The sequence below is a fragment of the Melospiza melodia genome, chromosome 1 (assembly GCF_035770615.1).
Source record: "Melospiza melodia melodia isolate bMelMel2 chromosome 1, bMelMel2.pri, whole genome shotgun sequence".
In the NCBI taxonomy this organism is placed as follows: Eukaryota; Metazoa; Chordata; class Aves; order Passeriformes; family Passerellidae; genus Melospiza; species Melospiza melodia.
In genome coordinates this window covers 65,615,736-65,901,996 of record NC_086194.1, presented here as the reverse complement: position 1 = coordinate 65,901,996, position 286,261 = coordinate 65,615,736, and positions in this window count along the sequence as shown.

The window sequence follows — 286,261 nt, the reverse complement described above, 5'->3', positions numbered from 1 at the left end:
GGCGCTTTTCCCTGGAAAACAAAACTCGCCTGCCAACATTTTGATTGCAGATTGCAGGAACCACTTGGTACTATCAAACCAGCCCAACTTGGCACTGGTGCCAACTTGGGTCTGGGAACCATCCGGCGTATCGTGTGTTTAAAGGAGCCAGCCGGCCACTCCAGCCACAGGCCCGCAGACACAAACAACGGCGCTTTTCCCTGGAAAACAAAACTCGCCTGCCAACTTTTGATGGCAGATTGCAGGAGCCACTTGGTACTATCAAACCAGCCCAACTTGGCACTGGTGCCACCATGGGTCTGGTCACCATCCTGCCTATCGTAGCTTTTCACGAGCCAGCCGGTCACTCCCAGCCATAGGCCCCCAGACACAAACCTCGGCCCGTTTCCGTGGCAAACAAAACTAAGCGGCGCCGCTTGTGGATGGCAGATTGCAGGACGCACTTGGCACTATCAAACCAGCTCGACTTGGCACTGGTGCTACCTCAGGTCTGGGAACCATCCTGCGTATCGTGGATTCTAAGGAGCCAGCCGGCCACTCCCAGCCACAGGCCCCCAAACACAAACATCGGCGCTTTTCCCTGGAAAACAAAACTCGCCTGCCAACTTTTTGATGGCAGATTGCCGGAGCCACTTGGTACTATCAAACCAGCCCAACTTGGCACTGGTGCCACCATGGGTCTGGTCACCATCCTGCCTATCGTAGCTTTTCAGGAGCCAGCCGGTCACTCCCAGCCATAGACCCCAGACACAAACCTCGGCCCGTTTCCCTGGCAAAAAAAAGTAAGCTGCCCCGCTTCTGGATGGCAGATTGCAGGAGCCACTTTGCACCATCAAACTAGCCCGACTTGGCACTGGTGCCACCTCAGGTCTGGGAACCATCCTGCGTATCGTGGATTCTAAGGAGCCAGCCGGACACTCCCAGCCACAGGCCCTCAAACACAAACAGCGGCGCTTTTCCCTGGAAAACAAAACTCGCCTGCCAAATTTTGATGGCAGATTGCCGGAGCAACTTGGTACTATCAAACCAGCCCAACTTGGCACTGGTGCCACCATGGGTCTGGTCACCATCCTGCCTATCGTAGATTTTCAGGACCTAGCCGGTCACTCCCAGCCATAGGCCCCCAGACACAAACCTCGGCCCGTTTCCGTGGCAAACAAAACTAAGCGGCGCCGCTTGTGGATGGCAGATTGCAGGACGCACTTGGTACTATCAAACCAGCCCGACTTGGCACTGGTGCCACCTCTGGTCTGGGAACCATCCTGCGTATCGTGGATTCCAATTAGCAAGCTGGCCACTCCCAGCCACAGGCCCCCAAACACAAACAACGGCGCTTTTCCCTGGAAAACAAAACTCGCCTGCCAACATTTTGATGGCAGATTGCAGGAGCCACTTGGTACTATCAAATCAGCCCAACATGGCACTGGTGCCACCATGGGTCTTGGAACCATCCTGCCTATCGTAGCTGTTCAGGCGCCAGCCGGTCACTCCCAGCCATAGGCCCCCAGAGAAAAACCTCGGCCCTTTTCCCTGGAAAACAAAAGTAAGCTGCCCCGCTTCTGGATGGCAGATTGCAGGAGCCACTTTGCACCATCAAACTGGCCCGACTTGTCACTGGTGCCACCTCAGGTCTGGGAACCATCCGGCGTATCGTGGATTCCAATTAGAAGCTGGCCACTCTCAGCCACAGGCACCCAAACACAAACAACGGCGCTTTTCCCTGGAAAACAAAACTCGCCTGCCAACATTTTGATGGCAGATTGCAGGAGCCACTTGGTACTATCAAACCAGCCCAACTTGGCACTGGTGCCACCATGGGTCTGGTCACCATCCTGCCTATCGTAGCTTTTCAGGACCTAGACGGTCACTCCCAGCCATAGGCCCCCAGACACAAAGCTCTGCCCGTTTCCCTGGCAAACAAAAGTAAGCTGTCCCGCTTCTGGATGGCAGATTGCAGGATCCACTTGGTAGTATCAAAGCAGCCCGACTTGGCACTGGTGCCACCTCTGGTCTGGGAACCATCCTGCGTATCGTGGATTCTAAGCAGCCAGCCGGCCACTCCCAGCCACAGGCCCCCAAACACAAACAACGGCGCTTTTCCCTGGAAAACAAAACTCGCCTGTCAACTTTTTGATGGCAGATTGCAGGAGCCACTTGGTACTATCAAACCAGCCCAACTTGGCACTGGTGCCACCATGGGTCTGGTCACCATCCTGCCTATCGTAGCTTTTCAGGAGCCAGCCGGTCACTCCCAGCCATAGGCCCCCAGACACAAAGCTCGGCCCGTTTCCCTGGCAAACAAAAGTAAGCTGCCCCGCTTCTGGATGGCAGATTGCAGGAGCCACTTTGCACCATCAAACTAGCCCGACTTGGCACTGGTGCCACCTCATGTCTGGGAACCATGCTGCGTATCGTGGATTCTAATTAGCCAGCCGGTCACTCCTAGCCCTAGGCCCCCAGTCATAAACCTCGGCCCGTTTCCCTGGCACACAAAGGTAAGCTAACCCGCTTCAGGATGGCAGATTGCAGGAACCACTTGGCACCATCAAACCAGCCCGACGTGGCACTGGTGCCACCTTGGGTCTGGGAACCATCCTGCGTATCGTGTGTTCTAAGGAGCCAGCCAGCCACTCCCACCCACAGTCCCCCAAACACAAACAACGGCGCTTTTCCCTGGAAAACAAAACTCGCCTGCCAACTTTTTGATGGCAGATTGCAGGAGCCACTTGGTACTATCAAACCAGCCCAACTTGGCACTGGTGCCACCATGGGTCTGGTCACCATCCTGCCTATCGTAGCTTTTCAGGAGCCAGGCGGTCACTCCCAGCCATAGGCCCCCAGACACAAACCTCGGCCCGTTTCCCTGGCAAACAAAAGTAAGCTGCCCCGCTTCTGCATGGCAGATTGCAGGTGCTATTTAGTACTATCAAACCAGCCCGACCTGGCACTGGTGCCACCTCAGGTCTGGGAACCATCCTGCCCATCGTGGATTTTCAGGGGCCAGACGGCCACTATCAGCCATATGCCCCCAAAAACAAACCACGGCCCTTTTCTCTGGTAAACAAAACTCAACTGCCCCTCTTCTGGATGGCAAATTTTAGGACGCACTTTGTACTACGAAAACCGCCCGACTTGGCACTGGTGCCACCTTGGGTCAGGGAACCATCCTGCCTATCGTAGCTTTTTAAGGAGCCAGCAGGCCACGCCCAGCCATATACCCCCAAAAACAAACCACGGACCATTTCTCTTGGAAACAAAAATCCGCTGCCCCGCGTCAGGATGGCAGATTGCAGGAGCCACTTTGCACCATCAAACCACCCCGACTTGGCACTGGTGCCATCTTGGATCTGGGAACCATCCTGCGTAACGTGGATTCTAAGCAGCCACCCGGCCTCTCTGAGCCACAGGCCCCCAAACACAAACAACGGCGCTTTTCCCTGGAAAACAAAACTCGCCTGCCAACTTTTTGATGGCAGATTGCAGGAGCCACTTGGTACTATCAAACCAGCCCAACTTGGCACTGGTGCCACCTCTGGTCTGGGAACCATCCTGCCTATCGTAGCTTTTCAGGAGCCAGCCGGTCACTCCCAGCCATAGACCCCCAGACACAAACCTCGGCCCGTTTCCCTGGAAAACAAAAGTAAGTTACCCCGATTCTGGATGGCAGATTGCAGGAGCCACTTGGTACTATCAAATCAGCCCAACTTGGCACTGGTGCCACCATGGGACTGGTAAACATCCTGCCTATCGTAGCTTTTCAGGAGCCAGCCGGTCACTCCCTGCCATAGGCCCCCGGACACAAACCTCTGCCCGTTTCCCTGGCAAACAAAAGTAAGCTGCCCCGCTTCTGGATGGCAGATTGCAGTACGCACTTGGTACTTACAAACCAGCCCGACTTGGCCCTGGTGCCACCTTGGCTCTGGGAACCATGCTGGGTAACGTAGATTCTACGAGGACAGGCGGCCACTCCCAGCCACAGGCCTCTAAATAAAAACAACGGCGCTTTTCCCTGGAAAACAAAACTCGCCTGCCAACTTCTTGATGGCAGATTGCAGGAGCCACTTGGTACTATCAAACCAGCCCAACTTGGCACTGGTGCCACCATGGGTCTGGTCACCATCCTGCCTATCGTAGCTTTTCAGGAGCCAGCCGCTCACTCCCAGCCATCGGCCCCCAGACAAATACCTCGGCACGTTTCCCTGGCAAACAAAAGTAGGCTGCCCCGCTTCTGGATGGCAAATTGCAGGACGCACTTGGTACTACGAAAACAGCCCGACTTGGCACTGATGCCACCTTGGGTCAGGGAACAATCCTGCGTATAGAGCTTTTTAAGGAGCCAGCCGGCCACGTCCAGTCATATACCCCCAAAAAAAAACCACGGAACTTTTCTCCAGCAAACAAAAATCCGCTGCCCCGCGTCTGGATGGCAGATTGCAGGAGCTATTTAGTATTATCAAACCAGCCCGACTTGGCACTGGTGGCACCATGAGTCTGGTAACCTTCCTGCCTATCGTAGCTTTTCAGTAGTCAGCCGGTCACTCCCAGCCATAGGCCCCCAGACAAATACCTCGGCCCGTTTCCCTGGGAAACAAAAGTAAGCTGTCCCGCTTCTGGATGGCAGATTGCAGGAGCCACTTGGTACTATCAAACCAGCCCAACTTGTTCCCAGACCCAAGGTGGCACCAGTGCCAAGTGGGGCTGGTTTGATGGTGCAACGTGGCTCCTGCAATCTGCCATCCAAAAGCGGGGCAGCTTACTTTTGTTTGCCAGGGAAACGGGCCGAGGTTTGTGTCTGGGGGTCTATGGCTGGGAGTGACCGGCTGGCTCCTGAAAAGCTACGATAGGCAGGATGGTTCCCAGACAAGAGGTGCCACCAGTGCCAAGTTGGGCTGGTTTGATAGTACCAAGTGGCTCCTGCAATCTGCCATCAAAAAGTTGGCAGGCGAGTTTTGTTTTCCAGGGAAAAGCGCCGTAGTTTTTGTTTGGGGGCCTGTGGCTCAGAGTGGCCGGGTGGCTTCTTAGAATCCACGATACGCAGGATGGTTCCTAGACCCAAGGTGGCACCAGTGCCAAGTCGGGCTGGTTTGACACAACCAAGTGGCTCCTGCAATCTGCCATCCAGAATCGGGGCAGCTTAATTTTGTTTGCCAGGGAAACGGTCCGAGGTTTGTGTCTGGGAGCCTATGGCTGGGAGTGACCGGCTGGCTCCTGAAATGCTACAATAGGCAGGATGGTTCCCAGACCCATAGTGGCACCAGTGCCAAGTTGGGATGATTTGATAGTACCAAGTGGCTCCTGCAATCTGCCATCAAAAAGTTGGCAGGCGAATTTTGTTTTCCAGGGAAAAGCGCCGTTGTTTGTGTTTGGGGGCCTGTGGCTGGGAGTGGCCGGCTGGCTCCTTAGAATCCACGATATGCAGGATTGTTCCCAGACCCAAGGTGGCACCAGTGCCAAGTCGGGCTGGTTTGATGGTGCAAAGTGGCTCCGGCAATCTGCCATCCAGACGCGGGGCAGCGGATTTTTGTTTCCAAGAGAAATGGTCCGTGGTTTGTTTTTGGGGGTTTATGGCTGGGCGTGGCCGGCTGGCTCCTTAAAAAGCTCGATATGCAGGATGGTTCCCTGACACAAGGTGGCACCAGTGCCACGTCGGGCGGTTTTCGTAGTACAAAGTGCGTCCTAAAATTTGCCATCCAGAAGAGGGGCAGTTGAGTTTTGTTTGCCAGAGAAAAGGGCCGTGGTTTGTTTTTGGGGGCATATGGCTGAGAGTGGCCGGCTGGCTCCTGAAAAGCTACGATAGGCAGGATGTTTACCAGACCCATGGTGGCACCAGTGCCAAGTTGGGCTGATTTGATAGTACCAAGTGGCTCCTGCAATCTGCCATCCAGAATCGGAGTAGCTTACTTTTGTTTTCCAGGGAAACGGGCCGAGGTTTGTGTCTGGGGGTCTATGGTTGGGAGTGGCCGGCTGGCTCCTTAGAAACCACGATACGCAGCATGGTTCCCAGACAAGAGGTGCCACCAGTGCCAAGTTGGGCTGGTTTGATACTACCAAGTGGCTGCTGCAATCTGCCATCCAGAAGCGGGGCAGCTTACTTTTGTTTGCCAGGGAAACGGACCGTTGTTTGTGTTTGGGGGCCTATGGCTGGGAATGACCGGCTGGCTCCATAAAATCCACGATACGCAGGATGGTTCCCAGACCAGAGGTGGCACCAGTGCCAAGTCGGGCTGGTTTGATAGTACCAAGTGGCTCCTGCAATCTGCCATCAAAATGTTGGCAGGCGAGTTTTGTTTGCCAGAGAAAAGGGCCGTGGTTTGTTTTTGGGGGCATGTGGCTGGGAGTGGCCGGCTGGCTCCTGAAAAGCTACGATAGGCAGGATGTTTACCAGACCCATGGTGGCACCAGTGCCAAGTTGGGCTGGTTTGATAGTAACAAGTGGTTCCTGCAATCTGCCATCAAAATGTTGGCAGGCGAGTTTTGTTTTCCAGGGAAAAGCGCCGTTGTTTTTGTTTGGGGGCCTGTGGCTGGGAGTGGCCGGCTGGCTGCTTGGAATCCACGATACGCAGGATGGTTCCCAGACCAGAGGTCGCACCACTGCCAAGTCGGGCTGGTTTGATACTACGTAGTGGATCCTGCAATCTGCCATCCAGAAGCGGGACAGCTTACTTTTTTTTGTCAGGGAAACCGGCTGAGCTTTGTGTCACGGGGCCTATTGCTGGGAGTGACCGTCTAGATCCTGAAAAGCTACGATAGGCAGGATGGTGACCAGACCCATGGTGGCACCAGTGCCAAGTTGGGCTGGTTTGATAGTACCAAGTGGCTCCTGCAATCTGCCATCAAAAAGTTGGCAGGCGAGTTTGTTATCCAGGGAAAAGCGCCGTTGTTTGTGTTTGGGGGCCTGTGGCTGGGAGTGGCCGGCTGGCTCCTTAGAATCCACGATACGCAGGATGGTTCCCAGACCTGAGGTGGCACCAGTGCCAAGTCGGGCTAGTTTGATGGTGCAAAGTGGCTCCTGCAATCTGCCATCCAGAAGCGGGGCAGCTTACTTTTGTTTGCCAGGGAAACGGGCCGAGGTTTGTGTCTGGGGGCCTATGCCTGGGAGTGACCGGCTGGCTCCTGAAAAGCTACGATAGGCAGGATGGTGACCAGACCCATGGTGGCACCAGTGCCAAGTTGGGCTGGTTTGATAGTACCAAGTGGCTCCTGCAATCTGCCATCAAAAAGTTGGCAGGCGAGTTTTGTTTTCCAGGGAAAACGCCGTTGTTTTTGTTTGGGGGCCTGTGGCTGGGAGTGGCCGGCTGGCTCCTTAGAATCCACGATACGCAGGATGGTTCCCAGACCAGAGGTGGCACCAGTGCCAAGTCGGGCTGGTTTGATAGTACCAAGTGCGTACTGCAATCTGCCATCCAGAAGCGGGGCAGCTTACTTTTGTTTGCCAGGGAAACGGGCCGAGCTTTGTGTCTGGGGGCCTATGGCTGGGAGTGACCGGCTGGCTCCTGAAAAGCTACGATAGGCAGGATGGTGACCAGACCCATGGTGGCACCAGTGCCAAGTTGGGCTGGTTTGATAGTACCAAGTGGCTCCTGCAATCTGCCATCAAAAATTTGGCAGGCGAGTTTTGTTTTCCAGTGAATAGCGACCTTGTTTTTGTTTGGGGGCCTATGGCAGGGAGTGACCGGCTGGCTAATTAGAATCCATGATACGCAGCATGGTTCCCAAACCTGAGGTGGCACCAGTGCCAAGTCGGGCTAGTTTGATGGTGCAAAGTGGCTCCTGCAATCTGCCATCCAGAAGCGGGGCAGCTTACTTTTGTTTGCCAGGGAAACGGGCCGAGGTTTGGGTCTGGGGGCCTATGGCTGGGAGTGACCGGCTGGCTCCTGAAAAGCTACGATAGGCAGGATGGTGACCAGACCCATGGCGGCACCAGTGCCAAGTTGGGCTGGTTTGATAGTACCAAGTGGCTCCTGCAATCTGCCATCAAAAAGTTGGCAGGCGAGTTTTGTTTTCCAGGGAAAAGCGCCGTTGTTTTTGTTTGGGGGCCTGTGGCTGGGAGTGGCCGGCTGGCTCCTTAGAATCCACGATACGCAGGATGGTTCCCAGACCAGAGGTGGCACCAGTGCCAAGTCGGGCTGGTTTGATAGTACCAAGTGCGTACTGCAATCTGCCATCCAGAAGCGGGGCAGCTTACTTTTGTTTGCCAGGGAAACGGGCCGAGGTTTGTGTCTGGGGGCCTATGGCTGGGAGTGACCGGCTGGCTCCTGAAAAGCTACGATAGGCAGGATGGTGACCAGACCCATGGTGGCACCAGTGCCAAGTTGGGCTGGTTTGATAGTACCAAGTGGCTCCGGCAATCTGCCATCAAAATGTTGGCAGGCGAGTTTTGTTTTCCAGCGAATAGCGCCCTTGTTTGTGTTTGGGGGGCCTATGGCAGGGAGTGACCGGCTGGCTAATTAGAATCCACGATACGCAGCATGGTTCCCAGACCTGAGGTGGCACCAGTGCCAAGTCGGGCTAGTTTGATGGTGCAAAGTGGCTCCTGCAATCTGCCATCCAGAAGCGGGGCAGCTTACTTTTGTTTGCCAGGGAAACGGGCCGAGGTTTGTGTCTGGGGGCCTATGGCTGGGAGTGACCGGCTGGCTCCTGAAAAGCTACGATAGGCAGGATGGTGACCAGACCCATGGTGGCACCAGTGCCAAGTTGGGCTGGTTTGATAGTACCAAGTGGCTCCTGCAATCTGCCATCAAAAAGTTGGCAGGCGAGTTTTGTTTTCCAGGGAAAAGCGCCGTTGTTTGTGTTTGGGGGCCTGTGGCTGGGAGTGGCCGGCTGGCTGCTTAGAATCCACGATACGCAGGATGGTTCCCAGACCAGAGGTGGCACCAGTGCCAAGTCGGGCTGGTTTGATACTACCAAGTGGATCCTGCAATCTGCCATCCAGAAGCGGGACAGCTTACTTTTGTTTGCCAGGGAAACGGGCAGAGCTTTGTGTCTGGGGGCCTATGACTGGGAGTGACCGTCTAGGTCCTGAAAAGCTACGATAGGCAGGATGGTGACCAGACCCATGGTGGCACCAGTGCCAAGTTGGGCTGGTTTGATAGTACCAAGTGGCTCCTGCAATCTGCCATCAAAAAGTTGGCAGGCGAGTTTTGTTTTCCAGGGAAAAGCGCCGTTGTTTTTGTTTGGGGGCCTGTGGCTGGGAGTGGCCGGCTGGCTCCTTAGAATCCACGATACGCAGGATGGTTCCCAGACCAGACGTTGCACCAGTGCCAAGTCGGGCTGGTTTGATAGTACCAAGTGCGTACTGCAATCTGCCATCCAGAAGCGGGGCAGCTTACTTTTGTTTGCCAGGGAAACGGGCCGAGGTTTGTGTCTGGGGGCCTATGGCTGGGAGTGACCGGCTGGCTCCTGAAAAGCTACGATAGGCAGGATGGTGACCAGACCCATGGTGGCACCAGTGCCAAGTTGGGCTGGTTTGATAGTACCAAGTGGCTCCGGCAATCTGCCATCAAAATGTTGGCAGGCGAGTTTTGTTTTCTAGCGAATAGCGCCCTTGTTTGTGTTTGGGGGCCTATGGCAGGGAGTGACCGGCTGGCTAATTAGAATCCACGATACGCAGCATGGTTCCCAGACATGAGGTGGCACCAGTGCCAAGTCGGGCTAGTTTGATGGTGCAAAGTGGCTCCTGCAATCTGCCATCCAGAAGCGGGGCAGCTTACTTTTGTTTGCCAGGGAAACGGGCCGAGGTTTGTGTCTGGGGGCCTATGGCTGGGAGTGACCGGCTGGCTCCTGAAAAGCTACGATAGGCAGGATGGTGACCAGACCCATGGTGGCACCAGTGCCAAGTTGGGCTGGTTTGATAGTACCAAGTGGCTCCTGCAATCTGCCATCAAAAAGTTGACAGGCGAGTTTTGTTTTCCAGGGAAAAGCGCCGTTGTTTGTGTTTGGGGGCCTGTGGCTGGGAGTGGCCGGCTGGCTCCTTAGAATCCACGATACGCAGGATGGTTCCCAGACCAGAGGTGGCACCAGTGCCAAGTCGGGCTGGTTTGATAGTACCAAGTGCGTACTGCAATCTGCCATCCAGAAGCGGGGCAGCTTACTTTTGTTTGCCAGGGAAACGGGCAGAGCTTTGTGTCTGGGGGCCTATGGCTGGGAGTGACCGTCTAGGTCCTGAAAAGCTACGATAGGCAGGATGGTGACCAGACCCATGGTGGCACCAGTGCCAAGTTGGGCTGGTTTGATAGTACCAAGTGGCTCCTGCAATCTGCCATAAAAATGTTGGCAGGCAAGTTTTGTTTTCCAGGGAAAAGCGCCGTTGTTTGTGTTTGGGGGCCTGTGGCTGGGAGTGGCCAGCTTGCTAATTGGAGTCCACGATACGCAGGATGGTTCCCAGACCAGAGGTGGCACCAGTGCCAAGTCGGGCTGGTTTGATAGTACCAAGTGCGTCCTGCAATCTGCCATCCACAAGCGGCGCCGCTTAGTTTTGTTTGCCACGGAAACGGGCCGAGGTTTGTGTCTGGGGGCCTATGGCTGGGAGTGACCGGCTAGGTCCTGAAAATCTACGATAGGCAGGATGGTGACCAGACCCATGGTGGCACCAGTGCCAAGTTGGGCTGGTTTGATAGTACCAAGTTGCTCCGGCAATCTGCCATCAAAATTTGGCAGGCGAGTTTTGTTTTCCAGGGAAAAGCGCCGCTGTTTGTGTTTGAGGGCCTGTGGCTGGGAGTGTCCGGCTGGCTCCTTAGAATCCACGATACGCAGGATGGTTCCCAGACCTGAGGTGGCACCAGTGCCAAGTCGGGCTAGTTTGATGGTGCAAAGTGGCTCCTGCAATCTGCCATCCAGAAGCGGGGCAGCTTACTTTTGTTTGCCAGGGAAACGGGCCGAGGTTTGGGTCTGGGGGCCTATGGCTGGGAGTGACCGGCTGGCTCCTGAAAAGCTACGATAGGCAGGATGGTGACCAGACCCATGGCGGCACCAGTGCCAAGTTGGGCTGGTTTGATAGTACCAAGTGGCTCCTGCAATCTGCCATCAAAAAGTTGGCAGGCGAGTTTTGTTTTCCAGGGAAAAGCGCCGTTGTTTTTGTTTGGGGGCCTGTGGCTGGGAGTGGCCGGCTGGCTCCTTAGAATCCACGATACGCAGGATGGTTCCCAGACCAGAGGTGGCACCAGTGCCAAGTCGGGCTGGTTTGATAGTACCAAGTGCGTACTGCAATCTGCCATCCAGAAGCGGGGCAGCTTACTTTTGTTTGCCAGGGAAACGGGCCGAGGTTTGTGTCTGGGGGCCTATGGCTGGGAGTGACCGGCTGGCTCCTGAAAAGCTACGATAGGCAGGATGGTGACCAGACCCATGGTGGCACCAGTGCCAAGTTGGGCTGGTTTGATAGTACCAAGTGGCTCCGGCAATCTGCCATCAAAATGTTGGCAGGCGAGTTTTGTTTTCCAGCGAATAGCGCCCTTGTTTGTGTTTGGGGGGCCTATGGCAGGGAGTGACCGGCTGGCTAATTAGAATCCACGATACGCAGCATGGTTCCCAGACCTGAGGTGGCACCAGTGCCAAGTCGGGCTAGTTTGATGGTGCAAAGTGGCTCCTGCAATCTGCCATCCAGAAGCGGGGCAGCTTACTTTTGTTTGCCAGGGAAACGGGCCGAGGTTTGTGTCTGGGGGCCTATGGCTGGGAGTGACCGGCTGGCTCCTGAAAAGCTACGATAGGCAGGATGGTGACCAGACCCATGGTGGCACCAGTGCCAAGTTGGGCTGGTTTGATAGTACCAAGTGGCTCCTGCAATCTGCCATCAAAAAGTTGGCAGGCGAGTTTTGTTTTCCAGGGAAAAGCGCCGTTGTTTGTGTTTGGGGGCCTGTGGCTGGGAGTGGCCGGCTGGCTGCTTAGAATCCACGATACGCAGGATGGTTCCCAGACCAGAGGTGGCACCAGTGCCAAGTCGGGCTGGTTTGATACTACCAAGTGGATCCTGCAATCTGCCATCCAGAAGCGGGACAGCTTACTTTTGTTTGCCAGGGAAACGGGCAGAGCTTTGTGTCTGGGGGCCTATGACTGGGAGTGACCGTCTAGGTCCTGAAAAGCTACGATAGGCAGGATGGTGACCAGACCCATGGTGGCACCAGTGCCAAGTTGGGCTGGTTTGATAGTACCAAGTGGCTCCTGCAATCTGCCATCAAAAAGTTGGCAGGCGAGTTTTGTTTTCCAGGGAAAAGCGCCGTTGTTTTTGTTTGGGGGCCTGTGGCTGGGAGTGGCCGGCTGGCTCCTTAGAATCCACGATACGCAGGATGGTTCCCAGACCAGACGTTGCACCAGTGCCAAGTCGGGCTGGTTTGATAGTACCAAGTGCGTACTGCAATCTGCCATCCAGAAGCGGGGCAGCTTACTTTTGTTTGCCAGGGAAACGGGCCGAGGTTTGTGTCTGGGGGCCTATGGCTGGGAGTGACCGGCTGGCTCCTGAAAAGCTACGATAGGCAGGATGGTGACCAGACCCATGGTGGCACCAGTGCCAAGTTGGGCTGGTTTGATAGTACCAAGTGGCTCCGGCAATCTGCCATCAAAATGTTGGCAGGCGAGTTTTGTTTTCTAGCGAATAGCGCCCTTGTTTGTGTTTGGGGGCCTATGGCAGGGAGTGACCGGCTGGCTAATTAGAATCCACGATACGCAGCATGGTTCCCAGACATGAGGTGGCACCAGTGCCAAGTCGGGCTAGTTTGATGGTGCAAAGTGGCTCCTGCAATCTGCCATCCAGAAGCGGGGCAGCTTACTTTTGTTTGCCAGGGAAACGGGCCGAGGTTTGTGTCTGGGGGCCTATGGCTGGGAGTGACCGGCTGGCTCCTGAAAAGCTACGATAGGCAGGATGGTGACCAGACCCATGGTGGCACCAGTGCCAAGTTGGGCTGGTTTGATAGTACCAAGTGGCTCCTGCAATCTGCCATCAAAATGTTGACAGGCGAGTTTTGTTTTCCAGGGAAAAGCGCCGTTGTTTGTGTTTGGGGGCCTGTGGCTGGGAGTGGCCGGCTGGCTCCTTAGAATCCACGATACGCAGGATGGTTCCCAGACCAGAGGTGGCACCAGTGCCAAGTCGGGCTGGTTTGATAGTACCAAGTGCGTACTGCAATCTGCCATCCAGAAGCGGGGCAGCTTACTTTTGTTTGCCAGGGAAACGGGCAGAGCTTTGTGTCTGGGGGCCTATGGCTGGGAGTGACCGTCTAGGTCCTGAAAAGCTACGATAGGCAGGATGGTGACCAGACCCATGGTGGCACCAGTGCCAAGTTGGGCTGGTTTGATAGTACCAAGTGGCTCCTGCAATCTGCCATAAAAATGTTGGCAGGCAAGTTTTGTTTTCCAGGGAAAAGCGCCGTTGTTTGTGTTTGGGGGCCTGTGGCTGGGAGTGGCCAGCTTGCTAATTGGAGTCCACGATACGCAGGATGGTTCCCAGACCAGAGGTGGCACCAGTGCCAAGTCGGGCTGGTTTGATAGTACCAAGTGCGTCCTGCAATCTGCCATCCACAAGCGGCGCCGCTTAGTTTTGTTTGCCACGGAAACGGGCCGAGGTTTGTGTCTGGGGGCCTATGGCTGGGAGTGACCGGCTAGGTCCTGAAAATCTACGATAGGCAGGATGGTGACCAGACCCATGGTGGCACCAGTGCCAAGTTGGGCTGGTTTGATAGTACCAAGTTGCTCCGGCAATCTGCCATCAAAATTTGGCAGGCGAGTTTTGTTTTCCAGGGAAAAGCGCCGCTGTTTGTGTTTGAGGGCCTGTGGCTGGGAGTGTCCGGCTGGCTCCTTAGAATCCACGATACGCAGGATGGTTCCCAGACCTGAGGTGGCACCAGTGCCAAGTCGGGCTAGTTTGATGGTGCAAAGTGGCTCCTGCAATCTGCCATCCAGAAGCGGGGCAGCTTACTTTTTTTTGCCAGGGAAACGGGCCGAGGTTTGTGTCTGGGGTCTATGGCTGGGAGTGACCGGCTGGCTCCTGAAAAGCTACGATAGGCAGGATGGTGACCAGACCCATGGTGGCACCAGTGCCAAGTTGGGCTGGTTTGATAGTACCAAGTGGCTCCGGCAATCTGCCATCAAAAAGTTGGCAGGCGAGTTTTGTTTTCCAGGGAAAAGCGCCGATGTTTGTGTTTGGGGGCCTGTGGCTGGGAGTGGCCGGCTGGCTCCTTAGAATCCACGATACGCAGGATGGTTCCCAGACCTGAGGTAGCACCAGTGCCAAGTCGGGCTGGTTTGATAGTACCAAGTGCGTCCTGCAATCTGCCATCCAGAAGCGGGGCAGCTTACTTTTGTTTGCCAGGGAAACGGGCCGAGGTTTGTGTCTGGGGGCCTATGGCTGGGAGTGACCGGCTGGCTCCTGAAAAGCTACGATAGGCAGGATGGTGACCAGACCCATGGTGGCACCAGTGCCAAGTTGGGCTGGTTTGATAGTACCAAGTGGCTCCTGCAATCTGCCATCAAAAGTTGGCAGGCGAGTTTTGTTTTCCAGGGAAAAGCGCCGTTGTTTGTGTCTGCGGGCCTGTGGCTGGAGTGGCCGGCTGGCTCCTTTAAACACACGATACGCCGGATGGTTCCCAGACCCAAGTTGGCACCAGTGCCAAGTTGGGCTGGTTTGATAGTACCAAGTGGTTCCTGCAATCTGCAATCAAAATGTTGGCAGGGGAGTTTTGTTTTCCAGGGAAAAGCGCCGATGTTTTTTTTTGGGGGCCTGTGGCTGGGAGTGGCCGGCTGGCTCCTTAGAATCCAAGATACGCAGGATGGTTCCCAGACCAGAGGTGGCACCAGTACCAAGTCGGGCTGGTTTGATAATAACAAGTGGATCCTGAAATCTGCCATCCAGAAGCGGGGCAGCTTACTTTTGTTTGCCAGGGAAACGGGCCGAGCTTTGTGTCTGGGGGCCTATGGCTGGGAGTGACCGGCTGGCTCCTGAAAAGCTACGATAGGCAGGATGGTGACCAGACCCATGGTGTCAGCAGTGCCAAGTTGGGCTGGTTTGATAGTACCAAGTGGCTCCTGCAATCTGCCATCAAAAAGTTGGCAGGCGAGTTTTGTTTTCCAGGGAAAAGCGCCGTTGTTTGTGTTTGGGGGCCTGTGGCTGGGAGTGGCCGTCTTGCTAATTGGAATCCACGATACGCAGGAGGGTTCCCAGACCTGAGGTGGCACCAGTGACAAGTCGGGCCAGTTTGATGGTGCAAAGTGGCTCCTGCAATCTGCCATCCAGAAGCGGGGCAGCTTACTTTTGTTTGCCAGGGAAACGGGCCGAGGTTTGTGTCTGGGTTCCTATGGCTGGGAGTGACCGGCTGGCTCCTGAAAAGCTACGATAGGCAGGATGGTGACCAGATCCATGGTGGCACCAGTGCCAAGTTGGGCTGATTTGATAGTACCAAGTGGCTCCTGCAATCTGCCATCAAAAATTTGGCAGGCGAGTTTTGTTTTCCAGGGAAAAGCGCTGTTGTTTGTATTTGGGGGCCTGTGGCTGGGAGTGGCCCGCTGGCTCCTTAGAATCCACGATACGCAGGATGGTTCCCAGACCCAAGGTGGCACCATTTCCAAGTCGGGCTGGTTTGATAGTACCAAGTGCGTACTGCAATCTGCCATCCAGAAGCGGGGCAGCTTACTTTTGTTTGCCAGGGAAACGGGCCGAGGTTTGTGTCTGGGGGCCTATGGCTGGGAGTGACCGGCTGGCTCCTGAAAAGCTACGATAGGCAGGATGGTGACCAGACCCATGGTGGCACCAGTGCCAAGTTGGGCTGATTTGATAGTACCAAGTGGCTCCTGCAATCTGCCATCAAAAAGTTGGCAGGCGAGTTTTGTTTTCCAGGGAAAAGCGCCGTTGTTTGTGTTTGGGGGCCTGTGGCTGGGAGTGGCCGGCTGGCTCCTTAGAATCCACGATACGCAGGATGGTTCCCAGACCAGAGGTGGCACCAGTGCCAAGTCGGGCTGGTTTGATAGTACCAAGTGCGTACTGCAATCTGCCATCCAGAAGCGGGGCAGCTTACTTTTGTTTGCCAGGGAAACGGGCAGAGCTTTGTGTCTGGGGGCCTATGGCTGGGAGTGACCGTCTAGGTCCTGAAAAGCTACGATAGGCAGGATGGTGACCAGACCCATGGTGGCACCAGTGCCAAGTTGGGCTGGTTTGATAGTACCAAGTGGCTCCTGCAATCTGCCATCAAAAAGTTGGCAGGCAAGTTTTGTTTTCCAGGGAAAAGCGCCGTTGTTTGTGTTTGGGGGCCTGTGGCTGGGAGTGGCCAGCTTGCTAATTGGAGTCCACGATACGCAGGATGGTTCCCAGACCAGAGGTGGCACCAGTGCCAAGTCGGGCTGGTTTGATACTACCAAGTGGATCCTGCAATCTGCCATCCACAAGCGGCGCCGCTTAGTTTTGTTTGCCACGGAAACGGGCCGAGGTTTGTGTCTGGGGGCCTATGGCTGGGAGTGACCGGCTAGGTCCTGAAAATCTACGATAGGCAGGATGGTGACCAGATCCATGGTGGCACCAGTGCCAAGTTGGGCTGGTTTGATAGTACCAAGTGGCTCCTGCAATCTGCCATCAAAAAGTTGGCAGGCGAGTTTTGTTTTCCAGGGAAAAGCGCCGTTGTTTTTGTTTGGGGGCCTGTGGCTGGGAGTGGCCGGCTGGCTCCTTAGAATCCACGATACGCAGGATGGTTCCCAGACCAGACGTTGCACCAGTGCCAAGTCGGGCTGGTTTGATAGTACCAAGTGCGTACTGCAATCTGCCATCCAGAAGCGGGGCAGCTTACTTTTGTTTGCCAGGGAAACGGGCCGAGGTTTGTGTCTGGGGGCCTATGGCTGGGAGTGACCGGCTGGCTCCTGAAAAGCTACGATAGGCAGGATGGTGACCAGACCCATGGTGGCACCAGTGCCAAGTTGGGCTGGTTTGATAGTACCAAGTGGCTCCGGCAATCTGCCATCAAAATGTTGGCAGGCGAGTTTTGTTTTCTAGCGAATAGCGCCCTTGTTTGTGTTTGGGGGCCTATGGCAGGGAGTGACCGGCTGGCTAATTAGAATCCACGATACGCAGCATGGTTCCCAGACATGAGGTGGCACCAGTGCCAAGTCGGGCTAGTTTGATGGTGCAAAGTGGCTCCTGCAATCTGCCATCCAGAAGCGGGGCAGCTTACTTTTGTTTGCCAGGGAAACGGGCCGAGGTTTGTGTCTGGGGGCCTATGGCTGGGAGTGACCGGCTGGCTCCTGAAAAGCTACGATAGGCAGGATGGTGACCAGACCCATGGTGGCACCAGTGCCAAGTTGGGCTGGTTTGATAGTACCAAGTGGCTCCTGCAATCTGCCATCAAAAAGTTGACAGGCGAGTTTTGTTTTCCAGGGAAAAGCGCCGTTGTTTGTGTTTGGGGGCCTGTGGCTGGGAGTGGCCGGCTGGCTCCTTAGAATCCACGATACGCAGGATGGTTCCCAGACCAGAGGTGGCACCAGTGCCAAGTCGGGCTGGTTTGATAGTACCAAGTGCGTACTGCAATCTGCCATCCAGAAGCGGGGCAGCTTACTTTTGTTTGCCAGGGAAACGGGCAGAGCTTTGTGTCTGGGGGCCTATGGCTGGGAGTGACCGTCTAGGTCCTGAAAAGCTACGATAGGCAGGATGGTGACCAGACCCATGGTGGCACCAGTGCCAAGTTGGGCTGGTTTGATAGTACCAAGTGGCTCCTGCAATCTGCCATAAAAATGTTGGCAGGCAAGTTTTGTTTTCCAGGGAAAAGCGCCGTTGTTTGTGTTTGGGGGCCTGTGGCTGGGAGTGGCCAGCTTGCTAATTGGAGTCCACGATACGCAGGATGGTTCCCAGACCAGAGGTGGCACCAGTGCCAAGTCGGGCTGGTTTGATAGTACCAAGTGCGTCCTGCAATCTGCCATCCACAAGCGGCGCCGCTTAGTTTTGTTTGCCACGGAAACGGGCCGAGGTTTGTGTCTGGGGGCCTATGGCTGGGAGTGACCGGCTAGGTCCTGAAAATCTACGATAGGCAGGATGGTGACCAGACCCATGGTGGCACCAGTGCCAAGTTGGGCTGGTTTGATAGTACCAAGTTGCTCCGGCAATCTGCCATCAAAATTTGGCAGGCGAGTTTTGTTTTCCAGGGAAAAGCGCCGCTGTTTGTGTTTGAGGGCCTGTGGCTGGGAGTGTCCGGCTGGCTCCTTAGAATCCACGATACGCAGGATGGTTCCCAGACCTGAGGTGGCACCAGTGCCAAGTCGGGCTAGTTTGATGGTGCAAAGTGGCTCCTGCAATCTGCCATCCAGAAGCGGGGCAGCTTACTTTTTTTTGCCAGGGAAACGGGCCGAGGTTTGTGTCTGGGGTCTATGGCTGGGAGTGACCGGCTGGCTCCTGAAAAGCTACGATAGGCAGGATGGTGACCAGACCCATGGTGGCACCAGTGCCAAGTTGGGCTGGTTTGATAGTACCAAGTGGCTCCGGCAATCTGCCATCAAAAAGTTGGCAGGCGAGTTTTGTTTTCCAGGGAAAAGCGCCGATGTTTGTGTTTGGGGGCCTGTGGCTGGAGTGGCCGGCTGGCTCCTTAGAATCCACGATACGCAGGATGGTTCCCAGACCTGAGGTAGCACCAGTGCCAAGTCGGGCTGGTTTGATAGTACCAAGTGCGTCCTGCAATCTGCCATCCAGAAGCGGGGCAGCTTACTTTTGTTTGCCAGGGAAACGGGCCGAGGTTTGTGTCTGGGGGCCTATGGCTGGGAGTGACCGGCTGGCTCCTGAAAAGCTACGATAGGCAGGATGGTGACCAGACCCATGGTGCACCAGTGCCAAGTTGGGCTGGTTTGATAGTACCAAGTGGCTCCTGCAATCTGCCATCAAAAGTTGGCAGGCGAGTTTTGTTTTCCAGGGAAAAGCGCCGTTGTTTGTGTCTGCGGGCTGTCGGCTGGAGTGGCCGGCTGGCTCCTTTAAACACAACGATACGCCGGATGGTTCCCAGACCCAAGTTGGCACCAGTGCCAAGTTGGGCTGGTTTGATAGTACCAAGTGGTTCCTGCAATCTGCAATCAAAATGTTGGCAGGGGAGTTTTGTTTTCCAGGGAAAAGCGCCGATGTTTTTTTTGGGGGCCTGTGGCTGGGAGTGGCCGGCTGGCTCCTTAGAATCCAAGATACGCAGGATGGTTCCCAGACCAGAGGTGGCACCAGTACCAAGTCGGGCTGGTTTGATAATAACAAGTGGATCCTGAAATCTGCCATCCAGAGCGGGGCAGCTTACTTTTGTTTGCCAGGGAAACGGGCCGAGCTTTGTGTCTGGGGGCCTATGGCTGGGAGTGACCGGCTGGCTCCTGAAAAGCTACGATAGGCAGGATGGTGACCAGACCCATGGTGTCAGCAGTGCCAAGTTGGGCTGGTTTGATAGTACCAAGTGGCTCCTGCAATCTGCCATCAAAAAGTTGGCAGGCGAGTTTTGTTTTCCAGGGAAAAGCGCCGTTGTTTGTGTTTGGGGGCCTGTGGCTGGGAGTGGCCGTCTTGCTAATTGGAATCCACGATACGCAGGAGGGTTCCCCAGACCTGAGGTGGCACCAGTGACAAGTCGGGCCAGTTTGATGGTGCAAAGTGGCTCCTGCAATCTGCCATCCAGAAGCGGGGCAGCTTACTTTTGTTTGCCAGGGAAACGGGCCGAGGTTTGTGTCTGGGTTCCTATGGCTGGGAGTGACCGGCTGGCTCCTGAAAAGCTACGATAGGCAGGATGGTGACCAGATCCATGGTGGCACCAGTGCCAAGTTGGGCTGATTTGATAGTACCAAGTGGCTCCTGCAATCTGCCATCAAAAATTTGGCAGGCGAGTTTTGTTTTCCAGGGAAAAGCGCTGTTGTTTGTATTTGGGGGCCTGTGGCTGGGAGTGGCCCGCTGGCTCCTTAGAATCCACGATACGCAGGATGGTTCCCAGACCCAAGGTGGCACCATTTCCAAGTTGGGCTGGTTTGATAGTACCAAGTGCGTACTGCAATCTGCCATCCAGAAGCGGGCAGCTTACTTTTGTTTGCCAGGGAAACGGCCGAGGTTTGTGTCTGGGGGCCTATGGCTGGGAGTGACCGGCTGGCTCCTGAAAAGCTACGATAGCAGGATGGTGACCAGACCCATGGTGGCACCAGTGCCAAGTTGGGCTGATTTGATAGTACCAAGTGGCTCTGCAATCTGCCATCAAAAAGTTGGCAGGGCGAGTTTTGTTTTCCAGGGAAAAGCGCCGTTGTTTGTGTTTGGGGGCCTGTGGCTGGGAGTGGCCAGCTGGCTCCTTAGAATCCACGATACGCAGGATGGTTCCCAGACCCAAGGTGGCACCAGTGCCAAGTTGGGCTGGTTTGATAGTACCAAGTGTCTCCTGCAATCTGCCATCCAGAAGCAGGGCAGCTTACTTTTGTTTGCCAGAGAAATAGGCCTAGGTTTTTGTTTGGGGGCCTGTGGCTAGAGTGGCCGGCTGGCTCCTAAGAATCCACGATACGCAGGATGTTTCCCAGACCCAAGGTGGCACCAGTGCCAAGTCGGGCTGGTTTGATAGTACCAAGTGGCTCCTGCAAACTCCATCAAAAAGTTGGCAGGCGTGTTTTGTTTTCCAGGGAACAGCGCCGTTGATTTTGTTTGGGGGCCTGTGGCTCAGAGTGGCCGGGTGGCTCCTTAGAATCCACGATACGCAGGATGGTTCCCAGACCCAAGGTGGCACCAGTGCCAAGTCGGGCTGGTTTGATTACACCAAGTGGCTCCTGCAATCTGCCATCCAGAAGTGAGGCAGCTAAGTTTTGATTGCGAGAAAAAAGGGCCGTGGTTTTTGTTGGGGGCCTGTGGCTGGGAGTAGCCGGCTGGCTCCTTAAAATCCACGATAGGCAGGATGGTTCCCAGACCCAAGGTGGCACCAGTGCCAAGTCGGGCTGGTTTGATAGTACCAAGTGGCTCCTGCAATCTGCCATCCAGAAGCGGGGCAGCTGAGTTTTGTTTGCCAGAGAAAAAGGCTGTGGTTTGTGTTTGGGGGCCTGTGGCTGGCAGTGGCCGGCTGGCTCCTGAAAATCCACGATACGCAGCATGGTTCCCAGACCCAAGGTGGCACCAGTGCCAAGTGGGGCTCGTTTGACAGTGTCAAGTGCCTCCTGCAATCTCCCATCCAGAAGCGGGGCAGCTGAGTTTTTTTTGCCAGGGAAACGGACCTTTGTTTTTGATTGGGCTCTGTGGCCGAGAGTTGTCGGCTGTCTCCTGACAATCCACAATACGCAGGATGGTTCCCAGACCCAAGGTGGCACCAGTGCCAAGTCGGGCTGGTTTGATAGTACCAAGTGTCTCCTGCAATCTGCCATCCAGAAGCGGGGCAGCTGAGTTTTGTTTGCCAGAGAAAAGGGCCGTGGGTTGTGTTTGGGGGCATATGGCTGGGAGTGGCCACCTGGCTCCTTAAAATGCACGATACGCCGCATGGTAACCAGGCGCAAGGTGGCACCAGTGCCAAGTCAGGCTGTTTTTGTAGTACCCAGTGGCTCCTGCAATTTGCCATCCAGAAGCGGGGCAGTTGAATTTTGTTTGCTAGAGAAAAGGGCTGTGGTTTGTGTTTGGGGGCCTATGGCTGAGAGTGGCCGGCTGGCCCCTGAAAATCAACGATAGGCAGGATGGTTCCCAGATCCAAGGTGGCACCAGTGCCAAGTAAGGCTGGTTGTATGGTTCAAAGTAACTCCTGCAATCTGCCATCCAGAAGCGGGACAGCTGAGTTTTTTTTGCCAGAGAAAAGGTCCATGGTTTCTTTTTGGGGCATACGGCTGGGAATTGCCGGCTGGCTCCTTAAAATGCACGATACGCAGGATGGTTCCCAGAGCCAAGGTGGCACCACTGCCAAGTCGGGCTCTTTTTGTAGTACCAAGTGCGTCCTGCAATTTGCCATCCAGAAGAGGGGCAGTTGAGTTTTGTTTGCCAGAGAAAAGGGCCGTTGTTTGTGTTTGGGGGCCTGTGGCTGGGAGTGTTCGGCTGGTTCCTGAATATGTACGATACGCAGGATTGTTCCCAGATCCAAGGTGGCAGCAGTGCCATGTTGTGCTGGTGTGATAGTCCCAAGTGGCTCCTGCAATCTGCCATCCAGAAGTGGGGCAGCTGATTTTTGTTTGCCAGAGGAAAGGTCCGTGGTTTGTTTTTGGGGGCATATGGCTGAGAGTGGCCGGCTGGCCCCTGAAAATCCACGATACACAGGATGGTTCCCAGATCCAAGGTGGCACCTGTGCCAAGTCGGGCTGATTTGATAGTACTAAGTAGCTCCTGCAATCTGCCATGCAGAAGCGGGGCAGCTTACTTTTGTTTGCCAGGGAAACGGGCCGAGGTTTGTGTTTGGGGGCCTATGGCTGAGAGTGACCGGCTGGCTCCTGAAAAGCTACAATAGGCAGGATGGTGACCAGACCCATGGTGGCACCAGTGCCAAGTTGGGCTGGTTTGATAGTACCAAGTGGTTCCTGCAATCTGCCATCCAGAAGCAGGGCAGCTGAGTTTTGTTTGCCAGAGAAAAGGGCCTTGGTTTGTGTTTGGGGGCATATGGCTGGGTGTGGCCAGCTGGCTCCTTAAAATGCACGATATGCAACATGGCTCCCAGACCCAAGGTGGCACAAGTGCCAAGTTGGGCTGGTTTGATAGTACCAAGTGGCTCCTGCAATCTTCCATGATCACGTGGAGAAATACTTTCTGGTTTCAGCCTCATGCTCTTTCTTCTCTCCCTCAACTTCTCTATCACCTCTCATCTGGTTCACATGCGCTGTCTTCAAGGTCCACAGGCTACTTTTCACAGAATCTTCTGGCCTGATGAAGTAAGGATGATGAATAGAACAGAGCTGGGATCTATTTTCCAGTTTGGATAAAATGCATTCTGCACACAAATCCAAGGAGAACGGGCTGCCCCGATGCCCAGAAAATCTTTCACTCCTGCTAGTGTTCTACGTCAACCGCAACTTAGTCTGAAAGAAAAGCTTTTTCTCTGAGAGCATCTGAGAGGTTTGCATGAAGCACTGATATCTGACATATGCAATTTTGAATAGGAGAGGAAAAAGAAAATGGCAAGGAGTTTTTAATTTTAGTGGTTTCAATTTTAATTTCCGTGCACTTTTTCAAAACTTGTCAGCTCAAATGCCCATCAACATCTTTTAGTCATCTGTAAGTCAGTATTCATATAAAATGTGCTTCAAATCCAAAGAATTTCAAATTTGCACTCCAAGCTTCTATGCCTAGATTTATGATTTCCTACACATATTAGATGAAAGGAAGGCCTTTTTTACTGTGGGAGTGCTGGAACACTGGAACAGGTTGCCCAGAGAAGTTGTGGGTGTCCCATCCCTGAAAGTATTCAAGGTCACCCTGGACGGGGCTTGGAGCAGCAACAAAGGAGAAGCTTGATGGTAGAGAAACAAAGTTGGACTATAGAAGAAACTCGGATTGAAGTATAGGATCAAGTTTTCTCTCAGCTCTTGGGGTAAATTCAAAGTTGTACAAAATGACATTTATCTGTGCTATTCACTACTGTAACAGAAAGTTTCATGAAAACTGTACAGAAGATAGTAAATTTTAAAAGAGATCAGAATTACAGCATAAAATCCATGGGATAGGTTACAACATGAGACACTCTCTAAGAGAAAATCTCTGTGTTTCAGCACTTCATCGGGGTAAGATTTCATGAAGTGCCAAAGAAGGCGGCAAAATATCATTCGGGACATTATTTACTGGAATTCAGCCTGGCCATTAGTAGGAACTGCCTTTGAACATATCATGTAGATATACCACACACACTTTCCCTTCACTGAAAAATTACTGTTTACAACAAATAAGCAATTGACAATCAAAATTGATTGAAAGCATCTTAAACATGTCAAGTATTTCATTGTAGATGATCTGTGATCCAAATGCTTCTTCCACCTTCGAGAGGGACAGAAGAATTCTTCCATATCATGATGGTTTAAAATTGTATCAACCAATGTTTTCTGCTGAAAAGATATCATCTATTTTTTTCTATTTTTGGAAGAAAATATTCCTAGACATACAACAGGTGAGAACTAAGTAATTTTAAAGAAACAAATGAAATGAAAATATTCTGTAAATAGAATGAAATGAAAAGCTGTGTTTTAAATAGGAGCTAAATATTAAACAGAATTTTTGTACCAGGCATTTGAATTACTGCACCAGCTCTTTTGCCCATCAAGAGAGGCATTTAGCATTTCAGTCTTTTCCAAGGTGTTCATGATCTGCTATGCTGATCTCTGTGTGTGCCTAGGTGTGTGTGGAGGGGGGGGCATATGAAGGGGAGTGTGTATGTTTGCTTTACAATTGTTGTGGCAGATTCATGCCTCAGCTCCACATTTTGTTTTAAAAAGGTCACACCGAGTGGATATGAAGTTTACTATCAACAAGAGATCGATTCCCAAATCATCCATTTGACTCTCCCTTATAAATCATGTGCTTTGTTGCATATTTTATCAAATATACTTTCAAGCCAGATGGAGGAAGGAGGATGTGGGAATCCCTCCACCATCTTGCAACTTTTATGTAAGTAGGTTTTCAAGAAAATCATCATTTCTCTTTTAAATATGTCTGGAACAGGCATGATGGTAGTGTCAACCTGTTGGAGTTTTTGTTGCTGGAAGAAGTTGTACAAAAGGATTGGTTTTTACATTGACCAGTTACTGAATCAAGCGCAGGAATACATTGGAAATTTAGCTGGGGGTTCCTTTTCCCAGCAGACTACTTCTAGAACGAGCTTGTACACTGAAGCTGACTCTTTTGCTCTCTTTTTGTTTCTTTCCTATTTTCTTGGCTTCTTTGCCACTATCTAGACAATTTTGGAACTTTGTTCCCAACTAAAATGGTTTCAATAGTCTGATTGTGATCATACATTTTTACAAGGAATTTTTAAAATCTTTCCTCGAGTCCAGAAAGTCAAGGACTTAGATCTTTTTCTTCCCTTATCAATATTGCCATGAAATTGATAAATAAAGACCAACTCTTTATTTTTGTTTTTAACCCACGTAGATAATTCCCATCCATTAATCCATTTTGTGGACCAATAGCTGCCATTCTGATGGAAGCTGTCACTTCTTAACAATAGGCATTCTGTGACTATGTTGACAGCACTTTGGGTGAAGATCCTAACTGGTCTTAGATATACATAGGGAGAAATTTGCTCAGCCAGTGTCAGTCTTAAGCATGCGTATCAGAAGATCTTTCTAGAGCTGGGAATTTTCCCATGAAAGGGATTCAGTTAGGGAAGAGACACTTGTGCCAGAGTTTTACATTCTTCTTGAACACTGCTTAAGGAACTTAGATGCCATGTCCATTTGGATCTCTGTCTGCACAGAACTTTGTCATGCCAGTGCTTTGAAATGCATCTTGAAGAGAATTCACTAGCACAGAATGAAAGAGAGTGGAAGGGGTTGGTGGGGCTAACCAGGCCCAACCCCCCTGCCTAAACCAGGATACCTAGAGCCTCTTGCCCAGGATTCTATCTGGGTGTACTTTTAATGTCTTCAAAGATCCAGGCTCCACAATCTTTCTGGGCAGTCTGTGCCGTGGTTCAGTCACCCTGACAGTAAAGAAACATTTACTGATGTTCAAAGGCAATCTCCTGTATTTCAGTGTGTGCCCACTGCCTCTTGTCTTTTCCCTCAGCATCACTGAAAAGACACTGATTCCCTCCCCTTTGCACTATTGCTTCCATATGTATGTGTGATGCCATGTAGAGGTATGTCAAAAACCTCCCTGAAGCCCAGGCAGAAAATATTCCCTTCATCTACCAGTCAAGTTGATTCATCAGAGGAGTTTAAAGTGATGTTCAGCATGAAATTCCCCTGAAAAATCATGCTAACTACATTATTTGGTCATCTGTCATGTGCCTGGCAAGGATTTCCAGGAAGAGCTGCTTCATCAACTTCCTGGGGATAAAAAAGAGGCTGGCTGGTTTGTACTATGGCGAGTCCTCTTAATTGCCTTTTTTGAAGATGGGTGTCATTTGCTAACATCCACTCTTTAGCCTCTCTTGTCGTCTACATCTTAGCAAAACGCTTTTCCACTATGTCTGGCTAGGAAAAACTGTGCCAGCACAGAAAACATCTCCCATCGTGTTCTAGAAGTTGCACGGATGTCTGCCAAGTGTTTGGCAGGAAGAAAAGAAAAGTTGTCCAAAACAGCTTCCAATCGAATGTTCCTGTGATTGGAAAAGTCAGGAGAGTGCAAAGTACTGTTTTCTATCAGTTGGCAAGGTGCGCACACAATCCCAGTGTTGTACAGCTTGCTTCTTCACCTTCCCGAAGCTGCCGCTCTCGCCGGCTGCCGGAGCCCAAGAAGCGGCTTCTTCGCGCAAAGACGATTGTGCCGCTCACAGGGCTCTCCTTAGCGCGGCTTCTGCCGAAAGACGCCCGGCAGCGGCTCTTACCTCCGGAGAGCATCCTACCTTCGTCTTTAGCTCCTCTTCTCATCTACACCTCGGCAAAAAGCTTTTCCACTATGTCTGGCTAGGAAAAACTGTGCCAGCACAGAAAACATCTCCCATCGTGTTCTAGAAGTTGCACGGATGTCTGCCAAGTGTTTGGCAGGAAGAAAAGAAAAGTTGTCCAAAACAGCTTCCAATCGAATGTTCCTGTGATTGGAAAAGTCAGGAGAGTGCAAAGGTACTGTTTTCTATCAGTTGGCAAGGTGCGCACACAATCCCAGTGTTGTACAGCTTGCTTCTTCACCTTCCCGAAGCTGCCGCTCTCGCCGGCTGCCGGAGCCCAAGAAGCGGCTTCTTCGCGCAAAGACGATTGTGCCGCTCACAGGGCTCTCCTTAGCGCGGCTTCTGCCGAAAGACGCCCGGCAGCGGCTCTTACCTCCGGAGAGCATCCTACCTTCGTCTTTCGCGTCTTTTGTAGTCTACATCTTAGCAAAACGCTTTTCCACTATGTCTGGCTAGGAAAAACCGTGCCAGCACAGAAAACATCTCCCATCGTTTTCTAGAAGTTGCACGGATGTCTGCCAAGTGTTTGGGAGGAAGAAAAGAAAAGTTGTCCAAAACAGCTTCCAATCGAATGTTCATGTGATTGGAAAAGTCAGGAGTGCAAAGGTACTGTTTTCTATCAGTTGGCAAGGTGCGCACACAATCCCAGTGTTGTACAGCTTGCTTCTTCACCTTCCCGAAGCTGCCACTCTCAGGAGGTAAGAGCCGCTGCCGGGCGTCTTTCGGCAGAAGCCGCGCTAAGGAGAGCACTGTGAGCGGCACAATCGTCTTTGCGCGAAGAAGCCGCTTCTTGGGCTCCGGCAGCCGGCGAGAGCGGCAGCTTCGGGAAGGTGAAGAAGCAAGCTGTACAACACTGGGATTGTGTGCGCACCTTGCCAACTGATAGAAAACAGTACCTTTGCACTCTCCTGACTTTTCCAATCACAGGAACATTTGTTTGGAAGCGTTTTGGACAACTTTTCTTTTCTTCCTGCCAAACACTTGGCAGACATCCGTGCAACTTCTAGAACACGATGGGAGATGTTTTCTGTGCTGGCACAGTTTTTCCTAGCCAGACATAGTGGAAAAGCGTTTTGCTAAGATGTAGACTACAAAAGACGCGAAAGACGAAGGTAGGATGCTCTCCGGAGGTAAGAGCCGCTGCCGGGTGTCTTTCGGCAGAAGCCGCGCTAAGGAGAGCCCTGTGAGCGGCACAATCGTCTTTGCGCGAAGAAGCCGCTTCTTGGGCTCCGGCAGCCGGCGAGAGCGGCAGCTTCGGGAAGGTGAAGAAGCAAGCTGTACAACACTGGGATTGTGTGCGCACCTTGCCAACTGATAGAAAACAGTACCTTTGCACTCTCCTGACTTTTCCAATCACAGGAACATTCGATTGGAAGCTGTTTTGGACAACTTTTCTTTTCTTCCTGCCAAACACTTGGCAGACATCCGTGCAACTTCTAGAACACGATGGGAGATGTTTTCTGTGCTGGCACAGTTTTTCCTAGCCAGACATAGTGGAAAAGCGTTTTGCTAAGATGTAGACTACAAAAGACGCGAAAGACGAAGGTAGGATGCTCTCCGGAGGTAAGAGCCGCTGCCGGGTGTCTTTCGGCAGAAGCCGCGCTAAGGAGAGCCCTGTGAGCGGCACAATCGTCTTTGCGCGAAGAAGCCGCTTCTTGGGCTCCGGCAGCCGGCGAGAGCGGCAGCTTCGGGAAGGTGAAGAAGCAAGCTGTACAACACTGGGATTGTGTGCGCACCTTGCCAACTGATAGAAAACAGTACCTTTGCACTCTCCTGACTTTTCCAATCACAGGAACATTCGATTGGAAGCTGTTTTGGACAACTTTTCTTTTCTTCCTGCCAAACACTTGGCAGACATCCGTGCAACTTCTAGAACACGATGGGAGATGTTTTCTGTGCTGGCACAGTTTTTCCTAGCCAGACATAGTGGAAAAGCTTTTTGCCGAGGTGTAGATGAGAAGAGGAGCTAAAGACGAAGGTAGGATGCTCTCCGGAGGTAAGAGCCGCTGCCGGGCGTCTTTCGGCAGAAGCCGCGCTAAGGAGAGCCCTGTGAGAGGCACAATCGTCTTTGCGCGAAGAAGCCGCTTCTTGGGCTCCGGCAGCCGGCGAGAGCGGCAGCTTCGGGAAGGTGAAGAAGCAAGCTGTACAACACTGGGATTGTGTGCGCACCTTGCCAACTGATAGAAAACAGTACCTTTGCACTCTCCTGACTTTTCCAATCACAGGAACATTCGATTGGAAGCTGTTTTGGACAACTTTTCTTTTCTTCCTGCCAAACACTTGGCAGACATCCGTGCAACGTCTAGAACACGATGGGAGATGTTTTCTGTGCTGGCACAGTTTTTCCTAGCCAGACATAGTGGAAAAGCTTTTTGCCGAGGTGTAGATGAGAAGAGGAGCTAAAGACGAAGGTAGGATGCTCTCCGGAGGTAAGAGCCGCTGCCGGGCGTCTTTCGGCAGAAGCCGCGCTAAGGAGAGCACTGTGAGCGGCACAATCGTCTTTGCGCGAAGAAGCCGCTTCTTGGGCTCCGGCAGCAGGCGAGAGCGGCAGCTTCGGGAAGGTGAAGAAGCAAGCTGTACAACACTGGGATTGTGTGCGCACCTTGCCAACTGATAGAAAACAGTACTTTGCACTCTCCTGACTTTTCCAATCACAGGAACATTCGATTGGAAGCTGTTTTGGACAACTTTTCTTTTCTTCCTGCCAAACACTTGGCAGACATCCGTGCAACTTCTAGAACACGATGGGAGATGTTTTCTGTGCTGGCACAGTTTTTCCTAGCCAGACATAGTGGAAAAGCGTTTTGCTAAGATGTAGACGACAAGAGAGGCTAAAGAGTGGATGTTAGCAAATGACACCCATCTTCAAAAAAGGCAATTAAGAGGACTCGCCATAGTACAAACCAGCCAGCCTCTTTTTTATCCCCAGGAAGTTGATGAAGCAGCTCTTCCTGGAAATCCTTGCCAGGCACATGACAGATGACCAAATAATGTAGTTAGCATGATTTTTCAGGGGAATTTCATGCTGAACATCACTTTAAACTCCTCTGATGAATCAACTTGACTGGTAGATGAAGGGAATATTATCTGCCTGGGCTTCAGGGAGGTTTTTGACATACCTCTACATGGCATCACACATACATATGGAAGCAATAGTGCAAAGGGGAGGGAATCAGTGTCTTTTCAGTGATGCTGAGGGAAAAGACAAGAGGCAGTGGGCACACACTGAAATACAGGAGATTGCCTTTGAACATCAGTAAATGTTTCTTTACTGTCAGGGTGACTGAACCACGGCACAGACTGCCCAGAAAGATTGTGGAGCCTGGATCTTTGAAGACATTAAAAGTACACCCAGATAGAATCCTGGGCAAGAGGCTCTAGGTATCCTGGTTTAGGCAGGGGGGTTGGGCCTGGTTAGCCCCACCAACCCCTTCCACTCTCTTTCATTCTGTGCTAGTGAATTCTCTTCAAGATGCATTTCAAAGCGCTGGCATGACAAAGTTCTGTGCAGACAGAGATCCAAATGGACATGGCATCTAAGTTCCTTAAGCAGTGTTCAAGAAGAATGTAAAACTCTGGCACAAGTGTCTCTTCCCTAACTGAATCCCTTTCATGGGAAAATTCCCAGCTCTAGAAAGATCTTCTGATACGCATGCTTAAGACTGACACTGGCTGAGCAAATTTCTCCCTATGTATATCTAAGACCAGTTAGGATCTTCACCCAAAGTGCTGTCAACATAGTCACAGAATGCCTATTGTTAAGAAGTGACAGCTTCCATCAGAATGGCAGCTATTGGTCCACAAAATGGATTAATGGATGGGAATTATCTACGTGGGTTAAAAACAAAAATAAAGAGTTGGTCTTTATTTATCAATTTCATGGCAATATTGGTAAGGGAAGAAAAAGATCTAAGTCCTTGACTTTCTGGACTCGAGGAAAGATTTTAAAAATTCCTTGTAAAAATGTATGATCACAATCAGACTATTGAAACCATTTTAGTTGGGAACAAAGTTCCAAAATTGTCTAGATAGTGGCAAAGAAGCCAAGAAAATAGGAAAGAAACAAAAAGAGAGCAAAAGAGTCAGCTTCAGTGTACAAGCTCGTTCTAGAAGTAGTCTGCTGGGAAAAGGAACCCCCAGCTAAATTTCCAATGTATTCCTGCGCTTGATTCAGTAACTGGTCAATGTAAAAACCAATCCTTTTGTACAACTTCTTCCAGCAACAAAAACTCCAACAGGTTGACACTACCATCATGCCTGTTCCAGACATATTTAAAAGAGAAATGATGATTTTCTTGAAAACCTACTTACATAAAAGTTGCAAGATGGTGGAGGGATTCCCACATCCTCCTTCCTCCATCTGGCTTGAAAGTATATTTGATAAAATATGCAACAAAGCACATGATTTATAAGGGAGAGTCAAATGGATGATTTGGGAATCGATCTCTTGTTGATAGTAAACTTCATATCCACTCGGTGTGACCTTTTTAAAACAAAATGTGGAGCTGAGGCATGAATCTGCCACAACAATTGTAAAGCAAACATACACACTCCCCTTCATATGCCCCCCCCTCCACACACACCTAGGCACACACAGAGATCAGCATAGCAGATCATGAACACCTTGGAAAAGACTGAAATGCTAAATGCCTCTCTTGATGGGCAAAAGAGCTGGTGCAGTAATTCAAATGCCTGGTACAAAAATTCTGTTTAATATTTAGCTCCTATTTAAAACACAGCTTTTCATTTCATTCTATTTACAGAATATTTTCATTTCATTTGTTTCTTTAAAATTACTTAGTTCTCACCTGTTGTATGTCTAGGAATATTTTCTTCCAAAAATAGAAAAAAATAGATGATATCTTTTCAGCAGAAAACATTGGTTGATACAATTTTAAACCATCATGATATGGAAGAATTCTTCTGTCCCTCTCGAAGGTGGAAGAAGCATTTGGATCACAGATCATCTACAATGAAATACTTGACATGTTTAAGATGCTTTCAATCAATTTTGATCGTCAATTGCTTATTTGTTGTAAACAGTAATTTTTCAGTGAAGGGAAAGTGTGTGTGGTATATCTACATGATATGTTCAAAGGCAGTTCCTACTAATGGCCAGGCTGAATTCCAGTAAATAATGTCCCGAATGATATTTTGCCGCCTTCTTTGGCACTTCATGAAATCTTACCCCGATGAAGTGCTGAAACACAGAGATTTTCTCTTAGAGAGTGTCTCATGTTGTAACCTATCCCATGGATTTTATGCTGTAATTCTTATCTCTTTTAAAATTTACTATCTTCTGTACAGTTTTCATGAAACTTTCTGTTACAGTAGTGAATAGCACAGATAAATGTCATTTTGTACAACTTTGAATTTACCCCAAGAGCTGAGAGAAAACTTGATCCTATACTTCAATCCGAGTTTCTTCTATAGTCCAACTTTGTTTCTCTACCATCAAGCTTCTCCTTTGTTGCTGCTCCAAGCCCCGTCCAGGGTGACCTTGAATACTTTCAGGGATGGGACACCCACAACTTCTCTGGGCAACCTGTTCCAGTGTTCCAGCACTCCCACAGTAAAAAAGGCCTTCCTTTCATCTAATATGTGTAGGAAATCATAAATCTAGGCATAGAAGCTTGGAGTGCAAATTTGAAATTCTTTGGATTTGAAGCACATTTTATATGAATACTGACTTACAGATGACTAAAAGATGTTGATGGGCATTTGAGCTGACAAGTTTTGAAAAAGTGCACGGAAATTAAAATTGAAACCACTAAAATTAAAAACTCCTTGCCATTTTCTTTTTCCTCTCCTATTCAAAATTGCATATGTCAGATATCAGTGCTTCATGCAAACCTCTCAGATGCTCTCAGAGAAAAAGCTTTTCTTTCAGACTAAGTTGCGGTTGACGTAGAACACTAGCAGGAGTGAAAGATTTTCTGGGCATCGGGGCAGCCCGTTCTCCTTGGATTTGTGTGCAGAATGCATTTTATCCAAACTGGAAAATAGATCCCAGCTCTGTTCTATTCATCATCCTTACTTCATCAGGCCAGAAGATTCTGTGAAAAGTAGCCTGTGGACCTTGAAGACAGCGCATGTGAACCAGATGAGAGGTGATAGAGAAGTTGAGGGAGAGAAGAAAGAGCATGAGGCTGAAACCAGAAAGTATTTCTCCACGTGATCATGGAAGATTGCAGGAGCCACTTGGTACTATCAAACCAGCCCAACTTGGCACTTGTGCCACCTTGGGTCTGGGAGCCATGTTGCATATCGTGCATTTTAAGGAGCCAGCTGGCCACACCCAGCCATATGCCCCCAAACACAAACCAAGGCCCTTTTCTCTGGCAAACAAAACTCAGCTGCCCTGCTTCTGGATGGCAGATTGCAGGAACCACTTGGTACTATCAAACCAGCCCAACTTGGCACTGGTGCCACCATGGGTCTGGTCACCATCCTGCCTATTGTAGCTTTTCAGGAGCCAGCCGGTCACTCTCAGCCATAGGCCCCCAAACACAAACCTCGGCCCGTTTCCCTGGCAAACAAAAGTAAGCTGCCCCGCTTCTGGATGGCAGATTGCAGGAGCTACTTAGTACTATCAAATCAGCCCGACTTGGCACAGGTGCCACCTTGGATCTGGGAACCATCCTGTGTATCGTGGATTTTCAGGGGCCAGCCGGCCACTCTCAGCCATATGCCCCCAAAAACAAACCACGGACCTTTTCTCTGGCAAACAAAAATCAGCTGCCCCACTTCTGGATGGCAGATTGCAGGAGCCACTTGGGACTATCACACCAGCACAACATGGCACTGCTGCCACCTTGGATCTGGGAACAATCCTGCGTATCGTACATATTCAGGAACCAGCCGAACACTCCCAGCCACAGGCCCCCAAACACAAACAACGGCCCTTTTCTCTGGCAAACAAAACTCAACTGCCCCTCTTCTGGATGGCAAATTGCAGGATGCACTTGGTACTACAAAAAGAGCCCGACTTGGCAGTGGTGCCACCTTGGCTCTGGGAACCATCCTGTGTATCGAGCATTTTAAGGAGCCAGCCGGCAATTCCCAGCCGTATGCCCCAAAAAGAAACCATGGACCTTTTCTCTGGCAAAAAAAACTCAGCTGTCCCGCTTCTGGATGGCAGATTGCAGGAGTTACTTTGAACCATACAACCAGCCTTACTTGGCACTGGTGCCACCTTGGATCTGGGAACCATCCTGCCTATCGTTGATTTTCAGGGGCCAGCCGGCCACTCTCAGCCATAGGCCCCCAAACACAAACCACAGCCCTTTTCTCTAGCAAACAAAATTCAACTGCCCCGCTTCTGGATGGCAAATTGCAGGAGCCACTGGGTACTACAAAAACAGCCTGACTTGGCACTGGTGCCACCTTGCGTCTGGTTACCATGCGGCGTATCGTGCATTTTAAGGAGCCAGGTGGCCACTCCCAGCCATATGCCCCCAAACACAACCCACGGCCCTTTTCTCTGGCAAACAAAACTCAGCTGCCCCGCTTCTGGATGGCAGATTGCAGGAGCCACTTGGTACTATCAAACCAGCCCGACTTGGCACTGGTGCCACCTTGGGTCTGGGAACCATCCTGCGTATTGTGGATTGTCAGGAGACAGCCGACCACTCTCGGCCACAGAGCCCAATCAAAAACAAAGGTCCGTTTCCCTGGCAAAAAAAACTCAGCTGCCCCGCTTCTGGATGGGAGATTGCAGGAGGCACTTGACACTGTCAAACGAGCCCCACTTGGCACTGGTGCCACCTTGGGTCTGGGAACCATGCTGCGTATCGTGGATTTTCAGGAGCCAGCCGGCCACTGCCAGCCACAGGCCCCCAAACACAAACCACAGCCTTTTTCTCTGGCAAACAAAACTTAGCTGCCCCGCTTCTGGATGGCAGATTGCAGGAGCCACTTGGTGTAATCAAACCAGCCCGACTTGGCACTGGTGCCACCTTGGGTCTGGGAACCATCCTGCGTATCGTGGATTCTAAGGAGCCAGCCGGCCACTCCCAGCCACAGGCCCCCAAACAAAATAAACGGCGCTGTTCCCTGGAAAACAAAACACGCCTGCCAAGTTTTTGATGGAGTTTGCAGGAGCCACTTGGTACTATCAAACCAGCCCGACTTGGCACTGGTGCCACTTTGGGTCTGGGAAACATCCTGCGTATCGTGGATTCTTAGGAGCCAGCCGGCCACTCCTAGCCACAGGCCCCCAAACAAAAACCTAGGCCTATTTCTCTGGCAAACAAAAGTAAGCTGCCCTGCTTCTGGATGGCAGATTGCAGGAGACACTTGGTACTATCAAACCAGCCCAACTTGGCACTGGTGCCACCTTGGGTCTGGGAACCATCCTGCGTATCGTGGATTCTAAGGAGCCAGCTGGCCATTCCCAGCCACAGGCCCCCAAACACAAACAACGGCGCTTTTCCCTGGAAAACAAAACTCGCCTGCCAACTTTTTGATGGCAGATTGCAGGAGACACTTGGTACTATCAAATCAGCCCAACTTGGCACTGGTGCCACCATGGGTCTGGTCACCATCCTGCCTATCGTAGCTTTTCAGGAGCCAGCCGGTCACTCCCAGCCATAGGCCCCCAGACAAAAACCTCGGCCCGTTTCCCTGGCAAACAAAAGTAAGCTGCCCCGCTTCTGGATGGCAGATTGCAGGACGCACTTGGTACTATCAAACCAGCCCAACTTGGAAATGGTGCCACCTTGGGTCTGGGAACCATCCTGCGTATCGTGGATTCTAAGGAGCCAGCGGGCCACTCCCAGCCACAGGCCCCCAAATACAAACAACGGCGCTTTTCCCTGGAAAACAAAACTCGCCTGCCAAATTTTTGATGGCAGATTGCAGGAGCCACTTGGTACTATCAAATCAGCCCAACTTGGCACTGGTGCCACCATGGATCTGGTCACCATCCTGCCTATCGTAGCTGTTCAGGTGCCAGCCGGTCACTCCCAGCCATAGGCCCCCGGACACAAACCTCGGCCCGTTTCCCTGGCAAACAAAAGTAAGCTGCCCCGCTTCTGGATGGCAGATTGCAGGAGCCACTTTGCACCATCAAACTGGCCCGACTTGTCACTGGTGCCACCTCAGGTCTGGGAACCCTCCTGCGTATCGTGGATTCCAATTAGCAAGACGGCCACTCCCAGCACAGGCCCCCAAACACAAACAACGGCGCTTTTCCCTGGAAAACAAAACTCGCCTGCCAACTTTTTGATGGCAGATTGCAGGAGCCACTTGGTACTATCAAACCAGCCCAACTTGGCACTGCTGACACCATGGGTCTGGTCACCTTCCTGCCTATCGTAGCTTTTCAGGAGCCAGCCGGTCACTCCCAGCCATAGGCCCCCAGACACAAAGCTCGGCCCGTTTCCCTGGCAAACAAAAGTAAGCTGCCCCGCTTCTGGATGGCAGATTTCAGGATCCACTTGTTATTATCAAACCAGCCCGACTTGGTACTGGTGCCACCTCTGGTCTGGGAACCATCCTGCGTATCGTGGATTCTAAGGAGCCAGCCGGCCACTCCCAGCCACAGGCCCCCAAAAAAAAACACCGGCGCTTTTCCCTGGAAAACAAAACTCGCCTGCCAACATTTTGATGGCAGATTGCAGGAACCACTTGGTACTATCAAACCAGCCCAACTTGGCACTGGTGCCACCTTGGGTCTGGTCACCATCCGGCGTATCGTAGCTTTTCAGGAGCCAGCCTGTCACTCCAAGCCATAGGCCCCCAGACAAAAACCTCGGCCCGTTTCCCTGGCAAACAAAAGTAAGCTGCCCCGCTTCTGGATGGAAGATTGCAGGAGCCACTTGGTACTATAAAACCAGCCCTACTTGGCACTGGTGCCACCTCTGGTCTGGGAACCATGCTGCGTATCGTGGATTCTAAGGAGCCAGCCGGCCACTCCCAGCCACAGGCCCCCAAACACAAACAACGGCGCTTTTCCCTGGAAAACAAAACTCGCCTGCCAAATTTTGATGGCAGATTGCCGGAGCCACTTGGTACTATCAAACCAGCCCAACTTGACAGTGGTGCCACCATGGGTCTGGTCACCATCCTGCCTATCGTAGCTTTTCAGGAGCCAGCCTGTCACTCCCAGCCATAGGCCCCCAGACAAAAACCTCGATCCGTTTCCCTGGCAAACAAAAGTAAGTTATCCCGCATGTGGATGGCAGATTTCAGGAGCCAGTTTTCTCCATCAAACCAGCAAAACTTGGCACTGGTACCACCACTGGTCTGGGAACCATCCTCCGTATCGTGGATTCTAAGGAGCCAGCCGGCCACTCCCAGCCACAGGCCCCCAAACACAAACAACGGCGCTTTTCCCTGGATAACAAACTCGCCTGCCAACTTTTTGATGGCAGATTGCAGGAGCCACTAGGTACTATCAAACCAGCCCAACTTGGCACTGGTGCCACCATGGGTCTGGTCACCATCCTGCCTATCGTAGCTTTTCAGGAGCCAACCGGTCACTCCCAGCCATAGGCCCTTAGACACAAACCTCGGCCCGTTTCCCTGGCAAACAAAAGTTAGCTGCCCCGCTTCTGGATGGCAGATTGCAGGACGCACTTGGTACTATCAAACCAGCCCGACTTGGCACTGGTGCCACGACAAGTCTGGGAACCATCCTGCGTATCGTGGATTCTAAGGAGCCAGCCGGCCACTCCCTGCCACAGGCACCCAAACACAAACAACGGCGCTTTTCCCTGGAAAACAAAACTCGCCTGCCAACTTTTTGATGGCGGATTGCAGGAGCCACTTGGTACTATCAAACCAGCCCAACTTGGCACTGGTGCCACCATGGATGTGGTCACCATCCTGCCTATCGTAGCTTTTCAGTACCTAGCAGGTCACTCCCAGCCATAGGCGCCCAGACACAAAGCTCGGCCCGTTTCCCTGGCAAACAAAATTAAGCTGCCCCGCTTCTGGATGGCAGATTGCAGGAGCCACTTCGCACCATCAAACTAGCCCGACTTGGCACTGGTGCCACCTCAGGTCTGGGAACCATGCTGCGTATCGTGGATTCTAATTAGCCATCCGGCCACTCCCACCCACAGGCCCCCAAACACAAACAACGGCGCTTTTCCCTGGAAAACAAAACTCGCCTGCCAAATTTTGATGGCAGATTGCCGGAGCCACTTGGTACTATCAAACCAGCCCAACTTGGCACTGGTGCCACCATGGGTCTGGTCACCATCCTGCCTATCGTAGCTTTTCAGGAGCCAGCCGGCAACTCCCTGCCACAGGCCCCCAAACACAAACAACGGCGCTTTTCCCTGGATAACAAAATTCGCCTGCCAATTTTTTGATGGCAGATTGCAGGAGCCACTTGGTACTATCAAATCAGCCCAACTTGGCACTGGTGCCACCATGGGTCTGGTCACCATACTGCCTATCGTAGCTTTTCAGGAGCCAGCCGGTCACTCCCAGCCATAGGCCCCCAGACACAAACCTCGGCCCGTTTCCCTGGCAAACAAAAGTAAGCTGCCCCGCTTCTGGATGGCAGATTGCAGGAGCCACTTGGTACTATCAAACCAGCCCAACATGGCACTGGTGCCACCTCTGGTCTGGGAACCATGCTGAGTATCGTGGATTCTAAGGAGCCATCCGGCCACTCCCAGCCACAGGCCCCCAAACACAAACAACGGCGCTTTTCCCTGGAAAACAAAACTCGCCTGCCAAGTTTTTGATGGCAGATTGCAGGAGCCACTTGGTACTATCAAACCAGCCCAACTTGGCACTGGTGCCACCATGGGTCTGGTCACCATCCTGCCTATCGTAGCTTTTCAGGAGCCAGCCGGTCACTCCCAGCCATAGGCCCCCAGACACAAAGCTCGGCCCGTTTCCCTGGCAAGGAAAAGTAAGCTGTCCCGCTTCTGGATGGCAGATTGCAGGAGCCACTTTGCACCATCAAACTAGCCCGACTTGGCACTGTTGCCACCTCAGGTCTGGGAATGAGCCTGGGTATCGTGGATTCTAAGGAGCCAGCCGGCCACGCCCAGCCACAGGCCCACAAACACAAACAACGGCGCTTTTCCCTGGAAAACAAAACTCGCCTGCCAACTTTTTGATGGCAGATTGCAGGAGCCACTTGGTACTATCAAACCAACCCAACTTGGCACTGGTGCCACCTTGGGTCTGGTCACCATCCTGCCTATCGTAGCTTTTCAGGAGCCAGCCGGTCACTCCCAGCCATAGGCCCCAGACACAAACCTCGGCCCGTTTCCCTGGCAAACAAAAGCAAGCTGCCCCGCTTCTGGATGGCAGATTGCAGGAGCCACTTTGCACCATCAAACTAGCCCGACTTGGCACTGGTGCCACCTCAGGTCTGGGAACCATGCTGCGTATCGTGGATTCTAATTAGCCATCCGGCCACTCCCAGCCACAGGCCCCCAAACAAAAACAACGGCGCTTTTCCCTGGAAAACAAAACTCGCCTGCCAAATTTTGATGGCAGATTGCCGGAGCCACTTGGTACTATCAAACCAGCCCACCTTGACACTGGTGCCACCATGGGTCTGGTCACCATCCTGCCTATCGTAGCTTTTCAGGAGCCAGCCGGTCACTCCCAGCCATAGGCCCCCAGACACAAACCTCGGCCCGTTTCCCTGGCAAACAAAAGTAAGCTGCCCCGCTTCTGGATGGCAGATTGCAGGAGCCACTTTTCACCATCAAACCAGCCCGACTTGGCACTGGTGCCACCTTTGGTCTGGGAACCATGCTGAGCATCGTGGATTCTAAGGAGCCAGCCGGCCACTCCCAGCCACAGGCCCCCAAACACAAACAACGGCGCTTTTCCCTGGAAAACAAAACTCGCCTGCCAACTTTTTGATGGCAGATTGCAGGAGCCACTTGGTACTATCAAACCAGCCCAACTTGGCACTGGTGCCGTCATGGGTCTGGTCACCATCCTGCCTATCGTAGCTTTTCACGAGCCAGCCGGTCACTTCCAGGCTTAGGACCCCAGACACAAACCTCGGACCGTTTCCCTGGCAAACAAAAGTAAGCTGCCCCGCTTCTGGATGGCAGATTGCAGGAACCACTTGGTACTATCAAACCAGCCCAACTTGGCACTGGTGCCACCATGGGTCTGGGAACCATCCTGTGTATCGTGGATTCTAATTAGCCATCCGTCCACTCCAGGCGATAGGGCCCCAGGCACAAACAACGGCGCTTTTCCCTGGATAACAAACTCGCCTGCCAACTTTTTGATGGCAGATTGCAGGAGCCACTTGGTACTATCAAACCAGCCCAACTTGGCACTGGTGCCACCATGGGTCTGGTCACCATCCTGCCTATCGTAGCTTTTCAGGAGCCAGCCGGTCACTCCCAGCCATATGCCCCGAGACACAAACCTCGGCCCGTTTCCCTGGCAAACAAAAGTAAGCTACCCCACTTCTGGATGGCAGATTGCAGGACGCACTTGGTACTATCAAACCAGCCCAACTTGGCACTGGTGCCACGTCAAGTCTAGGAACCATCCTGCGTATCGTGGATTCTAAGGAGCCAGCCGGCCACTCCCAGCCATAGGCCCCCAAACAAAAACAACGGCGCTTTTCCCTGGTAAAGAAAACTTGCCTGCAAACTTTTTGATGGCAGATTGCAGGAGCCACTTGGTACTATCAAACCAGCCCAACTTGGCACTGGTGCCACCATGGGTCTGGTCACCATCCTGCCTATCGTAGCTTTTCAGGAGCCAGCCGGTCACTCCCAGCCATAGGCCCCCAGACACAAAGCTCGGCCCGTTTCCCTGGCAAACAAAAGTAAGCTGCCCCGCTTCTGGATGGCAGATTGCAGGAGCCACTTGGTACTATCAAACCAGCCCGACTTGGCACTGGTGCCACCTCTGGTCTGGGAACCATCCTGCGTATCGTGGATTCTAAGGAGCCAGCCGACCACTCCCAGCCACAGGCCGCCAAACACAAACAACGGCGCTTTTCCCTGGAAAACAAAACTCGCCTGCCAACTTTTTGATGGCAGATTGCAGGAGCCACTTGCTACTATCAAACCAGCCCAACTTGGCACTGGTGCCGCCATGGGTCTGGTCACCATCCTGCCTATCGTAGCTTTTCACGAGCCAGCCGGTCACTCCCAGCCATAGGCCCCCAGACAAAAACCTCGGCCCGTTTCCCTGGCAAACAAAAGTAAGCTGCCCCGCTTCTGGATGGCAGATTGTAGGACGCACTTGTTACTATCTAACCCGCCCGACTTGGCACTGGTGCCACCTCTGGTCTGGGAACCATCCTGCGTATCGTGGATTCTAAAGAGCCAGCCGGCCACTCCCAGCCACAGGCACCCAAACACAAACAACGGCGCTTTTCCCTGGTTAACAAAACTCGCCTGCCAACTTTTTGATGGCAGATTGCAGGAGCCACTTGGTACTATCAAACCAGCCCAACTTGGCACTGGTGCCACCATGGGTCTGGTCACCATCCTGCCTATCGTAGCTTTTCAGGAGCCAGCCGGTCACTCCCAGCCATAGGCCCCCAGACAAAAACCTCGGCCCGTTTCCCTGGCAAACAAAAGTAAGCTGCCCCGCTTCTGGATGGCAGATTGCAGGAACCACTTGGTAGTATCAAACCAGCCCAACTTGGCACTGGTGGCACCTCTTGTCTGGGAACCATGCTGCGTATCGTGGTTTCTAAGGAGCCAGCCGGCCACTCCCAACCATAGACCCCCAGACACAAACCTCGGCCCGTTTCCCTGGAAAACAAAAGTAAGCTACCCCGATTCTGGATGGCAGATTGCAGGAGCCACTTGGTACTATCAAATCAGCCCACCTTGGCACTGGTGCCACCATGGGTCTGGTAAACATCCTGCCTATCGTAGCTTTTCAGGAGCCAGCCGGCCACTCTCAGCCATATGCCCCCAAAAACAAACCACGGCCCTTTTCTCTGGCAAACAAAACTCAACTGCCCCTCTTCTGGATGGCAAATTTTAGGACGCACTTTGTACTACGAAAACCGCCCGACGTGGCACTGGTGCCACCTTGTGTCAGGGAACCATCCTGCATATCGAGCTTTTTAAGGAGCCAGCCGGCCACACCCAGCCATAAACCCCCAAAAACAAACCACGGACCATTTCTCTTGGAAACAAAAATCCGCTGCCCCGCGTCTGGATGGCAGATTGCAGGAGCCACTTTGCACCATCAAACCAGCCCGACTTGGCACTGGTGCAACCTTGGGTCTGGGAACAATCCTGCATATCGTGGATTCTAAGGAGCCAGCCGGCCACTCCCAGCCACAGGCCCCCAAACACAAACAACGGCGCTTTTCCCTGGAAAACAAAATTCGCCTGCCAACTTTTTGATGGCAGATTGCAGGAGCCACTTGGTACTATCAAATCATCCCAACTTGGCACTGGTGCCACTCTGGGTCTGGGAACCATCCTGCCTATTGTAGCATTTCAGGAGCCAGCCGGTCACTCCCAGCCATAGGCCCCCAGACACAAACCTCGGACCGTTTCCCTGGCAAACAAAATTAAGCTGCCCCGATTCTGGATGGCAGATTGCAGGAGCCACTTGGTTGTGTCAAACCAGCCCGACTTGGCACTGGTGCCACCTTGGGTCTGGGAACCATCCTGCGTATCGTGGATTCTAAGCAGCCACCCGGCCACTCTGAGCCACAGGCCCCCAAACAAAAACTACGGCGCTTTTCCCTGGAAAACAAAACTCGCCTGCCAACTTTTTGATGGCAGATTTCAGGAGCCACTTGGTACTATCAAACCAGCCCAACATTGGCACTGGTGCCACCACTGGTCTGGGAACCATCCTGCCTATCGTAGCTTTTCAGGAGCCAGCCGGTCACTCCCAGCCATAGACCCCCAGACACAAACCTCGGCCCGTTTCCCTGGCAAACAAAAGTAAGCTGCCCCGCTTTTGGATGGCAGATTGCAGGAGCCACGTTGCACCATCAAACCAGCCCCACTTGGCACTGGTGCCACCTTGGGTCTGGGAACAAGTTGGGCTGGTTTGATAGTACCAAGTGGCTCCTGCAATCTGCCATCCAGAAGCGGGACAGCTTACTTTTGTTTCCCAGGGAAACGGGCCGAGGTATTTGTCTGGGGGCCTATGGCTGGGAGTGACCGGCTGACTACTGAAAAGCTACGATAGGCAGGATGGTTACCAGACTCATGGTGCCACCAGTGCCAAGTCGGGCTGGTTTGATAATACTAAATAGCTCCTGCAATCTGCCATCCAGACGCGGGGCAGCGGATTTTTGTTTGCTGGAGGAAAGTTCCGTGGTTTTTTTTTTGGGGGTATATGACTGGACGTGGCCGGCTGGCTCCTTAAAAAGCTCTATACACAGGATTGTTCCCTGACCCAAGGTGGCATCAGTGCCAAGTCGGGCTGTTTTCGTAGTACCAAGTGCGTCCTGCAATTTGCCATCCAGAAGCGGGGCAGCCTACTTTTGTTTGCCAGGGAAACGTGCCGAGGTTTTTGTCTGGGGGCCTATGGCTGGGAGTGAGCGGCTGGCTCCTGAAAAGCTACGATAGGCAGGATGGTGACCAGACCCATGGTGGCACCAGTGCCAAGTTGGGCTGGTTTGATAGTACCAAGTGGCTCCTGCAATCTGCCATCAAGAAGTTGGCAGGCGAGTTTTGTTTTCCAGGGAAAAGCGCCGTTGTTTTTGTTTAGAGGCCTGTGGCTGGGAGTGGCCGCCTGTCCTCGTAGAATCTACGTTACGCAGCATGGTTCCCAGACCAGAGGTGGCACCAGGGCCAAGTCGGGCTGGTTTGTAAGTACCAACTGCATCCTGCAATCTGCCATCCAAAAGCGGGGCAGCTTACTTTTGTTTGCCAGGGAAACGGGCCGAGGTTTGTGTCCGGGGGCCTATGGCAGGGAGTGACCGGCTGGCTCCTGAAAAGCTACGATAGGCAGGATGTTTACCAGACCCATGGTGGCACCAGTGCCAAGTTGGGCTGATTTGATAGTACCAAGTGGCTCCTGCAATCTGCCATCCAGAATCGGGGTAACTTACTTTTGTTTTCCAGGGAAAGGGGCCGAGGTTTGTGTCTGGGGGTCTATGGCTGGGAGTGACCGGCTGGCTCCTGAAAAGCTACGATAGGCAGGATGGTTCCCAGACCAGAGGTGGCACCAGTGCCAAGTTGGGCTGGTTTGATAGTACCAAGTGGCTCCTGCAATCTGCCATCAAAAAGTTGGCAGGCGAGTTTTGGTTTCCAGGGAAAAGCACCGTTGTTTGTGTTTGGGGGCCTGTGGCTCAGAGTGGCCGGGTGGCTGCTTAGAATCCACGTTACGCAGGATGGTTCCCAGACCCAAGGTGGCACCAGTTCCAAGTCGGGCTGGTTTGACACAACCAAGTGGCTCCTGCAATCTGCCATCCAGAATCGGGGCAGCTTAATTTTGTTTGCCAGGGAAACGGTCCGAGGTTTGTGTCTGGGGGCCTATGGCTGGGAGTGACCGGCTGGCTCCTGAAATGCTACAATAGGCAGGATGGTTCCCAGACCCATAGTGGCACCAGTGCCAAGTTGGGATGATTTGATAGTACCAAGTGGCTCCTGCAATCTGCCATCAAAATGCTGGCAGGCGAATTTTGTTTTCCAGGGAAAAGCGCCGTTGTTTTTGTTTGGGGGCCTATGGCAGGGAGTGGCCGGCTGGCTCCTTAGAATCCACGATATGCAGGATTGTTCCCAGACCCAAGGTGGCACCAGTGCCAAGTCGGGCTGGTTTGATGGTGCAAAGTGGCTCCTGCAATCTGCCATCCAGACGCGGGGCAGCGGATTTTTGTTTCCAAGAGAAATGGTCCGTGGTTTGTTTTTGGGGGTATATGGCTGGGCGTGGCCGGCTGGCTCCTTAAAAAGCTCGATATGCAGGATGGTTCCCTGACACAAGGTGGCACCAGTGCCACGTCGGGCGGTTTTCGTAGTACAAAGTGCGTCCTAAAATTTGCCATCCAGAAGAGGGGCAGTTGAGTTTTGTTTGCCAGAGAAAAGGGCCGTGGTTTGTTTTTGGGGGCATATGGCTGAGAGTGGCCGGCTGGCCCCTGAAAATCCACGATAGGCAGGATGGTTCCCAGACCAGTGGTGTCACCAGTGCCAAGTCGGGCTGGTTTGATAGTACTAAGTAGCTCCTGCAATCTGCCATGCAGAAGCGGGGCAGCTTACTTTTGTTTGCCAGGGAAACGGGCCGAGGTTTGTGTCTGGGGGCCTATGGCTGGGAGTGGCCGGCTGGCTCCTGAAAAGCTACGATAGGCAGGATGGTGACCAGACCCATGGTGGCACCAGTGCCAAGTTGGGCTGGTTTGATAGTACCAAGTGGCTCCTGCAATCTGCCATCAAAAAGTTGGCAGGCGAGTTTTGTTTTCCAGGGAAAAGCGCCGTTGTTTGTGTTTGGGGGCCTGTGGCTGGGAGTGGCCAGCTGGCTCCTTAGAACCCACGATAGGCAGGATGTTTCCCAGACCTGAGTTGGCACCAGTGCCAAGTTGGGCTGGTTTGATGGTACCAAGTGGCTCCTGCAATCTGCCATCCAGAAGCGGGGCAGCTTACTTTTGTTTGCCAGGGAAACGGGCCGAAATATTTGTCTGGGGGCCTCTGGCTGGGGGTGGCTGGCTGGCTCCTGAAAAGCTACGATAGGCAGGATGGTGACCAGACCCATGGTGGCACCAGTGCCAAGTTGGGCTGGTTTGATAATACCAAGTGGCTCCTGCAATCTGCCATCAAAAGTTTGGCAGGCGAGTTTTGTTTTCCAGGGAAAAGCACCGTTGTGTGTGTTTTGGGGCCTGTGGCTGGGAGTGGCCAGCTGGCTCCTTAGAATCCACGATACGCCGGATGGTTCCCAGACCCAAGGTGGCATCAGTGCCAAGTCGGGCTGGTTTGTTAGTACCAAGTGGTTCCTGCAATCTGCCATCCAGAAGCGGGGCAGCTGAATTTTGTTTGCCAGACAAAAAGGCTGTTGTTTGTGTTTCGGGGCCTGTGGCTGGCAGTGGCCGGCTGGCTCCTGAAAATCCATGATACGCAGCATGGTTCCCAGACCCAAGGTGGCATCAGTGCCAAGTAGGGCTGGTTTCATAGTACCCAGTGGCTCCTGCAATCTCCCATCCAGAAGCGGGGCAGCTGAGTTTTGTTTGCCTGTGAAACGGGCCGTTGTTTTTAATTGGGGTCTGTGGCCGAGAGTGTTCGGCTGGCTCCTGACAACCCACAATACGCAGGATGGTTCCCAGACCCAAGGTGGCACCAGTGCCAAGTCGGGCTGGTTTGATAGTACCAAGTGGCTCCTGCAATCTGCCATCCAGAAGCGGTGCAGTTGAGTTTTGTTTGCCAGAGAAAAGGGCCGTGGGTTGTGTTTGGGGGCATATGGCTGGGAGTGGCCGGCTGTCTCATTAAAAAGATCGATACGCAGGATGGTTCCCAGACCCAAGGGGGCACCAGTGCCAAGTCGGGCTGTTTTTATAGTACCAAGTGCGTCCTGCAATTTGCCATCCAGAAGAGGGGCAGTTGAGTTTTGTTTGCCAGAGAATAGCGCCGTTGTTTGTGTTTGGGGGCTTGTGGCTCGTAGTGGCCGACTGGCGCCTTAGAATCTGTGTTACGCAGCATGGTTCCCAGACCCAAGGTGGCACCAGTGCCAAGTTGGGCTGGTTTGATAGTACCAAGTGGTCCTGCAATCTGCCATCCAGAAGCGGGGTAGCTTACTTTTGTTTGCCAGGGAAACGGGCCGAGGTTTGTGACTGGGGACCTATGGCTGGGAGTGACCGGCTGGCTCCTGGAAAGCTACGATAGGCAGGATGGTTACCAGACCCATGGTGGCACCAGTGCCAAGTTGGGCTGGTTTGATAGTACCAAGTGGCTCCTGCAATCTGCCATCAAAAAGTTGGCAGGCGAGTTTTGTTTTCCAGGGAAAAGCGACATTGTTTGTATTTGGGGGCCTGTGGCTGGGAGTGACCGGCTGGCTCCTTAGACTCCACGATACGCAGGATGGTTCCCAGACCCAAGGTGGCACCAGTGCCAAGTCGGGCTGGTTTGATACTACCAAGTGCGTCCTGCAATCTGCCATCCAGAAGCGGGGCAGCTTAATTTTGTTTGCCAGGGAAACGGGCCGTGGGTTTTGTTTGGGGGCATATAGCTGAGAGTGGCCGGCTGGCTCCTGAAAATCCACGCTAGGCAGCATGGTTCCCAGATGCAATGTGGCACCAGTGCCAAGTCGGGCTGGTTTGATGGTGCAAAGTGGCTCCTGCAATCTGCCATCCAGAAGCGAGGCAGCTGATTTTTGTTTGCCAGAGGAAAATTCCGTGGATTGTTTTTGGGGGCATATTGCTGGGAGTGGCCGGCTGGCTCCTTAAAATGCTCGATACGCATGATGATTCCCAGGCCCAAGGTGTCACCACTACCAAGTCGGCCTGCGGTTTTAGTATCAAGTTCATCCTGCAATTTGCCATCCAGAAGAGGGGCAGTTGAGTTTTGTTTGCCAGAGAAACGGGCCGAGGTTTCTGTTTGGGGACATATGGCTGAGAGCGGCCGGCTGGCCCCTGAATATCCACGATACAGAGCATGGTTCCCAGATCCAAGGTGGCACCAGTGCCAAGTTGGGCTGGTTTGATAGTACCAAGTGTCTCCTGCAATCTGCCATCCAGAAGCAGGGCAGCTTACTTTTGTTTGCCAGAGAAATAGGCCTAGGTTTTTGTTTGGGGGCCTGTGGCTAGGAGTGGCCGGCTGGCTCCTTAGAATCCACGATACGCAGGATGGTTCCCAGACCCAAGGTGGCACCAGTGCCAAGTCGGGCTGGTTTGATAGTACCAAGTGGCTCCTGCAAACTCCATCAAAAAGTTGGCAGGCGTGTTTTGTTTTCCAGGGAACAGCGCCGTTGATTTTGTTTGGGGGCCTGTGGCTAGGAGTGGCCGGCTGGCTCCTTAGAATCCACGATACGCAGGATGGTTCCCAGACCCAAGGTGGCACCAGTGCCAAGTCGGGCTGGTTTGATTACACCAAGTGGCTCCTGCAATCTGCCATCCAGAAGTGAGGCAGCTAAGTTTTGTTTGCGAGAAAAAAGGGCCGTGGTTTTTGTTGGGGGCCTGTGGCTGGGAGTAGCCGGCTGGCTCCTTAAAATCCACGATAGGCAGGATGGTTCCCAGACCCAAGGTGGCACCAGTGCCAAGTCGGGCTGGTTTGATAGTACCAAGTGGCTCCTGCAATCTGCCATCCAGAAGCGGGGCAGCTGAGTTTTGTTTGCCAGAGAAAAAGGCTGTGGTTTGTGTTTGGGGGCCTGTGGCTGGCAGTGGCCGGCTGGCTCCTGAAAATCCACGATACGCAGCATGGTTCCCAGACCCAAGGTGGCACCAGTGCCAAGCGGGGCTCGTTTGACAGTGTCAAGTGCCTCCTGCAATCTCCCATCCAGAAGCGGGGCAGCTGAGTTTTTTTTGCCAGGGAAACGGACCTTTGTTTTTGATTGGGCTCTGTGGCCGAGAGTGGTCGGCTGTCTCCTGACAATCCACAATACGCAGGATGGTTCCCAGACCCAAGGTGGCACCAGTGCCAAGTCGGGCTGGTTTGATAGTACCAAGTGTCTCCTGCAATCTGCCATCCAGAAGCGGGGCAGCTGAGTTTTGTTTGCCAGAGAAAAGGGCCGTGGGTTGTGTTTGGGGGCATATGGCTGGGAGTGGCCACCTGGCTCCTTAAAATGCACGATACGCCGCATGGTAACCAGGCGCAAGGTGGCACCAGTGCCAAGTCAGGCTGTTTTTGTAGTACCCAGTGGCTCCTGCAATTTGCCATCCAGAAGCGGGGCAGTTGAATTTTGTTTGCTAGAGAAAAGGGCTGTGGTTTGTGTTTGGGGGCCTATGGCTGAGAGTGGCCGGCTGGCCCCTGAAAATCAACGATAGGCAGGATGGTTCCCAGATCCAAGGTGGCACCAGTGCCAAGTAAGGCTGGTTGTATGGTTCAAAGTAACTCCTGCAATCTGCCATCCAGAAGCGGGACAGCTGAGTTTTTTTTGCCAGAGAAAAGGTCCATGGTTTCTTTTTGGGGCATACGGCTGGGAATTGCCGGCTGGCTCCTTAAAATGCTCGATACACAGGATGGTTCCCAGAGCCAAGGTGGCACCACTGCCAAGTCGGGCTCTTTTTGTAGTACCAAGTGCATCCTGCAATTTGCCATCCAGAAGAGGGGCAGTTGAGTTTTGTTTGCCAGAGAAAAGGGCCGTTGTTTGTGTTTGGGGGCCTGTGGCTGGGAGTGTTCGGCTGGTTCCTGAATATGTACGATACGCAGGATTGTTCCCAGATCCAAGGTGGCAGCAGTGCCATGTTGTGCTGGTGTGATAGTCCCAAGTGGCTCCTGCAATCTGCCATCCAGAAGTGGGGCAGCTGATTTTTGTTTGCCAGAGAAAAGGTCCGTGGTTTGTTTTTGGGGGCATATGGCTGAGAGTGGCCGGCTGGCCCCTGAAAATCCACGATACACAGGATGGTTCCCAGATCCAAGGTGGCACCTGTGCCAAGTCGGGCTGATTTGATAGTACTAAGTAGCTCCTGCAATCTGCCATCCAGAAGCGGGGCAGCTTACTTTTGTTTGCCAGGGAAACGGGCCGAGGTTTGTGTTTGGGGGCCTATGGCTGAGAGTGACCGGCTGGCTCCTGAAAAGCTACAATAGGCAGGATGGTGACCAGACCCATGGTGGCACCAGTGCCAAGTTGGGCTGGTTTGATAGTACCAAGTGGTTCCTGCAATCTGCCATCCAGAAGCAGGGCAGCTGAGTTTTGTTTGCCAGAGAAAAGGGCCTTGGTTTGTGTTTGGGGGCATATGGCTGGGTGTGGCCAGCTGGCTCCTTAAAATGCACGATATGCAACATGGCTCCCAGACCCAAGGTGGCACAAGTGCCAAGTTGGGCTGGTTTGATAGTACCAAGTGGCTCCTGCAATCTTCCATGATCACGTGGAGAAATACTTTCTGGTTTCAGCCTCATGCTCTTTCTTCTCTCCCTCAACTTCTCTATCACCTCTCATCTGGTTCACATGCGCTGTCTTCAAGGTCCACAGGCTACTTTTCACAGAATCTTCTGGCCTGATGAAGTAAGGATGATGAATAGAACAGAGCTGGGATCTATTTTCCAGTTTGGATAAAATGCATTCTGCACACAAATCCAAGGAGAACGGGCTGCCCCGATGCCCAGAAAATCTTTCACTCCTGCTAGTGTTCTATGTCAACCGCAACTTAGTCTGAAAGAAAAGCTTTTTCTCTGAGAGCATCTGAGAGGTTTGCATGAAGCACTGATATCTGACATATGCAATTTTGAATAGGAGAGGAAAAAGAAAATGGCAAGGAGTTTTTAATTTTAGTGGTTTCAATTTTAATTTCCGTGCACTTTTTCAAAACTTGTCAGCTCAAATGCCCATCAACATCTTTTAGTCATCTGTAAGTCAGTATTCATATAAAATGTGCTTCAAATCCAAAGAATTTCAAATTTGCACTCCAAGCTTCTATGCCTAGATTTATGATTTCCTACACATATTAGATGAAAGGAAGGCCTTTTTTACTGTGGGAGTGCTGGAACACTGGAACAGGTTGCCCAGAGAAGTTGTGGGTGTCCCATCCCTGAAAGTATTCAAGGTCACCCTGGACGGGGCTTGGAGCAGCAACAAAGGAGAAGCTTGATGGTAGAGAAACAAAGTTGGACTATAGAAGAAACTCGGATTGAAGTATAGGATCAAGTTTTCTCTCAGCTCTTGGGGTAAATTCAAAGTTGTACAAAATGACATTTATCTGTGCTATTCACTACTGTAACAGAAAGTTTCATGAAAACTGTACAGAAGATAGTAAATTTTAAAAGAGATAAGAATTACAGCATAAAATCCATGGGATAGGTTACAACATGAGACACTCTCTAAGAGAAAATCTCTGTGTTTCAGCACTTCATCGGGGTAAGATTTCATGAAGTGCCAAAGAAGGCGGCAAAATATCATTCGGGACATTATTTACTGGAATTCAGCCTGGCCATTAGTAGGAACTGCCTTTGAACATATCATGTAGATATACCACACACACTTTCCCTTCACTGAAAAATTACTGTTTACAACAAATAAGCAATTGACAATCAAAATTGATTGAAAGCATCTTAAACATGTCAAGTATTTCATTGTAGATGATCTGTGATCCAAATGCTTCTTCCACCTTCGAGAGGGACAGAAGAATTCTTCCATATCATGATGGTTTAAAATTGTATCAACCAATGTTTTCTGCTGAAAAGATATCATCTATTTTTTTCTATTTTTGGAAGAAAATATTCCTAGACATACAACAGGTGAGAACTAAGTAATTTTAAAGAAACAAATGAAATGAAAATATTCTGTAAATAGAATGAAATGAAAAGCTGTGTTTTAAATAGGAGCTAAATATTAAACAGAATTTTTGTACCAGGCATTTGAATTACTGCACCAGCTCTTTTGCCCATCAAGAGAGGCATTTAGCATTTCAGTCTTTTCCAAGGTGTTCATGATCTGCTATACTGATCTCTGTGTGTGCCTAGGTGTGTGTGGAGGGGGGGGCATATGAAGGGGAGTGTGTATGTTTGCTTTACAATTGTTGTGGCAGATTCATGCCTCAGCTCCACATTTTGTTTTAAAAAGGTCACACCGAGTGGATATGAAGTTTACTATCAACAAGAGATCGATTCCCAAATCATCCATTTGACTCTCCCTTATAAATCATGTGCTTTGTTGCATATTTTATCAAATATACTTTCAAGCCAGATGGAGGAAGGAGGATGTGGGAATCCCTCCACCATCTTGCAACTTTTATGTAAGTAGGTTTTCAAGAAAATCATCATTTCTCTTTTAAATATGTCTGGAACAGGCATGATGGTAGTGTCAACCTGTTGGAGTTTTTGTTGCTGGAAGAAGTTGTACAAAAGGATTGGTTTTTACATTGACCAGTTACTGAATCAAGCGCAGGAATACATTGGAAATTTAGCTGGGGGTTCCTTTTCCCAGCAGACTACTTCTAGAACGAGCTTGTACACTGAAGCTGACTCTTTTGCTCTCTTTTTGTTTCTTTCCTATTTTCTTGGCTTCTTTGCCACTATCTAGACAATTTTGGAACTTTGTTCCCAACTAAAATGGTTTCAATAGTCTGATTGTGATCATACATTTTTACAAGGAATTTTTAAAATCTTTCCTCGAGTCCAGAAAGTCAAGGACTTAGATCTTTTTCTTCCCTTATCAATATTGCCATGAAATTGATAAATAAAGACCAACTCTTTATTTTTGTTTTTAACCCACGTAGATAATTCCCATCCATTAATCCATTTTGTGGACCAATAGCTGCCATTCTGATGGAAGCTGTCACTTCTTAACAATAGGCATTCTGTGACTATGTTGACAGCACTTTGGGTGAAGATCCTAACTGGTCTTAGATATACATAGGGAGAAATTTGCTCAGCCAGTGTCAGTCTTAAGCATGCGTATCAGAAGATCTTTCTAGAGCTGGGAATTTTCCCATGAAAGGGATTCAGTTAGGGAAGAGACACTTGTGCCAGAGTTTTACATTCTTCTTGAACACTGCTTAAGGAACTTAGATGCCATGTCCATTTGGATCTCTGTCTGCACAGAACTTTGTCATGCCAGTGCTTTGAAATGCATCTTGAAGAGAATTCACTAGCACAGAATGAAAGAGAGTGGAAGGGGTTGGTGGGGCTAACCAGGCCCAACCCCCCTGCCTAAACCAGGATACCTAGAGCCTCTTGCCCAGGATTCTATCTGGGTGTACTTTTAATGTCTTCAAAGATCCAGGCTCCACAATCTTTCTGGGCAGTCTGTGCCGTGGTTCAGTCACCCTGACAGTAAAGAAACATTTACTGATGTTCAAAGGCAATCTCCTGTATTTCAGTGTGTGCCCACTGCCTCTTGTCTTTTCCCTCAGCATCACTGAAAAGACACTGATTCCCTCCCCTTTGCACTATTGCTTCCATATGTATGTGTGATGCCATGTAGAGGTATGTCAAAAACCTCCCTGAAGCCCAGGCAGATAATATTCCCTTCATCTACCAGTCAAGTTGATTCATCAGAGGAGTTTAAAGTGATGTTCAGCATGAAATTCCCCTGAAAAATCATGCTAACTACATTATTTGGTCATCTGTCATGTGCCTGGCAAGGATTTCCAGGAAGAGCTGCTTCATCAACTTCCTGGGGATAAAAAAGAGGCTGGCTGGTTTGTACTATGGCGAGTCCTCTTAATTGCCTTTTTTGAAGATGGGTGTCATTTGCTAACATCCACTCTTTAGCCTCTCTTGTCGTCTACATCTTAGCAAAACGCTTTTCCACTATGTCTGGCTAGGAAAAACTGTGCCAGCACAGAAAACATCTCCCATCGTGTTCTAGAAGTTGCACGGATGTCTGCCAAGTGTTTGGCAGGAAGAAAAGAAAAGTTGTCCAAAACAGCTTCCAATCGAATGTTCCTGTGATTGGAAAAGTCAGGAGAGTGCAAAGGTACTGTTTTCTATCAGTTGGCAAGGTGCGCACACAATCCCAGTGTTGTACAGCTTGCTTCTTCACCTTCCCGAAGCTGCCGCTCTCGCCGGCTGCCGGAGCCCAAGAAGCGGCTTCTTCGCGCAAAGACGATTGTGCCGCTCACAGGGCTCTCCTTAGCGCGGCTTCTGCCGAAAGACGCCCGGCAGCGGCTCTTACCTCCGGAGAGCATCCTACCTTCGTCTTTAGCTCCTCTTCTCATCTACACCTCGGCAAAAAGCTTTTCCACTATGTCTGGCTAGGAAAAACTGTGCCAGCACAGAAAACATCTCCCATCGTGTTCTAGAAGTTGCACGGATGTCTGCCAAGTGTTTGGCAGGAAGAAAAGAAAAGTTGTCCAAAACAGCTTCCAATCGAATGTTCCTGTGATTGGAAAAGTCAGGAGAGTGCAAAGGTACTGTTTTCTATCAGTTGGCAAGGTGCGCACACAATCCCAGTGTTGTACAGCTTGCTTCTTCACCTTCCCGAAGCTGCCGCTCTCGCCGGCTGCCGGAGCCCAAGAAGCGGCTTCTTCGCGCAAAGACGATTGTGCCGCTCACAGTGCTCTCCTTAGCGCGGCTTCTGCCGAAAGACGCCCGGCAGCGGCTCTTACCTCCGGAGAGCATCCTACCTTCGTCTTTCGCGTCTTTTGTAGTCTACATCTTAGCAAAACGCTTTTCCACTATGTCTGGCTAGGAAAAACTGTGCCAGCACAGAAAACATCTCCCATCGTGTTCTAGAAGTTGCACGGATGTCTGCCAAGTGTTTGGCAGGAAGAAAAGAAAAGTTGTCCAAAACAGCTTCCAATCGAATGTTCCTGTGATTGGAAAAGTCAGGAGAGTGCAAAGGTACTGTTTTCTATCAGTTGGCAAGGTGCGCACACAATCCCAGTGTTGTACAGCTTGCTTCTTCACCTTCCCGAAGCTGCCGCTCTCGCCGGCTGCCGGAGCCCAAGAAGCGGCTTCTTCGCGCAAAGACGATTGTGCCGCTCACAGTGCTCTCCTTAGCGCGGCTTCTGCCGAAAGACGCCCGGCAGCGGCTCTTACCTCCGGAGAGCATCCTACCTTCGTCTTTCGCGTCTTTTGTAGTCTACATCTTAGCAAAACGCTTTTCCACTATGTCTGGCTAGTAAAAACTGTGCCAGCACAGAAAACATCTCCCATCGTGTTCTAGAAGTTGCACGGATGTCTGCCAAGTGTTTGGCAGGAAGAAAAGAAAAGTTGTCCAAAACAGCTTCCAATCGAATGTTCCTGTGATTGGAAAAGTCAGGAGAGTGCAAAGGTACTGTTTTCTATCAGTTGGCAAGGTGCGCACACAATCCCAGTGTTGTACAGCTTGCTTCTTCACCTTCCCGAAGCTGCCGCTCTCGCCGGCTGCCGGAGCCCAAGAAGCGGCTTCTTCGCGCAAAGACGATTGTGCCGCTCACAGTGCTCTCCTTAGCGCGGCTTCTGCCGAAAGACGCCCGGCAGCGGCTCTTACCTCCGGAGAGCATCCTAGCTTCGTCTTTCGCGTCTTTTGTAGTCTACATCTTAGCAAAACGCTTTTCCACTATGTCTGGCTAGGAAAACCCGTGCCAGCACAGAAAACATCTCCCATCGTTTTCTAGAAGTTGCACGGATGTCTGCCAAGTGTTTGGCAGGAAGAAAAGAAAAGTTGTCCAAAACAGCTTCCAATCGAATGTTCCTGTGATTGGAAAAGTCAGGAGAGTGCAAAGGTACTGTTTTCTATCAGTTGGCAAGGTGCGCACACAATCCCAGTGTTGTACAGCTTGCTTCTTCACCTTCCCGAAGCTGCCACTCTCAGGAGGTAAGAGCCGCTGCCGGGCGTCTTTCGGCAGAAGCTGCGCTAAGGAGAGCACTGTGAGCGGCACAATCGTCTTTGCGCGAAGAAGCCGCTTCTTGGGCTCCGGCAGCCGGCGAGAGCGGCAGCTTCGGGAAGGTGAAGAAGCAAGCTGTACAACACTGGGATTGTGTGCGCACCTTGCCAATTGATAGAAAACAGTACCTTTGCACTCTCCTGACTTTTCCAATCACAGGAACATTCGATTGGAAGCTGTTTTGGACAACTTTTCTTTTCTTCCTGCCAAACACTTGGCAGACATCCGTGCAACTTCTAGAACACGATGGGAGATGTTTTCTGTGCTGGCACAGTTTTTCCTAGCCAGACATAGTGGAAAAGCGTTTTGCTAAGATGTAGACTACAAAAGACGCGAAAGACGAAGGTAGGATGCTCTCCGGAGGTAAGAGCCGCTGCCGGGCGTCTTTCGGCAGAAGCCGCGCTAAGGAGAGCCCTGTGAGCGGCACAATCGTCTTTGCGCGAAGAAGCCGCTTCTTGGGCTCCGGCAGCCGGCGAGAGCGGCAGCTTCGGGAAGGTGAAGAAGCAAGCTGTACAACACTGGGATTGTGTGCGCACCTTGCCAACTGATAGAAAACAGTACCTTTGCACTCTCCTGACTTTTCCAATCACAGGAACATTCGATTGGAAGCTGTTTTGGACAACTTTTCTTTTCTTCCTGCCAAACACTTGGCAGACATCCGTGCAACTTCTAGAAAACGATGGGAGATGTTTTCTGTGCTGGCACAGTTTTTACTAGCCAGACATAGTGGAAAAGCGTTTTGCTAAGATGTAGACTACAAAAGACGCGAAAGACGAAGGTAGGATGCTCTCCGGAGGTAAGAGCCGCTGCCGGGCGTCTTTCGGCAGAAGCCGCGCTAAGGAGAGCACTGTGAGCGGCACAATCGTCTTTGCGCGAAGAAGCCGCTTCTTGGGCTCCGGCAGCCGGCGAGAGCGGCAGCTTCGGGAAGGTGAAGAAGCAAGCTGTACAACACTGGGATTGTGTGCGCACCTTGCCAACTGATAGAAAACAGTACCTTTGCACTCTCCTGACTTTTCCAATCACAGGAACATTCGATTGGAAGCTGTTTTGGACAACTTTTCTTTTCTTCCTGCCAAACACTTGGCAGACATCCGTGCAACTTCTAGAACACGATGGGAGATGTTTTCTGTGCTGGCACAGTTTTTCCTAGCCAGACATAGTGGAAAAGCGTTTTGCTAAGATGTAGACTACAAAAGACGCGAAAGACGAAGGTAGGATGCTCTCCGGAGGTAAGAGCCGCTGCCGGGCGTCTTTCGGCAGAAGCCGCGCTAAGGAGAGCACTGTGAGCGGCACAATCGTCTTTGCGCGAAGAAGCCGCTTCTTGGGCTCCGGCAGCCGGCGAGAGCGGCAGCTTCGGGAAGGTGAAGAAGCAAGCTGTACAACACTGGGATTGTGTGCGCACCTTGCCAACTGATAGAAAACAGTACCTTTGCACTCTCCTGACTTTTCCAATCACAGGAACATTCGATTGGAAGCTGTTTTGGACAACTTTTCTTTTCTTCCTGCCAAACACTTGGCAGACATCCGTGCAACTTCTAGAACACGATGGGAGATGTTTTCTGTGCTGGCACAGTTTTTCCTAGCCAGACATAGTGGAAAAGCGTTTTGCTAAGATGTAGACTACAAAAGACGCGAAAGACGAAGGTAGGATGCTCTCCGGAGGTAAGAGCCGCTGCCGGGCGTCTTTCGGCAGAAGCCGCGCTAAGGAGAGCACTGTGAGCGGCACAATCGTCTTTGCGCGAAGAAGCCGCTTCTTGGGCTCCGGCAGCCGGCGAGAGCGGCAGCTTCGGGAAGGTGAAGAAGCAAGCTGTACAACACTGGGATTGTGTGCGCACCTTGCCAACTGATAGAAAACAGTACCTTTGCACTCTCCTGACTTTTCCAATCACAGGAACATTCGATTGGAAGCTGTTTTGGACAACTTTTCTTTTCTTCCTGCCAAACACTTGGCAGACATCCGTGCAACTTCTAGAACACGATGGGAGATGTTTTCTGTGCTGGCACAGTTTTTCCTAGCCAGACATAGTGGAAAAGCGTTTTGCTAAGATGTAGACTACAAAAGACGCGAAAGACGAAGGTAGGATGCTCTCCGGAGGTAAGAGCCGCTGCCGGGCGTCTTTCGGCAGAAGCCGCGCTAAGGAGAGCCCTGTGAGCGGCACAATCGTCTTTGCGCGAAGAAGCCGCTTCTTGGGCTCCGGCAGCCGGCGAGAGCGGCAGCTTCGGGAAGGTGAAGAAGCAAGCTGTACAACACTGGGATTGTGTGCGCACCTTGCCAACTGATAGAAAACAGTACCTTTGCACTCTCCTGACTTTTCCAATCACAGGAACATTCGATTGGAAGCTGTTTTGGACAACTTTTCTTTTCTTCCTGCCAAACACTTGGCAGACATCCGTGCAACTTCTAGAACACGATGGGAGATGTTTTCTGTGCTGGCACAGTTTTTCCTAGCCAGACATAGTGGAAAAGCGTTTTGCTAAGATGTAGACTACAAAAGACGCGAAAGACGAAGGTAGGATGCTCTCCGGAGGTAAGAGCCGCTGCCGGGCGTCTTTCGGCAGAAGCCGCGCTAAGGAGAGCCCTGTGAGCGGCACAATCGTCTTTGCGCGAAGAAGCCGCTTCTTGGGCTCCGGCAGCCGGCGAGAGCGGCAGCTTCGGGAAGGTGAAGAAGCAAGCTGTACAACACTGGGATTGTGTGCGCACCTTGCCAACTGATAGAAAACAGTACCTTTGCACTCTCCTGACTTTTCCAATCACAGGAACATTCGATTGGAAGCTGTTTTGGACAACTTTTCTTTTCTTCCTGCCAAACACTTGGCAGACATCCGTGCAACTTCTAGAACACGATGGGAGATGTTTTCTGTGCTGGCACAGTTTTTCCTAGCCAGACATAGTGGAAAAGCTTTTTGCCGAGGTGTAGATGAGAAGAGGAGCTAAAGACGAAGGTAGGATGCTCTCCGGAGGTAAGAGCCGCTGCCGGGCGTCTTTCGGCAGAAGCCGCGCTAAGGAGAGCACTGTGAGCGGCACAATCGTCTTTGCGCGAAGAAGCCGCTTCTTGGGCTCCGGCAGCAGGCGAGAGCGGCAGCTTCGGGAAGGTGAAGAAGCAAGCTGTACAACACTGGGATTGTGTGCGCACCTTGCCAACTGATAGAAAACAGTACTTTGCACTCTCCTGACTTTTCCAATCACAGGAACATTCGATTGGAAGCTGTTTTGGACAACTTTTCTTTTCTTCCTGCCAAACACTTGGCAGACATCCGTGCAACTTCTAGAACACGATGGGAGATGTTTTCTGTGCTGGCACAGTTTTTCCTAGCCAGACATAGTGGAAAAGCGTTTTGCTAAGATGTAGACGACAAGAGAGGCTAAAGAGTGGATGTTAGCAAATGACACCCATCTTCAAAAAAGGCAATTAAGAGGACTCGCCATAGTACAAACCAGCCAGCCTCTTTTTTATCCCCAGGAAGTTGATGAAGCAGCTCTTCCTGGAAATCCTTGCCAGGCACATGACAGATGACCAAATAATGTAGTTAGCATGATTTTTCAGGGGAATTTCATGCTGAACATCACTTTAAACTCCTCTGATGAATCAACTTGACTGGTAGATGAAGGGAATATTTTCTGCCTGGGCTTCAGGGAGGTTTTTGACATACCTCTACATGGCATCACACATACATATGGAAGCAATAGTGCAAAGGGGAGGGAATCAGTGTCTTTTCAGTGATGCTGAGGGAAAAGACAAGAGGCAGTGGGCACACACTGAAATACAGGAGATTGCCTTTGAACATCAGTAAATGTTTCTTTACTGTCAGGGTGACTGAACCACGGCACAGACTGCCCAGAAAGATTGTGGAGCCTGGATCTTTGAAGACATTAAAAGTACACCCAGATAGAATCCTGGGCAAGAGGCTCTAGGTATCCTGGTTTAGGCAGGGGGGTTGGGCCTGGTTAGCCCCACCAACCCCTTCCACTCTCTTTCATTCTGTCCTAGTGAATTCTCTTCAAGATGCATTTCAAAGCACTGGCATGACAAAGTTCTGTGCAGACAGAGATCCAAATGGACATGGCATCTAAGTTCCTTAAGCAGTGTTCAAGAAGAATGTAAAACTCTGGCACAAGTGTCTCTTCCCTAACTGAATCCCTTTCATGGGAAAATTCCCAGCTCTAGAAAGATCTTCTGATACGCATGCTTAAGACTGACACTGGCTGAGCAAATTTCTCCCTATGTATATCTAAGACCAGTTAGGATCTTCACCCAAAGTGCTGTCAACATAGTCACAGAATGCCTATTGTTAAGAAGTGACAGCTTCCATCAGAATGGCAGCTATTGGTCCACAAAATGGATTAATGGATGGGAATTATCTACGTGGGTTAAAAACAAAAATAAAGAGTTGGTCTTTATTTATCAATTTCATGGCAATATTGGTAAGGGAAGAAAAAGATCTAAGTCCTTGACTTTCTGGACTCGAGGAAAGATTTTAAAAATTCCTTGTAAAAATGTATGATCACAATCAGACTATTGAAACCATTTTAGTTGGGAACAAAGTTCCAAAATTGTCTAGATAGTGGCAAAGAAGCCAAGAAAATAGGAAAGAAACAAAAAGAGAGCAAAAGAGTCAGCTTCAGTGTACAAGCTCGTTCTAGAAGTAGTCTGCTGGGAAAAGGAACCCCCAGCTAAATTTCCAATGTATTCCTGCGCTTGATTCAGTAACTGGTCAATGTAAAAACCAATCCTTTTGTACAACTTCTTCCAGCAACAAAAACTCCAACAGGTTGACACTACCATCATGCCTGTTCCAGACATATTTAAAAGAGAAATGATGATTTTCTTGAAAACCTACTTACATAAAAGTTGCAAGATGGTGGAGGGATTCCCACATCCTCCTTCCTCCATCTGGCTTGAAAGTATATTTGATAAAATATGCAACAAAGCACATGATTTATAAGGGAGAGTCAAATGGATGATTTGGGAATCGATCTCTTGTTGATAGTAAACTTCATATCCACTCGGTGTGACCTTTTTAAAACAAAATGTGGAGCTGAGGCATGAATCTGCCACAACAATTGTAAAGCAAACATACACACTCCCCTTCATATGCCCCCCCCTCCACACACACCTAGGCACACACAGAGATCAGCATAGCAGATCATGAACACCTTGGAAAAGACTGAAATGCTAAATGCCTCTCTTGATGGGCAAAAGAGCTGGTGCAGTAATTCAAATGCCTGGTACAAAAATTCTGTTTAATATTTAGCTCCTATTTAAAACACAGCTTTTCATTTCATTCTATTTACAGAATATTTTCATTTCATTTGTTTCTTTAAAATTACTTAGTTCTCACCTGTTGTATGTCTAGGAATATTTTCTTCCAAAAATAGAAAAAAATAGATGATATCTTTTCAGCAGAAAACATTGGTTGATACAATTTTAAACCATCATGATATGGAAGAATTCTTCTGTCCCTCTCGAAGGTGGAAGAAGCATTTGGATCACAGATCATCTACAATGAAATACTTGACATGTTTAAGATGCTTTCAATCAATTTTGATTGTCAATTGCTTATTTGTTGTAAACAGTAATTTTTCAGTGAAGGGAAAGTGTGTGTGGTATATCTACATGATATGTTCAAAGGCAGTTCCTACTAATGGCCAGGCTGAATTCCAGTAAATAATGTCCCGAATGATATTTTGCCGCCTTCTTTGGCACTTCATGAAATCTTACCCCGATGAAGTGCTGAAACACAGAGATTTTCTCTTAGAGAGTGTCTCATGTTGTAACCTATCCCATGGATTTTATGCTGTAATTCTTATCTCTTTTAAAATTTACTATCTTCTGTACAGTTTTCATGAAACTTTCTGTTACAGTAGTGAATAGCACAGATAAATGTCATTTTGTACAACTTTGAATTTACCCCAAGAGCTGAGAGAAAACTTGATCCTATACTTCAATCCGAGTTTCTTCTATAGTCCAACTTTGTTTCTCTACCATCAAGCTTCTCCTTTGTTGCTGCTCCAAGCCCCGTCCAGGGTGACCTTGAATACTTTCAGGGATGGGACACCCACAACTTCTCTGGGCAACCTGTTCCAGTGTTCCAGCACTCCCACAGTAAAAAAGGCCTTCCTTTCATCTAATATGTGTAGGAAATCATAAATCTAGGCATAGAAGCTTGGAGTGCAAATTTGAAATTCTTTGGATTTGAAGCACATTTTATATGAATACTGACTTACAGATGACTAAAAGATGTTGATGGGCATTTGAGCTGACAAGTTTTGAAAAAGTGCACGGAAATTAAAATTGAAACCACTAAAATTAAAAACTCCTTGCCATTTTCTTTTTCCTCTCCTATTCAAAATTGCATATGTCAGATATCAGTGCTTCATGCAAACCTCTCAGATGCTCTCAGAGAAAAAGCTTTTCTTTCAGACTAAGTTGCGGTTGACGTAGAACACTAGCAGGAGTGAAAGATTTTCTGGGCATCGGGGCAGCCCGTTCTCCTTGGATTTGTGTGCAGAATGCATTTTATCCAAACTGGAAAATAGATCCCAGCTCTGTTCTATTCATCATCCTTACTTCATCAGGCCAGAAGATTCTGTGAAAAGTAGCCTGTGGACCTTGAAGACAGCGCATGTGAACCAGATGAGAGGTGATAGAGAAGTTGAGGGAGAGAAGAAAGAGCATGAGGCTGAAACCAGAAAGTATTTCTCCACGTGATCATGGAAGATTGCAGGAGCCACTTGGTACTATCAAACCAGCCCAACTTGGCACTTGTGCCACCTTGGGTCTGGGAGCCATGTTGCATATCGTGCATTTTAAGGAGCCAGCTGGCCACACCCAGCCATATGCCCCCAAACACAAACCAAGGCCCTTTTCTCTGGCAAACAAAACTCAGCTGCCCTGCTTCTGGATGGCAGATTGCAGGAACCACTTGGTACTATCAAACCAGCCCAACTTGGCACTGGTGCCACCATGGGTCTGGTCACCATCCTGCCTATTGTAGCTTTTCAGGAGCCAGCCGGTCACTCTCAGCCATAGGCCCCCAAACACAAACCTCGGCCCGTTTCCCTGGCAAACAAAAGTAAGCTGCCCCGCTTCTGCATGGCAGATTGCAGGAGCTACTTAGTACTATCAAATCAGCCCGACTTGGCACAGGTGCCACCTTGGATCTGGGAACCATCCTGTGTATCGTGGATTTTCAGGGGCCAGCCGGCCACTCTCAGCCATATGCCCCCAAAAACAAACCACGGACCTTTTCTCTGGCAAACAAAAATCAGCTGCCCCACTTCTGGATGGCAGATTGCAGGAGCCACTTGGGACTATCACACCAGCACAACATGGCACTGCTGCCACCTTGGATCTGGGAACAATCCTGCGTATCGTACATATTCAGGAACCAGCCGAACACTCCCAGCCACAGGCCCCCAAACACAAACAACGGCCCTTTTCTCTGGCAAACAAAACTCAACTGCCCCTCTTCTGGATGGCAAATTGCAGGACGCACTTGGTACTACAAAAAGAGCCCGACTTGGCAGTGGTGCCACCTTGGCTCTGGGAACCATCCTGTGTATCGAGCATTTTAAGCAGCCAGCCGGCAATTCCCAGCCGTATGCCCCAAAAAGAAACCATGGACCTTTTCTCTGGCAAAAAAAACTCAGCTGTCCCGCTTCTGGATGGCAGATTGCAGGAGTTACTTTGAACCATACAACCAGCCTTACTTGGCACTGGTGCCACCTTGGATCTGGGAACCATCCTGCCTATCGTTGATTTTCAGGGGCCAGCCGGCCACTCTCAGCCATAGGCCCCCAAACACAAACCACAGCCCTTTTCTCTAGCAAACAAAATTCAACTGCCCCGCTTCTGGATGGCAAATTGCAGGAGCCACTGGGTACTACAAAAACAGCCTGACTTGGCACTGGTGCCACCTTGCGTCTGGTTACCATGCGGCGTATCGTGCATTTTAAGGAGCCAGGTGGCCACTCCCAGCCATATGCCCCCAAACACAACCCACGGCCCTTTTCTCTGGCAAACAAAACTCAGCTGCCCCGCTTCTGGATGGCAGATTGCAGGAGACACTTGGTACTATCAAACCAGCCCGACTTGGCACTGGTGCCACCTTGGGTCTGGGAACCATCCTGCGTATTGTGGATTGTCAGGAGACAGCCGACCACTCTCGGCCACAGAGCCCAATCAAAAACAAAGGTCCGTTTCCCTGGCAAAAAAAACTCAGCTGCCCCGCTTCTGGATGGGAGATTGCAGGAGGCACTTGACACTGTCAAACGAGCCCCACTTGGCACTGGTGCCACCTTGGGTCTGGGAACCATGCTGCGTATCGTGGATTTTCAGGAGCCAGCCGGCCACTGCCAGCCACAGGCCCCCAAACACAAACCACAGCCTTTTTCTCTGGCAAACAAAACTCAGCTGCCCCGCTTCTGGATGGCAGATTGCAGGAGCCACTTGGTACTATCAAACCAGCCCGACTTGGCACTGGTGCCACCTTGGGTCTGGGAACCATCCTGCCTATCGTGGATTTTAAGGAGCCAGCCGGCTACTCCCAGCCACAGGCCCCCAACAAAAACCACGGCCCTTTTTTCTCGCAAACAAAACTTAGCTGCCTCACTTCTGGATGGCAGATTGCAGGAGCCACTTGGTGTAATCAAACCAGCCCGACTTGGCACTGGTGCCACCTTGGGTCTGGGAACCATCCTGCGTATCGTGGATTCTAAGGAGCCAGCCGGCCACTCCCAGCCACAGGCCCCCAAACAAAATCAACGGCGCTGTTCCCTGGAAAACAAAACACGCCTGCCAACTTTTTGATGGAGTTTGCAGGAGCCACTTGGTACGATCAAACCAGCCCGACTTGGCACTGGTGCCACTTTGGGTCTGGGAAACATCCTGCGTATCGTGGATTCTTAGGAGCCAGCCGGCCACACCTAGCCACAGGCCCCCAAACAAAAACCTAGGCCTATTTCTCTGGCAAACAAAAGTAAGCTGCCCTGCTTCTGGATGGCAGATTGCAGGAGACACTTGGTACTATCAAACCAGCCCAACTTGGCACTGGTGCCACCTTGGGTCTGGGAACCATCCTGCGTATCGTGGATTCTAAGGAGCCAGCTGGCCACTCCCAACCACAGGCCCCCAAACACAAACAACGGCGCTTTTCCCTGGAAAACAAAACTCGCCTGCCAACTTTTTGATGGCAGATTGCAGGAGCCACTTGGTACTATCAAATCAGCCCAACTTGGCACTGGTGCCACCATGGGTCTGGTCACCATCCTGCCTATCGTAGCTTTTCAGGAGCCAGCCGGTCACTCCCAGCCATAGGCCCCCAGACAAAAACCTCGGCCCGTTTCCCTGGCAAACAAAAGTAAGCTGCCCCGCTTCTGGATGGCAGATTGCAGGACGCACTTGGTACTATCAAACCAGCCCAACTTGGAAATGGTGCCACCTTGGGTCTGGGAACCATCCTGCGTATCGTGGATTCTAAGGAGCCAGCGGGCCACTCCCAGCCACAGGCCCCCAAATACAAACAACGGCGCTTTTCCCTGGAAAACAAAACTCGCCTGCCAAATTTTTGATGGCAGATTGCAGGAGCCACTTGGTACTATCAAATCAGCCCAACTTGGCACTGGTGCCACCATGGATCTGGTCACCATCCTGCCTATCGTAGCTGTTCAGGTGCCAGCCGGTCACTCCCAGCCATAGGAACCAAGACACAAACCTCGGCCCGTTTCCCTGGCAAACAAAAGTAAGCTGCCCCGCTTCTGGATGGCAGATTGCAGGAGCCACTTTGCACCATCAAACTGGCCCGACTTGTCACTGGTGCCACCTCAGGTCTGGGAACCCTCCTGCGTATCGTGGATTCCAATTAGCAAGACGGCCACTCCCAGCCACAGGCCCCCAAACACAAACAACGGCGCTTTTCCCTGGAAAACAAAACTCGCCTGCCAACTTTTTGATGGCAGATTGCAGGAGCCACTTGGTACTATCAAACCAGCCCAACTTGGCACTGCTGACACCATGGGTCTGGTCACCTTCCTGCCTATCGTAGCTTTTCAGGAGCCAGCCGGTCACTCCCAGCCATAGGCCCCCAGACACAAACCTCGGCCCGTTTCCCTGGCAAACAAAAGTAAGCTGCCCCGCTTCTGGATGGCAGATTTCAGGATCCACTTGTTATTATCAAACCAGCCCGACTTGGTACTGGTGCCACCTCTGGTCTGGGAACCATCCTGCGTATCGTGGATTCTAAGGAGCCAGCCGGCCACTCCCAGCCACAGGCCCCCAAAAAAAAACATCGGCGCTTTTCCCTGGAAAACAAAAGTCGCCTGCCAACATTTTGATGGCAGATTGCAGGAACCACTTGGTACTATCAAACCAGCCCAACTTGGCACTGGTGCCACCTTGGGTCTGGGAACCATCCGGCGTATCGTGTGTTTAAAGGAGCCAGCCGGTCACTCCAGCCACAGGCCCGCAGACACAAACAACGGCGCTTTTCCCTGGAAAACAAAGCTTGCCTGCTGACTTTTGATGGCAGATTGCAGGAGCCACTTTGTACTTTGAAATCAGCCGAACATGGCTCTGGTGCCACCATGGGTCTGGTCACCATCCTGCCTATCGTAGCTTTTCAGGAGCCAGCCGGTCACTCCCAGCCATAGGCCCCCAGACACAAAGCTCGGCCCGTTTCCCTGGCAAACAAAAGTAAGCTACCCCGCTTCTGGATGGCAGATTGCAGGACGCACTTGGTACTATCAAACCAGCCCAACTTATCACTGGTGCCACCTCAGGTCAGGGAACCATCCTGCGTATTGTGGATTCTAAGGAGCCAGCCGGCCACTCCCAGCCACAGGCCCCCAAACACAAACAACGGCGCTTTTCCCTGGAAAACAAAACTCGCCTGCCAACTTTTTGATGGCAGATTGCAGGAGCCACTTGGTACTATCAAACCAGCCCAACTTGGCACTGGTGCCACCATGGGTCTGGTCACCATCCTGCCTATCGTAGCTTTTCAGGAGCCAGCCGGTCACTCCCTGCCATAGGCCCCCAAACACAAACCTCGGCCCGTTTCCCTGGCAAACAAAAGTAAGCTGCCCCGCTTCTGGATGGCAGATTGCAGGACGCACTTGGTACTATCAAACCAGCCCGACTTGGCACTGGTGCTACCTCAGGTCTGGGAACCATCCTGCGTATCGTGGAGTCTAAGGAGCCAGCCGGCCACTCCCAGCCTCAGGCCCCCAAACACAAACATCGGCGCTTTTCCCTGGAAAACAAAACTCGCCTGCCAACTTTTTGATGGCAGATTGCAGGAGCCACTTGGTACTATCAAACCAGCCCAACTTGGCACTGGTGCCACCATGGGTCTGGGAACCATCCTGTGTATCGTGGATTCTAATTAGCCATCCGTCCACTCCAGGCGATAGGGCCCCAGGCACAAACAACGGCGCTTTTCCCTGGATAACAAACTCGCCTGCCAACTTTTTGATGGCAGATTGCAGGAGCCACTTGGTACTATCAAACCAGCCCAACTTGGCACTGGTGCCACCATGGGTCTGGTCACCATCCTGCCTATCGTAGCTTTTCAGGAGCCAGCCGGTCACTCCCAGCCATATGCCCCGAGACACAAACCTCGGCCCGTTTCCCTGGCAAACAAAAGTAAGCTACCCCACTTCTGGATGGCAGATTGCAGGACGCACTTGGTACTATCAAACCAGCCCAACTTGGCACTGGTGCCACGTCAAGTCTAGGAACCATCCTGCGTATCGTGGATTCTAAGGAGCCAGCCGGCCACTCCCAGCCATAGGCCCCCAAACAAAAACAACGGCGCTTTTCCCTGGTAAAGAAAACTTGCCTGCCAACTTTTTGATGGCAGATTGCAGGAGCCACTTGGTACTATCAAACCAGCCCAACTTGGCACTGGTGCCACCATGGGTCTGGTCACCATCCTGCCTATCGTAGCTTTTCAGGAGCCAGCCGGTCACTCCCAGCCATAGGCCCCCAGACACAAACCTCGGCCCGTTTCCCTGGCAAACAAAAGTAAGCTGCCCCGATTCTGGATGGCAGATTGCAGGAGCCACTTGGTACTATCAAACCAGCCCGACTTGGCACTGGTGCCACCTCTGGTCTGGGAACCATCCTGCGTATCGTGGATTCTAAGGAGCCAGCCGACCACTCCCAGCCACATGCCGCTAAACACAAACAACGGCGCTTTTCCCTGGAAAACAAAACTCGCCTGCCAACTTTTTGATGGCAGATTGCAGGAGCCACTTGCTACTATCAAACCAGCCCAACTTGGCACTGGTGCCGCCATGGGTCTGGTCACCATCCTGCCTATCGTAGCTTTTCACGAGCCAGCCGGTCACTCCCAGCCATAGGCCCCCAGACAAAAACCTCGGCCCGTTTCCCTGGCAAACAAAAGTAAGCTGCCCCGCTTCTGGATGGCAGATTGTAGGACGCACTTGTTACTATCTAACCCGCCCGACTTGGCACTGGTGCCACCACTGGTCTGGGAACCATCCTGCGTATCGTGGATTCTAAAGAGCCAGCCGGCCACTCCCAGCCACAGGCACCCAAACACAAACAACGGCGCTTTTCCCTGGAAAACAAAACTCGCCTGCCAACTTTTTGATGGCAGATTGCAGGAGCCACTTGGTACTATCAAACCAGCCCAACTTGGCACTGCTGCCACCATGGGTCTGGTCACCATCCTGCCTATCGTAGCTTTTCAGGAGCCAGCCGGTCACTCCCAGCCATAGGCCCCCAGACAAAACCTCGGCCCGTTTCCCTGGCAAACAAAAGTAAGCTGCCCCGCTTCTGGATGGCAGATTGCAGGATCCACTTGGTACTATCAAACCAGCCCGACTTGGCACTGGTGCCACCTCTGGTCTGGGAACCATCCTGCGTATCGTGGATTTTATGGAGCCAGCCGGTCAGTCCCAGCCATAGGCCCCCAAACACAAACAACGATCCGTTTCCCTGGCAAACAAAAGTAAGCTGCCCCGCTTCTGGATGGCAGATTGCAGGAACCACTTGGTAGTATCAAACCAGCCCAACTTGGCACTGGTGGCACCTCTTGTCTGGGAACCATGCTGCGTATCGTGGTTTCTAAGGAGCCAGCCGGCCACTCCCAACCATAGACCCCCAGACACAAACCTCGGCCCGTTTCCCTGGAAAACAAAAGTAAGCTACCCCGATTCTGGATGGCAGATTGCAGGAGCCACTTGGTACTATCAAATCAGCCCAACTTGGCACTGGTGCCACCATGGGTCTGGTAAACATCCTGCCTATCGTAGCTTTTCAGGAGCCAGCCGGCCACTCTCAGCCATATGCCCCCAAAAACAAACCACGGCCCTTTTCTCTGGCAAACAAAACTCAACTGCCCCTCTTCTGGATGGCAAATTTTAGGACGCACTTTGTACTACGAAAACCGCCCGACGTGGCACTGGTGCCACCTTGTGTCAGGGAACCATCCTGCATATCGAGCTTTTTAAGGAGCCAGCCGGCCACACCCAGCCATAAACCCCCAAAAACAAACCACGGACCATTTCTCTTGGAAACAAAAATCCGCTGCCCCGCGTCTGTATGGCAGATTGCAGGAGCCACTTTGCACCATCAAACCAGCCCGACTTGGCACTGGTGCCACCTTGGGTCTGGGAACAATCCTGCATATCGTGGATTCTAAGGAGCCAGCCGGCCACTCCCAGCCACAGGCCCCCAAACACAAACAACGGCGCTTTTCCCTGGAAAACAAAATTCGCCTGCCAAATTTTGATGGCAGATTGCAGGAGCCACTTGGTACTATCAAATCATCCCAACTTGGCACTGGTGCCACTCTGGGTCTGGGAACCATCCTGCCTATTGTAGCATTTCAGGAGCCAGCCGGTCACTCCCAGCCATAGGCCCCCAGACACAAACCTCGGACCGTTTCCCTGGCAAACAAAATTAAGCTGCCCTGATTCTGGATGGCAGATTGCAGGAGCCACTTGGTTGTGTCAAACCAGCCCGACTTGGCACTGGTGCCACCTTGGGTCTGGGAACCATCCTGCGTATCGTGGATTCTAAGCAGCCACCCGGCCACTCTGAGCCACAGGCCCCCAAACAAAAACTACGGCGCTTTTCCCTGGAAAACAAAACTCGCCTGCCAACTTTTTGATGGCAGATTGCAGGAGCCACTTGGTACTATCAAACCAGCCCAACATTGGCACTGGTGCCACCACTGGTCTGGGAACCATCCTGCCTATCGTAGCTTTTCAGGAGCCAGCCGGTCACTCCCAGCCATAGACCCCCAGACACAAACCTCGGCCCGTTTCCCTGGCAAACAAAAGTAAGCTGCCCCGCTTTTGGATGGCAGATTGCAGGAGCCACGTTGCACCATCAAACCAGCCCCACTTGGCACTGGTGCCACCTTGGGTCTGGGAACAAGTTGGGCTGGTTTGATAGTACCAAGTGGCTCCTGCAATCTGCCATCCAGAAGCGGGACAGCTTACTTTTGTTTCCCAGGGAAACGGGCCGAGGTATTTGTCTGGGGGCCTATGGCTGGGAGTGACCGGCTGACTACTGAAAAGCTACGATAGGCAGGATGGTTACCAGACTCATGGTGCCACCAGTGCCAAGTCGGGCTGGTTTGATAATACTAAATAGCTCCTGCAATCTGCCATCCAGACGCGGGGCAGCGGATTTTTGTTTGCTGGAGGAAAGTTCCGTGGTTTTTTTTTTGGGGGTATATGACTGGACGTGGCCGGCTGGCTCCATAAAAAGCTCTATACACAGGATTGTTCCCTGACCCAAGGTGGCATCAGTGCCAAGTCGGGCTGTTTTCGTAGTACGAAGTGCGTCCTGCAATTTGCCATCCAGAAGCAGGGCAGCCTACTTTTGTTTGCCAGGGAAACGTGCCGAGGTATTTGTCTGGGGGCCTATGGCTGGGAGTGAGCGGCTGGCTCCTGAAAAGCTACGATAGGCAGGATGGTGACCAGACCCATGGTGGCACCAGTGCCAAGTTGGGCTGGTTTGATAGTACCAAGTGGCTCCTGCAATCTGCCATCAAGAAGTTGGCAGGCGAGTTTTGTTTTCCAGGGAAAAGCGCCGTTGTTTTTGTTTAGAGGCCTGTGGCTGGGAGTGGCCGCCTGTCCTCGTAGAATCTACGTTACGCAGCATGGTTCCCAGACCAGAGGTGGCACCAGGGCCAAGTCGGGCTGGTTTGTAAGTACCAACTGCATCCTGCAATCTGCCATCCAAAAGCGGGGCAGCTTACTTTTGTTTGCCAGGGAAACGGGCCGAGGTTTGTGTCCGTGGGCCTATGGCAGGGAGTGACCGGCTGGCTTCTGAAAAGCTACGATAGGCAGGATGTTTACCAGACCCATGGTGGCACCAGTGCCAAGTTGGGCTGATTTGATAGTACCAAGTGGCTCCTGCAATCTGCCATCCAGAATCGGGGTAACTTACTTTTGTTTTCCAGGGAAACGGGCCGAGGTTTGTGTCTGGGGGTCTATGGCTGGGAGTGACCGGCTGGCTCCTGAAAAGCTACGATAGGCAGGATGGTTCCCAGACCAGAGGTGGCACCAGTGCCAAGTTGGGTGGTTTGATAGTACCAAGTGGCTCCTGCAATCTGCCATCAAAAATTTGGCAGGCGAGTTTTGTTTTCCAGGGAAAAGCGCCGTTGTTTGTGTTTGTGGGCTTTGGGTGGGAGTGGCCAGCTTGCTAATTGGAATCCACGATACGCAGGATGTTTCCCAGACTTGAGGTGGCACCAGTGACAAGTCGGGCCAGTTTGATGGTGCAAAGTGGCTCCTGCAATCTGCCATCCAGAAGCGGGGTAGCTTACTTTTCTTTGCCAGGGAAAAGGGCCGAGGTTTTTCTCTGGGGGCCTATGGCTGGGAGTGACCATGTGGCTCCTGAAAAGCTACGATAGGCAGGATGGTGACCAGACCCAAGGTGGCAGCAGTGCCAAGTTGGGCTGATTTGATAGTACCAAGTGGCTCCTGCAATCTGCCATCAAAATGTTGGCAGGCGAGTTTTGTTTTCCAGGGAAAAGCGCTGTTGTTTGTGTTTGGGGGCCTGTGGCTGGGAGTGACCGGCTGGCTCCTTAGAATCCACGATACGCAGGATGGTTCCCAGACCAGAGGTGGCACCAGTGCCAAGTCGGGCTGGTTTTATAGTACCAAGTGGTTCGTGCAATATGCCATCCAGAAGCGGGGCAGCTTAATTTTGTTTGCCAGGGAAACGGGCCGAGATTTGTGTCTGGGGGCCTATGGCTGGGAGTGACCTGCTAGGTACTGAAAAGCTACGATAGGCAGGATGGTGACCACATCCATGGTGGCACCAGTGCCAAGTTGGGCTGGTTTGATAGTACCAAGTGGCTCCTGCAATCCGCCATCAAAAAGTTGGCAGGCGAGTTTTGTTTTCCAGGGAAAAGCGCCGTTGTTTGTGTTTGAGGGCCTGTGGCAGGGAGTGGCCGGCTGGCTCCTTAGAATCCACGATACGCAGGATGGTTCCCAGACCCAAGGTGGCACCAGTGCCAAGTTGGGCTGGTTTGATACTCCCAAGTGCGTCCTGCAATCTGCCATCCAGAAGCGGGGTAGCTTACTTTTTTTTGCCAGGGAAACGGGCCGAGCTTTTTGTCTCGGGGTATATGGCTGGGGGTGACCGGCTGGCTCCTGAAAAGCTACGATAGGCAGGATGGTGACCAGACCCATGGTGGCACCAGTGCCAAGTTGGGCTCGTTTGATAGTACCAAGTGGCTCCTGCAATCTGCCATCAAAAATTTGGCAGGTGAGTTTTGTTTTCCAGGGAAAAGCGCCGTTGTTTGTGTTTGGGGGCCTGTGGCTGGGAGTGGCCGGCTGGCTGCTTAGAATCCACGATACGCAGGATGGTTCCCAGACCAGAGGTGACACCAGTGACAAGTCGGGCTGGTTTGATACTACCAAGTGCGTCCTGCAATCTGCCATCCAGAAGCGGGGTAGCTTACTTTTGTTTGCCAGGGAAACGGGCCGAGGTTTGTGTCTGGGGGCCTATGGCTGGGAGTGACCGGCTGGCTCCTGAAAAGCTACGATAGGCAGGATGGTGACCAGACCCATGGTGGCACCAGTGCCAAGTTGGGCTGGTTTGATAGTACCAAGTGGCTCCTGCAATCTGCCCTCAAAATTTGGCAGACGAGTTTTGTTTTCCAGGGAAAAGCGCCGTTGTTTGTGTTTGGGTGCCTGTGGCAGGGAGTGGCCGGCTGGCTCCTTAGAATCCACGATACGCAGGATGGTTCCCAGACCTGACGTGGCACCAGTGCCAAGTCGGGCTGGTTTTATAGTACCAAGTGGTTCCTGCAATCTGCCATCCAGAAGCGGGGCAGCTTACTTTTGTTTGCCAGGGAAACGGGCCGAGCTTTGTGTCTGGGCGCCTATGGCTGGGAGTGACCTGCTAGGTCCTGAAAAGCTACGATAGGCAGGATGGTGACCATATCCATGGTGGCACCAGTGCCAAGTTGGGCTGGTTTGATAGTACCAAGTGGCTCCTGCAATCCGCCATCAAAAAGTTGGCAGGCGAGTTTTGTTTTCCAGGGAAAAGCGCCGTTGTTTGTGTTTGGGTGCCTGTGGCTGGGAGTGGCCGGCTGGCTGCTTAGAATCCACGATACGCAGGATGGTTCCCAGACGTGAGGTGGCACCAGTGCCAAGTTGGGCTGGTTTGATACTACCAAGTGCGTCCTGCAATCTGCCATCCAGAAGCGGGGTAGCTTACTTTTTTTTGCCAGGGAAACGGGCCGAGGTTTTTGTCTCGGGGCCTGTGGCTGGGGGTGACCGGCTGGCTCCTGAAAAGCTACGATAGGCAGGATGGTGACCAGACCCATGGTGGCACCAGTGCCAAGTTGGGCTGATTTGATAGTACCAAGTGGCTCCTGCAATCTGCCATCAAAAATTTGGCAGGCGAGTTTTGTTTTCCAGGGAAAAGCGCCCTTGTTTGTGTTTGGGGGCCTGTGGATGGGAGTGGCCGGCTGGCTAATTAGAATCAACGATACGCAGGATGGTTCCCAGACCAGAGGTGGCACCAGTGACAAGTCGGTCTGGTTTGATACTACCAAGTGCGTCCTGCAATCTGCCATCCAGAAGCGGGGCAGCTTACTTTTGTTTGCTAGGGAAACGGGCCGAGGTTTGTGTCTGGGGGCCTATGGCTGGGAGTGACCGGCAGGCTCCTGAAAATCTACGATAGGCAGGATGGTGACCAGACCCATGGTGGCACCAGTGCCAAGTTGGGCTGGTTTGATAGTACCAAGTGGCTCCTGTAATCTGCCATCAAAAAGTTGGCAGGCGAGTTTTGTTTTCCAGGGAAAAGCGCCGTTGTTTTTGTTTGGGGGCCTGTGGCTGGGAGTGGCCGGCTGGCTCCTTAGAATCCACGATACGCAGGATGGTTCCCAGACCAGACGTTGCACCAGTGCCAAGTCGGGCTAGTTTGATGGTGCAAAGTGACTCCTGCAATCTGCCATCCAGAAGCGGGGTAGCTTAATTTTGTTTGCCAGGGAAACGGGCCGAGCTTTGTGTCTGGGGGCCTATGGCTGGGAGTGACCGGCTGGCTCCTGAAAAGCTATGATAGGCAGGATGGTGACCAGACCCAAGGTGGCACCAGTGCCAAGTTGGGCTGATTTGATAGTACCAAGTGGCTCCTGCAATCTGCCATCAAAAAGTTGGCAGGCGAGTTTTGTTTTCCAGGGAAAAGCGCCGTTGTTTGTGTTTTGGGGCCTGTGGCTGGGAGTGGCCGGCTGGCTCCTTAGAATCCACGATACGCAGCATGGTTCCCAGACCAGAGGTGGCACCAGTGCCAAGTTGGGCTGGTTTGATAGTACCAAGTGCGTCCTGCAATCTGCCATCCAGAAGCGGGGCAGCTTACTTTTGTTTTCCAGGGAAACGGGCCGAGGTTTGTGTCTCAGGGCCTATGGCTGGGAGTGACCGGTTGGCTCCTGAAAAGCTACGATAGGCATTATGGTGACCAGACCCATGGTGGCACCAGTGCCAAGTTGGGCTGGTTTGATAGTACCAAGTGACTCCTGCAATCTGCCATCAAAAAGTTGGCAGGCGAGTTTGTTATCCAGGGAAAAGCGCCGTTGTTTTTGTTTGGGGGCCTGTGGCTGGGAGTGGCCGGCTGGCTCCTTAGAATCCACGATACAGAGGATGGTTCCCAGACCAGAGGTGGCACCAGTGCCAAGTTTTGCTGGTTTGATGGTGCAAAGTGGCTCCTGCAATCTGCCATCCACATGCAGGATAACTTAGTTTTGTTTGCCAGGGAAACGGGCCGAGGTTTGTGTCTGGGGGCCTATGGCTGGGAGTGACCGGCTGGCTCCTGAAAAGCTACGATAGGCAGGATGGTGACCAGACCCATGGTGGCACCAGTGCCAAGTTGGGCTGGTTTGATAGTACCAAGTGGCTCCTGCAATCTGCCATCAAAAAGCTTGCAGGCGAGTTTTGTTTTCCAGGGAAAAGCGCCGTTGTTTGTATTTGGGGGCCTGTGGCTGGGAGTGGCCGCCTGGCGCCTTAGAATCTACGTTACGCAGCATGGTTCCCAGACCCAAAGTGGCACCAGTGTCAAGTTGGGCTGGTTTGATAGTACCAAGTGGCTCCTGCAATCTGCCATCCAGAAGCGGGGTAGCTTACTTTTGTTTGCCAGGGAAACGGGCAGAGCTTTCTGTCTGGGGGCCTATGGTTGGGAGTAACCGGCTGGCTCCTGAAAAGCTACGATAGGCAGGATGGTTCCCAGATCCAAGATGGCACCAGTGCCAAGTCGGGGTGGTTTGATGGTGCAAAGTGGCTCCTGCAATCTGCCATCCTGACGCGGGGCAGCGGATTTTTGTTTCCAAGAGAAATGGTCCGTGGTTTCTTTTTGGGGGTATATGGCTGGACGTGGCCTGCTGGCTCCTTAAAAAGCTACGATAGGCAGGATGGTTCCCTGACCCAAGGTGGCACCAGTGCCAAGTCGGGCGGTTTTCGTAGTACAAAGTGCGTCCTAAAATTTGCCATCCAGAAGAGGGGCAGTTGAGTTTTGTTTACCAGAGAAAAGGGCCGTGGTTTGTTTTTGGGGGCATATGGCTGATAGTGGCCGTCTGGCCCCTGAAAATCCACGATGGGCAGGATGGTTCCCAGACCTGAGGTGGCACCAGTGCCAGGTCGGGCTGGTTTGATAGTACTAAATAGCACCTGCAATCTGCCATGCAGAAGCGGGGCAGCTTACTTTTGTTTGCCAGGGAAACGGGCCGAGGTTTGTGTCTGGGGGCCTATGGCTGGGAGTGACCGCCTGGCTCCTGAAAAGCTACGATAGGCAGGATGGTGACCAGACCCATGGTGGCACCAGTGCCAAGTTGGGCTGGTTTGATAGTACCAAGTGGCTCCTGCAATCTGCCATCAAAAAGTTGGCAGGCGAGTTTTGTTTTCCAGGGAAAAGCGCCGTTGTTTGTGTTTGGGGGACTGTGGGTGGGAGTGGCCGGCTGGCTCCTTAGAACACACGATACGCAGGATGGTTCCCAGACCCAAGGTGGCACCAGTGCCACGTCGGGCTGGTTTGATGGTGCCAAGTGGTTCCTGCAATCTGCCATCCTGAAGCGGGGTAGCTTAATTTTGTTTGCCAGGGAAACGGGCCGAGGTTTATGACTGGGGGCCTAGGGCTAGGAGTGACCGGCTGGCTCCTGAAAAGCTACGATAGGCAGGATGGTGACCAGACCCATGGTGGCACCAGTGCCAAGTTGGGCTGGTTTGATAGTACCAAGTGGCTCCTGCAATCTGCCATCAAAAAGTTGGCAGGCGAGTTTTGTTTTCCAGGGAAAAGCGCCGTTGTTTGTGTTTGGGGGACTGTGGGTGGGAGTGGCCGGCTGGCTCCTTAGAACACACGATACGCAGGATGGTTCCCAGACCCAAGGTGGCACTAGTGCCAAGTCGGGCTGGTTTGATAGCACCAAGTGGCTCCTGCAATCTGCCATCCAGAAGCGGGGAAGCTTACTTTTGTTTGCCAGGGAAACGGACCGAGGTTTTTTTCTGGGGCCTATGGCTGGGAGTGACCGGCTGGCTCCTTAAAAAGCTACGATAGGCAGGATGGTTCCCTGACCCAAGGTGGCACCAGTGCCAAGTCGGGCGGTTTTCGTAGTACAAAGTGCGTCCTAAAATTTGCCATCCAGAAGAGGGGCAGTTGAGTTTTGTTTACCAGAGAAAAGGGCCGTGGTTTGTTTTTGGGGGCATATGGCTGATAGTGGCCGTCTGGCCCCTGAAAATCCACGATGGGCAGGATGGTTCCCAGACCTGAGGTGGCACCAGTGCCAGGTCGGGCTGGTTTGATAGTATAAAATAGCACCTGCAATCTGCCATGCAGAAGCGGGGCAGCTTACTTTTGTTTGCCAGGGAAACGGGCCGAGGTTTGTGTCTGGGGGCCTATGGCTGGGAGTGACCGCCTGGCTCCTGAAAAGCTACGATAGGCAGGATGGTGACCAGACCCATGGTGGCACCAGTGCCAAGTTGGGCTGGTTTGATAGTACCAAGTGGCTCCTGCAATCTGCCATCAAAAAGTTGGCAGGCGAGTTTTGTTTTCCAGGGAAAAGCGCCGTTGTTTGTGTTTGGGGGACTGTGGGTGGGAGTGGCCGGCTGGCTCCTTAGAACACACGATACGCAGGATGGTTCCCAGACCCAAGGTGGCACCAGTGCCACGTCGGGCTGGTTTGATGGTGCCAAGTGGTTCCTGCAATCTGCCATCCTGAAGCGGGGTAGCTTACCTTTGTGTGCCAGGGAAACGGGCCGAGGTTTATGACTGGGGGCCTAGGGCTAGGAGTGACCGGCTGGCTCCTGAAAAGCTACGATAGGCAGGATGGTGACCAGACCCATGGTGGCACCAGTGCCAAGTTGGGCTGGTTTGATAGTACCAAGTGGCTCCTGCAATCTGCCATCAAAAAGTTGGCAGGCGAGTTTTGTTTTCCAGGGAAAAGCGCCGTTGTTTGTGTTTGGGGGACTGTGGGTGGGAGTGGCCGGCTGGCTCCTTAGAACACACGATACGCAGGATGGTTCCCAGACCCAAGGTGGCACTAGTGCCAAGTCGGGCTGGTTTGATAGCACCAAGTGGCTCCTGCAATCTGCCATCCAGAAGCGGGGAAGCTTACTTTTGTTTGCCAGGGAAACGGACCGAGGTTTTTTTCTGGGGGCCTATGGCTGGGAGTGACCGGCTGGCTCCTTAGAATCCACGATACGCAGCATGGTTCCCAGACCAGAGGTGGCACCAGTGCCAAGTCGGGCTGGTTTGATGGTGCAAAGTGGCTCCTGCAATCTGCCATCCAGAAGTGCGGTAGCTTACTTTTGTGTGCCAGGGAAACAGGCCGAGGTTTGTGTCTGGGGGCCTATGGCTGGGAGTGACCGGCTGGCTCCTGAAAAGCTACGATAGGCAGGATGGTGACCAGACCCATGGTGGCACCAGTGCCAAGTTGGGCTGGTTTGATAGTACCAAGTGGCTCCTGCAATCTGCCATCAAAATGTTGGCAGGCGAGTTTTGTTTTCCAGGGAAAAGCGCCGTTGTGTGTGTTTTGGGGCCTGTGGCTGGGAGTGGCCAGCTGGCTCCTTAGAATCCACGATACGCAGGATGGTTCCCAGACCCAAGGTGGCACCAGTGCCAAGTCGGGCTGGTTTGTTAGTACCAAGTGGTTCCTGCAATCTGCCATCCAGAAGCGGGGCAGCTGAATTTTGTTTGCCAGACAAAAAGGCTGTTGTTTGTGTTTCGGGGCCTGTGGCTGGCAGTGGCCGGCTGGCTCCTGAAAATCCATGATACGCAGCTTGGTTCCCAGACCCAAGGTGGCATCAGTGCCAAGTAGGGCTGGTTTTATAGTACCCAGTGGCTCCTGCAATCTCCCATCCAGAAGCGGGGCAGCTGAGTTTTGTTTGCCTGTGAAACGGGCCGTTGTTTTTAATTGGGATCTGTGGCCGAGAGTGTTCGGCTGGCTCCTGACAACCTACAATACGCAGGATGGTTCCCAGACCCAAGGTGGCCCCAGTGCCAAGTCGGGCTGGTTTGATAGTACCAAGTGGCTCCTGCAATCTGCCATCCAGAAGCGGTGCAGTTGAGTTTTGTTTGCCAGAGAAAAGGGCCGTGGGTTGTGTTTGGGGGCATATGGCTGGGAGTGGCCGGCTGTCTCATTAAAAAGATCGATACGCAGGATGGTTCCCAGACCCAAGGGGGCACCAGTGCCTAGTCGGGCTGTTTTTATAGTACCAAGTGCGTCCTGCAATTTGCCATCCAGAAGAGGGGCAGTTGAGTTTTGTTTGCCAGAGAATAGCGCCGTTGTTTGTGTTTGGGGGCTTGTGGCTCGTAGTGGCCGACTGGCGCCTTAGAATCTGTGTTACGCAGCATGGTTCCCAGACCCAAGGTGGCACCAGTGCCAAGTTGGGCTGGTTTGATAGTACCAAGTGGCTCCTGCAATCTGCCATCCAGAAGCGGGGTAGCTTACTTTTGTTTGCCAGGGAAACGGGCCGAGGTTTGTGACTGGGGACCTATGGCTGGGAGTGACCGGCTGGCTCCTGGAAAGCTACGATAGGCAGGATGGTTACCAGACCCATGGTGGCACCAGTGCCAAGTTGGGCTGGTTTGATAGTACCAAGTGGGTCCTGCAATCTGCCATCAAAAAGTTGGCAGGCGAGTTTTGTTTTCCAGGGAAAAGCGACATTGTTTGTATTTGGGGGCCTGTGGCTGGGAGTGACCGGCTGGCTCCTTTGAACCCACGATACGCAGGATGGTTCCCAGACCCAAGGTGGCACCAGTGCCAAGTTTTGCTGGTTTGATACTACCAAGTGCGTCCTGCAATCTGCCATCCAGAAGCGGGGCAGCTTAATTTTGTTTGCCAGGGAAACGGGCCGTGGGTTTTGTTTGGGGGCATATAGCTGAGAGTGGCCGGCTGGCTCCTGAAAATCCACGCTAGGCAGCATGGTTCCCAGATGCAATGTGGCACCAGTGCCAAGTCGGGCTGGTTTGATGGTGCAAAGTGGCTCCTGCAATCTGCCATCCAGAAGCGAGGCAGCTGATTTTTGTTTGCCAGAGGAAAATTCCGTGGATTGTTTTTGGGGGCATATTGCTGGGAGTGGCCGGCTGGCTCCTTAAAATGCTCGATACGCATGATGGTTCCCAGGCCCAAGGTGTCACCACTACCAAGTCGGCCTGCGGTTTTAGTATCAAGTTCATCCTGCAATTTGCCATCCAGAAGAGGGGCAGTTGAGTTTTGTTTGCCAGAGAAACGGGCCGAGGTTTCTGTTTGGGGACATATGGCTGAGAGTGGCCGGCTGGCCCCTGAATATCCACGATACAGAGCATGGTTCCCAGATCCAAGGTGGCACCAGTGCCAAGTTGGGCTGGTTTGATAGTACCAAGTGTCTCCTGCAATCTGCCATCCAGAAGCAGGGCAGCTTACTTTTGTTTGCCAGAGAAATAGGCCTAGGTTTTTGTTTGGGGGCCTGTGGCTAGGAGTGGCCGGCTGGCTCCTTAGAATCCACGATACGCAGGATGGTTCCCAGACCCAAGGTGGCACCAGTGCCAAGTTGGGCTGGTTTGATAGTACCAAGTGGCTCCTGCAAACTCCATCAAAAAGTTGGCAGGCGTGTTTTGTTTTCCAGGGAACAGCGCCGTTGATTTTGTTTGGGGGCCTGTGGCTAGGAGTGGCCGGCTGGCTCCTTAGAATCCACGATACGCAGGATGGTTCCCAGACCCAAGGTGGCACCAGTGCCAAGTCGGGCTGGTTTGATTACACCAAGTGGCTCCTGCAATCTGCCATCCAGAAGTGAGGCAGCTAAGTTTTGTTTGCGAGAAAAAAGGGCCGTGGTTTTTGTTGGGGGCCTGTGGCTGGGAGTAGCCGGCTGGCTCCTTAAAATCCACGATAGGCAGGATGGTTCCCAGACCCAAGGTGGCACCAGTGCCAAGTCGGGCTGGTTTGATAGTACCAAGTGGCTCCTGCAATCTGCCATCCAGAAGCGGGGCAGCTGAGTTTTGTTTGCCAGAGAAAAAGGCTGTGGTTTGTGTTTGGGGGCCTGTGGCTGGCAGTGGCCGGCTGGCTCCTGAAAATCCACGATACGCAGCATGGTTCCCAGACCCAAGGTGGCACCAGTGCCAAGTGGGGCTCGTTTGACAGTGTCAAGTGCCTCCTGCAATCTCCCATCCAGAAGCGGGGCAGCTGAGTTTTTTTTGCCAGGGAAACGGACCTTTGTTTTTGATTGGGCTCTGTGGCCGAGAGTGGTTGGCTGTCTCCTGACAATCCACAATACGCAGGATGGTTCCCAGACCCAAGGTGGCACCAGTGCCAAGTCGGGCTGGTTTGATAGTACCAAGTGTCTCCTGCAATCTGCCATCCAGAAGCGGGGCAGCTGAGTTTTGTTTGCCAGAGAAAAGGGCCGTGGGTTGTGTTTGGGGGCATATGGCTGGGAGTGGCCACCTGGCTCCTTAAAATGCACGATACGCCGCATGGTAACCAGACGCAAGGTGGCACCAGTGCCAAGTCAGGCTGTTTTTGTAGTACCCAGTGGCTCCTGCAATTTGCCATCCAGAAGCGGGGCAGTTGAATTTTGTTTGCTAGAGAAAAGGGCTGTGGTTTGTGTTTGGGGGCCTATGGCTGAGAGTGGCCGGCTGGCCCCTGAAAATCAACGATAGGCAGGATGGTGCCCAGATCCAAGGTGGCACCAGTGCCAAGTAAGGCTGGTTGTATGGTTCAAAGTAACTCCTGCAATCTGCCATCCAGAAGCGGGACAGCTGAGTTTTTTTTGCCAGAGAAAAGGTCCATGGTTTCTTTTTGGGGCATACGGCTGGGAATTGCCGGCTGGCTCCTTAAAATGCTCGATACGCAGGATGGTTCCCAGAGCCAAGGTGGCACCACTGCCAAGTCGGGCTCTTTTTGTAGTACCAAGTGCGTCCTGCAATTTGCCATCCAGAAGAGGGGCAGTTGAGTTTTGTTTGCCAGAGAAAAGGGCCGTTGTTTGTGTTTGGGGGCCTGTGGCTGGGAGTGTTCGGCTGGTTCCTGAATATGTACGATACGCAGGATTGTTCCCAGATCCAAGGTGGCAGCAGTGCCATGTTGTGCTGGTGTGATAGTACCAAGTGGCTCCTGCAATCTGCCATCCAGAAGTGGGGCAGCTGATTTTTGTTTGCCAGAGAAAAGGTCCGTGGTTTGTTTTTGGGGGCATATGGCTGAGAGTGGCCGGCTGGCCCCTGAATATCCACGATACAGAGCATGGTTCCCAGATCCAAGGTGGCACCAGTGCCAAGTTGGGCTGGTTTGATAGTACCAAGTGTCTCCTGCAATCTCCCATCCAGAAGCAGGGCAGCTTACTTTTGTTTGCCAGAGAAATAGGCCTAGGTTTTTGTTTGGGGGCCTGTGGCTAGGAGTGGCCGGCTGGCTCCTTAGAATCCACGATACGCAGGATGGTTCCCAGACCCAAGGTGGCACCAGTGCCAAGTCGGGCTGGTTTGATAGTACCAAGTGGCTCCTGCAAACTCCATCAAAAAGTTGGCAGGCGTGTTTTGTTTTCCAGGGAACAGCGCCGTTGATTTTGTTTGGGGGCCTGTGGCTGGGAGTGGCCGGCTGGCTCCTTAGAATCCACGATACGCAGGATGGTTCCCAGACCCAAGGTGGCACCAGTGCCAAGTCGGGCTGGTTTGATTACACCAAGTGGCTCCTGCAATCTGCCATCCAGAAGTGAGGCAGCTAAGTTTTGTTTGCGAGAAAAAAGGGCCGTGGTTTTTGTTGGGGGCCTGTGGCTGGGAGTAGCCGGCTGGCTCCTTAAAATCCACGATAGGCAGGATGGTTCCCAGACCCAAGGTGGCACCAGTGCCAAGTCGGGCTGGTTTGATAGTACCAAGTGGCTCCTGCAATCTGCCATCCAGAAGCGGGGCAGCTGAGTTTTGTTTGCCAGAGAAAAAGGCTGTGGTTTGTGTTTGGGGGCCTGTGGCTGGCAGTGGCCGGCTGGCTCCTGAAAATCCACGATACGCAGCATGGTTCCCAGACCCAAGGTGGCACCAGTGCCAAGTGGGGCTCGTTTGACAGTGTCAAGTGCCTCCTGCAATCTCCCATCCAGAAGCGGGGCAGCTGAGTTTTTTTTGCCAGGGAAACGGACCTTTGTTTTTGATTGGGCTCTGTGGCCGAGAGTGGTTGGCTGTCTCCTGACAATCCACAATACGCAGGATGGTTCCCAGACCCAAGGTGGCACCAGTGCCAAGTCGGGCTGGTTTGATAGTACCAAGTGTCTCCTGCAATCTGCCATCCAGAAGCGGGGCAGCTGAGTTTTGTTTGCCAGAGAAAAGGGCCGTGGGTTGTGTTTGGGGGCATATGGCTGGGAGTGGCCACCTGGCTCCTTAAAATGCACGATACGCCGCATGGTAACCAGACGCAAGGTGGCACCAGTGCCAAGTCAGGCTGTTTTTGTAGTACCCAGTGGCTCCTGCAATTTGCCATCCAGAAGCGGGGCAGTTGAATTTTTTTTGCTAGAGAAAAGGGCTGTGGTTTGTGTTTGGGGGCCTATGGCTGAGAGTGGCCGGCTGGCCCCTGAAAATCAACGATAGGCAGGATGGTTCCCAGATCCAAGGTGGCACCAGTGCCAAGTAAGGCTGGTTGTATGGTTCAAAGTAACTCCTGCAATCTGCCATCCAGAAGCGGGACAGCTGAGTTTTTTTTGCCAGAGAAAAGGTCCATGGTTTCTTTTTGGGGCATACGGCTGGGAATTGCCGGCTGGCTCCTTAAAATGCTCGATACGCAGGATGGTTCCCAGAGCCAAGGTGGCACCACTGCCAAGTCGGGCTCTTTTTGTAGTACCAAGTGCGTCCTGCAATTTGCCATCCAGAAGAGGGGCAGTTGAGTTTTGTTTGCCAGAGAAAAGGGCCGTTGTTTGTGTTTGGGGGCCTGTGGCTGGGAGTGTTCGGCTGGTTCCTGAATATGTACGATACGCAGGATTGTTCCCAGATCCAAGGTGGCAGCAGTGCCATGTTGTGCTGGTGTGATAGTCCCAAGTGGCTCCTGCAATCTGCCATCCAGAAGTGGGGCAGCTGATTTTTGTTTGCCAGAGAAAAGGTCCGTGGTTTGTTTTTGGGGGCATATGGCTGAGAGTGGCCGGCTGGCCCCTGAAAATCCACGATACACAGGATGGTTCCCAGATCCAAAGTGGCACCTGTGCCAAGTCGGGCTGATTTGATAGTACTAAGTAGCTCCTGCAATCTGCCATGCAGAAGCGGGGCAGCTTACTTTTGTTTGCCAGGGAAACGGGCCGAGGTTTGTGTTTGGGGGCCTATGGCTGAGAGTGACCGGCTGGCTCCTGAAAAGCTACAATAGGCAGGATGGTGACCAGACCCATGGTGGCACCAGTGCCAAGTTGGGCTGGTTTGATAGTACCAAGTGGTTCCTGCAATCTGCCATGCAGAAGAGGGGCAGTTGAGTTTTGTTTGCCAGAGAAAAGGGCCTTGGTTTGTGTTTGGGGGCATATGGCTGGGTGTGGCCAGCTGGCTCCCTAAAATGCACGATATGCAACATGGCTCCCAGACCCAAGGTGGCACAAGTGCCAAGTTGGGCTGGTTTGATAGTACCAAGTGGCTCCTGCAATCTTCCATGATCACGTGGAGAAATACTTTCTGGTTTCAGCCTCATGCTCTTTCTTCTCTCCCTCAACTTCTCTATCACCTCTCATCTGGTTCACATGCGCTGTCTTCAAGGTCCACAGGCTACTTTTCACAGAATCTTCTGGCCTGATGAAGTAAGGATGATGAATAGAACAGAGCTGGGATCTATTTTCCAGTTTGGATAAAATGCATTCTGCACACAAATCCAAGGAGAACGGGCTGCCCCGATGCCCAGAAAATCTTTCACTCCTGCTAGTGTTCTACGTCAACCGCAACTTAGTCTGAAAGAAAAGCTTTTTCTCTGAGAGCATCTGAGAGGTTTGCATGAAGCACTGATATCTGACATATGCAATTTTGAATAGGAGAGGAAAAAGAAAATGGCAAGGAGTTTTTAATTTTAGTGGTTTCAATTTTAATTTCCGTGCACTTTTTCAAAACTTGTCAGCTCAAATGCCCATCAACATCTTTTAGTCATCTGTAAGTCAGTATTCATATAAAATGTGCTTCAAATCCAAAGAATTTCAAATTTGCACTCCAAGCTTCTATGCCTAGATTTATGATTTCCTACACATATTAGATGAAAGGAAGGCCTTTTTTACTGTGGGAGTGCTGGAACACTGGAACAGGTTGCCCAGAGAAGTTGTGGGTGTCCCATCCCTGAAAGTATTCAAGGTCACCTTGGACGGGGCTTGGAGCAGCAACAAAGGAGAAGCTTGATGGTAGAGAAACAAAGTTGGACTATAGAAGAAACTCGGATTGAAGTATAGGATCAAGTTTTCTCTCAGCTCTTGGGGTAAATTCAAAGTTGTACAAAATGACATTTATCTGTGCTATTCACTACTGTAACAGAAAGTTTCATGAAAACTGTACAGAAGATAGTAAATTTTAAAAGAGATAAGAATTACAGCATAAAATCCATGGGATAGGTTACAACATGAGACACTCTCTAAGAGAAAATCTCTGTGTTTCAGCACTTCATCGGGGTAAGATTTCATGAAGTGCCAAAGAAGGCGGCAAAATATCATTCGGGACATTATTTACTGGAATTCAGCCTGGCCATTAGTAGGAACTGCCTTTGAACATATCATGTAGATATACCACACACACTTTCCCTTCACTGAAAAATTACTGTTTACAACAAATAAGCAATTGACGATCAAAATTGATTGAAAGCATCTTAAACATGTCAAGTATTTCATTGTAGATGATCTGTGATCCAAATGCTTCTTCCACCTTCGAGAGGGACAGAAGAATTCTTCCATATCATGATGGTTTAAAATTGTATCAACCAATGTTTTCTGCTGAAAAGATATCATCTATTTTTTTCTATTTTTGGAAGAAAATATTCCTAGACATACAACAGGTGAGAACTAAGTAATTTTAAAGAAACAAATGAAATGAAAATATTCTGTAAATAGAATGAAATGAAAAGCTGTGTTTTAAATAGGAGCTAAATATTAAACAGAATTTTTGTACCAGGCATTTGAATTACTGCACCAGCTCTTTTGCCCATCAAGAGAGGCATTTAGCATTTCAGTCTTTTCCAAGGTGTTCATGATCTGCTATGCTGATCTCTGTGTGTGCCTAGGTGTGTGTGGAGGGGGGGGCATATGAAGGGGAGTGTGTATGTTTGCTTTACAATTGTTGTGGCAGATTCATGCCTCAGCTCCACATTTTGTTTTAAAAAGGTCACACCGAGTGGATATGAAGTTTACTATCAACAAGAGATCGATTCCCAAATCATCCATTTGACTCTCCCTTATAAATCATGTGCTTTGTTGCATATTTTATCAAATATACTTTCAAGCCAGATGGAGGAAGGAGGATGTGGGAATCCCTCCACCATCTTGCAACTTTTATGTAAGTAGGTTTTCAAGAAAATCATCATTTCTCTTTTAAATATGTCTGGAACAGGCATGATGGTAGTGTCAACCTGTTGGAGTTTTTGTTGCTGGAAGAAGTTGTACAAAAGGATTGGTTTTTACATTGACCAGTTACTGAATCAAGCGCAGGAATACATTGGAAATTTAGCTGGGGGTTCCTTTTCCCAGCAGACTACTTCTAGAACGAGCTTGTACACTGAAGCTGACTCTTTTGCTCTCTTTTTGTTTCTTTCCTATTTTCTTGGCTTCTTTGCCACTATCTAGACAATTTTGGAACTTTGTTCCCAACTAAAATGGTTTCAATAGTCTGATTGTGATCATACATTTTTACAAGGAATTTTTAAAATCTTTCCTCGAGTCCAGAAAGTCAAGGACTTAGATCTTTTTCTTCCCTTATCAATATTGCCATGAAATTGATAAATAAAGACCAACTCTTTATTTTTGTTTTTAACCCACGTAGATAATTCCCATCCATTAATCCATTTTGTGGACCAATAGCTGCCATTCTGATGGAAGCTGTCACTTCTTAACAATAGGCATTCTGTGACTATATTGACAGCACTTTGGGTGAAGATCCTAACTGGTCTTAGATATACATAGGGAGAAATTTGCTCAGCCAGTGTCAGTCTTAAGCATGCGTATCAGAAGATCTTTCTAGAGCTGGGAATTTTCCCATGAAAGGGATTCAGTTAGGGAATAGACACTTGTGCCAGAGTTTTACATTCTTCTTGAACACTGCTTAAGGAACTTAGATGCCATGTCCATTTGGATCTCTGTCTGCACAGAACTTTGTCATGCCAGTGCTTTGAAATGCATCTTGAAGAGAATTCACTAGCACAGAATGAAAGAGAGTGGAAGGGGTTGGTGGGGCTAACCAGGCCCAACCCCCCTGCCTAAACCAGGATACCTAGAGCCTCTTGCCCAGGATTCTATCTGGGTGTACTTTTAATGTCTTCAAAGATCCAGGCTCCACAATCTTTCTGGGCAGTCTGTGCCGTGGTTCAGTCACCCTGACAGTAAAGAAACATTTACTGATGTTCAAAGGCAATCTCCTGTATTTCAGTGTGTGCCCACTGCCTCTTGTCTTTTCCCTCAGCATCACTGAAAAGACACTGATTCCCTCCCCTTTGCACTATTGCTTCCATATGTATGTGTGATGCCATGTAGAGGTATGTCAAAAACCTCCCTGAAGCCCAGGCAGATAATATTCCCTTCATCTACCAGTCAAGTTGATTCATCAGAGGAGTTTAAAGTGATGTTCAGCATGAAATTCCCCTGAAAAATCATGCTAACTACATTATTTGGTCATCTGTCATGTGCCTGGCAAGGATTTCCAGGAAGAGCTGCTTCATCAACTTCCTGGGGATAAAAAAGAGGCTGGCTGGTTTGTACTATGGCGAGTCCTCTTAATTGCCTTTTTTGAAGATGGGTGTCATTTGCTAACATCCACTCTTTAGCCTCTCTTGTCGTCTACATCTTAGCAAAACGCTTTTCCACTATGTCTGGCTAGGAAAAACTGTGCCAGCACAGAAAACATCTCCCATCGTGTTCTAGAAGTTGCACGGATGTCTGCCAAGTGTTTGGCAGGAAGAAAAGAAAAGTTGTCCAAAACAGCTTCCAATCGAATGTTCCTGTGATTGGAAAAGTCAGGAGAGTGCAAAGGTACTGTTTTCTATCAGTTGGCAAGGTGCGCACACAATCCCAGTGTTGTACAGCTTGCTTCTTCACCTTCCCGAAGCTGCCGCTCTCGCCGGCTGCCGGAGCCCAAGAAGCGGCTTCTTCGCGCAAAGACGATTGTGCCGCTCACAGGGCTCTCCTTAGCGCGGCTTCTGCCGAAAGACGCCCGGCAGCGGCTCTTACCTCCGGAGAGCATCCTACCTTCGTCTTTAGCTCCTCTTCTCATCTACACCTCGGCAACAAGCTTCTCCACTATGTCTGGCTAGGAAAAACTGTGCCAGCACAGAAAACATCTCCCATCGTGTTCTAGAAGTTGCACGGATGTCTGCCAAGTGTTTGGCAGGAAGAAAAGAAAAGTTGTCCAAAACAGCTTCCAATCGAATGTTCCTGTGATTGGAAAAGTCAGGAGAGTGCAAAGGTACTGTTTTCTATCAGTTGGCAAGGTGCGCACACAATCCCAGTGTTGTACAGCTTGCTTCTTCACCTTCCCGAAGCTGCCGCTCTCGCCGGCTGCCGGAGCCCAAGAAGCGGCTTCTTCGCGCAAAGACGATTGTGCCGCTCACAGTGCTCTCCTTAGCGCGGCTTCTGCCGAAAGACGCCCGGCAGCGGCTCTTACCTCCGGAGAGCATCCTACCTTCGTCTTTCGCGTCTTTTGTAGTCTACATCTTAGCAAAACGCTTTTCCACTATGTCTGGCTAGGAAAAACTGTGCCAGCACAGAAAACATCTCCCATCGTGTTCTAGAAGTTGCACGGATGTCTGCCAAGTGTTTGGCAGGAAGAAAAGAAAAGTTGTCCAAAACAGCTTCCAATCGAATGTTCCTGTGATTGGAAAAGTCAGGAGAGTGCAAAGGTACTGTTTTCTATCAGTTGGCAAGGTGCGCACACAATCCCAGTGTTGTACAGCTTGCTTCTTCACCTTCCCGAAGCTGCCGCTCTCGCCGGCTGCCGGAGCCCAAGAAGCGGCTTCTTCGCGCAAAGACGATTGTGCCGCTCACAGTGCTCTCCTTAGCGCGGCTTCTGCCGAAAGACGCCCGGCAGCGGCTCTTACCTCCGGAGAGCATCCTACCTTCGTCTTTCGCGTCTTTTGTAGTCTACATCTTAGCAAAACGCTTTTCCACTATGTCTGGCTAGGAAAAACTGTGCCAGCACAGAAAACATCTCCCATCGTGTTCTAGAAGTTGCACGGATGTCTGCCAAGTGTTTGGCAGGAAGAAAAGAAAAGTTGTCCAAAACAGCTTCCAATCGAATGTTCCTGTGATTGGAAAAGTCAGGAGAGTGCAAAGGTACTGTTTTCTATCAGTTGGCAAGGTGCGCACACAATCCCAGTGTTGTACAGCTTGCTTCTTCACCTTCCCGAAGCTGCCGCTCTCGCCGGCTGCCGGAGCCCAAGAAGCGGCTTCTTCGCGCAAAGACGATTGTGCCGCTCACAGTGCTCTCCTTAGCGCGGCTTCTGCCGAAAGACGCCCGGCAGCGGCTCTTACCTCCGGAGAGCATCCTACCTTCGTCTTTCGCGTCTTTTGTAGTCTACATCTTAGCAAAACGCTTTTCCACTATGTCTGGCTAGGAAAAACTGTGCCAGCACAGAAAACATCTCCCATCGTGTTCTAGAAGTTGCACGGATGTCTGCCAAGTGTTTGGCAGGAAGAAAAGAAAAGTTGTCCAAAACAGCTTCCAATCGAATGTTCCTGTGATTGGAAAAGTCAGGAGAGTGCAAAGGTACTGTTTTCTATCAGTTGGCAAGGTGCGCACACAATCCCAGTGTTGTACAGCTTGCTTCTTCACCTTCCCGAAGCTGCCGCTCTCGCCGGCTGCCGGAGCCCAAGAAGCGGCTTCTTCGCGCAAAGACGATTGTGCCGCTCACAGTGCTCTCCTTAGCGCGGCTTCTGCCGAAAGACGCCCGGCAGCGGCTCTTACCTCCGGAGAGCATCCTACCTTCGTCTTTCGCGTCTTTTGTAGTCTACATCTTAGCAAAACGCTTTTCCACTATGTCTGGCTAGTAAAAACTGTGCCAGCACAGAAAACATCTCCCATCGTGTTCTAGAAGTTGCACGGATGTCTGCCAAGTGTTTGGCAGGAAGAAAAGAAAAGTTGTCCAAAACAGCTTCCAATCGAATGTTCCTGTGATTGGAAAAGTCAGGAGAGTGCAAAGGTACTGTTTTCTATCAGTTGGCAAGGTGCGCACACAATCCCAGTGTTGTACAGCTTGCTTCTTCACCTTCCCGAAGCTGCCGCTCTCGCCGGCTGCCGGAGCCCAAGAAGCGGCTTCTTCGCGCAAAGACGATTGTGCCGCTCACAGTGCTCTCCTTAGCGCGGCTTCTGCCGAAAGACGCCCGGCAGCGGCTCTTACCTCCGGAGAGCATCCTACCTTCGTCTTTCGCGTCTTTTGTAGTCTACATCTTAGCAAAACGCTTTTCCACTATGTCTGGCTAGGAAAAACTGTGCCAGCACAGAAAACATCTCCCATCGTGTTCTAGAAGTTGCACGGATGTCTGCCAAGTGTTTGGCAGGAAGAAAAGAAAAGTTGTCCAAAACAGCTTCCAATCGAATGTTCCTGTGATTGGAAAAGTCAGGAGAGTGCAAAGGTACTGTTTTCTATCAGTTGGCAAGGTACGCACACAATCCCAGTGTTGTACAGCTTGCTTCTTCACCTTCCCGAAGCTGCCACTCTCAGGAGGTAAGAGCCGCTGCCGGGCGTCTTTCGGCAGAAGCCGCGCCAAGGAGAGCACTGTGAGCGGCACAATCGTCTTTGCGCGAAGAAGCCGCTTCTTGGGCTCCGGCAGCCGGCGAGAGCGGCAGCTTCGGGAAGGTGAAGAAGCAAGCTGTACAACACTGGGATTGTGTGCGCACCTTGCCAATTGATAGAAAACAGTACCTTTGCACTCTCCTGACTTTTCCAATCACAGGAACATTCGATTGGAAGCTGTTTTGGACAACTTTTCTTTTCTTCCTGCCAAACACTTGGCAGACATCCGTGCAACTTCTAGAACACGATGGGAGATGTTTTCTGTGCTGGCACAGTTTTTCCTAGCCAGACATAGTGGAAAAGCGTTTTGCTAAGATGTAGACTACAAAAGACGCGAAAGACGAAGGTAGGATGCTCTCCGGAGGTAAGAGCCGCTGCCGGGCGTCTTTCGGCAGAAGCCGCGCTAAGGAGAGCCCTGTGAGCGGCACAATCGTCTTTGCGCGAAGAAGCCGCTTCTTGGGCTCCGGCAGCCGGCGAGAGCGGCAGCTTCGGGAAGGTGAAGAAGCAAGCTGTACAACACTGGGATTGTGTGCGCACCTTGCCAACTGATAGAAAACAGTACCTTTGCACTCTCCTGACTTTTCCAATCACAGGAACATTCGATTGGAAGCTGTTTTGGACAACTTTTCTTTTCTTCCTGCCAAACACTTGGCAGACATCCGTGCAACTTCTAGAACACGATGGGAGATGTTTTCTGTGCTGGCACAGTTTTTCCTAGCCAGACATAGTGGAAAAGCGTTTTGCTAAGATGTAGACTACAAAAGACGCGAAAGACGAAGGTAGGATGCTCTCCGGAGGTAAGAGCCGCTGCCGGGCGTCTTTCGGCAGAAGCCGCGCTAAGGAGAGCCCTGTGAGCGGCACAATCGTCTTTGCGCGAAGAAGCCGCTTCTTGGGCTCCGGCAGCCGGCGAGAGCGGCAGCTTCGGGAAGGTGAAGAAGCAAGCTGTACAACACTGGGATTGTGTGCGCACCTTGCCAACTGATAGAAAACAGTACCTTTGCACTCTCCTGACTTTTCCAATCACAGGAACATTCGATTGGAAGCTGTTTTGGACAACTTTTCTTTTCTTCCTGCCAAACACTTGGCAGACATCCGTGCAACTTCTAGAACACGATGGGAGATGTTTTCTGTGCTGGCACAGTTTTTACTAGCCAGACATAGTGGAAAAGCGTTTTGCTAAGATGTAGACTACAAAAGACGCGAAAGACGAAGGTAGGATGCTCTCCGGAGGTAAGAGCCGCTGCCGGGCGTCTTTCGGCAGAAGCCGCGCTAAGGAGAGCACTGTGAGCGGCACAATCGTCTTTGCGCGAAGAAGCCGCTTCTTGGGCTCCGGCAGCCGGCGAGAGCGGCAGCTTCGGGAAGGTGAAGAAGCAAGCTGTACAACACTGGGATTGTGTGCGCACCTTGCCAACTGATAGAAAACAGTACCTTTGCACTCTCCTGACTTTTCCAATCACAGGAACATTCGATTGGAAGCTGTTTTGGACAACTTTTCTTTTCTTCCTGCCAAACACTTGGCAGACATCCGTGCAACTTCTAGAACACGATGGGAGATGTTTTCTGTGCTGGCACAGTTTTTCCTAGCCAGACATAGTGGAAAAGCATTTTGCTAAGATGTAGACTACAAAAGACGCGAAAGACGAAGGTAGGATGCTCTCCGGAGGTAAGAGCCGCTGCCGGGCGTCTTTCGGCAGAAGCCGCGCTAAGGAGAGCACTGTGAGCGGCACAATCGTCTTTGCGCGAAGAAGCCGCTTCTTGGGCTCCGGCAGCCGGCGAGAGCGGCAGCTTCGGGAAGGTGAAGAAGCAAGCTGTACAACACTGGGATTGTGTGCGCACCTTGCCAACTGATAGAAAACAGTACCTTTGCACTCTCCTGACTTTTCCAATCACAGGAACATTCGATTGGAAGCTGTTTTGGACAACTTTTCTTTTCTTCCTGCCAAACACTTGGCAGACATCCGTGCAACTTCTAGAACACGATGGGAGATGTTTTCTGTGCTGGCACAGTTTTTCCTAGCCAGACATAGTGGAAAAGCGTTTTGCTAAGATGTAGACTACAAAAGACGCGAAAGACGAAGGTAGGATGCTCTCCGGAGGTAAGAGCCGCTGCCGGGCGTCTTTCGGCAGAAGCCGCGCTAAGGAGAGCACTGTGAGCGGCACAATCGTCTTTGCGCGAAGAAGCCGCTTCTTGGGCTCCGGCAGCCGGCGAGAGCGGCAGCTTCGGGAAGGTGAAGAAGCAAGCTGTACAACACTGGGATTGTGTGCGCACCTTGCCAATTGATAGAAAACAGTACCTTTGCACTCTCCTGACTTTTCCAATCACAGGAACATTCGATTGGAAGCTGTTTTGGACAACTTTTCTTTTCTTCCTGCCAAACACTTGGCAGACATCCGTGCAAATTCTAGAACACGATGGGAGATGTTTTCTGTGCTGGCACAGTTTTTCCTAGCCAGACATAGTGGAAAAGCGTTTTGCTAAGATGTAGACTACAAAAGACGAGAAAGACGAAGGTAGGATGCTCTCCGGAGGTAAGAGCCGCTGCCGGGCGTCTTTCGGCAGAAGCCGCGCTAAGGAGAGCACTGTGAGCGGCACAATCGTCTTTGCGCGAAGAAGCCGCTTCTTCGGCTCCGGCAGCCGGCGAGAGCGGCAGCTTCGGGAAGGTGAAGAAGCAAGCTGTACAACACTGGGATTGTGTGCGCACCTTGCCAACTGATAGAAAACAGTATCTTTGCACTCTCCTGACTTTTCCAATCACAGGAACATTCGATTGGAAGCTGTTTTGGACAACTTTTCTTTTCTTCCTGCCAAACACTTGGCAGACATCCGTGCAACTTCTAGAACACGATGGGAGATGTTTTCTGTGCTGGCACAGTTTTTCCTAGCCAGACATAGTGGAAAAGCGTTTTGCTAAGATGTAGACTACAAAAGACGCGAAAGACGAAGGTAGGATGCTCTCCGGAGGTAAGAGCCGCTGCCGGGCGTCTTTCGGCAGAAGCCGCGCTAAGGAGAGCACTGTGAGCGGCACAATCGTCTTTGCGCGAAGAAGCCGCTTCTTGGGCTCCGGCAGCCGGCGAGAGCGGCAGCTTCGGGAAGGTGAAGAAGCAAGCTGTACAACACTGGGATTGTGTGCGCACCTTGCCAACTGATAGAAAACAGTACCTTTGCACTCTCCTGACTTTTCCAATCACAGGAACATTCGATTGGAAGCTGTTTTGGACAACTTTTCTTTTCTTCCTGCCAAACACTTGGCAGACATCCGTGCAACTTCTAGAACACGATGGGAGATGTTTTCTGTGCTGGCACAGTTTTTCCTAGCCAGACATAGTGGAAAAGCGTTTTGCTAAGATGTAGACTACAAAAGACGCGAAAGACGAAGGTAGGATGCTCTCCGGAGGTAAGAGCCGCTGCCGGGCGTCTTTCGGCAGAAGCCGCGCTAAGGAGAGCACTGTGAGCGGCACAATCGTCTTTGCGCGAAGAAGCCGCTTCTTGGGCTCCGGCAGCCGGCGAGAGCGGCAGCTTCGGGAAGGTGAAGAAGCAAGCTGTACAACACTGGGATTGTGTGCGCACCTTGCCAACTGATAGAAAACAGTACCTTTGCACTCTCCTGACGTTTCCAATCACAGGAACATTCGATTGGAAGCTGTTTTGGACAACTTTTCTTTTCTTCCTGCCAAACACTTGGCAGACATCCGTGCAACTTCTAGAACACGATGGGAGATGTTTTCTGTGCTGGCACAGTTTTTCCTAGCCAGACATAGTGGAAAAGCTTTTTGCCGAGGTGTAGATGAGAAGAGGAGCTAAAGACGAAGGTAGGATGCTCTCCGGAGGTAAGAGCCGCTGCCGGGCGTCTTTCGGCAGAAGCCGCGCTAAGGAGAGCCCTGTGAGCGGCACAATCGTCTTTGCGCGAAGAAGCCGCTTCTTGGGCTCCGGCAGCCGGCGAGAGCGGCAGCTTCGGGAAGGTGAAGAAGCAAGCTGTACAACACTGGGATTGTGTGCGCACCTTGCCAACTGATAGAAAACAGTACCTTTGCACTCTCCTGACTTTTCCAATCACAGGAACATTCGATTGGAAGCTGTTTTGGACAACTTTTCTTTTCTTCCTGCCAAACACTTGGCAGACATCCGTGCAACTTCTAGAACACGATGGGAGATGTTTTCTGTGCTGGCACGGTTTTTCCTAGCCAGACATAGTGGAAAAGCGTTTTGCTAAGATGTAGACGACAAGAGAGGCTAAAGAGTGGATGTTAGCAAATGACACCCATCTTCAAAAAAGGCAATTAAGAGGACTCGCCATAGTACAAACCAGCCAGCCTCTTTTTTATCCCCAGGAAGTTGATGAAGCAGCTCTTCCTGGAAATCCTTGCCAGGCACATGACAGATGACCAAATAATGTAGTTAGCATGATTTTTCAGGGGAATTTCATGCTGAACATCACTTTAAACTCCTCTGATGAATCAACTTGACTGGTAGATGAAGGGAATATTATCTGCCTGGGCTTCAGGGAGGTTTTTGACATACCTCTACATGGCATCACACATACATATGGAAGCAATAGTGCAAAGGGGAGGGAATCAGTGTCTTTTCAGTGATGCTGAGGGAAAAGACAAGAGGCAGTGGGCACACACTGAAATACAGGAGATTGCCTTTGAACATCAGTAAATGTTTCTTTACTGTCAGGGTGACTGAACCACGGCACAGACTGCCCAGAAAGATTGTGGAGCCTGGATCTTTGAAGACATTAAAAGTACACCCAGATAGAATCCTGGGCAAGAGGCTCTAGGTATCCTGGTTTAGGCAGGGGGGTTGGGCCTGGTTAGCCCCACCAACCCCTTCCACTCTCTTTCATTCTGTGCTAGTGAATTCTCTTCAAGATGCATTTCAAAGCACTGGCATGACAAAGTTCTGTGCAGACAGAGATCCAAATGGACATGGCATCTAAGTTCCTTAAGCAGTGTTCAAGAAGAATGTAAAACTCTGGCACAAGTGTCTCTTCCCTAACTGAATCCCTTTCATGGGAAAATTCCCAGCTCTAGAAAGATCTTCTGATACGCATGCTTAAGACTGACACTGGCTGAGCAAATTTCTCCCTATGTATATCTAAGACCAGTTAGGATCTTCACCCAAAGTGCTGTCAACATAGTCACAGAATGCCTATTGTTAAGAAGTGACAGCTTCCATCAGAATGGCAGCTATTGGTCCACAAAATGGATTAATGGATGGGAATTATCTACGTGGGTTAAAAACAAAAATAAAGAGTTGGTCTTTATTTATCAATTTCATGGCAATATTGATAAGGGAAGAAAAAGATCTAAGTCCTTGACTTTCTGGACTCGAGGAAAGATTTTAAAAATTCCTTGTAAAAATGTATGATCACAATCAGACTATTGAAACCATTTTAGTTGGGAACAAAGTTCCAAAATTGTCTAGATAGTGGCAAAGAAGCCAAGAAAATAGGAAAGAAACAAAAAGAGAGCAAAAGAGTCAGCTTCAGTGTACAAGCTCGTTCTAGAAGTAGTCTGCTGGGAAAAGGAACCCCCAGCTAAATTTCCAATGTATTCCTGCGCTTGATTCAGTAACTGGTCAATGTAAAAACCAATCCTTTTGTACAACTTCTTCCAGCAACAAAAACTCCAACAGGTTGACACTACCATCATGCCTGTTCCAGACATATTTAAAAGAGAAATGATGATTTTCTTGAAAACCTACTTACATAAAAGTTGCAAGATGGTGGAGGGATTCCCACATCCTCCTTCCTCCATCTGGCTTGAAAGTATATTTGATAAAATATGCAACAAAGCACATGATTTATAAGGGAGAGTCAAATGGATGATTTGGGAATCGATCTCTTGTTGATAGTAAACTTCATATCCACTCGGTGTGACCTTTTTAAAACAAAATGTGGAGCTGAGGCATGAATCTGCCACAACAATTGTAAAGCAAACATACACACTCCCCTTCATATGCCCCCCCCTCCACACACACCTAGGCACACACAGAGATCAGCATAGCAGATCATGAACACCTTGGAAAAGACTGAAATGCTAAATGCCTCTCTTGATGGGCAAAAGAGCTGGTGCAGTAATTCAAATGCCTGGTACAAAAATTCTGTTTAATATTTAGCTCCTATTTAAAACACAGCTTTTCATTTCATTCTATTTACAGAATATTTTCATTTCATTTGTTTCTTTAAAATTACTTAGTTCTCACCTGTTGTATGTCTAGGAATATTTTCTTCCAAAAATAGAAAAAAATAGATGATATCTTTTCAGCAGAAAACATTGGTTGATACAATTTTAAACCATCATGATATGGAAGAATTCTTCTGTCCCTCTCGAAGGTGGAAGAAGCATTTGGATCACAGATCATCTACAATGAAATACTTGACATGTTTAAGATGCTTTCAATCAATTTTGATCGTCAATTGCTTATTTGTTGTAAACAGTAATTTTTCAGTGAAGGGAAAGTGTGTGTGGTATATCTACATGATATGTTCAAAGGCAGTTCCTACTAATGGCCAGGCTGAATTCCAGTAAATAATGTCCCGAATGATATTTTGCCGCCTTCTTTGGCACTTCATGAAATCTTACCCCGATGAAGTGCTGAAACACAGAGATTTTCTCTTAGAGAGTGTCTCATGTTGTAACCTATCCCATGGATTTTATGCTGTAATTCTTATCTCTTTTAAAATTTACTATCTTCTGTACAGTTTTCATGAAACTTTCTGTTACAGTAGTGAATAGCACAGATAAATGTCATTTTGTACAACTTTGAATTTACCCCAAGAGCTGAGAGAAAACTTGATCCTATACTTCAATCCGAGTTTCTTCTATAGTCCAACTTTGTTTCTCTACCATCAAGCTTCTCCTTTGTTGCTGCTCCAAGCCCCGTCCAGGGTGACCTTGAATACTTTCAGGGATGGGACACCCACAACTTCTCTGGGCAACCTGTTCCAGTGTTCCAGCACTCCCACAGTAAAAAAGGCCTTCCTTTCATCTAATATGTGTAGGAAATCATAAATCTAGGCATAGAAGCTTGGAGTGCAAATTTGAAATTCTTTGGATTTGAAGCACATTTTATATGAATACTGACTTACAGATGACTAAAAGATGTTGATGGGCATTTGAGCTGACAAGTTTTGAAAAAGTGCACGGAAATTAAAATTGAAACCACTAAAATTAAAAACTCCTTGCCATTTTCTTTTTCCTCTCCTATTCAAAATTGCATATGTCAGATATCAGTGCTTCATGCAAACCTCTCAGATGCTCTCAGAGAAAAAGCTTTTCTTTCAGACTAAGTTGCGGTTGACGTAGAACACTAGCAGGAGTGAAAGATTTTCTGGGCATCGGGGCAGCCCGTTCTCCTTGGATTTGTGTGCAGAATGCATTTTATCCAAACTGGAAAATAGATCCCAGCTCTGTTCTATTCATCATCCTTACTTCATCAGGCCAGAAGATTCTGTGAAAAGTAGCCTGTGGACCTTGAAGACAGCGCATGTGAACCAGATGAGAGGTGATAGAGAAGTTGAGGGAGAGAAGAAAGAGCATGAGGCTGAAACCAGAAAGTATTTCTCCACGTGATCATGGAAGATTGCAGGAGCCACTTGGTACTATCAAACCAGCCCAACTTGGCACTTGTGCCACCTTGGGTCTGGGAGCCATGTTGCATATCGTGCATTTTAAGGAGCCAGCTGGCCACACCCAGCCATATGCCCCCAAACACAAACCAAGGCCCTTTTCTCTGGCAAACAAAACTCAGCTGCCCTGCTTCTGGATGGCAGATTGCAGGAACCACTTGGTACTATCAAACCAGCCCAACTTGGCACTGGTGCCACCATGGGTCTGGTCACCATCCTGCCTATTGTAGCTTTTCAGGAGCCAGCCGGTCACTCTCAGCCATAGGCCCCCAAACACAAACCTCGGCCCGTTTCCCTGGCAAACAAAAGTAAGCTGCCCCGCTTCTGGAGGGCAGATTGCAGGAGCTACTTAGTACTATCAAATCAGCCCGACTTGGCACAGGTGCCACCTTGGATCTGGGAACCATCCTGTGTATCGTGGATTTTCAGGGGCCAGCCGGCCACTCTCAGCCATATGCCCCCAAAAACAAACCACGGACCTTTTCTCTGGCAAACAAAAATCAGCTGCCCCACTTCTGGATGGCAGATTGCAGGAGCCACTTGGGACTATCACACCAGCACAACATGGCACTGCTGCCACCTTGGATCTGGGAACAATCCTGCGTATCGTACATATTCAGGAACCAGCCGAACACTCCCAGCCACAGGCCCCCAAACACAAACAACGGCCCTTTTCTCTGGCAAACAAAACTCAACTGCCCCTCTTCTGGATGGCAAATTGCAGGACGCACTTGGTACTACAAAAAGAGCCCGACTTGGCAGTGGTGCCACCTTGGCTCTGGGAACCATCCTGCGTATCGAGCATTTTAAGGAGCCAGCCGGCAATTCCCAGCCGTATGCCCCAAAAAGAAACCATGGACCTTTTCTCTGGCAAAAAAAACTCAGCTGTCCCGCTTCTGGATGGCAGATTGCAGGAGTTACTTTGAACCATACAACCAGCCTTACTTGGCACTGGTGCCACCTTGGATCTGGGAACCATCCTGCCTATCGTTGATTTTCAGGGGCCAGCCGGCCACTCTCAGCCATAGGCCCCCAAACACAAACCACAGCCCTTTTCTCTAGCAAACAAAATTCAACTGCCCCGCTTCTGGATGGCAAATTGCAGGAGCCACTGGGTACTACAAAAACAGCCTGACTTGGCACTGGTGCCACCTTGCGTCTGGTTACCATGCGGCGTATCGTGCATTTTAAGGAGCCAGGTGGCCACTCCCAGCCATATGCCCCCAAACACAACCCACGGCCCTTTTCTCTGGCAAACAAAACTCAGCTGCCCCGCTTCTGGATGGCAGATTGCAGGAGACACTTGGTACTATCAAACCAGCCCGACTTGGCACTGGTGCCACCTTGGGTCTGGGAACCATCCTGCGTATTGTGGATTGTCAGGAGACAGCCAACCACTCTCGGCCACAGAGCCCAATCAAAAACAAAGGTCCGTTTCCCTGGCAAAAAAAACTCAGCTGCCCCGCTTCTGGATGGGAGATTGCAGGAGGCACTTGACACTGACAAACGAGCCCCACTTGGCACTGGTGCCACCTTGGGTCTGGGAACCATGCTGCGTATCGTGGATTTTCAGGAGCCAGCCGGCCACTGCCAGCCACAGGCCCCCAAACACAAACCACAGCCTTTTTCTCTGGCAAACAAAACTCAGCTGCCCCGCTTCTGGATGGCAGATTGCAGGAGCCACTTGGTACTATCAAACCAGCCCGACTTGGCACTGGTGCCACCTTGGGTCTGGGAACCATCCTGCCTATCGTGGATTTTAAGGAGCCAGCCGGCTACTCCCAGCCACAGGCCCCCAACAAAAACCACGGCCCTTTTTTCTCGCAAACAAAACTTAGCTGCCTCACTTCTGGATGGCAGATTGCAGGAGCCACTTGGTGTAATCAAACCAGCCCGACTTGGCACTGGTGCCACCTTGGGTCTGGGAACCATCCTGCGTATCGTGGATTCTAAGGAGCCAGCCGGCCACTCCCAGCCACAGGCCCCCAAACAAAATCAACGGCGCTGTTCCCTGGAAAACAAAACACGCCTGCCAACTTTTTGATGGAGTTTGCAGGAGCCACTTGGTACTATCAAACCAGCCCGACTTGGCACTGGTGCCACCTTGGGTCTGGGAACCATCCTGCGTATCGTGGATTCTAAGGAGCCAGCCGGCCACTCCTAGCCACAGGCCCCCAAACAAAAACCTAGGCCTATTTCTCTGGCAAACAAAAGTAAGCTGCCCTGCTTCTGGATGGCAGATTGCAGGAGACACTTGGTACTATCAAACCAGCCCAACTTGGCACTGGTGCCACCTTGGATCTGGGAACCATGCTCTGTATCGTGGATATTCAGGGGCCAGCCGGCCACTCTCAGCCATATGTCCCCAAACAGAAACCTCGGCCCGTTTCTCTGGCAAACAAAACTCAACTGCCCCTCTTCTGGATGGCAAATTGCAGGATGAACTTGATACTAAAACCGCAGGCCGACTTGGTAGTGGTGACACCTTGGGCCTGGGAACCATCATGCGTATCGTGCATTTTAAGGAGCCAGCCGGCCACTCCCAGCAATATGCCCCCAAAAACAATCCACGGAATTTTCCTCTGGCAAACAAAAATCAGCTGCCTCGCTTCTGGATGGCAGATTGCAGGAGCCACTTTGCACCATCAAACCAGCCCGACTTGGCACTGGTGCCACATTGCATCTGGGAACCATGCTGCCTAGCGTGGATTTTCAGGAGCCAGCCGGCCACTCTCAGCTATATGCCCCCAAACAAAACCCACGGCCCGTTTCCCTGGCAAACAAAATTAAGCTGCCCCGCTTCTGGATGGCAGATTGCAGGACGCACTTGGTAGTATCAAACCAGCAAAACTTGGCACTGGTGCCACCTTGGGTCTGGGAACCATCCTGCGTATCGTGGGTTCAAAGGAGCCAGCCGGTCACTCCCAGCCACAGGCCCCCAAATACAAACAATGTCGCTTTTCCCTGGAAAACAAAACTCGCCTGCCAACTTTTTGATGGCAGATTGCAGGAGCCACTTGGTACTATCAAACCAGCCCAACTTGGCACTGGTGCCACCATGGGTCTGGTAACCATCCTGCCTATTGTAGCTTTCCAGGAGCCAGCCGGACACTCCCAGCCATAGGTCCCCAGTCACAAACCTCGGCCCGTTTCCCTGGCAAACAAAAGTAAGCTACCCCGCTTCTGGATGGCAGATTGCAGGAGCCACTTGGTACTATCAAACCAGCCCGACTTGGCACTGGTGCCACCTCTGGTCTGGGAACCATCCTGCGTATCGTGGATTCTAAGGAGCCAGTCGGCCACTCCCAGCCACAGGCCCCCAAACACAAACAACGGCCCGTTTCCGTGGCAAACAAAAGTAAGCTGCCCCGCTTCTGGATGGCAGATTGCAGGAGCCACTTGGTACTATCAAACCAGCCCGACTTGGCACTGGTGCCACCTCTGGTCTGGGAACCATCCTGCGTATCGTGGTTTCTAAGGAGCCAGCCGGCCACTCCCAACCACAGGCCCCCAAACACAAACAACGGCGCTTTTCCCTGGAAAACAAAACTCGCCTGCCAACTTCTTGATGGCAGATTGCAGGAGCCACTTGGTACTATCAAACCAGCCCAACTTGGCACTGGTGCCACCATGGGTCTGGTCACCATCCTGCCTATCGTAGCTTTTCAGGAGCCAGCCGGTCACTGCCTGCCATAGGCCCCGAGACACAAACCTCGGCCCGTTTCCCTGGCAAACAAAAGTAAGCTGCCCCGCTTCTGGATGGCAGATTGCAGGAGCCACTTGGTACTATCAAACCAGCCCAACTTGGCACTGGTGCCACCATGGGTCTGGTCACCATCCTGCCTATCGTAGCTTTTCAGGAGCCAGCCGGTCACTCCCAGCCATAGGCCCCCAGACACAAACCTCGGCCCGTTTCCCTGGCAAACAAAAGTAAGCTGCCCCGCTTCTGGATGGCAGATTGCAGGAACCACTTGGTAGTATCAAACCAGCCCAACTTGGCACTGGTGGCACCTCTTGTCTGGGAACCATGCTGCGTATCGTGGTTTCTAAGGAGCCAGCCGGCCACTCCCAACCATAGACCCCCAGACACAAACCTCGGCCCGTTTCCCTGGAAAACAAAAGTAAGCTACCCCGATTCTGGATGGCAGATTGCAGGAGCCACTTGGTACTATCAAATCAGCCCAACTTGGCACTGGTGCCACCATGGGTCTGGTAAACATCCTGCCTATCGTAGCTTTTCAGGAGCCAGCCGGCCACTCTCAGCCATATGCCCCCAAAAACAAACCACGGCCCTTTTCTCTGGCAAACAAAACTCAACTGCCCCTCTTCTGGATGGCAAATTTTAGGACGCACTTTGTACTACGAAAACCGCCCGACGTGGCACTGGTGCCACCTTGTGTCAGGGAACCATCCTGCATATCGAGCTTTTTAAGGAGCCAGCCGGCCACGCCCAGCCATAAACCCCCAAAAACAAACCACGGACCATTTCTCTTGGAAACAAAAATCCGCTGCCCCGCGTCTGTATGGCATATTGCACGAGCCACTTTGCACCATCAAACCAGCCCGACTTGGCACTGGTGCCACCTTGGGTCTGGGAACAATCCTGCATATCGTGGATTCTAAGGAGCCAGCCGGCCACTCCCAGCCACAGGCCCCCAAACACAAACAACGGCGCTTTTCCCTGGAAAACAAAATTCGCCTGCCAAATTTTGATGGCAGATTGCAGGAGCCACTTGGTACTATCAAACCAGCCCGACTTGGCACTGGTGGCACCATGAGTCTGGTAACCATCCTGCCTATCGTAGCTTTTCAGTAGTCAGCCGGTCACTCCCAGCCATAGGCCCCCAGACAAATACCTCGGCCCGTTTCCCTGGGAAACAAAAGTAAGCTGTCCCGCTTCTGGATGGCAGATTGCAGGAGCCACTTGGTACTATCAAACCAGCCCAACTTGTTCCCAGACCCAAGGTGGCACCAGTGCCAAGTGGGGCTGGTTTGATGGTGCAACGTGGCTCCTGCAATCTGCCATCCAAAAGCGGGGCAGCTTACTTTTGTTTGCCAGGGAAACGGGCCGAGGTTTGTGTCTGGGGGTCTATGGCTGGGAGTGACCGGCTGGCTCCTGAAAAGCTACGATAGGCAGGATGGTTCCCAGACCAGTGGTGGCACCAGTGCCAATGTTGGGCTGGTTTGATAGTACCAAGTGGCTCCTGCAATCTGCCATCAAAAAGTTGGCAGGCGAGTTTTGTTTTCCAGGGAAAAGCGCCGTAGTTTTTGTTTGGGGGCCTGTGGCTCAGAGTGGCCGGGTGGCTGCTTAGAATCCACGATACGCAGGATGGTTCCCAGACCCAAGGTGGCACCAGTGCCAAGTCGGGCTGGTTTGACACAACCAAGTGGCTCCTGCAATCTGCCATCCAGAATCGGGGCAGCTTAATTTTGTTTGCCAGGGAAACGGTCCGAGGTTTGTGTCTGGGGGCCTATGGCTGGGAGTGACCGGCTGGCTCCTGAAATGCTACAATAGGCAGGATGGTTCCCAGACCCAGAGTGGCACCAGTGCCAAGTTGGGATGATTTGATAGTACCAAGTGGCTCCTGCAATCTGCCATCAAAATTTGGCAGGCGAGTTTTGTTTTCCAGGGAAAAGCGCCGTTGTTTGTGTTTGGGGGCCTGTGGCTGGGAGTGGCCGGCTGGCTCCTTAGAATCCACGATATGCAGGATTGTTCCCAGACCCAAGGTTGCACCAGTGCCAAGTCGGGCTGGTTTGATGGTGCAAAGTGGCTCCTGCAATCTGCCATACAGACGCGGGGCAGCGGATTTTTGTTTCCAAGAGAAATGGTCCGTGGTTTGTTTTTGGGGGTTTATGGCTGGGTGTGGCCGGCTGGCTCCTTAAAAAGCTCGATATGCAGGATGGTTCCCTGACACAAGGTGGCACCAGTGCCACGTCGGGCGGTTTTCGTAGTACAAAGTGCGTCCTAAAATTTGCCATCCAGAAGAGGGGCAGTTGAGTTTTGTTTGCCAGAGAAAAGGGCCGTGGTTTGTTTTTGGGGGCATATGGCTGAGAGTGGCCGGCTGGCTCCTGAAAAGCTACGATAGGCAGGATGTTTACCAGACCCATGGTGGCACCAGTGCCAAGTTGGGCTGATTTGATAGTACCAAGTGGCTCCTGCAATCTGCCATCCAGAATCGGGGTAGCTTACTTTTGTTTTCCAGGGAAACGGGCCGAGGTTTGTGTCTGGGGGTCTATGGTTGGGAGTGGCCGGCTGGCTCCTTAGAAACCACGATACGCAGCATGGTTCCCAGACAAGAGGTGCCACCAGTGCCAAGTTGGGCTGGTTTGATACTACCAAGTGGTTCCTGCAATCTGCCATCCAGAAGCGGGGCAGCTTACTTTTGTTTGCCAGGGAAACGGATCGTTGTTTGTGTTTGGGGGCCTATGGCTGGGACTGACCGGCTGGCTCCATAAAATCCACGATACGCAGGATGGTTCCCAGACCAGAGGTGGCACCAGTTCCAAGTCGGGCTGGTTTGATAGTACCAAGTGGATCCTGCAATCTGCCATCCAGAAGCGGGGCAGCTTACTTTTGTTTGCCAGGGAAACGGGCCGAGGTTTTTGTCTGGGGGCCTATGGCTGGGAGTGACCGGCTGGCTCCTGAAAAGCTACGATAGGCAGGATGGTGACCAGACCCATGGTGGCAGCAGTGCCAAGTTGGGCTGGTTTGATAGTACCAAGTGGCTCCTGCAATCTGCCATCAAAAAGTTGGCAGGCGAGTTTTGTTTTCCAGGGAAAAGCGCCGTTGTTTGTGTTTGGGTGCCTGTGGCTGGGAGTGGCCGGCTGGCTCTTTAGAATCCACGATACGCAGGATGGTTCCCAGACCAGTGGTGGCACCAGTGCCAAGTCGGGCGGGTTAGATAGTAACAAGTGCGTCCTACAATCTGCCATCCAGAAGCGGGGCAGCTTACTTTTGTTTGCCAGGGAAACGGGCCGAGGTTTGTGTCTGGGGGCCTATGGCTGGGAGTGACCGGCTGGCTCGTGAAAAGCTACGATAGGCAGGATGGTGACCAGACCCATGGCGGCACCAGTGCCAAGTTGGGCTGGTTTGATAGTAGCAAGTGGCTCCTGCAATCTGCCATCAAAAAGTTGGCAGGCGAGTTTTGTTTTCCAGGGAAAAGCGCCGTTGTTTGTGTTTGGCGGCCTGTGGCTGGGAGTGGTCGGCTGGCTCCTTAGAATCCACGATACGCAGGATGGTTCCCAGACCAGAGGTGGCACCAGTGCCAAGTCGGGCTGGTTTGATAGTACCAAGTGGCTCCTGCAATCTGCCATCCAGAAGCGGGGCAGCTTACTTTTGTTTGCCAGGGAAACGGGCCGAGCTTTGTGTCTGGGGGCCTATGGCTGGGAGTGACCGGCTGGCTCCTGAAAAGCTACGATAGGCAGGATGGTGACCAGACCCATGGTGGCACCAGTGCCAAGTTGGGCTGGTTTGATAGTACCAAGTGGCTCCTGCAATCTGCCATCAAAAAGTTGGCAGGCAAGTTTTCTTTACCAGGGAAAAGCGCCGTTGTTTTTGTTTGGGGGCCTATGGCTGGGAGTGGCCGGCTGGCTCCTTAGAATCCACGATACGCAGGATGGTTCCTAGACTTGACGTGGCACCAGTGCCAAGTTGGGCTGGTTTGATAGTACCAAGTGCGTCCTGCAATCTGCCATCCAGAAGTGGGGTAGCTTACTTTTGTTTGCCAGGGAAACGGGCCGAGGTTTGTGTCTCGGGGCATATGGCTGGGAGTGACCGGCTGGCTCCTGAAAAGCTACGATAGGCAGGATGGTGACCAGACCCATGGTGGCACCAGTGCCAAGTTGGGCTGGTTTGATAGTACCAAGTGGCTCCTGCAATCTGCCATCAAAAAGTTGGCAGGCGAGTTTGTTATCCAGGGAAAAGCGCCGTTGTTTGTGCCTGGGGCCCTATCGCCTGGAGTGGACGGATGGCTAATTAGAATCCACGATACACAGGATGGTTCCCAGACCCATGGTGGCACCAGTGCCAAGTTGGGCTGGTTTGATAGTACCAAGTGGTTCCTGCAATCTGCCATCCAGAAGCGGGGCAGCTTACTTTTGTTTGCCAGGGAAACGGTCCGAGGTTTGTGTCTGGGGTCCTAAGCCTGGAAGTGACCGGCTGGCTCGTGAAAAGCTACGATAGGCAGGATGGTGACCAGACCCATGACGGCACCAGTGCCAAGTTGGGCTGGTTTGATAGTACCAAGTGGCTCCTGCAATCTGCCATCAAAAACTTGGCAGGCGAGTTTTGTTTTCCAGGGAAAAGCGCCGTTGTTTGTGTTTGGGGGCCTGTGGCTGGGAGTGGCCGGCTGGCTCCTTAGAATCCACGATACGCAGGATGGTTCCCAGACTTGTCGTGGCACCAGTGCCAAGTTGGGCTGGTTTGATAGTACCAAGTGGTTCCTGCAATCTGCCATCCAGAAGCGGGGCAGCTTACATTTGTTGGCCAGGGAAACGGGCCGAGGTTTGTGTCTGGGGGCCTATGGCTGGGAGTGACCGGCTGGCTCCTGAAAAGCTACGATAGGCAGGATGGTGACCAGACCCATGGTGGCACCAGTGCCAAGTTGGGCTGATTTGATTGTACCAAGTGGCTCCTGCAATCTGCCATCAAAAAGTTGGCAGGCGAATTTTGTTTTCCAGGGAAAAGGGCCGTTGTTTGTGTTTGGGGGCCTGTGGCAGGGAGTGGCCGGCTGGCTCCTGAAAAGCTACGATAGGCAGGATGGTGACGAGACCCATGGTGGCACCAGTGCCAAGTTGGGCTGGTTTGATAGTACCAAGTGGCTCCGGCAATCTGCCATCAAAAAGTTGGCAGACGAGATTTGTTTTCAAGGGAAAAGCGCCGTTGTTTGTGTTTGGGGGCCTGTGGCTGGGAGTGGCCGGCTGGCTGCTTAGAATCTACCATACGCAGGATGGTTCCCAGACCAGAGGTGGCACCAGTGCCAAGTCGGGCTGGTTTGATAGTACCAAGTGCGTCCTGCAATCTGCCATCCAGAAGCGGGACAGCTTACTTTTGTTTGTCAGGGAAACGGGCCGAGCTTTGTGTCTGTGGGCCTACGGCTGGGAGTGACCGGCTGGCTCCTGAAAAGCTACGATAGGCAGGATGGTGACCAGACCCATGGTGGCACCAGTGCCAAGTTGGGCTGGTTTGATAGTACCAAGTGGCTCCTGCAATCTGCCATCAAAAATTTGGCAGGCAAGTTTTGTTTTCCAGGGAAAAGTGCCGTTGTTCTTTTTTGGGGGCCTATGGCTGGGAGTGGCCGGCTGGCTCCTTAGAATCCACGATACGCAGGATGGTTCCCAGACCTGAGGTGGCACCAGTGCCAAGTTGGGCTGGTTTGATAGTACCAAGTGCGTCCTGCAATCTGCCATCCAGAAGCGGGGTAGCTTACTTTTGTTTGCCAGGGAAACGGGCCGAGGTTTGTGTCTCGGGGCCTATGGCTGGGAGTGACCGGCTGGCTCCTGAAAAGCTACGATAGGCAGGATGGTGACCAGACCCATGGTGGCACCAGTGCCAAGTTGGGCTGGTTTGATAGTACCAAGTGGCTCCTGCAATCTGCCATCAAAAACTTGGCAGGCGAGTTTGTTATCCAGGGAAAAGCGCCGTTGTTTGTGTTTGGGGGCCTGTGGCTGGGAGTGGCCGGCTGGCTCCTTAGAATCCATGATACGCAGGATGGTTCCCAGACCAGAGGTGGCACCAGTGCCAAGTTGGGCTGGTTTGATGGTGAAAAGTGGCTCCTGCAATCTGCCATCCAGAAGCGGGGCAGCTTACTTTTGTTTGCCAGGGAAACGGGCCGAGGTTTGTGTCTGGGGGCCTATGGCTGGGAGTGACCGGCTGGCTCCTGAAAAGCTACGATAGGCAGGATGGTGACCAGACCCATGGTGGCACCAGTGTCAAGGTGGGCTGGTTTGATAGTACCAAGTGGCTCCGGCAATCTGCCATCAAAATTTGGCAGGCGAGTTTTGTTTTCCAGGGAAAAGCGCCGTTGTTTTTGTTTGGGGGCCTGTGGCTGGGAGTGGCCGGATGGCTAATTAGAATCCACGATACGCAGCATGGTTCCCAGACCTGAGGTGGCATCAGTGCCAAGTCGGGCTAGTTTGATGGTGCAAAGTGGCTCCTGCAATCTGCCATCCAGAAGCGGGGCAGCTTGCTTTTGTTTGCCAGGGAAACGGGCCGAGGTTTGTGTCTGGGGCCTATGGCTGGGAGTGACCGGCTGGCTCCTGAAAAGCTACGATAGGCAGGATGGTGACCAGACCCAAGGTGGCACCAGTGCCAAGTTGGGCTGGTTTGATAGTACCAAGTGGCTCCTGCAATCTGCCATCAAAAACTTGGCAGGCGAGTTTTGTTTTCCAGGGAAAAGCGCCGTTGTTTGTGTTTGGGGGCCTGTGGCTGGGAGTGGCCGGCTGGCTCCTTAGAATCCACGATACCCAGGCTCATTCCCAGACCTGAGGTGGCACCAGTGCCAAGTCGGGCTAGTTTGATGGTGCAAAGTGGCTCCTGCAATCTGCCATCCAGAAGCGGGACAGCTTACTTTTCCTTGCCAGGGAAACGGGCCGAGCTTTGTGTCTGGGGGCCTATGGCTGGGAGTGACCGGCTGGCTCCTGAAAAGCTACGATAGGCAGGATGGTGACCAGACCCATGGTGGCACCAGTGCCAAGTTGGGCTGGTTTGATAGTACCAAGTGGCTCCTGCAATCTGCCATCAAAAATTGGCAGGCGAGTTTTGTTTTCCAGGGAAAAGCGCCGTTGTTTGTGTTTAGGGGCCTGTGGGTGGAAGTGGCCGGCTGGCTGCTTAGAATCTACCATACGCAGGATGGTTCCCAGACCAGAGGTGGCACCAGTGCCAAGTCGGGCTGGTTTGATAGTACCAAGTGCGTCCTGCAATCTGCCATCCAGAAGCGGGACAGCTTACTTTTGTTTGTCAGGGAAACGGGCCGAGGTTTGTGTCTGTGGGCCTACGGCTGGGAGTGACCGGCTGGCTCCTGAAAAGCTACGATAGGCAGGATGGTGACCAGACCCATGGTGGCACCAGTGCCAAGTTGGGCTGGTTTGATAGTACCAAGTGGCTCCTGCAATCTGCCATCAAAAATTTGGCAGGCAAGTTTTGTTTTCCAGGGAAAAGTGCCGTTGTTCTTTTTTGGGGGCCTATGGCTGGGAGTGGCCGGCTGGCTCCTTAGAATCCACGATACGCAGGATGGTTCCCAGACTTGTCGTGGCACCAGTGCCAAGTTGGGCTGGTTTGATAGTACCAAGTGCGTCCTGCAATCTGCCATCCAGAAGCGGGGTAGCTTACTTTTGTTTGCCAGGGAAACGGGCCGAGGTTTGTGTCTCGGGGCCTATGGCTGGGAGTGACCGGCTGGCTCCTGAAAAGCTACGATAGGCAGGATGGTGACCAGACCCATGGTGGCACCAGTGCCAAGTTGGGCTGGTTTGATAGTACCAAGTGGCTCCTGCAATCTGCCATCAAAAAGTTGGCAGGCGAGTTTGTTATCCAGGGAAAAGCGCCGTTGTTTGTGCCTGGGGCCCTATCGCCTGGAGTGGACGGATGGCTAATTAGAATCCACGATACACAGGATGGTTCCCAGACCCATGGTGGCACCAGTGCCAAGTTGGGCTGGTTTGATAGTACCAAGTGGTTCCTGCAATCTGCCATCCAGAAGCGGGGCAGCTTACTTTTGTTTGCCAGGGAAACGGTCCGAGGTTTGTGTCTGGGGTCCTAAGCCTGGAAGTGACCGGCTGGCTCGTGAAAAGCTACGATAGGCAGGATGGTGACCAGACCCATGACGGCACCAGTGCCAAGTTGGGCTGGTTTGATAGTACCAAGTGGCTCCTGCAATCTGCCATCAAAAACTTGGCAGGCGAGTTTTGTTTTCCAGGGAAAAGCGCCGTTGTTTGTGTTTGGGGGCCTGTGGCTGGGAGTGGCCGGCTGGCTCCTTAGAATCCACGATACGCAGGATGGTTCCCAGACTTGTCGTGGCACCAGTGCCAAGTTGGGCTGGTTTGATAGTACCAAGTGGTTCCTGCAATCTGCCATCCAGAAGCGGGGCAGCTTACATTTGTTGGCCAGGGAAACGGGCCGAGGTTTGTGTCTGGGGGCCTATGGCTGGGAGTGACCGGCTGGCTCCTGAAAAGCTACGATAGGCAGGATGGTGACCAGACCCATGGTGGCACCAGTGCCAAGTTGGGCTGATTTGATTGTACCAAGTGGCTCCTGCAATCTGCCATCAAAAAGTTGGCAGGCGAATTTTGTTTTCCAGGGAAAAGGGCCGTTGTTTGTGTTTGGGGGCCTGTGGCAGGGAGTGGCCGGCTGGCTCCTGAAAAGCTACGATAGGCAGGATGGTGACGAGACCCATGGTGGCACCAGTGCCAAGTTGGGCTGGTTTGATAGTACCAAGTGGCTCCGGCAATCTGCCATCAAAAAGTTGGCAGACGAGATTTGTTTTCAAGGGAAAAGCGCCGTTGTTTGTGTTTGGGGGCCTGTGGCTGGGAGTGGCCGGCTGGCTGCTTAGAATCTACCATACGCAGGATGGTTCCCAGACCAGAGGTGGCACCAGTGCCAAGTCGGGCTGGTTTGATAGTACCAAGTGCGTCCTGCAATCTGCCATCCAGAAGCGGGACAGCTTACTTTTGTTTGTCAGGGAAACGGGCCGAGCTTTGTGTCTGTGGGCCTACGGCTGGGAGTGACCGGCTGGCTCCTGAAAAGCTACGATAGGCAGGATGGTGACCAGACCCATGGTGGCACCAGTGCCAAGTTGGGCTGGTTTGATAGTACCAAGTGGCTCCTGCAATCTGCCATCAAAAATTTGGCAGGCAAGTTTTGTTTTCCAGGGAAAAGTGCCGTTGTTCTTTTTTGGGGGCCTATGGCTGGGAGTGGCCGGCTGGCTCCTTAGAATCCACGATACGCAGGATGGTTCCCAGACCTGAGGTGGCACCAGTGCCAAGTTGGGCTGGTTTGATAGTACCAAGTGCGTCCTGCAATCTGCCATCCAGAAGCGGGGTAGCTTACTTTTGTTTGCCAGGGAAACGGGCCGAGGTTTGTGTCTCGGGGCCTATGGCTGGGAGTGACCGGCTGGCTCCTGAAAAGCTACGATAGGCAGGATGGTGACCAGACCCATGGTGGCACCAGTGCCAAGTTGGGCTGGTTTGATAGTACCAAGTGGCTCCTGCAATCTGCCATCAAAAACTTGGCAGGCGAGTTTGTTATCCAGGGAAAAGCGCCGTTGTTTGTGTTTGGGGGCCTGTGGCTGGGAGTGGCCGGCTGGCTCCTTAGAATCCATGATACGCAGGATGGTTCCCAGACCAGAGGTGGCACCAGTGCCAAGTTGGGCTGGTTTGATGGTGAAAAGTGGCTCCTGCAATCTGCCATCCAGAAGCGGGGCAGCTTACTTTTGTTTGCCAGGGAAACGGGCCGAGGTTTGTGTCTGGGGGCCTATGGCTGGGAGTGACCGGCTGGCTCCTGAAAAGCTACGATAGGCAGGATGGTGACCAGACCCATGGTGGCACCAGTGTCAAGGTGGGCTGGTTTGATAGTACCAAGTGGCTCCGGCAATCTGCCATCAAAATTTGGCAGGCGAGTTTTGTTTTCCAGGGAAAAGCGCCGTTGTTTTTGTTTGGGGGCCTGTGGCTGGGAGTGGCCGGATGGCTAATTAGAATCCACGATACGCAGCATGGTTCCCAGACCTGAGGTGGCATCAGTGCCAAGTCGGGCTAGTTTGATGGTGCAAAGTGGCTCCTGCAATCTGCCATCCAGAAGCGGGGCAGCTTGCTTTTGTTTGCCAGGGAAACGGGCCGAGGTTTGTGTCTGGGGCCTATGGCTGGGAGTGACCGGCTGGCTCCTGAAAAGCTACGATAGGCAGGATGGTGACCAGACCCAAGGTGGCACCAGTGCCAAGTTGGGCTGGTTTGATAGTACCAAGTGGCTCCTGCAATCTGCCATCAAAAACTTGGCAGGCGAGTTTTGTTTTCCAGGGAAAAGCGCCGTTGTTTGTGTTTGGGGGCCTGTGGCTGGGAGTGGCCGGCTGGCTCCTTAGAATCCACGATACCCAGGCTCATTCCCAGACCTGAGGTGGCACCAGTGCCAAGTCGGGCTAGTTTGATGGTGCAAAGTGGCTCCTGCAATCTGCCATCCAGAAGCGGGACAGCTTACTTTTCCTTGCCAGGGAAACGGGCCGAGCTTTGTGTCTGGGGGCCTATGGCTGGGAGTGACCGGCTGGCTCCTGAAAAGCTACGATAGGCAGGATGGTGACCAGACCCATGGTGGCACCAGTGCCAAGTTGGGCTGGTTTGATAGTACCAAGTGGCTCCTGCAATCTGCCATCAAAAATTGGCAGGCGAGTTTTGTTTTCCAGGGAAAAGCGCCGTTGTTTGTGTTTAGGGGCCTGTGGGTGGAAGTGGCCGGCTGGCTGCTTAGAATCTACCATACGCAGGATGGTTCCCAGACCAGAGGTGGCACCAGTGCCAAGTCGGGCTGGTTTGATAGTACCAAGTGCGTCCTGCAATCTGCCATCCAGAAGCGGGACAGCTTACTTTTGTTTGTCAGGGAAACGGGCCGAGGTTTGTGTCTGTGGGCCTACGGCTGGGAGTGACCGGCTGGCTCCTGAAAAGCTACGATAGGCAGGATGGTGACCAGACCCATGGTGGCACCAGTGCCAAGTTGGGCTGGTTTGATAGTACCAAGTGGCTCCTGCAATCTGCCATCAAAAATTTGGCAGGCAAGTTTTGTTTTCCAGGGAAAAGTGCCGTTGTTCTTTTTTGGGGGCCTATGGCTGGGAGTGGCCGGCTGGCTCCTTAGAATCCACGATACGCAGGATGGTTCCCAGACTTGTCGTGGCACCAGTGCCAAGTTGGGCTGGTTTGATAGTACCAAGTGCGTCCTGCAATCTGCCATCCAGAAGCGGGGTAGCTTACTTTTGTTTGCCAGGGAAACGGGCCGAGGTTTGTGTCTCGGGGCCTATGGCTGGGAGTGACCGGCTGGCTCCTGAAAAGCTACGATAGGCAGGATGGTGACCAGACCCATGGTGGCACCAGTGCCAAGTTGGGCTGGTTTGATAGTACCAAGTGGCTCCTGCAATCTGCCATCAAAAACTTGGCAGGCGAGTTTGTTATCCAGGGAAAAGCGCCGTTGTTTGTGTTTGGGGGCCTGTGGCTGGGAGTGGCCGGCTGGCTCCTTAGAATCCATGATACGCAGGATGGTTCCCAGACCAGAGGTGGCACCAGTGCCAAGTTGGGCTGGTTTGATGGTGAAAAGTGGCTCCTGCAATCTGCCATCCAGAAGCGGGGCAGCTTACTTTTGTTTGCCAGGGAAACGGGCCGAGGTTTGTGTCTGGGGGCCTATGGCTGGGAGTGACCGGCTGGCTCCTGAAAAGCTACGATAGGCAGGATGGTGACCAGACCCATGGTGGCACCAGTGTCAAGGTGGGCTGGTTTGATAGTACCAAGTGGCTCCGGCAATCTGCCATCAAAATTTGACAGGCGAGTTTTGTTTTCCAGGGAAAAGCACCGTTGTTTTTGTTTGGGGGCCTGTGGCTGGGAGTGGCCGGATGGCTAATTAGAATCCACGATACGCAGCATGGTTCCCAGACCTGAGGTGGCACCAGTGCCAAGTCGGGCTAGTTTGATGGTGCAAAGTGGCTCCTGCAATCTGCCATCCAGAAGCGGGGCAGCTTGCTTTTGTTTGCCAGGGAAACGGGCCGAGGTTTGTGTCTGGGGCCTATGGCTGGGAGTGACCGGCTGGCTCCTGAAAAGCTACGATAGGCAGGATGGTGACCAGACCCAAGGTGGCACCAGTGCCAAGTTGGGCTGGTTTGATAGTACCAAGTGGCTCCTGCAATCTGCCATCAAAAAGTTGGCAGGCGAGTTTTGTTTTCCAGGGAAAAGCGCCGTTGTTTGTGTTTGGGGGCCTGTGGCTGGGAGTGGCCGGCTGGCTCCTTAGAATCCACGATACCCAGGCTCATTCCCAGACCTGAGGTGGCACCAGTGCCAAGTCGGGCTGGTTTGATGGTGCAAACTGGCTCCTGCAATCTGCCATCCAGAAGCGGGACAGCTTACTTTTCCTTGCCAGGGAAACGGGCCGAGCTTTGTGTCTGGGGGCCTATGGCTGGGAGTGACCGGCTGGCTCCTGAAAAGCTACGATAGGCAGGATGGTGACCAGACCCATGGTGGCACCAGTGCCAAGTTGGGCTGGTTTGATAGTACCAAGTGGCTCCTGCAATCTGCCATCAAAAATTGGCAGGCGAGTTTTGTTTTCCAGGGAAAAGCGCCGTTGTTTGTGTTTAGGGGCCTGTGGGTGGAAGTGGCCAGATGGCTAATTAGAATCCACGATACGCAGCATGGTTCCCAGACCTGAGGTGGCACCAGTGCCAAGTCGGGCTAGTTGGATGGTGCAAAGTGGCTCCTGCAATCTGCCATCCAGAAGCGGGGCAGCTTACTTTTGTTTTCCAGGGAAAAGTGCCGTTGTTTGTGTTTGGGGGCCTGTGGGAGGGAGTGGCCGGATGGCTCCTTAGAATCCACGATACGCAGGATGGTTCCCAGACCAGAGGTGGCACCAGTGCCAAGTTGGGCTGGTTTGATAGTACCAAGTGGTTCCTGCAATCTGCCATCCAGAAGCGGGGCAGCTTACTTTTGTTTGCCAGGGAAACGGTCCGAGGATTGTGTCTGGGGGCCTAAGCCTGGAAATGACCGGCTGGCTCGCGAAAAGCTACGATAGGCAGGATGGTGACCAGACCCATGACGGCACCAGTGCCAAGTTGGGCTGGTTTGATAGTACCAAGTGGCTCCTGCAATCTGCCATCAAAAACTTGGCAGGCGAGTTTTGTTTTCCAGGGAAAAGCGCCGTTGTTTGTGTTTGGGGGCCTGTGGCTGGGAGTGGCCGGATGGCTCCTTAGAATCCACGATACTCAGCATGGTTCCCAGACCAGAGGTGGCACCAGTGCCAAGTTTTGCTGGTTTGATGGTGCAAAGTGGCTCCTGCAATCTGCCATCCAGAAGCGGGGCAGCTTACTTTTGTTTGCCAGGGAAACGGGCCGAGGTTTGTGTCTGGGGGCCTATGGCTGGGAGTGACCGGCTGGCTCCTGAAAAGCTACGATAGGCAGTATGGTGACCAGACCCATGGTGGCACCAGTGCCAAGTTGGGCTGATTTGATAGTACCAAGTGGCTCCTGCAATCTGCCATCAAAAAATTGGCAGGCGAATTTTGTTATCCAGGGAAAAGCGCCGTTGTTTGTGTTTGGGGGCCTGTGGCAGGGAGTTGCCGGCTGGCTCCTGAAAAGCTACGATAGGCAGGATGGTGACCAGACCCATGGTGGCACCAGTGCCAAGTTGGGCTGGTTTGATAGTACCAAGTGGCTCCGGCAATCTGCCATCAAAATTTGGCAGGCGAGTTTTGTTTTCCAGGGAAAAGCGCCGTTGTTTGTGTTTGGGGGCCTGTGGGTGGGAGTGGCCGGATGGCTAATTAGAATCCACGATACGCAGCATGGTTCCCAGACCTGAGGTGGCACCAGTGCCAAGTCGGGCTAGTTTGATGGTGCGAAGTGGCTCCTGCAATCTGCCATCCAGAAGCGGGGCAGCTTGCTTTTGTTTGCCAGGGAAACGGGCCGAGGTTTGTGTCTGGGGGCCTATGGCTGGGAGTGACCGGCTGGCTCCTGAAAAGCTATGATAGGCAGGATGGTGACCAGACCCATGGTGGCACCAGTGCCAAGTTGGGCTGGTTTGATAGTACCAAGTGGCTCCTGCAATCTGCCATCAAAAAGTTGGCAGGCGAGTTTGGTTTTCCAGGGAAAAGCGCCGTTGTTTGTGTTTGGGGGCCTGTGGCTGGGAGTGGCCGACTGGCTGCTTAGAATCCACGATACTCAGCATGGTTCCCAGACCAGAGGTGGCACCAGTGCCAAGTTGGGCTGGTTTGATAGTACCAAGTGGCTCCTGCAATCTGCCATCCAGAAGCGGGGCAGCTTACTTTTGTTTGCCAGGGAAACGGGCCGAGGTTTGTGTCTGGGGGCCTATGGCTGGGAGTGACCGGCTGGCTCCTGAAAAGCTACGATAGGCAGTATGGTGACCAGACCCATGGTGGCACCAGTGCCAAGTTGGGCTGATTTGATAGTACCAAGTGGCTCCTGCAATCTGCCATCAAAAAATTGGCAGGCGAATTTTGTTATCCAGGGAAAAGCGCCGTTGTTTGTGTTTGGGGGCCTGTGGCAGGGAGTTGCCGGCTGGCTCCTGAAAAGCTACGATAGGCAGGATGGTGACCAGACCCATGGTGGCACCAGTGCCAAGTTGGGCTGGTTTGATAGTACCAAGTGGCTCCGGCAATCTGCCATCAAAATTTGGCAGGCGAGTTTTGTTTTCCAGGGAAAAGCGCCGTTGTTTGTGTTTGGGGGCCTGTGGGTGGGAGTGGCCGGATGGCTAATTAGAATCCACGATACGCAGCATGGTTCCCAGACCTGAGGTGGCACCAGTGCCAAGTCGGGCTAGTTTGATGGTGCGAAGTGGCTCCTGCAATCTGCCATCCAGAAGCGGGGCAGCTTGCTTTTGTTTGCCAGGGAAACGGGCCGAGGTTTGTGTCTGGGGGCCTATGGCTGGGAGTGACCGGCTGGCTCCTGAAAAGCTATGATAGGCAGGATGGTGACCAGACCCATGGTGGCACCAGTGCCAAGTTGGGCTGGTTTGATAGTACCAAGTGGCTCCTGCAATCTGCCATCAAAAAGTTGGCAGGCGAGTTTTGTTTTCCAGGGAAAAGCGCCGTTGTTTGTGTTTGGGGGCCTGTGGCTGGGAGTGGCCGACTGGCTGCTTAGAATCCACGATACGCAGGATGGTTCCCAGACGTGAGGTGGCGCCAGTGCCAAGTCGGGCTGGTTTGATACTACCAAGTGCGTCCTGCAATCTGCCATCCAGAAGCGGGACAGCTTACATTTTTTTGTCAGGGAAACGGGCTGAGCTTTGTGTCACGGGGCCTATGGCTGGGAGTGACCGTCTAGGTCCTGAAAAGCTACGATAGGCAGGATGGTGACCAGACCCATGGTGGCACCAGTGCCAAGTTGGGCTGGTTTGATAGTACCAAGTGGCTCCTGCAATCTGCCATCAAAAATTTGTCAGGCGAGTTTTGTTTTCCAGGGAAAAGCGCCGTTGTTTGTGTTTGGGGGCCTGTGGCTGGGAGTGGCCGGCTTGCTAATTGGAATCCACGATACGCAGCATGGTTCCCAGACTTGAGGTGGCACCAGTGACAAGTCGGGCCAGTTTGATGGTGCAAAGTGGCTCCTGCAATCTGCCATCCAGAAGCGGGGTGGCTTACTTTTCTTTGCCAGGGAAACGGGCCGAGGTTTTTCTCTGGGGGCCTATGGCTGGGAGTGACCGGGTGGCGCCTGAACAGCTACGATAGGCAGGATGGTGACCAGACCCAAGGTGGCACCAGTGCCATGTTCGGCTGATTTCATAGTACCAAGTGGCTCCTGCAATCTGCCATCAAAATGTTGGCAGGCGAGTTTTGTTTTCCAGGGAAAAGCGCTGTTGTTTGTGTTTGGGGGCCTGTGGCTGGGAGTGACCGGCTGGCTCCTTAGAATCCACGATACACAGGATGGTTCCCAGACCAGAGGTGGCACCAGTGCCAAGTCAGGCTGGTTTTATACTACCAAGTGGTTCATGCAATCTGCCATCCAGAAGCGGGGCAGCTTAATTTTGTTTGCCAGGGAAACGGGCCGAGCTTTGTGTCTGGGCGCCTATGGCTGGGAGTGACCTGCTAGGTACTGAAAAGCTACGATAGGCAGGATGGCGACCACATCCATGGTGGCACCAGTGCCAAGTTGGGCTGGTTTGATAGTACCAAGTGGCTCCTGCAATCCGCCATCAAAAAGTTGGCAGGCGAGTGTTGTTTTCCAGGGAAAAGCGCCGTTGTTTGTGTTTGGGTGCCTGTGGCAGGGAGTGGCCGGCTGGCTCCTTAGAATCCACGATACGCAGGATGGTTCCCAGACTTGTCGTGGCACCAGTGCCAAGTCGGGCTGGTTTGATAGTACCAAGTGCGTCCTGCAATCTGCCATCCAGAAGCGGGGCAGCTAACTTTTGTTTGCCAGGGAAACGGGCCGAGGTTTGTGTCTAAGGGCCTATGGCTGGGAGTGACCGGTTGGCTCCTGAAAAGCTACGATAGGCAGGATGGTGACCAGACCCATGGTGGCACCAGTGCCAAGTTGGGCTGGTTTGATAGTACCTAGTGGCTCCTGCAATCTGCCATCAAAAAGTTGGCAGGCGAGTTTGTTATCCAGGGAAAAGCGCCGTTGTTTGTGTTTGGGGGCCTGTGGGTGGGAGAGGCCGGCTGGCTCCTTAGAATCCACGATACGGAGGATGGTTCCCAGACCAGTGGTGGTACCAGTGCCAAGTTTTGCTGGTTTGATGGAGAAAACTGGCTCCTGCAATCTGCCATCCACATGCGGGATAACTTACTTTTGTTTGCCAGGGAAACGGGTCGAGGTTTTTGTCTGGGGGCCTATGGCTGGGAGTGACCGGCTGGCTCCTGAAAAGCTACGATAGGCAGGATGGTGACCAGACCCATGGTGGCACCAGTGCCAAGTTGGGCTGGTTTGATAGTACCAAGTGGCTCCTGCAATCTGCCATCAAAAACTTGGCAGGCGAGTTTGTTATCCAGGGAAAAGCGCCGTTGTTTGTGTTTGGGGGCCTGTGGCTGGGAGTGGCCGGCTGGCTCCTTAGAATCCATGATACGCAGGATGGTTCCCAGACCAGAGGTGGCACCAGTGCCAAGTTGGGCTGGTTTGATGGTGAAAAGTGGCTCCTGCAATCTGCCATCCAGAAGCGGGGCAGCTTACTTTTGTTTGCCAGGGAAACGGGCCGAGGTTTGTGTCTGGGGGCCTATGGCTGGGAGTGACCGGCTGGCTCCTGAAAAGCTACGATAGGCAGGATGGTGACCAGACCCATGGTGGCACCAGTGTCAAGGTGGGCTGGTTTGATAGTACCAAGTGGCTCCGGCAATCTGCCATCAAAATTTGGCAGGCGAGTTTTGTTTTCCAGGGAAAAGCGCCGTTGTTTTTGTTTGGGGGCCTGTGGCTGGGAGTGGCCGGATGGCTAATTAGAATCCACGATACGCAGCATGGTTCCCAGACCTGAGGTGGCATCAGTGCCAAGTCGTGCTAGTTTGATGGTGCAAAGTGGCTCCTGCAATCTGCCATCCAGAAGCGGGGCAGCTTGCTTTTGTTTGCCAGGGAAACGGGCCGAGGTTTGTGTCTGGGGCCTATGGCTGGGAGTGACCGGCTGGCTCCTGAAAAGCTACGATAGGCAGGATGGTGACCAGACCCAAGGTGGCACCAGTGCCAAGTTGGGCTGGTTTGATAGTACCAAGTGGCTCCTGCAATCTGCCATCAAAAACTTGGCAGGCGAGTTTTGTTTTCCAGGGAAAAGCGCCGTTGTTTGTGTTTGGGGGCCTGTGGCTGGGAGTGGCCGGCTGGCTCCTTAGAATCCACGATACCCAGGCTCATTCCCAGACCTGAGGTGGCACCAGTGCCAAGTCGGGCTAGTTTGATGGTGCAAAGTGGCTCCTGCAATCTGCCATCCAGAAGCGGGACAGCTTACTTTTCCTTGCCAGGGAAACGGGCCGAGCTTTGTGTCTGGGGGCCTATGGCTGGGAGTGACCGGCTGGCTCCTGAAAAGCTACGATAGGCAGGATGGTGACCAGACCCATGGTGGCACCAGTGCCAAGTTGGGCTGGTTTGATAGTACCAAGTGGCTCCTGCAATCTGCCATCAAAAATTGGCAGGCGAGTTTTGTTTTCCAGGGAAAAGCGCCGTTGTTTGTGTTTAGGGGCCTGTGGGTGGAAGTGGCCGGCTGGCTGCTTAGAATCTACCATACGCAGGATGGTTCCCAGACCAGAGGTGGCACCAGTGCCAAGTCGGGCTGGTTTGATAGTACCAAGTGCGTCCTGCAATCTGCCATCCAGAAGCGGGACAGCTTACTTTTGTTTGTCAGGGAAACGGGCCGAGGTTTGTGTCTGTGGGCCTACGGCTGGGAGTGACCGGCTGGCTCCTGAAAAGCTACGATAGGCAGGATGGTGACCAGACCCATGGTGGCACCAGTGCCAAGTTGGGCTGGTTTGATAGTACCAAGTGGCTCCTGCAATCTGCCATCAAAAATTTGGCAGGCAAGTTTTGTTTTCCAGGGAAAAGTGCCGTTGTTCTTTTTTGGGGGCCTATGGCTGGGAGTGGCCGGCTGGCTCCTTAGAATCCACGATACGCAGGATGGTTCCCAGACTTGTCGTGGCACCAGTGCCAAGTTGGGCTGGTTTGATAGTACCAAGTGCGTCCTGCAATCTGCCATCCAGAAGCGGGGTAGCTTACTTTTGTTTGCCAGGGAAACGGGCCGAGGTTTGTGTCTCGGGGCCTATGGCTGGGAGTGACCGGCTGGCTCCTGAAAAGCTACGATAGGCAGGATGGTGACCAGACCCATGGTGGCACCAGTGCCAAGTTGGGCTGGTTTGATAGTACCAAGTGGCTCCTGCAATCTGCCATCAAAAAGTTGGCAGGCGAGTTTGTTATCCAGGGAAAAACGCCGTTGTTTGTGTTTGGGGGCCTGTGGCTGGGAGTGGCCGGCTGGCTCCTTAGAATCCATGATACGCAGGATGGTTCCCAGACCAGAGGTGGCACCAGTGCCAAGTTGGGCTGGTTTGATGGTGAAAAGTGGCTCCTGCAATCTGCCATCCAGAAGCGGGGCAGCTTACTTTTGTTTGCCAGGGAAACGGGCCGAGGTTTGTGTCTGGGGGCCTATGGCTGGGAGTGACCGGCTGGCTCCTGAAAAGCTACGATAGGCAGGATGGTGACCAGACCCATGGTGGCACCAGTGTCAAGGTGGGCTGGTTTGATAGTACCAAGTGGCTCCGGCAATCTGCCATCAAAATTTGGCAGGCGAGTTTTGTTTTCCAGGGAAAAGCGCCGTTGTTTTTGTTTGGGGGCCTGTGGCTGGGAGTGGCCGGATGGCTAATTAGAATCCACGATACGCAGCATGGTTCCCAGACCTGAGGTGGCACCAGTGCCAAGTCGGGCTAGTTTGATGGTGCAAAGTGGCTCCTGCAATCTGCCATCCAGAAGCGGGGCAGCTTGCTTTTGTTTGCCAGGGAAACGGGCCGAGGTTTGTGTCTGGGGCCTATGGCTGGGAGTGACCGGCTGGCTCCTGAAAAGCTACGATAGGCAGGATGGTGACCAGACCCAAGGTGGCACCAGTGCCAAGTTGGGCTGGTTTGATAGTACCAAGTGGCTCCTGCAATCTGCCATCAAAAAGTTGGCAGGCGAGTTTTGTTTTCCAGGGAAAAGCGCCGTTGTTTGTGTTTGGGGGCCTGTGGCTGGGAGTGGCCGGCTGGCTCCTTAGAATCCACGATACCCAGGCTCATTCCCAGACCTGAGGTGGCACCAGTGCCAAGTCGGGCTGGTTTGATGGTGCAAAGTGGCTCCTGCAATCTGCCATCCAGAAGCGGGACAGCTTACTTTTCCTTGCCAGGGAAACGGGCCGAGCTTTGTGTCTGGGGGCCTATGGCTGGGAGTGACCGGCTGGCTCCTGAAAAGCTACGATAGGCAGGATGGTGACCAGACCCATGGTGGCACCAGTGCCAAGTTGGGCTGGTTTGATAGTACCAAGTGGCTCCTGCAATCTGCCATCAAAAATTGGCAGGCGAGTTTTGTTTTCCAGGGAAAAGCGCCGTTTTTTGTGTTTAGGGGCCTGTGGGTGGAAGTGGCCGGATGGCTCCTTAGAATCCACGATACTCAGCATGGTTCCCAGACCAGAGGTGGCACCAGTGCCAAGTTGGGCTGGTTTGATAGTACCAAGTGGCTCCTGCAATCTGCCATCCAGAAGCGGGGCAGCTTACTTTTGTTTGCCAGGGAAACGGGCCGAGGTTTGTGTCTGGGGGCCTATGGCTGGGAGTGACCGGCTGGCTCCTGAAAAGCTACGATAGGCAGTATGGTGACCAGACCCATGGTGGCACCAGTGCCAAGTTGGGCTGATTTGATAGTACCAAGTGGCTCCTGCAATCTGCCATCAAAAAATTGGCAGGCGAATTTTGTTATCCAGGGAAAAGCGCCGTTGTTTGTGTTTGGGGGCCTGTGGCAGGGAGTTGCCGGCTGGCTCCTGAAAAGCTACGATAGGCAGGATGGTGACCAGACCCATGGTGGCACCAGTGCCAAGTTGGGCTGGTTTGATAGTACCAAGTGGTTCCTGCAATCTGCCATCCAGAAGCGGGGCAGCTTACTTTTGTTTGCCAGGGAAACGGTCCGAGGATTGTGTCTGGGGGCCTAAGCCTGGAAATGACCGGCTGGCTCGCGAAAAGCTACGATAGGCAGGATGGTTCCCAGACCCATGACGGCACCAGTGCCAAGTTGGGCTGGTTTGATAGTACCAAGTGGCTCCTGCAATCTGCCATCAAAAACTTGGCAGGCGAGTTTTGTTTTCCAGGGAAAAGCGCCGTTGTTTGTGTTTGGGGGCCTGTGGCTGGGAGTGGCCGGATGGCTCCTTAGAATCCACGATACTCAGCATGGTTCCCAGACCAGAGGTGGCACCAGTGCCAAGTTGGGCTGGTTTGATAGTACCAAGTGGCTCCTGCAATCTGCCATCCAGAAGCGGGGCAGCTTACTTTTGTTTGCCAGGGAAACGGGCCGAGGTTTGTGTCTGGGGGCCTATGGCTGGGAGTGACCGGCTGGCTCCTGAAAAGCTACGATAGGCAGTATGGTGACCAGACCCATGGTGGCACCAGTGCCAAGTTGGGCTGATTTGATAGTACCAAGTGGCTCCTGCAATCTGCCATCAAAAAATTGGCAGGCGAATTTTGTTATCCAGGGAAAAGCGCCGTTGTTTGTGTTTGGGGGCCTGTGGCAGGGAGTTGCCGGCTGGCTCCTGAAAAGCTACGATAGGCAGGATGGTGACCAGACCCATGGTGGCACCAGTGCCAAGTTGGGCTGGTTTGATAGTACCAAGTGGCTCCGGCAATCTGCCATCAAAATTTGGCAGGCGAGTTTTGTTTTCCAGGGAAAAGCGCCGTTGTTTGTGTTTGGGGGCCTGTGGGTGGGAGTGGCCGGATGGCTAATTAGAATCCACGATACGCAGCATGGTTCCCAGACCTGAGGTGGCACCAGTGCCAAGTCGGGCTAGTTTGATGGTGCGAAGTGGCTCCTGCAATCTGCCATCCAGAAGCGGGGCAGCTTGCTTTTGTTTGCCAGGGAAACGGGCCGAGGTTTGTGTCTGGGGGCCTATGGCTGGGAGTGACCGGCTGGCTCCTGAAAAGCTATGATAGGCAGGATGGTGACCAGACCCATGGTGGCACCAGTGCCAAGTTGGGCTGGTTTGATAGTACCAAGTGGCTCCTGCAATCTGCCATCAAAAAGTTGGCAGGCGAGTTTTGTTTTCCAGGGAAAAGCGCCGTTGTTTGTGTTTGGGGGCCTGTGGCTGGGAGTGGCCGACTGGCTGCTTAGAATCCACGATACGCAGGATGGTTCCCAGACGTGAGGTGGCGCCAGTGCCAAGTCGGGCTGGTTTGATACTACCAAGTGCGTCCTGCAATCTGCCATCCAGAAGCGGGACAGCTTACATTTTTTTGTCAGGGAAACGGGCTGAGCTTTGTGTCACGGGGCCTATGGCTGGGAGTGACCGTCTAGGTCCTGAAAAGCTACGATAGGCAGGATGGTGACCAGACCCATGGTGGCACCAGTGCCAAGTTGGGCTGGTTTGATAGTACCAAGTGGCTCCTGCAATCTGCCATCAAAAATTTGTCAGGCGAGTTTTGTTTTCCAGGGAAAAGCGCCGTTGTTTGTGTTTGGGGGCCTGTGGCTGGGAGTGGCCGGCTTGCTAATTGGAATCCACGATACGCAGCATGGTTCCCAGACTTGAGGTGGCACCAGTGACAAGTCGGGCCAGTTTGATGGTGCAAAGTGGCTCCTGCAATCTGCCATCCAGAAGCGGGGTAGCTTACTTTTCTTTGCCAGGGAAACGGGCCGAGGTTTTTCTCTGGGGTCCTATGGCTGGGAGTGACCGGGTGGCGCCTGAACAGCTACGATAGGCAGGATGGTGACCAGACCCAAGGTGGCACCAGTGCCATGTTCGGCTGATTTCATAGTACCAAGTGGCTCCTGCAATCTGCCATCAAAATGTTGGCAGGCGAGTTTTGTTTTCCAGGGAAAAGCGCTGTTGTTTGTGTTTGGGGGCCTGTGGCTGGGAGTGACCGGCTGGCTCCTTAGAATCCACGATACACAGGATGGTTCCCAGACCAGAGGTGGCACCAGTGCCAAGTCAGGCTGGTTTTATACTACCAAGTGGTTCATGCAATCTGCCATCCAGAAGCGGGGCAGCTTAATTTTGTTTGCCAGGGAAACGGGCCGAGCTTTGTGTCTGGGCGCCTATGGCTGGGAGTGACCTGCTAGGTACTGAAAAGCTACGATAGGCAGGATGGCGACCACATCCATGGTGGCACCAGTGCCAAGTTGGGCTGGTTTGATAGTACCAAGTGGCTCCTGCAATCCGCCATCAAAAAGTTGGCAGGCGAGTGTTGTTTTCCAGGGAAAAGCGCCGTTGTTTTTGTTTGGGTGCCTGTGGCAGGGAGTGGCCGGCTGGCTCCTTAGAATCCACGATACGCAGGATGGTTCCCAGACTTGTCGTGGCACCAGTGCCAAGTCGGGCTGGTTTGATAGTACCAAGTGCGTCCTGCAATCTGCCATCCAGAAGCGGGGCAGCTAACTTTTGTTTGCCAGGGAAACGGGCCGAGGTTTGTGTCTAAGGGCCTATGGCTGGGAGTGACCGGTTGGCTCCTGAAAAGCTACGATAGGCAGGATGGTGACCAGACCCATGGTGGCACCAGTGCCAAGTTGGGCTGGTTTGATAGTACCTAGTGGCTCCTGCAATCTGCCATCAAAAAGTTGGCAGGCGAGTTTGTTATCCAGGGAAAAGCGCCGTTGTTTGTGTTTGGGGGCCTGTGGGTGGGAGAGGCCGGCTGGCTCCTTAGAATCCACGATACGGAGGATGGTTCCCAGACCAGTGGTGGTACCAGTGCCAAGTTTTGCTGGTTTGATGGAGAAAACTGGCTCCTGCAATCTGCCATCCACATGCGGGATAACTTACTTTTGTTTGCCAGGGAAACGGGTCGAGGTTTTTGTCTGGGGGCCTATGGCTGGGAGTGACCGGCTGGCTCCTGAAAAGCTACGATAGGCAGGATGGTGACCAGACCCATGGTGGCACCACTGTCAAGTTGGGCTGGTTTGATAGTACCAAGTGGCTCCGGCAATCTGCCATCAAAATTTGGCAGGCGAGTTTTGTTTTCCAGTGAATAGCGCCCTTGTTTGTGTTTGGGGACCTATGGCAGGGACTGACCGGCTGGCTAATTAGAATCCACGATACGCAGCATGGTTCCCAGACCTGAGGTGGCACCAGTGCCAAGTCGGGCTAGTTTGATGGTGCAAAGTGGCTCCTGCAATCTGCCATCCAGAAGCGGGGCAGCTTACTTTTGTTTGCCAGGGAAACGGGCCGAGCTTTGTGTCTGGGGGCCTATGGCTGGGAGTGACCGGCTGGCTCCTGAAAAGCTACGATAGGCAGGAAGGTGACCAGACCCATGGTGGCACCAGTGCCAAGTTGGGCTGGTTGGATAGTACCAAGTGGCTGCTGCAATCTGCCATCAAAAAGTTGGCAGGCGAGTTTTGTTTTCCAGGGGAAAGCGCCGTTGTTTGTGTTTGGGGGCCTGTGGCTGGGAGTGGCCGGCTGGCTCCTTAGAATCCACCATACCCAGGCTCATTCCCAGACCTGAGGTGGCACCAGTGCCAAGTCGGGCTAGTTTGATGGTGCAAAGTGGCTCCTGCAATCTGCCATCCAGAAGCGGGGTAGCTTACTTTTGTTTGCCAGGGAAACGGGCGGAGCTTTGTGTCTGGGGGCCTATGGCTGCGAGTGACCGGCTGGCTCCTGAAAAGCTACGATAGGCAGGATGGTGACCAGACCCATGGTGGCACCAGTGCCAAGTTGGGCTGGTTTGATAGTACCAAGTGGCTCCTGCAATCTGCCATCAAAAACTTGGCAGGCGAGTTTTGTTTTCCAGGGAAAAGCGCCGTTGTTTGTGTCTGGGGGCCTGTGGCTGGAGTGGCCGTCTGGTTCCTTAGACTCCACGATACGCAGGATGGTTCCCAGACCAGAGGTGGCACCAGTGCCAAGTCGGGCTAGTTTGATGGTGCAAAGTGGCTCCTGCAATCTGCCATCCAGAAGCGGGGCAGCTTACTTTTGTTTGCCAGGGAAACGGGCCGAGGTTTTTCTCTGGGGGCCTATGGCAGGGAGGGACCGGCTGGCTCCTGAAAAGCTACGATAGGCAGGATGGTGACCAGACCCATGGTGGCACCAGTGCCAAGTTGGGCTGATTTGATAGTACCAAGTGGCTCCTGCAATCTGCCATCAAAATATTGGCAGGCCAGTTTTGTTTTCCAGGGAAAAGCGCCGTTGTTTGTGTTTGGGGGCCTGTGGCTGGGAGTGACCGGCTGGCTCCTTAGAATCCATGATACGCAGGATGGTTCCCAGACCCAAGGTGGCACCAGTGCCAAGTTGGGCTGGTTTCATAGTACCAAGTTATTCCTGCAATCTGCCGTCCAGAAGCGGGGCAGCTTACTTTTGTTTGCCAGGGAAACGGGCCGAGGTTTGTGTCTGGGGGCCTATGGCTGGGAGTGACCGGCTGGCTCCTGAAAAGCTACGATAGGCAGGATGGTGACCAGACCCATGGTGGCACCAGTGCCAAGTTGGGCTGGTTTGATAGTACCAAGTGGCTCCTGCAATCTGCCATCAAAAAGTTGGCAGGCGAGTTTTGTTTTCCAGGGAAAAGCGCCGTTGTTTGTGTTTGGGGGCCTGTGGCTGGGAGTGGCCGGCTGGCTCCTTAGAATCCACGATACGCAGCATGGTTCCCAGACCAGAGGTGGCACCAGTGCCAAGTAGGGCTGGTTTTATAGTACCAAGTGGCTCCTGCAATCTTCCATCCAGAAGCGGGGCAGCTTACTTTTGTTTGCCAGGGAAACGGGCCGAGGTTTTTGTCTGGGGGCCTATGGCTTGGAGTGACCGGCTGGCTCCTGAAAAGCTACGATAGGCAGGATGGTGACCAGACCCATGGTGGCACCAGTGCCAAGTTGGGCTGGTTTGATAGTACCAAGTGGCTCCTGCAATCTGCCATCAAAAAGTTGGCAGGCGAGTTTTGTTTTCCAGGGGAAAGCGCCGTTGTTTGTGTTTGGGCGCCTGTGGGTGGGAGTGGCCGGCTGGCTAATTAGAATCCACGATACGCAGCATGGTTCCCAGACCAGAGGTGGCACCAGTGCCAAGTCGGGCAGGTTTGATAATACCTAGTGGATCCTGCAATCTGCCATCCAGAAGCGGGACAGCTTACTTTTGTTTGCCAGGGAAACGGGCAGAGCTTTGTGTCTGGGGGCCTATGGCTGGGAGTGACCTGCTAGGTCCTGAAAAGCTACGATAGGCAGGATGGTGACCATATCCATGGTGGCACCAGTGCCAAGATGGACTGGTTTGATAGTACCAAGTGGCTCCTGCAATCCGCCATCAAAAAGTTGGCAGGCGAGTTTTGTTTTCCAGGGAAAAGCGCCGTTGTTTTTGTTTGGGGGCCTGTGGGTGGGAGTGGCCGGATGGCTCCTTAGAATCCACGATAGGCAGGATGGTTCCCAGACCTGAGGTGGCACCAGTGCCAAGTTGGGCTGGTTTGATAGTACCAAGTGGTTCCTGCAATCTGCCATCCAGAAGCGGGCAGCTTACTCGTTTGCCAGGGAAACGGGCCGAGCTTTGTGTCTGGGGGCCTATGGCTGCGAGTGACCGTCTAGGTCCTGAAAAGCTACGATAGGCAGGATGGTGACCAGACCCATGGTGGCACCAGTGCCAAGTTGGGCTGGTTTGATAGTACCAAGTGGCTCCTGCAATCTGCCATCAAAAATTTGGCAGGCGAGTTTTGATTTCCAGGGGAAAGCGCTGTTGTTTGTGTTTGGGGGCCTGTGGCTGGGAGTGGCCGGCTTTATAATTGGAATCCACGATACGCAGGATGGTTCCCAGACCTGACGTGGCACCAGTGCCAAGTCGGGCTAGTTGGATGCTGCAAAGTGGCTCCTGCAATCAGCCATCCAGAAGCGGGGTGGCTTACTTTTGTTTGCCAGGGAAAATGGCCGAGGTTTTGTCTGGGGGCCTATGGCTTGGAGTGACCGGCTGGCTCCTGAAAAGCTACGATAGGCTGGATGGTGACCAGACCCATGGTGGCACCAGTGCCAAGTTGGGCTGGTTTGATAGTACCAAGTGGCTCCGGCAATCTGCCATCAAAAAGTTGGCAGGCGAGTTTTGTTTTCCAGGGAAAAGCGCCGATGTTTGTGTTTGGGGGCCTGAGGCTGGGAGTGGCCGGCTGGCTCCTTAGACTCCACGATACGCAGGATGGTTCCCAGACCTGAGGTAGCACCAGTGCCAAGTCGGGCTGGTTTGATAGTACCAAGTGCGTCCTGCAATCTGCCATCCAGAAGCGGGGCAGCTTACTTTTGTTTGCCAGGGAAACGGGCCGAGGTTTGTGTCTGGGGGCCTATGGCAGGGAGTGACCGGCTGGCTCCTGAAAAGCTACGATAGGCAGGATGGTGACCAGACCCATGGTGGCACCAGTGCCAAGTTGGGCTGGTTTGATAGTACCAAGTGGCTCCTGCAATCTGCCATCAAAAAGTTGGCAGGCGAGTTTTGTTTTCCAGGGAAAAGCGCCGTTGTTTGTGTTTGGGGGCCTGTGGCTGGGAGTGGCCGGCTGGCTCCTTAGAATCCACAATACGCAGGATGGTTCCCTGACCTGAGGTGGCACCAGTGATAAGTTGGGCTGGTTTGATAGTACCAAGTGCGTCCTGCAATCTGCCATCCAGAAGCGGGGTAGCTTACTTTTGTTTGCCAGGGAAACGGGCCGAGGTTTGTGTCTGGGTTCCTATGGCTGGGAGTGACCGGCTGGCACCTGAACAGCTACGATAGGCAGGATGGTGACCAGATCCATGGTGGCACCAGTGCCAAGTTGGGCTGATTTGATAGTACCAAGTGGCTCCTGCAATCTGCCATCAAAAATTTGGCAGGCGAGTTTTGTTTTCCAGGGAAAAGCGCCGTTGTTTGTATTTGGGGGCCTGTGGCTGGGAGTGGCCCGCTGGCTCCTTAGAATCCACGATACGCAGGATGGTTCCCAGACCCAAGGTGGCACCAGTGCCAAGTTGGGCTGGTTTGATACTCCCAAGTGCGTCCTGCAATCTGCCATCCAGAAGCGGGGTAGCTTACTTTTTTTTGCCAGGGAAACGGGCCGAGCTTTTTGTCTCGGGGTATATGGCTGGGGGTGACCGGCTGGCTCCTGAAAAGCTACGATAGGCAGGATGGTGACCAGACCCATGGTGGCACCAGTGCCAAGTTGGGCTCGTTTGATAGTACCAAGTGGCTCCTGCAATCTGCCATCAAAAATTTGGCAGGTGAGTTTTGTTTTCCAGGGAAAAGCGCCGTTGTTTGTGTTTGGGGGCCTGTGGCTGGGAGTGGCCGGCTGGCTGCTTAGAATCCACGATACGCAGGATGGTTCCCAGACCAGAGGTGACACCAGTGACAAGTCGGGCTGGTTTGATACTACCAAGTGCGTCCTGCAATCTGCCATCCAGAAGCGGGGTAGCTTACTTTTGTTTGCCAGGGAAACGGGCCGAGGTTTGTGTCTGGGGGCCTATGGCTGGGAGTGACCGGCTGGCTCCTGAAAAGCTACGATAGGCAGGATGGTGACCAGACCCATGGTGGCACCAGTGCCAAGTTGGGCTGGTTTGATAGTACCAAGTGGCTCCTGCAATCTGCCCTCAAAATTTGGCAGGCGAGTTTTGTTTTCCAGGGAAAAGCGCCGTTGTTTGTGTTTGGGTGCCTGTGGCAGGGAGTGGCCGGCTGGCTCCTTAGAATCCACGATACGCAGGATGGTTCCCAGACCTGACGTGGCACCAGTGCCAAGTCGGGCTGGTTTTATAGTACCAAGTGGTTCCTGCAATCTGCCATCCAGAAGCGGGGCAGCTTACTTTTGTTTGCCAGGGAAACGGGCCGAGGTTTGTGTCTGGGGGCCTATGGCTGGGAGTGACCTGCTAGGTACTGAAAAGCTACGATAGGCAGGATGGTGACCATATCCATGGTGGCACCAGTGCCAAGTTGGGCTGGTTTGATAGTACCAAGTGGCTCCTGCAATCCGCCATCAAAAAGTTGGCAGGCGAGTTTTGTTTTCCAGGGAAAAGCGCCGTTGTTTGTGTTTGGGTGCCTGTGGCACGGAGTGGCCGGCTGGCTGCTTAGAATCCACGATACGCAGGATGGTTCCCAGACGTGAGGTGGCACCAGTGCCAAGTTGGGCTGGTTTGATACTACCAAGTGCGTCCTGCAATCTGCCATCCAGAAGCGGGGTAGCTTACTTTTTTTTGCCAGGGAAACGGGCCGAGGTTTTTGTCTCGGGGCCTGTGGCTGGGGGTGACCGGCTGGCTCCTGAAAAGCTACGATAGGCAGGATGGTGACCAGACCCATGGTGGCACCAGTGCCAAGTTGGGCTGATTTGATAGTACCAAGTGGCTCCTGCAATCTGCCATCAAAAATTTGGCAGGCGAGTTTTCTTTTCCAGGGAAAAGCGCCGTTGTTTGTGTTTGGGGGCCTGTGGATGGGAGTGGCCGGCTGGCTAATTAGAATCAACGATACGCAGGATGGTTCCCAGACCAGAGGTGGCACCAGTGACAAGTCGGGCTGGTTTGATACTACCAAGTGCGTCCTGCAATCTGCCATCCAGAAGCGGGGCAGCTTACTTTTGTTTGCTAGGGAAACGGGCCGAGGTTTGTGTCTGGGGGCCTGTGGCTGGGAGTGGCCGGCTGGCTCCTTAGAATCCACGATACGCAGGATGGTTCCCAGACCAGACGTTGCACCAGTGCCAAGTCGGGCTAGTTTGATGGTGCAAAGTGACTCCTGCAATCTGCCATCCAGAAGCGGGGTAGCTTAATTTTGTTTGCCAGGGAAACGGGCCGAGCTTTGTGTCTGGGGGCCTATGGCTGGGAGTGACCGGCTGGCTCCTGAAAAGCTATGATAGGCAGGATGGTGACCAGACCCAAGGTGGCACCAGTGCCAAGTTGGGCTGATTTGATAGTACCAAGTGGCTCCTGCAATCTGCCATCAAAATTTGGCAGGCGAGTTTTGTTTTCCAGGGAAAAGCGCCGTTGTTTGTGTTTTGGGGCCTGTGGCTGGGAGTGGCCGGCTGGCTCCTTAGAATCCACGATACGCAGCATGGTTCCCAGACCAGAGGTGGCACCAGTGCCAAGTTGGGCTGGTTTGATAGTACCAAGTGCGTCCTGCAATCTGCCATCCAGAAGCGGGGCAGCTTACTTTTGTTTTCCAGGGAAACGGGCCGAGGTTTGTGTCTCAGGGCCTATGGCTGGGAGTGACCGGTTGGCTCCTGAAAAGCTACGATAGGCAGGATGGTGACCAGACCCATGGTGGCACCAGTGCCAAGTTGGGCTGGTTTGATAGTACCAAGTGACTCCTGCAATCTGCCATCAAAAAGTTGGCAGGCGAGTTTGTTATCCAGGGAAAAGCGCCGTTGTTTTTGTTTGGGGGCCTGTGGCTGGGAGTGGCCGGCTGGCTCCTTAGAATCCACGATACGGAGGATGGTTCCCAGACCAGAGGTGGCACCAGTGCCAAGTTTTGCTGGTTTGATGGTGCAAAGTGGCTCCTGCAATCTGCCATCCACATGCGGGATAACTTAGTTTTGTTTGCCAGGGAAACGGGCCGAGGTTTGTGTCTGGGGGCCTATGGCTGGGAGTGACCGGCTGGCTCCTGAAAAGCTACGATAGGCAGGATGGTGACCAGACCCATGGTGGCACCAGTGCCAAGTTGGGCTGGTTTGATAGTACCAAGTGGCTCCTGCAATCTGCCATCAAAAAGCTTGCAGGCGAGTTTTGTTTTCCAGGGAAAAGCGCCGTTGTTTGTATTTGGGGGCCTGTGGCTGGGAGTGGCCGCCTGGCGCCTTAGAATCTACGTTACGCAGCATGGTTCCCAGACCCAAAGTGGCACCAGTGTCAAGTTGGGCTGGTTTGATAGTACCAAGTGGCTCCTGCAATCTGCCATCCAGAAGCGGGGTAGCTTACTTTTGTTTGCCAGGGAAACGGGCAGAGCTTTCTGTCTGGGGGCCTATGGTTGGGAGTAACCGGCTGGCTCCTGAAAAGCTACGATAGGCAGGATGGTTCCCAGATCCAAGATGGCACCAGTGCCAAGTCGGGGTGGTTTGATGGTGCAAAGTGGCTCCTGCAATCTGCCATCCTGACGCGGGGCAGCGGATTTTTGTTTCCAAGAGAAATGGTCCGTGGTTTGTTTTTGGGGGTATATGGCTGGGCGTGGCCTGCTGGCTCCTTAAAAAGCTACGATAGGCAGGATGGTTCCCTGACCCAAGGTGGCACCAGTGCCAAGTCGGGCGGTTTTCGTAGTACAAAGTGCGTCCTAAAATTTGCCATCCAGAAGAGGGGCAGTTGAGTTTTGTTTACCAGAGAAAAGGGCCGTGGTTTGTTTTTGGGGGCATATGGCTGATAGTGGCCGTCTGGCCCCTGAAAATCCACGATGGGCAGGATGGTTCCCAGACCTGAGGTGGCACCAGTGCCAGGTCGGGCTGGTTTGATAGTACTAAATAGCACCTGCAATCTGCCATGCAGAAGCGGGGCAGCTTACTTTTGTTTGCCAGGGAAACGGGCCGAGGTTTGTGTCTGGGGGCCTATGGCTGGGAGTGACCGCCTGGCTCCTGAAAAGCTACGATAGAGAGGATGGTGACCAGACCCATGGTGGCACCAGTGCCAAGTTGGGCTGGTTTGATAGTACCAAGTGGCTCCTGCAATCTGCCATCAAAAACTTGGCAGGCGAGTTTTGTTTTCCAGGGAAAAGCGCCGTTGTTTGTGTTTGGGGGACTGTGGGTGGGAGTGGCCGGCTGGCTCCTTAGAACACACGATACGCAGGATGGTTCCCAGACCCAAGGTGGCACCAGTGCCACGTCGGGCTGGTTTGATGGTGCCAAGTGGTTCCTGCAATCTGCCATCCTGAAGCGGGGTAGCTTACCTTTGTGTGCCAGGGAAACGGGCCGAGGTTTATGACTGGGGGCCTAGGGCTAGGAGTGACCGGCTGGCTCCTGAAAAGCTACGATAGGCAGGATGGTGACCAGACCCATGGTGGCACCAGTGCCAAGTTGGGCTGGTTTGATAGTACCAAGTGGCTCCTGCAATCTGCCATCAAAATGTTGGCAGGCGAGTTTTGTTTTCCAGGGAAAAGCGCCGTTGTTTGTGTTTGGGGGACTGTGGGTGGGAGTGGCCGGCTGGCTCCTTAGAACACACGATACGCAGGATGGTTCCCAGACCCAAGGTGGCACTAGTGCCAAGTCGGGCTGGTTTGATAGCACCAAGTGGCTCCTGCAATCTGCCATCCAGAAGCGGGGAAGCTTACTTTTGTTTGCCAGGGAAACGGACCGAGGTTTTTTTCTGGGGGCCTATGGCTGGGAGTGACCGGCTGGCTCCTTAGAATCCACGATACGCAGCATGGTTCCCAGACCAGAGGTGGCACCAGTGCCAAGTCGGGCTGGTTTGATGGTGCAAAGTGGCTCCTGCAATCTGCCATCCAGAAGTGCGGTAGCTTACTTTTGTGTGCCAGGGAAACAGGCCGAGGTTTGTGTCTGGGGGCCTATGGCTGGGAGTGACCGGCTGGCTCCTGAAAAGCTATGATAGGCAGGATGGTGACCAGACCCATGGTGGCACCAGTGCCAAGTTGGGCTGGTTTGATAGTACCAAGTGGCTCCTGCAATCTGCCATCAAAATGTTGGCAGGCGAGTTTTGTTTTCCAGGGAAAAGCGCCGTTGTGTGTGTTTTGGGGCCTGTGGCTGGGAGTGGCCAGCTGGCTCCTTAGAATCCACGATACGCAGGATGGTTCCCAGACCCAAGGTGGCACCAGTGCCAAGTCGGGCTGGTTTGTTAGTACCAAGTGGTTCCTGCAATCTGCCATCCAGAAGCGGGGCAGCTGAATTTTGTTTGCCAGACAAAAAGGCTCTTGTTTGTGTCTGGGGGCCTGTGGCTGGCAGTGGCCGGCTGGCTCCTGAAAATCCATGATACGCAGCTTGGTTCCCAGACCCAAGGTGGCATCAGTGCCAAGTAGGGCTGGTTTTATAGTACCCAGTGGCTCCTGCAATCTCCCATCCAGAAGCGGGGCAGCTGAGTTTTGTTTGCCTGTGAAACGGGCCGTTGTTTTTAATTGGGGTCTGTGGCCGAGAGTGTTCGGCTGGCTCCTGACAACCTACAATACGCAGGATGGTTCCCAGACCCAAGGTGGCACCAGTGCCAAGTCGGGCTGGTTTGATAGTACCAAGTGGCTCCTGCAATCTGCCATCCAGAAGCGGTGCAGTTGAGTTTTGTTTGCCAGAGAAAAGGGCCGTGGGTTGTGTTTGGGGGCATATGGCTGGGAGTGGCCGGCTGTCTCATTAAAAAGATCGATACGCAGGATGGTTCCCAGACCCAAGGGGGCACCAGTGCCAAGTCGGGCTGTTTTTATAGTACCAAGTGCGTCCTGCAATTTGCCATCCAGAAGAGGGGCAGTTGAGTTTTGTTTGCCAGAGAATAGCGCCGTTGTTTGTGTTTGGGGGTTTGTGGCTCGTAGTGGCCGACTGGCGCCTTAGAATCTGTGTTACGCAGCATGGTTCCCAGACCCAAGGTGGCACCAGTGCCAAGTTGGGCTGGTTTGATAGTACCAAGTGGCTCCTGCAATCTGCCATCCAGAAGCGGGGTAGCTTACTTTTGTTTGCCAGGGAAACGGGCCGAGGTTTGTGACTGGGGACCTATGGCTGGGAGTGACCGGCTGGCTCCTGGAAAGCTACGATAGGCAGGATGGTTACCAGACCCATGGTGGCACCAGTGCCAAGTTGGGCTGGTTTGATAGTACCAAGTGGCTCCTGCAATCTGCCATCAAAAAGTTGGCAGGCGAGTTTTGTTTTCCAGGGAAAAGCGACATTGTTTGTATTTGGGGGCCTGTGGCTGGGAGTGACCGGCTGGCTCCTTTGAACCCACGATACGCAGGATGGTTCCCAGACCCAAGGTGGCACCAGTGCCAAGTTTTGCTGGTTTGATACTACCAAGTGCGTCCTGCAATCTGCCATCCAGAAGCGGGGCAGCTTACTTTTGTTTGCCAGGGAAACGGGCCGTGGGTTTTGTTTGGGGGCATATAGCTGAGAGTGGCCGGCTGGCTCCTGAAAATCCACGCTAGGCAGCATGGTTCCCAGATGCAATGTGGCACCAGTGCCAAGTCGGGCTGGTTTGATGGTGCAAAGTGGCTCCTGCAATCTGCCATCCAGAAGCGAGGCAGCTGATTTTTGTTTGCCAGAGGAAAATTCCGTGGATTGTTTTTGGGGGCATATTGCTGGGAGTGGCCGGCTGGCTCCTTAAAATGCTCGATACGCATGATGGTTCCCAGGCCCAAGGTGTCACCACTACCAAGTCGGCCTGCGGTTTTAGTATCAAGTTCATCCTGCAATTTGCCATCCAGAAGAGGGGCAGTTGAGTTTTGTTTGCCAGAGAAACGGGCCGAGGTTTCTGTTTGGGGACATATGGCTGAGAGTGGCCGGCTGGCCCCTGAATATCCACGATACAGAGCATGGTTCCCAGATCCAAGGTGGCACCAGTGCCAAGTTGGGCTGGTTTGATAGTACCAAGTGTCTCCTGCAATCTGCCATCCAGAAGCAGGGCAGCTTACTTTTGTTTGCCAGAGAAATAGGCCTAGGTTTTTGTTTGGGGGCCTGTGGCTAGGAGTGGCCGGCTGGCTCCTTAGAATCCACGATACGCAGGATGGTTCCCAGACCCAAGGTGGCACCAGTGCCAAGTCGGGCTGGTTTGATAGTACCAAGTGGCTCCTGCAAACTCCATCAAAAAGTTGGCAGGCGTGTTTTGTTTTCCAGGGAACAGCGCCGTTGATTTTGTTTGGGGGCCTGTGGCTAGGAGTGGCTGGCTGGCTCCTTAGAATCCACGATACGCAGGATGGTTCCCAGACCCAAGGTGGCACCAGTGCCAAGTCGGGCTGGTTTGATTACACCAAGTGGCTCCTGCAATCTGCCATCCAGAAGTGAGGCAGCTAAGTTTTGTTTGCGAGAAAAAAGGGCCGTGGTTTTTGTTGGGGGCCTGTGGCTGGGAGTAGCCGGCTGGCTCCTTAAAATCCACGATAGGCAGGATGGTTCCCAGACCCAAGGTGGCACCAGTGCCAAGTCGGGCTGGTTTGATAGTACCAAGTGGCTCCTGCAATCTGCCATCCAGAAGCGGGGCAGCTGAGTTTTGTTTGCCAGAGAAAAAGGCTGTAGTTTGTGTTTGGGGGCCTATGGCTGGCAGTGGCCGGCTGGCTCCTGAAAATCCACGATACGCAGCATGGTTCCCAGACCCAAGGTGGCACCAGTGCCAAGTCGGGCTCGTTTGACAGTGTCAAGTGCCTCCTGCAATCTCCCATCCAGAAGCGGGGCAGCTGAGTTTTTTTTGCCAGGGAAACGGACCTTTGTTTTTGATTGGGCTCTGTGGCCAAGAGTGGTTGGCTGTCTCCTGACAATCCACAATACGCAGGATGGTTCCCAGACCCAAGGTGGCACCAGTGCCAAGTCGGGCTGGTTTGATAGTACCAAGTGTCTCCTGCAATCTGCCATCCAGAAGCGGGGCAGCTGAGTTTTGTTTGCCAGAGAAAAGGGCCGTGGGTTGTGTTTGGGGGCATATGGCTGGGAGTGGCCACCTGGCTCCTTAAAATGCACGATACGCCGCATGGTAACCAGGCGCAAGGTGGCACCAGTGCCAAGTCAGGCTGTTTTTGTAGTACCCAGTGGCTCCTGCAATTTGCCATCCAGAAGCGGGGCAGTTGAATTTTGTTTGCTAGAGAAAAGGGCTGTGGTTTGTGTTTGGGGGCCTATGGCTGAGAGTGGCCGGCTGGCCCCTGAAAATCAACGATAGGCAGGATGGTTCCCAGATCCAAGGTGGCACCAGTGCCAAGTAAGGCTGGTTGTATGGTTCAAAGTAACTCCTGCAATCTGCCATCCAGAAGCGGGACAGCTGAGTTTTTTTTGCCAGAGAAAAGGTCCATGGTTTCTTTTTGGGGCATACGGCTGGGAATTGCCGGCTGGCTCCTTAAAATGCTCGATACGCAGGATGGTTCCCAGAGCCAAGGTGGCACCACTGCCAAGTCGGGCTCTTTTTGTAGTACCAAGTGCGTCCTGCAATTTGCCATCCAGAAGAGGGGCAGTTGAGTTTTGTTTGCCAGAGAAAAGGGCCGTTGTTTGTGTTTGGGGGCCTGTGGCTGGGAGTGTTCGGCTGGTTCCTGAATATGTACGATACGCAGGATTGTTCCCAGATCCAAGGTGGCAGCAGTGCCATGTTGTGCTGGTGTGATAGTCCCAAGTGGCTCCTGCAATCTGCCATCCAGAAGTGGGGCAGCTGATTTTTGTTTGCCAGAGAAAAGGTCCGTGGTTTGTTTTTGGGGGCATATGGCTGAGAGTGGCCGGCTGGCCCCTGAAAATCCACGATACACAGGATGGTTCCCAGATCCAAGGTGGCACCTGTGCCAAGTCGGGCTGATTTGATAGTACTAAGTAGCTCCTGCAATCTGCCATGCAGAAGCGGGGCAGCTTACTTTTGTTTGCCAGGGAAACGGGCCGAGGTTTGTGTTTGGGGGCCTATGGCTGAGAGTGACCGGCTGGCTCCTGAAAAGCTACAATAGGCAGGATGGTGACCAGACCCATGGTGGCACCAGTGCCAAGTTGGGCTGGTTTGATAGTACCAAGTGGTTCCTGCAATCTGCCATCCAGAAGCAGGGCAGCTGAGTTTTGTTTGCCAGAGAAAAGGGCCTTGGTTTGTGTTTGGGGGCATATGGCTGGGTGTGGCCAGCTGGCTCCTTAAAATGCACGATATGCAACATGGCTCCCAGACCCAAGGTGGCACAAGTGCCAAGTTGGGCTGGTTTGATAGTACCAAGTGGCTCCTGCAATCTTCCATGATCACGTGGAGAAATACTTTCTGGTTTCAGCCTCATGCTCTTTCTTCTCTCCCTCAACTTCTCTATCACCTCTCATCTGGTTCACATGCGCTGTCTTCAAGGTCCACAGGCTACTTTTCACAGAATCTTCTGGCCTGATGAAGTAAGGATGATGAATAGAACAGAGCTGGGATCTATTTTCCAGTTTGGATAAAATGCATTCTGCACACAAATCCAAGGAGAACGGGCTGCCCCGATGCCCAGAAAATCTTTCACTCCTGCTAGTGTTCTACGTCAACCGCAACTTAGTCTGAAAGAAAAGCTTTTTCTCTGAGAGCATCTGAGAGGTTTGCATGAAGCACTGATATCTGACATATGCAATTTTGAATAGGAGAGGAAAAAGAAAATGGCAAGGAGTTTTTAATTTTAGTGGTTTCAATTTTAATTTCCGTGCACTTTTTCAAAACTTGTCAGCTCAAATGCCCATCAACATCTTTTAGTCATCTGTAAGTCAGTATTCATATAAAATGTGCTTCAAATCCAAAGAATTTCAAATTTGCACTCCAAGCTTCTATGCCTAGATTTATGATTTCCTACACATATTAGATGAAAGGAAGGCCTTTTTTACTGTGGGAGTGCTGGAACACTGGAACAGGTTGCCCAGAGAAGTTGTGGGTGTCCCATCCCTGAAAGTATTCAAGGTCACCCTGGACGGGGCTTGGAGCAGCAACAAAGGAGAAGCTTGATGGTAGAGAAACAAAGTTGGACTATAGAAGAAACTCGGATTGAAGTATAGGATCAAGTTTTCTCTCAGCTCTTGGGGTAAATTCAAAGTTGTACAAAATGACATTTATCTGTGCTATTCACTACTGTAACAGAAAGTTTCATGAAAACTGTACAGAAGATAGTAAATTTTAAAAGAGATAAGAATTACAGCATAAAATCCATGGGATAGGTTACAACATGAGACACTCTCTAAGAGAAAATCTCTGTGTTTCAGCACTTCATCGGGGTAAGATTTCATGAAGTGCCAAAGAAGGCGGCAAAATATCATTCGGGACATTATTTACTGGAATTCAGCCTGGCCATTAGTAGGAACTGCCTTTGAACATATCATGTAGATATACCACACACACTTTCCCTTCACTGAAAAATTACTGTTTACAACAAATAAGCAATTGACAATCAAAATTGATTGAAAGCATCTTAAACATGTCAAGTATTTCATTGTAGATGATCTGTGATCCAAATGCTTCTTCCACCTTCGAGAGGGACAGAAGAATTCTTCCATATCATGATGGTTTAAAATTGTATCAACCAATGTTTTCTGCTGAAAAGATATCATCTATTTTTTTCTATTTTTGGAAGAAAATATTCCTAGACATACAACAGGTGAGAACTAAGTAATTTTAAAGAAACAAATGAAATGAAAATATTCTGTAAATAGAATGAAATGAAAAGCTGTGTTTTAAATAGGAGCTAAATATTAAACAGAATTTTTGTACCAGGCATTTGAATTACTGCACCAGCTCTTTTGCCCATCAAGAGAGGCATTTAGCATTTCAGTCTTTTCCAAGGTGTTCATGATCTGCTATGCTGATCTCTGTGTGTGCCTAGGTGTGTGTGGAGGGGGGGGCATATGAAGGGGAGTGTGTATGTTTGCTTTACAATTGTTGTGGCAGATTCATGCCTCAGCTCCACATTTTGTTTTAAAAAGGTCACACCGAGTGGATATGAAGTTTACTATCAACAAGAGATCGATTCCCAAATCATCCATTTGACTCTCCCTTATAAATCATGTGCTTTGTTGCATATTTTATCAAATATACTTTCAAGCCAGATGGAGGAAGGAGGATGTGGGAATCCCTCCACCATCTTGCAACTTTTATGTAAGTAGGTTTTCAAGAAAATCATCATTTCTCTTTTAAATATGTCTGGAACAGGCATGATGGTAGTGTCAACCTGTTGGAGTTTTTGTTGCTGGAAGAAGTTGTACAAAAGGATTGGTTTTTACATTGACCAGTTACTGAATCAAGCGCAGGAATACATTGGAAATTTAGCTGGGGGTTCCTTTTCCCAGCAGACTACTTCTAGAACGAGCTTGTACACTGAAGCTGACTCTTTTGCTCTCTTTTTGTTTCTTTCCTATTTTCTTGGCTTCTTTGCCACTATCTAGACAATTTTGGAACTTTGTTCCCAACTAAAATGGTTTCAATAGTCTGATTGTGATCATACATTTTTACAAGGAATTTTTAAAATCTTTCCTCGAGTCCAGAAAGTCAAGGACTTAGATCTTTTTCTTCCCTTATCAATATTGCCATGAAATTGATAAATAAAGACCAACTCTTTATTTTTGTTTTTAACCCACGTAGATAATTCCCATCCATTAATCCATTTTGTGGACCAATAGCTGCCATTCTGATGGAAGCTGTCACTTCTTAACAATAGGCATTCTGTGACTATGTTGACAGCACTTTGGGTGAAGATCCTAACTGGTCTTAGATATACATAGGGAGAAATTTGCTCAGCCAGTGTCAGTCTTAAGCATGCGTATCAGAAGATCTTTCTAGAGCTGGGAATTTTCCCATGAAAGGGATTCAGTTAGGGAAGAGACACTTGTGCCAGAGTTTTACATTCTTCTTGAACACTGCTTAAGGAACTTAGATGCCATGTCCATTTGGATCTCTGTCTGCACAGAACTTTGTCATGCCAGCGCTTTGAAATGCATCTTGAAGAGAATTCACTAGCACAGAATGAAAGAGAGTGGAAGGGGTTGGTGGGGCTAACCAGGCCCAACCCCCCTGCCTAAACCAGGATACCTAGAGCCTCTTGCCCAGGATTCTATCTGGGTGTACTTTTAATGTCTTCAAAGATCCAGGCTCCACAATCTTTCTGGGCAGTCTGTGCCGTGGTTCAGTCACCCTGACAGTAAAGAAACATTTACTGATGTTCAAAGGCAATCTCCTGTATTTCAGTGTGTGCCCACTGCCTCTTGTCTTTTCCCTCAGCATCACTGAAAAGACACTGATTCCCTCCCCTTTGCACTATTGCTTCCATATGTATGTGTGATGCCATGTAGAGGTATGTCAAAAACCTCCCTGAAGCCCAGGCAGATAATATTCCCTTCATCTACCAGTCAAGTTGATTCATCAGAGGAGTTTAAAGTGATGTTCAGCATGAAATTCCCCTGAAAAATCATGCTAACTACATTATTTGGTCATCTGTCATGTGCCTGGCAAGGATTTCCAGGAAGAGCTGCTTCATCAACTTCCTGGGGATAAAAAAGAGGCTGGCTGGTTTGTACTATGGCGAGTCCTCTTAATTGCCTTTTTTGAAGATGGGTGTCATTTGCTAACATCCACTCTTTAGCCTCTCTTGTCGTCTACATCTTAGCAAAACGCTTTTCCACTATGTCTGGCTAGGAAAAACTGTGCCAGCACAGAAAACATCTCCCATCGTGTTCTAGAAGTTGCACGGATGTCTGCCAAGTGTTTGGCAGGAAGAAAAGAAAAGTTGTCCAAAACAGCTTCCAATCGAATGTTCCTGTGATTGGAAAAGTCAGGAGAGTGCAAAGGTACTGTTTTCTATCAGTTGGCAAGGTGCGCACACAATCCCAGTGTTGTACAGCTTGCTTCTTCACCTTCTCGAAGCTGCCGCTCTCGCCGGCTGCCGGAGCCCAAGAAGCGGCTTCTTCGCGCAAAGACGATTGTGCCGCTCACAGGGCTCTCCTTAGCGCGGCTTCTGCCGAAAGACGCCCGGCAGCGGCTCTTACCTCCGGAGAGCATCCTACCTTCGTCTTTAGCTCCTCTTCTCATCTACACCTCGGCAAAAAGCTTTTCCACTATGTCTGGCTAGGAAAAACTGTGCCAGCACAGAAAACATCTCCCATCGTGTTCTAGAAGTTGCACGGATGTCTGCCAAGTGTTTGGCAGGAAGAAAAGAAAAGTTGTCCAAAACAGCTTCCAATCGAATGTTCCTGTGATTGGAAAAGTCAGGAGAGTGCAAAGGTACTGTTTTCTATCAGTTGGCAAGGTGCGCACACAATCCCAGTGTTGTACAGCTTGCTTCTTCACCTTCCCGAAGCTGCCGCTCTCGCCGGCTGCCGGAGCCCAAGAGGCGGCTTCTTCGCGCAAAGACGATTGTGCCGCTCACAGTGCTCTCCTTAGCGCGGCTTCTGCCGAAAGACGCCCGGCAGCGGCTCTTACCTCCGGAGAGCATCCTACCTTCGTCTTTCGCGTCTTTTGTAGTCTACATCTTAGCAAAACGCTTTTCCACTATGTCTGGCTAGGAAAACCCGTGCCAGCACAGAAAACATCTCCCATCGTTTTCTAGAAGTTGCACGGATGTCTGCCAAGTGTTTGGGAGGAAGAAAAGAAAAGTTGTCCAAAACAGCTTCCAATCGAATGTTCCTGTGATTGGAAAAGTCAGGAGAGTGCAAAGGTACTGTTTTCTATCAGTTGGCAAGGTGCGCACACAATCCCAGTGTTGTACAGCTTGCTTCTTCACCTTCCCGAAGCTGCCACTCTCAGGAGGTAAGAGCCGCTGCCGGGCGTCTTTCGGCAGAAGCTGCGCTAAGGAGAGCACTGTGAGCGGCACAATCGTCTTTGCGCGAAGAAGCCGCTTCTTGGGCTCCGGCAGCCGGCGAGAGCGGCAGCTTCGGGAAGGTGAAGAAGCAAGCTGTACAACACTGGGATTGTGTGCGCACCTTGCCAACTGATAGAAAACAGTACCTTTGCACTCTCCTGACTTTTCCAATCACAGGAACATTCGATTGGAAGCTGTTTTGGACAACTTTTCTTTTCTTCCTGCCAAACACTTGGCAGACATCCGTGCAACTTCTAGAACACGATGGGAGATGTTTTCTGTGCTGGCACAGTTTTTCCTAGCCAGACATAGTGGAGAAGCTTGTTGCCGAGGTGTAGATGAGAAGAGGAGCTAAAGACGAAGGTAGGATGCTCTCCGGAGGTAAGAGCCGCTGCCGGGCGTCTTTCGGCAGAAGCCGCGCTAAGGAGAGCCCTGTGAGCGGCACAATCGTCTTTGCGCGAAGAAGCCGCTTCTTGGGCTCCGGCAGCCGGCGAGAGCGGCAGCTTCGGGAAGGTGAAGAAGCAAGCTGTACAACACTGGGATTGTGTGCGCACCTTGCCAACTGATAGAAAACAGTACCTTTGCACTCTCCTGACTTTTCCAATCACAGGAACATTTGTTTGGAAGCGTTTTGGACAACTTTTCTTTTCTTCCTGCCAAACTTTTGGCAGACATCCGTGCAACTTCTAGAACACGATGGGAGATGTTTTCTGTGCTGGCACAGTTTTTCCTAGCCAGACATAGTGGAAAAGCGTTTTGCTAAGATGTAGACTACAAAAGACGCGAAAGACGAAGGTAGGATGCTCTCCGGAGGTAAGAGCCGCTGCCGGGCGTCTTTCGGCAGAAGCCGCGCTAAGGAGAGCCCTGTGAGCGGCACAACCGTCTTTGCGCGAAGAAGCCGCTTCTTGGGCTCCAGCAGCCGGCGAGAGCGGCAGCTTCGGGAAGGTGAAGAAGCAAGCTGTACAACACTGGGATTGTGTGCGCACCTTGCCAACTGATAGAAAACAGTACCTTTGCACTCTCCTGACTTTTCCAATCACAGGAACATTCGATTGGAAGCTGTTTTGGACAACTTTTCTTTTCTTCCTGCCAAACACTTGGCAGACATCCGTGCAACTTCTAGAACACGATGGGAGATGTTTTCTGTGCTGGCACAGTTTTTCCTAGCCAGACATAGTGGAAAAGCGTTTTGCTAAGATGTAGACTACAAAAGACGCGAAAGACGAAGGTAGGATGCTCTCCGGAGGTAAGAGCCGCTGCCGGGCGTCTTTCGGCAGAAGCCGCGCTAAGGAGAGCCCTGTGAGCGGCACAATCGTCTTTGCGCGAAGAAGCCGCTTCTTCGGCTCCGGCAGCCGGCGAGAGCGGCAGCTTCGGGAAGGTGAAGAAGCAAGCTGTACAACACTGGGATTGTGTGCGCACCTTGCCAACTGATAGAAAACAGTACCTTTGCACTCTCCTGACTTTTCCAATCACAGGAACATTCGATTGGAAGCTGTTTTGGACAACTTTTCTTTTCTTCCTGCCAAACACTTGGCAGACATCCGTGCAACTTCTAGAACACGATGGGAGATGTTTTCTGTGCTGGCACAGTTTTTCCTAGCCAGACATAGTGGAAAAGATTTTTGCCGAGGTGTAGATGAGAAGAGGAGCTAAAGACGAAGGTAGGATGCTCTCCGGAGGTAAGAGCCGCTGCCGGGCGTCTTTCGGCAGAAGCCGCGCTAAGGAGAGCACTGTGAGCGGCACAATCGTCTTTGCGCGAAGAAGCCGCTTCTTGGGCTCCGGCAGCCGGCGAGAGCGGCAGCTTCGGGAAGGTGAAGAAGCAAGCTGTACAACACTGGGATTGTGTGCGCACCTTGCCAACTGATAGAAAACAGTACCTTTGCACTCTCCTGACTTTTCCAATCACAGGAACATTCGATTGGAAGCTGTTTTGGACAACTTTTCTTTTCTTCCTGCCAAACACTTGGCAGACATCCGTGCTACATCTAGAACACGATGGGAGATGTTTTCTGTACTGGCACAGTTTTTCCTAGCCAGACATAGTGGAAAAGCTTTTTGCCGAGGTGTAGATGAGAAGAGGAGCTAAAGACGAAGGTAGGATGCTCTCCGGAGGTAAGAGCCGCTGCCGGGCGTCTTTCGGCAGAAGCCGCGCTAAGGAGAGCCCTGTGAGAGGCACAATCGTCTTTGCGCGAAGAAGCCGCTTCTTGGGCTCCGGCAGCCGGCGAGAGCGGCAGCTTCGGTAAGGTGAAGAAGCAAGCTGTACAACACTGGGATTGTGTGCGCACCTTGCCAACTGATAGAAAACAGTACCTTTGCACTCTCCTGACTTTTCCAATCACAGGAACATTCGATTGGAAGCTGTTTTGGACAACTTTTCTTTTCTTCCTGCCAAACACTTGGCAGACATCCGTGCAACGTCTAGAACACGATGGGAGATGTTTTCTGTGCTGGCACAGTTTTTCCTAGCCAGACATAGTGGAAAAGCTTTTTGCCGAGGTGTAGATGAGAAGAGGAGCTAAAGACGAAGGTAGGATGCTCTCCGGAGGTAAGAGCCGCTGCCGGGCGTCTTTCGGCAGAAGCCGCGCTAAGGAGAGCACTGTGAGCGGCACAATCGTCTTTGCGCGAAGAAGCCGCTTCTTGGGCTCCGGCAGCAGGCGAGAGCGGCAGCTTCGGGAAGGTGAAGAAGCAAGCTGTACAACACTGGGATTGTGTGCGCACCTTGCCAACTGATAGAAAACAGTACTTTGCACTCTCCTGACTTTTCCAATCACAGGAACATTCGATTGGAAGCTGTTTTGGACAACTTTTCTTTTCTTCCTGCCAAACACTTGGCAGACATCCGTGCAACTTCTAGAACACGATGGGAGATGTTTTCTGTGCTGGCACAGTTTTTCCTAGCCAGACATAGTGGAAAAGCGTTTTGCTAAGATGTAGACGACAAGAGAGGCTAAAGAGTGGATGTTAGCAAATGACACCCATCTTCAAAAAAGGCAATTAAGAGGACTCGCCATAGTACAAACCAGCCAGCCTCTTTTTTATCCCCAGGAAGTTGATGAAGCAGCTCTTCCTGGAAATCCTTGCCAGGCACATGACAGATGACCAAATAATGTAGTTAGCATGATTTTTCAGGGGAATTTCATGCTGAACATCACTTTAAACTCCTCTGATGAATCAACTTGACTGGTAGATGAAGGGAATATTTTCTGCCTGGGCTTCAGGGAGGTTTTTGACATACCTCTACATGGCATCACACATACATATGGAAGCAATAGTGCAAAGGGGAGGGAATCAGTGTCTTTTCAGTGATGCTGAGGGAAAAGACAAGAGGCAGTGGGCACACACTGAAATACAGGAGATTGCCTTTGAACATCAGTAAATGTTTCTTTACTGTCAGGGTGACTGAACCACGGCACAGACTGCCCAGAAAGATTGTGGAGCCTGGATCTTTGAAGACATTAAAAGTACACCCAGATAGAATCCTGGGCAAGAGGCTCTAGGTATCCTGGTTTAGGCAGGGGGGTTGGGCCTGGTTAGCCCCACCAACCCCTTCCACTCTCTTTCATTCTGTGCTAGTGAATTCTCTTCAAGATGCATTTCAAAGCACTGGCATGACAAAGTTCTGTGCAGACAGAGATCCAAATGGACATGGCATCTAAGTTCCTTAAGCAGTGTTCAAGAAGAATGTAAAACTCTGGCACAAGTGTCTCTTCCCTAACTGAATCCCTTTCATGGGAAAATTCCCAGCTCTAGAAAGATCTTCTGATACGCATGCTTAAGACTGACACTGGCTGAGCAAATTTCTCCCTATGTATATCTAAGACCAGTTAGGATCTTCACCCAAAGTGCTGTCAACATAGTCACAGAATGCCTATTGTTAAGAAGTGACAGCTTCCATCAGAATGGCAGCTATTGGTCCACAAAATGGATTAATGGATGGGAATTATCTACGTGGGTTAAAAACAAAAATAAAGAGTTGGTCTTTATTTATCAATTTCATGGCAATATTGATAAGGGAAGAAAAAGATCTAAGTCCTTGACTTTCTGGACTCGAGGAAAGATTTTAAAAATTCCTTGTAAAAATGTATGATCACAATCAGACTATTGAAACCATTTTAGTTGGGAACAAAGTTCCAAAATTGTCTAGATAGTGGCAAAGAAGCCAAGAAAATAGGAAAGAAACAAAAAGAGAGCAAAAGAGTCAGCTTCAGTGTACAAGCTCGTTCTAGAAGTAGTCTGCTGGGAAAAGGAACCCCCAGCTAAATTTCCAATGTATTCCTGCGCTTGATTCAGTAACTGGTCAATGTAAAAACCAATCCTTTTGTACAACTTCTTCCAGCAACAAAAACTCCAACAGGTTGACACTACCATCATGCCTGTTCCAGACATATTTAAAAGAGAAATGATGATTTTCTTGAAAACCTACTTACATAAAAGTTGCAAGATGGTGGAGGGATTCCCACATCCTCCTTCCTCCATCTGGCTTGAAAGTATATTTGATAAAATATGCAACAAAGCACATGATTTATAAGGGAGAGTCAAATGGATGATTTGGGAATCGATCTCTTGTTGATAGTAAACTTCATATCCACTCGGTGTGACCTTTTTAAAACAAAATGTGGAGCTGAGGCATGAATCTGCCACAACAATTGTAAAGCAAACATACACACTCCCCTTCATATGCCCCCCCCTCCACACACACCTAGGCACACACAGAGATCAGCATAGCAGATCATGAACACCTTGGAAAAGACTGAAATGCTAAATGCCTCTCTTGATGGGCAAAAGAGCTGGTGCAGTAATTCAAATGCCTGGTACAAAAATTCTGTTTAATATTTAGCTCCTATTTAAAACACAGCTTTTCATTTCATTCTATTTACAGAATATTTTCATTTCATTTGTTTCTTTAAAATTACTTAGTTCTCACCTGTTGTATGTCTAGGAATATTTTCTTCCAAAAATAGAAAAAAATAGATGATATCTTTTCAGCAGAAAACATTGGTTGATACAATTTTAAACCATCATGATATGGAAGAATTCTTCTGTCCCTCTCGAAGGTGGAAGAAGCATTTGGATCACAGATCATCTACAATGAAATACTTGACATGTTTAAGATGCTTTCAATCAATTTTGATTGTCAATTGCTTATTTGTTGTAAACAGTAATTTTTCAGTGAAGGGAAAGTGTGTGTGGTATATCTACATGATATGTTCAAAGGCAGTTCCTACTAATGGCCAGGCTGAATTCCAGTAAATAATGTCCCGAATGATATTTTGCCGCCTTCTTTGGCACTTCATGAAATCTTACCCCGATGAAGTGCTGAAACACAGAGATTTTCTCTTAGAGAGTGTCTCATGTTGTAACCTATCCCATGGATTTTATGCTGTAATTCTTATCTCTTTTAAAATTTACTATCTTCTGTACAGTTTTCATGAAACTTTCTGTTACAGTAGTGAATAGCACAGATAAATGTCATTTTGTACAACTTTGAATTTACCCCAAGAGCTGAGAGAAAACTTGATCCTATACTTCAATCCGAGTTTCTTCTATAGTCCAACTTTGTTTCTCTACCATCAAGCTTCTCCTTTGTTGCTGCTCCAAGCCCCGTCCAGGGTGACCTTGAATACTTTCAGGGATGGGACACCCACAACTTCTCTGGGCAACCTGTTCCAGTGTTCCAGCACTCCCACAGTAAAAAAGGCCTTCCTTTCATCTAATATGTGTAGGAAATCATAAATCTAGGCATAGAAGCTTGGAGTGCAAATTTGAAATTCTTTGGATTTGAAGCACATTTTATATGAATACTGACTTACAGATGACTAAAAGATGTTGATGGGCATTTGAGCTGACAAGTTTTGAAAAAGTGCACGGAAATTAAAATTGAAACCACTAAAATTAAAAACTCCTTGCCATTTTCTTTTTCCTCTCCTATTCAAAATTGCATATGTCAGATATCAGTGCTTCATGCAAACCTCTCAGATGCTCTCAGAGAAAAAGCTTTTCTTTCAGACTAAGTTGCGGTTGACGTAGAACACTAGCAGGAGTGAAAGATTTTCTGGGCATCGGGGCAGCCCGTTCTCCTTGGATTTGTGTGCAGAATGCATTTTATCCAAACTGGAAAATAGATCCCAGCTCTGTTCTATTCATCATCCTTACTTCATCAGGCCAGAAGATTCTGTGAAAAGTAGCCTGTGGACCTTGAAGACAGCGCATGTGAACCAGATGAGAGGTGATAGAGAAGTTGAGGGAGAGAAGAAAGAGCATGAGGCTGAAACCAGAAAGTATTTCTCCACGTGATCATGGAAGATTGCAGGAGCCACTTGGTACTATCAAACCAGCCCAACTTGGCACTTGTGCCACCTTGGGTCTGGGAGCCATGTTGCATATCGTGCATTTTAAGGAGCCAGCTGGCCACACCCAGCCATATGCCCCCAAACACAAACCAAGGCCCTTTTCTCTGGCAAACAAAACTCAGCTGCCCTGCTTCTGGATGGCAGATTGCAGGAACCACTTGGTACTATCAAACCAGCCCAACTTGGCACTGGTGCCACCATGGGTCTGGTCACCATCCTGCCTATTGTAGCTTTTCAGGAGCCAGCCGGTCACTCTCAGCCATAGGCCCCCAAACACAAACCTCGGCCCGTTTCCCTGGCAAACAAAAGTAAGCTGCCCCGCTTCTGCATGGCAGATTGCAGGAGCTACTTAGTACTATCAAATCAGCCCGACTTGGCACAGGTGCCACCTTGGATCTGGGAACCATCCTGTGTATCGTGGATTTTCAGGGGCCAGCCGGCCACTCTCAGCCATATGCCCCCAAAAACAAACCACGGACCTTTCCTCTGGCAAACAAAAATCAGCTGCCCCACTTCTGGATGGCAGATTGCAGGAGCCACTTGGGACTATCACACCAGCACAACATGGCACTGCTGCCACCTTGGATCTGGGAACAATCCTGCGTATCGTACATATTCAGGAACCAGCCGAACACTCCCAGCCACAGGCCCCCAAACACAAACAACGGCCCTTTTCTCTGGCAAACAAAACTCAACTGCCCCTCTTCTGGATGGCAAATTGCAGGACGCACTTGGTACTACAAAAAGAGCCCGACTTGGCAGTGGTGCCACCTTGGCTCTGGGAACCATCCTGCGTATCGAGCATTTTAAGGAGCCAGCCGGCAATTCCCAGCCGTATGCCCCAAAAAGAAACCATGGACCTTTTCTCTGGCAAAAAAAACTCAGCTGTCCCGCTTCTGGATGGCAGATTGCAGGAGTTACTTTGAACCATACAACCAGCCTTACTTGGCACTGGTGCCACCTTGGATCTGGGAACCATCCTGCCTATCGTTGATTTTCAGGGGCCAGCCGGCCACTCTCAGCCATAGGCCCCCAAACACAAACCACAGCCCTTTTCTCTAGCAAACAAAATTCAACTGCCCCGCTTCTGGATGGCAAATTGCAGGAGCCACTGGGTACTACAAAAACAGCCTGACTTGGCACTGGTGCCACCTTGCGTCTGGTTACCATGCGGCGTATCGTGCATTTTAAGGAGCCAGGTGGCCACTCCCAGCCATATGCCCCCAAACACAACCCACGGCCCTTTTCTCTGGCAAACAAAACTCAGCTGCCCCGCTTCTGGATGGCAGATTGCAGGAGACACTTGGTACTATCAAACCAGCCCGACTTGGCACTGGTGCCACCTTGGGTCTGGGAACCATCCTGCGTATTGTGGATTGTCAGGAGACAGCCGACCACTCTCGGCCACAGAGCCCAATCAAAAACAAAGGTCCGTTTCCCTGGCAAAAAAAACTCAGCTGCCCCGCTTCTGGATGGGAGATTGCAGGAGGCACTTGACACTGTCAAACGAGCCCCACTTGGCACTGGTGCCACCTTGGGTCTGGGAACCATGCTGCGTATCGTGGATTTTCAGGAGCCAGCCGGCCACTGCCAGCCACAGGCCCCCAAACACAAACCACAGCCTTTTTCTCTGGCAAACAAAACTCAGCTGCCCCGCTTCTGGATGGCAGATTGCAGGAGCCACTTGGTACTATCAAACCAGCCCGACTTGGCACTGGTGCCACCTTGGGTCTGGGAACCATCCTGCCTATCGTGGATTTTAAGGAGCCAGCCGGCTACTCCCAGCCACAGGCCCCCAACAAAAACCACGGCCCTTTTTTCTCGCAAACAAAACTTAGCTGCCTCACTTCTGGATGGCAGATTGCAGGAGCCACTTGGTGTAATCAAACCAGCCCGACTTGGCACTGGTGCCACCTTGGGTCTGGGAACCATCCTGCGTATCGTGGATTCTAAGGAGCCAGCCGGCCACTCCCAGCCACAGGCCCCCAAACAAAATCAACGGCGCTGTTCCCTGGAAAACAAAACACGCCTGCCAACTTTTTGATGGAGTTTGCAGGAGCCACTTGGTACTATCAAACCAGCCCGACTTGGCACTGGTGCCACTTTGGGTCTGGGAAACATCCTGCGTATCGTGGATTCTTAGGAGCCAGCCGGCCACTCCTAGCCACAGGCCCCCAAACAAAAACCTAGGCCTATTTCTCTGGCAAACAAAAGTAAGCTGCCCTGCTTCTGGATGGCAGATTGCAGGAGAAACTTGGTACTATCAAACCAGCCCAACTTGGCACTGGTGCCACCTTGGGTCTGGGAACCATCCTGCGTATCGTGGATTCTAAGGAGCCAGCTGGCCACTCCCAACCACAGGCCCCCAAACACAAACAACGGCGCTTTTCCCTGGAAAACAAAACTCGCCTGCCAACTTTTTGATGGCAGATTGCAGGAGCCACTTGGTACTATCAAATCAGCCCAACTTGGCACTGGTGCCACCATGGGTCTGGTCACCATCCTGCCTATCGTAGCTTTTCAGGAGCCAGCCGGTCACTCCCAGCCATAGGCCCCCAGACAAAAACCTCGGCCCGTTTCCCTGGCAAACAAAAGTAAGCTGCCCCGCTTCTGGATGGCAGATTGCAGGACGCACTTGGTACTATCAAACCAGCCCAACTTGGAAATGGTGCCACCTTGGGTCTGGGAACCATCCTGCGTATCGTGGATTCTAAGGAGCCAGCGGGCCACTCCCAGCCACAGGCCCCCAAATACAAACAACGGGGCTTTTCCCTGGAAAACAAAACTCGCCTGCCAAATTTTTGATGGCAGATTGCAGGAGCCACTTGGTACTATCAAATCAGCCCAACTTGGCACTGGTGCCACCATGGATCTGGTCACCATCCTGCCTATCGTAGCTGTTCAGGTGCCAGCCGGTCACTCCCAGCCATAGGAACCAAGACACAAACCTCGGCCCGTTTCCCTGGCAAACAAAAGTAAGCTGCCCCGCTTCTGGATGGCAGATTGCAGGAGCCACTTTGCACCATCAAACTGGCCCGACTTGTCACTGGTGCCACCTCAGGTCTGGGAACCCTCCTGCGTATCGTGGATTCCAATTAGCAAGACGGCCACTCCCAGCCACAGGCCCCCAAACACAAACAACGGCGCTTTTTCCCTGGAAAACAAAACTCGCCTGCCAACTTTTTGATGGCAGATTGCAGGAGCCACTTGGTACTATCAAACCAGCCCAACTTGGCACTGCTGACACCATGGGTCTGGTCACCTTCCTGCCTATCGTAGCTTTTCAGGAGCCAGCCGGTCACTCCCAGCCATAGGCCCCCAGACACAAACCTCGGCCCGTTTCCCTGGCAAACAAAAGTAAGCTGCCCCGCTTCTGGATGGCAGATTTCAGGATCCACTTGTTATTATCAAACCAGCCCGACTTGGTACTGGTGCCACCTCTGGTCTGGGAACCATCCTGCGTATCGTGGATTCTAAGGAGCCAGCCGGCCACTCCCAGCCACAGGCCCCCAAAAAAAAACATCGGCGCTTTTCCCTGGAAAACAAAAGTCGCCTGCCAACATTTTGATGGCAGATTGCAGGAACCACTTGGTACTATCAAACCAGCCCAACTTGGCACTGGTGCCACCTTGGGTCTGGGAACCATCCGGCGTATCGTGTGTTTAAAGGAGCCAGCCGGCCACTCCAGCCACAGGCCCGCAGACACAAACAACGGCGCTTTTCCCTGGAAAACAAAGCTTGCCTGCTGACTTTTGATGGCAGATTGCAGGAGCCACTTTGTACTTTGAAATCAGCCGAACATGGCTCTGGTGCCACCATGGGTCTGGTCACCATCCTGCCTATCGTAGCTTTTCAGGAGCCAGCCGGTCACTCCCAGCCATAGGCCCCCAGACACAAAGCTCGGCCCGTTTCCCTGGCAAACAAAAGTAAGCTACCCCGCTTCTGGATGGCAGATTGCAGGACGCACTTGGTACTATCAAACCAGCCCAACTTATCACTGGTGCCACCTCAGGTCAGGGAACCATCCTGCGTATTGTGGATTCTAAGGAGCCAGCCGGCCACTCCCAGCCACAGGCCCCCAAACACAAACAACGGCGCTTTTCCCTGGAAAACAAAACTCGCCTGCCAACTTTTTGATGGCAGATTGCAGGAGCCACTTGGTACTATCAAACCAGCCCAACTTGGCACTGGTGCCACCATGGGTCTGGTCACCATCCTGCCTATCGTAGCTTTTCAGGAGCCAGCCGGTCACTCCCTGCCATAGGCCCCCAAACACAAACCTCGGCCCGTTTCCCTGGCAAACAAAAGTAAGCTGCCCCGCTTCTGGATGGCAGATTGCAGGACGCACTTGGTACTATCAAACCAGCCCGACTTGGCACTGGTGCTACCTCAGGTCTGGGAACCATCCTGCGTATCGTGGAGTCTAAGGAGCCAGCCGGCCACTCCCAGCCTCAGGCCCCCAAACACAAACATCGGCGCTTTTCCCTGGAAAACAAAACTCGCCTGCCAACTTTTTGATGGCAGATTGCCGGAGCCACTTGGTACTATCAAACCAGCCCAACTTGGCACTGGTGCCACCATGGGTCTGGTCACCATCCTGCCTATCGTAGCTTTTCAGGAGCCAGCCGGTCACTCCCAGCCATAGACCCCAGACACAAACCTCGGCCCGTTTCCCTGGCAAAAAAAAGTAAGCTGCCCCGCTTCTGGATGGCAGATTGCAGGAGCCACTTTGCACCATCAAACTAGCCCGACTTGGCACTGGTGCCACCTCAGGTCTGGGAACCATCCTGCGTATCGTGGATTCTAAGGAGCCAGCCGGACACTCCCAGCCACAGGCCCTCAAACACAAACAGCGGCGCTTTTCCCTGGAAAACAAAACTCGCCTGCCAAATTTTGATGGCAGATTGCCGGAGCCACTTGGTACTATCAAACCAGCCCAACTTGACAGTGGTGCCACCATGGGTCTGGTCACCATCCTGCCTATCGTAGCTTTTCAGGAGCCAGCCGGTCACTCCAAGCCATAGGCCCCCAGACAAAACCTCGGCCATTTTCCCTGGCAAACAAAAGTAAGCCACCCCGCTTCTGCATGGCTGATTGCAGGAGCCACTTTGCAGCATCCAACTAGCCCGACTTGGCACTGGTGCCACGTCAGGTCTGGGAACCATCCTGCGTATCGTGGATTCCAATTATAAAGCCGGCCACTCCCAGCCACAGGCCCCCAAACACAAACAACGGCGCTTTCCCCTGGAAATCAAAACTCGCCTGCCAAATTTTTGATGGCAGATTGCAGGAGCCACTTGGTACTATCAAACCAGCCCAACTTGGCACTGGTGCCACCATGGGTCTGGTCACCATCCTGCCTATCGTAGCTTTTCAGGACCTAGACGGTCACTCGCAGCCATAGGCCCCCAGACACAAAGCTCGGCCCGTTTCCCTGGCAAACGAGTAAGCTGCCCCGCTTCTGGATGGCAGATTGCAGGAACCACTTGGTACTATCAAACCAGCCCAACTTGGCACTGGTGCCACCTCAGGTCTGGGAACCATCCTGCCTATCGTGGATTCTAAGGAGCCATCCGGCCACTCCCACCCACAGGCACCCAAACACAAACAACGGCGCTTTTCCCTGGAAAACAAAACTCGCCTGCCAACTTTTTGATGGCGGATTGCAGGAGCCACTTGGTACTATCAAACCAGTCCAACTTGGCACTGGTGCCACCATGGATATGGTCACCATCCTGCCTATCGTAGCTTTTCAGGACCTAGCAGGTCACTCCCAGCCATAGGCCCCCAGACACAAAGATCTGCCCGTTTCCCTGGCAAACAAAAGTAAGCTACCCCGCTTCTGGATGGCAGATTGCAGGATCCACTAGGTATTATCAAACCTGCCCGACTTGGCACTGGTGCCACCTCTGGTCTGGGAACCATGCTGCGTATCGTGGATTCTAATTAGCCAGCCGGCCACTCCCACCCACAGGCGCCCAAACACAAACAACGGCGCTTTCCCCTGGAAAACAAAACTCGCCTGCCAACTTTTTGATGGCAGATTGCAGGAGCCACTTGGTACTATCAAACCAGCCCAACTTGGCACTGGTGCCACCATGGGTCTGGTCACCATCCTGCCTATCGTAGCTTTTCAGGAGCCAGCCTGTCACTCCAAGCCATAGGCCCCCAGACAAAAACCTCGGCCCGTTTCCCTGGCAAACAAAAGTAAGCTGCCCCGCTTCTGGATGGAAGATTGCAGGAGCCACTTGGTACTATAAAACCAGCCCTACTTGGCACTGGTGCCACCTCTGGTCTGGGAACCATGCTGCGTATCGTGGATTCTAAGGAGCCAGCCGGCCACTCCCAGCCACAGGCCCCCAAACACAAACAACGGCGATTTTCCCTGGAAAACAAAACTGGCCTGCCAATATTTTGATGGCAGATTGCAGGAGCCACTTGGTACTATCAAATCAGCCCAACATGCCACTGGTGCCACCATGGGTCTGGTCACCATCCTGCCTATCGTAGCTTTTCAGGAGCCAGCCGGTCACTCGCAGCCATAGGCCCCCAGACACAAAGTTCGGCCCGTTTCCCTGGCAAACAAAAGTAAGCTACCCCGCTTCTGGATGGCAGATTGCAGGAGCCACTTTGCACCATCAAACTAGCCCGACTTGGCACTGGTGCCACCTCAGGTCTGGGAATGAGCCTGGGTATGGTGGATTCTAAGGAGCCAGCCGGCCACTCCCAGCCACAGGCCCTCAAACACAAACAACGGCGCTTTCCCCTGGAAAACAAAACTCGCCTGCCAACTTTTTGATGGCAGATTGCAGGAGCCACTTGGTACTATCCAACCAGCCCAACTTGGCACTGGTGCCACCATGGGTCTGGTCACCATCCTGCCTATCGTAGCTTTTCAGGAGCCAGCCGGTCACTCCCAGCCATAGGCCCCCAGACACAAACCTCGGCCCGTTTCCCTGGCCAACAAATGTAAGCTGCCCCGCTTCTGGATGGCAGATTGCAGGAACCACTTGGTACTATCAAACCAGCCCAACTTGGCACTGGTGCCACCTTTGGTCTGGGAACCATGCTGAGTATCGTGGATTCTAAGGAGCCAGCAGGCCACTCCCAGCCACAGGCCCCCAAACACAAACAACGGCGCTTTTCCCTGGAAAACAAAACTCGCCTGCCAAGTTTTTGATGGCAGATTGCAGGAGCCACTTGGTACTATCAAACCAGCCCAACTTGGCACTGGTGCCGTCATGGGTCTGGTCACCATCCTGCCTATCGTAGCTTTTCACGAGCCAGCCGGTCACTTCCAGGCTTAGGCCCCCAGACACAATCCTCGGACCGTTTCCCTGGCAAACAAAAGTAAGCTGCCCCGCTTCTGGATGGCAGATTGCAGGAACCACTTGGTACTATCAAACCAGCCCAACTTGGCACTGGTGCCACCATGGGTCTGGGAACCATCCTGTGTATCGTGGATTCTAATTAGCCATCCGTCCACTCCAGGCGATAGGGCCCCAGGCACAAACAACGGCGCTTTTCCCTGGATAACAAACTCGCCTGCCAACTTTTTGATGGCAGATTGCAGGAGCCACTTGGTACTATCAAACCAGCCCAACTTGGCACTGGTGCCACCATGGGTCTGGTCACCATCCTGCCTATCGTAGCTTTTCAGGAGCCAGCCGGTCACTCCCAGCCATATGCCCCGAGACACAAACCTCGGCCCGTTTCCCTGGCAAACAAAAGTAAGCTACCCCACTTCTGGATGGCAGATTGCAGGACGCACTTGGTACTATCAAACCAGCCCAACTTGGCACTGGTGCCACGTCAAGTCTAGGAACCATCCTGCGTATCGTGGATTCTAAGGAGCCAGCCGGCCACTCCCAGCCATAGGCCCCCAAACAAAAACAACGGCGCTTTTCCCTGGTAAAGAAAACTTGCCTGCCAACTTTTTGATGGCAGATTGCAGGAGCCACTTGGTACTATCAAACCAGCCCAACTTGGCACTGGTGCCACCATGGGTCTGGTCACCATCCTGCCTATCGTAGCTTTTCAGGAGCCAGCCGGTCACTCCCAGCCATAGGCCCCCAGACACAAAGCTCGGCCCGTTTCCCTGGCAAACAAAAGTAAGCTGCCCCGATTCTGGATGGCAGATTGCAGGAGCCACTTGGTACTATCAAACCAGCCCGACTTGGCACTGGTGCCACCTCTGGTCTGGGAACCATCCTGCGTATCGTGGATTCTAAGGAGCCAGCCGACCACTCCCAGCCACAGGCCGCCAAACACAAACAACGGCGCTTTTCCCTGGAAAACAAAACTCGCCTGCCAACTTTTTGATGGCAGATTGCAGGAGCCACTTGCTACTATCAAACCAGCCCAACTTGGCACTGGTGCCGCCATGGGTCTGGTCACCATCCTGCCTATCGTAGCTTTTCACGAGCCAGCCGGTCACTCCCAGCCATAGGCCCCCAGACAAAAACCTCGGCCCGTTTCCCTGGCAAACAAAAGTAAGCTGCCCCGCTTCTGGATGGCAGATTGTAGGACGCACTTGTTACTATCTAACCCGCCCGACTTGGCACTGGTGCCACCACTGGTCTGGGAACCATCCTGCGTATCGTGGATTCTAAAGAGCCAGCCGGCCACTCCCAGCCACAGGCACCCAAACACAAACAACGGCGCTTTTCCCTGGAAAACAAAACTCGCCTGCCAACTTTTTGATGGCAGATTGCAGGAGCCACTTGGTACTATCAAACCAGCCCAACTTGGCACTGCTGCCACCATGGGTCTGGTCACCATCCTGCCTATCGTAGCTTTTCAGGAGCCAGCCGGTCACTCCCAGCCATAGGCCCCCAGACAAAAACCTCGGCCCGTTTCCCTGGCAAACAAAAGTAAGCTGCCCCGCTTCTGGATGGCAGATTGCAGGATCCACTTGGTACTATCAAACCAGACCAACTTGGCACTGGTGGCACCTCTTGTCTGGGAACCATGCTGCGTATCGTGGTTTCTAAGGAGCCAGCCGGCCACTCCCAACCATAGACCCCCAGACACAAACCTCGGCCCGTTTCCCTGGAAAACAAAAGTAAGCTACCCCGATTCTGGATGGCAGATTGCAGGAGCCACTTGGTACTATCAAATCAGCCCAACTTGGCACTGGTGCCACCATGGGTCTGGTAAACATCCTGCCTATCGTAGCTTTTCAGGAGCCAGCCGGCCACTCTCAGCCATATGCCCCCAAAAACAAACCACGGCCCTTTTCTCTGGCAAACAAAACTCAACTGCCCCTCTTCTGGATGGCAAATTTTAGGACGCACTTTGTACTACGAAAACCGCCCGACGTGGCACTGGTGCCACCTTGTGTCAGGGAACCATCCTGCATATCGAGCTTTTTAAGGAGCCAGCCGGCCACACCCAGCCATAAACCCCCAAAAACAAACCACGGACCATTTCTCTTGGAAACAAAAATCCGCTGCCCCGCGTCTGTATGGCAGATTGCAGGAGCCACTTTGCACCATCAAACCAGCCCGACTTGGCACTGGTGCCACCTTGGGTCTGGGAACAATCCTGCATATCGTGGATTCTAAGGAGCCAGCCGGCCACTCCCAGCCACAGGCCCCCAAACACAAACAACGGCGCTTTTCCCTGGAAAACAAAATTCGCCTGCCAAATTTGGATGGCAGATTGCAGGAGCCACTTGGTACTATCAAATCATCCCAACTTGGCACTGGTGCCACTCTGGGTCTGGGAACCATCCTGCCTATTGTAGCATTTCAGGAGCCAGCGGTCACTCCCAGCCATAGGCCCCCAGACACAAACCTCGGACCGTTTCCCTGGCAAACAAAATTAAGCTGCCCCGATTCTGGATGGCAGATTGCAGGAGCCACTTGGTTGTGTCAAACCAGCCCGACTTGGCACTGGTGCCACCTTGGGTCTGGGAACCATCCTGCGTATCGTGGATTCTAAGCAGCCACCCGGCCACTCTGAGCCACAGGCCCCCAAACAAAAACTACGGCGCTTTTCCCTGGAAAACAAAACTCGCCTGCCAACTTTTTGATGGCAGATTGCAGGAGCCACTTGGTACTATCAAACCAGCCCAACATTGGCACTGGTGCCACCTCTGGTCTGGGAACCATCCTGCCTATCGTAGCTTTTCAGGAGCCAGCCGGTCACTCCCAGCCATAGACCCCCAGACACAAACCTCGGCCCGTTTCCCTGGCAAACAAAAGTAAGCTGCCCCGCTTTTGGATGGCAGATTGCAGGAGCCACGTTGCACCATCAAACCAGCCCCACTTGGCACTGGTGCCACCTTGGTCTGGGAACAAGTTGGGCTGGTTTGATAGTACCAAGTGGCTCCTGCAATCTGCCATCCAGAAGCGGGACAGCTTACTTTTGTTTTCCCAGGGAAACGGGCCGAGGTATTTGTCTGGGGGCCTATGGCTGGGAGTGACCGGCTGACTACTGAAAAGCTACGATAGGCAGGATGGTTACCAGACTCATGGTGCCACCAGTGCCAAGTCGGGCTGGTTTGATAATACTAAATAGCTCCTGCAATCTGCCATCCAGACGCGGGGCAGCGGATTTTTGTTTGCTGGAGAAAAGTTCCGTGGTTTTTTTTTTGGGGGTATATGACTGGACGTGGCCGGCTGGCTCCTTAAAAAGCTCTATACACAGGATTGTTCCCTGACCCAAGGTGGCATCAGTGCCAAGTCGGGCTGTTTTCGTAGTACCAAGTGCGTCCTGCAATTTGCCATCCAGAAGCGGGGCAGCCTACTTTTGTTTGCCAGGGAAACGTGCCGAGGTATTTGTCTGGGGGCCTATGGCTGGGAGTGAGCGGCTGGCTCCTGAAAAGCTACGATAGGCAGGATGGTGACCAGACCCATGGTGGCACCAGTGCCAAGTTGGGCTGGTTTGATAGTACCAAGTGGCTCCTGCAATCTGCCATCAAGAAGTTGGCAGGTGAGTTTTGTTTTCCAGGGAAAAGCGCCGTTGTTTTTGTTTAGAGGCCTGTGGCTGGGAGTGGCCGCCTGTCCTCGTAGAATCTACGTTACGCAGCATGGTTCCCAGACCAGAGGTGGCACCAGGGCCAAGTCGGGCTGGTTTGTAAGTACCAACTGCATCCTGCAATCTGCCATCCAAAAGCGGGGCAGCTTACTTTTGTTTGCCAGGGAAACGGGCCGAGGTTTGTGTCCGGGGGCCTATGGCAGGGAGTGACCGGCTGGCTCCTGAAAAGCTACGATAGGCAGGATGTTTACCAGACCCATGGTGGCACCAGTGCCAAGTTGGGCTGATTTGATAGTACCAAGTGGCTCCTGCAATCTGCCATCCAGAATCGGGGTAACTTACTTTTGTTTTCCAGGGAAACGGGCCGAGGTTTGTGTCTGGGGGTCTATGGCTGGGAGTGACCGGCTGGCTCCTGAAAAGCTACGATAGGCAGGATGGTTCCCAGACCAGAGGTGGCACCAGTGCCAAGTTGGGCTGGTTTGATAGTACCAAGTGGCTCCTGCAATCTGCCATCAAAAAGTTGGCAGGCGAGTTTTTGTTTTCCAGGGAAAAGCGCCGTTGTTTGTGTTTGGGGGCCTGTGGCTCAGAGTGGCCGGGTGGCTGCTTAGAATCCACGTTACGCAGGATGGTTCCCAGACCCAAGGTGGCACCAGTGCCAAGTCGGGCTGGTTTGACACAACCAAGTGGCTCCTGCAATCTGCCATCCAGAATCGGGGCAGCTTAATTTTGTTTGCCAGGGAAACGGTCCGAGGTTTGTGTCTGGGGGCCTATGGCTGGAGTGACCGCTGGCTCCTGAAATGCTACAATAGGCAGGATGGTTCCCAGACCCATAGTGGCACCAGTGCCAAGTTGGGATGATTTGATAGTACCAAGTGGCTCCTGCAATCTGCCATCAAAATGCTGCAGGCGAATTTTGTTTTCCAGGGAAAAGCGCCGTCTTGTTTTTCGTTTGGGGGCCTGTGGCAGGGAGTGGCCGGCTGGCTCCTTAGAATCCACGATATGCAGGATTGTTCCCAGACCCAAGGTGGCACCAGTGCCAAGTCGGGCTAGTTTTGATGGTGCAAAGTGGCTCCTGCAATCTGCCATCCAGACGCGGGGCAGCGGATTTTTGTTTCCAAGCGATATGGTCCCGTGGTTTGTTTTTGGGGGTGTATGGCTGGGCGTGGCCGGCTGGCTCCTTAAAAAGCTCGATATGCAGGATGGTTCCCTGACACAAGGTGGCACCAGTGCCACGTCGGGCGGTTTTCGTAGTACAAAGTGCGTCCTAAAATTTGCCATCCAGAAGAGGGGCAGTTGAGTTTTGTTTGCCAGAGAAAAGGGCCGTGGTTTGTTTTTGGGGCATATGGCTGAGAGTGGCCGGCTGGCCCCTGAAAATCCACGATAGGCAGGATGGTTCCCAGACCAGAGGTGTCACCAGTGCCAAGTCGGGCTGGTTTGATAGTACTAAGTAGCTCCTGCAATTCTGCCATGCAGAAGCGGGGCAGCTTACTTTTGTTTGCCAGGGAAACGGGCCGAGGTTTGTGTCTGGGGGCCTATGGCTGGGAGTGACCGGCTGGCTCCTGAAAAGCTACGATAGGCAGGATGTTGACCAGACCCATGGTGGCACCAGTGCCAAGTTGGGCTGGTTTGATAGTACCAAGTGGCTCCTGCAATCTGCCATCAAAAAGTTGGCAGGCGAGTTTTGTTTTCCAGGGAAAAGCGCCGTTGTTTGTGTTTGGGTGCCTGTGGCTGGGAGTGGCCAGCTGGCTCCTTAGAACCCACGATACGCAGCATGGTTTCCAGACCTGAGTTGGCACCAGTGCCAAGTTGGGCTGGTTTGATGGTACCAAGTGGCTCCTGCAATCTGCCATCCAGAAGCAGGGCAGCTTACTTTTGTTTGCCAGGGAAACGGGCCGAAATATTTGTCTGGGGGCCTCTGGCTGGGGGTGGCTGGCTGGCTCCTGAAAAGCTACGATAGGCAAGGATGGTGACCAGACCCATGGTGGCACCAGTGCCAAGTTGGGCTGGTTTGATAATACCAAGTGGCTCCTGCAATCTGCCATCAAAAGTTTGGCAGGCGAGTTTTGTTTTCCAGGGAAAAGCACCGTTGTGTGTGTTTTGGGGCCTGTGGCTGGGAGTGGCCAGCTGGCTCCTTAGAATCCACGATACGCAGGATGGTTCCCAGACCCAAGGTGGCATCAGTGCCAAGTCGGGCTGGTTTGTTAGTACCAAGTGGTTCCTGCAATCTGCCATCCAGAAGCGGGGCAGCTGAATTTTGTTGCCAGAGAAATAGGCTGTTTTTTGTGTTTCGGGGCCTGTGGCTGGCAGTGGCCGGCTGGCTCCTGAAAATCCATGATACGCAGCATGGTTCCCAGACCCAAGGTGGCATCAGTGCCAAGTAGGGCTGGTTTCATAGTACCCAGTGGCTCCTGCAATCTCCCATCCAGAAGCGGGGCAGCTGAGTTTTGTTTGCCTGTGAAACGGGCCGTTGTTTTTAATTGGGGTCTGTGGCCGAGAGTGTTCGGCTGGCTCCTGACAACCCACAATACGCAGGATGGTTCCCAGACCCAAGGTGGCACCAGTGCCAAGTTGGGCTGGTTTGATAGTACCAAGTGGCTCCTGCAATCTGCCATCCAGAAGCGGTGCAGTTGAGTTTTGTTTGCCAGAGAAAGGGCCGTGGGTTGTGTTTGGGGGCATATGGCTGGGAGTGGCCGGCTGTCTCATTAAAAAGTTCGATACGCAGGATGGTTCCCAGACCCAAGAGGGCACCAGTGCCAAGTCGGGCTGTTTTTTATAGTACCAAGTGCGTCCTGCAATTTGCCATCCAGAAGAGGGGCAGTTGAGTTTTGTTTGCCAGAGAATAGCGCCGTTGTTTGTGTTTGGGGGCTTGTGGCTCGTAGTGGCCGACTGGCGCCTTAGAATCTGTGTTACGCAGCATGGTTCCCAGACCCAAGGTGGCACCAGTGCCAAGTTGGGCTGGTTTGATAGTACCAAGTGGCTCCTGCAATCTGCCATCCAGAAGCGGGGTAGCTTACTTTTGTTTGCCAGGGAAACGGGCCGAGGTTTGTGACTGGGGACCTATGGCTGGGAGTGACCGGCTGGCTCCTGGAAAGCTACGATAGGCAGGATGGTTACCAGACCCATGGTGGCACCAGTGCCAAGTTGGGCTGGTTTGATAGTACCAAGTGGCTCCTGCAATCTGCCATCAAAAAGTTGGCAGGCGAGTTTTGTTTTCCAGGGAAAAGCGACATTGTTTGTATTTGGGGGCCTGTGGCTGGGAGTGACCGGCTGGCTCCTTTGAACCCACGATACGCAGGATGGTTCCCAGACCCAAGGTGGCACCAGTGCCAAGTTTTGCTGGTTTGATAGTACCAAGTGCGTTCCTGCAATCTGCCATCCAGAAGCGGGGCAGCTTAATTTTGTTTGCCAGGGAAACGGGCCGTGGGTTTTGTTTGGGGGCATATAGCTGAGAGTGGCCGGCTGGCTCCTGAAAATCCACGCTAGGCAGCATGGTTCCCAGATGCAATGTGGCACCAGTGCCAAGTCGGGCTGGTTTGATGGTGCAAAGTGGCTCCTGCAATCTGCCATCCAGAAGCGAGGCAGCTGATTTTTGTTTGCCAGAGGAAAATTCCGTGGATTGTTTTTGGGGGCATATTGCTGGGAGTGGCCGGCTGGCTCCTTAAAATGCTCGATACGCATGATGGTTCCCAGGCCCAAGGTGTCACCACTACCAAGTCGGCCTGCGGTTTTAGTATCAAGTTCATCCTGCAATTTGCCATCCAGAAGAGGGGCAGTTGAGTTTTGTTTGCCAGAGAAACGGGCCGAGGTTTCTGTTTGGGGACATATGGCTGAGAGTGGCCGGCTGGCCCCTGAATATCCACGATACAGAGCATGGTTCCCAGATCCAAGGTGGCACCAGTGCCAAGTTGGGCTGGTTTGATAGTACCAAGTGTCTCCTGCAATCTGCCATCCAGAAGCAGGGCAGCTTACTTTTGTTTGCCAGAGAAATAGGCCTAGGTTTTTGTTTGGGGGCCTGTGGCTAGGAGTGGCCGGCTGGCTCCTTAGAATCCACGATACGCAGGATGGTTCCCAGACCCAAGGTGGCACCAGTGCCAAGTCGGGCTGGTTTGATAGTACCAAGTGGCTCCTGCAAACTCCATCAAAAAGTTGGCAGGCGTGTTTTGTTTTCCAGGGAACAGCGCCGTTGATTTTGTTTGGGGGCCTGTGGCTGGGAGTGGCCGGCTGGCTCCTTAGAATCCACGATACGCAGGATGGTTCCCAGACCCAAGGTGGCACCAGTGCCAAGTCGGGCTGGTTTGATTACACCAAGTGGCTCCTGCAATCTGCCATCCAGAAGTGAGGCAGCTAAGTTTTGTTTGCGAGAAAAAAGGGCCGTGGTTTTTGTTGGGGGCCTGTGGCTGGGAGTAGCCGGCTGGCTCCTTAAAATCCACGATAGGCAGGATGGTTCCCAGACCCAAGGTGGCACCAGTGCCAAGTCGGGCTGGTTTGATAGTACCAAGTGGCTCCTGCAATCTGCCATCCAGAAGCGGGGCAGCTGAGTTTTGTTTGCCAGAGAAAAAGGCTGTGGTTTGTGTTTGGGGGCCTGTGGCTGGCAGTGGCCGGCTGGCTCCTGAAAATCCACGATACGCAGCATGGTTCCCAGACCCAAGGTGGCACCAGTGCCAAGTGGGGCTCGTTTGACAGTGTCAAGTGCCTCCTGCAATCTCCCATCCAGAAGCGGGGCAGCTGAGTTTTTTTTGCCAGGGAAACGGACCTTTGTTTTTGATTGGGCTCTGTGGCCGAGAGTGGTTGGCTGTCTCCTGACAATCCACAATACGCAGGATGGTTCCCAGACCCAAGGTGGCACCAGTGCCAAGTCGGGCTGGTTTGATAGTACCAAGTGTCTCCTGCAATCTGCCATCCAGAAGCGGGACAGCTGAGTTTTTTTTGCCAGAGAAAAGGTCCATGGTTTCTTTTTGGGGCATACGGCTGGGAATTGCCGGCTGGCTCCTTAAAATGCTCGATACGCAGGATGGTTCCCAGAGCCAAGGTGGCACCACTGCCAAGTCGGGCTCTTTTTGTAGTACCAAGTGCGTCCTGCAATTTGCCATCCAGAAGAGGGGCAGTTGAGTTTTGTTTGCCAGAGAAAAGGGCCGTTGTTTGTGTTTGGGGGCCTGTGGCTGGGAGTGTTCGGCTGGTTCCTGAATATGTACGATACGCAGGATTGTTCCCAGATCCAAGGTGGCAGCAGTGCCATGTTGTGCTGGTGTGATAGTCCCAAGTGGCTCCTGCAATCTGCCATCCAGAAGTGGGGCAGTTGAGTTTTGTTTGCCAGAGAAAAGGTCCGTGGTTTGTTTTTGGGGGCATATGGCTGAGAGTGGCCGGCTGGCCCCTGAATATCCACGATACAGAGCATGGTTCCCAGATCCAAGGTGGCACCAGTGCCAAGTTGGGCTGGTTTGATAGTACCAAGTGTCTCCTGCAATCTGCCATCCAGAAGCAGGGCAGCTTACTTTTGTTTGCCAGAGAAATAGGCCTAGGTTTTTGTTTGGGGGCCTGTGGCTAGGAGTGGCCGGCTGGCTCCTTAGAATCCACGATACGCAGGATGGTTCCCAGACCCAAGGTGGCACCAGTGCCAAGTCGGGCTGGTTTGATAGTACCAAGTGGCTCCTGCAAACTCCATCAAAAAGTTGGCAGGCGTGTTTTGTTTTCCAGGGAACAGCGCCGTTGATTTTGTTTGGGGGCCTGTGGCTGGGAGTGGCCGGCTGGCTCCTTAGAATCCACGATACGCAGGATGGTTCCCAGACCCAAGGTGGCACCAGTGCCAAGTCGGGCTGGTTTGATTACACCAAGTGGCTCCTGCAATCTGCCATCCAGAAGTGAGGCAGCTAAGTTTTGTTTGCGAGAAAAAAGGGCCGTGGTTTTTGTTGGGGGCCTGTGGCTGGGAGTAGCCGGCTGGCTCCTTAAAATCCACGATAGGCAGGATGGTTCCCAGACCCAAGGTGGCACCAGTGCCAAGTCGGGCTGGTTTGATAGTACCAAGTGGCTCCTGCAATCTGCCATCCAGAAGCGGGGCAGCTGAGTTTTGTTTGCCAGAGAAAAAGGCTGTGGTTTGTGTTTGGGGGCCTGTGGCTGGCAGTGGCCGGCTGGCTCCTGAAAATCCACGATACGCAGCATGGTTCCCAGACCCAAGGTGGCACCAGTGCCAAGTGGGGCTCGTTTGACAGTGTCAAGTGCCTCCTGCAATCTCCCATCCAGAAGCGGGGCAGCTGAGTTTTTTTTGCCAGGGAAACGGACCTTTGTTTTTGATTGGGCTCTGTGGCCGAGAGTGGTTGGCTGTCTCCTGACAATCCACAATACGCAGGATGGTTCCCAGACCCAAGGTGGCACCAGTGCCAAGTCGGGCTGGTTTGATAGTACCAAGTGTCTCCTGCAATCTGCCATCCAGAAGCGGGGCAGCTGAGTTTTGTTTGCCAGAGAAAAGGGCTGTGGGTTGTGTTTGGGGGCATATGGCTGGGAGTGGCCACCTGGCTCCTTAAAATGCACGATACGCCGCATGGTAACCAGACGCAAGGTGGCACCAGTGCCAAGTCAGGCTGTTTTTGTAGTACCCAGTGGCTCCTGCAATTTGCCATCCAGAAGCGGGGCAGTTGAATTTTGTTTGCTAGAGAAAAGGGCTGTGGTTTGTGTTTGGGGGCCTATGGCTGAGAGTGGCCGGCTGGCCCCTGAAAATCAACGATAGGCAGGATGGTTCCCAGATCCAAGGTGGCACCAGTGCCAAGTAAGGCTGGTTGTATGGTTCAAAGTAACTCCTGCAATCTGCCATCCAGAAGCGGGACAGCTGAGTTTTTTTTGCCAGAGAAAAGGTCCATGGTTTCTTTTTGGGGCATACGGCTGGGAATTGCCGGCTGGCTCCTTAAAATGCTCGATACGCAGGATGGTTCCCAGAGCCAAGGTGGCACCACTGCCAAGTCGGGCTCTTTTTGTAGTACCAAGTGCGTCCTGCAATTTGCCATCCAGAAGAGGGGCAGTTGAGTTTTGTTTGCCAGAGAAAAGGGCCGTTGTTTGTGTTTGGGGGCCTGTGGCTGGGAGTGTTCGGCTGGTTCCTGAATATGTACGATACGCAGGATTGTTCCCAGATCCAAGGTGGCAGCAGTGCCATGTTGTGCTGGTGTGATAGTCCCAAGTGGCTCCTGCAATCTGCCATCCAGAAGTGGGGCAGCTGATTTTTGTTTGCCAGAGAAAAGGTCCGTGGTTTGTTTTTGGGGGCATATGGCTGAGAGTGGCCGGCTGGCCCCTGAAAATCCACGATACACAGGATGGTTCCCAGATCCAAGGTGGCACCTGTGCCAAGTCGGGCTGATTTGATAGTACTAAGTAGCTCCTGCAATCTGCCATGCAGAAGCGGGGCAGCTTACTTTTGTTTGCCAGGGAAACGGGCCGAGGTTTGTGTTTGGGGGCCTATGGCTGAGAGTGACCGGCTGGCTCCTGAAAAGCTACAATAGGCAGGATGGTGACCAGACCCATGGTGGCACCAGTGCCAAGTTGGGCTGGTTTGATAGTACCAAGTGGTTCCTGCAATCTGCCATCCAGAAGAGGGGCAGTTGAGTTTTGTTTGCCAGAGAAAAGGGCCTTGGTTTGTGTTTGGGGGCATATGGCTGGGTGTGGCCAGCTGGCTCCTTAAAATGCACGATATGCAACATGGCTCCCAGACCCAAGGTGGCACAAGTGCCAAGTTGGGCTGGTTTGATAGTACCAAGTGGCTCCTGCAATCTTCCATGATCACGTGGAGAAATACTTTCTGGTTTCAGCCTCATCCTCTTTCTTCTCTCCCTCAACTTCTCTATCACCTCTCATCTGGTTCACATGCGCTGTCTTCAAGGTCCACAGGCTACTTTTCACAGAATCTTCTGGCCTGATGAAGTAAGGATGATGAATAGAACAGAGCTGGGATCTATTTTCCAGTTTGGATAAAATGCATTCTGCACACAAATCCAAGGAGAACGGGCTGCCCCGATGCCCAGAAAATCTTTCACTCCTGCTAGTGTTCTACGTCAACCGCAACTTAGTCTGAAAGAAAAGCTTTTTCTCTGAGAGCATCTGAGAGGTTTGCATGAAGCACTGATATCTGACATATGCAATTTTGAATAGGAGAGGAAAAAGAAAATGGCAAGGAGTTTTTAATTTTAGTGGTTTCAATTTTAATTTCCGTGCACTTTTTCAAAACTTGTCAGCTCAAATGCCCATCAACATCTTTTAGTCATCTGTAAGTCAGTATTCATATAAAATGTGCTTCAAATCCAAAGAATTTCAAATTTGCACTCCAAGCTTCTATGCCTAGATTTATGATTTCCTACACATATTAGATGAAAGGAAGGCCTTTTTTACTGTGGGAGTGCTGGAACACTGGAACAGGTTGCCCAGAGAAGTTGTGGGTGTCCCATCCCTGAAAGTATTCAAGGTCACCCTGGACGGGGCTTGGAGCAGCAACAAAGGAGAAGCTTGATGGTAGAGAAACAAAGTTGGACTATAGAAGAAACTCGGATTGAAGTATAGGATCAAGTTTTCTCTCAGCTCTTGGGGTAAATTCAAAGTTGTACAAAATGACATTTATCTGTGCTATTCACTACTGTAACAGAAAGTTTCATGAAAACTGTACAGAAGATAGTAAATTTTAAAAGAGATAAGAATTACAGCATAAAATCCATGGGATAGGTTACAACATGAGACACTCTCTAAGAGAAAATCTCTGTGTTTCAGCACTTCATCGGGGTAAGATTTCATGAAGTGCCAAAGAAGGCGGCAAAATATCATTCGGGACATTATTTACTGGAATTCAGCCTGGCCATTAGTAGGAACTGCCTTTGAACATATCATGTAGATATACCACACACACTTTCCCTTCACTGAAAAATTACTGTTTACAACAAATAAGCAATTGACAATCAAAATTGATTGAAAGCATCTTAAACATGTCAAGTATTTCATTGTAGATGATCTGTGATCCAAATGCTTCTTCCACCTTCGAGAGGGACAGAAGAATTCTTCCATATCATGATGGTTTAAAATTGTATCAACCAATGTTTTCTGCTGAAAAGATATCATCTATTTTTTTCTATTTTTGGAAGAAAATATTCCTAGACATACAACAGGTGAGAACTAAGTAATTTTAAAGAAACAAATGAAATGAAAATATTCTGTAAATAGAATGAAATGAAAAGCTGTGTTTTAAATAGGAGCTAAATATTAAACAGAATTTTTGTACCAGGCATTTGAATTACTGCACCAGCTCTTTTGCCCATCAAGAGAGGCATTTAGCATTTCAGTCTTTTCCAAGGTGTTCATGATCTGCTATGCTGATCTCTGTGTGTGCCTAGGTGTGTGTGGAGGGGGGGGGCATATGAAGGGGAGTGTGTATGTTTGCTTTACAATTGTTGTGGCAGATTCATGCCTCAGCTCCACATTTTGTTTTAAAAAGGTCACACCGAGTGGATATGAAGTTTACTATCAACAAGAGATCGATTCCCAAATCATCCATTTGACTCTCCCTTATAAATCATGTGCTTTGTTGCATATTTTATCAAATATACTTTCAAGCCAGATGGAGGAAGGAGGATGTGGGAATCCCTCCACCATCTTGCAACTTTTATGTAAGTAGGTTTTCAAGAAAATCATCATTTCTCTTTTAAATATGTCTGGAACAGGCATGATGGTAGTGTCAACCTGTTGGAGTTTTTGTTGCTGGAAGAAGTTGTACAAAAGGATTGGTTTTTACATTGACCAGTTACTGAATCAAGCGCAGGAATACATTGGAAATTTAGCTGGGGGTTCCTTTTCCCAGCAGACTACTTCTAGAACGAGCTTGTACACTGAAGCTGACTCTTTTGCTCTCTTTTTGTTTCTTTCCTATTTTCTTGGCTTCTTTGCCACTATCTAGACAATTTTGGAACTTTGTTCCCAACTAAAATGGTTTCAATAGTCTGATTGTGATCATACATTTTTACAAGGAATTTTTAAAATCTTTCCTCGAGTCCAGAAAGTCAAGGACTTAGATCTTTTTCTTCCCTTATCAATATTGCCATGAAATTGATAAATAAAGACCAACTCTTTATTTTTGTTTTTAACCCACGTAGATAATTCCCATCCATTAATCCATTTTGTGGACCAATAGCTGCCATTCTGATGGAAGCTGTCACTTCTTAACAATAGGCATTCTGTGACTATGTTGACAGCACTTTGGGTGAAGATCCTAACTGGTCTTAGATATACATAGGGAGAAATTTGCTCAGCCAGTGTCAGTCTTAAGCATGCGTATCAGAAGATCTTTCTAGAGCTGGGAATTTTCCCATGAAAGGGATTCAGTTAGGGAAGAGACACTTGTGCCAGAGTTTTACATTCTTCTTGAACACTGCTTAAGGAACTTAGATGCCATGTCCATTTGGATCTCTGTCTGCACAGAACTTTGTCATGCCAGTGCTTTGAAATGCATCTTGAAGAGAATTCACTAGCACAGAATGAAAGAGAGTGGAAGGGGTTGGTGGGGCTAACCAGGCCCAACCCCCCTGCCTAAACCAGGATACCTAGAGCCTCTTGCCCAGGATTCTATCTGGGTGTACTTTTAATGTCTTCAAAGATCCAGGCTCCACAATCTTTCTGGGCAGTCTGTGCCGTGGTTCAGTCACCCTGACAGTAAAGAAACATTTACTGATGTTCAAAGGCAATCTCCTGTATTTCAGTGTGTGCCCACTGCCTCTTGTCTTTTCCCTCAGCATCACTGAAAAGACACTGATTCCCTCCCCTTTGCACTATTGCTTCCATATGTATGTGTGATGCCATGTAGAGGTATGTCAAAAACCTCCCTGAAGCCCAGGCAGAAAATATTCCCTTCATCTACCAGTCAAGTTGATTCATCAGAGGAGTTTAAAGTGATGTTCAGCATGAAATTCCCCTGAAAAATCATGCTAACTACATTATTTGGTCATCTGTCATGTGCCTGGCAAGGATTTCCAGGAAGAGCTGCTTCATCAACTTCCTGGGGATAAAAAAGAGGCTGGCTGGTTTGTACTATGGCGAGTCCTCTTAATTGCCTTTTTTGAAGATGGGTGTCATTTGCTAACATCCACTCTTTAGCCTCTCTTGTCGTCTACATCTTAGCAAAACGCTTTTCCACTATGTCTGGCTAGGAAAAACTGTGCCAGCACAGAAAACATCTCCCATCGTGTTCTAGAAGTTTCACGGATGTCTGCCAAGTGTTTGGCAGGAAGAAAAGAAAAGTTGTCCAAAACAGCTTCCAATCGAATGTTCCTGTGATTGGAAAAGTCAGGAGAGTGCAAAGTACTGTTTTCTATCAGTTGGCAAGGTGCGCACACAATCCCAGTGTTGTACAGCTTGCTTCTTCACCTTCCCGAAGCTGCCGCTCTCGCCTGCTGCCGGAGCCCAAGAAGCGGCTTCTTCGCGCAAAGACGATTGTGCCGCTCACAGTGCTCTCCTTAGCGCGGCTTCTGCCGAAAGACGCCCGGCAGCGGCTCTTACCTCCGGAGAGCATCCTACCTTCGTCTTTAGCTCCTCTTCTCATCTACACCTCGGCAAAAAGCTTTTCCACTATGTCTGGCTAGGAAAAACTGTGCCAGCACAGAAAACATCTCCCATCGTGTTCTAGACGTTGCACGGATGTCTGCCAAGTGTTTGGCAGGAAGAAAAGAAAAGTTGTCCAAAACAGCTTCCAATCGAATGTTCCTGTGATTGGAAAAGTCAGGAGAGTGCAAAGGTACTGTTTTCTATCAGTTGGCAAGGTGCGCACACAATCCCAGTGTTGTACAGCTTGCTTCTTCACCTTCCCGAAGCTGCCGCTCTCGCCGGCTGCCGGAGCCCAAGAAGCGGCTTCTTCGCGCAAAGACGATTGTGCCTCTCACAGGGCTCTCCTTAGCGCGGCTTCTGCCGAAAGACGCCCGGCAGCGGCTCTTACCTCCGGAGAGCATCCTACCTTCGTCTTTAGCTCCTCTTCTCATCTACACCTCGGCAAAAAGCTTTTCCACTATGTCTGGCTAGGAAAAACTGTGCCAGTACAGAAAACATCTCCCATCGTGTTCTAGATGTAGCACGGATGTCTGCCAAGTGTTTGGCAGGAAGAAAAGAAAAGTTGTCCAAAACAGCTTCCAATCGAATGTTCCTGTGATTGGAAAAGTCAGGAGAGTGCAAAGGTACTGTTTTCTATCAGTTGGCAAGGTGCGCACACAATCCCAGTGTTGTACAGCTTGCTTCTTCACCTTCCCGAAGCTGCCGCTCTCGCCGGCTGCCGGAGCCCAAGAAGCGGCTTCTTCGCGCAAAGACGATTGTGCCGCTCACAGTGCTCTCCTTAGCGCGGCTTCTGCCGAAAGACGCCCGGCAGCGGCTCTTACCTCCGGAGAGCATCCTACCTTCGTCTTTAGCTCCTCTTCTCATCTACACCTCGGCAAAAAGCTTTTCCACTATGTCTGGCTAGGACAAACTGTGCCAGCACAGAAAACATCTCCCATCGTGTTCTAGAAGTTGCACGGATGTCTGCCAAGTGTTTGGCAGGAAGAAAAGAAAAGTTGTCCAAAACAGCTTCCAATCGAATGTTCCTGTGATTGGAAAAGTCAGGAGAGTGCAAAGGTACTGTTTTCTATCAGTTGGCAAGGTGCGCACACAATCCCAGTGTTGTACAGCTTGCTTCTTCACCTTCCCGAAGCTGCCGCTCTCGCCGGCTGCCGGAGCCGAAGAAGCGGCTTCTTCGCGCAAAGACGATTGTGCCGCTCACAGGCCTCTGCTTAGCGCGGCTTCTGCCGAAAGACACCCGGCAGCGGCTCTTACCTCCGGAGAGCATCCTACCTTCGTCTTTCGCGTCTTTTGTAGTCTACATCTTAGCAAAACGCTTTTCCACTATGTCTGGCTAGGAAAAACTGTGCCAGCACAGAAAACATCTCCCATCGTGTTCTAGAAGTTGCACGGATGTCTGCCAAGTGTTTGGCAGGAAGAAAAGAAAAGTTGTCCAAAACAGCTTCCAATCGAATGTTCCTGTGATTGGAAAAGTCAGGAGAGTGCAAAGGTACTGTTTTCTATCAGTTGGCAAGGTGCGCACACAATCCCAGTGTTGTACAGCTTGCTTCTTCACCTTCCCGAAGCTGCCGCTCTCGCCGGCTGCCGGAGCCCAAGAAGCGGCTTCTTCGCGCAAAGACGGTTGTGCCGCTCACAGGGCTCTCCTTAGCGCGGCTTCTGCCGAAAGACGCCCGGCAGCGGCTCTTACCTCCGGAGAGCATCCTACCTTCGTCTTTCGCGTCTTTTGTAGTCTACATCTTAGCAAAACGCTTTTCCACTATGTCTGGCTAGGAAAAACTGTGCCAGCACAGAAAACATCTCCCATCGTGTTCTAGAAGTTGCACGGATGTCTGCCAAGTGTTTGGCAGGAAGAAAAGAAAAGTTGTCCAAAACGCTTCCAAACAAATGTTCCTGTGATTGGAAAAGTCAGGAGAGTGCAAAGGTACTGTTTTCTATCAGTTGGCAAGGTGCGCACACAATCCCAGTGTTGTACAGCTTGCTTCTTCACCTTCCCGAAGCTGCCGCTCTCGCCGGCTGCCGGAGCCGAAGAAGCGGCTTCTTCGCGCAAAGACGATTGTGCCGCTCACAGTGCTCTCCTTAGCGCGGCTTCTGCCGAAAGACGCCCGGCAGCGGCTCTTACCTCCTGAGAGTGGCAGCTTCGGGAAGGTGAAGAAGCAAGCTGTACAACACTGGGATTGTGTGCGCACCTTGCCAACTGATAGAAAACAGTACCTTTGCACTCCTGACTTTTCCAATCACATGAACATTCGATTGGAAGCTGTTTTGGACAACTTTTCTTTTCTTCCTCCCAAACACTTGGCAGACATCCGTGCAACTTCTAGAAAACGATGGGAGATGTTTTCTGTGCTGGCACGGTTTTTCCTAGCCAGACATAGTGGAAAAGCGTTTTGCTAAGATGTAGACTAGAAAAGACGCGAAAGACGAAGGTAGGATGCTCTCCGGAGGTAAGAGCCGCTGCCGGGCGTCTTTCGGCAGAAGCCGCGCTAAGGAGAGCCCTGTGAGCGGCACAATCGTCTTTGCGCGAAGAAGCCGCTTCTTGGGCTCCGGCAGCCGGCGAGAGCGGCAGCTTCGGTAAGGTGAAGAAGCAAGCTGTACAACACTGGGATTGTGTGCGCACCTTGCCAACTGATAGAAAACAGTACCTTTGCACTCTCCTGACTTTTCCAATCACAGGAACATTCGATTGGAAGCTGTTTTGGACAACTTTTCTTTTCTTCCTGCCAAACACTTGGCAGACATCCGTGCAACTTCTAGAACACGATGGGAGATGTTTTCTGTGCTGGCACAGTTTTTCCTAGCCAGACATAGTGGAAAAGCTTTTTGCCGAGGTGTAGATGAGAAGAGGAGCTAAAGACGAAGGTAGGATGTTCTCCGGAGGTAAGAGCCGCTGCCGGGCGTCTTTCGGCAGAAGCCGCGCTAAGGAGAGCACTGTGAGCGGCACAATCGTCTTTGCGCGAAGAAGCCGCTTCTTGGGCTCCGGCAGCCGGCGAGAGCGGCAGCTTCGGGAAGGTGAAGAAGCAAGCTGTACAACACTGGGATTGTGTGCGCACCTTGCCAACTGATAGAAAACAGTACCTTTGCACTCTCCTGACTTTTCCAATCACAGGAACATTCGATTGGAAGCTGTTTTGGACAACTTTTCTTTTCTTCCTGCCAAACACTTGGCAGACATCCGTGCAACTTCTAGAACACGATGGGAGATGTTTTCTGTGCTGGCACAGTTTTTCCTAGCCAGACATAGTGGAAAAGCGTTTTGCTAAGATGTAGACGACAAGAGAGGCTAAAGAGTGGATGTTAGCAAATGACACCCATCTTCAAAAAAGGCAATTAAGAGGACTCGCCATAGTACAAACCAGCCAGCCTCTTTTTTATCCCCAGGAAGTTGATGAAGCAGCTCTTCCTGGAAATCCTTGCCAGGCACATGACAGATGACCAAATAATGTAGTTAGCATGATTTTTCAGGGGAATTTCATGCTGAACATCACTTTAAACTCCTCTGATGAATCAACTTGACTGGTAGATGAAGGGAATATTATCTGCCTGGGCTTCAGGGAGGTTTTTGACATACCTCTACATGGCATCACACATACATATGGAAGCAATAGTGCAAAGGGGAGGGAATCAGTGTCTTTTCAGTGATGCTGAGGGAAAAGACAAGAGGCAGTGGGCACACACTGAAATACAGGAGATTGCCTTTGAACATCAGTAAATGTTTCTTTACTGTCAGGGTGACTGAACCACGGCACAGACTGCCCAGAAAGATTGTGGAGCCTGGATCTTTGAAGACATTAAAAGTACACCCAGATAGAATCCTGGGCAAGAGGCTCTAGGTATCCTGGTTTAGGCAGGGGGGTTGGGCCTGGTTAGCCCCACCAACCCCTTCCACTCTCTTTCATTCTGTGCTAGTGAATTCTCTTCAAGATGCATTTCAAAGCGCTGGCATGACAAAGTTCTGTGCAGACAGAGATCCAAATGGACATGGCATCTAAGTTCCTTAAGCAGTGTTCAAGAAGAATGTAAAACTCTGGCACAAGTGTCTCTTCCCTAACTGAATCCCTTTCATGGGAAAATTCCCAGCTCTAGAAAGATCTTCTGATACGCATGCTTAAGACTGACACTGGCTGAGCAAATTTCTCCCTATGTATATCTAAGACCAGTTAGGATCTTCACCCAAAGTGCTGTCAACATAGTCACAGAATGCCTATTGTTAAGAAGTGACAGCTTCCATCAGAATGGCAGCTATTGGTCCACAAAATGGATTAATGGATGGGAATTATCTACGTGGGTTAAAAACAAAAATAAAGAGTTGGTCTTTATTTATCAATTTCATGGCAATATTGATAAGGGAAGAAAAAGATCTAAGTCCTTGACTTTCTGGACTCGAGGAAAGATTTTAAAAATTCCTTGTAAAAATGTATGATCACAATCAGACTATTGAAACCATTTTAGTTGGGAACAAAGTTCCAAAATTGTCTAGATAGTGGCAAAGAAGCCAAGAAAATAGGAAAGAAACAAAAAGAGAGCAAAAGAGTCAGCTTCAGTGTACAAGCTCGTTCTAGAAGTAGTCTGCTGGGAAAAGGAACCCCCAGCTAAATTTCCAATGTATTCCTGCGCTTGATTCAGTAACTGGTCAATGTAAAAACCAATCCTTTTGTACAACTTCTTCCAGCAACAAAAACTCCAACAGGTTGACACTACCATCATGCCTGTTCCAGACATATTTAAAAGAGAAATGATGATTTTCTTGAAAACCTACTTACATAAAAGTTGCAAGATGGTGGAGGGATTCCCACATCCTCCTTCCTCCATCTGGCTTGAAAGTATATTTGATAAAATATGCAACAAAGCACATGATTTATAAGGGAGAGTCAAATGGATGATTTGGGAATCGATCTCTTGTTGATAGTAAACTTCATATCCACTCGGTGTGACCTTTTTAAAACAAAATGTGGAGCTGAGGCATGAATCTGCCACAACAATTGTAAAGCAAACATACACACTCCCCTTCATATGCCCCCCCCTCCACACACACCTAGGCACACACAGAGATCAGCATAGCAGATCATGAACACCTTGGAAAAGACTGAAATGCTAAATGCCTCTCTTGATGGGCAAAAGAGCTGGTGCAGTAATTCAAATGCCTGGTACAAAAATTCTGTTTAATATTTAGCTCCTATTTAAAACACAGCTTTTCATTTCATTCTATTTACAGAATATTTTCATTTCATTTGTTTCTTTAAAATTACTTAGTTCTCACCTGTTGTATGTCTAGGAATATTTTCTTCCAAAAATAGAAAAAAATAGATGATATCTTTTCAGCAGAAAACATTGGTTGATACAATTTTAAACCATCATGATATGGAAGAATTCTTCTGTCCCTCTCGAAGGTGGAAGAAGCATTTGGATCACAGATCATCTACAATGAAATACTTGACATGTTTAAGATGCTTTCAATCAATTTTGATTGTCAATTGCTTATTTGTTGTAAACAGTAATTTTTCAGTGAAGGGAAAGTGTGTGTGGTATATCTACATGATATGTTCAAAGGCAGTTCCTACTAATGGCCAGGCTGAATTCCAGTAAATAATGTCCCGAATGATATTTTGCCGCCTTCTTTGGCACTTCATGAAATCTTACCCCGATGAAGTGCTGAAACACAGAGATTTTCTCTTAGAGAGTGTCTCATGTTGTAACCTATCCCATGGATTTTATGCTGTAATTCTTATCTCTTTTAAAATTTACTATCTTCTGTACAGTTTTCATGAAACTTTCTGTTACAGTAGTGAATAGCACAGATAAATGTCATTTTGTACAACTTTGAATTTACCCCAAGAGCTGAGAGAAAACTTGATCCTATACTTCAATCCGAGTTTCTTCTATAGTCCAACTTTGTTTCTCTACCATCAAGCTTCTCCTTTGTTGCTGCTCCAAGCCCCGTCCAGGGTGACCTTGAATACTTTCAGGGATGGGACACCCACAACTTCTCTGGGCAACCTGTTCCAGTGTTCCAGCACTCCCACAGTAAAAAAGGCCTTCCTTTCATCTAATATGTGTAGGAAATCATAAATCTAGGCATAGAAGCTTGGAGTGCAAATTTGAAATTCTTTGGATTTGAAGCACATTTTATATGAATACTGACTTACAGATGACTAAAAGATGTTGATGGGCATTTGAGCTGACAAGTTTTGAAAAAGTGCACGGAAATTAAAATTGAAACCACTAAAATTAAAAACTCCTTGCCATTTTCTTTTTCCTCTCCTATTCAAAATTGCATATGTCAGATATCAGTGCTTCATGCAAACCTCTCAGATGCTCTCAGAGAAAAAGCTTTTCTTTCAGACTAAGTTGCGGTTGACGTAGAACACTAGCAGGAGTGAAAGATTTTCTGGGCATCGGGGCAGCCCGTTCTCCTTGGATTTGTGTGCAGAATGCATTTTATCCAAACTGGAAAATAGATCCCAGCTCTGTTCTATTCATCATCCTTACTTCATCAGGCCAGAAGATTCTGTGAAAAGTAGCCTGTGGACCTTGAAGACAGCGCATGTGAACCAGATGAGAGGTGATAGAGAAGTTGAGGGAGAGAAGAAAGAGGATGAGGCTGAAACCAGAAAGTATTTCTCCACGTGATCATGGAAGATTGCAGGAGCCACTTGGTACTATCAAACCAGCCCAACTTGGCACTGGTGCCGCCATGGGTCTGGTCACCATCCTGCCTATCGTAGCTTTTCACGAGCCAGCCGGTCACTCCCAGCCATAGGCCCCCAGACAAAAACCTCGGCCCGTTTCCCTGGAAAACAAAAGTAAGCTGCCCTGCTTCTGGATGGCAGATTGTAGGACGCACTTGTTACTATCAAACCCGCCCGACTTGGCACTGGTGCCACCACTGGTCTGGGAACCATCCTGCGTATCGTGGATTCTAAAGAGCCAGCCGGCCACTCCCACCACAGGCACCCAAACACAAACAACGGCGCTTTTCCCTGGAAAACAAAACTCGCCTGCCAACTTTTTGATGGCAGATTGCAGGAGCCACTTGGTACTATCAAACCAGCCCAACTTGGCACTGCTGCCACCATGGGTCTGGTCACCATCCTGCCTATCGTAGCTTTTCAGGAGCCAGCCGGTCACTCCCAGCCATAGGCCCCCAGACAAAAACCTCGGCCCGTTTCCCTGGCAAACAAAAGTAAGCTGCCCCGCTTCTGGATGGCAGATTGCAGGATCCACTTGGTACTATCAAACCAGCCCGACTTGGCACTGGTGCCACGACAAGTCTGGGAACCATCCTGCGTATCGTGGATTCTAAGGAGCCAGCCGGCCACTCCCAGCCACAGGCCCCCAAACACAAACAACGGCGCTTTTCCCTGGAAAACAAAACTCGCCTACCAACGTTTTGATGGCAGATTGCAGGAGCCACTTGGTACTATCAAATCAGCCCAACTTGGCACTGGCGCCACCATGGGTCTGGCCACCATCCTTCCTATCGTAACTTTTCAGGAGCCAGCCGGTCACTCCCAGCCATAGGCCCCCAGACACAAAGCTCGGCCCGTTTCCCTGGCAAAGAAAATTAAGCTGCCCCGCTTCTGGATGGCAGATTGCAGGAGCCACTTGGTACTATCAAACCAGCCCGACTTGGCACTGGTGCCACCTCTGGTCTGGGAACCATCCTGCGTATCGTGGATTCTAAGGAGCCAGTCGGCCACTCCCAGCCACAGGCCCCCAAACACAAACAACGGCCCGTTTCCGTGGCAAACAAAAGTAAGCTGCCCCGCTTCTGGATGGCAGATTGCAGGAGCCACTTGGTACTATCAAACCAGCCCGACTTGGCACTGGTGCCACCTCTGGTCTGGGAACCATCCTGCGTATCGTGGTTTCTAAGGAGCCAGCCGGCCACTCCCAACCACAGGCCCCCAAACACAAACAACGGCGCTTTTCCCTGGAAAACAAAACTCGCCTGCCAACTTCTTGATGGCAGATTGCAGGAGCCACTTGGTACTATCAAACCAGCCCAACTTGGCACTGGTGCCACCATGGGTCTGGTCACCATCCTGCCTATCGTAGCTTTCAGGAGCCAGCCGGTCACTGCCTGCCATAGGCCCCGAGACACAAACCTCGGCCCGTTTCCCTGGCAAACAAAAGTAAGCTGCCCCGCTTCTGGATGGCAGATTGCAGGAGCCACTTGGTACTATCAAACCAGCCCGACTTGGCACTGGTGCCACCTCTGGTCTGGGAACCATGCTGCTTATCGTGGATTTTATGGAGCCAGCCGGTCAGTCCCAGCCATAGGCCCCCAAACACAAACAACGATCCGTTTCCCTGGCAAACAAAAGTAAGCTGCCCCGCTTCTGGATGGCAGATTGCAGGAACCACTTGGTAGTATCAAACCAGCCCAACTTGGCACTGGTGGCACCTCTTGTCTGGGAACCATGCTGCGTATCGTGGTTTCTAAGGAGCCAGCCGGCCACTCCCAACCATAGACCCCCAGACACAAACCTCGGCCCGTTTCCCTGGAAAACAAAAGTAAGCTACCCCGATTCTGGATGGCAGATTGCAGGAGCCACTTGGTACTATCAAATCAGCCCAACTTGGCACTGGTGCCACCATGGGTCTGGTAAACATCCTGCCTATCGTAGCTTTTCAGGAGCCAGCCGGCCACTCTCAGCCATATGCCCCCAAAAACAAACCACGGCCCTTTTCTCTGGCAAACAAAACTCAACTGCCCCTCTTCTGGATGGCAAATTTTAGGACGCACTTTGTACTACGAAAACCGCCCGACGTGGCACTGGTGCCACCTTGTGTCAGGGAACCATCCTGCATATCGAGCTTTTTAAGGAGCCAGCCGGCCACGCCCAGCCATAAACCCCCAAAAACAAACCACGGACCATTTCTCTTGGAAACAAAAATCCGCTGCCCCGCGTCTGTATGGCAGATTGCAGGAGCCACTTTGCACCATCAAACCAGCCCGACTTGGCACTGGTGCCACCTTGGGTCTGGGAACAATCCTGCATATCGTGGATTCTAAGGAGCCAGCCGGCCACTCCCAGCCACAGGCCCCCAAACACAAACAACGGCGCTTTTCCCTGGAAAACAAAATTCGCCTGCCAAATTTTGATGGCAGATTGCAGGAGCCACTTGGTACTATCAAATCATCCCAACTTGGCACTGGTGCCACCATGGGTCTGGGAACCATCCTGCCTATTGTAGCATTTCAGGAGCCAGCCGGTCACTCCCAGCCATAGGCCCCCAGACACAAACCTCGGACCGTTTCCCTGGCAAACAAAATTAAGCTGCCCCGATTCTGGATGGCAGATTGCAGGAGCCACTTGGTTGTGTCAAACCAGCCCGACTTGGCACTGGTGCCACCTTGGGTCTGGGAACCATCCTGCGTATCGTGGGTTCTAAGCAGCCACCCGGCCACTCTGAGCCACAGGCCCCCAAACAAAAACTACGGCGCTTTTCCCTGGAAAACAAAACTCGCCTGCCAACTTTTTGATGGCAGATTGCAGGAGCCACTTGGTACTATCAAACCAGCCCAACTTGGCACTGGTGCCACCTCTGGTCTGGTCACCATCCTGCCTATCGTAGCTTTTCAGGAGCCAGCCGGTCACTCCCAGCCATAGACCCCCAGACACAAACCTCGGCCCGTTTCCCTGGCAAACAAAAGTAAGCTGCCCCGCTTTTGGATGGCAGATTGCAGGAGCCACGTTGCACCATCAAACCAGCCCCACTTGGCACTGGTGCCACCTTGGGTCTGGGAACAAGTTGGGCTGGTTTGATAGTACCAAGTGGCCCCTGCAATCTGCCATCCAGAAGCGGGACAGCTTACTTTTGTTTCCCAGGGAAACGGGCCGAGGTATTTGTCTGGGGCCCTATGGCTGGGAGTGACCGGCTGACTACTGAAAAGCTACGATAGGCAGGATGGTTACCAGACTCATGGTGCCACCAGTGCCAAGTCGGGCTGGTTTGATAATACTAAATAGCTCCTGCAATCTGCCATCCAGACGCGGGGCAGCGGATTTTTGTTTGCTGGAGAAAAGTTCCGTGGTTTTTTTTTTGGGGGTATATGACTGGACGTGGCCGGCTGGCTCCTTAAAAAGCTCTATACACAGGATTGTTCCCTGACCCAAGGTGGCATCAGTGCCAAGTCGGGCTGTTTTCGTAGTACCAAGTGCGTCCTGCAATTTGCCATCCAGAAGCGGGGCAGCCTACTTTTGTTTGCCAGGGAAACGTGCCGAGGTATTTGTCTGGGGGCCTATGGCTGGGAGTGAGCGGCTGGCTCCTGAAAAGCTACGATAGGCAGGATGGTGACCAGACCCATGGTGGCACCAGTGCCAAGTTGGGCTGGTTTGATAGTACCAAGTGGCTCCTGCAATCTGCCATCAAGAAGTTGGCAGGCGAGTTTTGTTTTCCAGGGAAAAGCGCCGTTGTTTTTGTTTAGAGGCCTGTGGCTGGGAGTGGCCGCCTGTCCTCGTAGAATCTACGTTACGCAGCATGGTTCCCAGAGCCAAGGTGGCACCAGGGCCAAGTCGGGCTGGTTTGTAAGTACCAAGTGCATCCAGCAATCTGCCATCCAAAAGCGGGGCAGCTTACTTTTGTTTGCCAGGGAAACGGGCCGAGGTTTGTGTCCGGGGGCCTATGGCAGGGAGTGACCGGCTGGCTCCTGAAAAGCTACGATAGGCAGGATGTTTACCAGACCCATGGTGGCACCAGTGCCAAGTTGGGCTGATTTGATAGTACCAAGTGGCTCCTGCAATCTGCCATCCAGAATCGGGGTAACTTACTTTTGTTTTCCAGGGAAACGGGCCGAGGTTTTTGTCTGGGGGTCTATGGCTGGGAGTGACCGGCTGGCTCCTGAAAAGCTACGATAGGCAGGATGGTTCCCAGACCAGAGGTGGCACCAGTGCCAAGTTGGGCTGGTTTGATAGTACCAAGTGGCTCCTGCAGTCTGCCATCAAAAAGTTGGCAGGCGAGTTTTGTTTTCCAGGGAAAAGCGCCGTTGTTTGTGTTTGGGGGCCTGTGGCTCAGAGTGGCCGGGTGGCTGCTTAGAATCCACGTTACGCAGGATGGTTCCCAGACCCAAGGTGGCACCAGTGCCAAGTCGGGCTGGTTTGACACAACCAAGTGGCTCCTGCAATCTGCCATCCAGAATCGGGGCAGCTTAATTTTGTTTGCCAGGGAAACGGTCCGAGGTTTGTGTCTGGGGGCCTATGGCTGGGAGTGACCGGCTGGCTCCTGAAATGCTACAATAGGCAGGATGGTTCCCAGACCCATAGTGGCACCAGTGCCAAGTTGGGATGATTTGAACGTACCAAGTGGCTCCTGCAATCTGCCATCAAAATGCTGGCAGGCGAATTTTGTTTTCCAGGGAAAAGCGCCGTTGTTTTTGTTTGGGGGCCTGTGGCAGGGAGTGGCCGGCTGGCTCCTTAGAATCCACGATATGCAGGATTGTTCCCAGACCCAAGGTGGCACCAGTGCCAAGTCGGGCTAGTTTGATGGTGCAAAGTGGCTCCTGCAATCTGCCATCCAGACGCGGGGCAGCGGATTTTTGTTTCCAAGAGATATGGTCCGTGGTTTGTTTTTGGGGGTGTATGGCTGGGCGTGGCCGGCTGGCTCCTTAAAAAGCTCGATATGCAGGATGGTTCCCTGACACAAGGTGGCACCAGTGCCACGTCGGGCGGTTTTCGTAGTACAAAGTGCGTCCTAAAATTTGCCATCCAGAAGAGGGGCAGTTGAGTTTTGTTTGCCAGAGAAAAGGGCCGTGGTTTGTTTTTGGGGCATATGGCTGAGAGTGGCCGGCTGGCCCCTGAAAATCCACGATAGGCAGGATGGTTCCCAGACCAGAGGTGTCACCAGTGCCAAGTCGGGCTGGTTTGATAGTACTAAGTAGCTCCTGCAATCTGCCATGCAGAAGCGGGGCAGCTTACTTTTGTTTGCCAGGGAAACGGGCCGAGGTTTGTGTCTGGGGGCCTATGGCTGGGAGTGACCGGCTGGCTCCTGAAAAGCTACGATAGGCAGGATGGTGACCAGACCCATGGTGGCACCAGTGCCAAGTTGGGCTGGTTTGATAGTACCAAGTGGCTCCTGCAATCTGCCATCAAAAAGTTGGCAGGCGAGTTTTGTTTTCCAGGGAAAAGCGCCGTTGTTTGTGTTTGGGTGCCTGTGGCTGGGAGTGGCCAGCTGGCTCCTTAGAACCCACGATACGCAGCATGGTTCCCAGACCTGAGTTGGCACCAGTGCCAAGTTGGGCTGGTTTGATGGTACCAAGTGGCTCCTGCAATCTGCCATCCAGAAGCAGGGCAGCTTACTTTTGTTTGCCAGGGAAACGGGCCGAAATATTTGTCTGGGGGCCTCTGGCTGGGGGTGGCTGGCTGGCTCCTGAAAAGCTACGATAGGCAGGATGGTGACCAGACCCATGGTGGCACCAGTGCCAAGTTGGGCTGGTTTGATAATACCAAGTGGCTCCTGCAATCTGCCATCAAAAGTTTGGCAGGCGAGTTTTGTTTTCCAGGGAAAAGCACCGTTGTGTGTGTTTTGGGGCCTGTGGCTGGGAGTGGCCAGCTGGCTCCTTAGAATCCACGATACGCAGGATGGTTCCCAGACCCAAGGTGGCATCAGTGCCAAGTCGGGCTGGTTTGTTAGTACCAAGTGGTTCCTGCAATCTGCCATCCAGAAGCGGGGCAGCTGAATTTTGTTTGCCAGAGAAAAAGGCTGTTTTTTGTGTTTCGGGGCCTGTGGCTGGCAGTGGCCGGCTGGCTCCTGAAAATCCATGATACGCAGCATGGTTCCCAGACCCAAGGTGGCATCAGTGCCAAGTAGGGCTGGTTTTATAGTACCCAGTGGCTCCTGCAATCTCCCATCCAGAAGCGGGGCAGCTGAGTTTTGTTTGCCTGTGAAACGGGCCGTTGTTTTTAATTGGGGTCTGTGGCCGAGAGTGTTCGGCTGGCTCCTGATAACCCACAATACGCAGGATGGTTCCCAGACCCAAGGTGGCACCAGTGCCAAGTCGGGCTGGTTTGATAGTACCAAGTGGCTCCTGCAATCTGCCATCCAGAAGCGGTGCAGTTGAGTTTTGTTTGCCAGAGAAAAGGGCCGTGGGTTGTGTTTGGGGGCATATGGCTGGGAGTGGCCGGCTGTCTCATTAAAAAGATCGATACGCAGGATGGTTCCCAGACCCAAGAGGGCACCAGTGCCAAGTCGGGCTGTTTTTATAGTACCAAGTGCGTCCTGCAATTTGCCATCCAGAAGAGGGGCAGTTGAGTTTTGTTTGCCAGAGAATAGCGCCGTTGTTTGTGTTTGGGGGCTTGTGGCTCGTAGTGGCCGACTGGCGCCTTAGAATCTGTGTTACGCAGCATGGTTCCCAGACCCAAGGTGGCACCAGTGCCAAGTTGGGCTGGTTTGATAGTACCAAGTGGCTCATGCAATCGGCCATCCAGAAGCGGGGTAGCTTACTTTTGTTTGCCAGGGAAACGGGCCGAGGTTTGTGACTGGGGACCTATGGCTGGGAGTGACCGGCTGGCTCCTGGAAAGCTACGATAGGCAGGATGGTGACCAGACCCATGGTGGCACCAGTGCCAAGTTGGGCTGGTTTGATAGTACCAAGTGGCTCCTGCAATCTGCCATCAAAAAGTTGGCAGGCGAGTTTTGTTTTCCAGGGAAAAGCGACATTGTTTGTATTTGGGGGCCTGTGGCTGGGAGTGACCGGCTGGCTCCTTTGAACCCACGATACGCAGGATGGTTCCCAGACCCAAGGTGGCACCAGTGCCAAGTTTTGCTGGTTTGATAGTACCAAGTGCGTCCTGCAATCTGCCATCCAGAAGCGGGGCAGCTTAATTTTGTTTGCCAGGGAAACGGGCCGTGGGTTTTGTTTGGGGGCATATAGCTGAGAGTGGCCGGCTGGCTCCTGAAAATCCACGCTAGGCAGCATGGTTCCCAGATGCAATGTGGCACCAGTGCCAAGTCGGGCTGGTTTGATGGTGCAAAGTGGCTCCTGCAATCTGCCATCCAGAAGCGAGGCAGCTGATTTTTGTTTGCCAGAGGAAAATTCCGTGGATTGTTTTTGGGGGCATATTGCTGGGAGTGGCCGGCTGGCTCCTTAAAATGCTCGATACGCATGATGGTTCCCAGGCCCAAGGTGTCACCACTACCAAGTCGGCCTGCGGTTTTAGTATCAAGTTCATCCTGCAATTTGCCATCCAGAAGAGGGGCAGTTGAGTTTTGTTTGCGAGAGAAACGGGCCGAGGTTTCTGTTTGGGGACATATGGCTGAGAGTGGCCGGCTGGCCCCTGAATATCCACGATACAGAGCATGGTTCCCAGATCCAAGGTGGCACCAGTGCCAAGTCGGGCTGGTTTGATAGTACCAAGTGTCTCCTGCAATCTGCCATCCAGAAGCAGGGCAGCTTACTTTTGTTTGCCAGAGAAATAGGCCTAGGTTTTTGTTTGGGGGCCTGTGGCTAGGAGTGGCCGGCTGGCTCCTTAGAATCCACGATACGCAGGATGGTTCCCAGACCCAAGGTGGCACCAGTGCCAAGTCGGGCTGGTTTGATTACACCAAGTGCCTCCTGCAATCTCCCATCCAGAAGCGGGGCAGCTGAGTTTTGTTTGCCTGTGAAACGGGCCGTTGTTTTTAATTGGGGTCTGTGGCCGAGAGTGTTCGGCTGGCTCCTGACAACCCACAATACGCAGGATGGTTCCCAGACCCAAGGTGGCACCAGTGCCAAGTCGGGCTGGTTTGATAGTACCAAGTGGCTCCTGCAATCTGCCATCCAGAAGCGGTGCAGTTGAGTTTTGTTTGCCAGAGAAAAGGGCCGTGGGTTGTGTTTGGGGGCATATGGCTGGGAGTGGCCGGCTGTCTCATTAAAAAGATCGATACGCAGGATGGTTCCCAGACCCAAGGGGGCACCAGTGCCAAGTTGGGCTGTTTTTATAGTACCAAGTGCGTCCTGCAATTTGCCATCCAGAAGAGGGGCAGTTGAGTTTTGTTTGCCAGAGAATAGCGCCGTTGTTTGTGTTTGGGGGCTTGTGGCTCGTAGTGGCCGACTGGCGCCTTAGAATCTGTGTTACGCAGCATGGTTCCCAGACCCAAGGTGGCACCAGTGCCAAGTTGGGCTGGTTTGATAGTACCAAGTGGCTCCTGCAATCTGCCATCCAGAAGCGGGGTAGCTTACTTTTGTTTGCCAGGGAAACGGGCCGAGGTTTGTGACTGGGGACCTATGGCTGGGAGTGTCCGGCTGGCTCCTGGAAAGCTACAATAGGCAGGATGGTTACCAGACCCATGGTGGCACCAGTGCCAAGTTGGGCTGGTTTGATAGTACCAAGTGGCTCCTGCAATCTGCCATCAAAAAGTTGGCAGGCGAGTTTTGTTTTCCAGGGAAAAGCGACATTGTTTGTATTTGGGGGCCTGTGGCTGGGAGTGACCGGCTGGCTCCTTTGAACCCACGATACGCAGGATGGTTCCCAGACCCAAGGTGGCACCAGTGCCAAGTTTTGCTGGTTTGATACTACCAAGTGCGTCCTGCAATCTGCCATCCAGAAGCGGGGCAGCTTAATTTTGTTTGCCAGGGAAACGGGCCGTGGGTTTTGTTTGGGGGCATATAGCTGAGAGTGGCCGGCTGGCTCCTGAAAATCCACGCTAGGCAGCATGGTTCCCAGATGCAATGTGGCACCAGTGCCAAGTCGGGCTGGTTTGATGGTGCAAAGTGGCTCCTGCAATCTGCCATCCAGAAGCGAGGCAGCTGATTTTTGTTTGCCAGAGGAAAATTCCGTGGATTGTTTTTGGGGGCATATTGCTGGGAGTGGCCGGCTGGCTCCTTAAAATGCTCGATACGCATGATGGTTCCCAGGCCCAAGGTGTCACCACTACCAAGTCGGCCTGCGGTTTTAGTATCAAGTTCATCCTGCAATTTGCCATCCAGAAGAGGGGCAGTTGAGTTTTGTTTGCCAGAGAAACGGGCCGAGGTTTCTGTTTGGGGACATATGGCTGAGAGTGGCCGGCTGGCCCCTGAATATCCACGATACAGAGCATGGTTCCCAGATCCAAGGTGGCACCAGTGCCAAGTTGGGCTGGTTTGATAGTACCAAGTGTCTCCTGCAATCTGCCATCCAGAAGCAGGGCAGCTTACTTTTGTTTGCCAGAGAAATAGGCCTAGGTTTTTGTTTGGGGGCCTGTGGCTAGGAGTGGCCGGCTGGCTCCTTAGAATCCACGATACGCAGGATGGTTCCCAGACCCAAGGTGGCACCAGTGCCAAGTCGGGCTGGTTTGATAGTACCAAGTGGCTCCTGCAAACTCCATCAAAAAGTTGGCAGGCGTGTTTTGTTTTCCAGGGAACAGCGCCGTTGATTTTGTTTGGGGGCCTGTGGCTGGGAGTGGCCGGCTGGCTCCTTAGAATCCACGATACGCAGGATGGTTCCCAGACCCAAGGTGGCACCAGTGCCAAGTCGGGCTGGTTTGATTACACCAAGTGGCTCCTGCAATCTGCCATCCAGAAGTGAGGCAGCTAAGTTTTGTTTGCGAGAAAAAAGGGCCGTGGTTTTTGTTGGGGGCCTGTGGCTGGGAGTAGCCGGCTGGCTCCTTAAAATCCACGATAGGCAGGATGGTTCCCAGACCCAAGGTGGCACCAGTGCCAAGTCGGGCTGGTTTGATAGTACCAAGTGGCTCCTGCAATCTGCCATCCAGAAGCGGGGCAGCTGAGTTTTGTTTGCCAGAGAAAAAGGCTGTGGTTTGTGTTTGGGGGCCTGTGGCTGGCAGTGGCCGGCTGGCTCCTGAAAATCCACGATACGCAGCATGGTTCCCAGACCCAAGGTGGCACCAGTGCCAAGTGGGGCTCGTTTGACAGTGTCAAGTGCCTCCTGCAATCTCCCATCCAGAAGCGGGGCAGCTGAGTTTTTTTTGCCAGGGAAACGGACCTTTGTTTTTGATTGGGCTCTGTGGCCGAGAGTGGTTGGCTGTCTCCTGACAATCCACAATACGCAGGATGGTTCCCAGACCCAAGGTGGCACCAGTGCCAAGTCGGGCTGGTTTGATAGTACCAAGTGTCTCCTGCAATCTGCCATCCAGAAGCAGGGCAGCTGAGTTTTGTTTGCCAGAGAAAAGGGCCGTGGGTTGTGTTTGGGGGCATATGGCTGGGAGTGGCCACCTGGCTCCTTAAAATGCACGATACGCCGCATGGTAACCAGACGCAAGGTGGCACCAGTGCCAAGTCAGGCTGTTTTTGTAGTACCCAGTGGCTCCTGCAATTTGCCATCCAGAAGCGGGGCAGTTGAATTTTGTTTGCTAGAGAAAAGGGCTGTGGTTTGTGTTTGGGGGCCTATGGCTGAGAGTGGCCGGCTGGCCCCTGAAAATCAACGATAGGCAGGATGGTTCCCAGATCCAAGGTGGCACCAGTGCCAAGTAAGGCTGGTTGTATGGTTCAAAGTAACTCCTGCAATCTGCCATCCAGAAGCGGGACAGCTGAGTTTTTTTTGCCAGAGAAAAGGTCCATGGTTTCTTTTTGGGGCATACGGCTGGGAATTGCCGGCTGGCTCCTTAAAATGCTCGATACGCAGGATGGTTCCCAGAGCCAAGGTGGCACCACTGCCAAGTCGGGCTCTTTTTGTAGTACCAAGTGCGTCCTGCAATTTGCCATCCAGAAGAGGGGCAGTTGAGTTTTGTTTGCCAGAGAAAAGGGCCGTTGTTTGTGTTTGGGGGCCTGTGGCTGGGAGTGTTCGGCTGGTTCCTGAATATGTACGATACGCAGGATTGTTCCCAGATCCAAGGTGGCAGCAGTGCCATGTTGTGCTGGTGTGATAGTCCCAAGTGGCTCCTGCAATCTGCCATCCAGAAGTGGGGCAGTTGAGTTTTGTTTGCCAGAGAAAAGGTCCGTGGTTTGTTTTTGGGGGCATATGGCTGAGAGTGGCCGGCTGGCCCCTGAATATCCACGATACAGGGCATGGTTCCCAGATCCAAGGTGGCACCAGTGCCAAGTTGGGCTGGTTTGATAGTACCAAGTGTCTCCTGCAATCTGCCATCCAGAAGCAGGGCAGCTTACTTTTGTTTGCCAGAGAAATAGGCCTAGGTTTTTGTTTGGGGGCCTGTGGCTAGGAGTGGCCGGCTGGCTCCTTAGAATCCACGATACGCAGGATGGTTCCCAGACCCAAGGTGGCACCAGTGCCAAGTCGGGCTGGTTTGATAGTACCAAGTGGCTCCTGCAAACTCCATCAAAAAGTTGGCAGGCGTGTTTTGTTTTCCAGGGAACAGCGCCGTTGATTTTGTTTGGGGGCCTGTGGCTGGGAGTGGCCGGCTGGCTCCTTAGAATCCACGATACGCAGGATGGTTCCCAGACCCAAGGTGGCACCAGTGCCAAGTCGGGCTGGTTTGATTACACCAAGTGGCTCCTGCAATCTGCCATCCAGAAGTGAGGCAGCTAAGTTTTGTTTGCGAGAAAAAAGGGCCGTGGATTTTGTTGGGGGCCTGTGGCTGGCAGTGGCCGGCTGGCTCCTGAAAATCCACGATACGCAGCATGGTTCCCAGACCCAAGGTGGCACCAGTGCCAAGTGGGGCTCGTTTGACAGTGTCAAGTGCCTCCTGCAATCTCCCATCCAGAAGCGGGGCAGCTGAGTTTTTTTTGCCAGGGAAACGGACCTTTGTTTTTGATTGGGCTCTGTGGCCGAGAGTGGTTGGCTGTCTCCTGACAATCCACAATACGCAGGATGGTTCCCAGACCCAAGGTGGCACCAGTGCCAAGTCGGGCTGGTTTGATAGTACCAAGTGTCTCCTGCAATCTGCCATCCAGAAGCGGGGCAGCTGAGTTTTGTTTGCCAGAGAAAAGGGCCGTGGGTTGTGTTTGGGGGCATATGGCTGGGAGTGGCCACCTGGCTCCTTAAAATGCACGATACGCCGCATGGTAACCAGACGCAAGGTGGCACCAGTGCCAAGTCAGGCTGTTTTTGTAGTACCCAGTGGCTCCTGCAATTTGCCATCCAGAAGCGGGGCAGTTGAATTTTGTTTGCTAGAGAAAAGGGCTGTGGTTTGTGTTTGGGGGCCTATGGCTGAGAGTGGCCGGCTGGCCCCTGAAAATCAACGATAGGCAGGATGGTTCCCAGATCCAAGGTGGCACCAGTGCCAAGTAAGGCTGGTTGTATGGTTCAAAGTAACTCCTGCAATCTGCCATCCAGAAGCGGGACAGCTGAGTTTTTTTTGCCAGAGAAAAGGTCCATGGTTTCTTTTTGGGGCATACGGCTGGGAATTGCCGGCTGGCTCCTTAAAATGCTCGATACGCAGGATGGTTCCCAGAGCCAAGGTGGCACCACTGCCAAGTCGGGCTCTTTTTGTAGTACCAAGTGCGTCCTGCAATTTGCCATCCAGAAGAGGGGCAGTTGAGTTTTGTTTGCCAGAGAAAAGGGCCGTTGTTTGTGTTTGGGGGCCTGTGGCTGGGAGTGTTCGGCTGGTTCCTGAATATGTACGATACGCAGGATTGTTCCCAGATCCAAGGTGGCAGCAGTGCCATGTTGTGCTGGTGTGATAGTCCCAAGTGGCTCCTGCAATCTGCCATCCAGAAGTGGGGCAGCTGATTTTTGTTTGCCAGAGAAAAGGTCCGTGGTTTGTTTTTGGGGGCATATGGCTGAGAGTGGCCGGCTGGCCCCTGAAAATCCACGATACACAGGATGGTTCCCAGATCCAAGGTGGCACCTGTGCCAAGTCGGGCTGATTTGATAGTACTAAGTAGCTCCTGCAATCTGCCATGCAGAAGCGGGGCAGCTTACTTTTGTTTGCCAGGGAAACGGGCCGAGGTTTGTGTTTGGGGGCCTATGGCTGGGAGTGACCGGCTGGCTCCTGAAAAGCTACAATAGGCAGGATGGTGACCAGACCCATGGTGGCACCAGTGCCAAGTTGGGCTGGTTTGATAGTACCAAGTGGTTCCTGCAATCTGCCATCCAGAAGCAGGGCAGCTGAGTTTTGTTTGCCAGAGAAAAGGGCCTTGGTTTGTGTTTGGGGGCATATGGCTGGGTGTGGCCAGCTGGCTCCTTAAAATGCACGATATGCAACATGGCTCCCAGACCCAAGGTGGCACAAGTGCCAAGTTGGGCTGGTTTGATAGTACCAAGTGGCTCCTGCAATCTTCCATGATCACGTGGAGAAATACTTTCTGGTTTCAGCCTCATGCTCTTTCTTCTCTCCCTCAACTTCTCTATCACCTCTCATCTGGTTCACATGCGCTGTCTTCAAGGTCCACAGGCTACTTTTCACAGAATCTTCTGGCCTGATGAAGTAAGGATGATGAATAGAACAGAGCTGGGATCTATTTTCCAGTTTGGATAAAATGCATTCTGCACACAAATCCAAGGAGAACGGGCTGCCCCGATGCCCAGAAAATCTTTCACTCCTGCTAGTGTTCTACGTCAACCGCAACTTAGTCTGAAAGAAAAGCTTTTTCTCTGAGAGCATCTGAGAGGTTTGCATGAAGCACTGATATCTGACATATGCAATTTTGAATAGGAGAGGAAAAAGAAAATGGCAAGGAGTTTTTAATTTTAGTGGTTTCAATTTTAATTTCCGTGCACTTTTTCAAAACTTGTCAGCTCAAATGCCCATCAACATCTTTTAGTCATCTGTAAGTCAGTATTCATATAAAATGTGCTTCAAATCCAAAGAATTTCAAATTTGCACTCCAAGCTTCTATGCCTAGATTTATGATTTCCTACACATATTAGATGAAAGGAAGGCCTTTTTTACTGTGGGAGTGCTGGAACACTGGAACAGGTTGCCCAGAGAAGTTGTGGGTGTCCCATCCCTGAAAGTATTCAAGGTCACCCTGGACGGGGCTTGGAGCAGCAACAAAGGAGAAGCTTGATGGTAGAGAAACAAAGTTGGACTATAGAAGAAACTCGGATTGAAGTATAGGATCAAGTTTTCTCTCAGCTCTTGGGGTAAATTCAAAGTTGTACAAAATGACATTTATCTGTGCTATTCACTACTGTAACAGAAAGTTTCATGAAAACTGTACAGAAGATAGTAAATTTTAAAAGAGATAAGAATTACAGCATAAAATCCATGGGATAGGTTACAACATGAGACACTCTCTAAGAGAAAATCTCTGTGTTTCAGCACTTCATCGGGGTAAGATTTCATGAAGTGCCAAAGAAGGCGGCAAAATATCATTCGGGACATTATTTACTGGAATTCAGCCTGGCCATTAGTAGGAACTGCCTTTGAACATATCATGTAGATATACCACACACACTTTCCCTTCACTGAAAAATTACTGTTTACAACAAATAAGCAATTGACAATCAAAATTGATTGAAAGCATCTTAAACATGTCAAGTATTTCATTGTAGATGATCTGTGATCCAAATGCTTCTTCCACCTTCGAGAGGGACAGAAGAATTCTTCCATATCATGATGGTTTAAAATTGTATCAACCAATGTTTTCTGCTGAAAAGATATCATCTATTTTTTTCTATTTTTGGAAGAAAATATTCCTAGACATACAACAGGTGAGAACTAAGTAATTTTAAAGAAACAAATGAAATGAAAATATTCTGTAAATAGAATGAAATGAAAAGCTGTGTTTTAAATAGGAGCTAAATATTAAACAGAATTTTTGTACCAGGCATTTGAATTACTGCACCAGCTCTTTTGCCCATCAAGAGAGGCATTTAGCATTTCAGTCTTTTCCAAGGTGTTCATGATCTGCTATGCTGATCTCTGTGTGTGCCTAGGTGTGTGTGGAGGGGGGGGCATATGAAGGGGAGTGTGTATGTTTGCTTTACAATTGTTGTGGCAGATTCATGCCTCAGCTCCACATTTTGTTTTAAAAAGGTCACACCGAGTGGATATGAAGTTTACTATCAACAAGAGATCGATTCCCAAATCATCCATTTGACTCTCCCTTATAAATCATGTGCTTTGTTGCATATTTTATCAAATATACTTTCAAGCCAGATGGAGGAAGGAGGATGTGGGAATCCCTCCACCATCTTGCAACTTTTATGTAAGTAGGTTTTCAAGAAAATCATCATTTCTCTTTTAAATATGTCTGGAACAGGCATGATGGTAGTGTCAACCTGTTGGAGTTTTTGTTGCTGGAAGAAGTTGTACAAAAGGATTGGTTTTTACATTGACCAGTTACTGAATCAAGCGCAGGAATACATTGGAAATTTAGCTGGGGGTTCCTTTTCCCAGCAGACTACTTCTAGAACGAGCTTGTACACTGAAGCTGACTCTTTTGCTCTCTTTTTGTTTCTTTCCTATTTTCTTGGCTTCTTTGCCACTATCTAGACAATTTTGGAACTTTGTTCCCAACTAAAATGGTTTCAATAGTCTGATTGTGATCATACATTTTTACAAGGAATTTTTAAAATCTTTCCTCGAGTCCAGAAAGTCAAGGACTTAGATCTTTTTCTTCCCTTATCAATATTGCCATGAAATTGATAAATAAAGACCAACTCTTTATTTTTGTTTTTAACCCACGTAGATAATTCCCATCCATTAATCCATTTTGTGGACCAATAGCTGCCATTCTGATGGAAGCTGTCACTTCTTAACAATAGGCATTCTGTGACTATGTTGACAGCACTTTGGGTGAAGATCCTAACTGGTCTTAGATATACATAGGGAGAAATTTGCTCAGCCAGTGTCAGTCTTAAGCATGCGTATCAGAAGATCTTTCTAGAGCTGGGAATTTTCCCATGAAAGGGATTCAGTTAGGGAAGAGACACTTGTGCCAGAGTTTTACATTCTTCTTGAACACTGCTTAAGGAACTTAGATGCCATGTCCATTTGGATCTCTGTCTGCACAGAACTTTGTCATGCCAGTGCTTTGAAATGCATCTTGAAGAGAATTCACTAGCACAGAATGAAAGAGAGTGGAAGGGGTTGGTGGGGCTAACCAGGCCCAACCCCCCTGCCTAAACCAGGATACCTAGAGCCTCTTGCCCAGGATTCTATCTGGGTGTACTTTTAATGTCTTCAAAGATCCAGGCTCCACAATCTTTCTGGGCAGTCTGTGCCGTGGTTCAGTCACCCTGACAGTAAAGAAACATTTACTGATGTTCAAAGGCAATCTCCTGTATTTCAGTGTGTGCCCACTGCCTCTTGTCTTTTCCCTCAGCATCACTGAAAAGACACTGATTCCCTCCCCTTTGCACTATTGCTTCCATATGTATGTGTGATGCCATGTAGAGGTATGTCAAAAACCTCCCTGAAGCCCAGGCAGATAATATTCCCTTCATCTACCAGTCAAGTTGATTCATCAGAGGAGTTTAAAGTGATGTTCAGCATGAAATTCCCCTGAAAAATCATGCTAACTACATTATTTGGTCATCTGTCATGTGCCTGGCAAGGATTTCCAGGAAGAGCTGCTTCATCAACTTCCTGGGGATAAAAAAGAGGCTGGCTGGTTTGTACTATGGCGAGTCCTCTTAATTGCCTTTTTTGAAGATGGGTGTCATTTGCTAACATCCACTCTTTAGCCTCTCTTGTCGTCTACATCTTAGCAAAACGCTTTTCCACTATGTCTGGCTAGGAAAAACTGTGCCAGCACAGAAAACATCTCCCATCGTGTTCTAGAAGTTGCACGGATGTCTGCCAAGTGTTTGGCAGGAAGAAAAGAAAAGTTGTCCAAAACAGCTTCCAATGGAATGTTCCTGTGATTGGAAAAGTCAGGAGAGTGCAAAGGTACTGTTTTCTATCAGTTGGCAAGGTGCGCACACAATCCCAGTGTTGTACAGCTTGCTTCTTCACCTTCCCGAAGCTGCCGCTCTCGCCGGCTGCCGGAGCCCAAGAAGCGGCTTCTTCGCGCAAAGACGATTGTGCCGCTCACAGGGCTCTCCTTAGCGCGGCTTCTGCCGAAAGACGCCCGGCAGCGGCTCTTACCTCCGGAGAGCATCCTACCTTCGTCTTTAGCTCCTCTTCTCATCTACACCTCGGCAAAAAGCTTTTCCACTATGTCTGGCTAGGAAAAACTGTGCCAGCACAGAAAACATCTCCCATCGTGTTCTAGAAGTTGCACGGATGTCTGCCAAGTGTTTGGCAGGAAGAAAAGAAAAGTTGTCCAAAACAGCTTCCAATCGAATGTTCCTGTGATTGGAAAAGTCAGGAGAGTGCAAAGGTACTGTTTTCTATCAGTTGGCAAGGTGCGCACACAATCCCAGTGTTGTACAGCTTGCTTCTTCACCTTCCCGAAGCTGCCGCTCTCGCCGGCTGCCGGAGCCCAAGAAGCGGCTTCTTCGCGCAAAGACGATTGTGCCGCTCACAGTGCTCACCTTAGCGCGGCTTCTGCCGAAAGACGCCCGGCAGCGGCTCTTACCTCCGGAGAGCATCCTACCTTCGTCTTTCGCGTCTTTTGTAGTCTACATCTTAGCAAAACGCTTTTCCACTATGTCTGGCTAGGAAAAACTGTGCCAGCACAGAAAACATCTCCCATCGTGTTCTAGAAGTTGCACGGATGTCTGCCAAGTGTTTGGCAGGAAGAAAAGAAAAGTTGTCCAAAACAGCTTCCAATCGAATGTTCCTGTGATTGGAAAAGTCAGGAGAGTGCAAAGGTACTGTTTTCTATCAGTTGGCAAGGTGCGCACACAATCCCAGTGTTGTACAGCTTGCTTCTTCACCTTCCCGAAGCTGCCGCTCTCGCCGGCTGCCGGAGCCCAAGAAGCGGCTTCTTCGCGCAAAGACGATTGTGCCGCTCACAGGGCTCTCCTTAGCGCGGCTTCTGCCGAAAGACGCCCGGCAGCGGCTCTTACCTCCGGAGAGCATCCTACCTTCGTCTTTCGCGTCTTTTGTAGTCTACATCTTAGCAAAACGCTTTTCCACTATGTCTGGCTAGGAAAAACTGTGCCAGCACAGAAAACATCTCCCATCGTGTTCTAGAAGTTGCACGGATGTCTGCCAAGTGTTTGGCAGGAAGAAAAGAAAAGTTGTCCAAAACAGCTTCCAATCGAATGTTCCTGTGATTGGAAAAGTCAGGAGAGTGCAAAGGTACTGTTTTCTATCAGTTGGCAAGGTGCGCACACAATCCCAGTGTTGTACAGCTTGCTTCTTCACCTTCCCGAAGCTGCCGCTCTCGCCGGCTGCCGGAGCCCAAGAAGCGGCTTCTTCGCGCAAAGACGATTGTGCCGCTCACAGTGCTCTCCTTAGCGCAGCTTCTGCCGAAAGACGCCCGGCAGCGGCTCTTACCTCCTGAGAGTGGCAGCTTCGGGAAGGTGAAGAAGCAAGCTGTACAACACTGGGATTGTGTGCGCACCTTGCCAACTGATAGAAAACAGTACCTTTGCACTCTCCTGACTTTTCCAATCACAGGAACATTCGATTGGAAGCTGTTTTGGACAACTTTTCTTTTCTTCCTGCCAAACACTTGGCAGACATCCGTGCAACTTCTAGAAAACGATGGGAGATGTTTTCTGTGCTGGCACGGGTTTTCCTAGCCAGACATAGTGGAAAAGCGTTTTGCTAAGATGTAGACTACAAAAGACGCGAAAGACGAAGGTAGGATGCTCTCCGGAGGTAAGAGCCGCTGCCGGGCGTCTTTCGGCAGAAGCCGCGCTAAGGAGAGCACTGTGAGCGGCACAATCGTCTTTGCGCGAAGAAGCCGCTTCTTGGGCTCCGGCAGCCGGCGAGAGCGGCAGCTTCGGGAAGGTGAAGAAGCAAGCTGTACAACACTGGGATTGTGTGCGCACCTTGCCAACTGATAGAAAACAGTACCTTTGCACTCTCCTGACTTTTCCAATCACAGGAACATTCGATTGGAAGCTGTTTTGGACAACTTTTCTTTTCTTCCTGCCAAACACTTGGCAGACATCCGTGCAACTTCTAGAACACGATGGGAGATGTTTTCTGTGCTGGCACAGTTTTTCCTAGCCAGACATAGTGGAAAAGCGTTTTGCTAAGATGTAGACTACAAAAGACGCGAAAGACGAAGGTAGGATGCTCTCCGGAGGTAAGAGCCGCTGCCGGGCGTCTTTCGGCAGAAGCCGCGCTAAGGAGAGCACTGTGAGCGGCACAATCGTCTTTGCGCGAAGAAGCCGCTTCTTGGGCTCCGGCAGCCGGCGAGAGCGGCAGCTTCGGGAAGGTGAAGAAGCAAGCTGTACAACACTGGGATTGTGTGCGCACCTTGCCAACTGATAGAAAACAGTACCTTTGCACTCTCCTGACTTTTCCAATCACAGGAACATTCGATTGGAAGCTGTTTTGGACAACTTTTCTTTTCTTCCTGCCAAACACTTGGCAGACATCCGTGCAACTTCTAGAACACGATGGGAGATGTTTTCTGTGCTGGCACAGTTTTTCCTAGCCAGACATAGTGGAAAAGCGTTTTGCTAAGATGTAGACTACAAAAGACGCGAAAGACGAAGGTAGGATGCTCTCCGGAGGTAAGAGCCGCTGCCGGGCGTCTTTCGGCAGAAGCCGCGCTAAGGAGAGCACTGTGAGCGGCACAATCGTCTTTGCGCGAAGAAGCCGCTTCTTGGGCTCCGGCAGCCGGCGAGAGCGGCAGCTTCGGGAAGGTGAAGAAGCAAGCTGTACAACACTGGGATTGTGTGCGCACCTTGCCAACTGATAGAAAACAGTACCTTTGCACTCTCCTGACTTTTCCAATCACAGGAACATTCGATTGGAAGCTGTTTTGGACAACTTTTCTTTTCTTCCTGCCAAACACTTGGCAGACATCCGTGCAACTTCTAGAACACGATGGGAGATGTTTTCTGTGCTGGCACAGTTTTTCCTAGCCAGACATAGTGGAAAAGCGTTTTGCTAAGATGTAGACTACAAAAGACGCGAAAGACGAAGGTAGGATGCTCTCCGGAGGTAAGAGCCGCTGCCGGGCGTCTTTCGGCAGAAGCCGCGCTAAGGAGAGCACTGTGAGCGGCACAATCGTCTTTGCGCGAAGAAGCCGCTTCTTGGGCTCCGGCAGCCGGCGAGAGCGGCAGCTTCGGGAAGGTGAAGAAGCAAGCTGTACAACACTGGGATTGTGTGCGCACCTTGCCAACTGATAGAAAACAGTACCTTTGCACTCTCCTGACTTTTCCAATCACAGGAACATTCGATTGGAAGCTGTTTTGGACAACTTTTCTTTTCTTCCTGCCAAACACTTGGCAGACATCCGTGCAACTTCTAGAACACGATGGGAGATGTTTTCTGTGCTGGCACAGTTTTTCCTAGCCAGACATAGTGGAAAAGCGTTTTGCTAAGATGTAGACTACAAAAGACGCGAAAGACGAAGGTAGGATGCTCTCCGGAGGTAAGAGCCGCTGCCGGGCGTCTTTCGGCAGAAGCCGCGCTAAGGAGAGCACTGTGAGCGGCACAATCGTCTTTGCGCGAAGAAGCCGCTTCTTGGGCTCCGGCAGCCGGCGAGAGCGGCAGCTTCGGGAAGGTGAAGAAGCAAGCTGTACAACACTGGGATTGTGTGCGCACCTTGCCAACTGATAGAAAACAGTACCTTTGCACTCTCCTGACTTTTCCAATCACAGGAACATTCGATTGGAAGTTGTTTTGGACAACTTTTCTTTTCTTCCTGCCAAACACTTGGCAGACATCCGTGCAACTTCTAGAACACGATGGGAGATGTTTTCTGTGCTGGCACAGTTTTTCCTAGCCAGACATAGTGGAAAAGCGTTTTGCTAAGGTGTAGACTACAAAAGACGAGAAAGACGAAGGTAGGATGCTCTCCGGAGGTAAGAGCCGCTGCCGGGCGTCTTTCGGCAGAAGCCGCGCTAAGGAGAGCCCTGTGAGCGGCACAATCGTCTTTGCGCGAAGAAGCCGCTTCTTGGGCTCCGGCAGCCGGCGAGAGCGGCAGCTTCGGGAAGGTGAAGAAGCAAGCTGTACAACACTGGGATTGTGTGCGCACCTTGCCAACTGATAGAAAACAGTACCTTTGCACTCTCCTGACTTTTCCAATCACAGGAACATTCGATTGGAAGCTGTTTTGGACAACTTTTCTTTTCTTCCTGCCAAACACTTGGCAGACATCCGTGCAACTTCTAGAACACGATGGGAGATGTTTTCTGTGCTGGCACAGTTTTTCCTAGCCAGACATAGTGGAAAAGCGTTTTGCTAAGATGTAGACTACAAAAGACGAGAAAGACGAAGGTAGGATGCTCTCCGGAGGTAAGAGCCGCTGCCGGGCGTCTTTCGGCAGAAGCCGCGCTAAGGAGAGCCCTGTGAGCGGCACAATCGTCTTTGCGCGAAGAAGCCGCTTCTTGGGCTCCGGCAGCCGGCGAGAGCGGCAGCTTCGGGAAGGTGAAGAAGCAAGCTGTACAACACTGGGATTGTGTGCGCACCTTGCCAACTGATAGAAAACAGTACCTTTGCACTCTCCTGACTTTTCCAATCACAGGAACATTCGATTGGAAGCTGTTTTGGACAACTTTTCTTTTCTTCCTGCCAAACACTTGGCAGACATCCGTGCAACTTCTAGAACACGATGGGAGATGTTTTCTGTGCTGGCACAGTTTTTCCTAGCCAGACATAGTGGAAAAGCTTTTTGCCGAGGTGTAGATGAGAAGAGGAGCTAAAGACGAAGGTAGGATGCTCTCCGGAGGTAAGAGCCGCTGCCGGGCGTCTTTCGGCAGAAGCCGCGCTAAGGAGAGCCCTGTGAGCGGCACAATCGTCTTTGCGCGAAGAAGCCGCTTCTTGGGCTCCGGCAGCCGGCGAGAGCGGCAGCTTCGGGAAGGTGAAGAAGCAAGCTGTACAACACTGGGATTGTGTGCGCACCTTGCCAACTGATAGAAAACAGTACCTTTGCACTCTCCTGACTTTTCCAATCACAGGAACATTCGATTGGAAGCTGTTTTGGACAACTTTTCTTTTCTTCCTGCCAAACACTTGGCAGACATCCGTGCAACTTCTAGAACACGATGGGAGATGTTTTCTGTGCTGGCACAGTTTTTCCTAGCCAGACATAGTGGAAAAGCGTTTTGCTAAGATGTAGACGACAAGAGAGGCTAAAGAGTGGATGTTAGCAAATGACACCCATCTTCAAAAAAGGCAATTAAGAGGACTCGCCATAGTACAAACCAGCCAGCCTCTTTTTTATCCCCAGGAAGTTGATGAAGCAGCTCTTCCTGGAAATCCTTGCCAGGCACATGACAGATGACCAAATAATGTAGTTAGCATGATTTTTCAGGGGAATTTCATGCTGAACATCACTTTAAACTCCTCTGATGAATCAACTTGACTGGTAGATGAAGGGAATATTATCTGCCTGGGCTTCAGGGAGGTTTTTGACATACCTCTACATGGCATCACACATACATATGGAAGCAATAGTGCAAAGGGGAGGGAATCAGTGTCTTTTCAGTGATGCTGAGGGAAAAGACAAGAGGCAGTGGGCACACACTGAAATACAGGAGATTGCCTTTGAACATCAGTAAATGTTTCTTTACTGTCAGGGTGACTGAACCACGGCACAGACTGCCCAGAAAGATTGTGGAGCCTGGATCTTTGAAGACATTAAAAGTACACCCAGATAGAATCCTGGGCAAGAGGCTCTAGGTATCCTGGTTTAGGCAGGGGGGTTGGGCCTGGTTAGCCCCACCAACCCCTTCCACTCTCTTTCATTCTGTGCTAGTGAATTCTCTTCAAGATGCATTTCAAAGCACTGGCATGACAAAGTTCTGTGCAGACAGAGATCTAAATGGACATGGCATCTAAGTTCCTTAAGCAGTGTTCAAGAAGAATGTAAAACTCTGGCACAAGTGTCTCTTCCCTAACTGAATCCCTTTCATGGGAAAATTCCCAGCTCTAGAAAGATCTTCTGATACGCATGCTTAAGACTGACACTGGCTGAGCAAATTTCTCCCTATGTATATCTAAGACCAGTTAGGATCTTCACCCAAAGTGCTGTCAACATAGTCACAGAATGCCTATTGTTAAGAAGTGACAGCTTCCATCAGAATGGCAGCTATTGGTCCACAAAATGGATTAATGGATGGGAATTATCTACGTGGGTTAAAAACAAAAATAAAGAGTTGGTCTTTATTTATCAATTTCATGGCAATATTGATAAGGGAAGAAAAAGATCTAAGTCCTTGACTTTCTGGACTCGAGGAAAGATTTTAAAAATTCCTTGTAAAAATGTATGATCACAATCAGACTATTGAAACCATTTTAGTTGGGAACAAAGTTCCAAAATTGTCTAGATAGTGGCAAAGAAGCCAAGAAAATAGGAAAGAAACAAAAAGAGAGCAAAAGAGTCAGCTTCAGTGTACAAGCTCGTTCTAGAAGTAGTCTGCTGGGAAAAGGAACCCCCAGCTAAATTTCCAATGTATTCCTGCGCTTGATTCAGTAACTGGTCAATGTAAAAACCAATCCTTTTGTACAACTTCTTCCAGCAACAAAAACTCCAACAGGTTGACACTACCATCATGCCTGTTCCAGACATATTTAAAAGAGAAATGATGATTTTCTTGAAAACCTACTTACATAAAAGTTGCAAGATGGTGGAGGGATTCCCACATCCTCCTTCCTCCATCTGGCTTGAAAGTATATTTGATAAAATATGCAACAAAGCACATGATTTATAAGGGAGAGTCAAATGGATGATTTGGGAATCGATCTCTTGTTGATAGTAAACTTCATATCCACTCGGTGTGACCTTTTTAAAACAAAATGTGGAGCTGAGGCATGAATCTGCCACAACAATTGTAAAGCAAACATACACACTCCCCTTCATATGCCCCCCCCTCCACACACACCTAGGCACACACAGAGATCAGCATAGCAGATCATGAACACCTTGGAAAAGACTGAAATGCTAAATGCCTCTCTTGATGGGCAAAAGAGCTGGTGCAGTAATTCAAATGCCTGGTACAAAAATTCTGTTTAATATTTAGCTCCTATTTAAAACACAGCTTTTCATTTCATTCTATTTACAGAATATTTTCATTTCATTTGTTTCTTTAAAATTACTTAGTTCTCACCTGTTGTATGTCTAGGAATATTTTCTTCCAAAAATAGAAAAAAATAGATGATATCTTTTCAGCAGAAAACATTGGTTGATACAATTTTAAACCATCATGATATGGAAGAATTCTTCTGTCCCTCTCGAAGGTGGAAGAAGCATTTGGATCACAGATCATCTACAATGAAATACTTGACATGTTTAAGATGCTTTCAATCAATTTTGATTGTCAATTGCTTATTTGTTGTAAACAGTAATTTTTCAGTGAAGGGAAAGTGTGTGTGGTATATCTACATGATATGTTCAAAGGCAGTTCCTACTAATGGCCAGGCTGAATTCCAGTAAATAATGTCCCGAATGATATTTTGCCGCCTTCTTTGGCACTTCATGAAATCTTACCCCGATGAAGTGCTGAAACACAGAGATTTTCTCTTAGAGAGTGTCTCATGTTGTAACCTATCCCATGGATTTTATGCTGTAATTCTTATCTCTTTTAAAATTTACTATCTTCTGTACAGTTTTCATGAAACTTTCTGTTACAGTAGTGAATAGCACAGATAAATGTCATTTTGTACAACTTTGAATTTACCCCAAGAGCTGAGAGAAAACTTGATCCTATACTTCAATCCGAGTTTCTTCTATAGTCCAACTTTGTTTCTCTACCATCAAGCTTCTCCTTTGTTGCTGCTCCAAGCCCCGTCCAGGGTGACCTTGAATACTTTCAGGGATGGGACACCCACAACTTCTCTGGGCAACCTGTTCCAGTGTTCCAGCACTCCCACAGTAAAAAAGGCCTTCCTTTCATCTAATATGTGTAGGAAATCATAAATCTAGGCATAGAAGCTTGGAGTGCAAATTTGAAATTCTTTGGATTTGAAGCACATTTTATATGAATACTGACTTACAGATGACTAAAAGATGTTGATGGGCATTTGAGCTGACAAGTTTTGAAAAAGTGCACGGAAATTAAAATTGAAACCACTAAAATTAAAAACTCCTTGCCATTTTCTTTTTCCTCTCCTATTCAAAATTGCATATGTCAGATATCAGTGCTTCATGCAAACCTCTCAGATGCTCTCAGAGAAAAAGCTTTTCTTTCAGACTAAGTTGCGGTTGACATAGAACACTAGCAGGAGTGAAAGATTTTCTGGGCATCGGGGCAGCCCGTTCTCCTTGGATTTGTGTGCAGAATGCATTTTATCCAAACTGGAAAATAGATCCCAGCTCTGTTCTATTCATCATCCTTACTTCATCAGGCCAGAAGATTCTGTGAAAAGTAGCCTGTGGACCTTGAAGACAGCGCATGTGAACCAGATGAGAGGTGATAGAGAAGTTGAGGGAGAGAAGAAAGAGCATGAGGCTGAAACCAGAAAGTATTTCTCCACGTGATCATGGAAGATTGCAGGAGCCACTTGGTACTATCAAACCAGCCCAACTTGGCACTTGTGCCACCTTGGGTCTGGGAGCCATGTTGCATATCGTGCATTTTAAGGAGCCAGCTGGCCACACCCAGCCATATGCCCCCAAACACAAACCAAGGCCCTTTTCTCTGGCAAACAAAACTCAGCTGCCCTGCTTCTGGATGGCAGATTGCAGGAACCACTTGGTACTATCAAACCAGCCCAACTTGGCACTGGTGCCACCATGGGTCTGGTCACCATCCTGCCTATCGTAGCTTTTCAGGAGCCAGCCGGTCACTCTCAGCCATAGGCCCCCAAACACAAACCTCGGCCCGTTTCCCTGGCAAACAAAAGTAAGCTGCCCCGCTTCTGGATGGCAGATTGCAGGAGCTACGTAGTACTATCAAATCAGCCCGACTTGGCACAGGTGCCACCTTGGATCTGGGAACCATCCTGTGTATCGTGGATTTTCAGGGGCCAGCCGGCCACTCTCAGCCATATGCCCCCAAAAACAAACCACGGACCTTTTCTCTGGCAAACAAAAATCAGCTGCCCCACTTCTGGATGGCAGATTGCAGGAGCCACTTGGGACTATCACACCAGCACAACATGGCACTGCTGCCACCTTGGATCTGGGAACAATCCTGCGTATCGTACATATTCAGGAACCAGCCGAACACTCCCAGCCACAGGCCCCCAAACACAAACAACGGCCCTTTTCTCTGGCAAACAAAACTCAACTGCCCCTCTTCTGGATGGCAAATTGCAGGACGCACTTGGTACTACAAAAAGAGCCCGACTTGGCAGTGGTGCCACCTTGGCTCTGGGAACCATCCTGCGTATCGAGCATTTTAAGGAGCCAGCCGGCAATTCCCAGCCGTATGCCCCAAAAAGAAACCATGGACCTTTTCTCTGGCAAAAAAAACTCAGCTGTCCCGCTTCTGGATGGCAGATTGCAGGAGTTACTTTGAACCATACAACCAGCCTTACTTGGCACTGGTGCCACCTTGGATCTGGGAACCATCCTGCCTATCGTTGATTTTCAGGGGCCAGCCGGCCACTCTCAGCCATAGGCCCCCAAACACAAACCACAGCCCTTTTCTCTAGCAAACAAAATTCAACTGCCCCGCTTCTGGATGGCAAATTGCAGGAGCCACTGGGTACTACAAAAACAGCCTGACTTGGCACTGGTGCCACCTTGCGCCTGGTTACCATGCGGCGTATCGTGCATTTTAAGGAGCCAGGTGGCCACTCCCAGCCATATGCCCCCAAACACAACCCACGGCCCTTTTCTCTGGCAAACAAAACTCAGCTGCCCCGCTTCTGGATGGCAGATTGCAGGAGACACTTGGTACTATCAAACCAGCCCGACTTGGCACTGGTGCCACCTTGGGTCTGGGAACCATCCTGCGTATTGTGGATTGTCAGGAGACAGCCGACCACTCTCGGCCACAGAGCCCAATCAAAAACAAAGGTCCGTTTCCCTGGCAAAAAAAACTCAGCTGCCCCGCTTCTGGATGGGAGATTGCAGGAGGCACTTGACACTGTCAAACGAGCCCCGCTTGGCACTGGTGCCACCTTGGGTCTGGGAACCATGCTGCGTATCGTGGATTTTCAGGAGCCAGCCGGCCACTGCCAGCCACAGGCCCCCAAACACAAACCACAGCCTTTTTCTCTGGCAAACAAAACTCAGCTGCCCCGCTTCTGGATGGCAGATTGCAGGAGCCACTTGGTACTATCAAACCAGCCCGACTTGGCACTGGTGCCACCTTGGGTCTGGGAACCATCCTGCCTATCGTGGATTTTAAGGAGCCAGCCGGCTACTCCCAGCCACAGGCCCCCAACAAAAACCACGGCCCTTTTTTCTCGCAAACAAAACTTAGCTGCCTCACTTCTGGATGGCAGATTGCAGGAGCCACTTGGTGTAATCAAACCAGCCCGACTTGGCACTGGTGCCACCTTGGGTCTGGGAACCATCCTGCGTATCGTGGATTCTAAGGAGCCAGCCGGCCACTCCCAGCCACAGGCCCCCAAACAAAATCAACGGCGCTGTTCCCTGGAAAACAAAACACGCCTGCCAACTTTTTGATGGAGTTTGCAGGAGCCACTTGGTACTATCAAACCAGCCCGACTTGGCACTGGTGCCACCTTGGGTCTGGGAAACATCCTGCGTATCGTGGATTCTTAGGAGCCAGCCGGCCACTCCTAGCCACAGGCCCCCAAACAAAAACCTAGGCCTATTTCTCTGGCAAACAAAAGTAAGCTGCCCTGCTTCTGGATGGCAGATTGCAGGAGACACTTGGTACTATCAAACCAGCCCAACTTGGCACTGGTGCCACCTTGGGTCTGGGAACCATCCTGCGTATCGTGGATTCTAAGGAGCCAGCTGGCCACTCCCAGCCACAGGCCCCCAAACACAAACAGCGGCGCTTTTCCCTGGAAAACAAAACTCGCCTGCCAACTTTTTGATGGCAGATTGCAGGAGCCACTTGGTACTATCAAATCAGCCCAACTTGGCACTGGTGCCACCATGGGTCTGGTCACCATCCTGCCTATCGTAGCTTTTCAGGAGCCAGCCGGTCACTCCCAGCCATAGGCCCCCAGACAAAAACCTCGGCCCGTTTCCCTGGCAAACAAAAGTAAGCTGCCCCGCTTCTGGATGGCAGATTGCAGTACGCACTTGGTACTATCAAACCAGCCCAACTTGGAAATGGTGCCACCTTGGGTCTGGGAACCATCCTGCGTATCGTGGATTCTAAGGAGCCAGCGGGCCACTCCCAGCCACAGGCCCCCAAATACAAACAACGGCGCTTTTCCCTGGAAAACAAAACTCGCCTGCCAAATTTTTGATGGCAGATTGCAGGAGCCACTTGGTACTATCAAATCAGCCCAACTTGGCACTGGTGCCACCATGGATCTGGTCACCATCCTGCCTATCGTAGCTTTTCAGGTGCCAGCCGGTCACTCCCAGCCATAGGAACCCAGACACAAACCTCGGCCCGTTTCCCTGGCAAACAAAAGTAAGCTGCCCCGCTTCTGGATGGCAGATTGCAGGAGCCACTTTGCATCATCAAACTGGCCCGACTTGTCACTGGTGCCACCTCAGGTCTGGGAACCCTCCTGCGTATCGTGGATTCCAATTAGCAAGACGGCCACTCCCAGCCACAGGCCCCCAAACACAAACAACGGCGCTTTTCCCTGGAAAACAAAACTCGCCTGCCAACTTTTTGATGGCAGATTGCAGGAGCCACTTGGTACTATCAAACCAGCCCAACTTGGCACTGCTGACACCATGGGTCTGGTCACCTTCCTGCCTATCGTAGCTTTTCAGGAGCCAGCCGGTCACTCCCAGCCATAGGCCCCCAGACACAAAGCTCTGCCCGTTTCCCTGGCAAACAAAAGTAAGCTGCCCCGCTTCTGGATGGCAGATTTCAGGATCCACTTGTTATTATCAAACCAGCCCGACTTGGTACTGATGCCACCTCTGGTCTGGGAACCATCCTGCGTATCTTGGATTCTAAGGAGCCAGCCGGCCACTCCCACCCACAGGCCCCCAAAAAAAACATCGGCGCTTTTCCCTGGAAAACAAAACTCGCCTGCCAACATTTTGATGGCAGATTGCAGGAACCACTAGGTACTATCAAACCAGCCCAACTTGGCACTGGTGCCACCTTGGGTCTGGGAACCATCCGGCGTATCGTGTGTTTAAAGGAGCCAGCCGGCCACTCCAGCCACAGGCCCGCAGACACAAACAACGGCGCTTTTCCCTGGAAAACAAAGCTTGCCTGCTGACTTTTGATGGCAGATTGCAGGAGCCACTTTGTACTTTGAAATCAGCCGAACATGGCTCTGGTGCCACCATGGGTCTGGTCACCATCCTGCCTATCGTAGCTTTTCAGGAGCCAGCCGGTCACTCCCAGCCATAGGCCCCCAGACACAAAGCTCGGCCCGTTTCCCTGGCAAACAAAAGTAAGCTACCCCGCTTCTGGATGGCAGATTGCAGGACGCACTTGGTACTATCAAACCAGCCCAACTTATCACTGGTGCCACCTCAGGTCAGGGAACCATCCTGCGTATTGTGGATTCTAAGGAGCCAGCCGGCCACTCCCAGCCACAGGCCCCCAAACACAAACAACGGCGCTTTTCCCTGGAAAACAAAACTCGCCTGCCAACTTTTGATGGCAGATTGCAGGAGCCACTTGGTACTATCAAACCAGCCCAACTTGGCACTGCTGACACCATGGGTCTGGTCACCATCCTGCCTATCGTAGCTTTTCAGGAGCCAGCCGGTCACTCCCTGCCATAGGCCCCCAGACACAAACCTCGGCCCGTTTCCCTGGCAAAAAAAAGTAAGCTGCCCCGCTTCTGGATGGCAGATTGCAGGACGCACTTGGTACTATCAAACCAGCCCGACTTGGCACTGGTGCTACCTCAGGTCTGGGAACCATCCTGCGTATCGTGGATTCTAAGGAGCCAGCCGGCCACTCCCAGCCACAGGCCCCCAAACACAAACATCGGCGCTTTTCCCTGGAAAACAAAACTCGCCTGCCAACTTTTTGATGGCAGATTGCCGGAGCCACTTGGTACTATCAAACCAGCCCAACTTGGCACTGGTGCCACCATGGGTCTGGTCACCATCCTGCCTATCGTAGCTTTTCAGGAGCCAGCCGGTCACTCCCAGCCATAGACCCCAGACAAAAACCTCGGCCCGTTTCCCTGGCAAAAAAAAGTAAGCTGCCCCGCTTCTGGATGGCAGATTGCAGGAGCCACTTTGCACCATCAAACTAGCCCGACTTGGCACTGGTGCCACCTCAGGTCTGGGAACCATCCTGCGTATCGTGGATTCTAAGGAGCCAGCCGGACACTCCCAGCCACAGGCCCTCAAACACAAACAGCGGCGCTTTTCCCTGGAAAACAAAACTCGCCTGCCAAATTTTGATGGCAGATTGCCGGAGCAACTTGGTACTATCAAACCAGCCCAACTTGGCACTGGTGCCACCATGGGTCTGGTCACCATCCTGCCTATCGTAGATTTTCAGGACCTAGCCGGTCACTCCCAGCCATAGGCCCCCAGACACAAACCTCGGCCCGTTTCCGAGGCAAACAAAACTAAGCGGCGCCGCTTGTGGATGGCAGATTGCAGGACGCACTTGGTACTATCAAACCAGCCCGACTTGGCACTGGTGCCACCTCTGGTCTGGGAACCATCCTGCGTATCGTGGATTCCAATTAGCAAGCTGGCCACTCCCAGCCACAGGCCCCCAAACACAAACAACGGCGCTTTTCCCTGGAAAACAAAACTCGCCTGCCAACTTCTTGATGGCAGATTGCAGGAGCCACTTGGTACTATCAAATCAGCCGAACATGGCACTGGTGCCACCATGGGTCTTGGAACCATCCTGCCTATCGTAGCTGTTCAGGCGCCAGCCGGTCACTCCCAGCCATAGGCCCCCAGAGAAAAACCTCGGCCCTTTTCCCTGGAAAACAAAAGTAAGCTGCCCTGCTTCTGGATGGCAGATTGCAGGAATAACTTGGTACTATCAAACCAGCCCAACTTGGCACTGGTGCCACCTTGGGTCTGGGAACCATCCGGCGTATCGTGGATTCTAAGGAGCCAGCCGGTCACTCCCAGCCACAGGCCCCCAAATACAAACAACGGCGCTTTTCCCTGGAAAACAAAACTCGCCTGCCAACATTTTGATGGCAGATTGCAGGAGCCACTTGGTACTATCAAATCAGCCCAACTTGGCACTGGCGCCACCATGGGTCTGGTCACCATCCTGCCTATCGTAGCTTTTCAGGAGCCAGCCGGTCACTCCCAGCCATAGGCCCCCAGACACAAAGCTCGGCCCGTTTCCCTGGCAAACAAAAGTAAGCTGCCCCGCTTCTGGATGGCAGATTGCAGGACGCGCTTGGTAGTATCAAACCAGCCCGACTTGTCACTGGTGCCAACTCTGGTCTGGGAACCATCCTGCGTATCGTTGATTCTAATTAGCCAGCCGGCCACTCCCAGCCACAGGCCCCCAAACACAAACAAGGGCGCTTTTCCCTGGAAAACAAAACTCGCCTGCCAAATTTTTGATGGCAGATTGCAGGAGCCACTTGGTACTATCAAATCAGCCCAACTCGGCACTGGTGCCACCATGGGTCTGGTCACCATCCTGCCTATCGTAGCTTTTCAGGAGCCAGCCGGTCACCCCCAGCCACAGGCCCCGAGACAAAAACCTCGGCCCGTTTCCCTGGCAAAAAAAAGTAAGCTACCCCGCTTCTGGATGGCAGATTGCAGGACGCACTTCGTAGTATCAAACCAGCCCAACTTGGCACTGGTGCCACCTTGGGTCTGGGAACCATCTTGCGTATCGTGGATTCTAAGCAGCCAGCAGGCCACTCCCTGCCACAGGCACTCAAACACAAACAACGGCGCTTTTCCCTGGAAAACAAAACTCGCCTGCCAACTTTTTGATGGCGGATTGCAGGAGCCACTTGATACTATCAAACCAGCCCAACTTGGCACTGGTGCCACCATGGGTCTGGTCACCATCCTGCCTATCGTAGCTTTTCAGGAGCCAGCCGGTCACTCCCAGCCATAGGCCCCCAGACAAAAACCTCGGCCCGTTTCCCTGGCAAACAAAAGTAAGCTGCCCCGCTTCTGGATGGCAGATTGCAGGATCCACTTGGTACTATCAAAACAGCCGGACTTGGCACTGGTGCCACGACAAGTCTGGGAACCATCCTGCGTATCGTGGATTCTAAGGAGCCAGCCGGCCACTCACAGCCACAGGCCCCCAAACACAAACAACGGCGCTTTTCCCTGGAAAACAAAACTCGCCTACCAACGTTTTGATGGCAGATTGCAGGAGCCACTTGGTACTATCAAATCAGCCCAACTTGGCACTCGTGCCACCATGGGTCTGGTCACCATCCTGCCTATCGTAACTTTTCAGGAGCCAGCCGGTCACTCCCAGCCATAGGCCCCCAGACACAAATCTCGGCCCGTTTCCCTGGCAAAGAAAATTAAGCTGCCCCGCTTCTGGATGGCAGATTGCAGGAGCCACTTGGTACTATCAAACCAGCCCAACTTGGCACTGGTGCCACCTCTGGTCTGGGAACCATCCTGCGTATCGTGGATTCTAAGGAGCCAGCCGGCCACTCCCTGCCACAGGCACCCAAACACAAACAACGGCGCTTTTCCCTGGAAAACAATACTCGCCTGCCAACTTTTTGATGGCGGATTGCAGGAGCCACTTGGTACTATCAAACCAGCCCAACTTGGCACTGGTGCCACCATGGATGTGGTCACCATCCTGCCTATCGTAGCTTTTCAGTACCTAGCAGGTCACTCCCAGCCATAGGCGCCCAGACACAAAGCTCGGCCCGTTTCCCTGGCAAACAAAAGTAAGCTGCCCCGCTTCAGGATGGCAGATTGCATGAACCACTTGGTACTATAAAACCAGCCCGACTTGGCACTGGTGCCACCTCTGGTCTGGGAACCATCCTGCGTATCGTGGATTCTAAGGAGCCAGCCGGTCACTCCCACCCACAGGCCCCCAGTCACAAACAACGGCGCTTTTCGCTGGAAAACAAAACTCGCCTGCCGACTATTTGATGGCAGATTGCAGGAGCCACTTGGTACTATCAAATCAGCCCAACTTGGCTCTGGTGCCACCATGGGTCTGGTCACCATCCTGCCTATCGTAGCTTTTCAGGAGCCAGCCGGTCACTCCCAGCCATAGGCCCCCAGACACAAACCTCGGCCCGTTTCCCTGGAAAACAAAAGTAAGCTGCCCCGCTTCTGGATGGCAGATTGCAGGAGCCACTTTGCACCATCCAACTAGCCCGACTTGGCACTGGTGCCACCTCAGGTCTGGGAACCATGCTGCGTATCGTGGATTCTAATTAGCCATCCGGCCACTCCCACCCACGGCCCCTAAACACAAACAACGGCGCTTTTCCCTGGAAAACAAAACTCGCCTGCCAATTTTTGATGGCAGATTGCAGGAGCCACTTGGTACTATCAAACCAGCCCAACTTGGCACTGGTGCCACCATGGGTCTGGTCACCATCCTGCCTATCGTAGCTTTTCAGGAGCCAGCCGGTCACTCCCAGCCATAGGCGCCCAGACCCAAAGCTCGGCCCGTTTCCCTGGCAAGCAAAAGTAAGCTGTCCCGCTTCTGGATGGCAGATTGCAGGACGCACTTGGTAGTATCAAACCAGCCCGACTTGGCACTGGCGCCGCCTCACATCTGGGAACCATCCTGCCTATCGTGGATTCTAAGCAACCAGCCAGCCACTCCCAGCCACAGGCCCCCAAACACAAACAACGGCGCTTTTCCCTGGAAAACAAAACTCGCCTGCCAAGTTTTTGATGGCAGATTGCAGGAGCCACTTGGTACTATCAAACCAGCCCAACTTGGCACTGGTGCCACCTTGGGTCTGGTCACCATCCTGCCTATCATAGCTTTTCAGGAGCCAGCCGGTCACTCCCAGCCATAGGCCCCCAGACACAAACCTCGGCCCGTTTCCCTGGCAAACAAAAGCAAGCTGCCCCGCTTCTGGATGGCAGATTGCAGGAGCCACTTTGCACCATCAAACTAGCCCGACTTGGCACTGGTGCCACCTCTGGTCTGGGAACCATCCTGCGTATCATGGATTCTAAGGAGCCAGCCGGCCACTCCCAGCCACAGGCCCCCAAACAAAAACAACGGCGCTTTTCCCTGGATAACAAACTCGCCTGCCAAGTTTTTGATGGCAGATTGCAGGAGCCACTTGGTACTATCAAACCAGCCCAACTTGGCACTGGTGCCACCATGGGTCTGGTCACCATCCTGCCTATCGTAGCTTTTCAGGAGCCAGCCGGTCACTCCCAGCCATAGGCCCCGAGACACAAACCTCGGCCCGTTTCCCTGGCAAACAAAAGTAAGCTACCCCGCTTCTGGATGGCAGATTGCAGGACGCACTTGGTACTATCAAACCAGCCCAACTTGGCACTGGTGCCACCTCAGGTCTGGGAACCATCCTGCGTATCGTGGATTCTAAGGAGCCAGCCGGCCACTCCCAGCCATAGGCCCCCAAACAAAACAACGGCACTTTTCCCTGGAAAACAAAACTTGCCTGCCAAATTTTTGATGGCAGATTGCAGGAGCCACTTGGTACTATCAAACCAGCCCAACTTGGCACTGGTGCCACCATGGGTCTGGTCACCATCCTGCCTATCGTAGCTTTTCAGGAGCCAGCCGGTCACTCCCAGCCGTAGGCCCACAGACACAAAGCTCGGCCCGTTTCCCTGACAAACAATAGTAAGCTACCCCGCTTCTGGATGGCAGATTGCAGGACGCACTTGGTACTATCAAACCAGCCCGACTTGGCACTGGTGCCACCTCTGGTCTGGGAACCATCCTGCGTATGGTAGATTCTAAGCAGCCAGCCGGCCACTCCCAGCCACAGGCCCCCAAACACAAACAACGGCGCTTTTCCCTTGAAAACAAAACTCGTCTGCCAACTTTTTGATGGCAGATTGCCGGAGCCACTTGGTACTATCAAACCAACCCAACTTGGCACTGGTGCCACCATGGGTCTCGTCACCATCCTGCCTATCGTAGCTTTTCAGGAGCCAGCCGGCCACTCCCTGCCACAGGCCCCCAAACACAAACAACGGCGCTTTTCCCTGGAAATCAAAATTCGCCTGCCAACTTTTTGATGGCAGATTGCAGGACGCACTTGGTACTATCAAACCAGCCCAACTTGGCACTGGTGCCACCTCAGGTCTGGGAACCATCCTGCGTATCGTGGATTCTAAGGAGCCAGCCGGCCACTCCCAGCCATAGGCCCCCAAACAAAACAACGGCACTTTTCCCTGGAAAACAAAACTTGCCTGCCAAATTTTTGATGGCAGATTGCAGGAGCCACTTGGTACTATCAAACCAGCCCAACTTGGCACTGGTTCCACCATGGGTCTGGTCACCATCCTGCCTATCGTAGCTTTTCAGGAGCCAGCCGGTCACTCCCAGCCGTAGGCCCACAGACACAAAGCTCGGCCCGTTTCCCTGACAAACAATAGTAAGCTACCCCGCTTCTGGATGGCAGATTGCAGGACGCACTTGGTACTATCAAACCAGCCCGACTTGGCACTGGTGCCACCTCTGGTCTGGGAACCATCCTGCGTATCGTGGATTCTAAGCAGCCAGCCGGCCACTCCCAGCCACAGGCCCCCAAACACAAACAACGGCGCTTTTCCCTTGAAAACAAAACTCGTCTGCCAACTTTTTGATGGCAGATTGCCGGAGCCACTTGGTACTATCAAACCAACCCAACTTGGCACTGGTGCCACCATGGGTCTCGTCACCATCCTGCCTATCGTAGCTTTTCAGGAGCCAGCCGGCCACTCCCTGCCACAGGCCCCCAAACACAAACAACGGCGCTTTTCCCTGGAAATCAAAATTCGCCTGCCAACTTTTTGATGGCAGATTGCAGGAGCCACTTGGTACAATCAAATCAGCCCAACTTGCCACTGGTGCCACCATGGGTCTGGGAACCATCCTGCCTATCGTAGCTTTTCAGGAGCCAGCCGGTCACTCCCAGCCATAGGCCCCCAGACACAAACCTCGGCCCGTTTCCCTGGCCAACAAAAGTAAGCTGCCCCGCTTCTGGATGGCAGATTGCAGGAACCACTTGGTACTATCCAACCAGCCCAACTTGGCACTGGTGCCACCTTTGGTCTGGGAACCATGCTGAGTATCGTGGATTCTAAGGAGCCAGCCGGCCACTCCCAGCCACAGGCCCCCAAACACAAACAACGGCGCTTTTCCCTGGAAAACAAAACTCGCCTGCCAACTTCTTGATGGCAGATTGCAGGAGCCACTTGGTACTATCAAACCAGCCCAACTTGGCACTGGTGCCGTCATGGGTCTGGTCACCATCCTGCCTATCGTAGCTTTTCACGAGCCAGCCGGTCACTCCCAGCCATAGGCCCCCAGACACAATCCTCGGACCGTTTCCCTGGCAAACAAAAGTAAGCTGCCCCGCTTCTGGATGGCAGATTGCAGGACGCACTTGGTACTATCAAACCAGCCCAACTTGGCACTGGTGCCACCATGGGTCTGGGAACCATCCTGTGTATCGTGGATTCTAATTAGCCATCCGTCCACTCCAGGTGATAGGGCCCCAGGCACAAACAACGGCGCTTTTCCCTGGATAACAAACTCGCCTGCCAACTTTTTGATGGCAGATTGCAGGAGCCACTTGGTACTATCAAACCAGCCCAACTTGGCACTGGTGCCACCATGGGTCTGGTCACCATCCTGCCTATCGTAGCTTTTCAGGAGCCAGCCGGTCACTCCCAGCCATATGCCCCGAGACACAAACCTCGGCCCGTTTCCCTGGCAAACAAAAGTAAGCTACCCCACTTCTGGATGGCAGATTGCAGGACGCACTTGGTACTATCAAACCAGCCCAACTTGGCACTGGTGCCACGTCAAGTCTAGGAACCATCCTGCGTATCGTGGATTCTAAGGAGCCAGCCGGCCACTCCCAGCCATAGGCCCCCAAACAAAAACAACGGCGCTTTTCCCTGGTAAAGAAAACTTCCCTGCCAACTTTTTGATGGCAGATTGCAGGAGCCACTTGGTACTATCAAACCAGCCCAACTTGGCACTGGTGCCACCATGGGTCTGGGAACCATCCTGCCTATCGTAGCTTTTCAGGAGCCAGCCGGTCACTCCCAGCCATAGGCCCCCAGACACAAAGCTCGGCCCGTTTCCCTGGCAAACAAAAGTAAGCTGCCCCGCTTCTGGATGGCAGATTGCAGGAGCCACTTGGTACTATCAAACCAGCCGGACTTGGCACTGGTGCCACGACAAGTCTGGGAACCATCCTGCGTATCGTGGATTCTAAGGAGCCAGCCGGCCACTCCCAGCCACAGGCCCCCAAACACAAACAACGGCGCTTTTCCCTGGAAAACAAAACTCGCCTACCAACGTTTTGATGGCAGATTGCAGGAGCCACTTGGTACTATCAAATCAGCCCAACTTGGCACTCGTGCCACCATGGGTCTGGTCACCATCCTGCCTATCGTAACTTTTCAGGAGCCAGCCGGTCACTCCCAGCCACAGGCCCCCAAAAAAAACATCGGCGCTTTTCCCTGGAAAACAAAACTCGCCTGCCAACATTTTGATGGCAGATTGCAGGAACCACTAGGTACTATCAAACCAGCCCAACTTGGCACTGGTGCCACCTTGGGTCTGGGAACCATCCGGCGTATCGTGTGTTTAAAGGAGCCAGCCGGCCACTCCAGCCACAGGCCCGCAGACACAAACAACGGCGCTTTTCCCTGGAAAACAAAGCTTGCCTGCTGACTTTTGATGGCAGATTGCAGGAGCCACTTTGTACTTTGAAATCAGCCGAACATGGCTCTGGTGCCACCATGGGTCTGGTCACCATCCTGCCTATCGTAGCTTTTCAGGAGCCAGCCGGTCACTCCCAGCCATAGGCCCCCAGACACAAAGCTCGGCCCGTTTCCCTGGCAAACAAAAGTAAGCTACCCCGCTTCTGGATGGCAGATTGCAGGACGCACTTGGTACTATCAAACCAGCCCAACTTATCACTGGTGCCACCTCAGGTCAGGGAACCATCCTGCGTATTGTGGATTCTAAGGAGCCAGCCGGCCACTCCCAGCCACAGGCCCCCAAACACAAACAACGGCGCTTTTCCCTGGAAAACAAAACTCGCCTGCCAACTTTTGATGGCAGATTGCAGGAGCCACTTGGTACTATCAAACCAGCCCAACTTGGCACTGCTGACACCATGGGTCTGGTCACCATCCTGCCTATCGTAGCTTTTCAGGAGCCAGCCGGTCACTCCCTGCCATAGGCCCCCAGACACAAACCTCGGCCCGTTTCCCTGGCAAAAAAAAGTAAGCTGCCCCGCTTCTGGATGGCAGATTGCAGGACGCACTTGGTACTATCAAACCAGCCCGACTTGGCACTGGTGCTACCTCAGGTCTGGGAACCATCCTGCGTATCGTGGATTCTAAGGAGCCAGCCGGCCACTCCCAGCCACAGGCCCCCAAACACAAACATCGGCGCTTTTCCCTGGAAAACAAAACTCGCCTGCCAACTTTTTGATGGCAGATTGCCGGAGCCACTTGGTACTATCAAACCAGCCCAACTTGGCACTGGTGCCACCATGGGTCTGGTCACCATCCTGCCTATCGTAGCTTTTCAGGAGCCAGCCGGTCACTCCCAGCCATAGACCCCAGACAAAAACCTCGGCCCGTTTCCCTGGCAAAAAAAAGTAAGCTGCCCCGCTTCTGGATGGCAGATTGCAGGAGCCACTTTGCACCATCAAACTAGCCCGACTTGGCACTGGTGCCACCTCAGGTCTGGGAACCATCCTGCGTATCGTGGATTCTAAGGAGCCAGCCGGACACTCCCAGCCACAGGCCCTCAAACACAAACAGCGGCGCTTTTCCCTGGAAAACAAAACTCGCCTGCCAAATTTTGATGGCAGATTGCCGGAGCAACTTGGTACTATCAAACCAGCCCAACTTGGCACTGGTGCCACCATGGGTCTGGTCACCATCCTGCCTATCGTAGATTTTCAGGACCTAGCCGGTCACTCCCAGCCATAGGCCCCCAGACACAAACCTCGGCCCGTTTCCGAGGCAAACAAAACTAAGCGGCGCCGCTTGTGGATGGCAGATTGCAGGACGCACTTGGTACTATCAAACCAGCCCGACTTGGCACTGGTGCCACCTCTGGTCTGGGAACCATCCTGCGTATCGTGGATTCCAATTAGCAAGCTGGCCACTCCCAGCCACAGGCCCCCAAACACAAACAACGGCGCTTTTCCCTGGAAAACAAAACTCGCCTGCCAACTTCTTGATGGCAGATTGCAGGAGCCACTTGGTACTATCAAATCAGCCGAACATGGCACTGGTGCCACCATGGGTCTTGGAACCATCCTGCCTATCGTAGCTGTTCAGGCGCCAGCCGGTCACTCCCAGCTATAGGCCCCCAGAGAAAAACCTCGGCCCTTTTCCCTGGAAAACAAAAGTAAGCTGCCCTGCTTCTGGATGGCAGATTGCAGGAATAACTTGGTACTATCAAACCAGCCCAACTTGGCACTGGTGCCACCTTGGGTCTGGGAACCATCCGGCGTATCGTGGATTCTAAGGAGCCAGCCGGTCACTCCCAGCCACAGGCCCCCAAACACAAACAACGGCGCTTTTCCCTGGAAAACAAAACTCGCCTGCCAACATTTTGATGGCAGATTGCAGGAGCCACTTGGTACTATCAAATCAGCCCAACTTGGCACTGGCGCCACCATGGGTCTGGTCACCATCCTGCCTATCGTAGCTTTTCAGGAGCCAGCCGGTCACTCCCAGCCATAGGCCCCCAGACACAAAGCTCGGCCCGTTTCCCTGGCAAACAAAAGTAAGCTGCCCCGCTTCTGGATGGCAGATTGCAGGACGCGCTTGGTAGTATCAAACCAGCCCGACTTGTCACTGGTGCCAACTCTGGTCTGGGAACCATCCTGCGTATCGTTGATTCTAATTAGCCAGCCGGCCACTCCCAGCCACAGGCCCCCAAACACAAACAAGGGCGCTTTTCCCTGGAAAACAAAACTCGCCTGCCAAATTTTTGATGGCAGATTGCAGGAGCCACTTGGTACTATCAAATCAGCCCAACTCGGCACTGGTGCCACCATGGGTCTGGTCACCATCCTGCCTATCGTAGCTTTTCAGGAGCCAGCCGGTCACCCCCAGCCACAGGCCCCGAGACAAAAACCTCGGCCCGTTTCCCTGGCAAAAAAAAGTAAGCTACCCCGCTTCTGGATGGCAGATTGCAGGACGCACTTCGTAGTATCAAACCAGCCCAACTTGGCACTGGTGCCACCTTGGGTCTGGGAACCATCCTGCGTATCGTGGATTCTAAGCAGCCAGCAGGCCACTCCCTGCCACAGGCACTCAAACACAAACAACGGCGCTTTTCCCTGGAAAACAAAACTCGCCTGCCAACTTTTTGATGGCGGATTGCAGGAGCCACTTGATACTATCAAACCAGCCCAACTTGGCACTGGTGCCACCATGGGTCTGGTCACCATCCTGCCTATCGTAGCTTTTCAGGAGCCAGCCGGTCACCCCCAGCCACAGGCGCCGAGACAAACACCTCGGCCCGTTTCCCTGGCAAACAATAGTAAGCTACCCCGCTTCTGGATGGCAGATTGCAGGACGCACTTGGTAGTATCAAACCAGCCCGACTTGTCACTGGGGCCACCTCTGGTCTGGGAACCATCCTGCGTATCGTGGATTCTAATTAGCCAGCCGGCCACTCCCAGCCACAGGCCCCCAAACACAAACAACGGCGCTTTTCCCTGGAAAACAAAACTCGCCTGCCAAATTTTTGATGGCAGATTGCAGGAGCCACTTGGTACTATCAAACCAGCCCAACTTGGCACTGGTGCCACCATGGGTCTGGTCACCATCCTGCCTATCGTAGCTTTTCAGGAGCCAGCCGGTCACCCCCAGCCTTATACCCCGAGACAAAAACCTCGGCCCGTTTCCCTGGCAAACAAAAGTAAGCTACCCCGCTTCTGGATGGCAGATTGCAGTACGCACTTGGTACTATCAAACCAGCCCAACTTGGCACTGGTGCCACCTTGGGTCTGGGAACCATCCTGCGTATCGTGGATTCTAAGGAGCCAGCCGGCCACTCCCTGCCACAGGCACCCAAACACAAACAACGGCGCTTTTCCCTGGAAAACAATACTCGCCTGCCAACTTTTAGATGGCGGATTGCAGGAGCCACTTGGTACTATCAAACCAGCCCAACTTGGCACTGGTGCCACCATGGATGTGGTCACCATCCTGCCTATCGTAGCTTTTCAGTACCTAGCAGGTCACTCCCAGCCATAGGCGCCCAGACACAAAGCTCGGCCCGTTTCCCTGGCAAACAAAAGTAAGCTGCCCCGCTTCAGGATGGCAGATTGCATGAACCACTTGGTACTATAAAACCAGCCCGACTTGGCACTGGTGCCACCTCTGGTCTGGGAACCATCCTGCGTATCGTGGATTCTAAGGAGCCAGCCGGTCACTCCCAGCCACAGGCCCCCAAACACAAACAACAGCGCTTTTCCCTGGAAAACAAAACTCGCCTGCCAACATTTTGATGGCAGATTGCAGGAGCCACTTGGTACTATCAAACCAGCCCAACTTGGCACTGGTGCCACCATGGGTCTGGTCACCATCCTGCCTATCGTAGCTGTTCAGGCGCCACCCGGTCACTCCCAGCCATAGGCCCCCAGAGAAAAACCTCGGCCCGTTTCCCTGGCAAAGAAAAGTAAGCTACCCCGCTTCTGGAGGGCAGATTGCAGGAGCCACTTTGCACCATCAAACTGGCCCGACTTGTCACTGGTGCCACCTCAAGTCTGGGAACCATCCTGCGTATCGTGGATTCTAAGGAGCCAGCCGGTCACTCCCACCCACAGGCCCCCAGTCACAAACAACGGCGCTTTTCGCTGGAAAACAAAACTCGCCTGCCGACTATTTGATGGCAGATTGCAGGAGCCACTTGGTACTATCAAATCAGCCCAACTTGGCTCTGGTGCCACCATGGGTCTGGTCACCATCCTGCCTATCGTAGCTTTTCAGGAGCCAGCCGGTCACTCCCAGCCATAGGCCCCCAGACACAAACCTCGGCCCGTTTCCCTGGAAAACAAAAGTAAGCTGCCCCGCTTCTGGATGGCAGATTGCAGGAGCCACTTTGCACCATCCAACTAGCCCGACTTGGCACTGGTGCCACCTCAGGTCTGGGAACCATGCTGCGTATCGTGGATTCTAATTAGCCATCCGGCCACTCCCACCCACGGCCCCTAAACACAAACAACGGCGCTTTTCCCTGGAAAACAAAACTCGCCTGCCAATTTTTGATGGCAGATTGCAGGAGCCACTTGGTACTATCAAACCAGCCCAACTTGGCACTGGTGCCACCATGGGTCTGGTCACCATCCTGCCTATCGTAGCTTTTCAGGAGCCAGCCGGTCACTCCCAGCCATAGGCGCCCAGACCCAAAGCTCGGCCCGTTTCCCTGGCAAGCAAAAGTAAGCTGTCCCGCTTCTGGATGGCAGATTGCAGGACGCACTTGGTAGTATCAAACCAGCCCGACTTGGCACTGGCGCCGCCTCACATCTGGGAACCATCCTGCCTATCGTGGATTCTAAGCAACCAGCCGGCCACTCCCAGCCACAGGCCCCCAAACACAAACAACGGCGCTTTTCCCTGGAAAACAAAACTCGCCTGCCAAGTTTTTGATGGCAGATTGCAGGAGCCACTTGGTACTATCAAACCAGCCCAACTTGGCACTGGTGCCACCTTGGGTCTGGTCACCATCCTGCCTATCATAGCTTTTCAGGAGCCAGCCGGTCACTCCCAGCCATAGGCCCCCAGACACAAACCTCGGCCCGTTTCCCTGGCAAACAAAAGCAAGCTGCCCCGCTTCTGGATGGCAGATTGCAGGAGCCACTTTGCACCATCAAACTAGCCCGACTTGGCACTGGTGCCACCTCTGGTCTGGGAACCATCCTGCGTATCATGGATTCTAAGGAGCCAGCCGGCCACTCCCAGCCACAGGCCCCCAAACAAAAACAACGGCGCTTTTCCCTGGATAACAAACTCGCCTGCCAAGTTTTTGATGGCAGATTGCAGGAGCCACTTGGTACTATCAAACCAGCCCAACTTGGCACTGGTGCCACCATGGGTCTGGTCACCATCCTGCCTATCGTAGCTTTTCAGGAGCCAGCCGGTCACTCCCAGCCATAGGCCCCGAGACACAAACCTCGGCCCGTTTCCCTGGCAAACAAAAGTAAGCTACCCCGCTTCTGGATGGCAGATTGCAGGACGCACTTGGTACTATCAAACCAGCCCAACTTGGCACTGGTGCCACCTCAGGTCTGGGAACCATCCTGCGTATCGTGGATTCTAAGGAGCCAGCCGGCCACTCCCAGCCATAGGCCCCCAAACAAAACAACGGCACTTTTCCCTGGAAAACAAAACTTGCCTGCCAAATTTTTGATGGCAGATTGCAGGAGCCACTTGGTACTATCAAACCAGCCCAACTTGGCACTGGTGCCACCATGGGTCTGGTCACCATCCTGCCTATCGTAGCTTTTCAGGAGCCAGCCGGTCACTCCCAGCCGTAGGCCCACAGACACAAAGCTCGGCCCGTTTCCCTGACAAACAATAGTAAGCTACCCCGCTTCTGGATGGCAGATTGCAGGACGCACTTGGTACTATCAAACCAGCCCGACTTGGCACTGGTGCCACCTCTGGTCTGGGAACCATCCTGCGTATGGTAGATTCTAAGCAGCCAGCCGGCCACTCCCAGCCACAGGCCCCCAAACACAAACAACGGCGCTTTTCCCTTGAAAACAAAACTCGTCTGCCAACTTTTTGATGGCAGATTGCCGGAGCCACTTGGTACTATCAAACCAACCCAACTTGGCACTGGTGCCACCATGGGTCTCGTCACCATCCTGCCTATCGTAGCTTTTCAGGAGCCAGCCGGCCACTCCCTGCCACAGGCCCCCAAACACAAACAACGGCGCTTTTCCCTGGAAATCAAAATTCGCCTGCCAACTTTTTGATGGCAGATTGCAGGAGCCACTTGGTACAATCAAATCAGCCCAACTTGCCACTGGTGCCACCATGGGTCTGGTCACCATCCTGCCTATCGTAGCTTTTCAGGAGCCAGCCGGTCACTCCCAGCCATAGGCCCCCAGACACAAACCTCGGCCCGTTTCCCTGGCCAACAAAAGTAAGCTGCCCCGCTTCTGGATGGCAGATTGCAGGAACCACTTGGTACTATCCAACCAGCCCAACTTGGCACTGGTGCCACCTTTGGTCTGGGAACCATGCTGAGTATCGTGGATTCTAAGGAGCCAGCCGGCCACTCCCAGCCACAGGCCCCCAAACACAAACAACGGCGCTTTTCCCTGGAAAACAAAACTCGCCTGCCAACTTCTTGATGGCAGATTGCAGGAGCCACTTGGTACTATCAAACCAGCCCAACTTGGCACTGGTGCCGTCATGGGTCTGGTCACCATCCTGCCTATCGTAGCTTTTCACGAGCCAGCCGGTCACTCCCAGCCATAGGCCCCCAGACACAATCCTCGGACCGTTTCCCTGGCAAACAAAAGTAAGCTGCCCCGCTTCTGGATGGCAGATTGCAGGACGCACTTGGTACTATCAAACCAGCCCAACTTGGCACTGGTGCCACCATGGGTCTGGGAACCATCCTGTGTATCGTGGATTCTAATTAGCCATCCGTCCACTCCAGGTGATAGGGCCCCAGGCACAAACAACGGCGCTTTTCCCTGGATAACAAACTCGCCTGCCAACTTTTTGATGGCAGATTGCAGGAGCCACTTGGTACTATCAAACCAGCCCAACTTGGCACTGGTGCCACCATGGGTCTGGTCACCATCCTGCCTATCGTAGCTTTTCAGGAGCCAGCCGGTCACTCCCAGCCATATGCCCCGAGACACAAACCTCGGCCCGTTTCCCTGGCAAACAAAAGTAAGCTACCCCACTTCTGGATGGCAGATTGCAGGACGCACTTGGTACTATCAAACCAGCCCAACTTGGCACTGGTGCCACGTCAAGTCTAGGAACCATCCTGCGTATCGTGGATTCTAAGGAGCCAGCCGGCCACTCCCAGCCATAGGCCCCCAAACAAAAACAACGGCGCTTTTCCCTGGTAAAGAAAACTTCCCTGCCAACTTTTTGATGGCAGATTGCAGGAGCCACTTGGTACTATCAAACCAGCCCAACTTGGCACTGGTGCCACCATGGGTCTGGGAACCATCCTGCCTATCGTAGCTTTTCAGGAGCCAGCCGGTCACTCCCAGCCATAGGCCCCCAGACACAAAGCTCGGCCCGTTTCCCTGGCAAACAAAAGTAAGCTGCCCCGCTTCTGGATGGCAGATTGCAGGAGCCACTTGGTACTATCAAACCAGCCGGACTTGGCACTGGTGCCACGACAAGTCTGGGAACCATCCTGCGTATCGTGGATTCTAAGGAGCCAGCCGGCCACTCACAGCCACAGGCCCCCAAACACAAACAACGGCGCTTTTCCCTGGAAAACAAAACTCGCCTACCAACGTTTTGATGGCAGATTGCAGGAGCCACTTGGTACTATCAAATCAGCCCAACTTGGCACTCGTGCCACCATGGGTCTGGTCACCATCCTGCCTATCGTAACTTTTCAGGAGCCAGCCGGTCACTCCCAGCCATAGGCCCCCAGACACAAATCTCGGCCCGTTTCCCTGGCAAAGAAAATTAAGCTGCCCCGCTTCTGGATGGCAGATTGCAGGAGCCACTTGGTACTATCAAACCAGCCCGACTTGGCACTGGTGCCACCTCTGGTCTGGGAACCATCCTGCGTATCGTGGATTCTAAGGAGCCAGTCGGCCACTCCCAGCCACAGGCCCCCAAACACAAACAAAGGCCCGTTTCCGTGGCAAACAAAAGTAAGCTGCCCCGCTTCTGGATGGCAGATTGCAGGAGCCACTTGGTACTATCAAACCAGCCCAACTTGGCACTGGTGCCACCTCTGGTCTGGGAACCATCCTGCGTATCGTGGTTTCTAAGGAGCCAGCCGGCCACTCCCAACCACAGGCCCCCAAACACAAACAACGGCGCTTTTCCCTGGAAAACAAAACTCGCCTGCCAACTTCTTGATGGCAGATTGCAGGAGCCACTTGGTACTATCAAACCAGCCCAACTTGGCACTGGTGCCACCATGGGTCTGGTCACCATCCTGCCTATCGTAGCTTTTCAGGAGCCAGCCGGTCACTCCCAGCCATAGGCCCCCAGACACAAACCTCGGCCCGTTTCCCTGGCAAACAAAAGTAAGCTGCCCCGCTTCTGGATGGCAGATTGCAGGAGCCACTTGGTACTATCAAACCAGCCCGACTTGGCACTGGTGCCACCTCTGGTCTGGGAACCATCCTGCGTATCGTGGATTCTAAGGAGCCAGCCGGCCACTCCCTGCCACAGGCCCCCAAACACAAACAACGGCGCTTTTCCCTGGAAAACAAAACTCGCCTGCCAACTTTTTGATGGCAGATTGCAGGAGCCACTTGGTACTATCAAACCAGCCCAACTTGGCACTGGTGCCGCCATGGGTCTGGTCACCATCCTGCCTATCGTAGCTTTTCACGAGCCAGCCGGTCACTCCCAGCCATAGGCCCCCAGACAAAAACCTCGGCCCGTTTCCCTGGAAAACAAAAGTAAGCTGCCCCGCTTCTGGATGGCAGATTGTAGGACGCACTTGTTACTATCAAACCCGCCCGACTTGGCACTGGTGCCACCACTGGTCTGGGAACCATCCTGCGTATCGTGGATTCTAAAGAGCCAGCCGGCCACTCCCAGCCACAGGCACCCAAACACAAACAACGGCGCTTTTCCCTGGAAAACAAAACTCGCCTGCCAACTTTTTGATGGCAGATTGCAGGAGCCACTTGGTACTATCAAACCAGCCCAACTTGGCACTGCTGCCACCATGGGTCTGGTCACCATCCTGCCTATCGTAGCTTTTCAGGAGCCAGCCGGTCACTCCCAGCCATAGGCCCCCAGACAAAAACCTCGGCCCGTTTCCCTGGCAAACAAAAGTAAGCTGCCCCGCTTCTGGATGGCAGATTGCAGGATCCACTTGGTACTATCAAAACAGCCGGACTTGGCACTGGTGCCACGACAAGTCTGGGAACCATCCTGCGTATCGTGGATTCTAAGGAGCCAGCCGGCCACTCACAGCCACAGGCCCCCAAACACAAACAACGGCGCTTTTCCCTGGAAAACAAAACTCGCCTACCAACGTTTTGATGGCAGATTGCAGGAGCCACTTGGTACTATCAAATCAGCCCAACTTGGCACTCGTGCCACCATGGGTCTGGTCACCATCCTGCCTATCGTAACTTTTCAGGAGCCAGCCGGTCACTCCCAGCCATAGGCCCCCAGACACAAATCTCGGCCCGTTTCCCTGGCAAAGAAAATTAAGCTGCCCCGCTTCTGGATGGCAGATTGCAGGAGCCACTTGGTACTATCAAACCAGCCCAACTTGGCACTGGTGCCACCTCTGGTCTGGGAACCATCCTGCGTATCGTGGATTCTAAGGAGCCAGTCGGCCACTCCCAGCCACAGGCCCCCAAACACAAACAACGGCCCGTTTCCGTGGCAAACAAAAGTAAGCTGCCCCGCTTCTGGATGGCAGATTGCAGGAGCCACTTGGTACTATCAAACCAGCCCGACTTGGCACTGGTGCCACCTCTGGTCTGGGAACCATCCTGCGTATCGTGGTTTCTAAGGAGCCAGCCGGCCACTCCCAACCACAGGCCCCCAAACACAAACAACGGCGCTTTTCCCTGGAAAACAAAACTCGCCTGCCAACTTCTTGATGGCAGATTGCAGGAGCCACTTGGTACTATCAAACCAGCCCAACTTGGCACTGGTGCCACCATGGGTCTGGTCACCATCCTGCCTATCGTAGCTTTTCAGGAGCCAGCCGGTCACTGCCAGCCATAGGCCCCCAGACACAAAGCTCGGCCCGTTTCCCTGGCAAACAAAAGTAAGCTGCCCCGCTTCTGGATGGCAGATTGCAGGAGCCACTTGGTACTATCAAACCAGCCCGACTTGGCACTGGTGCCACCTCTGGTCTGGGAACCATCCTGCGTATCGTGGATTCTAAGGAGCCAGCCGGCCACTCCCTGCCACAGGCCCCCAAACACAAACAACGGCGCTTTTCCCTGGAAAACAAAACTCGCCTGCCAACTTTTTGATGGCAGATTGCAGGAGCCACTTGGTACTATCAAACCAGCCCAACTTGGCACTGGTGCCGCCATGGGTCTGGTCACCATCCTGCCTATCGTAGCTTTTCACGAGCCAGCCGGTCACTCCCAGCCATAGGCCCCCAGACAAAAACCTCGGCCCGTTTCCCTGGAAAACAAAAGTAAGCTGCCCCGCTTCTGGATGGCAGATTGTAGGACGCACTTGTTACTATCAAACCCGCCCGACTTGGCACTGGTGCCACCACTGGTCTGGGAACCATCCTGCGTATCGTGGATTCTAAAGAGCCAGCCGGCCACTCCCACCACAGGCACCCAAACACAAACAACGGCGCTTTTCCCTGGAAAACAAAACTCGCCTGCCAACTTTTTGATGGCAGATTGCAGGAGCCACTTGGTACTATCAAACCAGCCCAACTTGGAACTGCTGCCACCATGGGTCTGGTCACCATCCTGCCTATCGTAGCTTTTCAGGAGCCAGCCGGTCACTCCCAGCCGTAGGCCCCCAGACAAAAACCTCGGCCCGTTTCCCTGGCAAACAAAAGTAAGCTGCCCCGCTTCTGGATGGCAGATTGCAGGATCCACTTGGTACTATCAAACCAGCCGGACTTGGCACTGGTGCCACGACAAGTCTGGGAACCATCCTGCGTATCGTGGATTCTAAGGAGCCAGCCGGCCACTCACAGCCACAGGCCCCCAAACACAAACAACGGCGCTTTTCCCTGGAAAACAAAACTCGCCTACCAACGCTTTGATGGCAGATTGCAGGAGCCACTTGGTACTATCAAATCAGCCACTCTTGTAACTGGTGCCACCATGGGTCTGGTCACCCTCCTGCCTATCGTAACTTTTCAGGAGCCAGCCGGTCACTCCCAGCCATAGGCCCCCAGACACAAAGCTCGGCCCGTTTCCCTGGCAAAGAAAATTAAGCTGCCCCGCTTCTGGATGGCAGATTGCAGGAGCCACTTGGTACTATCAAACCAGCCCGACTTGGCACTGGTGCCACCTCTGGTCTGGGAACCATCCTGCGTATCGTGGATTTTATGGAGCCAGCCGGTCAGTCCCAGCCACAGGCCCCCAAACACAAACAACGGCCCGTTTCCGTGGCAAACAAAAGTAAGCTTCCCCGCTTCTGGATGGCCGATTGCAGGAGCCACTTGGTACTATCAAACCAGCCCGACTTGGCACTGGTGCCACCTCTGGTCTGGGAACCATCCTGCGTATCGTGGTTTCTAAGGAGCCAGCCGGCCACTCCCAACCACAGGCCCCCAAACACAAACAACGGCGCTTTTCCCTGGACAACAAAACTCGCCTGCCAACTTCTTGATGGCAGATTGCAGGAGCCACTTGGTACTATCAAACCAGCCCAACTTGGCACTGGTGCCACCATGGGTCTGGTCACCATCCTGCCTATCGTAGCTTTTCAGGAGCCAGCCGGTCACTGCCTGCCATAGGCCCCGAGACACAAACCTCGGCCCGTTTCCCTGGCAAACAAAAGTAAGCTGCCCCGCTTCTGGATGGCAGATTGCAGGAGCCACTTGGTACTATCAAACCAGCCCGACTTGGCACTGGTGCCACCTCTGGTCTGGGAACCATCCTGCGTATCGTGGATTCTAAGGAGCCAGCCGGCCACTCCCTGCCACAGGCCCCCAAACACAAACAACGGCGCTTTTCCCTGGAAAACAAAACTCGCCTGCCAACTTTTTGATGGCAGATTGCAGGAGCCACTTGGTACTATCAAACCAGCCCAACTTGGCACTGGTGCCGCCATGGGTCTGGTCACCATCCTGCCTATCGTAGCTTTTCACGAGCCAGCCGGTCACTCCCAGCCATAGGCCCCCAGACAAAAACCTCGGCCCGTTTCCCTGGAAAACAAAAGTAAGCTGCCCCGCTTCTGGATGGCAGATTGTAGGACGCACTTGTTACTATCAAACCCGCCCGACTTGGCACTGGTGCCACCACTGGTCTGGGAACCATCCTGCGTATCGTGGATTCTAAAGAGCCAGCCGGCCACTCCCAGCCACAGGCACCCAAACACAAACAACGGCGCTTTTCCCTGGAAAACAAAACTCGCCTGCCAACCTTTTGATGGCAGATTGCAGGAGCCACTTGGTACTATCAAACCAGCCCAACTTGGCACTGCTGCCACCATGGGTCTGGTCACCATCCTGCCTATCGTAGCTTTTCAGGAGCCAGCCGGTCACTCCCAGCCATAGGCCCCCAGACAAAAACCTCGGCCCGTTTCCCTGGCAAACAAAAGTAAGCTGCCCCGCTTCTGGATGGCAGATTGCAGGATCCACTTGGTACTATCAAAACAGCCGGACTTGGCACTGGTGCCACGACAAGTCTGGGAACCATCCTGCGTATCGTGGATTCTAAGGAGCCAGCCGGCCACTCACAGCCACAGGCCCCCAAACACAAACAACGGCGCTTTTCCCTGGAAAACAAAACTCGCCTACCAACGTTTTGATGGCAGATTGCAGGAGCCACTTGGTACTATCAAATCAGCCCAACTTGGCACTCGTGCCACCATGGGTCTGGTCACCATCCTGCCTATCGTAACTTTTCAGGAGCCAGCCGGTCACTCCCAGCCATAGGCCCCCAGACACAAATCTCGGCCCGTTTCCCTGGCAAAGAAAATTAAGCTGCCCCGCTTCTGGATGGCAGATTGCAGGAGCCACTTGGTACTATCAAACCAGCCCAACTTGGCACTGGTGCCACCTCTGGTCTGGGAACCATCCTGCGTATCGTGGATTCTAAGGAGCCAGTCGGCCACTCCCAGCCACAGGCCCCCAAACACAAACAACGGCCCGTTTCCGTGGCAAACAAAAGTAAGCTGCCCCGCTTCTGGATGGCAGATTGCAGGAGCCACTTGGTACTATCAAACCAGCCCGACTTGGCACTGGTGCCACCTCTGGTCTGGGAACCATCCTGCGTATCGTGGTTTCTAAGGAGCCAGCCGGCCACTCCCAACCACAGGCCCCCAAACACAAACAACGGCGCTTTTCCCTGGAAAACAAAACTCGCCTGCCAACTTCTTGATGGCAGATTGCAGGAGCCACTTGGTACTATCAAACCAGCCCAACTTGGCACTGGTGCCACCATGGGTCTGGTCACCATCCTGCCTATCGTAGCTTTTCAGGAGCCAGCCGGTCACTGCCTGCCATAGGCCCCGAGACACAAACCTCGGCCCGTTTCCCTGGCAAACAAAAGTAAGCTGCCCCGCTTCTGGATGGCAGATTGCAGGAGCCACTTGGTACTATCAAACCAGCCTGACCTGGCACTGGTGCCACCTCTGGTCTGGGAACCATCCTGCGTATCGTGGATTTTATGGAGCCAGCCGGTCAGTCCCAGCCATAGGCCCCCAAACACAAACAACGATCCGTTTCCCTGGCAAACAAAAGTAAGCTGCCCCGCTTCTGGATGGCAGATTGCAGGAACCACTTGGTAGTATCAAACCAGCCCAACTTGGCACTGGTGGCACCTCTTGTCTGGGAACCATGCTGCGTATCGTGGTTTCTAAGGAGCCAGCCGGCCACTCCCAACCATAGACCCCCAGACACAAACCTCGGCCCGTTTCCCTGGAAAACAAAAGTAAGCTACCCCGATTCTGGATGGCAGATTGCAGGAGCCACTTGGTACTATCAAATCAGCCCAACTTGGCACTGGTGCCACCATGGGTCTGGTAAACATCCTGCCTATCGTAGCTTTTCAGGAGCCAGCCGGCCACTCTCAGCCATATGCCCCCAAAAACAAACCACGGCCCTTTTCTCTGGCAAACAAAACTCAACTGCCCCTCTTCTGGATGGCAAATTTTAGGACGCACTTTGTACTACGAAAACCGCCCGACGTGGCACTGGTGCCACCTTGTGTCAGGGAACCATCCTGCATATCGAGCTTTTTAAGGAGCCAGCCGGCCACGCCCAGCCATAAACCCCCAAAAACAAACCACGGACCATTTCTCTTGGAAACAAAAATCCGCTGCCCCGCGTCTGTATGGCATATTGCACGAGCCACTTTGCACCATCAAACCAGCCCGACTTGGCACTGGTGCCACCTTGGGTCTGGGAACAATCCTGCATATCGTGGATTCTAAGGAGCCAGCCGGCCACTCCCAGCCACAGGCCCCCAAACACAAACAACGGCGCTTTTCCCTGGAAAACAAAATTCGCCTGCCAAATTTTGATGGCAGATTGCAGGAGCCACTTGGTACTATCAAATCATCCCAACTTGGCACTGGTGCCACTCTGGGTCTGGGAACCATCCTGCCTATTGTAGCATTTCAGGAGCCAGCCGGTCACTCCCAGCCATAGGCCCCCAGACACAAACCTCGGACCGTTTCCCTGGCAAACAAAATTAAGCTGCCCCGATTCTGGATGGCAGATTGCAGGAGCCACTTGGTTGTGTCAAACCAGCCCGACTTGGCACTGGTGCCACCTTGGGTCTGGGAACCATCCTGCGTATCGTGGATTCTAAGCAGCCACCCGGCCACTCTGAGCCACAGGCCCCCAAACAAAAACTACGGCGCTTTTCCCTGGAAAACAAAACTCGCCTGCCAACTTTTTGATGGCAGATTGCAGGAGCCACTTGGTACTATCAAACCAGCCCAACTTGGCACTGGTGCCACCTCTTGTCTGGGAACCATGCTGCCTATCGTAGCTTTTCAGGAGCCAGCCGGTCACTCCCAGCCATAGACCCCCAGACACAAACCTCGGCCCGTTTCCCTGGCAAACAAAAGTAAGCTGCCCCGCTTTTGGATGGCAGATTGCAGGAGCCACGTTGCACCTTCAAACCAGCCCCACTTGGCACTGGTGCCACCTTGGGTCTGGGAACAAGTTGGGCTGGTTTGATAGTACCAAGTGGCTCCTGCAATCTGCCATCCAGAAGCGGGACAGCTTACTTTTGTTTCCCAGGGAAACGGGCCGAGGTATTTGTCTGGGGGCCTATGGCTGGGAGTGACCGGCTGACTACTGAAAAGCTACGATAGGCAGGATGGTTACCAGACTCATGGTGCCACCAGTGCCAAGTCGGGCTGGTTTGATAATACTAAATAGCTCCTGCAATCTGCCATCCAGACGCGGGGCAGCGGATTTTTGTTTGCTGGAGAAAAGTTCCGTGGTTTTTTTTTTGGGGGTATATGACTGGACGTGGCCGGCTGGCTCCTTAAAAAGCTCTATACACAGGATTGTTCCCTGACCCAAGGTGGCATCAGTGCCAAGTCGGGCTGTTTTCGTAGTACCAAGTGCGTCCTGCAATTTGCCATCCAGAAGCGGGGCAGCCTACTTTTGTTTGCCAGGGAAACGTGCCGAGGTATTTGTCTGGGGGCCTATGGCTGGGAGTGAGCGGCTGGCTCCTGAAAAGCTACGATAGGCAGGATGGTGACCAGACCCATGGTGGCACCAGTGCCAAGTTGGGCTGGTTTGATAGTACCAAGTGGCTCCTGCAATCTGCCATCAAGAAGTTGGCAGGCGAGTTTTGTTTTCCAGGGAAAAGCGCCGTTGTTTTTGTTTAGAGGCCTGTGGCTGGGAGTGGCCGCCTGTCCTCGTAGAATCTACGTTACGCAGCATGGTTCCCAGAGCCAAGGTGGCACCAGGGCCAAGTCGGGCTGGTTTGTAAGTACCAAGTGCATCCTGCAATCTGCCATCCAAAAGCGGGGCAGCTTACTTTTGTTTGCCAGGGAAACGGGCCGAGGTTTGTGTCCGGAGGCCTATGGCAGGGAGTGACCGGCTGGCTCCTGAAAAGCTACGATAGGCAGGATGTTTACCAGACCCATGGTGGCACCAGTGCCAAGTTGGGCTGATTTGATAGTACCAAGTGGCTCCTGCAATCTGCCATCCAGAATCGGGGTAACTTACTTTTGTTTTCCAGGGAAACGGGCCGAGGTTTGTGTCTGGGTGTCTATGGCTGGGAGTGACCGGCTGGCTCCTGAAAAGCTACGATAGGCAGGATGGTTCCCAGACCAGAGGTGGCACCAGTGCCAAGTTGGGCTGGTTTGATAGTACCAAGTGGCTCCTGCAATCTGCCATCAAAAAGTTGGCAGGCGAGTTTTGTTTTCCAGGGAAAAGCGCCGTTGTTTGTGTTTGGGGGCCTGTGGCAGGGAGTGGCCAGCTGGCTCCTTAGAATCCACGATATGCAGGATTGTTCCCAGACCCAAGGTGGCACCAGTGCCAAGTCGGGCTGGTTTGATGGTGCAAAGTGGCTCCTGCAATCTGCCATCCAGACGCGGGGCAGCGGATTTTTGTTTCCAAGAGAAATGGTCCGTGGTTTGTTTTTGGGGGTATATGGCTGGGCGTGGCCGGCTGGCTCCTTAAAAAGCTCGATATGCAGGATGGTTCCCTGACACAAGGTGGCACCAGTGCCACGTCGGGCGGTTTTCGTAGTACAAAGTGCGTCCTAAAATTTGCCATCCAGAAGAGGGGCAGTTGAGTTTTGTTTGCCAGAGAAAAGGGCCGTGGTTTGTTTTTGGGGCATATGGCTGAGAGTGGCCGGCTGGCCCCTGAAAATCCACGATAGGCAGGATGGTTCCCAGACCAGAGGTGTCACCAGTGCCAAGTCGGGCTGGTTTGATAGTACTAAGTAGCTCCTGCAATCTGCCATGCAGAAGCGGGGCAGCTTACTTTTGTTTGCCAGGGAAACGGGCCGAGGTTTGTGTCTGGGGGCCTATGGCTGGGAGTGACCGGCTGGCTCCTGAAAAGCTACGATAGGCAGGATGGTGACCAGACCCATGGTGGCACCAGCTCCAAGTTGGGCTGGTTTGATAGTACCAAGTGGCTCCTGCAATCTGCCATCAAAAAGTTGGCAGGCGAGTTTTGTTTTCCAGGGAAAAGCGCCGTTGTTTGTGTTTGGGTGCCTGTGGCTGGGAGTGGCCAGCTGGCTCCTTAGAACCCACGATACGCAGGATGGTTCCCAGACCTGAGTTGGCACCAGTGCCAAGTTGGGCTGGTTTGATGGTACCAAGTGGCTCCTGCAATCTGCCATCCAGAAGCGGGGCAGCTTACTTTTGTTTGCCAGGGAAACGGGCCGAAATATTTGTCTGGGGGCCTCTGGCTGGGGGTGGCTGGCTGGCTCCTGAAAAGCTACGATAGGCAGGATGGTGACCAGACCCATGGTGGCACCAGTGCCAAGTTGGGCTGGTTTGATAATACCAAGTGTCTCCTGCAATCTGCCATCAAAAGTTTGGCAGGCGAGTTTTGTTTTCCAGGGAAAAGCACCGTTGTGTGTGTTTTGGGGCCTGTGGCTGGGAGTGGCCAGCTGGCTCCTTAGAATCCACGATACGCAGGATGGTTCCCAGACCCAAGGTGGCATCAGTGCCAAGTCGGGCTGGTTTGTTAGTACCAAGTGGTTCCTGCAATCTGCCATCCAGAAGCGGGGCAGCTGAATTTTGTTTGCCAGAGAAAAAGGCTGTTTTTTGTGTTTCGGGGCCTGTGGCTGGCAGTGGCCGGCTGGCTCCTGAAAATCCATGATACGCAGCATGGTTCCCAGACCCAAGGTGGCATCAGTGCCAAGTTGGGCTGGTTTGATAGTACCAAGTGGCTCCTGCAATCTGCCATCCAGAAGCGGTGCAGTTGAGTTTTGTTTGCCAGAGAAAAGGGCCGTGGGTTGTGTTTGGGGGCATATGGCTGGGAGTGGCCGGCTGTCTCATTAAAAAGTTCGATACGCAGGATGGTTCCCAGACCCAAGAGGGCACCAGTGCCAAGTCGGGCTGTTTTTATAGTACCAAGTGCGTCCTGCAATTTGCCATCCAGAAGAGGGGCAGTTGAGTTTTGTTTGCCAGAGAATAGCGCCGTTGTTTGTGTTTGGGGGCTTGTGGCTCGTAGTGGCCGACTGGCGCCTTAGAATCTGTGTTACGCAGCATGGTTCCCAGACCCAAGGTGGCACCAGTGCCAAGTTGGGCTGGTTTGATAGTACCAAGTGGCTCCTGCAATCTGCCATCCAGAAGCGGGGTAGCTTACTTTTGTTTGCCAGGGAAACGGGCCGAGGTTTGTGACTGGGGACCTATGGCTGGGAGTGACCGGCTGGCTCCTGGAAAGCTACAATAGGCAGGATGGTTACCAGACCCATGGTGTCAGCAGTGCCAAGTTGGGCTGGTTTGATAGTACCAAGTGGCTCCTGCAATCTGCCATCAAAAAGTTGGCAGGCGAGTTTTGTTTTCCAGGGAAAAGCGACATTGTTTGTATTTGGGGGCCTGTGGCTGGGAGTGACCGGCTGGCTCCTTTGAACCCACGATACGCAGGATGGTTCCCAGACCCAAGGTGGCACCAGTGCCAAGTTTTGCTGGTTTGATACTACCAAGTGCGTCCTGCAATCTGCCATCCAGAAGCGGGGCAGCTTAATTTTGTTTGCCAGGGAAACGGGCCGTGGGTTTTGTTTGGGGGCATATAGCTGAGAGTGGCCGGCTGGCTCCTGAAAATCCACGCTAGGCAGCATGGTTCCCAGATGCAATGTGGCACCAGTGCCAAGTCGGGCTGCTTTGATGGTGCAAAGTGGCTCCTGCAATCTGCCATCCAGAAGCGAGGCAGCTGATTTTTGTTTGCCAGAGGAAAATTCCGTGGATTGTTTTTGGGGGCATATTGCTGGGAGTGGCCGGCTGGCTCCTTAAAATGCTCGATACGCATGATGGTTCCCAGGCCCAAGGTGTCACCACTACCAAGTCGGCCTGCGGTTTTAGTATCAAGTTCATCCTGCAATTTGCCATCCAGAAGAGGGGCAGTTGAGTTTTGTTTGCCAGAGAAACGGGCCGAGGTTTCTGTTTGGGGACATATGGCTGAGAGTGGCCGGCTGGCCCCTGAATATCCACGATACAGAGCATGGTTCCCAGATCCAAGGTGGCACCAGTGCCAAGTTGGGCTGGTTTGATAGTACCAAGTGTCTCCTGCAATCTGCCATCCAGAAGCAGGGCAGCTTACTTTTGTTTGCCAGAGAAATAGGCCTAGGTTTTTGTTTGGGGGCCTGTGGCTAGGAGTGGCCGGCTGGCTCCTTAGAATCCACGATACGCAGGATGGTTCCCAGACCCAAGGTGGCACCAGTGCCAAGTTGGGCTGGTTTGATAGTACCAAGTGGCTCCTGCAAACTCCATCAAAAAGTTGGCAGGCGTGTTTTGTTTTCCAGGGAACAGCGCCGTTGATTTTGTTTGGGGGCCTGTGGCTGGGAGTGGCCGGCTGGCTCCTTAGAATCCACGATACGCAGGATGGTTCCCAGACCCAAGGTGGCACCAGTGCCAAGTCGGGCTGGTTTGATTACACCAAGTGGCTCCTGCAATCTGCCATCCAGAAGTGAGGCAGCTAAGTTTTGTTTGCGAGAAAAAAGGGCCGTGGTTTTTGTTGGGGGCCTGTGGCTGGGAGTAGCCGGCTGGCTCCTTAAAATCCACGATAGGCAGGATGGTTCCCAGACCCAAGGTGGCACCAGTGCCAAGTCGGGCTGGTTTGATAGTACCAAGTGGCTCCTGCAATCTGCCATCCAGAAGCGGGGCAGCTGAGTTTTGTTTGCCAGAGAAAAAGGCTGTGGTTTGTGTTTGGGGGCCTGTGGCTGGCAGTGGCCGGCTGGCTCCTGAAAATCCACGATACGCAGCATGGTTCCCAGACCCAAGGTGGCACCAGTGCCAAGTGGGGCTCGTTTGACAGTGTCAAGTGCCTCCTGCAATCTCCCATCCAGAAGCGGGGCAGCTGAGTTTTTTTTGCCAGGGAAACGGACCTTTGTTTTTGATTGGGCTCTGTGGCCGAGAGTGGTTGGCTGTCTCCTGACAATCCACAATACGCAGGATGGTTCCCAGACCCAAGGTGGCACCAGTGCCAAGTCGGGCTGGTTTGATAGTACCAAGTGTCTCCTGCAATCTGCCATCCAGAAGCGGGGCAGCTGAGTTTTGTTTGCCAGAGAAAAGGGCCGTGGGTTGTGTTTGGGGGCATATGGCTGGGAGTGGCCACCTGGCTCCTTAAAATGCACGATACGCCGCATGGTAACCAGACGCAAGGTGGCACCAGTGCCAAGTCAGGCTGTTTTTGTAGTGCCCAGTGGCTCCTGCAATTTGCCATCCAGAAGCGGGGAAGTTGAATTTTGTTTGCTAGAGAAAAGGGCTGTGGTTTGTGTTTGGGGGCCTATGGCTGAGAGTGGCCGGCTGGCCCCTGAAAATCAACGATAGGCAGGATGGTGCCCAGATCCAAGGTGGCACCAGTGCCAAGTAAGGCTGGTTGTATGGTTCAAAGTAACTCCTGCAATCTGCCATCCAGAAGCGGGACAGCTGAGTTTTTTTTGCCAGAGAAAAGGTCCATGGTTTCTTTTTGGGGCATACGGCTGGGAATTGCCGGCTGGCTCCTTAAAATGCTCGATACGCAGGATGGTTCCCAGAGCCAAGGTGGCACCACTGCCAAGTCGGGCTCTTTTTGTAGTACCAAGTGCGTCCTGCAATTTGCCATCCAGAAGAGGGGCAGTTGAGTTTTGTTTGCCAGAGAAAAGGGCCGTTGTTTGTGTTTGGGGGCCTGTGGCTGGGAGTGTTCGGCTGGTTCCTGAATATGTACGATACGCAGGATTGTTCCCAGATCCAAGGTGGCAGCAGTGCCATGTTGTGCTGGTGTGATAGTACCAAGTGGCTCCTGCAATCTGCCATCCAGAAGTGGGGCAGCTGATTTTTGTTTGCCAGAGAAAAGGTCCGTGGTTTGTTTTTGGGGGCATATGGCTGAGAGTGGCCGGCTGGCCCCTGAATATCCACGATACAGAGCATGGTTCCCAGATCCAAGGTGGCACCAGTGCCAAGTTGGGCTGGTTTGATAGTACCAAGTGTCTCCTGCAATCTGCCATCCAGAAGCAGGGCAGCTTACTTTTGTTTGCCAGAGAAATAGGCCTAGGTTTTTGTTTGGGGGCCTGTGGCTAGGAGTGGCCGGCTGGCTCCTTAGAATCCACGATACGCAGGATGGTTCCCAGACCCAAGGTGGCACCAGTGCCAAGTCGGGCTGGTTTGATAGTACCAAGTGGCTCCTGCAAACTCCATCAAAAAGTTGGCAGGCGTGTTTTGTTTTCCAGGGAACAGCGCCGTTGATTTTGTTTGGGGGCCTGTGGCTGGGAGTGGCCGGGTGGCTCCTTAGAATCCACGATACGCAGGATGGTTCCCAGACCCAAGGTGGCACCAGTGCCAAGTCGGGCTGGTTTGATTACACCAAGTGGCTCCTGCAATCTGCCATCCAGAAGTGAGGCAGCTAAGTTTTGTTTGCGAGAAAAAAGGGCCGTGGTTTTTGTTGGGGGCCTGTGGCTGGGAGTAGCCGGCTGGCTCCTTAAAATCCACGATAGGCAGGATGGTTCCCAGACCCAAGGTGGCACCAGTGCCAAGTCGGGCTGGTTTGATAGTACCAAGTGGCTCCTGCAATCTGCCATCCAGAAGCGGGGCAGCTGAGTTTTGTTTGCCAGAGAAAAAGGCTGTGGTTTGTGTTTGGGGGCCTGTGGCTGGCAGTGGCCGGCTGGCTCCTGAAAATCCACGATACGCAGCATGGTTCCCAGACCCAAGGTGGCACCAGTGCCAAGTGGGGCTCGTTTGACAGTGTCAAGTGCCTCCTGCAATCTCCCATCCAGAAGCGGGGCAGCTGAGTTTTTTTTGCCAGGGAAACGGACCTTTGTTTTTGATTGGGCTCTGTGGCCGAGAGTGGTTGGCTGTCTCCTGACAATCCACAATACGCAGGATGGTTCCCAGACCCAAGGTGGCACCAGTGCCAAGTCGGGCTGGTTTGATAGTACCAAGTGTCTCCTGCAATCTGCCATCCAGAAGCGGGGCAGCTGAGTTTTGTTTGCCAGAGAAAAGGGCCGTGGGTTGTGTTTGGGGGCATATGGCTGGGAGTGGCCACCTGGCTCCTTAAAATGCACGATACGCCGCATGGTAACCAGACGCAAGGTGGCACCAGTGCCAAGTCAGGCTGTTTTTGTAGTACCCAGTGGCTCCTGCAATTTGCCATCCAGAAGTGGGGCAGTTGAATTTTTTTTGCTAGAGAAAAGGGCTGTGGTTTGTGTTTGGGGGCCTATGGCTGAGAGTGGCCGGCTGGCCCCTGAAAATCAACGATAGGCAGGATGGTTCCCAGATCCAAGGTGGCACCAGTGCCAAGTAAGGCTGGTTGTATGGTTCAAAGTAACTCCTGCAATCTGCCATCCAGAAGCGGGACAGCTGAGTTTTTTTTGCCAGAGAAAAGGTCCATGGTTTCTTTTTGGGGCATACGGCTGGGAATTGCCGGCTGGCTCCTTAAAATGCTCGATACGCAGGATGGTTCCCAGAGCCAAGGTGGCACCACTGCCAAGTCGGGCTCTTTTTGTAGTACCAAGTGCGTCCTGCAATTTGCCATCCAGAAGAGGGGCAGTTGAGTTTTGTTTGCCAGAGAAAAGGGCCGTTGTTTGTGTTTGGGGGCCTGTGGCTGGGAGTGTTCGGCTGGTTCCTGAATATGTACGATACGCAGGATTGTTCCCAGATCCAAGGTGGCAGCAGTGCCATGTTGTGCTGGTGTGATAGTCCCAAGTGGCTCCTGCAATCTGCCATCCAGAAGTGGGGCAGCTGATTTTTGTTTGCCAGAGAAAAGGTCCGTGGTTTGTTTTTGGGGGCATATGGCTGAGAGTGGCCGGCTGGCCCCTGAAAATCCACGATACACAGGATGGTTCCCAGATCCAAGGTGGCACCTGTGCCAAGTCGGGCTGATTTGATAGTACTAAGTAGCTCCTGCAATCTGCCATGCAGAAGCGGGGCAGCTTACTTTTGTTTGCCAGGGAAACGGGCCGAGGTTTGTGTTTGGGGGCCTATGGCTGAGAGTGACCGGCTGGCTCCTGAAGAGCTACAATAGGCAGGATGGTGACCAGACCCATGGTGGCACCAGTGCCAAGTTGGGCTGGTTTGATAGTACCAAGTGGTTCCTGCAATCTGCCATCCAGAAGAGGGGCAGTTGAGTTTTGTTTGCCAGAGAAAAGGGCCTTGGTTTGTGTTTGGGGGCATATGGCTGGGTGTGGCCAGCTGGCTCCTTAAAATGCACGATATGCAACATGGCTCCCAGACCCAAGGTGGCACAAGTGCCAAGTTGGGCTGGTTTGATAGTACCAAGTGGCTCCTGCAATCTTCCATGATCACGTGGAGAAATACTTTCTGGTTTCAGCCTCATGCTCTTTCTTCTCTCCCTCAACTTCTCTATCACCTCTCATCTGGTTCACATGCGCTTTCTTCAAGGTCCACAGGCTACTTTTCACAGAATCTTCTGGCCTGATGAAGTAAGGATGATGAATAGAACAGAGCTGGGATCTATTTTCCAGTTTGGATAAAATGCATTCTGCACACAAATCCAAGGAGAACGGGCTGCCCCGATGCCCAGAAAATCTTTCACTCCTGCTAGTGTTCTACGTCAACCGCAACTTAGTCTGAAAGAAAAGCTTTTTCTCTGAGAGCATCTGAGAGGTTTGCATGAAGCACTGATATCTGACATATGCAATTTTGAATAGGAGAGGAAAAAGAAAATGGCAAGGAGTTTTTAATTTTAGTGGTTTCAATTTTAATTTCCGTGCACTTTTTCAAAACTTGTCAGCTCAAATGCCCATCAACATCTTTTAGTCATCTGTAAGTCAGTATTCATATAAAATGTGCTTCAAATCCAAAGAATTTCAAATTTGCACTCCAAGCTTCTATGCCTAGATTTATGATTTCCTACACATATTAGATGAAAGGAAGGCCTTTTTTACTGTGGGAGTGCTGGAACACTGGAACAGGTTGCCCAGAGAAGTTGTGGGTGTCCCATCCCTGAAAGTATTCAAGGTCACCTTGGACGGGGCTTGGAGCAGCAACAAAGGAGAAGCTTGATGGTAGAGAAACAAAGTTGGACTATAGAAGAAACTCGGATTGAAGTATAGGATCAAGTTTTCTCTCAGCTCTTGGGGTAAATTCAAAGTTGTACAAAATGACATTTATCTGTGCTATTCACTACTGTAACAGAAAGTTTCATGAAAACTGTACAGAAGATAGTAAATTTTAAAAGAGATAAGAATTACAGCATAAAATCCATGGGATAGGTTACAACATGAGACACTCTCTAAGAGAAAATCTCTGTGTTTCAGCACTTCATCGGGGTAAGATTTCATGAAGTGCCAAAGAAGGCGGCAAAATATCATTCGGGACATTATTTACTGGGATTCAGCCTGGCCATTAGTAGGAACTGCCTTTGAACATATCATGTAGATATACCACACACACTTTCCCTTCACTGAAAAATTACTGTTTACAACAAATAAGCAATTGACGATCAAAATTGATTGAAAGCATCTTAAACATGTCAAGTATTTCATTGTAGATGATCTGTGATCCAAATGCTTCTTCCACCTTCGAGAGGGACAGAAGAATTCTTCCATATCATGATGGTTTAAAATTGTATCAACCAATGTTTTCTGCTGAAAAGATATCATCTATTTTTTTCTATTTTTGGAAGAAAATATTCCTAGACATACAACAGGTGAGAACTAAGTAATTTTAAAGAAACAAATGAAATGAAAATATTCTGTAAATAGAATGAAATGAAAAGCTGTGTTTTAAATAGGAGCTAAATATTAAACAGAATTTTTGTACCAGGCATTTGAATTACTGCACCAGCTCTTTTGCCCATCAAGAGAGGCATTTAGCATTTCAGTCTTTTCCAAGGTGTTCATGATCTGCTATGCTGATCTCTGTGTGTGCCTAGGTGTGTGTGGAGGGGGGGGCATATGAAGGGGAGTGTGTATGTTTGCTTTACAATTGTTGTGGCAGATTCATGCCTCAGCTCCACATTTTGTTTTAAAAAGGTCACACCGAGTGGATATGAAGTTTACTATCAACAAGAGATCGATTCCCAAATCATCCATTTGACTCTCCCTTATAAATCATGTGCTTTGTTGCATATTTTATCAAATATACTTTCAAGCCAGATGGAGGAAGGAGGATGTGGGAATCCCTCCACCATCTTGCAACTTTTATGTAAGTAGGTTTTCAAGAAAATCATCATTTCTCTTTTAAATATGTCTGGAACAGGCATGATGGTAGTGTCAACCTGTTGGAGTTTTTGTTGCTGGAAGAAGTTGTACAAAAGGATTGGTTTTTACATTGACCAGTTACTGAATCAAGCGCAGGAATACATTGGAAATTTAGCTGGGGGTTCCTTTTCCCAGCAGACTACTTCTAGAATGAGCTTGTACACTGAAGCTGACTCTTTTGCTCTCTTTTTGTTTCTTTCCTATTTTCTTGGCTTCTTTGCCACTATCTAGACAATTTTGGAACTTTGTTCCCAACTAAAATGGTTTCAATAGTCTGATTGTGATCATACATTTTTACAAGGAATTTTTAAAATCTTTCCTCGAGTCCAGAAAGTCAAGGACTTAGATCTTTTTCTTCCCTTATCAATATTGCCATGAAATTGATAAATAAAGACCAACTCTTTATTTTTGTTTTTAACCCACGTAGATAATTCCCATCCATTAATCCATTTTGTGGACCAATAGCTGCCATTCTGATGGAAGCTGTCACTTCTTAACAATAGGCATTCTGTGACTATGTTGACAGCACTTTGGGTGAAGATCCTAACTGGTCTTAGATATACATAGGGAGAAATTTGCTCAGCCAGTGTCAGTCTTAAGCATGCGTATCAGAAGATCTTTCTAGAGCTGGGAATTTTCCCATGAAAGGGATTCAGTTAGGGAAGAGATACTTGTGCCAGAGTTTTACATTCTTCTTGAACACTGCTTAAGGAACTTAGATGCCATGTCCATTTGGATCTCTGTCTGCACAGAACTTTGTCATGCCAGTGCTTTGAAATGCATCTTGAAGAGAATTCACTAGCACAGAATGAAAGAGAGTGGAAGGGGTTGGTGGGGCTAACCAGGCCCAACCCCCCTGCCTAAACCAGGATACCTAGAGCCTCTTGCCCAGGATTCTATCTGGGTGTACTTTTAATGTCTTCAAAGATCCAGGCTCCACAATCTTTCTGGGCAGTCTGTGCCGTGGTTCAGTCACCCTGACAGTAAAGAAACATTTACTGATGTTCAAAGGCAATCTCCTGTATTTCAGTGTGTGCCCACTGCCTCTTGTCTTTTCCCTCAGCATCACTGAAAAGACACTGATTCCCTCCCCTTTGCACTATTGCTTCCATATGTATGTGTGATGCCATGTAGAGGTATGTCAAAAACCTCCCTGAAGCCCAGGCAGATAATATTCCCTTCATCTACCAGTCAAGTTGATTCATCAGAGGAGTTTAAAGTGATGTTCAGCATGAAATTCCCCTGAAAAATCATGCTAACTACATTATTTGGTCATCTGTCATGTGCCTGGCAAGGATTTCCAGGAAGAGCTGCTTCATCAACTTCCTGGGGATAAAAAAGAGGCTGGCTGGTTTGTACTATGGCGAGTCCTCTTAATTGCCTTTTTTGAAGATGGGTGTCATTTGCTAACATCCACTCTTTAGCCTCTCTTGTCGTCTACATCTTAGCAAAACGCTTTTCCACTATGTCTGGCTAGGAAAAACTGTGCCAGCACAGAAAACATCTCCCATCGTGTTCTAGAAGTTGCACGGATGTCTGCCAAGTGTTTGGCAGGAAGAAAAGAAAAGTTGTCCAAAACAGCTTCCAATCGAATGTTCCTGTGATTGGAAAAGTCAGGAGAGTGCAAAGGTACTGTTTTCTATCAGTTGGCAAGGTGCGCACACAATCCCAGTGTTGTACAGCTTGCTTCTTCACCTTCCCGAAGCTGCCGCTCTCGCCGGCTGCCGGAGCCCAAGAAGCGGCTTCTTCGCGCAAAGACGATTGTGCCGCTCACAGGGCTCTCCTTAGCGCGGCTTCTGCCGAAAGACGCCCGGCAGCGGCTCTTACCTCCGGAGAGCATCCTACCTTCGTCTTTAGCTCCTCTTCTCATCTACACCTCGGCAACAAGCTTCTCCACTATGTCTGGCTAGGAAAAACTGTGCCAGCACAGAAAACATCTCCCATCGTGTTCTAGAAGTTGCACGGATGTCTGCCAAGTGTTTGGCAGGAAGAAAAGAAAAGTTGTCCAAAACAGCTTCCAATCGAATGTTCCTGTGATTGGAAAAGTCAGGAGAGTGCAAAGGTACTGTTTTCTATCAGTTGGCAAGGTGCGCACACAATCCCAGTGTTGTACAGCTTGCTTCTTCACCTTCCCGAAGCTGCCGCTCTCGCCGGCTGCCGGAGCCCAAGAAGCGGCTTCTTCGCGCAAAGACGATTGTGCCGCTCACAGTGCTCTCCTTAGCGCAGCTTCTGCCGAAAGACGCCCGGCAGCGGCTCTTACCTCCGGAGAGCATCCTACCTTCGTCTTTCGCGTCTTTTGTAGTCTACATCTTAGCAAAACGCTTTTCCACTATGTCTGGCTAGGAAAAACTGTGCCAGCACAGAAAACATCTCCCATCGTGTTCTAGAAGTTGCACGGATGTCTGCCAAGTGTTTGGCAGGAAGAAAAGAAAAGTTGTCCAAAACAGCTTCCAATCGAATGTTCCTGTGATTGGAAAAGTCAGGAGAGTGCAAAGGTACTGTTTTCTATCAGTTGGCAAGGTGCGCACACAATCCCAGTGTTGTACAGCTTGCTTCTTCACCTTCCCGAAGCTGCCGCTCTCGCCGGCTGCCGGAGCCCAAGAAGCGGCTTCTTCGCGCAAAGACGATTGTGCCGCTCACAGTGCTCTCCTTAGCGCGGCTTCTGCCGAAAGACGCCCGGCAGCGGCTCTTACCTCCGGAGAGCATCCTACCTTCGTCTTTCGCGTCTTTTGTAGTCTACATCTTAGCAAAACGCTTTTCCACTATGTCTGGCTAGGAAAAACTGTGCCAGCACAGAAAACATCTCCCATCGTGTTCTAGAAGTTGCACGGATGTCTGCCAAGTGTTTGGCAGGAAGAAAAGAAAAGTTGTCCAAAACAGCTTCCAATCGAATGTTCCTGTGATTGGAAAAGTCAGGAGAGTGCAAAGGTACTGTTTTCTATCAGTTGGCAAGGTGCGCACACAATCCCAGTGTTGTACAGCTTGCTTCTTCACCTTCCCGAAGCTGCCGCTCTCGCCGGCTGCCGGAGCCCAAGAAGCGGCTTCTTCGCGCAAAGACGATTGTGCCGCTCACAGTGCTCTCCTTAGCGCGGCTTCTGCCGAAAGACGCCCGGCAGCGGCTCTTACCTCCGGAGAGCATCCTACCTTCGTCTTTCGCGTCTTTTGTAGTCTACATCTTAGCAAAACGCTTTTCCACTATGTCTGGCTAGGAAAAACTGTGCCAGCACAGAAAACATCTCCCATCGTGTTCTAGAAGTTGCACGGATGTCTGCCAAGTGTTTGGCAGGAAGAAAAGAAAAGTTGTCCAAAACAGCTTCCAATCGAATGTTCCTGTGATTGGAAAAGTCAGGAGAGTGCAAAGGTACTGTTTTCTATCAGTTGGCAAGGTGCGCACACAATCCCAGTGTTGTACAGCTTGCTTCTTCACCTTCCCGAAGCTGCCGCTCTCGCCGGCTGCCGGAGCCCAAGAAGCGGCTTCTTCGCGCAAAGACGATTGTGCCGCTCACAGTGCTCTCCTTAGCGCGGCTTCTGCCGAAAGACGCCCGGCAGCGGCTCTTACCTCCGGAGAGCATCCTACCTTCGTCTTTCGCGTCTTTTGTAGTCTACATCTTAGCAAAACGCTTTTCCACTATGTCTGGCTAGGAAAAACTGTGCCAGCACAGAAAACATCTCCCATCGTGTTCTAGAAGTTGCACGGATGTCTGCCAAGTGTTTGGCAGGAAGAAAAGAAAAGTTGTCCAAAACAGCTTCCAATCGAATGTTCCTGTGATTGGAAAAGTCAGGAGAGTGCAAAGGTACTGTTTTCTATCAGTTGGCAAGGTGCGCACACAATCCCAGTGTTGTACAGCTTGCTTCTTCACCTTCCCGAAGCTGCCACTCTCAGGAGGTAAGAGCCGCTGCCGGGCGTCTTTCGGCAGAAGCCGCGCTAAGGAGAGCACTGTGAGCGGCACAATCGTCTTTGCGCGAAGAAGCCGCTTCTTGGGCTCCGGCAGCCGGCGAGAGCGGCAGCTTCGGGAAGGTGAAGAAGCAAGCTGTACAACACTGGGATTGTGTGCGCACCTTGCCAACTGATAGAAAACAGTACCTTTGCACTCTCCTGACTTTTCCAATCACAGGAACATTCGATTGGAAGCTGTTTTGGACAACTTTTCTTTTCTTCCTCCCAAACACTTGGCAGACATCCGTGCAACTTCTAGAAAACGATGGGAGATGTTTTCTGTGCTGGCACGGGTTTTCCTAGCCAGACATAGTGGAAAAGCGTTTTGCTAAGATGTAGACTACAAAAGACGCGAAAGACGAAGGTAGGATGCTCTCCGGAGGTAAGAGCCGCTGCCGGGCGTCTTTCGGCAGAAGCCGCGCTAAGGAGAGCACTGTGAGCGGCACAATCGTCTTTGCGCGAAGAAGCCGCTTCTTGGGCTCCGGCAGCCGGCGAGAGCGGCAGCTTCGGGAAGGTGAAGAAGCAAGCTGTACAACACTGGGATTGTGTGCGCACCTTGCCAACTGATAGAAAACAGTACCTTTGCACTCTCCTGACTTTTCCAATCACAGGAACATTCGATTGGAAGCTGTTTTGGACAACTTTTCTTTTCTTCCTGCCAAACACTTGGCAGACATCCGTGCAACTTCTAGAACACGATGGGAGATGTTTTCTGTGCTGGCACAGTTTTTCCTAGCCAGACATAGTGGAAAAGCGTTTTGCTAAGATGTAGACTACAAAAGACGCGAAAGACGAAGGTAGGATGCTCTCCGGAGGTAAGAGCCGCTGCCGGGCGTCTTTCGGCAGAAGCCGCGCTAAGGAGAGCACTGTGAGCGGCACAATCGTCTTTGCGCGAAGAAGCCGCTTCTTGGGCTCCGGCAGCCGGCGAGAGCGGCAGCTTCGGGAAGGTGAAGAAGCAAGCTGTACAACACTGGGATTGTGTGCGCACCTTGCCAACTGATAGAAAACAGTACCTTTGCACTCTCCTGACTTTTCCAATCACAGGAACATTCGATTGGAAGCTGTTTTGGACAACTTTTCTTTTCTTCCTGCCAAACACTTGGCAGACATCCGTGCAACTTCTAGAACACGATGGGAGATGTTTTCTGTGCTGGCACAGTTTTTCCTAGCCAGACATAGTGGAAAAGCGTTTTGCTAAGATGTAGACTACAAAAGACGCGAAAGACGAAGGTAGGATGCTCTCCGGAGGTAAGAGCCGCTGCCGGGCGTCTTTCGGCAGAAGCCGCGCTAAGGAGAGCACTGTGAGCGGCACAATCGTCTTTGCGCGAAGAAGCCGCTTCTTGGGCTCCGGCAGCCGGCGAGAGCGGCAGCTTCGGGAAGGTGAAGAAGCAAGCTGTACAACACTGGGATTGTGTGCGCACCTTGCCAACTGATAGAAAACAGTACCTTTGCACTCTCCTGACTTTTCCAATCACAGGAACATTCGATTGGAAGCTGTTTTGGACAACTTTTCTTTTCTTCCTGCCAAACACTTGGCAGACATCCGTGCAACTTCTAGAACACGATGGGAGATGTTTTCTGTGCTGGCACAGTTTTTCCTAGCCAGACATAGTGGAAAAGCGTTTTGCTAAGATGTAGACTACAAAAGACGCGAAAGACGAAGGTAGGATGCTCTCCGGAGGTAAGAGCCGCTGCCGGGCGTCTTTCGGCAGAAGCCGCGCTAAGGAGAGCACTGTGAGCGGCACAATCGTCTTTGCGCGAAGAAGCCGCTTCTTGGGCTCCGGCAGCCGGCGAGAGCGGCAGCTTCGGGAAGGTGAAGAAGCAAGCTGTACAACACTGGGATTGTGTGCGCACCTTGCCAACTGATAGAAAACAGTACCTTTGCACTCTCCTGACTTTTCCAATCACAGGAACATTCGATTGGAAGCTGTTTTGGACAACTTTTCTTTTCTTCCTGCCAAACACTTGGCAGACATCCGTGCAACTTCTAGAACACGATGGGAGATGTTTTCTGTGCTGGCACAGTTTTTCCTAGCCAGACATAGTGGAAAAGCGTTTTGCTAAGATGTAGACTACAAAAGACGCGAAAGACGAAGGTAGGATGCTCTCCGGAGGTAAGAGCCGCTGCCGGGCGTCTTTCGGCAGAAGCCGCGCTAAGGAGAGCACTGTGAGCGGCACAATCGTCTTTGCGCGAAGAAGCCGCTTCTTGGGCTCCGGCAGCCGGCGAGAGCGGCAGCTTCGGGAAGGTGAAGAAGCAAGCTGTACAACACTGGGATTGTGTGCGCACCTTGCCAACTGATACAAAACAGTACCTTTGCACTCTCCTGACTTTTCCAATCACAGGAACATTCGATTGGAAGCTGTTTTGGACAACTTTTCTTTTCTTCCTGCCAAACACTTGGCAGACATCCGTGCAACTTCTAGAACACGATGGGAGATGTTTTCTGTGCTGGCACAGTTTTTCCTAGCCAGACATAGTGGAAAAGCGTTTTGCTAAGATGTAGACTACAAAAGACGCGAAAGACGAAGGTAGGATGCTCTCCGGAGGTAAGAGCCGCTGCCGGGCGTCTTTCGGCAGAAGCCGCGCTAAGGAGAGCACTGTGAGCGGCACAATCGTCTTTGCGCGAAGAAGCCGCTTCTTGGGCTCCGGCAGCCGGCGAGAGCGGCAGCTTCGGGAAGGTGAAGAAGCAAGCTGTACAACACTGGGATTGTGTGCGCACCTTGCCAACTGATAGAAAACAGTACCTTTGCACTCTCCTGACTTTTCCAATCACAGGAACATTCGATTGGAAGCTGTTTTGGACAACTTTTCTTTTCTTCCTCCCAAACACTTGGCAGACATCCGTGCAACTTCTAGAACACGATGGGAGATGTTTTCTGTGCTGGCACAGTTTTTCCTAGCCAGACATAGTGGAAAAGCGTTTTGCTAAGATGTAGACTACAAAAGACGCGAAAGACGAAGGTAGGATGCTCTCCGGAGGTAAGAGCCGCTGCCGGGAGTCTTTCGGCAGAAGCCGCGCTAAGGAGAGCACTGTGAGCGGCACAATCGTCTTTGCGCGAAGAAGCCGCTTCTTGGGCTCCGGCAGCCGGCGAGAGCGGCAGCTTCGGGAAGGTGAAGAAGCAAGCTGTACAACACTGGGATTGTGTGCGCACCTTGCCAACTGATAGAAAACAGTACCTTTGCACTCTCCTGACTTTTCCAATCACAGGAACATTCGATTGGAAGCTGTTTTGGACAACTTTTCTTTTCTTCCTCCCAAACACTTGGCAGACATCCGTGCAACTTCTAGAACACGATGGGAGATGTTTTCTGTGCTGGCACAGTTTTTCCTAGCCAGACATAGTGGAAAAGCGTTTTGCTAAGATGTAGACGACAAGAGAGGCTAAAGAGTGGATGTTAGCAAATGACACCCATCTTCAAAAAAGGCAATTAAGAGGACTCGCCATAGTACAAACCAGCCAGCCTCTTTTTTATCCCCAGGAAGTTGATGAAGCAGCTCTTCCTGGAAATCCTTGCCAGGCACATGACAGATGACCAAATAATGTAGTTAGCATGATTTTTCAGGGGAATTTCATGCTGAACATCACTTTAAACTCCTCTGATGAATCAACTTGACTGGTAGATGAAGGGAATATTATCTGCCTGGGCTTCAGGGAGGTTTTTGACATACCTCTACATGGCATCACACATACATATGGAAGCAATAGTGCAAAGGGGAGGGAATCAGTGTCTTTTCAGTGATGCTGAGGGAAAAGACAAGAGGCAGTGGGCACACACTGAAATACAGGAGATTGCCTTTGAACATCAGTAAATGTTTCTTTACTGTCAGGGTGACTGAACCACGGCACAGACTGCCCAGAAAGATTGTGGAGCCTGGATCTTTGAAGACATTAAAAGTACACCCAGATAGAATCCTGGGCAAGAGGCTCTAGGTATCCTGGTTTAGGCAGGGGGGTTGGGCCTGGTTAGCCCCACCAACCCCTTCCACTCTCTTTCATTCTGTGCTAGTGAATTCTCTTCAAGATGCATTTCAAAGCACTGGCATGACAAAGTTCTGTGCAGACAGAGATCCAAATGGACATGGCATCTAAGTTCCTTAAGCAGTGTTCAAGAAGAATGTAAAACTCTGGCACAAGTGTCTCTTCCCTAACTGAATCCCTTTCATGGGAAAATTCCCAGCTCTAGAAAGATCTTCTGATACGCATGCTTAAGACTGACACTGGCTGAGCAAATTTCTCCCTATGTATATCTAAGACCAGTTAGGATCTTCACCCAAAGTGCTGTCAACATAGTCACAGAATGCCTATTGTTAAGAAGTGACAGCTTCCATCAGAATGGCAGCTATTGGTCCACAAAATGGATTAATGGATGGGAATTATCTACGTGGGTTAAAAACAAAAATAAAGAGTTGGTCTTTATTTATCAATTTCATGGCAATATTGATAAGGGAAGAAAAAGATCTAAGTCCTTGACTTTCTGGACTCGAGGAAAGATTTTAAAAATTCCTTGTAAAAATGTATGATCACAATCAGACTATTGAAACCATTTTAGTTGGGAACAAAGTTCCAAAATTGTCTAGATAGTGGCAAAGAAGCCAAGAAAATAGGAAAGAAACAAAAAGAGAGCAAAAGAGTCAGCTTCAGTGTACAAGCTCGTTCTAGAAGTAGTCTGCTGGGAAAAGGAACCCCCAGCTAAATTTCCAATGTATTCCTGCGCTTGATTCAGTAACTGGTCAATGTAAAAACCAATCCTTTTGTACAACTTCTTCCAGCAACAAAAACTCCAACAGGTTGACACTACCATCATGCCTGTTCCAGACATATTTAAAAGAGAAATGATGATTTTCTTGAAAACCTACTTACATAAAAGTTGCAAGATGGTGGAGGGATTCCCACATCCTCCTTCCTCCATCTGGCTTGAAAGTATATTTGATAAAATATGCAACAAAGCACATGATTTATAAGGGAGAGTCAAATGGATGATTTGGGAATCGATCTCTTGTTGATAGTAAACTTCATATCCACTCGGTGTGACCTTTTTAAAACAAAATGTGGAGCTGAGGCATGAATCTGCCACAACAATTGTAAAGCAAACATACACACTCCCCTTCATATGCCCCCCCCTCCACACACACCTAGGCACACACAGAGATCAGCATAGCAGATCATGAACACCTTGGAAAAGACTGAAATGCTAAATGCCTCTCTTGATGGGCAAAAGAGCTGGTGCAGTAATTCAAATGCCTGGTACAAAAATTCTGTTTAATATTTAGCTCCTATTTAAAACACAGCTTTTCATTTCATTCTATTTACAGAATATTTTCATTTCATTTGTTTCTTTAAAATTACTTAGTTCTCACCTGTTGTATGTCTAGGAATATTTTCTTCCAAAAATAGAAAAAAATAGATGATATCTTTTCAGCAGAAAACATTGGTTGATACAATTTTAAACCATCATGATATGGAAGAATTCTTCTGTCCCTCTCGAAGGTGGAAGAAGCATTTGGATCACAGATCATCTACAATGAAATACTTGACATGTTTAAGATGCTTTCAATCAATTTTGATCGTCAATTGCTTATTTGTTGTAAACAGTAATTTTTCAGTGAAGGGAAAGTGTGTGTGGTATATCTACATGATATGTTCAAAGGCAGTTCCTACTAATGGCCAGGCTGAATTCCAGTAAATAATGTCCCGAATGATATTTTGCCGCCTTCTTTGGCACTTCATGAAATCTTACCCCGATGAAGTGCTGAAACACAGAGATTTTCTCTTAGAGAGTGTCTCATGTTGTAACCTATCCCATGGATTTTATGCTGTAATTCTTATCTCTTTTAAAATTTACTATCTTCTGTACAGTTTTCATGAAACTTTCTGTTACAGTAGTGAATAGCACAGATAAATGTCATTTTGTACAACTTTGAATTTACCCCAAGAGCTGAGAGAAAACTTGATCCTATACTTCAATCCGAGTTTCTTCTATAGTCCAACTTTGTTTCTCTACCATCAAGCTTCTCCTTTGTTGCTGCTCCAAGCCCCGTCCAAGGTGACCTTGAATACTTTCAGGGATGGGACACCCACAACTTCTCTGGGCAACCTGTTCCAGTGTTCCAGCACTCCCACAGTAAAAAAGGCCTTCCTTTCATCTAATATGTGTAGGAAATCATAAATCTAGGCATAGAAGCTTGGAGTGCAAATTTGAAATTCTTTGGATTTGAAGCACATTTTATATGAATACTGACTTACAGATGACTAAAAGATGTTGATGGGCATTTGAGCTGACAAGTTTTGAAAAAGTGCACGGAAATTAAAATTGAAACCACTAAAATTAAAAACTCCTTGCCATTTTCTTTTTCCTCTCCTATTCAAAATTGCATATGTCAGATATCAGTGCTTCATGCAAACCTCTCAGATGCTCTCAGAGAAAAAGCTTTTCTTTCAGACTAAGTTGCGGTTGACGTAGAACACTAGCAGGAGTGAAAGATTTTCTGGGCATCGGGGCAGCCCGTTCTCCTTGGATTTGTGTGCAGAATGCATTTTATCCAAACTGGAAAATAGATCCCAGCTCTGTTCTATTCATCATCCTTACTTCATCAGGCCAGAAGATTCTGTGAAAAGTAGCCTGTGGACCTTGAAGACAGCGCATGTGAACCAGATGAGAGGTGATAGAGAAGTTGAGGGAGAGAAGAAAGAGCATGAGGCTGAAACCAGAAAGTATTTCTCCACGTGATCATGGAAGATTGCAGGAGCCACTTGGTACTATCAAACCAGCCCAACTTGGCACTTGTGCCACCTTGGGTCTGGGAGCCATGTTGCATATCGTGCATTTTAAGGAGCCAGCTGGCCACACCCAGCCATATGCCCCCAAACACAAACCAAGGCCCTTTTCTCTGGCAAACAAAACTCAGCTGCCCTGCTTCTGGATGGCAGATTGCAGGAACCACTTGGTACTATCAAACCAGCCCAACTTGGCACTGGTGCCACCATGGGTCTGGTCACCATCCTGCCTATTGTAGCTTTTCAGGAGCCAGCCGGTCACTCTCAGCCATAGGCCCCCAAACACAAACCTCGGCCCGTTTCCCTGGCAAACAAAAGTAAGCTGCCCCGCTTCTGGATGGCAGATTGCAGGAGCTACTTAGTACTATCAAATCAGCCCGACTTGGCACAGGTGCCACCTTGGATCTGGGAACCATCCTGTGTATCGTGGATTTTCAGGGGCCAGCCGGCCACTCTCAGCCATATGCCCCCAAAAACAAACCACGGACCTTTTCTCTGGCAAACAAAAATCAGCTGCCCCACTTCTGGATGGCAGATTGCAGGAGCCACTTGGGACTATCACACCAGCACAACATGGCACTGCTGCCACCTTGGATCTGGGAACAATCCTGCGTATCGTACATATTCAGGAACCAGCCGAACACTCCCAGCCACAGGCCCCCAAACACAAACAACGGCCCTTTTCTCTGGCAAACAAAACTCAACTGCCCCTCTTCTGGATGGCAAATTGCAGGACGCACTTGGTACTACAAAAAGAGCCCGACTTGGCAGTGGTGCCACCTTGGCTCTGGGAACCATCCTGCGTATCGAGCATTTTAAGGAGCCAGCCGGCAATTCCCAGCCGTATGCCCCAAAAAGAAACCATGGACCTTTTCTCTGGCAAAAAAAACTCAGCTGTCCGCTTCTGGATGGCAGATTGCAGGAGTTACTTTGAACCATACAACCAGCCTTACTTGGCACTGGTGCCACCTTGGATCTGGGAACCATCCTGCCTATCGTTGATTTTCAGGGGCCAGCCGGCCACTCTCAGCCATAGGCCCCCAAACACAAACCACAGCCCTTTTCTCTAGCAAACAAAATTCAACTGCCCCGCTTCTGGATGGCAAATTGCAGGAGCCACTGGGTACTACAAAAACAGCCTGACTTGGCACTGGTGCCACCTTGCGTCTGGTTACCATGCGGCGTATCGTGCATTTTAAGGAGCCAGGTGGCCACTCCCAGCCATATGCCCCCAAACACAACCCACAGCCCTTTTCTCTGGCAAACAAAACTCAGCTGCCCCGCTTCTGGATGGCAGATTGCAGGAGACACTTGGTACTATCAAACCAGCCCGACTTGGCACTGGTGCCACCTTGGGTCTGGGAACCATCCTGCGTATTGTGGATTGTCAGGAGACAGCCGACCACTCTCGGCCACAGAGCCCAATCAAAAACAAAGGTCCGTTTCCCTGGCAAAAAAAACTCAGCTGCCCCGCTTCTGGATGGGAGATTGCAGGAGGCACTTGACACTGTCAAACGAGCCCCACTTGGCACTGGTGCCACCTTGGGTCTGGGAACCATGCTGCGTATCGTGGATTTTCAGGAGCCAGCCGGCCACTGCCAGCCACAGGCCCCCAAACACAAACCACAGCCTTTTTCTCTGGCAAACAAAACTCAGCTGCCCCGCTTCTGGATGGCAGATTGCAGGAGCCACTTGGTACTATCAAACCAGCCCGACTTGGCACTGGTGCCACCTTGGGTCTGGGAACCATCCTGCCTATCGTGGATTTTAAGGAGCCAGCCGGCTACTCCCAGCCACAGGCCCCCAACAAAAACCACGGCCCTTTTTTCTCGCAAACAAAACTTAGCTGCCTCACTTCTGGATGGCAGATTGCAGGAGCCACTTGGTGTAATCAAACCAGCCCGACTTGGCACTGGTGCCACCTTGGGTCTGGGAACCATCCTGCGTATCGTGGATTCTAAGGAGCCAGCCGGCCACTCCTAGCCACAGGCCCCCAAACAAAATCAACGGCGCTGTTCCCTGGAAAACAAAACACGCCTGCCAACTTTTTGATGGAGTTTGCAGGAGCCACTTGGTACTATCAAACCAGCCCGACTTGGCACTGGTGCCACCTTGGGTCTGGGAACCATCCTGCGTATCGTGGATTCTAAGGAGCCAGCCGGCCACTCCTAGCCACAGGCCCCCAAACAAAAACCTAGGCCTATTTCTCTGGCAAACAAAAGTAAGCTGCCCTGCTTCTGGATGGCAGATTGCAGGAGACACTTGGTACTATCAAACCAGCCCAACTTGGCACTGGTGCCACCTTGGATCTGGGAACCATGCTCTGTATCGTGGATATTCAGGGGCCAGCCGGCCACTCTCAGCCATATGTCCCCAAACAGAAACCTCGGCCCGTTTCTCTGGCAAACAAAACTCAACTGCCCCTCTTCTGGATGGCAAATTGCAGGATGAACTTGATACTAAAACCGCAGGCCGACTTGGTAGTGGTGACACCTTGGGCCTGGGAACCATCATGCGTATCGAGCATTTTAAGGAGCCAGCCGGCCACTCCCAGCAATATGCCCCCAAAAACAATCCACGGAATTTTCCTCTGGCAAACAAAAATCAGCTGCCTCGCTTCTGGATGGCAGATTGCAGGAGCCACTTTGCACCATCAAACCAGCCCGACTTGGCACTGGTGCCACATTGCATCTGGGAACCATGCTGCCTAGCGTGGATTTTCAGGAGCCAGCCGGCCACTCTCAGCTATATGCCCCCAAACAAAACCCACGGCCCGTTTCCCTGGCAAACAAAATTAAGCTGCCCCGCTTCTGGATGGCAGATTGCAGGACGCACTTGGTAGTATCAAACCAGCAAAACTTGGCACTGGTGCCACCTTGGGTCTGGGAACCATCCTGCGTATCGTGGGTTCAAAGGAGCCAGCCGGTCACTCCCAGCCACAGGCCCCCAAATACAAACAATGTCGCTTTTCCCTGGAAAACAAAACTCGCCTGCCAACTTTTTGATGGCAGATTGCAGGACCCACTTGGTACTATCAAACCAGCCCAACTTGGCACTGGTGCCACCATGGGTCTGGTAACCATCCTGCCTATCGTAGCTTTCCAGGAGCCAGCCGGTCACTCCCAGCCATAGGTCCCCAGTCACAAACCTCGGCCCGTTTCCCTGGCAAACAAAAGTAAGCTACCCCGCTTCTGGATGGCAGATTGCAGGAGCCACTTGGTACTATCAAACCAGCCCAACTTGGCACTGGTGCCACCTTGGGTCTGGGAACCATGCTGCGTAACACAGATTCTAAGGCGCCAGTCGGCCACTACGAGCCACAAGCCCCCAAACACAAACAACGGCGCTATTCTCTGGCAAACAAAACTCAACTGCCCCTCTTCTGGATGGCAAATTGCAGGACGCACTTGGTACTATAAAAACAGCCCGACTTGGCACTGGTGCCCCCTTGGGTCTGGGAACCATCCTGCGTATCGATCTTTTTAATGAGACAGCCGGCCACTCCCAGCCATATGCCCCCAAACACAACCCACGGCCCTTTTCTCTGGCAAACAAAACTCAACTGCACCGCTTCTGGATGGCAGATTGCAGGAGCCACTTGGTACTATCAAACCAGCCCGACTTGGCACTGGTGCCACCTTGGGTCTGGGAACCATCCTGCGTATTGTAGGTTGTCAGGAGCCAGCCGAACACTCTCGGCCACAGACCCCAATTAAAAACAACGGCCCGTTTCACAGGCAAACAAAACTCAGCTGCCCCGCTTCTGGATGGGAGATTGCAGGAGCCACTGGGTACTATAAAACCAGCCCTACTTGGCACTGATGCCACCTTGGGTCTGGGAACCATGCTGCGTATCATGGATTTTCAGGAGCCAGCCGGCCACTGCCAGCCACAGGCCCCGAAACACAAACAACAGCCTTTTTGTCTGGCAAACAAAATTCAGCTGCCCCGCTTCTGGATGGCAGATTGCAGGACGCACTTGGTACTAACAAACCAGCCCGACTTGGCACTGGTGCCACCTTGGGTCTGGGAACCATCCTGCGTATCGTGGATTCTAAGGAGCCAGCTGGCCACTCCCAGCCACAGGCCCCAAAACACACACAACGGCGCTTTTCCCTTGAAAACAAAACTCGTCTGCCAACATTTTGATGGCAGATTGCAGGAGCCACTTGGTACTATCAAACCAGCCCAACTTGGCACTGGTGCCACCATGGGTCTGGTCACCATCCTGCCTATCGTAGCTTTTCAGGAGCCAGCCGGTCACTCCCAGCCATAGGCCCCCAGACACAAACCTCGGCCTGTTTCCCTGGCACACAAAAGTAAGCTACCGCACTTCTGGATGGCAGATTGCAGGAGCCACTTTGCACCATCAAACCAGCCCGACTTGGCACTGGTGCCACCTCTGGTCTGGGAACCATGCTGCGTATCGTGGATTCTAAGGAGCCAGCCGGTCACTCCCAGCCATAGGCCCCCAGAAAAAAACCTCGGTCCGTTTCCCTGGCAAACAAAAGTAAGCTTCCCCGCTTCTGGATGGCAGATTGCAGGAGCCACTTGGTGCTATCAAACCAGCCCGACTTGGCACTAGTGCCACCTTGGGTCTGGGAACCATCCTGCGTATCGTGTGTTCTAAGGAGCCAGCCGGCCACTCCCACCCACAGTCCCCCAAACACAAACAACGGCGCTTTTCCCTGGAAAACAAAACTCGCCTGCCAACTTTTTGATGGCAGATTGCAGGAGCCACTTGGTACTATCAAACCAGCCCAACTTGGCACTGGTGCCACCATGGGTCTGGTCACCATCCTGCCTATCGTAGCTTTTCAGGAGCCAGCCGGTCACTCCCAGCCATAGACCCCAGACACAAACCTCGGCCCGTTTCCCTGGCACACAAAGGTAAGCTACCCCGCTTCAGGATGGCAGATTGCAGGAACCACTTGGCACCATCAAACCAGCCCGACGTGGCACTGGTGCCACCTTGGGTCTGGGAACCATCCTGCGTATCGTGTGTTCTAAGGAGCCAGTCGGCCACTCCCACCCACAGTCCCCCAAACACAAACAACGGCGCTTTTCCCTGGAAAACAAAACTCGCCTGCTAACTTTTTGATGGCAGATTGCAGGAGCCACTTGGTACTATCAAACCAGCCCAACTTGGCACTGGTGCCACCATGGGTCTGGTCACCATCCTGCCTATCGTAGCTTTTCAGGAGCCAGGCGGTCACTCCCAGCCATAGGCCCCCAGACACAAACCTCGGCCCGTTTCCCTGGCAAACAAAAGTAAGCTGCCCCGCTTCTGCATGGCAGATTGCAGGTGCTATTTAGTACTATCAAACCAGCCCGACCTGGCACTGGTGCCACCTCAGGTCTGGGAACCATCCTGCCCATCGTGGATTTTCAGGGGCCAGACGGCCACTATCAGCCATATGCCCCCAAAAACAAACCACGGCCCTTTTCTCTGGTAAACAAAACTCAACTGCCCCTCTTCTGGATGGCAAATTTTAGGACGCACTTTGTACTACGAAAACCGCCCGACTTGGCACTGGTGCCACCTTGGGTCAGGGAACCATCCTGCCTATCGTAGCTTTTTAAGGAGCCAGCAGGCCACGCCCAGCCATATACCCCCAAAAACAAACCACGGACCATTTCTCTTGGAAACAAAAATCCGCTGCCCCGCGTCAGGATGGCAGATTGCAGGAGCCACTTTGCACCATCAAACCACCCCGACTTGGCACTGGTGCCATCTTGGATCTGGGAACCATCCTGCCTATCGTAGCTTTTCAGGAGCCAGCCGGTTACTCCCAACCATAGGCCCCCAGACAGAAAGCTCTGCCCGTTTCCCTGGCAAACAAAAGTAAGCTACCCCGCTTCTGGATGGCAGATTGCAGGAGCCACTTGGTACTATCAAACCAGCCCAACTTGACACTGGTGCCACTTTGGGTCTGGGAACCATGCTGCGTAACGTAGATTCTAAGGCGCCAGGCGGCCACTCCCAGCCACAGGCCCCCAAATACAAACAACGGCGCTTTTCCCTGGAAAACAAAACTCGCCTGCAAGCTTTTTGATGGCAGATTGCAGGAGCCACTTGGTACTATCAAACCAGCCCAACTTGGCACTGGTGCCACCATGGGTCTGGTCACCATCCTGCCTATCGTAGCTTTTCAGGAGCCAGCCGGTCACTCCCAGCCATAGGCCCCCAGACACAAACCTCGGCCCGTTTCCCTGGCAAACAAAACTAAGTTATCCCGCATGTGGATGGCAGATTGCAGGAGCCACTTTGCACCATCAAACCAGCAAAACTTGGCACTGGTGCCACCTCTGGTCTGGGAACCATCCTCCGTATCGTGGATTCTAAGGAGCCAGCCGGCCACTCCCAGCCACAGGCCCCCAAACAAAAACAACGGCGCTTTTCCCTGGATAACAAACTCGCCTGCCAACTTTTTGATGGCAGATTGCAGGAGCCACTTGGTACTATCAAATCAGCCCAACTTGGCACTGGTGCCACCTTGGGTCTGGTCACCATCCTGCCTATCATAGCTTTTCAGGAGCCAGCCGGTCACTCCCAGCCATAGGCCCCCAGACACAAAGCTCGGCCCGTTTCCCTGGCAAACAAAATTAAGCTACCCCGCTTCTGGATGGCAGATTGCAGGAGTCACTTTGCACCATCAAACTAGCCCGACTTGGCACTGGTGCAACGTCTGGTCTGGGAACCATCCTGCGTATCGTGGATTCTAAGGAGCCAGCCGGCCACTCCCAGCCACAGGCCCCCAAACAAAAACAACGGCGCTTTTCCCTGGAAAACAAAACTCGCCTGCCAACTTTTTGATGGCAGATTACAGGAGCCACTTGGTACTATCAAACCAGCCCAACTTGGCACTGGTGCCACCATGGGTCTTGTCACCATCCTGCCTATCGTAGATTTTCAGGAGCCTGCCGGTCACTCCCAGCCATAGGCCCCCAGACACAAACCTCGGCCCGTTTCCCTAGCAAACAAAAGTAAGCTGCCCCGCTTCTGGATGGCAGATTGCAGGACGCACTTGGTAGTATCAAACCAGACCGACTTGTCACTGGTGCCACCTCTGGTCTGGGAACCATCCTGCGTATCGTGGATTCTAAGCAGCCAGCCGGCCACTCCCAGCCACAGGCCCCCAAACACAAACAACGGCGCTTTTCCCTGGAAAACAAAACTCACCTGCCAAATTTTTGATGGCAGATTGCAGGAGCCACTTGGTACTATCAAACGAGCCCAACTTGGCACTGGTGCCACCATGGGTCTGGTCACCATCCTGCCTATCGTAGCTTTTCAGGAGCCAGCCGGTCACCCCCAGCCATATACCCCGAGACAAAAAGCTCGGCCCGTTTCCCTGGCAAAAAAAAGTAAGCTACCCCGCTTCTGGATGGCAGATTGCAGGACGCACTTGGGAGTATCAAACCAGCCCAACTTGGCACTGGTGCCACCTCAGGTCTGGGAACCATCCTGCGTATCGTGGATTCTAAGGAGCCAGCCGGCCACTCACAGCCATAGGCCCCCAAACAAAAACAACGGCACTTTTCCCTGGAAAACAAAACTTGCCTGCCAACTTTTTGATGGCAGATTGCAGGAGCCACTTGGTACTATCAAACCAGCCCAACTTGGCACTGATGCCACCTCAGGTCTGGGAACCATGCTGCGTATCATGGATTTTCAGAAGCCAGCCGGGCACTGCCAGCCACAGGCCCCGAAACACAAACAACTGCCTTTTTCTCTGGCAAACAAAATTCAGCTGCCCCGCTTCTGGATGGCAGATTGCAGGAACCACTTGGTACTAACAAACCAGCCCGACTTGGCACTGGTGCCACCTCAGGTCTGGGAACCATCCGGCGTATCGTGGATTCCAATTAGCAAGCTGGCCACTCCCAGCCACAGGCCCCAAAACACACACAACGGTGCTTTTCCCTGGAAAACAAAACTCGCCTGCCAAACTTTTGATGGCAGATTGCAGGAGCCACTTGGTATTATCAAACCAGCCCAACTTGGCACTGGTGCCACCATGGGTCTGGTCACCATCCTGCCTATCGTAGCTTTTCAGGAGCCAGCCAGCCACCCCCAGCCAGAGGCCCCCAGACAAATATTTCGGCCCGTTTCCCTGGCAAACAAAAGTAAGCTGCCCCGCTTCTGGATGGCAGATTGCAGGAGCCACTTTGCACCATCAAACCAGCCCAACTTGGCACTGGTGCCAACTCAGGTCTGGGAACCATCCTGCGTAACGTGGATTCTAAGCAGCCACCCGGCCTCTCTGAGCCACAGGCCCCCAAACACAAACAACGGCGCTTTTCCCTGGAAAACAAAACTCGCCTGCCAACTTTTTGATGGCAGATTGCAGGAGCCACTTGGTACTATCAAACCAGCCCAACTTGGCACTGGTGCCACCTCTGGTCTGGGAACCATCCTGCCTATCGTAGCTTTTCAGGAGCCAGCCGGTCACTCCCAGCCATAGACCCCCAGACACAAACCTCGGCCCGTTTCCCTGGAAAACAAAAGTAAGTTACCCCGATTCTGGATGGCAGATTGCAGGAGCCACTTGGTACTATCAAATCAGCCCAACTTGGCACTGGTGCCACCATGGGACTGGTAAACATCCTGCCTATCGTAGCTTTTCAGGAGCCAGCCGGTCACTCCCTGCCATAGGCCCCGAGACACAAACCTCGGCCCGTTTCCCTGGCAAACAAAAGTAAGCTGCCCCGCTTCTGGATGGCAGATTGCAGGAGCCACTTGGTACTATCAAACCAGCCCGACTTGGCACTGGTGCCACCTCTGGTCTGGGAACCATGCTGGGTAACGTAGATTCTACGAGGACAGGCGGCCACTCCCAGCCACAGGCCTCTAAATAAAAACAACGGCGCTTTTCCCTGGAAAACAAAACTCGCCTGCCAACTTCTTGATGGCAGATTGCAGGAGCCACTTGGTACTATCAAACCAGCCCAACTTGGCACTGGTGCCACCATGGGTCTGGTCACCATCCTGCCTATCGTAGCTTTTCAGGAGCCAGCCGCTCACTCCCAGCCATAGGCCCCCAGACAAATACCTCGGCACGTTTCCCTGGCAAACAAAAGTAGGCTGCCCCGCTTCTGGATGGCAAATTGCAGGACGCACTTGGTACTACGAAAACAGCCCGACTTGGCACTGATGCCACCTTGGGTCAGGGAACAATCCTGCGTATAGAGCTTTTTAAGGAGCCAGCCGGCCACGTCCAGTCATATACCCCCAAAAAAAAACCACGGAACTTTTATCCAGCAAACAAAAATCCGCTGCCCCGCGTCTGGATGGCAGATTGCAGGAGCTATTTAGTATTATCAAACCAGCCCGACTTGGCACTGGTGGCACCATGAGTCTGGTAACCATCCTGCCTATCGTAGCTTTTCAGTAGTCAGCCGGTCACTCCCAGCCATAGGCCCCCAGACAAATACCTCGGCCCGTTTCCCTGGGAAACAAAAGTAAGCTGTCCCGCTTCTGGATGGCAGATTGCAGGAGCCACTTGGTACTATCAAACCAGCCCAACTTGTTCCCAGACCCAAGGTGGCACCAGTGCCAAGTGGGGCTGGTTTGATGGTGCAACGTGGCTCCTGCAATCTGCCATCCAAAAGCGGGGCAGCTTACTTTTGTTTGCCAGGGAAACGGGCCGAGGTTTGTGTCTGGGGGTCTATGGCTGGGAGTGACCGGCTGGCTCCTGAAAAGCTACGATAGGCAGGATGGTTCCCAGACAAGAGGTGCCACCAGTGCCAAGTTGGGCTGGTTTGATAGTACCAAGTGGCTCCTGCAATCTGCCATCAAAAAGTTGGCAGGCGAGTTTTGTTTTCCAGGGAAAAGCGCCGTAGTTTTTGTTTGGGGGCCTGTGGCTCAGAGTGGCCGGGTGGCTTCTTAGAATCCACGATACGCAGGATGGTTCCTAGACCCAAGGTGGCACCAGTGCCAAGTCGGGCTGGTTTGACACAACCAAGTGGCTCCTGCAATCTGCCATCCAGAATCGGGGCAGCTTAATTTTGTTTGCCAGGGAAACGGTCCGAGGTTTGTGTCTGGGAGCCTATGGCTGGGAGTGACCGGCTGGCTCCTGAAATGCTACAATAGGCAGGATGGTTCCCAGACCCATAGTGGCAATAGTGCCAAGTTGGGATGATTTGATAGTACCAAGTGGCTCCTGCAATCTGCCATCAAAAAGTTGGCAGGCGAATTTTGTTTTCCAGGGAAAAGCGCCGTTGTTTGTGTTTGGGGGCCTGTGGCTGGGAGTGGCCGGCTGGCTCCTTAGAATCCACGATATGCAGGATTGTTCCCAGACCCAAGGTGGCACCAGTGCCAAGTCGGGCTGGTTTGATGGTGCAAAGTGGCTCCGGCAATCTGCCATCCAGACGCGGGGCAGCGGATTTTTGTTTCCAAGAGAAATGGTCCGTGGTTTGTTTTTGGGGGTTTATGGCTGGGCGTGGCCGGCTGGCTCCTTAAAAAGCTCGATATGCAGGATGGTTCCCTGACACAAGGTGGCACCAGTGCCACGTCGGGCGGTTTTCGTAGTACAAAGTGCGTCCTAAAATTTGCCATCCAGAAGAGGGGCAGTTGAGTTTTGTTTGCCAGAGAAAAGGGCCGTGGTTTGTTTTTGGGGGCATATGGCTGAGAGTGGCCGGCTGGCTCCTGAAAAGCTACGATAGGCAGGATGTTTACCAGACCCATGGTGGCACCAGTGCCAAGTTGGGCTGATTTGATAGTACCAAGTGGCTCCTGCAATCTGCCATCCAGAATCGGAGTAGCTTACTTTTGTTTTCCAGGGAAACGGGCCGAGGTTTGTGTCTGGGGGTCTATGGTTGGGAGTGGCCGGCTGGCTCCTTAGAAACCACGATACGCAGCATGGTTCCCAGACAAGAGGTGCCACCAGTGCCAAGTTGGGCTGGTTTGATACTACCAAGTGGCTGCTGCAATCTGCCATCCAGAAGCGGGGCAGCTTACTTTTGTTTGCCAGGGAAACGGACCGTTGTTTGTGTTTGGGGGCCTATGGCTGGGAATGACCGGCTGGCTCCATAAAATCCACGATACGCAGGATGGTTCCCAGACCAGAGGTGGCACCAGTGCCAAGTCGGGCTGGTTTGATAGTACCAAGTGGCTCCTGCAATCTGCCATCCAGAAGCGGGGCAGCTTACTTTTGTTTGCCAGGGAAACGGGCCGAGGTTTGTGTCTCGGGGCCTATGGCAGGGAGTGACAGGCTGGCTCCTGAAAAGCTACGATAGGCAGGATGGTGACCAGACCCATGGTGGCACCAGTGCCAAGTTGGGCTGGTTTGATAGTAACAAGTGGTTCCTGCAATCTGCCATCAAAATGTTGGCAGGCGAGTTTTGTTTTCCAGGGAAAAGCGCCGTTGTTTTTGTTTGGGGGCCTGTGGCTGGGAGTGGCCGGCTGGATGCTTAGAATCCACGATACGCAGGATGGTTCCCAGACCAGAGGTGGCACCAGTGCCAAGTCGGGCTGGTTTGATACTACCTAGTGGATCCTGCAATCTGCCATCCAGAAGCGGGACAGCTTACTTTTTTTTGTCAGGGAAACCGGCTGAGCTTTGTGTCACGGGGCCTATTGCTGGGAGTGACCGTCTAGATCCTGAAAAGGTACGATAGGCAGGATGGTGACCAGACCCATGGTGGCACCAGTGCCAAGTTGGGCTGGTTTGATAGTACCAAGTGGCTCCTGCAATCTGCCATCAAAAAGTTGGCAGGCGAGTTTGTTATCCAGGGAAAAGCGCCGTTGTTTGTGTTTGGGGGCCTGTGGCTGGGAGTGGCCGGCTGGCTCCTTAGAATCCACGATCGGGAGGATGGTTCCCAGACCTGAGGTGGCACCAGTGCCAAGTCGGGCTAGTTTGATGGTGCAAAGTGGCTCCTGCAATCTGCCATCCAGAAGCGGGGCAGCTTACTTTTGTTTGCCAGGGAAACGGGCCGAGCTTTGTGTCTGGGGGCCTATGGCTGGGAGTGACCGGCTGGCTCCTGAAAAGCTACGATAGGCAGGATGGTGACCAGACCCATGGCGGCACCAGTGCCAAGTTGGGCTGGTTTGATAGTACCAAGTGGCTCCTGCAATCTGCCATCAAAAAGTTGGCAGGCGAGTTTTGTTTTCCAGGGAAAAGCGCCGTTGTTTTTGTTTGGGGGCCTGTGGCTGGGAGTGGCCGGCTGGCTCCTTAGAATCCACGATACGCAGGATGGTTCCCAGACCAGAGGTGGCACCAGTGCCAAGTCGGGCTGGTTTGATAGTACCAAGTGCGTACTGCAATCTGCCATCCAGAAGCGGGGCAGCTTACTTTTGTTTGCCAGGGAAACGGGCCGAGGTTTGTGTCTGGGGGCCTATGGCTGGGAGTGACCGGCTGGCTCCTGAAAAGCTACGATAGGCAGGATGGTGACCAGACCCATGGTGGCACCAGTGCCAAGTTGGGCTGGTTTGATAGTACCAAGTGGCTCCGGCAATCTGCCATCAAAATGTTGGCAGGCGAGTTTTGTTTTCCAGCGAATAGCGCCCTTGTTTGTGTTTGGGGGCCTATGGCAGGGAGTGACCGGCTGGCTAATTAGAATCCACGATACGCAGCATGGTTCCCAGACCTGAGGTGGCACCAGTGCCAAGTCGGGCTAGTTTGATGGTGCAAAGTGGCTCCTGCAATCTGCCATCTAGAAGCGGGGCAGCTTACTTTTGTTTGCCAGGGAAACGGGCCGAGGTTTGTGTCTGGGGGCCTATGGCTGGGAGTGACCGGCTGGCTCCTGAAAAGCTACGATAGGCAGGATGGTGACCAGACCCATGGTGGCACCAGTGCCAAGTTGGGCTGGTTTGATAGTACCAAGTGGCTCCTGCAATCTGCCATCAAAAAGTTGGCAGGCGAGTTTTGTTTTCCAGGGAAAAGCGCCGTTGTTTGTGTTTGGGGGCCTGTGGCTGGGAGTGGCCGGCTGGCTGCTTAGAATCCACGATACGCAGGATGGTTCCCAGACCAGAGGTGGCACCAGTGCCAAGTCGGGCTGGTTTGATACTACCTAGTGGATCCTGCAATCTGCCATCCAGAAGCGGGACAGCTTACTTTTGTTTGCCAGGGAAACGGGCAGAGCTTTGTGTCTGGGGGCCTATGACTGGGAGTGACCGTCTAGGTCCTGAAAAGCTACGATAGGCAGGATGGTGACCAGACCCATGGTGGCACCAGTGCCAAGTTGGGCTGGTTTGATAGTACCAAGTGGCTCCTGCAATCTGCCATCAAAAAGTTGGCAGGCGAGTTTTGTTTTCCAGGGAAAAGCGCCGTTGTTTTTGTTTGGGGGCCTGTGGCTGGGAGTGGCCGGCTGGCTCCTTAGAATCCACGATACGCAGGATGGTTCCCAGACCAGAGGTGGCACCAGTGCCAAGTCGGGCTGGTTTGATAGTACCAAGTGCGTACTGCAATCTGCCATCCAGAAGCGGGGCAGCTTACTTTTGTTTGCCAGGGAAACGGGCCGAGGTTTGTGTCTGGGGGCCTATGGCTGGGAGTGACCGGCTGGCTCCTGAAAAGCTACGATAGGCAGGATGGTGACCAGACCCATGGTGGCACCAGTGCCAAGTTGGGCTGGTTTGATAGTACCAAGTGGCTCCGGCAATCTGCCATCAAAAAGTTGGCAGGCGAGTTTTGTTTTCCAGCGAATAGCGCCCTTGTTTGTGTTTGGGGGCCTATGGCAGGGAGTGACCGGCTGGCTAATTAGAATCCACGATACGCAGCATGGTTCCCAGACCTGAGGTGGCACCAGTGCCAAGTCGGGCTAGTTTGATGGTGCAAAGTGGCTCCTGCAATCTGCCATCCAGAAGCGGGGCAGCTTACTTTTGTTTGCCAGGGAAAAGCGCCGAGGTTTGTGTCTGGGGGCCTATGGCTGGGAGTGACCGGCTGGCTCCTGAAAAGCTACGATAGGCAGGATGGTGACCAGACCCATGGTGGCACCAGTGCCAAGTTGGGCTGGTTTGATAGTACCAAGTGGCTCCTGCAATCTGCCATCAAAAAGTTGGCAGGCGAGTTTTGTTTTCCAGGGAAAAGTGCCGTTGTTTGTGTTTGGGGGCCTGTGGCTGGGAGTGGCCGGCTGGCTGCTTAGAATCCACGATACGCAGGATGGTTCCCAGACCTGAGGTGGCACCAGTGCCAAGTCGGGCCAGTTTGATACTACCAAGTGGATCCTGCAATCTGCCATCCAGAAGCGGGACAGCTTACTTTTGTTTGCCAGGGAAACGGGCAGAGCTTTGTGTCTGGGGGCCTATGGCTGGGAGTGACCGTCTAGGTCCTGAAAAGCTACGATAGGCAGGATGGTGACCAGACCCATGGTGGCACCAGTGCCAAGTTGGGCTGGTTTGATAGTACCAAGTGGCTCCTGCAATCTGCCATCAAAATGTTGGCAGGCGAGTTTTGTTTTCCAGGGAAAAGCGCCGTTGTTTGTGTTTGGGGGCCTGTGGCTGGGAGTGGCCAGCTTCTAATTGGAATCCACGATACGCCGGATGGTTCCCAGACCTGAGGTGGCACCAGTGACAAGTCGGGCCAGTTTGATGGTGCAAAGTGGCTCCTGCAATCTGCCATCCAGAAGCGGGGCAGCTTACTTTTGTTTTCCAGGGAAAAGGGCCGAGGTTTTCTCTGGGGGCCTATGGCTGGGAGTGACCGGCTGGCGCCTGAACAGCTACGATAGGCAGGATGGTTCCAAGACCCATGGTGGCACCAGTGCCATGTTGGGCTGGTTTGATAGTACCAAGTGCGTCCTGCAATCTGCCATCCACAAGCGGCGCCGCTTAGTTTTGTTTGCCACGGAAACGGGCCGAGGTTTGTGTCTGGGGGCCTATGGCTGGGAGTGACCGGCTAGGTCCTGAAAATCTACGATAGGCAGGATGGTGACCAGACCCATGGTGGCACCAGTGCCAAGTTGGGCTGGTTTGATAGTACCAAGTTGCTCCGGCAATCTGCCATCAAAATTTGGCAGGCGAGTTTTGTTTTCCAGGGAAAAGCGCCGCTGTTTGTGTTTGAGGGCCTGTGGCTGGGAGTGTCCGGCTGGCTCCTTAGAATCCACGATACGCAGGATGGTTCCCAGACCTGAGGTGGCACCAGTGCCAAGTCGGGCTAGTTTGATGGTGCAAAGTGGCTCCTGCAATCTGCCATCCAGAAGCGGGGCAGCTTACTTTTTTTTGCCAGGGAAACGGGCCGAGGTTTGTGTCTGGGGTCTATGGCTGGGAGTGACCGGCTGGCTCCTGAAAAGCTACGATAGGCAGGATGGTGACCAGACCCATGGTGGCACCAGTGCCAAGTTGGGCTGGTTTGATAGTACCAAGTGGCTCCGGCAATCTGCCATCAAAAAGTTGGCAGGCGAGTTTTGTTTTCCAGGGAAAAGCGCCGATGTTTGTGTTTGGGGGCCTGTGGCTGGGAGTGGCCGGCTGGCTCCTTAGAATCCACGATACGCAGGATGGTTCCCAGACCTGAGGTAGCACCAGTGCCAAGTCGGGCTGGTTTGATAGTACCAAGTGCGTCCTGCAATCTGCCATCCAGAAGCGGGGCAGCTTACTTTTGTTTGCCAGGGAAACGGGCCGAGGTTTGTGTCTGGGGGCTATGGCTGGGAGTGACCGGCTGGCTCCTGAAAAGCTACGATAGGCAGGATGGTGACCAGACCCATGGTGGCACCAGTGCCAAGTTGGGCTGGTTTGATAGTACCAAGTGGCTCCTGCAATCTGCCATCAAAAGTTGGCAGGCGAGTTTTGTTTTCCAGGGAAAAGCGCCGTTGTTTGTGTCTGCGGGCCTGTGGCTGGAGTGGCCGGCTGGCTCCTTTAAACACACGATACGCCGGATGGTTCCCAGACCCAAGTTGGCACCAGTGCCAAGTTGGGCTGGTTTGATAGTACCAAGTGGTTCCTGCAATCTGCAATCAAAATGTTGGCAGGCGAGTTTTGTTTTCCAGGGAAAAGCGCCGATGTTTTTTTTTGGGGGCCTGTGGCTGGGAGTGGCCGGCTGGCTCCTTAGAATCCAAGATACGCAGCATGGTTCCCAGACCAGAGGTGGCACCAGTACCAAGTCGGGCTGGTTTGATAATAACAAGTGGATCCTGAAATCTGCCATCCAGAAGCGGGGCAGCTTACTTTTGTTTGCCAGGGAAACGGGCCGAGCTTTGTGTCTGGGGGCCTATGGCTGGGAGTGACCGGCTGGCTCCTGAAAAGCTACGATAGGCAGGATGGTGACCAGACCCATGGTGTCAGCAGTGCCAAGTTGGGCTGGTTTGATAGTACCAAGTGGCTCCTGCAATCTGCCATCAAAAAGTTGGCAGGCGAGTTTTGTTTTCCAGGGAAAAGCGCCGTTGTTTGTGTTTGGGGGCCTGTGGCTGGGAGTGGCCGTCTTGCTAATTGGAATCCACGATACGCAGGAGGGTTCCCAGACCTGAGGTGGCACCAGTGACAAGTCGGGCCAGTTTGATGGTGCAAAGTGGCTCCTGCAATCTGCCATCCAGAAGCGGGGCAGCTTACTTTTGTTTGCCAGGGAAACGGGCCGAGGTTTGTGTCTGGGTTCCTATGGCTGGGAGTGACCGGCTGGCACCTGAAAAGCTACGATAGGCAGGATGGTGACCAGATCCATGGTGACACCAGTGCCAAGTTGGGCTGATTTGATAGTACCAAGTGGCTCCTGCAATCTGCCATCAAAATTTGGCAGGCAAGTTTTGTTTTCCAGGGAAAAGCGCCGTTGTTTGTATTTGGGGGCCTGTGGCTGGGAGTGGCCCGCTGGCTCCTTAGAATCCACGATACGCAGGATGGTTCCCAGACCCAAGGTGGCACCATTTCCAAGTTGGGCTGGTTTGATAGTACCAAGTGCGTACTGCAATCTGCCATCCAGAAGCGGGGCAGCTTACTTTTGTTTGCCAGGGAAACGGGCCGAGGTTTTTGTCTGGGGGCCTATGGCTGGGAGTGACCGGCTGGCTCCTGAAAAGCTACGATAGGCAGGATGGTGACCAGACCCATGGTGGCACCAGTGCCAAGTTGGGCTGATTTGATAGTACCAAGTGGCTCCTGCAATCTGCCATCAAAAAGTTGGCAGGCGAGTTTTGTTTTCCAGGGAAAAGCGCCGTTGTTTGTGTTTGGGGGCCTGTGGCTGGGAATGGCCAGCTGGCTCCTTAGAATCCACGATACGCAGGATGGTTCCCAGACCCAAGGTGGCACCAGTGCCAAGTTGGGCTGGTTTGATAGTACCAAGTGTCTCCTGCAATCTGCCATCCAGAAGCAGGGCAGCTTACTTTTGTTTGCCAGAGAAATAGGCCTAGGTTTTTGTTTGGGGGCCTGTGGCTAGGAGTGGCCGGCTGGCTCCTAAGAATCCACGATACGCAGGATGTTTCCCAGACCCAAAGTGGCACCAGTGCCAAGTCGGGCTGGTTTGATAGTACCAAGTGGCTCCTGCAAACTCCATCAAAAAGTTGGCAGGCGTGTTTTGTTTTCCAGGGAACAGCGCCGTTGATTTTGTTTGGGGGCCTGTGGCTGGGAGTGGCCGGCTGGCTCCTTAGAATCCACGATACGCAGGATGGTTCCCAGACCCAAGGTGGCACCAGTGCCAAGTCGGGCTGGTTTGATTACACCAAGTGGCTCCTGCAATCTGCCATCCAGAAGTGAGGCAGCTAAGTTTTGTTTGCGAGAAAAAAGGGCCGTGGTTTTTGTTGGGGGCCTGTGGCTGGGAGTAGCCGGCTGGCTCCTTAAAATCCACGATAGGCAGGATGGTTCCCAGACCCAAGGTGGCACCAGTGCCAAGTCGGGCTGGTTTGATAGTACCAAGTGGCTCCTGCAATCTGCCATCCAGAAGCGGGGCAGCTGAGTTTTGTTTGCCAGAGAAAAAGGCTGTGGTTTGTGTTTGGGGGCCTGTGGCTGGCAGTGGCCGGCTGGCTCCTGAAAATCCACGATACGCAGCATGGTTCCCAGACCCAAGGTGGCACCAGTGCCAAGTGGGGCTCGTTTGACAGTGTCAAGTGCCTCCTGCAATCTCCCATCCAGAAGCGGGGCAGCTGAGTTTTTTTTGCCAGGGAAACGGACCTTTGTTTTTGATTGAGCTCTGTGGCCGAGAGTGGTCGGCTGTCTCCTGACAATCCACAATACGCAGGATGGTTCCCAGACCCAAGGTGGCACCAGTGCCAAGTCGGGCTGGTTTGATAGTACCAAGTGTCTCCTGCAATCTGCCATCCAGAAGCGGGGCAGCTGAGTTTTGTTTGCCAGAGAAAAGGGCCGTGGGTTGTGTTTGGGGGCCTATGGCTGAGAGTGGCCGGCTGGCCCCTGAAAATCAACGATAGGCAGGATGGTTCCCAGATCCAAGGTGGCACCAGTGCCAAGTAAGGCTGGTTGTATGGTTCAAAGTAACTCCTGCAATCTGCCATCCAGAAGCGGGACAGCTGAGTTTTTTTTGCCAGAGAAAAGGTCCATGGTTTCTTTTTGGGGCATACGGCTGGGAATTGCCAGCTGGCTCCTTAAAATGCTCGATACACAGGATGGTTCCCAGAGCCAAGGTGGCACCACTGCCAAGTCGGGCTCTTTTTGTAGTACCAAGTGCATCCTGCAATTTGCCATCCAGAAGAGGGGCAGTTGAGTTTTGTTTGCCAGAGAAAAGGGCCGTTGTTTGTGTTTGGGGGCCTGTGGCTGGGAGTGTTCGGCTGGTTCCTGAATATGTACGATACGCAGGATTGTTCCCAGATCCAAGGTGGCAGCAGTGCCATGTTGTGCTGGTGTGATAGTCCCAAGTGGCTCCTGCAATCTGCCATCCAGAAGTGGGGCAGCTGATTTTTGTTTGCCAGAGAAAAGGTCCGTGGTTTGTTTTTGGGGGCATATGGCTGAGAGTGGCCGGCTGGCCCCTGAAAATCCACGATACACAGGATGGTTCCCAGATCCAAGGTGGCACCTGTGCCAAGTCGGGCTGATTTGATAGTACTAAGTAGCTCCTGCAATCTGCCATCCAGAAGCGGGGCAGCTTACTTTTGTTTGCCAGGGAAACGGGCCGAGGTTTGTGTTTGGGGGCCTATGGCTGAGAGTGACCGGCTGGCTCCTGAAAAGCTACAATAGGCAGGATGGTGACCAGACCCATGGTGGCACCAGTGCCAAGTTGGGCTGGTTTGATAGTACCAAGTGGTTCCTGCAATCTGCCATCCAGAAGCAGGGCAGCTGAGTTTTGTTTGCCAGAGAAAAGGGCCTTGGTTTGTGTTTGGGGGCATATGGCTGGGTGTGGCCAGCTGGCTCCTTAAAATGCACGATATGCAACATGGCTCCCAGACCCAAGGTGGCACAAGTGCCAAGTTGGGCTGGTTTGATAGTACCAAGTGGCTCCTGCAATCTTCCATGATCACGTGGAGAAATACTTTCTGGTTTCAGCCTCATGCTCTTTCTTCTCTCCCTCAACTTCTCTATCACCTCTCATCTGGTTCACATGCGCTGTCTTCAAGGTCCACAGGCTACTTTTCACAGAATCTTCTGGCCTGATGAAGTAAGGATGATGAATAGAACAGAGCTGGGATCTATTTTCCAGTTTGGATAAAATGCATTCTGCACACAAATCCAAGGAGAACGGGCTGCCCCGATGCCCAGAAAATCTTTCACTCCTGCTAGTGTTCTACGTCAACCGCAACTTAGTCTGAAAGAAAAGCTTTTTCTCTGAGAGCATCTGAGAGGTTTGCATGAAGCACTGATATCTGACATATGCAATTTTGAATAGGAGAGGAAAAAGAAAATGGCAAGGAGTTTTTAATTTTAGTGGTTTCAATTTTAATTTCCGTGCACTTTTTCAAAACTTGTCAGCTCAAATGCCCATCAACATCTTTTAGTCATCTGTAAGTCAGTATTCATATAAAATGTGCTTCAAATCCAAAGAATTTCAAATTTGCACTCCAAGCTTCTATGCCTAGATTTATGATTTCCTACACATATTAGATGAAAGGAAGGCCTTTTTTACTGTGGGAGTGCTGGAACACTGGAACAGGTTGCCCAGAGAAGTTGTGGGTGTCCCATCCCTGAAAGTATTCAAGGTCACCCTGGACGGGGCTTGGAGCAGCAACAAAGGAGAAGCTTGATGGTAGAGAAACAAAGTTGGACTATAGAAGAAACTCGGATTGAAGTATAGGATCAAGTTTTCTCTCAGCTCTTGGGGTAAATTCAAAGTTGTACAAAATGACATTTATCTGTGCTATTCACTACTGTAACAGAAAGTTTCATGAAAACTGTACAGAAGATAGTAAATTTTAAAAGAGATAAGAATTACAGCATAAAATCCATGGGATAGGTTACAACATGAGACACTCTCTAAGAGAAAATCTCTGTGTTTCAGCACTTCATCGGGGTAAGATTTCATGAAGTGCCAAAGAAGGCGGCAAAATATCATTCGGGACATTATTTACTGGAATTCAGCCTGGCCATTAGTAGGAACTGCCTTTGAACATATCATGTAGATATACCACACACACTTTCCCTTCACTGAAAAATTACTGTTTACAACAAATAAGCAATTGACGATCAAAATTGATTGAAAGCATCTTAAACATGTCAAGTATTTCATTGTAGATGATCTGTGATCCAAATGCTTCTTCCACCTTCGAGAGGGACAGAAGAATTCTTCCATATCATGATGGTTTAAAATTGTATCAACCAATGTTTTCTGCTGAAAAGATATCATCTATTTTTTTCTATTTTTGGAAGAAAATATTCCTAGACATACAACAGGTGAGAACTAAGTAATTTTAAAGAAACAAATGAAATGAAAATATTCTGTAAATAGAATGAAATGAAAAGCTGTGTTTTAAATAGGAGCTAAATATTAAACAGAATTTTTGTACCAGGCATTTGAATTACTGCACCAGCTCTTTTGCCCATCAAGAGAGGCATTTAGCATTTCAGTCTTTTCCAAGGTGTTCATGATCTGCTATGCTGATCTCTGTGTGTGCCTAGGTGTGTGTGGAGGGGGGGGCATATGAAGGGGAGTGTGTATGTTTGCTTTACAATTGTTGTGGCAGATTCATGCCTCAGCTCCACATTTTGTTTTAAAAAGGTCACACCGAGTGGATATGAAGTTTACTATCAACAAGAGATCGATTCCCAAATCATCCATTTGACTCTCCCTTATAAATCATGTGCTTTGTTGCATATTTTATCAAATATACTTTCAAGCCAGATGGAGGAAGGAGGATGTGGGAATCCCTCCACCATCTTGCAACTTTTATGTAAGTAGGTTTTCAAGAAAATCATCATTTCTCTTTTAAATATGTCTGGAACAGGCATGATGGTAGTGTCAACCTGTTGGAGTTTTTGTTGCTGGAAGAAGTTGTACAAAAGGATTGGTTTTTACATTGACCAGTTACTGAATCAAGCGCAGGAATACATTGGAAATTTAGCTGGGGGTTCCTTTTCCCAGCAGACTACTTCTAGAACGAGCTTGTACACTGAAGCTGACTCTTTTGCTCTCTTTTTGTTTCTTTCCTATTTTCTTGGCTTCTTTGCCACTATCTAGACAATTTTGGAACTTTGTTCCCAACTAAAATGGTTTCAATAGTCTGATTGTGATCATACATTTTTACAAGGAATTTTTAAAATCTTTCCTCGAGTCCAGAAAGTCAAGGACTTAGATCTTTTTCTTCCCTTATCAATATTGCCATGAAATTGATAAATAAAGACCAACTCTTTATTTTTGTTTTTAACCCACGTAGATAATTCCCATCCATTAATCCATTTTGTGGACCAATAGCTGCCATTCTGATGGAAGCTGTCACTTCTTAACAATAGGCATTCTGTGACTATGTTGACAGCACTTTGGGTGAAGATCCTAACTGGTCTTAGATATACATAGGGAGAAATTTGCTCAGCCAGTGTCAGTCTTAAGCATGCGTATCAGAAGATCTTTCTAGAGCTGGGAATTTTCCCATGAAAGGGATTCAGTTAGGGAAGAGATACTTGTGCCAGAGTTTTACATTCTTCTTGAACACTGCTTAAGGAACTTAGATGCCATGTCCATTTGGATCTCTGTCTGCACAGAACTTTGTCATGCCAGTGCTTTGAAATGCATCTTGAAGAGAATTCACTAGCACAGAATGAAAGAGAGTGGAAGGGGTTGGTGGGGCTAACCAGGCCCAACCCCCCTGCCTAAACCAGGATACCTAGAGCCTCTTGCCCAGGATTCTATCTGGGTGTACTTTTAATGTCTTCAAAGATCCAGGCTCCACAATCTTTCTGGGCAGTCTGTGCCGTGGTTCAGTCACCCTGACAGTAAAGAAACATTTACTGATGTTCAAAGGCAATCTCCTGTATTTCAGTGTGTGCCCACTGCCTCTTGTCTTTTCCCTCAGCATCACTGAAAAGACACTGATTCCCTCCCCTTTGCACTATTGCTTCCATATGTATGTGTGATGCCATGTAGAGGTATGTCAAAAACCTCCCTGAAGCCCAGGCAGATAATATTCCCTTCATCTACCAGTCAAGTTGATTCATCAGAGGAGTTTAAAGTGATGTTCAGCATGAAATTCCCCTGAAAAATCATGCTAACTACATTATTTGGTCATCTGTCATGTGCCTGGCAAGGATTTCCAGGAAGAGCTGCTTCATCAACTTCCTGGGGATAAAAAAGAGGCTGGCTGGTTTGTACTATGGCGAGTCCTCTTAAATGCCTTTTTTGAAGATGGGTGTCATTTGCTAACATCCACTCTTTAGCCTCTCTTGTCGTCTACATCTTAGCAAAACGCTTTTCCACTATGTCTGGCTAGGAAAAACTGTGCCAGCACAGAAAACATCTCCCATCGTGTTCTAGAAGTTGCACGGATGTCTGCCAAGTGTATGGCAGGAAGAAAAGAAAAGTTGTCCAAAACAGCTTCCAATCGAATGTTCCTGTGATTGGAAAAGTCAGGAGAGTGCAAAGTACTGTTTTCTATCAGTTGGCAAGGTGCGCACACAATCCCAGTGTTGTACAGCTTGCTTCTTCACCTTCCCGAAGCTGCCGCTCTCGCCTGCTGCCGGAGCCCAAGAAGCGGCTTCTTCGCGCAAAGACGATTGTGCCGCTCACAGTGCTCTCCTTAGCGCGGCTTCTGCCGAAAGACGCCCGGCAGCGGCTCTTACCTCCGGAGAGCATCCTACCTTCGTCTTTAGCTCCTCTTCTCATCTACACCTCGGCAAAAAGCTTTTCCACTATGTCTGGCTAGGAAAAACTGTGCCAGCACAGAAAACATCTCCCATCGTGTTCTAGACGTTGCACGGATGTCTGCCAAGTGTTTGGCAGGAAGAAAAGAAAAGTTGTCCAAAACAGCTTCCAATCGAATGTTCCTGTGATTGGAAAAGTCAGGAGAGTGCAAAGGTACTGTTTTCTATCAGTTGGCAAGGTGCGCACACAATCCCAGTGTTGTACAGCTTGCTTCTTCACCTTCCCGAAGCTGCCGCTCTCGCCGGCTGCCGGAGCCCAAGAAGCGGCTTCTTCGCGCAAAGACGATTGTGCCGCTCACAGTGCTCTCCTTAGCGCGGCTTCTGCCGAAAGACGCCCGGCAGCGGCTCTTACCTCCGGAGAGCATCCTACCTTCGTCTTTAGCTCCTCTTCTCATCTACACCTCGGCAAAAAGCTTTTCCACTATGTCTGGCTAGGAAAAACTGTGCCAGCACAGAAAACATCTCCCATCGTGTTCTAGATGTAGCACGGATGTCTGCCAAGTGTTTGGCAGGAAGAAAAGAAAAGTTGTCCAAAACAGCTTCCAATCGAATGTTCCTGTGATTGGAAAAGTCAGGAGAGTGCAAAGGTACTGTTTTCTATCAGTTGGCAAGGTGCGCACACAATCCCAGTGTTGTACAGCTTGCTTCTTCACCTTCCCGAAGCTGCCGCTCTCGCCGGCTGCCGGAGCCCAAGAAGCGGCTTCTTCGCGCAAAGACGATTGTGCCGCTCACAGGGCTCTCCTTAGCGCGGCTTCTGCCGAAAGACGCCCGGCAGCGGCTCTTACCTCCGGAGAGCATCCTACCTTCGTCTTTAGCTCCTCTTCTCATCTACACCTCGGCAAAAAGCTTTTCCACTATGTCTGGCTAGGAAAAACTGTGCCAGCACAGAAAACATCTCCCATCGTGTTCTAGACGTTGCACGGATGTCTGCCAAGTGTTTGGCAGGAAGAAAAGAAAAGTTGTCCAAAACAGCTTCCAATCGAATGTTCCTGTGATTGGAAAAGTCAGGAGAGTGCAAAGGTACTGTTTTCTATCAGTTGGCAAGGTGCGCACACAATCCCAGTGTTGTACAGCTTGCTTCTTCACCTTCCCGAAGCTGCCGCTCTCGCCGGCTGCCGGAGCCCAAGAAGCGGCTTCTTCGCGCAAAGACGATTGTGCCTCTCACAGTGCTCTCCTTAGCGCGGCTTCTGCCGAAAGACGCCCGGCAGCGGCTCTTACCTCCGGAGAGCATCCTACCTTCGTCTTTAGCTCCTCTTCTCATCTACACCTCGGCAAAACGCTTTTCCACTATGTCTGGCTAGGAAAAACTGTGCCAGTACAGAAAACATCTCCCATCGTGTTCTAGAAGTTGCACGGATGTCTGCCAAGTGTTTGGCAGGAAGAAAAGAAAAGTTGTCCAAAACAGCTTCCAATCGAATGTTCCTGTGATTGGAAAAGTCAGGAGAGTGCAAAGGTACTGTTTTCTATCAGTTGGCAAGGTGCGCACACAATCCCAGTGTTGTACAGCTTGCTTCTTCACCTTCCCGAAGCTGCCGCTCTCGCCGGCTGCCGGAGCCCAAGAAGCGGCTTCTTCGCGCAAAGACGATTGTGCCGCTCACAGTGCTCTCCTTAGCGCGGCTTCTGCCGAAAGACGCCCGGCAGCGGCTCTTACCTCCGGAGAGCATCCTACCTTCGTCTTTAGCTCCTCTTCTCATCTACACCTCGGCAAAAAGCTTTTCCACTATGTCTGGCTAGGAAAAACTGTGCCAGCACAGAAAACATCTCCCATCGTGTTCTAGAAGTTGCACGGATGTCTGCCAAGTGTTTGGCAGGAAGAAAAGAAAAGTTGTCCAAAACAGCTTCCAATCGAATGTTCCTGTGATTGGAAAAGTCAGGAGAGTGCAAAGGTACTGTTTTCTATCAGTTGGCAAGGTGCGCACACAATCCCAGTGTTGTACAGCTTGCTTCTTCACCTTCCCGAAGCTGCCGCTCTCGCCGGCTGCCGGAGCCCAAGAAGCGGCTTCTTCGCGCAAAGACGATTGTGCCGCTCACAGGGCTCTCCTTAGCGCGGCTTCTGCCGAAAGACGCCCGGCAGCGGCTCTTACCTCCGGAGAGCATCCTACCTTCGTCTTTCGCGTCTTTTGTAGTCTACACCTTAGCAAAACGCTTTTCCACTATGTCTGGCTAGGAAAAACCGTGCCAGCACAGAAAACATCTCCCATCGTGTTCTAGAAGTTGCACGGATGTCTGCCAAGTGTTTGGCAGGAAGAAAAGAAAAGTTGTCCAAAACAGCTTCCAATCGAATGTTCCTGTGATTGGAAAAGTCAGGAGAGTGCAAAGGTACTGTTTTCTATCAGTTGGCAAGGTGCGCACACAATCCCAGTGTTGTACAGCTTGCTTCTTCACCTTTCCGAAGCTGCCGCTCTCGCCGGCTGCCGGAGCCCAAGAAGCGGCTTCTTCGCGCAAAGACGGTTGTGCCGCTCACAGGGCTCTCCTTAGCGCGGCTTCTGCCGAAAGACACCCGGCAGCGGCTCTTACCTCCGGAGAGCATCCTACCTTCGTCTTTCGCGTCTTTTGTAGTCTACATCTTAGCAAAACGCTTTTCCACTATGTCTGGCTAGGAAAAACTGTGCCAGCACAGAAAACATCTCCCATCGTGTTCTAGAAGTTGCACGGATGTCTGCCAAGTGTTTGGCAGGAAGAAAAGAAAAGTTGTCCAAAACGCTTCCAAACAAATGTTCCTGTGATTGGAAAAGTCAGGAGAGTGCAAAGGTACTGTTTTCTATCAGTTGGCAAGGTGCGCACACAATCCCAGTGTTGCACAGCTTGCTTCTTCACCTTCCCGAAGCTGCCGCTCTCGCCGGCTGCCGGAGCCCAAGAAGCGGCTTCTTCGCGCAAAGACGATTGTGCCGCTCACAGTGCTCTCCTTAGCGCGGCTTCTGCCGAAAGACGCCCGGCAGCGGCTCTTACCTCCTGAGAGTGGCAGCTTCGGGAAGGTGAAGAAGCAAGCTGTACAACACTGGGATTGTGTGCGCACCTTGCCAACTGATAGAAAACAGTACCTTTGCACTCCTGACTTTTCCAATCACATGAACATTCGATTGGAAGCTGTTTTGGACAACTTTTCTTTTCTTCCTGCCAAACACTTGGCAGACATCCGTGCAACTTCTAGAAAACGATGGGAGATGTTTTCTGTGCTGGCACAGTTTTTCCTAGCCAGACATAGTGGAAAAGCGTTTTGCTAAGATGTAGACTACAAAAGACGCGAAATACGAAGGTAGGATGCTCTCCGGAGGTAAGAGCCGCTGCCGGGCGTCTTTCGGCAGAAGCCGCGCTAAGGAGAGCCCTGTGAGCGGCACAATCGTCTTTGCGCGAAGAAGCCGCTTCTTGGGCTCCGGCAGCCGGCGAGAGCGGCAGCTTCGGGAAGGTGAAGAAGCAAGCTGTACAACACTGGGATTGTGTGCGCACCTTGCCAACTGATAGAAAACAGTACCTTTGCACTCTCCTGACTTTTCCAATCACAGGAACATTCGATTGGAAGCTGTTTTGGACAACTTTTCTTTTCTTCCTGCCAAACACTTGGCAGACATCCGTGCAACTTCTAGAACACGATGGGAGATGTTTTCTGTGCTGGCACAGTTTTTCCTAGCCAGACATAGTGGAAAAGCTTTTTGCCGAGGTGTAGATGAGAAGAGGAGCTAAAGACGAAGGTAGGATGCTCTCCGGAGGTAAGAGCCGCTGCCGGGCGTCTTTCGGCAGAAGCCGCGCTAAGGAGAGCCCTGTGAGCGGCACAATCGTCTTTGCGCGAAGAAGCCGCTTCTTGGGCTCCGGCAGCCGGCGAGAGCGGCAGCTTCGGGAAGGTGAAGAAGCAAGCTGTACAACACTGGGATTGTGTGCGCACCTTGCCAACTGATAGAAAACAGTACCTTTGCACTCTCCTGACTTTTCCAATCACAGGAACATTCGATTGGAAGCTGTTTTGGACAACTTTTCTTTTCTTCCTGCCAAACACTTGGCAGACATCCGTGCAACTTCTAGAACACGATGGGAGATGTTTTCTGTGCTGGCACAGTTTTTCCTAGCCAGACATAGTGGAAAAGCGTTTTGCTAAGATGTAGACGACAAGAGAGGCTAAAGAGTGGATGTTAGCAAATGACACCCATCTTCAAAAAAGGCAATTAAGAGGACTCGCCATAGTACAAACCAGCCAGCCTCTTTTTTATCCCCAGGAAGTTGATGAAGCAGCTCTTCCTGGAAATCCTTGCCAGGCACATGACAGATGACCAAATAATGTAGTTAGCATGATTTTTCAGGGGAATTTCATGCTGAACATCACTTTAAACTCCTCTGATGAATCAACTTGACTGGTAGATGAAGGGAATATTATCTGCCTGGGCTTCAGGGAGGTTTTTGACATACCTCTACATGGCATCACACATACATATGGAAGCAATAGTGCAAAGGGGAGGGAATCAGTGTCTTTTCAGTGATGCTGAGGGAAAAGACAAGAGGCAGTGGGCACACACTGAAATACAGGAGATTGCCTTTGAACATCAGTAAATGTTTCTTTACTGTCAGGGTGACTGAACCACGGCACAGACTGCCCAGAAAGATTGTGGAGCCTGGATCTTTGAAGACATTAAAAGTACACCCAGATAGAATCCTGGGCAAGAGGCTCTAGGTATCCTGGTTTAGGCAGGGGGGTTGGGCCTGGTTAGCCCCACCAACCCCTTCCACTCTCTTTCATTCTGTGCTAGTGAATTCTCTTCAAGATGCATTTCAAAGCGCTGGCATGACAAAGTTCTGTGCAGACAGAGATCCAAATGGACATGGCATCTAAGTTCCTTAAGCAGTGTTCAAGAAGAATGTAAAACTCTGGCACAAGTGTCTCTTCCCTAACTGAATCCCTTTCATGGGAAAATTCCCAGCTCTAGAAAGATCTTCTGATACGCATGCTTAAGACTGACACTGGCTGAGCAAATTTCTCCCTATGTATATCTAAGACCAGTTAGGATCTTCACCCAAAGTGCTGTCAACATAGTCACAGAATGCCTATTGTTAAGAAGTGACAGCTTCCATCAGAATGGCAGCTATTGGTCCACAAAATGGATTAATGGATGGGAATTATCTACGTGGGTTAAAAACAAAAATAAAGAGTTGGTCTTTATTTATCAATTTCATGGCAATATTGATAAGGGAAGAAAAAGATCTAAGTCCTTGACTTTCTGGACTCGAGGAAAGATTTTAAAAATTCCTTGTAAAAATGTATGATCACAATCAGACTATTGAAACCATTTTAGTTGGGAACAAAGTTCCAAAATTGTCTAGATAGTGGCAAAGAAGCCAAGAAAATAGGAAAGAAACAAAAAGAGAGCAAAAGAGTCAGCTTCAGTGTACAAGCTCGTTCTAGAAGTAGTCTGCTGGGAAAAGGAACCCCCAGCTAAATTTCCAATGTATTCCTGCGCTTGATTCAGTAACTGGTCAATGTAAAAACCAATCCTTTTGTACAACTTCTTCCAGCAACAAAAACTCCAACAGGTTGACACTACCATCATGCCTGTTCCAGACATATTTAAAAGAGAAATGATGATTTTCTTGAAAACCTACTTACATAAAAGTTGCAAGATGGTGGAGGGATTCCCACATCCTCCTTCCTCCATCTGGCTTGAAAGTATATTTGATAAAATATGCAACAAAGCACATGATTTATAAGGGAGAGTCAAATGGATGATTTGGGAATCGATCTCTTGTTGATAGTAAATTTCATATCCACTCGGTGTGACCTTTTTAAAACAAAATGTGGAGCTGAGGCATGAATCTGCCACAACAATTGTAAAGCAAACATACACACTCCCCTTCATATGCCCCCCCCTCCACACACACCTAGGCACACACAGAGATCAGCATAGCAGATCATGAACACCTTGGAAAAGACTGAAATGCTAAATGCCTCTCTTGATGGGCAAAAGAGCTGGTGCAGTAATTCAAATGCCTGGTACAAAAATTCTGTTTAATATTTAGCTCCTATTTAAAACACAGCTTTTCATTTCATTCTATTTACAGAATATTTTCATTTCATTTGTTTCTTTAAAATTACTTAGTTCTCACCTGTTGTATGTCTAGGAATATTTTCTTCCAAAAATAGAAAAAAATAGATGATATCTTTTCAGCAGAAAACATTGGTTGATACAATTTTAAACCATCATGATATGGAAGAATTCTTCTGTCCCTCTCGAAGGTGGAAGAAGCATTTGGATCACAGATCATCTACAATGAAATACTTGACATGTTTAAGATGCTTTCAATCAATTTTGATCGTCAATTGCTTATTTGTTGTAAACAGTAATTTTTCAGTGAAGGGAAAGCGTGTGTGGTATATCTACATGATATGTTCAAAGGCAGTTCCTACTAATGGCCAGGCTGAATTCCAGTAAATAATGTCCCGAATGATATTTTGCCGCCTTCTTTGGCACTTCATGAAATCTTACCCCGATGAAGTGCTGAAACACAGAGATTTTCTCTTAGAGAGTGTCTCATGTTGTAACCTATCCCATGGATTTTATGCTGTAATTCTTATCTCTTTTAAAATTTACTATCTTCTGTACAGTTTTCATGAAACTTTCTGTTACAGTAGTGAATAGCACAGATAAATGTCATTTTGTACAACTTTGAATTTACCCCAAGAGCTGAGAGAAAACTTGATCCTATACTTCAATCCGAGTTTCTTCTATAGTCCAACTTTGTTTCTCTACCATCAAGCTTCTCCTTTGTTGCTGCTCCAAGCCCCGTCCAGGGTGACCTTGAATACTTTCAGGGATGGGACACCCACAACTTCTCTGGGCAACCTGTTCCAGTGTTCCAGCACTCCCACAGTAAAAAAGGCCTTCCTTTCATCTAATATGTGTAGGAAATCATAAATCTAGGCATAGAAGCTTGGAGTGCAAATTTGAAATTCTTTGGATTTGAAGCACATTTTATATGAATACTGACTTACAGATGACTAAAAGATGTTGATGGGCATTTGAGCTGACAAGTTTTGAAAAAGTGCACGGAAATTAAAATTGAAACCACTAAAATTAAAAACTCCTTGCCATTTTCTTTTTCCTCTCCTATTCAAAATTGCATATGTCAGATATCAGTGCTTCATGCAAACCTCTCAGATGCTCTCAGAGAAAAAGCTTTTCTTTCAGACTAAGTTGCGGTTGACGTAGAACACTAGCAGGAGTGAAAGATTTTCTGGGCATCGGGGCAGCCCGTTCTCCTTGGATTTGTGTGCAGAATGCATTTTATCCAAACTGGAAAATAGATCCCAGCTCTGTTCTATTCATCATTCTTACTTCATCAGGCCAGAAGATTCTGTGAAAAGTAGCCTGTGGACCTTGAAGACAGCGCATGTGAACCAGATGAGAGGTGATAGAGAAGTTGAGGGAGAGAAGAAAGAGCAAGAGGCTGAAACCAGAAAGTATTTCTCCACGTGATCATGGAAGATTGCAGGAGCCACTTGGTACTATCAAACCAGCCCAACTTGGCACTGGTGCCGCCATGGGTCTGGTCACCATCCTGCCTATCGTAGCTTTTCAGGAGCCAGCCGGTCACTCCCAGCCATAGGCCCCCAGACAAAAACCTCGGCCCGTTTCCCTGGCAAACAAAAGTAAGCTGCCCCGCTTCTGGATGGCAGATTGCAGGATCCACTTGGTACTATCAAACCAGCCCGACTTGGCACTGGTGCCACGACAAGTCTGGGAACCATCCTGCGTATCGTGGATTCTAAGGAGCCAGCCGGCCACTCCCTGCCACAGGCCCCCAAACACAAACAACGGCGCTTTTCCCTGGAAAACAAAACTCGCCTACCAACGTTTTGATGGCAGATTGCAGGAGCCACTTGGTACTATCAAATCAGCCCAACTTGGCACTGGTGCCACCATGGGTCTGGTCACCATCCTTCCTATCGTAACTTTTCAGGAGCCAGCCGGTCACTCCCAGCCATAGGCCCCCAGACACAAAGCTCGGCCCGTTTCCCTGGCAAAGGAAATTAAGCTGCCCCGCTTCTGGATGGCAGATTGCAGGAGCCACTTGGTACTATCAAACCAGCCCGACTTGGCACTGGTGCCACCTCTGGTCTGGGAACCATCCTGCGTATCGTGGATTCTAAGGAGCCAGTCGGCCACTCCCAGCCACAGGCCCCCAAACACAAACAACGGCCCGTTTCCGTGGCAAACAAAAGTAAGCTGCCCCGCTTCTGGATGGCAGATTGCAGGAGCCACTTGGTACTATCAAACCAGCCCGACTTGGCACTGGTGCCACCTCTGGTCTGGGAACCATCCTGCGTATCGTGGTTTCTAAGGAGCCAGCCGGCCACTCCCAACCACAGGCCCCCAAACACAATCAACGGCGCTTTTCCCTGGAAAACAAAACTCGCCTGCCAACTTCTTGATGGCAGATTGCAGGAGCCACTTGGTACTATCAAACCAGCCCAACTTGGCACTGGTGCCACCATGGGTCTGGTCACCATCCTGCCTATCGTAGCTTTCAGGAGCCAGCCGGTCACTGCCTGCCATAGGCCCCGAGACACAAACCTCGGCCCGTTTCCCTGGCAAACAAAAGTAAGCTGCCCCGCTTCTGGATGGCAGATTGCAGGAGCCACTTGGTACTATCAAATCAGCCCAACTTGGCACTGGTGCCACCATGGGTCTGGTAAACATCCTGCCTATCGTAGCTTTTCAGGAGCCAGCCGGCCACTCTCAGCCATATGCCCCCAAAAACAAACCACGGCCCTTTTCTCTGGCAAACAAAACTCAACTGCCCCTCTTCTGGATGGCAAATTTTAGGACGCACTTTGTACTACGAAAACCGCCCGACGTGGCACTGGTGGCACCTTGTGTCAGGGAACCATCCTGCATATCGAGCTTTTTAAGGAGCCAGCCGGCCACGCCCAGCCATAAACCCCCAAAAACAAACCACGGACCATTTCTCTTGGAAACAAAAATCCGCTGCCCCGCGTCTGTATGGCAGATTGCAGGAGCCACTTTGCACCATCAAACCAGCCCGACTTGGCACTGGTGCCACCTTGGGTCTGGGAACAATCCTGCATATCGTGGATTCTAAGGAGCCAGCCGGCCACTCCCAGCCACAGGCCCCCAAACACAAACAACGGCGCTTTTCCCTGGAAAACAAAATTCGCCTGCCAAATTTGGATGGCAGATTGCAGGAGCCACTTGGTACTATCAAATCATCCCAACTTGGCACTGGTGCCACTCTGGGTCTGGGAACCATCCTGCCTATTGTAGCATTTCAGGAGCCAGCCGGTCACTCCCAGCCATAGGCCCCCAGACACAAACCTCGGACCGTTTCCCTGGCAAACAAAATTAAGCTGCCCCGATTCTGGATGGCAGATTGCAGGAGCCACTTGGTTGTGTCAAACCAGCCCGACTTGGCACTGGTGCCACCTTGGGTCTGGGAACCATCCTGCGTATCGTGGATTCTAAGCAGCCACCCGGCCACTCTGAGCCACAGGCCCCCAAACAAAAACTACGGCGCTTTTCCCTGGAAAACAAAACTCGCCTGCCAACTTTTTGATGGCAGATTGCAGGAGCCACTTGGTACTATCAAACCAGCCCAACATTGGCACTGGTGCCACCTCTGGTCTGGGAACCATCCTGCCTATCGTAGCTTTTCAGGAGCCAGCCGGTCACTCCCAGCCATAGACCCCCAGACACAAACCTCGGCCCGTTTCCCTGGCAAACAAAAGTAAGCTGCCCCGCTTTTGGATGGCAGATTGCAGGAGCCACGTTGCACCATCAAACCAGCCCCACTTGGCACTGGTGCCACCTTGGGTCTGGGAACAAGTTGGGCTGGTTTGATAGTACCAAGTGGCTCCTGCAATCTGCCATCCAGAAGCGGGACAGCTTACTTTTGTTTCCCAGGGAAACGGGCCGAGGTATTTGTCTGGGGGCCTATGGCTGGGAGTGACCGGCTGACTACTGAAAAGCTACGATAGGCAGGATGGTTACCAGACTCATGGTGCCACCAGTGCCAAGTCGGGCTGGTTTGATAATACTAAATAGCTCCTGCAATCTGCCATCCAGACGCGGGGCAGCGGATTTTTGTTTGCTGGAGAAAAGTTCCGTGGTTTTTTTTTTGGGGGTATATGACTGGACGTGGCCGGCTGGCTCCTTAAAAAGCTCTATACACAGGATTGTTCCCTGACCCAAGGTGGCATCAGTGCCAAGTCGGGCTGTTTTCGTAGTACCAAGTGCGTCCTGCAATTTGCCATCCAGAAGCGGGGCAGCCTACTTTTGTTTGCCAGGGAAACGTGCCGAGGTATTTGTCTGGGGGCCTATGGCTGGGAGTGAGCGGCTGGCTCCTGAAAAGCTACGATAGGCAGGATGGTGACCAGACCCATGGTGGCACCAGTGCCAAGTTGGGCTGGTTTGATAGTACCAAGTGGCTCCTGCAATCTGCCATCAAGAAGTTGGCAGGTGAGTTTTGTTTTCCAGGGAAAAGCGCCGTTGTTTTTGTTTAGAGGCCTGTGGCTGGGAGTGGCCGCCTGTCCTCGTAGAATCTACGTTACGCAGCATGGTTCCCAGACCAGAGGTGGCACCAGGGCCAAGTCGGGCTGGTTTGTAAGTACCAACTGCATCCTGCAATCTGCCATCCAAAAGCGGGGCAGCTTACTTTTGTTTGCCAGGGAAACGGGCCGAGGTTTGTGTCCGGGGGCCTATGGCAGGGAGTGACCGGCTGGCTCCTGAAAAGCTACGATAGGCAGGATGTTTACCAGACCCATGGTGGCACCAGTGCCAAGTTGGGCTGATTTGATAGTACCAAGTGGCTCCTGCAATCTGCCATCCAGAATCGGGGTAACTTACTTTTGTTTTCCAGGGAAACGGGCCGAGGTTTGTGTCTGGGGGTCTATGGCTGGGAGTGACCGGCTGGCTCCTGAAAAGCTACGATAGGCAGGATGGTTCCCAGACCAGAGGTGGCACCAGTGCCAAGTTGGGCTGGTTTGATAGTACCAAGTGGCTCCTGCAATCTGCCATCAAAAAGTTGGCAGGCGAGTTTTGTTTTCCAGGGAAAAGCGCCGTTGTTTGTGTTTGGGGGCCTGTGGCTCAGAGTGGCCGGGTGGCTGCTTAGAATCCACGTTACGCAGGATGGTTCCCAGACCCAAGGTGGCACCAGTGCCAAGTCGGGCTGGTTTGACACAACCAAGTGGCTCCTGCAATCTGCCATCCAGAATCGGGGCAGCTTAATTTTGTTTGCCAGGGAAACGGTCCGAGGTTTGTGTCTGGGGGCCTATGGCTGGGAGTGACCGGCTGGCTCCTGAAATGCTACAATAGGCAGGATGGTTCCCAGACCCATAGTGGCACCAGTGCCAAGTTGGGATGATTTGATAGTACCAAGTGGCTCCTGCAATCTGCCATCAAAATGCTGGCAGGCGAATTTTGTTTTCCAGGGAAAAGCGCCGTTGTTTTTGTTTGGGGGCCTGTGGCAGGGAGTGGCCGGCTGGCTCCTTAGAATCCACGATATGCAGGATTGTTCCCAGACCCAA